Source organism: Mchenga conophoros, linkage group LG15 (genome assembly GCF_057382185.1).
Source record: "Mchenga conophoros isolate Kocher_MC1m ecotype Shallow Benthic linkage group LG15, M_conophoros_male_GT1.1, whole genome shotgun sequence".
Taxonomy (NCBI): Eukaryota; Metazoa; Chordata; class Actinopteri; order Cichliformes; family Cichlidae; genus Mchenga; species Mchenga conophoros.
Genome location: NC_140540.1, coordinates 23,298,666 through 23,506,432, shown reverse-complemented (window position 1 = coordinate 23,506,432; position 207,767 = coordinate 23,298,666). Strand labels below are relative to the sequence as shown.

Below are 207,767 nucleotides of genomic sequence, written 5' to 3'. Positions count from 1 at the left end.
TTAACTGGGCTATATTTGTGTCACTGTATAGGTCTTTGACTATGCAGAGTGAAACATTAAGTGTATGCAACCAGTGTACATGTGCTTACATGCAAAAAACAATGGTGTTTAACAGGAATGCTTGGAAGCCATGCATGAATAGAAATTAATGGAAGTGACACTACAAAAGACAAATGAGACAAAAACATCATAACAATTGTATGAAAATGATAAAATTGCACGATTGTCCAAGTACTCACTGCAACTCTGTGGTGAGTTAGATCTCAGAGGATAGATGGGACAAGGGACTACAGCAAGCAAAACCCATTTGAGTGTTTCCCTGGGCACCTAGCTAAGGTTTCAAAGTCAGAGATTTGAAAGTCGGTAAGTTTGATGTTAAACAGAATAAAGCTAAGAGTGTCACGGCTGTGGCAGCAGCTGTGTGGTGTAGAGAAGAAGGACCCAAAATGCAGGCACCTGCTGTGATGCAAGGGAGCTTTATTGTAGAAGGTGAAAATAACAAAAGCAAGGACAGAATGAAACATATAACCCAAACTGGGGAAACTAATAACAAACAAAACCCGAAACCATAACTCACGGAATAACACTCAGGGAAAAACATATGGAGGTGACACAGGGGATGAAGAGCGGAGAATGGAGAGCAGAGAGACGCGGATATTCACCAAGTTACATAGCAGAGGCAGACACACAATATAAATACACACCAGGTAATCAGGAAATGATACACAGGGAAGGACACAGCTGAAACTAATGGGCATGACGAGACACAGACCTTCAAAGTAAAACAGGAAATTCACAGACTGTTTAACAACACAAACTCAGGGACATGAACAGAGCACAAGGGGAGAGCACAGGGAGGAATAGTAAAACCACTAAACACAAGAACCAAAACCCTAGGAACTAAGAAAACAAAAATTAACCCGAAACATAAGATGCCACCAATATTAAACACAAAACGCTGCGTCTAACAACCCAGAACCATGACAAAGAGGTGATGGGAATATGAGAAACATATTTAAATATCTCAGGAGACTGCATGTTAAAAAAGTCATATCTAACCATATGGTTTTAGATTGTTATCTTAATTATCCCAACAGATTTGTATTGGTGGAAATATCAGGTTTGCAGAACAACACTTTTATTCACAAATTCAATTAGTTGTCTTCCACACACATATGGACAAACAAACAGTTTTCTATCTTTATAAGGAACCTCAGTGACACACGGACCTCACAAAGATAGGCTGACACATACACACTGGCTCAGCTCGGTGTGTATTTGGGTGAGAGCCATGACGCTTGCTGCTGGTTGACATGTTGCATCGCAGCGTGACTTTCTGAAGCAGCAGTGGGTTGTTCAGAGCTGATGACGCCAATCAGGACTATGAATAACACACACATGCACACACAGACACACACAAAGACAGAGGGAAAGGAGTACACCTTGTGCGTCACTCGGATTATAAATGCCACCAGCTTTCCTCCCAAACATTTGTCTTTCCTTTTTTCCAGTTCGGTTAGTGCTGCAAAATCATCATATTTTCCCATTTTGTAAAAAGATTATTATAAAAAAAACACACAAAATAAAACTACCAACCGGTTTCATTTTTAACTTTTGAAATGCCATCATCTTTAAGCTTAGATAACGTCCCAATCATCCCTCAAATTACTGTATGTGGAATAAAACATTTTATATTCATGTTTTTTTATGCTCAAGCCACAGTTTATTAAGTTCATGGTTTATTTTTTGTTCTCGAAACCCAACTCTGTGCGTGTGTTTGCTATGTTTTCCATTTTCCAAACACTACAAGCAGACAGCAAATAATTTGCCTGCTTCAAACGTCACTCTGTTTTCTCAATCCTTTTATTGGCGTAAGCTCTGAAACCAATTTCAGTAAAATGACAAATATATACCAGAGTGAAGAAGATCATGTAAAAACAACAGCATAAAATTCCCCAAAACAAACCCAAAAAATGTCACATATTATTAAATAACAGCGATGAACATTATTTTGCATAAAGATCTCATGGTGCAAACGATTGTTGGAATTTTAGAGAAGTTTATTTTCAATAAAACCATTTCTTAGCTACAATAACGCCTTCAGATTTTCTCAGTTACGGAACCGGCAAATATGTGAGCCAAATGTGGTCTTACAGTAAGAATGGTCTCTGCACACCTGACATCTGGGCCGTCTAAGTCATCAATGTAGTCAAGGCCAAATATGGCTCACAGAAAACTGCAGGGGTGGGCCACATATGGCCCAAATATTCATTCCAGTGTCAGTGCAATCATTAAAGCAAAACAATTCATTCTTTGATATCCGTGGGCTTCATCTCAAACGGACATATTTTCATTCAACATTGTTGTATTTTGTAGTAATAAACTTTTTGACTTCGCTGTCTGTTGACAATAAATCCAAAATGTAAATCACATGATCCAATTTTTCTGTCCTCGCTAAGGAAACACACCGGAAAAACTCACGGGACTCGTAGGAGACTCAAATGTACAACAAGAGGAAGAAAAAAATGACTGAAAAACAATTCACACACAAACAAGGAGCCAGGAAGAAAATGAAGGAAAAACAGGGCTGCACAACAAAGGAGCACAATTAAAGACCAAGGGGAACACAGGAGTACAAACACTGTGGACTGATTGGGGATAAGACACCAGTGCACACAGGAGAAGATAATCAGACAGGGAGGAAGCAAAAAGTAAAAGAAGAAGCATGAGAAAACCAACAATCAGAAAAGACACCAGAAACTGAACATGATGCAGAGAAAAGGGAAAACTTAGAAATGAAAAAAAAAAACATCCCAAAAATCCAACACACACACACACACACACACACACACACACACACACACACACACACACACACACACACACACACACACACACACACACACACACACACACAGAATCGGGTCTTGGCAGAGTTATCACTCCTGTCACAGTCTCTCTGGGAGCCTTGGCTCTCGGTATAACAGCGGACAGTTTCAAGGTAAAAACGTGCAGGTAAGTGTGTAGATGCAGGATGTTCCCGTACGTGTGTTGTTTTGTGCTCCATACTTGTGTGCGTGTGAATTTATTGGCTTTGTTCCTTCATAATATTGATGAGTGCAATAACTCTTCTGCAGGGCACGCACACACAAACACACACAAACACACAGAGGAGAACTATCAATTCAGCTGATGTCTCTAAGAAGGAAAAGGGTTTGTTGAATCATAAACAGGCTATTTTTATCACTTATGCGTACATGTGTAATTGAAATTGATGCCATCTTTCCCCTGAATCTCCGATAATAAATTTTTCAGATCTACCGCCCCACACACACAGACACACATACATGCACACACACAAACAGCTGTATTACAGCAGTTGAGGCTCTACCCACAAGTCAGCTGGAGCTGACACAGCCTGCAGTGTGGGTAATGTCACCTGAAGGTGCAGTCTGCACATGCTCTGCCTGTCTGGCACAGAGGAGGATCAGAGGGCTGTAGTTATAGTCGGGATAATAAATCACAGACATACATCCACTCTGGAAAACACATTCGGCTGAATTAAATATTCAGTTTTTGCTTTAAATTCCCTTTTCCTTATTGCACAATGCGTGACAGCAACTTATTTAAAGCCTAAAATGTAATCACAATTGATGATGCTGTTCTTACAGTAGCCATGACTGTAAGTTGTAAATAACTCTAACTTTATCAAGAATTGATAGATTAGTCCTACCTAAGGTTGATCAGCGGCGAACACATTTGTGCTACAGATGCAATTAGACATTTAATAAAGTTTGTCTATTAGGGCCAGGGGCTCTGTTAAAACGAAAAAGAAGAGCTGGGAGACAGTTGGGAGACCAAAACAATCCAACTTTGCAGGGGCTAATTTTACATCAGAAAGAGGAAGTTGACTGACAAGCAGCCCTGAAGAATGTTTCACTTGTAATTTGTTTGAGGAACTTGTTTGATCACGATATGCTCGGTAAACGTCTGAAAATCCCTTTGCCTGAAAGTCTGAATCAGAGTGGTGCTCCTGGTGTTTTCTTAATCTCTCAAGCTGAAAACAGGACAGCGTGCAAGATCTAAGACCCCCTTTCAAGAATCTGTTCTTATTTTTTTCACTCAACTTTTCCATCATCTTTTCTGTCCAAATATGTGGTGGACCTGAGAGGTCAAACTCAATGCAACTTAAGCAAACAAAAAAATGATGCAAAAGTAGAACCCGCCCTCAAATCTGTCCTGAGATGTCTCAGGGTCAACGCACAATAAAGTGGAGTGAAGCCTGTGTGAAAGTAAGCCCAGCCTCTCCTCATTCCCAGAGTGCTAATCACTGCCACTTTATGAAAGCCGGGGTGTTTGTGAGATCCTGCACATGCAAGGTGTACTAACTGTTGGTGTCTTATTTAAACTGGCTAACCATGAATGTAGTTTTTTACATGCAGAGTTATGAAAAAGTGCATCTTTAAACCCCAAATCATTTTTTTTTACTAAGTATATACAAGTAGTTTTCATATGTAAATGTAACAAATCAGCAAGTGACACAATAACACTGTAACCTTATATGTTATGTATACATAAATACAAGCTATTTTATGAAAAGAGACATTTATAAGACTATGCAGTAACAAAATGGAGTGATATGTCTGTATTTTCACTGCCGATGAAGAAAGAAAAAGCACAGGCAAAAATAGGAACGTCTGTTATATGATGATTAGATCAGAAGCCATATGCTACTTACAGCTTTAAATAAAGTAGGACCTTTGAGAGGATGAAGGGTGCATTTGGAAGAGACTTGGGACTGGAACCATCTACATCGGCTGTGAAGAACAGCCTGGATGTCTGAAAGCTGCCAACATGGGCACTTGGAGGACACCCAGATGGAGAGGATCCCAAGAGACTCACTGGATCAGAAAACAGACTTCGTCATTTGTCCCGTAAACAAAAAACTCAGATCCAGGTAATGTGTGTGACTGCTGTGCAGAGATATTTTGGTTCAATCACTTCAATGACTTCGAAGAGGTTTAAACCATTTCACGTGAAATCAACAAAACAATTTAAACTCACAAAGAATAAAAAAAAACAAGGTTAAAAAAAATCTGAACATAAAGGGTGGAAAAACTCTAGAAAAGGAAGTCAATAGAAAATCATAATCACAATGAAACTGTTAATATATTTGTGAAAGTTCAAAATTCAGTGGCTGTAAAGAAAGCCGTTTATTTTAAATCCTATAAATAAACTGTTATCCTTATATTTTATTCCTGAGTGCTGAAACCTTTTTAGTGGCACCAAAAAAAGCTGAATTTCAACATCTGACATTTACAGTTTGGCTGCAAAGTAGTGCTAAATTTACAAGCTGCACTTTCAGCCAGTTTTACTCTGACTTTCTTTCTTCTTTCTTTTTCTTTTTCTATTTTAAAATGTTCATTTCTACAGGTCGTCACATTCAGTGCACCGGTGAGCCAAGTTGTCAAAATGATTTCACAGTATTAATTAACTTGATTATTTTATTCATTTTTTCACTTTGCCTGCTAAATATGAATTGAGGAGCTGAAGACATACTACTTTTTACCTAATCATGTTGTAGTATCGTTTCAACAATCAAGTTATTACATTGCTTAAGTTTTTAGATTCCACTTACTGAAACTCACAACACAGACAGCTGGACCTTTATCTGGAATTTCACTTTGACTTTTTTGTGGTAACTACAAAAATCCCTAAAAGCAAACATTCAAGCGTTCCTGCACCATCTGCACAAACCTACACAAACCCCCGAGGTCTACATGATGAAGACTAATGAGACGTGCAGGTCTGCTGGTACCGTCTGTCAACCCTCCATCTTCAGGTCTCCTTCTCTGCCTTGGTTGACTTCAGCTCCTGATCCGTCCTGTTGCTGATGGAGATAAGATTTGTTTTTAAAATCTGTTTTGTGTATTTTCATTAATGTTGCAGATTAGACTAGAACACCTCACAGGTGAGATATTTCAGGTACATCTTACTGGGAGGAGGCCCAGGAGCAGACTCAGGGCATGCTGAGAGATTATGCCTCTCAGCTGGCCTGAGAAAACCTCGGTGTCCCTCCCTCGGGTTGAGCTGCAGGAGTTGATCTAGGTGCAGGAGGTCCGGGCATCTCTCCTTAGACTGTGATCTAAACCCAGATAAGCAACAATAAATGGATGGATGCTACTCAAGCTTAATGCTCTAAATTCTGGTATATATTTGTGGTTTTATGGTGGTCAAAATTGAAATAAAATTTAAAAAAAAACAACAACAAAAAAAACAACCCAGACAAACAAGAAAAGTAAAGTTAAGGTAGTTTTTGTTTGACTAGATTTCCACTTTGATTAGCGATCTCGTCTTCCACGAAGATCACCAAATGTAGAGTGTAGGTTAACTGTGAAGACTATGTAAGCTGGACCCTGAGGTTTATTATAAACTGAGTTGCAGAGTTGCTTTCTACAAGGGGAATTTGTACAGTAGCTGGTGAGGAATGGAGGCTGGAGCTGGCACATGGCTCTGATGGTTGGGCTTTGGAGGGTTTAACAAGGTTGTGGGCACACTGATGAGGCGATGACTGCATGGTGGAGAACGGAGAGAAGAGTTGTGGTTTAAACGCTCCAAGCTTAGTGTGAAGATGAGCTTCAAGTGTGCCAGGTGATTTAGCATGATCTGCTATGCCCAGTGTAAACACCTACACCAGAGAGAGGGTTAAACAAACAGGAGACACGAGGAAGGAGAAAACCGAGGGAAACGAAGAGAAGAGGAAAAAAGGAAAGCGTTTTATTTCAAAGGCAATAATATGTCCGCATTTTTGTTCTTATTTATTTTCCTGGCAAAATTCTGAATTTCCTTTGCATTTATTTCGATTTTTTTTTACACCGTTTTACTTTCCAAGTGCAGCACTGAGCGTCAGTTTGTCATCGACTGCAACCTTATTTTGAGAATGGCCTGCAGTAATGTGGTATTGCCCTTCACGCTCCAGTGTGCAGTAACTATATCTTGCAGAATAGTTCAAAGCTGACAAGGTCCTTCGGTCAGAAAATTAAACCACATGCATAACTGCTGTTTAACCAAAGCGCTTTGGTCTCGTAAAAAGCAGTTTTTAATCAAAGAGACGCAGATAAGTAACAGGCATAATGTCCACAGAGGGGGTCGCTCTGCGGCTCTGCTCCGGCCTCTAACTTGCACCACAAACGAGAAGATGGTTCCAGTAAACAGCCAACAAACAACTTATCTGCATCCATATCTGGCACTGGTTAGATACTCACCCACAAATGGAACAGATTCACCGATTACAGATACGCTGATTCACTAACGGCACCTGTTTTTTATGTAATTCAACTCAGAGCTGGGAGGGGAAAACAAGACAGTCAGCAGTTTTTCAGGCAGGCAGATGCCAGCTGCTACCTGGAAGTCCTTGGCTCGGTTTGAAAGTGAGCAAGATTTGGTCCTTTTGATGGAATAATGTTACTCTCTCTCTCCCCCTTTTTTTCATTAAATAAATCCCAGTATCCCTGTGACTCAGGGTGTTTTATGAGGTCTAGGTTTCTTGATTGACTTCCAGGAAACAGAAGAAAAACAACATTTGTCATTTCTTCCAAATGGCTAAATCTGTGCATGCAGTACCTCAGTGAGCCAAAAGGGGTCAGTGTGTAACTGTGGTTCTGCAAGCAACTGTTAATTTCCCTCCTTTCTTTCTCTTCTTGTCGCTTATTTTTCTGTCCTGTTTTTGTTTTGTTTTATCTTTTTTTCTTTTCTCTGCTTGCCTTCTCAGATATGAAGATGTTCCATCCTTCCTATCTCATATCGTCTTTCCTCTTTTCCGCCTCTTCTCCTCTTTATAGGAAATTTACTCCTCTGTCCCCTCATCTAAATCTTCCTTTGGCCCCCTCATGCATTTCTCTCTCTTCTTCTTTTGTTTTTTTTTTTCATCCATCTCAAACTCTCCCATCTGTTTAAATGTCTAGTTTTTCCCATCATCTTCTGGCATAGTTATCATTTCCTTCCCTCCCTTTTACTGCTTGTTCAGAATAACACTCTCCTCTCCCCTCTCGATCATCCTTTTGCAAATTTCCCAACTCCATTAGTGTCGACTCTCCTCCCTTTTATAACTTCAGTTATTAAAGTTTCAGTTGTATCATTTCTGCACATTTTATCTCTCACGTTTGTTTTCTTGTTGAAAGAGGGAGGATTTTCCACACCTTTCCTATCCTTCTTCTTCTCTCTGTGCCATTCTCCTCTTTCGTGTCTCCTTATGTATGTCTCCTCTACATTTTTGTCCTCTCTCCCGTCTCTGTTTCTCTCACCACATTAAAATCTTCCATTAACCTTTGTCTCGCTTCCCTTCTTCTTGCTATTTCTCCTTCTACTTCAGCTCGTCTAATCTTCTCATCTCTATATATTTTATCTTTTTTTAATTGCTTTTGGAGATCATGGGAGAAAGCTTTTTGTTGGGTTGCCCATTTTATCTCATCATTTTTCTCCTCTCATCTGACCATGTTTGCTATTTTCTTCTTCTTCTATTTTTTTTAAACAAATGTTTGTTTATAAGAGCAGTTGCCCTAATAAGTAAATTTGCATCTGTTTTTGTCCTCCTATCCACTCTCTCGTCTCCTTTGTCCAGTTTATTCAGGAAGCACAGCGAGGCTCCTCTCCCGTATTTCTCTGGGTTAATTTCACCTCCTCTTCTCTCCACTTAAAAGACAAAGGAATTAATTTTAGAATTCTTCATGCTGGCATCTCCCTTAGAGAAAAAAAGAGCTATCACTTCTTTCCATTTGGACACACACACACACACACACACACACACACACACACACACACACACACACACACACACACACACACACACACACACATAGTTGGGAAGGATTTTTTGCTAATTCCCTCTCTTTTTCCTGGCAGCTAAATATGGAAAGTTGTTTATTCCAATGAACAGATGCCTCTATGACACACAAACACACACACAGACCATCAAAGACACACATACACATATGCACACAGACCTGTAAAGTAGACATATCACATTCAAACACAGAGACCACCCGTGGCTCCGGGTGTGTGTGTGTGTGTGCGCGCGCGTGTGAGACACACACTGAGTTGTGTGTTTCCCACTAAACGAGGCAGTGATCAGCTGAAACATCACACTTTGCCGTTTGATGTGATGCTTCCTCCTCCCGCAGGGAATAAAACTCCAAATATTCTCATTCCTTCTTCTCCTGCGCAGAAGGAAAAATGTGATCTGAGCAGATTTTTTAGGCGGGTATGTTGGATCGCTCAGGCGAGGACAGGCTAAAACCACACTCGGGCCAGATTTACCCTTTGTCAAGTCTCGCCTCTCCTCCGCGCTCCTTGGTTACGGTTGCTCGGTAGAACAAACAATAACCAAAGAGAGTCTGTTTCCATTGAAAACACCTGTTGATTTAATTGACCCGTATTTCTATTCAGCCTCATTCAGCCAGTGTGGTTTCTATCAGAGTAGCAGACGATGAAATGACTGTTCATTATGAATAGCTATAAAACCCAATAAAATTCATTATCAGCGCCATCTAGGGTGCTGATAATGTTCAGAATTAGTTCACAAACATACAACCATAAGTAACCAAATTTCACTGTCATAGGTGGAGTTGTCCTGCAGGACATAATATTTTAGAGCAGTTTAGAACAGCAGGGTCAGCACTGCAAGTCTCCAAGTCTTTGCATAGTCCAAAAACATGCGCACTGGATGAACTGGTGATTGTAAATTGGGTGAGGTGTCAATGTATGTTCGTCTCCATGTGTTTGACCTGCAGCTTGGTGACCTTTTGCCCTATGACAGTTGATGGAGGAAGATGAATGGATAACATATGTCTATATTAAAATATCCAATTTAATGACATTAAAAAGCATGTCTGCAGTTTGTGACTCTATGGATAATTTCCATCAATTTGACTCCGATGCTTGATGGCAGCTGTTGTCAATCACTGTCCACCAATTAGAGTCACTGAACTTTACTTTTTTCAACTGTGTTTGTGTGGTTGGTGCCTCTCAGAGGATTTTTAATGAATTACCTGACCAGTAATACCTACTAGTATGTCTTGATGTGTGTTACAGACAATCCAAGAAGTTTGTGCTTTTGTTTAGGTGAGCGAAATTATTTTATTAATCTTTTACTCAGCAGTAATTTGCAGGTACATTACAGCCACATCTGTATCTGAAGCCACAAAACATCGTAATATAAACTTGTTTAGAAATTATTACCTCAGGATGGACTTGGTTGCAAAATAACCACTTTTTACACATATTTATATTGTATTTATAATTATGATAATAACTCTTTGGGTCAAACATAACACATGTTCATCCAAATGCCACACAGCAATCACAACAGTTGTCGGCACCTTCACACTCTTTATTCACTGTCAGCTTGGCCTTGTGTGGCTGCAGCTTCAGTGCCACTTCTCAGTCACTTGTCAATAAAGACAAATTAAACTTCCAATTCCATTTCCTCTCAGCACAAACACATTACAAAAAGAAAATGCCCGTCCCTCAGAGACTCTTGTCATATTACATCAGCGATGGCGAAGGCCAACCCGAGGATAAAGTCTGCTTAAAAGCTCAAACACCCAGAAGTACGACCTGTTAAAACTCAGAGATGAATTCATAAATCATTCACGTTGTGATTGGTATTATGCAGGAATAAACAGTGTAAATGTGAGTAATAGCAGATGTACGAGTCAGTAATCTGCTGACTTTATACTCAACAAAATCAAAATCGACCCTCACATGATGAAGTGTCAGTGTGATTTATTTAAATTGGAATTACTTGATAATCTCTCAGAGTCTGACGGTGAAAAAGCCAGGGGATTAAAAGGGGTATTATCACTCTTTAAAACTTTATAAGGGCAGGTTTTCACATGTGAAGTTGACCTGTAAGATCATATCAAGGTCTAAAACTATTTCCACCACCTTGGGAGCTGGATCATGTGGAGTTGTTTGTACTTAACAGGGACCATGAATGGTCCATAGTGATTTTTTTTAATGGTGATAAATAAGAGGGAGGATATGCGACGGTCAAAGCTAAGTTTTAACTCTGGGAAAAAATCTGTGTCCACTTCTTTGTGCATATACAAATAGGAATGTATTTACAATGCAGGAGCAGACACTAAAGGTTCATTCCAGGACACGTCACTCTGTTAACCCGAATTATTGTTACTAGTGTGACCTTATGGGTCATGCTAACTTTGTACATCTTGATGCATTCTCAATCATTCAGGAAAGTTAGTCTCCAAAAGTTGATTCTGTTCATCTGGACGTAGCATTTTTGTGGGAGAAACGTTTCGTCACTCATCCAAGTGACTTCTTCAGTCTCAGCTGACTGTTTCTCCAATCTTATAAACAGTACATTTGCATAATGACTGAAACCAGCCCACTGAAGGAACAATGGGCTGGGAGGTCAGTTCCTTAATCATAATTATACAAATTCTCATGACCATTGATCAGCAACCACTGACCAAAACCCACTGACCAAAACCCACTGATCAAAGACCACTGATCAATGGCCATGAGTACCATTCACAGAGAATTGGGGAATGGCTGCAATCACAGCATTGTAAGATGGCGAAAGATGTACCCTTTGGCCCGCTGGTGGGCAGCTCTGAACACCACATCCAGAACACCCTGGATTTTGTTGAGAAGGTGAGAGATGTCATTATGGAGGCAGATGAAACCATGGTCTTGTACGACGTTACATCTCTCTTCACTTGCATCCCGGTCACGGTAGCGTTGGAGGTAGTCCGTAAGAGATTACAGGATGACACCAACCTCAGCAACAGGACCACTCTCAGCATCGACCAAGTGTGTTTGCTTTTGGAACTGTGTCTTCATTCCACCTACTTCACATACAAGGGTCAGTTCTACAGGCAGAAACACGGGTGTGCCGTGGGCTCCGCAGTTTCACCCATCGTGGCCAATTTATACATGGAAGAAGTGGAAAAGAGGGCTTTGCTATCCTACCCTGGAACACCACCAAGCCATTGGTTCAGATATGTCGATGACACCTGGGTGAAAATCAAATCTGAGGATGTACTACACTTCATGGATCATATTAACTCGGTGGACTGACACATCAAATTCACCAGGGAGGTTATGAAAAGGGGCAGGTTAGCCTTCTTAGACTGTGAGATTTCCATCAGTAATGGGGGACATCTAAAAGCTGACGTGTACCATAAACCTACACATACGGATCAGTATCTAAGGTTTGACTCTCATCATCCACTGGAGCACAAACTGGGTGTCATCAGGACGCTACAACACAGAGCGAACACCATCCCCACAGACACAGCGGCCAGGAAAGCTGAAGAACAGCACATCAAGAAGGCCCTGAGTAAATGTGGTTATCCCAGCTGGACTTCTGTCAAAGCAGGAAAGGCACCTAAAGAAAGCTCCAGCCGATCCAGGAGAGAAGGATGACCGGTGCCCAGGCGAAAGCCTATAATGATCCCATATGTGTCAGGAGTGTCAGAGCAGTTGAGACGGATTTTTTCTAAACACCAGGTCTCTGTGGCTTTTTAACCCCAGAACACGGTGCGCCAAAAATTGGTCCATCCCAAGGATCGGGTCCCCCGACACAAACACAGTAACATAGTGTACGCTGTTAAGTGCCAGGAGGATTGCCAGGATTTATACATCGGGGAAACCAAACAACCTCTGCCGAAGCGGACGGCACAACACAGAAGAGCTACCTCGTCAGGCCAGGACTCTGCGGTCTATTTACACCTACAGGCCAGTGGACACTCTTTGAAGGATGAGGATGTACACATCCTGGATAGGGAGGAACGCTGGTTTGAGCGCGGAGTCAAGGAGGCCATTTACGTGAAAAGGGAAAGACCATCTCTGAATCGAGGAGGGGGCCTAAGGGTACATCTTTCGCCATCTTACAATGCAGTGATTGCAGCCATTCCCCAACTCTCTGTGAATGGTACTCATGGCCATTAATCAGTGGTCTTTGATCAGTGGGTTTTGGTCAGTGGTTATTGATCAACGGTCATGAGAATTTGTATAATTATGATTAAGGAACTGACCTCCCAGCCCATTGTTCCTTCAGTGGGCTGGTTTCAGTCATTATGCAAATGTACTGTTTATAAGATTGGGGAAACAGTCAGCTGAGACTGAAGAAGTCACTTGGATGAGTGACGAAACGTTTCTCCCACAAAAACGCTACGTCCAGATGAACAGAATCAACTTTTGGAGACTAACTTTGTACACTTTAACGGTTTTGTTGAGCTTCGGGGGAAAGTCACACAAAGTCACTGGTTTATCTGCACGATAGCACAAGATCTCTACACTCAGGTAGGTGATACAAAGATTATACACAGCTGTGGCACAAAAATGGGTGGGAAACAGAATAGAGGCAGGAAGTAGAATAACTTGGTTATGTCAAAAGTGTTTTCCAAATTAAACATGAAGTGACAAAACTGAAACCAAGCATACCTTACATAATAAAAGATACTTTATATCATTTTGTGTTAGTTTAAACTTCTTAGCTTTTTTCAGCTTAGGTACAAAAAAGATCTTTTGCTTACTAGAGTTACAGGTTCATGATTCCCTATAAACAAACACTTGGTGATGGTGGGGAGGAACAACTTTTTTTCTCAGGTCTCAGATGAGGGCACTCATTTCCTGCATCTGGTTTAGGGGGTGAGAAGAAAGTCAAGGTGGAAAACAAGAGTACTGAGTGACCATTAAAAACAAACAGGACAAAATGTGACTACGGGAAAGGGAAAGGTAATGGTGAGGGGAGAAGAAATTCTTAGTGCATCATGGAAAGTCCCCCAGCAGCCTGAGCCTACAGAGGCATAAGTAAATGATGGTTCAGGGTCACCTGATTCAGTCTTATCTATGAGATTTATGAAAAACGAAAGTTTGAAGGCTAACTGGGTTTGGGTTTTGAAATGTTTGCTCTCTGTTGGGGTAATATGATGCTACAAGGTCTTTAAGGTACGATTAGGCCTGATTGACTCGTTGAAATCTAACTGTACGGGGGAAGACGGATTTAAATTCAGTTCTGAATTCAACAAGCAGCTAATTAATAGAAGTCAGGTATGATCTCGCTCTTTGTTTAATGTCACTGGGGAATTCTGGTCACGGTCAATTGTTTTAAGGCTTGTTAGGATTGACAGCAGAAATCAGGAGCATGGTTATCTGGGCCACAAATTCATGCTTCAAGCACTGGTCATTGTTTACAGTCAGATTATAAGTATATTTTTAAAAGATACAAAAAGACAAATAACTGATAATAGGTGATGGGCTGCAAACAGAAACCAGAAGGCTTCCGGCAACCTAATTACTCACGTAGTTTTATTAGATGCTGAACAATTACAATAATCACCGCCCGGTGATTGACTGTAAGACTGGGACTGTAAGATGCCCAACTCAAACAACAGTTAAATATGGCTGGGCTGTGAAAACGGTGTTGATAAAAATAGCCACATATTCAGTTTTAAATACTATATGTGTTGCTTTATCCGTAAGCTGACATTTTCAGCATGAGCCAGAGAAATCTCCTAAAGTTTGGCAGCGGGAGAAAACCCTACTTTATCTTTAGAGTTAATTACAGCTAGGAAAAATGCTGCAGCTAAACGTGGTATTCCCTTTCACAGACACACACACACACGCGGGCGTCCCACCACAGGCTGTCTGCTGCTAACCATTAAGGCATGTAAACAAGGCGATTTGGGTGACATACAACCAGAAATGAGAGCTTTCCCAGGGTGCGCTCACAGATCTATCCTGTGTTCGTTGGCTTGCGGCTCTGACAGAGCGGCGTCGATAGCGTGACTTTGCAAAATAACTCCCAGTTGGGAAATGACATGCTCAGCAACTTGTTTGGTGTAATTGGCTCTTAAGTACTTTCTGACAAATCATAATAGTCAGTGTTTGTGACAAGAAATGTGACTGCAGAGCCAGCAGAGGAGATATTTTTAAGATCGGGTGATCCCCTGAGCAGGAAAATGTTGGTTTTTCATTTTTATTTTTATTTTCTTCCTTGCTGCCAACAACAAGGAAGAAAAAAAATGTGAAACTGCAGCTTTGCTTTCATTATTTTAGATACACTGAATTATGACTGCACTTTGTTTAATGTTAATATGTTTGTCCACAAACATGACTGCAACTTTGGAGATGGGCGACCACCGTTTGGCCAGCCTTCAGGCCTGTCACAAGTGACTCTCTGAACTGGTGCCGGTTATCAGAGACAACCAAACATCCACAGGAATATGGTATCATTACTTCTAGGCAGGATTCGGACTTAGAGGTATTCAGAAATAATCCCATAGATGGTAGCTTAGCACCAATGGCTCCTCATGGAGTTCTGCGTACTGAGCAGAATTCCTATTGCAACAACAGATCATCAGCAGGGTAAAACTAACCTCTCTTATGGAGGTCTAAATCCAGCTCACTTCCTGTGAGAGGAAGAGCGACAGAGAAGCAACGCTGCTATGACTGCTTGTTCGCCACAAGTCAGTTATTCCTCTGGTAACTTTTCTGATATCTCCTGCCTAAAACACCGAAAGCCAGAAAAGTCATGAGACCTCACTTTTGGGTGTTGGTTAGCACTTTTGTTGTATTTAGTCCTCTTCTAGACAAAATAATGACAGCTTCGTGTCAGGGTTGAGCCAACTAATTGGAGTGATGTTGCATGTTGCATGCGGCACCACAGTCAGTCTGGAATTTTATAATATTGTTGTCCATGAGCATGCTTGCAAAGAGCTGAGAATCATTCACTCTTTTAGTGTCCACTTCATTTACATTCTCTGTCACTACTTTGATACACAGAGATGTTTTTTCTCATTCTGCCTCCTTGTGTACAAGTTTCTTTTTCCTATGTTCTGAGCATGCTTTACATTTAGCTGTGAAGCGATTGTTTCTGCCACATTTTTTGCATTTCTCACCATACACTGGACATCTGAGTTTGGTTTTTTCATGTGATTTCCCACAGTACCTGCAGTCCACTGTGCTGCTTTGTCTCTGGCTAGCTGCTCCTTGGATAGCAATGAACCTGTCCTGAGATGGCTTTGTTGATCTCCTGGGAGAACTCTGCTGCCCTGCAAAGCTGTATGCATGTGTCAAGTATCAAGCTTTTCTCCCGCAGTAGTCTCTCCGTCATGTTGGCATTATGAATCCCACATGTTGAGTGAGTCTCTCAATGTCCAGAAATTGCAAAATTTGTCAGCAACAGCTCAGTGACATAGGTGTTGGTAGGTGTCAATCATTAAAACAGATTATTATTGATTTTTAAAATCTTTTTTGAGTTTCATGTGTACCTATTTTCAGTGATATCAATAGTGGGAAATTAACAAGGCATATAATCCTCTCTTTTTGCCATGTTTTTCAAATAACCTGTATTTGACAACAGCATAATGAAACTAGTTTTGGTGTTGCGTCTTGACCGTCTCCAGTTAGTCCAGAATGCTGCTGCAAGGCTTTTAACTAAGACATGGAAAAGAGCGCACATTACACCAGTGTTACGTTCTGTCACTGGCTTCCAGTACATTTTAGAATTCATTTTAAAATCTTGGTACTGACTTTTAAAGCTTTGAATTGTGATGCCCCTGCCTACATTTCTGATCTTTTAGAACGCAGCCTGAGATCATCTAATCAAAGGCTGTTGGTAGTCCCACGAACTCGTTTTAAGACCAGAGGAGATAGATCTTTTAGAGCGGTGGAATGCTCACCCTCCATCATTACGTTGCCTTGATTGTATTTATTCTTTCAAAAAGCAGCTTAAGACTCATTTATTTAGATTGGCTTTTAATTAGATTTGTGCTGTGTTTGATTATTGATGTATTTTATGTATTTCTGTTTCTATATTACTGTGAAGAACTTTGTGGTTTTTATCCTGTAAAATGTGCTATATAAATAAATTGATTTGGTTTGATCCCTCTACATAGATTTTAACAAAGTCCACAACCGCTGCCACCATCTTGTTGACATTTTTTCACATAGAGGTGACAGATTCAAGTGCAGCACGATTCAAATATCAGTCTCCAAGCAAGACAATTATTGTCCCATTTTCAGATTCTGTGCGATCTTATATGACTCTGAACTCATACTGTACAAGCAACAAAGCCTACTGTCTGTCTGTGGTTTGTTAATTTACAGTTTCCATCTTAAGTTTGTTTATTTTGTGCCTTCATCCCTTCGTTGAGTCTTGGCCTGTCTCTTCCATCGTCAAACGCGAACACCAACACAACATATTCGTCTATATATATTTCCACAGAAGCAGAAGTGGACTGACACTTATAATGCACTGATATTACTGACCACTTAAAGCACTTTAGACTACAAGCCACATTCACCCATGCATTCATGTCTTTGGACTGTGGGAGGAAACCCACACAGAAAGGCGCCGGCCTCCAAAGCCAAAGGCTTCATGCTGTGAGGCAACACCAGGGGGGCACGGAGCAAATGGCGTGGGGTGGATTTAAACTCGGGCCACCGCAGTAAGGATTTAATCGCACAGTACATGTGGAGCATGCTCAACCAGGAGAGCTGCTCCAGTGCTGCACCTTTGAAAGTCAAATGGTTCATTTTGGAGACCAATAACAAGAAATGCATCGTATCACGTGCCCACTCAGCAATTCACTGAAAGGTAACCACATCGGGTCAACAGTATCCACCCCCATTACATCACTTAAATGTAAGTGACTGCATATTCATCCTCCAGTGGGCAGAAACAGATTTTAGGATTTAATCAGAAAGCAGTGGAAACCAGTGAGATAAAAGTGTTTATCCAAAAGCAGTCTTGTTAAACATAAGGCCCAGGGGCCAGAATCGGCCTGGCAAAGACGCCACTCTGGCCCACTGGACGGCTTTGGAAAATGTAATGCAGAGTGTAAATTTTAGTGCAGGTTTTACAGCTTTATTGTCCCCCTGATCCATTCATACTTTACCAAAGTAATTAAGCAGTGGCTAAATACTTAAATGACAGGAAGGTTCCTGCTTTTTCACTGTCTACAATAGAAATTTCAATTTTTAATAAGAGGATCAACAGTGGAAAAAAATTCTGCAATTAAAAAAAACTTTTTGTAATTTTGTTTTGCAATTACAAGTGAGTCTGGGCATTGAGCTACCAGAATGTATGTTTTCTGTAATTTTACACTTTGATTTCTTATAATTTAGGCCCAAAGAGTCTGACAGATTTCTTTCATTTACTATGACAGCATTTCTTTATCTTGTAGAAAAACTGAGATGTAGTGTAGAAACTATGCTTCTTTTTTTCTTCTATTAAGATATCCAAGGGATTAAGTATGTAGTTAAACTTCTTTACAATGGCAGAGAGGTGAGTTTAACTACTCCAGCCACTTCAAAGATCAAAGTGGGCTGTGATATGAAACGAGTTTGACATCCTTGTCCTAAAGCCTCAACTACAGCTGGGTAACTGCTGACTCAGTCATTGGCTAATTGGACTTAGCTTGCTCAAAATGTAAAGAAGTCTTCATGCTTTAACATTGTTATTCACACGCATGCAAACAACAAAACACATTCTTACAAACAGAGAAACAAAAGCAGTCACACACACACACAGATGCTATAAAGCAACGACGCGCTGAAGTCTCAGGGGAGATTTCCATATGCTCGCAGCGCTGAACCATGAAAACTACACTCGCGCTCACACCCTACAAACTAGTGATGAAAGTGATTCCTCCAAACGCTAATCATGACTAAAATAACTCGCTTGATCATCCTCTATCAAAGGCCACGGGACTCACCGACATGTGGACAGACTGACAGAATAAATGTAAGTTGACACCAACCCAGTTGTGTCAACAAAAAAGAAAAAAAAAAACATACAAAAAAAGAGATGTAGACAGGTAGACATATGTGGGACATGGCTAACAACAGGGACTGTATTAAAATTAGAAAAATGAGTGAGACAGAAAAGAGGGTGAAGGCAGAATAAAGACATTAATACTGTTGGAGTTGCATGTGCCAAAGACTTATTAGCTGACCTTGTTCAAAGACTGTTTTCCAATAGTGTTCATGTTAGACAGTTTGAATTAGTGCTCCTGCTTCTGGTGACATTAAAATCGGACCTATTATTATTATTTATTCTTTGTCAGTACTGCTTTTGGCATTACTACAAGTATAATCTATTAATAAGCACTGGGGGAATGAATCCCTTCCACAGTGCTTAATAATCACCATCTTGTGTTCTTTTGTTTGCAACACATGGACAAGACGTTGAACGGGGTACTTCCTAGAAAGTGTCCCTTATTTATTTATTTTTTTTGCATTCTTCAAATGTAATGGAAATGAGATGGAAATAAAGCACCGCTGGCTAAAACCGTCTTCAACAATAGTTTGTTTTCGAGGCTGAAAGACATCATCCTGACAACAGCTGGGCATGCTCTTTTGGTCTCTTATTTTTTTGCAGCGCCAACACAACACAAGCATCCATCAAAAATTTAAACATTCATTGTTCTTGCATTCAAGTTTTTATTTGCTGCTGTTGGGCTCAAAAACAATTGAAACATGTCAGAAATAAATTTTCAGCTTCTAAGCTTTTGAGGGAAAAAGGCATTGGACGTGTTTGATTGACGGCTGAGTCAGAGGAGGCACAAAACTGAATGTGAACAAATTTTCAAAGACATGCCAAGCAGCCAAGCGTCAGCTCCGAAGTGTGAAAATGCACAAGACACTGTGGACAATGTGTGTCTTTTACTGTGTATTTTGCTGTGGGTTGTTTTTTGTTGTTTTTTAAATGTTTCTAGTTTTAGGATGACCACACGAGCACAGTGTAGTTCAATTTTATTTTTAAATCTTCATATTGTAAGGTAGGGACTCTAAAATAGCAGAGAGAAAACCCCAACAATCAGACAAGCCCCAATGATCAAGCGCTTTGTGACAGTAGGAAAGAAAAACTTCCTTTCAACAGGAAGAAACATCCAGCCGAACCAGGCTCAGGGAGGGCCGGCCATCTGCCGCGACTGGTTGGGCGTGAAGAGAGGGAAACAAGACAAAAGACACACTGTGAGGATGATCGTTACTCCTCACCACGAGGCAACAGGAAAGAGGACCATACAGTTAGAAGTCCAACATATATGTGATGATGAAGGTTTAGGTAGAGGTTACAGGATAGCAAGAATATTCTAAATATGAATGATGAACCACATTTGTTGAATGAACGGGGAGAAAAAAAGGCCTGGTACATATATTGAGGAATACTGAGAGAATGGGAAGTAGGTTTGGTAAATCCAGACATCACTGCAGGGAAGGAAAGTGGGAAACTGGATGGGAAAGAAAGTCAGCAGGCATGTGGTAGATGGATGGAAAATGGCAGGGAGGAGTTAATGCGACTGACAGCTGACTCCCAGTCGGCATTGATGTGGGGAGGCTCTGACACATGTGGATTTACAAGCTGCTTCTCCCCACCTGCCGCTGAGGGGATTGTCAGCATGTTCATGCATTTCCCACACATCCACCCTTCGTGCTCTGCTGTCAGCCATTAGGAATCACCAGGGCAGCGACAAGGACATGATCCCTCACAGGCTCCCCACCTGCCAACACTGCCAACTGTGTTCGAGAAAGCGCAGAGCCAAGACAGAAGCACCACTGTTGGGAATTACATATGGGTCTCAGCAGTTGTGGGTAAGTGGTTTTCTCAAACAGTATGGCGCCCCTTGCTGGGTGCCTGAAAAGAACATGATGGTTTTTCCATATGGCAGCTTGGTGAGCTTAGTGACAGATGTCCATATTTGTGTTTCATAATACTTCACCAAAGACATAAATATGTCAACAACTAAATGATAAGGAATCCTAATACAATCATAAACCAAAACTAGCTCAAATACAAAGTCAACAATCTCTTAAATGGTTGACAACAGATTATGTGATGTTATTATGTTGTAGGTTAAAAGCACGATGACACATGCCTGCGAGAAGGTCATTTTTCACATGTGCAGGTATTCACTGTTACACCAAATGACAACACTCTGGGCCTAAATTCAACTACTTCCCTCGTCAATCTACCTAGCACACAAAGCAGCAACCAGGCAGCTCACGCTCGTGCTGGAGGGGATTTACATTCTTGCAGGAAAATCTACTCAAGAGGCTGGATTCTCCTATCCGGTCGTTAAGTGATGACGTGATGAATCCTACTTCCGGGCCTAAAGTAGTCTGCGTTTAATATGGCTTTTGTGTTGTTAACATGTTTAATGTTATGTATTTTCTTCTATTTAATCTCAAAAAGCTCCTAAAATAGTCAGTGATCACTGTTGACCTCCCTCGGCTTTTATTACCGCTAATCATTTATTTAAGATCAGTTTTTAAAACCTTAGGATGTAACTACAGCCCAGCCCATGCAGCAGTATATGAATGACTAACCTCGTATTGTGGATGGATTATCTCCGTTGTTCTCCTGGCTGAAGTTTGGTTCTTTTACAGCATCCTGCCATGCGATTACATTTGTTCCTGACCACCGAGAACACTCACGTTAACTTTTATCGAGTGGAAAAAGGTTAGCTTGTTTATATTATGCTAACATAGCTGTGTCGCTAGCAGTCACGTAGCACATCATTATATACCAGCTAGCCAAACTTCAGTAACCCTACAAACGTCACTGCTGTTTAGTTTTCTGTCTTCATTTATGTTGGAAGTGATAACAGAGCTGTGCGTTTTAATTTGTTTCCAAAACCCCGCAGTCAGGACATGCTATCCGGTTGTTCAGTCTGACGTCACTAGCCGTGTCTGGGTCTAAACTCCGCTGCAGGTCCATATAGCAAACGATCACTATGGCATTACTGAGAGTTGAAAAACTGTCTAAAGTCTTTCATCTTTAATAAAATGATCAGCGTTCTGCTCTACCAGGTGTAACAATTGAGTTTAACATCCAGGCATCCATGAAAACGGAATTTATGACATTTAACGGAGTTAGAAGTTAGCAGGGAGTTAGCTCGCTAGCTTCTATCTAAATACAATATAGCATGTCCTGACTGCGGGGTTTTGGAAACAAATTAAAACGTACAGCTCTGCTATCACTTCCAGCATAAATGTCATGGTCCTGGGCCGTGTTGGCCCAGTATTCTTAGTTCTCTTGTATTTTTGTATTCAGTTCCCTGTTTAGGTTCTGTTTCCTGAGTTGCCCTGTTATGTGGTTCCCTGTGTGCTTTCCCTTTGTGACTCTCACCCCCTGTGTGCCCCTCTATGTATTCATGAGCCCTTGTCCCCTTTCGTGTTTTATTCCATGTTTTCCCCAGCCTGTTATGTCTGTGTTCTCCCCGTGCTCTCTCCTCCTGTCTGAACCTCTGTACTTCCTGTTTTACTTTGACAGTCTCTCGTCAGTATGCGTCATGTTGTGTTCACTCCTGCCCTGTCTCGTTATGATTATCTGTGTCAGCTGTGTTCCCCGTGTGCTCCCACTTCCCTCGTTAACCCTCTGTGTATTTATGTCTGCGTCTCCCTCAGTTCTGTGTCGTAGTCTCCCTCATGCTGCGTGGATTTCCCTGTGTCTCTCTCCAAGTATTAGTTTATTGTGCCCAGTTTAAGTTTTGTATTTTCCTGTCATCTTGTCAGCAATAAAGCTGCCTTTTGAGTTCATCCCTTGAGTCCGTGAGTTTTGCGATTGGGTCCTCATCCTGCCTGCCACACAGCCGAACCATGACAATAAATGAAGACAGAAAACTAAACAGCAGTGACGTTTGTAGGGTTATTGAAGTTGGGCTAGCTGGTATATAATGATTTGCTACGTGACCGCTAGCGACACAGCTATGTTAGCATAATATAAACAAGCTAACTTTTTTTCCACTCGATAAAAGTTAACGTGAGTGTTCTCGGTGGTCAGGAACAAATGTAATCGCATGGCAGGATGCTGTAAAGGGACCAAACTTCAGCCAGGAGAACAACGGAGATAATCCATCCACAATACGAGGTTAGTCATTCATATACTGCTGCATGGGCTGGGCTGTAGTTACATCCTAAGGTTTTAAAAACTGAGGTTTAATTAAATGATTAGCGGTAATAAAAGCCGAGGGAGGTCAACAGTGGTCGCTGACTGTTTTAGGAGCTTTTTGAGATCAAATAGAAGAAAATACATAACATTAAACATGTTAACAACACAAAAGCCATATTAAACGCAGACTACTTTAGACCCGGAAGTAGGATTCGTCGCGTCATCACTGAACAACCGGATATTGTGTTTCGATAGAAGCTAGCGAGCTAACTCCCTGCTAACTTCTAACTCCGTTAAATGTCATAAATTCCGTTTTCATGGATGCCTGGATGTTAAACTTAATTGTTACACCTGGTAGAGCAAAACGCTGATCATTTTATTAAAGATGAAAGACTTTAGACAGTTTTTCAACTCTCAGTAATGCCATAGTGATCGTTTGATATATGGACCTGCAGCAGAGTTTAGACCCAGACACGGCTAGTGACGTCAGACTGAACAACATTTACAGTCGTTATCAGATAGCAACTTGGGGTGAAGGATCCAACTACCACCCTTCCGATTAGTGGGTGACCTGCTCTACCTCTTGAAATGACAGTTTCAAGACAACATGTTGTAAACTATTGTGGGTTGCAGCTTTACAACCCACTCTCATTAGCTTGTGTGCATATCTGATATCTGCTTTCTTTGGAGTTTTAGCTGCTCCTCTGCCTGCCCTTGGTTTTTCCATGTGTGCATATGGAAAGGCAAGTGGGTCCCAAACGAGCAAGTGAAAAAAACAGGCAAGAGAGGCAAAAGATGCCAAGAGGTCCAGCAATAATTACCTCCTATATTTTTCTATAAGCAACACTTCGCAAAGTAGACACATTTATAAATATTTTATTAAAATTTCTTGTTAAAGACAAACTGAACGCACACAAAAAAAATTATACTATTCATATTTATTTGAAAACAACAATCCATTTCTTCCACTTCTACTGCGATTCCTTGTTGCAACTGGGGTCATACATGATATTTGTATTAATTCCACAGAACACCATCACAAAAGTTACCCTTTTATATGTATATTTACCTCTTTTTTTTGTCCTTTTTTATGTATTGTTGTCATTTCTATACAATGACTTGTGCTTTGATATCTTCGAAAGAGAGAAAGAGTTTTTAAAGACATCATTGTCATCAGGATAAGTGTACATAACAGAGGATCGAAATAGAAAAAACATTGTAAGAAGAGGATATACTGGTCGAATACACACTGGTACAGAATACAGAGATACACACTCACATTGCAGCCTGCCCGACTCGGCCCGAAACTGTCAACAAGAGTAAAGAGTTGTTGTCCCAACCGCTCCCTCCTTCTCCTGATTTTAGGATTTTTAAGTATGCTGTTGTTGCCTTGCAACAAATACAATCCCTGCTGGTGAGCAGAGTTTTGGCTAAATATTGCTTAGCTACAAAAGGGATATCCAGGAGATGAAGAGGGACCACAAGCGGGCCAAAAAAGCAGTGCAGAAAGCCTTAAAATCACAACTGTTGTATGTATTCTTAATATTCTCAGACAGTTTAGGGTTAAGAGCGCAGAGCAGTTCTCCCCCTAACCACTTCTTTCAAAGTTCGCTGCAAAAGAAAAGGAAAGAAAAACCGATGAATCCCGGGACGTCCACAGAAGAAATATAAGGTGCATTTGTCAGAAAGTTTGATGCATGTGTTTGCATGTGTGTCCCCCTCGAAATAAATCCATTCAGTAAGAATTTCAGTGGGTTGATTGCCATTGCCCAAAAAATGTGCATCCATAACAAAAAATGTGTGTATGTGTGAGTTTAGGGGGAGATGACTGGGTATTTACATGGACTGGAATGTTTTTCCCGTTTACATATCTGGCATTCATTCAAGAATGTGGAGCTACCTTTGCCTCTGCCTGATGTTAATCTTGGTTGCAGATGGATGCATCGGTTGGGCGGGAGGAGTGCGGTGGTGTTTGGAGAGAGGCGGGGCAGAGTTAAAACCAACATTTAAGCACAAAAAAAGAAGAAGAAAAAAAAAGCCAAGGTGCAAGAAGGCATTCACTTAATGCTGAGCGCAAATCTGTGCCTTCTAAAAATCAAAAGAAAAACAAGACATAATACCACAAAAGTTAAGATAAAAAAGAGGAAACATCACAAGCAGGGGGCAGGCAAAGAGCAGCAGAGAAAATGTACAAGCAAACTACCATAACCTTAATGTGAATGTCATTCTACATGTTAAGTGCAGATAGATAGATAGATAGATAGATGATAGATAGATAGATAGACAGACAGGTTGATAGATTCTATATACTATATGTATTAATATGCTGGGTAAATATTCTGGTAAATCTTCTATGTGTATATACCTCCAAGTAGAGGGGGCTCACTTAGACGTATATAAATAGGTCTAACATAAAAAGCCATATTACAGTGTGCATATCCTCGCCCTAATGTAAGCGATAGCAAAAAACCCATGCTTTACATAGAAAAAGGCATCCACGACATTTAAGAAAAAATGTACAATTTATGAAACATGGTAACAATAATAATAAATAGTATTATAGGATTGCTGCTGTACACAAAAAAGCAATTTTTTTAAATTTCACTCATATAAAAATATGTTTTAGTGCAACCGTACGTAATAGTCATATCCATAACTTCACATCGTTTGTCGAGACTTTTAAGTTTAAGGTGTTCAAAAAAAAGAGAGAGAGAGAAAGAAAAAACAGGGATGAAAGGGGGAGGAGGATGAGGGAGGGGGCTGCATTTATTACAAAGCTGATACGTGATAGTATTGTACTTTATTTACATTTACTTTCCTGCTTTGTTTGCTTATAAGAACATAAGCAAAACAAAAAGAGAGAGAGATAGAGAGATTAAAGAAAAGGCACACACGTAGCTGTCCGATGGTTTTTTGTTTTTCTTCGTCGTACCGTTTAACTAGAGTCCTTTGTTTTGTTTTTAGCAGATTTTGGTCGGGCTCACGTTGGTGGGAGTTACCGTACATGTGTATGCTCTTTAAAGTCTTTAAATAAGAAAGTCTCTGAGAGCAGGCCCCGTTTAAAACAGGCATGCTGTACACGAACATTAAGAGGTCCGTTTGAGTCTTTCATTTTTCTTTGTATGCATTGTTTTTATGTGTGTAAGAGAGAGAAAATGGGAGAAGAAATTGTGTGTAAAGTGTGCAAAAGTCAGTTTTTCTCTCTCCTGTTGCACTTCATCCCTTCCTATTATCCGAAAACAAACAAACAAAAAAAGGAGACATCCATCGTTTCTCCTCCTCCCCTTGGTCCTCCTCTGCAGCACTACGACACGTCTTTGCTTCTCTTTGTGCTTTCTGCCTCTCTGTCTCTCTCCAGCTTGAGAAGTTTGGATGCCATTGGAGGCTGCAGGCTGTCAGATCCGGGGCTTGGAGGGTAAGGGGATGAGGAGGAAGAGGGCGAGTGAGGAGAGGCTGGGACTGATGAGTGGGGAGGCCTGAGTTCCAGGCTGCTAAAGTGCTGAATACCAGGACCTTGAGGAGGAGATGGTGATGGGTGGGGAGATGGCGAATGGTGTTGATGGGAGTCTGGGGACAAAGCTGAAGGAGAGGAAGAGGAGGAAGGCGCTCTGCTTCCGTCTTTCCCGTCATCCACTCTGCCTCCACCTCCTCCTCTCTCAGCAAACTCCTTGGAGTCAATGTAGAGGGAGGCGATGGCCTTAGTGCACGTCTGGATTCCCTCTTCCTGCTCCTGCTCCTGCCTCACGCCTCCTTCTCCTTCCTTCTCCTGTGAGGAGCGGAGAGGTGATACTGAATCCCTCACTGTTTCTCCCACTACTGCTCCATGCCCGCCCCTCTCTGAAAAGGAGGTGAAATGTGCCTCGCTGGTGATGGAGTCCTCCGATATGCTCTTCTGCAATGACATCCGAGCAGCTTGCAAAGCCCCCTGCTGGGCCAGAGGGGTGTTAACGGACGCAGGAACAGAGTGTACAATCTGGATTCCACCAATGGGGATCATTGGGTAAGGCGAGCGCACCTGAAAGAGAAACGTTTAATTCACTCACGTGTTAAATGTCTGATCCCATTTATACTGAACTAAATACTCCACTGGAGCACTTATGCCACTGAAAACAGTCCTTGTTTACTCTGAAGTGAGTAACATTTATGCTCTTTTGCAGTTTTGGAGAAAAAAATCTTTAAAAGAAGAAGAAAAGTTGTTTGTAAATGACAAAAACCTGTTTTCTTAGATAAGATCGATTGTTATCATCTTCTTTAACCTTTACTTATCACATAACAAAACTCTACTTAATTAGCAGAAGTAGCATTATTACATACACACTTTTTGAATAAAATGGCTTTATAATTATGGGAATAATCATTTAACAATAGAGCACTTTTACAACATATGCTTTTTTTTCTCAAATTAAGTCAAGTAATAAATGAAATATATAAAATATTACTTAACTAAGGACATGCAAAACATGAAAATGTCTTAAACTTTCATTCTTTCAAATCTCCAGCAGGGGGCGATTATTCTGGTTGCAAACAAGAAAAAATTACCATACATCTCACCGCAGGAAATACTTTCCTGGTGAGTTTATAGCCTCAGTAGCTAGTTTCATGTCTTTAATAGAACATGATGTTCATTTTGTAAGCGATCAAATGAACAATAAAGCATAGTACGATTAATGCGTGGCTACTTTGCTATCCACCTCTTGCTCGTGACAGCTGGCTTTGGAAAACCAAAAAATGCTAAAGGTTCAAGCTGAAGCTTTAAAACAGGACGGTGACATCATGGTGGTTAGGTCCATCTTTTACATACAGTTTTTGTGAAACAATCAAAATCTGTATTATAAGAAAAAAAATAGAAAAGATACCTGTAGTTGAGAATGTAGGGGAAGGTGACTGAAGAGGACTTGGTGGGGTGGACTAGACTGGTTACCACGGCTACCCTGATCCACTGATGACGGTGAACCTGGATGCTCCTGGAAGAGAAGATGAAGATGAAAACATGCTGCTGGATATAATCACAAACTGCTGAGTTTACTTGAAAATTTCTTCTACATTTTGACAGGCAGCAAATGCCCTCAACATAAACACACATGATTATTGGACAATTCTTCTTACAATAAACACACACAGGAGGTTTTTCAATGTAAATCCAAATCTTATGTAACAAAATAAACAAATGAACCCTGATGAAATGCGCGACGGTGCTGGACAACAGGTGTTGGTACGAGAACAAAGAAATCCAAAGAATGAAGGCTCGCTCAGATTTCTTGTGTATGAAAAATGGTTGTTAAAGCATTAATAACTGAGCAGTCAGTTATCCAAGCAGAGTCGCTCTCTGCTTCACGCTTTGTTTAAGTGGGACCAGCAGCAGGAGCTGGAGTTTGAAGTAGAGCTCTTAAGAAGAAAAACAGCCGCGCTATTAACCACACCAGCCAGCCAAGATCCCATTACCACCAAAACCCAGCAGCCCTATCTTCAATCATCCGTCTCTCCAACCCTCTCAGTCTATCTGACTCGCTCTTTATTCCCTCATCCTCTCTGAATGTTTCTTCTGTCTGCCAGACGGCTTCGTCTCTGTCAGGTTCTCTCTTTCTTGGCTCCCTCTTTCTGTCCTTTTCTTCTATATTCCTAAGTTGCGCTTCGGGTTTTTCACATCGAAACCACAGTCCGCATACTCAAAAGCTCTACCTCAACGGTAGACTTTAGAGAGGCAAATGTTTTTAACAAAACCACAAGCATGCATTTACTGAAAGTGAGGAGAAGTCCATTTCTGTGAACAAAACTGATCAAAATTTTCCTCCCAGACTAATAATTTTCATAAGCAAACTTACAGAGAAATCTGAGCCAAAGAACCTGTGAAACAAGCTAACCTTCTAGTTATGAACATTTATTGTTAAAAAGAGAGAGAAGATATCTTCTGACATGAGCAGCAACAAGAACAGTAGAGAACTACTGTTGACAACTGAGAGGAAAAGGAGGTGGATTTGGGTTGCAAATTGGCTTGCAGCAACATTTCAGAATTTCACATCTCACATCAATGTTCATAACCTAGAGGTAATTTTTCATCAACACTTACAGTATTACTCTCGAGATCTCGTTAAATAAAGGATCCAGAATTTCAAAATATGTGCTAGAGATGCTCGTTCATGAATTCATCTGATATAATTGTTAACCCTGCTTCCAAAATATGCATTAGGTTCAAGCTCACAGTCTATCTATCAGACTGCTTATGTCCCTTTCCTGGCCAATTTCCCTCATGTGTCCATGTTATTCTTTAAAGTTAAACCATTGTCTGTCCCATGCACCAATCAGCGTCAGTGTGGAACTAAAATATTTAAACATTGAAGCATAATCATGAACAAAATCTTACCGTCTCCATTTCTGTGCTGGCTGTGTGACGTCCCAGAGCGCTGAACTCTCCCTGACCCAGCGCACCAGTCTGATGACTCAGCCTCAGGCCCCGCGCCCCGCTCTGCTGGCTGGTGGTCACAAATACGGACAAATATCACATTATACCTTAATCAAGTGTAAAATGTGCATCTGTTTATCTGTTAATGATACTGAGTAGTTTTAAGTTGAACTGAGGTTTGCTGTTAAGCTATTTAAGTGAATCAGTTAGGGGTACTGGATTAAATGGAAAAGGTTCTTCTTCGGACCTGGAACTTGCTAAAACCATTAACCATTAAGTAACAAAGTGGCTGAAATCATTCAGAATTTGAGCTTACCTTTGGTGGTGAAGGTGTTGGTGAAGTCCTCTGCGAGGAGACACAGGCCGGATCATCCCCCTGTGGCGGCCTCGTGGTGAAAGGTCTCGCTTGTAATCTCTTCCCGATGGTGACGTGGGCCGAGACAAGGGAGAAAGCAGTGACAGGTGTCCCCTTCTTGGTGAAAGGTCTCGCCTGTATCCCCCTGCTGCTCCCAGGTCTCTCTTAGGGGAGATGTGACGCAGAGGAGAAATGTCCCGCCGGGGTGACAGGTGTCCTGCGCGGGGTGAGAGGTCACGACGTGGGGAGAGGTAACGGCGGGCTGAGGGTGAGGAGGATGGGGAAATGGGGGATGGGCAGCCAGAGTTGTCCAAACCGGGTGAGGAAAGTCGTGATGAGGGGGAGGAGAGATCTGGGGAGGGGACGGGAAGGTCTTCATCCATGGAGGAGGAGGAGGAGGGTGGAACCAGCAACCTGCTACCCTGCGACCGCTGCTGGCCTCTCTGGTACTCTGACTGACTGTGCTCCCGCCTGGCCAGGTCGGTAGGCGGAGCCTGCGGTGTGATCTGGATACTCGGCACGGTGGTGAAATAGCCAAACAGAGGCGGCCTGCTGGTGTTTCCCAGGAGGTCGGACGCTGAATGGTAAGAGAAGTGAGGAACAGGTTGGGAGGCGGCCACAGCTGTGACAGAAAGGGAGGGCAGGCCATAAGGCTGCGGGCTGGTCGAGCGAGAGCGAGTCTTTGGGGTGGAGTCACCATCATAGTCTTCTTCGTCGTCGTCTTCATCATCCACCTCATCACCATCTTCTTCACCACCCTCTGAGTCATCAGCATCTGAAAACTGGTGATCTGCCATCTCGCCTCTGGAATTCTTCTCTGAAGACCTCTGGCCTTCATCTCCGACATCTTGAAGAAGAGGAGAAAGCAGCAAGAGAGAGAAGGAAAAAGAGGAAGTGGAAGAAGATGTGAAAAAATATTATAAGCAGGAGATGAAGAGTGAAAAACAGGTATGAAAAAGAGATAAGGAAAAATAATTGAAGGTGAAGTAGTAAGGCAAGAAGAAGAAGAATGGAAGGAAAGATAAGAGACAGAATACAGACACAGGGATAAGGACGAAAGGACAGGAAGAGGAAGAAAAAAGGGGAAAATGGACGAGAAACAACAACGATAATGTATAAAGGAGATGAGGGAGAAAAAGCAGAAACAAAAAGAGTGGGAAGAAACATACAGAGGAGGCAGAGGAAGAAGAAAAGAAAGCAGAAGGAGTAGAAAGAAGGAAGGAGAGAAACAGGAAGAAGACAAAGAAAGGATAAAGTAAAAGGAACAGGAGGGGGAAACAATAAGGTAGAAGGAGACGAAAAGGACAATGAAGAACAGAAGAATGAGTGGAGAGAGAAATGGTTTGTATTAATAGGTGACAGAGTTTAGGTGTAAAACAAAACACCAAATAAAATCTCATTCCCACCAGCTCAAAACAATAAAACACAATAAAAAGAAAGTTATTTAAACCCTCAACACTTTGGTTTTTCCCACAGGATGGACTACAGCCAAATGTTGGCAGGGTCTTATTGTATAGTAGCAGCAAAGTTACTGCTGGCAGGTAACCAACGCTTTAAAATGCAGCCAGACGATTGGCTGAAAAACGTTAATTCTGGGAATTAAAAAGTTTGTTTGCTTTTTGTGACTTTCAAAAGAGTCCAAGTTGAAACAGAGGCATGTTTTTGTTGTTCAGAGCTTCTTATCTGTCCAGAGAGAGATCGAAAAATATGAAATTGATCTAAAAAAAAAAAAGAAAAAGTAAGAAATTCCATCAGCATTTTATTTTCCCCCCATATACAGCACAAGGAAGAAGTAGTTAATAAATCGTATTTAAGCAACTATTTCAGCGGAAATCAGTTGCACTAACATTGGACTACTTTTCCAGTTAGTCTTATATACAACAGTTTCTCACAAACCACCAGTGTTTATGTCTCAGTGACTCACTCACTGGATTTCTGTAGCGCTCCCTTTCCCCAAAAACCCCCTGTGTATATGTGGGATCATATCCCAATTAAATGGCATGCCAAAACATAGTTACATTTAATTTGGTGGTCTACATGGTGGGGCGTTACCACCAGCTACCAGTCCCATTCTGGTTAAATATGATGGTAAGGGCTAAGTTCATCTGCTTTTACAAAAATTATGCAAAGAAAAGAGGTATAGAGAATCAGTGGATCCATTACAAGAGCAAACTAGATACCAAGATGCTGTCCATTCAGATGTTTAAAGAACAAAGTGTAGCAAAGATCAGCTGAAAGTAATAACTGCGAATGGTGAAAACTCCATAGATTATAAAAATAATCCCACTAATTTCCAGCTTCATTATCAAGTCATCAGGAGATTAACGGGAAATCGAGACCACAGCCCCGAGAGACAGCTGATGAATATTTCATGGAAAATCATATTCATTCGTCAATATCAGCCCACGACAAGTTCGCCAGTAATAATTTTCAGATTATTTCCACATCAGCAGATTAATAGCACGGCGTATTCCTTGGCGTATCCTCATGAACCTCGTCACCGAGGTTGACTGGCTAATATTTGTTTCTTTTTCTAAGCTGTAGCTTTAAATTGTTCCTGGAGTATTTCAAGGCCATAAGAGGTGTTTTTAAAATATTTTTTTTAGTCAGCTTGTGTGTCAGGTGTGGTTGTTTGACATGGATGCTGGCTGTCAGGATAAGCTCTGCTTTCCATTACACTAATTGTCTCTGCACAGCTACACCGAGCCAAGAGCTCTGCAGGCTGCACTCAATAAGACAGCAGGATGTAGTCCAGCTCAAGAAGTGTGTGTGTGTGTATGTGTGTGTGTGTGTTTGTGTGTGTATGTGTAAATGCATGAGTGTGTTTGTCTCCTACCTCCTTCGTCTGCCTCAGTGTCCTCAACGGAAGACATGGAGACTCCCAACTCCAGACACTTTTTCATATGAGCCTTAGACTTCATGTGCTTCGTCAGGTTTCCTGCAAAATGCGCACACACAAGCACAAACACCATTTAATGACCCTTCGACTAGTCTTACTGGAAACCACAGCTTGTTGGGCTGCATCAACACAAGACTGTAAAAGAAAGGATGAAATGGAAATAGAAGCGGATGAAAGAGTGAGACCGCAAGATTGCAATTTATAAATAATATATAATTTATAACAAATTTAATTTAATAACAAAATTACTCAACCTGTCTGGACTCTGCTTCAGTTGGCAGAATGTATAGAATCCAAAGATACGCATACTTTACATATGAATTTGAAAATCTATCCCGTGGATAATGGCTTTTTATTAAAGATCACATATCGGGTAGTCAGCATCTTTAACCTCTGATATGATGGAGGTTCCTGCTGACCACAGCTACAGAAAAACAGCCTTTCTGCATGTTTTATTCATTCATTTAACCGCTTAGTGCTGCCCCTTAAGAGTTTTCCTACTAAAAGTCTGCCGTAAAAAGCTGCTAACACCTGGAAAAATGTTTACAAGGTTTACTGTGATGGTCAAGGAGAAAGTTTAGAAGATATTTATGGAGGTCTACAATATCCAGTGGTTACTGCAGTTATAAAATAAATCAAACCCCGGCCTTAATAAGTCACTGCATTACTTGCATACAGAGATAAACATAGTTCAGTCAGTAGCGCTGTAGTCAAAATAAGATTCATTTCCTCTCCACTAACTTATATTCGACACTATAAATGCAAAAGAAGCAAAACCCGATCAGAGCAGACATCAGCGACAACAGATACGAAAAAGCACCTAGGGCGGAGGCGGGTTGCAAGGACGGTTGCAGTTGCACAGTGACTGTAGCCAGGCTTGCTCATAGCATGCTGCAAAACACAATATAAAAGAAGCCCTACCTTTCGTCTTGAATGCAAAGTTGCAGAACTTGCAGACGTAGGGTCGGATGTCGGTGTGCGTTCGGATGTGTTTCTTCAGCATGCTGGGCTTCTTGCAGCGGATGCCACACTCTTCGCAGATGTATTTCCCTCGTCCACGACCACGGACGTAGACGTAGTCCTCATTGGATTTATAGCTGGAGGAAAGAAACAGTGCAGCGATTAGGTTTTTTACATTTTTGCAAAACAGGCACTTTGTTAACACAATAGCAGAAACAATTGTTAACAATGAAGCCATGAAAGTGAGTTTTACTTGTAATATCATAATTTTGTCCTGCCACAGTTGTTATTTATGCTTATGTATACAGTATAAAGATAAATAATGTACTGCTATAATATAACTGCCAGACAGCCCTCTACGGTTGGCTGTGATTCAGTTCACTTCATCACAATTTATTTTTCCCAGCGGGACAATTAAAGGCTGGTGAAACAGTAAACAGATACACACATACAGCACAATGCTAACACACACACAGAGGAAGACACCAATCCAGTTTTATATTAAAAAATATATGAAACATGTATTCCAATCTTCATTGGACACTCTATTCATGGTTATTGAAGATCTTTGTCCTTCACCACAAAGAGGTCAGAGGTCAAAGTCAGAGACACAGATGCTTGCTGACACAGAGGTTCTGGTTAAATAAGACTGAAATGAGGTTTCCTCTGCTCAGATGCATCATAGGGATCAGAGGCTGCAGTAACCATTCATTCATGTTTAAATCCCATCACCCCTGCTGGGATGGTTCATATAGTGCTATATTTTACACCTTGTCATATGTCACTCCGCGGAATTTTTAATTTCCATTTGCAGTCATTTCCAATTGCTTGCCTCAAAGCTGAGGTTAGTCCCATTCATTATCCAACCACTGCATGCCACCAATAACCCCTGGTGACACGATGGACACCAGAAGGACAATACACCCACACCCCTCAAAAAAATGCTCAGGAATGACTCAAGGCACTGATTTGGCCTGTACACTACCACAATCCCACAAGCTGAGCATTCGCTCGAATGATTCCAGTGAAAAACACAATCCACAGAGGTCCCAGTGACGTCTAACAGATCTGATGGGTCAGAGGTGTTCTGGCAGCTTAGGGGCACCAACATATTGTCAGGCATTATCAGTTTTACTCTGAGGAATACACCTGTACACATGTTCATCTGTCTTTTGCACAATCCCAAATCACACATTTGGCATAAACAAAGTCTTTTATTTTGAAAATAAATATCATTGCCACGCCTGTCTCTGCTCATCAGCTCTGCACATCTTGACGCAGCTTCTGTCAAAAATGGAGAGCGGAGAACCGCTTCTGGGATGCTTTCGAAGCACGCTGTGAAGCAGCTGGTGGCGTATTCCACGGGGGTTATTGCCACAGCTGATCATCGTGTGTTTGTAGTAAGCTGCAACAGATTACTTTGTGTCTCACGATGATTACCATGATTAATGTAAGCAGAAAACAAGCCTGCTGTCTTTTATTATCCCTGTGAATTCTGTTGACCTGGTCGTAACCTCCATACAGATGCAACCTTTCTTTGTTTTAAGCTAAAACGGGAACCACTGGAGCGTTCCACTTCTGGCTTTGTTGTTCATCATCTTTTCTAAAAAAAAGATAACCACATTCCTTCAGCCAGTCCCACTTATTCTTTTACAAGATTTCTTTTTTTTAAGAATCGCTGTCAGTCGTGATTTTCTATCCCACATGAGTGAAAGAGTGGACACTTGGCAGTGGGATCAGTGCATGTCTGCCTGAGTCTGTCAGTCATGGAGGGAAGTTACCACCAACCACCAGTCAAATTCTGGTAAATTCTGTCTGTTTTTGCTCTGCCGCAGAAGCATCGCATTTAGTTCAGTTTTTTTGTACTAAAGAAAAAAACGAATAAATCCTTGTGGAGGAGTAGCAAAAGCTGCTGGAGGATTGTATAGTTTCCTGTTGTGTCTGCAGTGGCTGGAGAAGTGGATAATGTGTAGTTCAGGGCCTCATGTGTTAAAGGAGGTCAAATATCAGGTACATCAAACAATCCATCTGCAGCAGCGAGGGGAAATTTGTCTTTCAACTGCACCGCGGACTGGGAAATACCTCTGAGTGCTCGTCTGAGCCGAGACGTTTGCACAGCTGTGTCCAGTTACCAAAAATGAATTATGATGATTATTTCGTTTTATTCTATTTTATTCAGGGCACACGGTAAGATCATAAAAGCAGATTCACTTTCAAAACTTCTGAAACGTTCGACTGACGGCGAAACGTAAAGCCAGTAAAAGATCTGGTTCTTCGGCCAAAATTTGCACTTAATGGATTTCTGTCATAGAGAAAGATTTCAGGTTTCTTTCTTTTTTTTAAGGTATAGTCTGTTTGTGTGCCTGTTTGTGTGAGTGTATGTGTGCATATGTTTGTCTTTCCTGTGCACTCTGTTTGTGTGCTTTCATCCACTTATTCCTCTTAAGTGTCCTTTGGGGACACCAGAGAATTACTTCACTGTCTGCTGCATTTAATAACTCCCCTCCCTGTATATATGTGTGTGTGTGTGTGTGTGTGTGTGTGTGTGTGTGTGTGTGTGTGTGTGTGTGTGTGTGTGTGTGTGTGTGTGTGAAAGCGAGAGAGAGAAGGGGTATATTTGAATGTTGTGTGTGTCTGCACCGTCTGTTCCATTCGGTAACCTTGGTCTTACTGGCTCTACTGTAGGCTATAAAACATTATGACACTGTGGGAATGTCTCTCTCTACAGGGGTTAGCTTTAACTCCCTCGTACAGGCTTTATTTGACCATTGAATGTACACTTGAAAAAAAATCCCATAGTTTTCTATGTGGAAAATAAGCCAGATGTGAGTTTAATGACAACACAATAATAAACAAAACATTTTCTCTGCTTCGTCGCTAGATTTGAGTAACTTTCAGGAATATAAATAGAACATATAAACTTTGACTGCTCAGCAAAAGATGCCAGCCTTCTCAAATAGACGCAGACATGCAAGCCAATTTATGATATAAAGCCAGAGTAGATTAAAGATTTCATGTTTCTTTGCATACTTTGTGCTATAGATACATTTTCTTTAACCAAAAAAGTTTCATGTGGCCATATTAACCTATTTAGGAGCCTCAAGGTGCTGTGGGCCCCTTTTCATCCTCTGTAAATAGATTCTACCTCCATACCAGGTTCCTGTAAATAGTGAGAATATATCTGCTGTACTGAAACATTCTTAATATGTCTCTTTACTCAGCTTTATCGTGAATCTATCTGAAAATATTCCGCCAACATGAGAACAATATAAAATAAAACAATTAAAAACTTTATGCACCCGACAAGATGGAGTCCTCTCACAGTATCAGATGCTGGCGGTGTCTCACATACATGCACACACGCAAGCTAAGAATCCTTAATTGTTGGTGCAGCCATGGTGGTACTGGATGCTAAATGTCCATTTTTTATTCTTTTCCCCTTGGACGCCTGCTCAGGTTAACTCGTTCTTCCTTTCTGAACTGAGCGTTTACTCTTGTATTTCACGTCTGCTTCCTGCACCAAATGACAAGGTGTGCATCAGAAGTTAGTGAGGGTTAGCTTACCAGGGCTACCCTTGGAAAACCCCAGAGCCTATTATAATTCTTGTCAAATCGCGTGTTTATTGATATGTAGTGAGGTGTCAAAACATGTCATTAAGAGCACAGGGAGGGTCATCAGATGTCTTTCTGGGGGAAACAGCCCAAAGTTCTTACTAGAATAAAAGGAGCGTGACAGTCTTGAGCCAGAACACACACTCCCTTAAATGCGGTTCATCACGGCACAATTGCCAACGAGTATGTGTATCTTTGAGCCGCCACTTTGACTGAACAACAGTATCTGACACTCTGAGACTAAGAAGGAGACATATTTTATTCAATTTTTTAAAACACATTAGTTTGACATGGTTAGATTACCCCAGGCATAAACTTTAGTTAGTTTAGCTGGTGATAAATTTTGCACCTGCAACATCTGTTGTGCTGAAACAATACCTCATACGCTCATTTTTTGGGGAACTGATACATTTATTTGGGAAAATACTGAACACAAGGATGAAAAAGCTAAAGTACGGTTTTAACAACAGTTAAATATTTATGTTAAAAGGAGGGGCAACGTTTGCTGTAACAGTGTGATTAAGCAGTTCATCTGCTTTGAGTCAAAACCAGAAGATAATTCTTAATGTTATGACTTCTGCCAAAGATTTTCTGCTTCTTTCTTTTTTGGCTTCTGCTTTTATTCATCAGCTGACTCGTGTTCACAAAGATGGATGCAAAGTCGCTTAAAAGAGCTTTCTTATCTCATGCAGAAAAAAAAAAACTTTCTAAAGCTCTGGTCAATCTGAACTTTCATTTCCAACGTGTCCTGCGTTTTGTCATCGCTGTATGGTGGAAATCTTTTCAGTTGTGTGGGAGTAAACGAACTTTATGCAGTTCTAAAATGCTGGAAATGTTCTCTAAAAACAGAAATTGGCAAAAAAAAATGCACCGCTTTCAAAAAGGTGCTGCACATTGCAGTAATTTATTAGAACTGCAATCGCACATGAAGTCACAGACAAACAATAAACTTTGAAAAAAAATCTATAAATAATTTGGAATAAAGGCAAAAAACTCGTAAAAATTTTAAAACTAAAATAAAACATTGCGCCGAATACATGAAGTAATCTAATAGGATTTTTAAAAAAGCATTTCTCCTCTCAGCAACTAACAAAAGAAATAAATACTGAAGTTGTTGGTGTCAGAAAAACTGCGTGAAAAAGGCTTTAAAACACAACTAACGAGGGACAAATCCCACTTCACACCAGGCTATAAAACTCAGAGCAAGAATTATGAAAGTTGATGTCCAATTACAGCAATGCAGCCTGAGTCGTTAGCCCGTGATGGGTTTACCAGGCTCAGGCTCTTGGCCCGACTCTCGCAGGCACAAATTAAGCCCAAAGAATAGGCTGTAAAGGGATAAGTCTTCTTTTTTTAATACCTAAGAAGATTTTTCTGACTAATCATGATGAGGCAGATGTCTTTACAGTCCATACAGAGGTCACCAGTGCTCATTTTTATTGAATACTCAGCTGTTAGGATTAAGAAAAAGACAAAAGGCAGCTCAGTATTTTGAATCACGTACTTGTAACAAATCACTTTTCTGTATGCAAGTTTTATACCTTATTCCTGAGTTTCTAAGGGAAAAGCATTAATACAAATAATATCATAAAAGTGGTTATTAGTTAGTATATGCTTACATTTTAAGTAAAGCCTGACCTTTTCCTTTGACGATTTAATTTTGCATATCTTTAGGGTTTTATCTTTATCTGCTCTTTTCATTCACAGAAAAATAAACTGATTTTGACCATACAAGTTTTATCCCTGTAGTCTCTGAGGAAGTGCGAAACACACTACAGAATGATCTCTTTATGTGATCTATGATGCCACAGCAGAAACAGCATTTAAATGCTTTTAAAGGAGCAGCTGATCCCAACATCAAATATTTAAATGTTTGCTACCCTGTACATGATTTCTGTTCATGTTGAAGTGAGAAGGTTCACCAAGGAATTATTTTATTTCTGTACCTCTAGCAACTACCACCAGACAAACATATTGCTGTGATAATGAGAGGCTCCTCCTAGTGTGACAGGATGTAAACATTCGAGCATCTTCCTGAGCTGAGCTCTAAACGTTAGTTAGCCGCATGCTTTTATCTGTTAGAAAGAGGACACTTCCTACATGAAGATTTGTCCTTTTCTAGTCCACAATTTCTCCCAACAAGCTGATGCTGCGTGAATGACATCAACTGGCATGGCTTCAAGTACACAAAAGAAAGAGAGAGTAGTTTTCTGGAGGTTTGACAAGTCATGTTTAGAGGCTGTCCCTGTCCCTTTTAATTGTGTATTTTTATTAGACATACCCGCCTTCGAAGATCTTGATGCGTGTCGGTTCAGCAGCAGGCTGTTTGACTGAGACCTCCTTCTCCACCTGCTCCTCCTTTGAACGATCCCATGAAACCACTCCTTTCATCTTCCTCCCAAAATGACTGACATCTACTGGCATCAGCTCTGGCTTCAGCTAAAGAAAAAAAAAAAAGGTAACATAAAGGGCAGATTAAGATTCTTGCGGTTGTGTTTCTCTGTAGTTGTGTCCATGCGTGCATAATTCAATATTTCTCTTGGCAATCTTTTATCCTTCTGATGACTGCAGCACGTACCTGATCAAACCGCAGCTTCCAGGCTACAGAAGAGACCAGTTTTCCGGAGCTGGGTGGAGACATGGCTGCCGTTGTGTACATCAAATCAGTGTTCCTCTTCTGTTTGGACCGCAGCAGAGCCAGTGAAGCCTTGGTACTCAGGTTCAGAGGATTGGGATTGTATGAGCTGACACACCATGAACTGTAGACGGAGCTACGCAAAGCTGCCTGGGTGCTGTTGGGTTTGGTGTAGTTCAGGAAACACCAGCTGACTCTGCTCATCGTGCGTAAGCTAGGGAACGGGAAAAGCTGCTGGACATCCGCCACATCTGTGAGCAGCAGAGTCTGACCCGCTGCTCCAGGTAATCCTGGGCTTTGGTTGGCATCGAGCTGAACCAGCATGCTGACAGGCATTTTATTTGAAGTAGGTTGCTTCGTGCTGTCAGCGTCTTCTGCGTCGTTAGAGGAAACCATGGACTCTGGGCTGGAGCTCGGCTCTTGGGCTGAATCGTCCACGTCAAGCTCCTCTGGGGAGTCGCAGCCACCTGAAGCTGGAGAACGGTCTGTGACAATCTGGAGCGGAGGGGTGAAGCTCTGAGGCCGAGGGACGTCAGAGAGATGGGGGGCAGAGGAACGGACAGGAATGGCAATCTTGGTAGCAACTGGGAAGTCACTTAATGGAGGAGAAGAGGACATCCTTTCAGAATCATCCATGGAGCCTTCGCTCTTCAGACCTCTTCCTTGTCCCTTGTCAGGCTTGCTGCCACCTTCAGTTCCACTTAGCTCCACAGCACTCATCTCCTTGACAATCTGTCCATACATCCTCTCCTCCTTTACTCTTTTCTGTTGCTTAGTCTCAATGAAGAGCTCAAGTGAGCTGGTAGGAGAGAGCATGCGCTTGCCCCCTCCGATAGCAGACCCTGATGCATCTGTGGTGGATATGGTGCCTGATGTTAGTGATAGGGGGATCCCTGTGTTTAGACGTTGCTCTGGTAGTGAATCTGGACCCTTCCAGAGTGGGTGCCGCAGCACTGCACCATCCGTCTGCCCTAGGAAATGTGCTAAGTTGAAACCTCCTCCAACTCCTCCATGTGGCTTTGTGACACTCACAACACCAACCGGGGGAGACATGTTGCTGTTGTCAGTACTGCCTGGCCTGGCTGAACCCAAACCTTGTGCTCCACTACCATGAGAAGCTATCAGCTGGCTAACACTGGTGTACATAACACTACCAAACGATGGCACATGGGTTTGGATCCGTACAGGAACCAGCAAACCAGGAAAAGAGGCCTGTGAGCCCAGGTTCTGGGTAGCAAATATGGGTTGGATCTGTTGCAGAAGCATGGAGGAGGTGGTGGACAGCGAGGCTGACAGAGGAGAGCTGCGATTTGAAAAAGAAGCAGAGTAAATCTGAGAGGTTGGATTTTCTGATTTTCCATCATATGGCTGTTGATCGTGGACTTGTTGCAGGGAGTGGAGTGGCTGCTGTTTGTGAAGTGGGAGACCGGGTGACCTGATGTGGAGTTTTTGGAGTTGCAGTTGGGCCTGCTGGGTCTGCTGCTGTCTTGGTGTCTGTTCAGGCTCCTGATTCCAGAAGAGGCCTGGTTGTGGGAAAGAAAGGAAAGGAGGGCCACTCTGGTACTGCTGCATCATATCTTTACTCATGACCTCATGACCTGGATGCTCTCCCTCTGATGACGAGCTTTGGGCCTGCAAGCGATGCTGCTGGGACCTATAGAGGACAAAAACATTATCAATTTTGTTGAAGGCTACAGCAATTTCTGACATAGTACTTGCAGTAATAAATGTGACCCTAAATACAACCATAAAAATGTAATGCAATGATTTTCAAATAATGTAAAGCCTCTTAAGAGAAGTTACAACCAAAATAATAACATTTCAAATATTTATTTTACAGAAATGTGAGAAAAAACATTTTGTGGTCTAAACAATCAAAATCTTAAATCTCTTTTAAGAATTCTTTGGTGTTCTGTATTCAGGCTTTCTTATCACCACAAATTTAAAGGCCAGCATCCATGATACTACTTTCAACTTTAAATTCTATGCAATTCACTACATTCTGTTCTCATTGCGTTATTTTACACAGTTTCCCAGATGTTTTTGAAGCAGGGCTGTACTATTATTATTTTAGGTTATTTCTCTGTAAGTATATTTTGTCTGACCTGCTATAGAGAGGTTCCTCTGGAAGGCTGTCTTCGCTGACACTCTGTTGGAGAATATGCTGGTGGTGCTGTTGATGTTGGTGAGGTCCTATATCTGTGCATAAAATGCATACATTTGAAAAGAATACTCATTTTACAAAAGTAAGCTATAATAGCAGAATGCAATCCATGCACGGAAGGATGTGGGTAGTTTATTGAGTCGAGAAATTTTTCAATAAAAGTTTGGGAAAGTATGATGAATAAAGTATAAGACAAAAAAATGTATAGATAACATACTAAGATGAATGTAAAGCTTACCAGCACCAGTCCCAGTTCTCTTGGTTCTGCTGACTGCTTCGCTGCTGCTGTGAGGGGATCCTGCTGGACCAGGCCATCCACCATGCTCCAAACTCTCCTGTTTGATTGACGTTTCTGCGCCCCCTGGCTCCTGGGTAACTGCCTCTGGATAAACACTCAGTGAAGCCTGCCAAATGCAGAGAAGTGTGGAGGGAAAGTGGTTTAGCTTTAATAAAATTATATTTGGTTAGCTTGACTAAGGATACCATATAAACCTTAATATAGTGCATGATAACATTGTGATTGCATTGTATTGAGATGATAATGTCGGTATAGCATGGCATCATTAGGATGTCTTTGAATGAAGCTGATGGGGGTGCTAAAATACTAAATTATTTTGTAGTGCCTTCATCCTTAATAAGCTCCTAGTCCTCTTCTTCCATCTAGCTCAGAGTTTTTAAATGTTCAGTTGAAGAAGTTGCAAGGTTGTTTACTTTACTCCAGCTCTTTTATTCCATGCATTGTCACTGACAACTTCTGTGTTCTCTTTCTGAGGAATACAAATGGCACACGGCCAAATTAATCTAAATATAAGTTAATCGTTTATACACTACCTGTCTAACAAGATATCCACGCCGACGTTCCTTCATTGCAGAAGCACTGGAGTACAGTTCTCCCTGTCTTGAGGTTGACAAGCTTCCATAGTCAAAGGATTTACTGCGCATTTCAGGCAACTCCATAGGCAGCGTGCATGGTGCCTGTTCTGATGAAGACCTCCTCATTTCCCTCTGCTGGTGGTGGCTAGAATAACCACTACCTGGCACAGTCAGGAACTCTGATTGCTTTGGCCCACCACCAGATACTGAAGAATCATCCTTTACAGAAACAAAGAGACAAAGTTTCCACTTTGTTCAGGATGCAAACCCCTCAGTGAAGACCTTACTATAAAAGAGACGTAAATGCACTTGAAATTACTAAAAAAATGGGGTACCTGTTTTGTTGGTGAGACAGACTTGAGACCTTCATCTCTGTCAAATGACATGGAAAGGGAAGAGGAGTGGGACAAGTTACTCTCTTGACTGGGGCTACGAGAAAGGCTGGTGCAGGTCGATTCAAAGCTTGATTCTCCAGATGAGTGTTCCATGTCTGCTAGGCGGAGCCTCTTCTTCTTGGGTGGGAGCTTTTCTGATGGCATTTGGGATAGTGTGTCGCTTCTCTGTGGCAATTGAAACTCCTCGACATGCTGCTGCTTCTCCAGCTCCTTGGTCATTGGAGCTTCTGTGTCCTTATCAGGCTTGTCTGGCTCCTCTGTCACCCTGATTTCAGGAACCTGGATGTTTGGTTGTCTGACTAGTTTGGGTGGGATATGATAAGGCTGTCCAGGTGAGGCTGCAGCTGATGATGATGAAAGGGAGGCCAAGTCACTGTCACTTTGTGGTTGCTGCTCCATGCTCTCTGTCCTCAGAAGGGTGGATTCAGGACCTAGAGCATCTTCAAAGATCTCTGTGTCAGACTGCTCAGAGTACTGAGTACATGGAGCTTTATCTGAAGGCTGATATGCTGGCTGTTCAAAAGACTCTGACTTGTCGAAGGAATTTGGACGGCTGAGAGAGTTGGTGTGCTGGATAACTGATATGACATTCCCAGCTGTTTTTCTGCCCTCAGAGTCAGTAAATAGTGCAATGTCCTCGGAGCACATGCTGGCACAGGTGTCAAAGCTGTCAGACTGACTGTGTGCACTATGAAGGGAACCTTTACCTGTTGGGGTGGCTCTGGACCCATCAAAACTACCTTGTTTAAAGTCATAGTCCCCTATCATTTCCACTGAACCACTACAGCTACTGTCGCAGTGTCCAGGGCTGTCCTCATCATCCCCAACACTCTTTTCTTTCCTCCTTTTTCTTGTGGCTATTTCTGACATACTAACTTTAGTACCATAACTAAAGGCAACATGTTCTGGAACTCCTGGGCCGCGTTCACCAATCTTCATACCCAGAGACGAAGTTAAATTCTTAGGTAAGTGTCCAAAGCCCTCGGCCTCTCCTACGTGGGCTTCATTGGTTGAATTTTCAAATGCACTCTGTCTTGTGAGCCTACGATGGCCTGGCGGGTAAAACACATCATCTGTCACAACATTGTCAAAGGATTGGCTACCCCGTATCCCTTGGGGAACACTGAGGTTAGGAGGGGTGGAAGTTGGCATGGAGTTACTCCTAATAAGATGCCCAGAATCTGATGGAGGCTCTAGAAGTCCTGTACTGCTTTGACATGGCCCAGTTGGATACTGCTTTGGATCTTCTGAGATTCCTACATCTTCTCTAAAAGAGATGTGATCCTCAGCTATCTTCCCTATTTCCAGAATTGCACCAGGTTGCTTCAAGGTAGTCAAGCTAGTGGGGTCTGCCCCTGCCATGCCTACTGTTATAGAGTGTCTTGACCTGGAGCTTGGTCGGTAGTACCAAGTTCGACCGAACATAATCTCCTCGTACGTCTTGACGTTGGTATTTGGAGGGCTGATCTGCTGCTCTGCGCTCTCAGAGCGTGAAAAGTAGCCAGAGTCTGTGCTGCCTTTGCTGTGAGGACTGAGGAGGTTAAGTGACTGGGACATGGCAAGGTCAGTGTCCTGTCCTTTTTTGTCACTTAGCCTCAGGGCCAAACGTTGCTTGATTGTTGGGGAGTCATCCAGGGAACGTGCTCTTCCACCAGCCTTTGATGCTAACATGTGGTGTGACACTTTTATGTCATGAAAGGGGGGGCACTCCATCCCTGTGGAGGGGACTCCCCCAGGCTTGGGAACGATAAGAATAGGCACTTTCATAGATCCAATGGGTAGCTCTTCAGGTGAATCTGCATATGCTGGTTCGGCACCACCTTTATAGTGGGAAAAATGAAGATGATACAGATTACAACCATTCACAGTAAACAAAATACATGCAGAGTTTATATCACTGTAGCTGAACTGTGTAACAGCATTAATACGTTTTTATTTTGGATCATTGTAAACATACCCATAACAAATAGTATTTTAAGCATCAAAAGATGTTCATAGATATAAAGAACTAGCTATGTGTTAAGAAGGGGTTTCTATGAACCAAAACTGTTTTGACTCTTTGGGAAAATTCTACTTAAAATTTTTTTTTTAAAGTGTCTTATAGAAGAAAATAACCTGTATTCTTGTCAGCTTCAAAGGAGATCTGCAGGGTTGGACTGTCTTTGTCTGTTAGCATGGTGGTGGGCTCCACGCCTTCCTCATCCGTATCGGTACTCTGCTCTCCATCTGAATGGACCTCAGCCTCACCCACTGGTGATGCCTGGTCCATGTCCCCACTACGGGCCACAGCTAGCTCTGAAAATGGTACGAGTCCAGCTTTGATGGCATGAGCATGGGACTTGCGATGCTTGTAAAGGTTGCTCTTGGTTTTGAAAGAAAAGCCACAGGGTACACAAGGGTATGGCCTCTCTCCAGTATGTGAGCGGATGTGCTTCTTCAAGACGCTGGGCTTGGCGCACGCTCGACCACAGTAGTGGCAGATGTACTTGCCAGGCTTTTTTGGCTTTTGCTCTTTTTTGCCATAGGCCTCCTCTCCGGGCTCCGGGCCTGACTGAGAATACTGTCCAAAGGAGCTGGGTAAACTAGGAGATTTGTGCCGAGGGAACCTTCCTGCACCAGCCCCATGTGGGTGAGTGTGTCCTGGGTGTCCTGGGAATAGGTCATCCGAGGGCAACTGGCCAGCAAATGGCCAGGCATGAGGCTCTAGGCCTGGCTGTGGTTTGGCTCCTGAGAGAAACCGTTCAGATTGAGGATGTTGAGGGTATGGCTGGCCAAGTTGGTAAGGATATCCCCTGTGGAACCCCTGAGCAAAGTGGCCTTGTGGGTCTTGAGATGGCGGGCCTCCTATGGCCCCAACTGCAGATGGTCCAGATAGCAGCTTTCCAGAATTCCCTGTGATTGGGTACTTCTGCTGGGGTGCTGATCCTCCAGGAGCCTCCAGGTCAGCAAAAGTGCTTCGTTTGGTGTTTGCAGAAGGCTCTGACGCCCATTTTCTTTGTAGAGGTACCTTCTCCCTTGCTAGTTCCTTGTTTGGACATTTCTGCCCTGTCGCAGGTGATTCACGAGCCTCCATTTTCTTGAAGCTCTCCGTGGTTTAGAAGAGGGAGAGAAGAGGGGATGCAGGGAATTTGGGAGGGTAGGTCTTTGAGGGTTACAAGGTCCCAAAACTACCAGGCATGATAGCGGAACCTTTGCTGGCTGCCAACAAGTTCACAGAAACATAAAATATCCATCCATTTCTCAGAAAGACTGATTATAGAGTCAAGCTGGAAACAGGAATTATCAAGTGGAGCAGAAAGGGGAGCTTCAGTGGATAACATCAGAGAGGTTTCTCTCCTTCTGCCATTTTGTAAAAACACGAACGCTGCTCTCTGTTGTTCTTCTGTCCAGTTCATCTAAGAGCAGAAGAAACCTTGAGTGACCTGCAGAGGGACAGAAAAAGAAAAGAAGAAGCACATGGAGAACATTTTAGGCAAATACTGTAGTCAACAATTGTAATAAACTGTGTTTAACAACATACTCAATTACTAACTTTTCTTGAGGGAAGGGTGCTTGTAGATCCTTTTTCTGTAGCTTCAAGTCCTTCAGTTTTCTCACCAAAAGACCTAAAGCAAAGCAAACGAGAGAAAAGGCTAATTAGTGTTGTGTACAAAAATCATCCAACAATACAGTAATCAGATACACAGATGGTAAATAACCTTTAGTCTGACATCACCCTTATAACATAAGTCGGACTGGTGTTGATGTGACATTTTTTTACTGCTAAATTCAGCACGCTACCACATACTTTGTTGTGCAGAGACGACTCACTAAGTTGTCAAGTACATGCCTGATGTGCGAATATAAATGTCATTGATTGCTCAGTTAGTTTCTTCACACTGGATTCCATCTGTGCTTGTTGCCTTTTTTCACTCCTTTCTCCTCCCTCCCGCCCTCCCTCCTCCTTCCACTCAGTGAGTCACCGATGAAAAGCAAACCCACACTGTTCCTAAAGAGACACAAAGGCTTATAAATAGCGCTGTGGAAGTGACGTCGGAGTGTCATAATATGTGTAGGCGTCCAAAAAGGCCAAGTCGAAGAGCAGCAATCAGCATTAGCACCTTTTCTTCCTCTCTGGGTTACATCTAACTTGGTATGCACTTGGTTGAAAAGCGATCATGAGAATGCTCACAGATACGCAGAAACAAAAGAAGACACACACAGATGTAGACAGAGTGCTTGCAGGCACTGTAACTGCACTGCAAAACTGCAGTAGACAGTGTATATGTGTGTGTTTCCGTTGTTTAACGTTTCTTAACCACACCAACACCTGACAGCAGAAGGGGCACAGAGCCACAGAGCACATATAAACATGCATGCTGAAGTTGCATTTTTGCTTTGTATTTCCTCATCTCAGAGTTTAAACAACCTCCCTCACACTCTGATTGCGACAGAAACACACACACACACCCACACTGTGGCCTCAGTGCTGGTAAGCAGGGCTCAGTGACGTTTGTGTCTGGGGGCCCAACGTGAGACCTATAAATAGCACCGGAGGAAAACATGTTTTATTCTTAGCAGCAAGAAAGTTAAATTTAAGCTAACTTGTGTTTTTCACATGTACTCCCCAAACCCCTACGCCCACTCAGAAAGACAGACAAACAAATACCAGAAACATTATCTCAACCTTGGGTCATATCTTTGTGTTTTCCATGGTGTTAAGAGTGAAAGAATGTGGAAGAAAACTCCAGTTGGGCAACAATGGGGATTCAATTGAGTTTAGCTAGCATTATAATCCGGTGATGCTGATTGGTTAGCATTATGGTCAGCTGACACAAATGCAGCCAAAGGCAGACAATCTTGGTGATTACTACAGGGGAAGTATGGTACTAATAATAGTCAAGGCAAGGCACAGCTTTTTTTAAGGCCTTTCACAGTGTGAATCCAGTAATGTGAATGGCATAATTCCCTTATGTTGAAACACTCCAGTATCAATGAGTCATGGCTCATGTGTCCTTTGACGCCTGTAGCACACATCGGATGTGCCAGTGTGCACAGCAGCAGAGGATGTGCCAAAGAGGAAAGTGGATTAACGTCAGTTCTGGGTTAAACACGAGTCCAGAGTGAGTTGAGATTAAAAGTTTGATTTAGCTGTCAAAACAGCTTGGTCACTGAACATACAGAACATAACTCTACACATGAGGATAATGGTCCGAGATCCTGTTCAAAGTAACCAGAAAACCTTTGATTACTTAAACATTCATAAAAGCTGACATGACAAGAAATTCCCGGACCAGCTTTTATTATTATATAGTTTGTAGGAGCTGGATTGGCTTGAGACTTCCTGTTCCATCCTGCGGTCATGTTTTATAAATGCACATACATTTTCAAGAGCAATACGAGGTAATTTCACCCTCAGACCATATCTGGTGATTTTGAGACAGCTTTTCAACAACTGTGATCTCTCTGTTTCTGGACCCATCCACACGTCTTTCCTTTTTGGTTAATCAATAGGACTTTAACTGAAAGCAGAACACTTTGCTTAACAAAAAAGTTGCCCTTGTCTACAGATTGTTTAATATTTATATGCAAATATGTGGTTTGTAATTATCAGAGGTGTTTCCTGCCTTAGGCTTTCCACGTATGAGCAAGGAAGGGCACGGAGGTCACAGAACAGAGCTGCACCATCATTAAATATTGGAGATAGACCATTTTTGACTGAAGGGATTCTGTGTTCCCTCTTAAGCCCATTGGGAACCATATGTCCTTTATTATTCTTTTGACCTAGCGATATACCTTTACACAATTTCTACTACTTGGTGTGGCTTTTTGAAGAGATCTTTTAAAAGCACCCAAGATGACTTCGACTCAGTAAATGTTTCACAATCCTATCCTAAAAAGCCGCATATGGCTTCCTTAAAAATCATCTCTAATAAAAAAAAGACAAAAAAATCACTTGACTTCTACTGTACCTCTTGTTGCCATTTGGAGGTCTCATATGGATGAACCTGCCAGTTGCAGCTGTAGTAGCTGCTATCACGCACACGTCAACATCCATCAGAATTCAACTCACACCCCACAAATAAACCAGCGGTGAAACTGACCTTTCAGCTTACATGGTTAACTTGGCTTAACTTCCCTTCAACCTTATGCAAGGTGACTGGTTTTGTAATGAAAGTTTTGAATGGTCACAATCTGCTGTGTGAGTGGGAGCCTGTAGTGAATGGCTTACATAAAGCTTTATTCATACATTCACCGACACAACCTGCCCCAGTTCCTGTGCGTAGGAGAGACATAGCTACTGGCGCTGTTTGTGTGTGTATGAGCGTGGGAAGTATACGTGCCAGTTGTGCGTGCGTGTGTGTGTGTGTGTGTGTGTGTGTGTGTGGGCTGGCAAAGGGCATGACGAGACACCCAAGTTGTAGGTAGGTCAAAACTAAGTACATTCAGAGGCTACACTCAGAGGTAAAAATAGTAGAAGTGATACACACTCAAACACTTGTAAAATGTGATCTATCAAAATGCCCCAAATAAACACAGTTACTTAACATAAAGGAGCAGAGATCAGCTCTGCTTTCATAGACATGGAAATAGATCTAGGCAGTGTTTTATACCCACGGCATGCTTTACTTGGAACAACACACTCGATCTAAGTTTTTACGTTTGTGTGTAGGCAAACTGAATGGTCCTCTTTTCAGTAAGCATGATAATGTGCCCTCAATCCTCCAACCAAAACACATTTCACACAACATTAAACACAACATTTAAAGACAGTTTTAAGCACACTACATGTGCTGTTTGTATGAATGCAGAAACCTCCACGAATTTACTGAAAACGTGTTCAGGTGTTTTCTCAATAATAAAGAATTTGGAGCTTTAAAATATCTATATGAAGGTTAACACATGTATTGATGAAACCTGTTATATTTTGCTTGTGTTATATAAGATCTATACAACCCACCTGCTGTTCAAATCTTTTGTTTGTGAAATGCAGCCAATCAGAAGCTATAGTAAAAGGAGAGGAGCTAACATGATAGTGGATGAGCTGAAGGGCTGCACCCGAGGCCGGTCGGTATAAGGAATAAACAAGGATTAAGTGAACTGCGTCAAATGGCATAACGCTGTACAATGCCATGAATAAGTGCATCCAGCTAAAACAACATAGTCAGATCCTCAGAGACATTTTCAAAGAGCAACATGGAAACATGAAGGGGGAAGGTCATTATTAGGCGGTATGAGGGGGTGTTGTTGGCTAGAGTCAATTTCAGATCATGGTCCGTGTTTAGTTTGTCCTTGTCTCACTTTGCTTCTTACTTTTGCTCTTCTTGATTTAAGGTACCTGGTTAGCTTGTGGTTCTGGAATTAGATTAGTCTCCTTTCTCAGTGTCAGCTATACGTCCTGAAGAATTAGACTTAAAGGTACTCAGTGTGTTTAAAAGTGATGACAAGCAGTCTATAGAGTGTATGAGGAGCTGAAAGTGAAACTCCTCTCACCGTTGCCTTCACCCAGACCTTGTTTGAACTGGCAGTTTTACCTTGGACATGAAACTTGGCACCTTTTCAGCAGTTTGTTGAATCCATCCTCTAGCTTTGTCCTGCTGGGATCTTTCCAACACACCTGTCCTTTAAAACTGAGGAATTCAAAAGGATATTGCAACTACTTCTCAATATCCCAGTTTCCTTGTACGGGAATGCCCTCAGACCTCTTGACAGACTGCTTTACAAAATAGAAGTTTGATGGAAACTAATTAAATAAACATGTTGATATAAATTAAGCAACAAGAGATTCAAGAGAATTCATGTGCTTGCAGGTATGTACAAGTAGACTCATACGCACATATGCCCAAACCCTGGAGGTATGAACACTGTGTGGGCATTAACCATGCAGTAAGAACAAAAGGCTGTGTGTGTGTGTGTGTGTGTGTGTGTGTGCTGCTCTGTGAAGTGTGTGGGAGGCTGTTCAATCCTGAGGGCTGAAGGCACTCTCTCTCTCTCCCTTTCTCTTTCACTCGATTTCATCCGACTTATTGGGAAGACAGTTGGGAATAATGTTGCCAAAACGACAAGATAATAGATCAACATTTGTACAAATCCCTTCCCTCCTTGAATCATTATGAGAGTATGCATGCATCACTAACACACCCACATGCACGCTCACCAGTAATCCCTCTCCTACAGTGTCTTGTTCAGATATGCAGTAGATAAGCCTCTCATTTACTTTCAGTGAAAGAAACAGTTGAGGACAGAGCTCTGTGCGCGTGTGTCTGTGTGTTTGCGCGCATGTACGTGTGGCTAGTTATTCTTAAATTGGCCCGCTAGGGTGCTGCATACCAACTCAAATGGTTGGAATTCCTGTGACAAAAAAACAGAGAGAAAGCATATTTGCAAGTGTTTGTCTTGCCCTGTCTGTCACTCATTGCATAATATATTTGTAAAAAAGACACAAGCAGAATACAAATTAGATCCCCGTTCCATATTTGATACTCTATGATTAAGACTAAAAGGATAAAGAGGGAGAACACATGACAAAGATGCAGGGAGGGTGCAAGGAAACAGAAAGGGAACAATCATACAGGACACAAATGAGGAAACAGGTATGGATTATAGGATAAAGAAGGAACAAAGCCACTGATGAGGACTCAGATAAGGGAACAATAATACATAAGGAAATAAGAAAGTAGGGATCCAGTTGGAGAAGGGATACTTATGGGTATTAACTTACAGGAGAGAGAACAGGAACACAAAAGATGGAACAATTAATGCTCGTTAAGAAAAGAAAGGGGAATTTATAAAGAAAAAAAAAAGATAAAGACGTGAACAATCATAAGGGATCCAAGGTAGAGGTAGAGAGAGAAGGAACAAGGATGTAAAAGGCAGGTGGAGGATTTTGGGAAGAATACACAATGAACAGAAAGAGGACAAAGAAAAGGGAACACGCACCCAAGAATACAGATGGACGGAAAAAGCACATAATGTAGAGAGTAAACGAGGGAGAAAAACTGTTTGAGAAGAGGAAAAAAGACCAAAAGAGCAGGAGAAAGGGCACAAATTACAGGAAGGTTACACAAAGAGCGAGGACAAAGCTCAAGGACATCAAGGAGGGGGGAAAGCACTTGTCAAGAAAACCGAGACCTTGCTGAGATGTGGAAACCAAGAAAGGAGAAAAAGAACAAGGATGCAATGGGAACGGGACAAAGTGGAAAGACTAAGGACTCGCTTGCGGGAATAAAGATGAAGGAGAGGTGAGGAAACAAAAACGACAAGCACTCAGGTGAAGTTAAATACTAAGAGTGAAGAAGACTAAATGAGGAGTCTAAAGTAGAACAAAGGTGAGGAAACAAATCTAAAGAAAGGAGACAAGGCAAAACATCAGTAAAAGAGCACACAATGACAAGCCAAAAAAGGAGGATAGAGAAGGTATTTAAGGTTAAGGTTTAAATTGAAAGATTTAGGAGTTTGAGAATAAGTACTCACAAGAGTAATCAAGGAGAGTGCAACAGGACAGAGGTGAGGAAATAAACACTACAGAAAGGTAACAAGCATAGAAACTGGGGAACTAGGCCACAGCAGAGACAATTCAGGTGAGGTAATGGTATGTTTACAAATGGAACGTAGCTGGTGAGGAAGAGGGTCATGCAAGCTGGTGTCAGATGCCTTTACTCTACTAACACACACACACACACACACACACACACACACACACACACACACACACACACACACACACACACAGTTATATGTATACCAAATAGATGCATGCATGGACTGATCACACACAAAGCCTGGGTTCGAGTTTCTGAGCAGCAGCCGAAGTGTTCTGGTGCTTTGGGTGGTCAGAGGCTAAGTAAATTATTTAAACATGTTACTAATGGTTTCCATTCAGTGATTAACAACTTTATACAGCCAAAGAGAGAGAGAGGGGGGTGGGGTGGGGGTGGAGGGAGAAGGGCCGGTTGAGGGTAGCTGGCAGTGTGTTTGTTTTTTGGCTCTGCTCTGTTTGGCCCCAACTGGACTGAAACCACACACACCTCCAGTAAAACTCTACCTTTGTTTTACCTGGAGGGACACAGAAGTTACTGGAACAATAAGTTGGACTGCTGAGAGAGTGTGTGTACACCCATGCCTGTGTGTGTGTGTGTGCTGTTAGAGTGCACCAGGAGCTGGTTCATTTACTGGCATAATAACTAGGTGTTTCATCTGCCCTTCAACCATCTGTAGATGTAAATTGTGCCAATAAGGGCTGAAATATCCACAACATCTACTACTACTTAAATCCATTCTAAAGTAAGCTGAATGAATATGATTTGTGCCGTGTGCCTATCTAATCCTGGCCCAGTATCCTAAGACTGTCATTCTCATTGGAAGAAGAAAAAAGACACACTTCAAGCATGAATGACAACACAGGGCTCTACCCTCTCCAAGCCCAGTGAGCTGTAATATACCTCTCTTGGAATTAGATTCAGAGATAATGTGGTTGGATTCAGTCATCACTGTCATTGTGTTATAGTCATCAAGTAATAATTGAACCAGGCAGGAACAGGAAACGAACGCCTGCTGACCCATCCATCCACCCCAGTGACCACAGTGCTCAGGTCAGATTGGTGTAATCGCCCACAACTCTCACCTGTCACCCGATTCCAATTCTCTCTTTTGGACTTTTAGGGTTTTTAGTTCCCTAAATGTATATCACCCTAAAAAAATGCCCCCCCAATATTTCCTTTTGTAAAGACATTTCCAAGAAAGCACAGTTTGATGCTAATTATGAGTCAAAAAAATGTGAAATTAAATTTGAAATCAATTTTTTACAAGAATTGAAGACAGCAGTGCAGTCCATAAAGATTAGTATAATCTGGACAAAATGTGAAGAAAGGGAGTTATGTCTGAGAGAAAACATCCTTTTATATTTCTGGGTGAAAACAAAAGTGGCGTATGTGTGAACCACAGCAGCACGCTGACTGCAGGTTGCTGCAAAGTTAAATTTAAAGCACTTTAAGACTTCTCTGTGCCAGGCCAAATAAAATCTGTGGCCAATTTCACCCCCTGCCAAAAGTTTTCTAAATAAAAAATTCACTTTCTCAGCAGTTATATTACAATACCTGCTTTCTTAAATTAGGCCAGGTAAAAGTTTTACACAACTCCGTGTCGAAAATTAAAAAGCCATGTGTGAATTATGATGGTTGCACAAGGCTTACGTCTTAATGGAAATTAGAAACATCACCTTCTACACACTTACTGTGCCCTTGAGCAGGGCTTTTGAGCTCAAGCTGGTCCAGTGAAGGCCAACAGCAGGAGTCTGTGGTTTCACCAGGATGTTCCCAGCATGAAATAAGTGAAATGAAGTTTAGCAGAACAGGAACACATGCAGCTCTACCTACTGACAGAAAAATCCAGGTCTTAGGAAGGGAACTGTAACACTTTCTCCATCCCAACTACCCTTCAAAATGTCTCCTTGACTTCTATTTCTGTTTTTCACTTTCTACATTTCCCAAAGAGCTTTGACAGCCTCAAAAGAGAGTGCCTGAGCTGGTGCTGTCACCTCTGGGTTATACGTGTAGGTGGTCAGAGAGCTTTTCCAGGTAAAATACACTCAGACTTTTTCATAACCCGTCCTGTCTTTTACTGCAGCTGCACCGAATTCTGGTCTATTTTCCGCTCTTGAGGGTGCAAAATTCAACCTTCCTGCCTCTTTAACAAAACATTTCTTCTTTTGAGAACGTTGAGTGGCACCACAAGAAGGTAACTCGAAAAAGAAGCCCTCGCTGTTCGATTCAGAGGGACTGACGCCAAAATGTGGGCAATAAGCTGCCAAAAGCAGGTCCTCATTCTCTAAAAGAAGGCAGATGGAATAATAAAAGAAGCAATAAAAAACAAGCATTTACATCGTCGCAAATAAAAATGTACAAGCGCATTGAGCGCGAAAAAAGTTATAAACAGCAATGAGATTCAGTTTATAAGATCGACCGCAGATATATAAACTGTATACGAAAGATATACACCACATAAACCTGCAATTCTTCTAATGGACAGCATTTGTTTGAAAAGTCAGACACTATAAAGGCCTATGAGAAAATGCCCATGACCCCAGTCCCTGGTTTCATGATGTTCATTTAAATTATAGTTACATTTTGAGTGAAATAAATTAGGTTGTGGCTATATTGTGATTTACAGATCACTATGGTAGTGACAATCACAAGGAAGCCGTAGCGCTGACCCCTTTGTCTCTAGATGGAGACCAATTAAATGAACCAAAAATTAACAACTGAGGCCATAAATGTATTTGAAAAAACTCGAGAGAGCTGAAAGGTCATTTTCCAAAAGACTTCTGCATAGTAAGTCTTTGTGGCGCGGGTGTGGTCTCTGGCCCACTGCAGAGGAGGGGTGGCACGGTGAGCTCCTGGGGCGGCGCAGAGGCGTGGCTGAACAGGTGTTTGTTGTGACTCTTCTTATGTTTCAGTGACAGTCGAGGAAGGGAGGGGAGTGACTACTGAGCGGGAGTGTCTGTGTCCCGTGCGCTGAAGCCGAAACCACGGCTATAATAAAATAAGTGAGTGTCACTGTACCCACGGTGTGTGTGCGTGTGTTGGGGTCCGACGTCACAGTCTTCTTTTTGAAACCTTAGCCGTCACCCCCTGCTGGTCATTGAAGATTTAAGAGCATGTCTTTTGTCCTGTCTTCCTTCTCTACCCCCAACCAGTCAAGGGAGATGGCCGCCCCTCCCTGAGCTTGGTTTTGCCGGAAGTTTCTTCCTGTTAAAAGGGTTTTTTTACTTCCCACTGTTGCCAAAGTGCTTGCTCATAAGGGGTCATATGATTGTTGGGTTTTTCTCTGTATGCATTATTGTAGGGTCTACAATAATATAAAGTGCCTTGAGGCGACTGTTGTAGTAATTTGGCGCTGCATAAATAAATTGAATTAAGGCGCTTCTGCACTGACCTTACTTTTCAGTATGGACTGGCTGTGTTTAAATACCAAAAACTTGGCAGATACTTAATTTTTCGTAAAATCATTCAAGTTGCTTCATCCATACAGCAAATTACAACAGATACAACACATTTGGGAGCTTTGACAGGTGAAAAAATGCTGCAATTTTATCTAAATAAAGAATTGGCATGATAAACTCTTGTTCATGTTCACTGTTGTCCTATCATGTCACCTCATCAACGAACACAGTCACTGTACCAACAAGGTTTCTGTGTAATTTCATGTAAAGTGATACAAAACATAATTTCCTTTGTCATTTCCTGGTCTGAATTCGCACTTCCACCGAGATTTAGCATTACAAAGTAGATTTTTAGGGTTAAGACTGACTTGAAATGACTAAGAATGGGGTATTATGATTGGCCGCAGAGGCAAATGAAGACATAGATTCATTTTGGACACAAAAATAATAGCACCGAAAACTGATTATTTTATCTCCAGAGTGCAAAACTATCATCATTGTTTTGTCAGTCAAGCACTCATGTTGCCCACCGTTCATGTTGAGGCAGCCGTGTTTGGTTTTAATTTAGTGCTGTCAATCATCAGGTCGGCAGATGCACTGCTGGATTTGAAAGAGAAAAACAGAGAGAAGAGGCTCTCCAGAAATGACTGAAATTAAATCTAAAAGAGTGTGAGAGAGATGAATCAAATGAACTCAATTTGAACTGTGATGCACAACAAACACGCACGCATGCACATGCACACACACACTTGAGCAGGCGGCTTGTAGACACTGATTTACAGCAGGTAGGAAGTCATTATGCTACTGAATATTTCTCTCAGAAAAAAAAATCTGAAAATATGTGTGTGTCTGTGTGTACAAGTGTGTGTGTGGGCCCAGAATAGAGTAAATGTGTGGGAGGTGGCAGCACAGGCAGGTTTGCAGAGACAGGATGAGGGTGTATGTGTGTGTGTGTGCGTGTGCGTGTGTGCGTGTGTGTGTGTGTGTGTGTGTGTGTGTGTGGGAGGAGGAAGTTTTTGGTGTGCCAAGGTTATAGTTTTGCTGCTGCTGAATTACAGTTATAAAAGCTTCAGTTACACAACGGAAAATACTCCAAACTTATCACTACTCTGTGACGGAGAAGAAATCTAACTTTATCTTTTAATGCTAGATATAGATATAGATATAGATATATAAGGACTGGAATGAACAAAATGATGCATAATTCTTTCTGTACCCACATGATCTCTAAGAACATTACAGAAAGTACAAAGGATTTTTCTCATCATTATTATTATTTATGTCAGAAATTAGGACAAATCCTCTGACAACTTGAATTCTCATTAAGTGAGAAAAACATCAACCTGTAACATCGGTAAAACGCTGCTGACATAATTGATGCATCATTACAGCCTTGATGCACATAATGATGCATCAAGGCTGAATCTGCGTGCTTTACTCTTTAGTCTTGATACCAGTAAGACTGAAGAATGCAAGACATTTACTCATAATGCAGTATTTTCTTACTTTGCTTTATGCTTCTTTAAGTAACAAGTCTACAGTACCAGCAGTGTAGAAATGCTGAATGACTCATGAATCTAAACTCAACCAACAAATGGGTTTAAAAAACAGACACGAGAAACACAAAATTTGGGCGACATGATAGGCGGAGCGGTTGGGGTCCCCTGAGCATCTGATCCCTGCTTCCAGGTGGCCGGACAGTATGCTGAATGTCATCATCCTTTTCTCTAGCCTGCTTAACTGTCTTCATCGAATTGTTAAGGAACAGCTAAAAAGCCAGTGCAGTATAGAAATGCTGTTTAATTTACAAATTTAAGAAAATACAGAAAAATTAAATGATGAAGAAGGAAATATGTTTTTTTAAAGAAAATATTTCTGGCGCTCAAATGAAAAGAAAGCACCGCAAGCTCATAAAGTCCAAGGGGAAAACAATATGAGGGTATTTGTATGTTTTCCTACACACGGATTCTTCTTCCAGGCTTGCTGGTGGAGTAAATACATGTGAAAACTGTGTGTGAGCCTGCCAGTGTGAAACATGTGAATCAATGATTGCTTTATGGTGTTGTATATGTACACACGAAATTATATGTTTTCAGTCTGAAAGTCCTGAGCGGTGAGGTCACTCTCTGGTCTGCTGCAGCGCTGTCCAATGTCCACATGTGTGTATGTGGTTTCAGCTTTGAAAGACCACGACCATATTAGTCCTGGAAAAGAACCTTCAGTGTCAAATCAAATGACATCAAGTTTGGCTTTTCTCTCACAAATTACATTTTTTTACTACTGTATAACCAAAGGCCGATCTACTTGACTTCTCAAATTGTTTTCTAATTTAGTCCCATTTGTTTACCTCTGTTTGCTCTTAACATCAACCATCTGTTTCAAATTAAAATGTTTCTGGCTGCTTACTGGGGATACTCCCCACCCTTTGCTGGGAAGCTTTAATTGTGAAACCCTTAAGGAAGTGTTGGGTTTTATTAAGAAAGCATGCTCAAAAGCATGGCGAACACTAACAGAAAGACAGGAGGTGGAGCTGGAGGTGGCAGAGCTGAAGATGTTAAGATTTTAATTGGGAGTGACGAGGACCGACAAAATTAGAAATGAGTACATCAGAGGGACAGCTCAGATTGAGCAGTGTGTGACAAAGGTAGCGAGGCGAGGCTGAAATGATTTGGACATGTGGATAGGAGGAATTGTGGACAAAAGGTGTTGAATACAGAGCTACAACGCAGAAGGAAAAGAGGAAGACCACAGAGAAGATTAGTGGATGCGGTGAAGAAGAACATAAAGGGAATAATGCAAGGAATAGAGTGAGATGGAGGCAGATGATTTGCTTTGGTGACCACTAAAGGGAGAAGAAGCCTGAAAGCATCACCGATCAGACTTTATTAAAGTGCATTAATAAAGATGTGAGGACAGGCTTCTTGTTTAGAATTAAACACTGATTTGCAAGATGACTGTTTACACAGTGGGAGCTATGAAAATGTGTGTCATTGCGAAAACTGGGGTTTGGTAATTGGCAATTTTGGTTTTCCATATTTTTCCCCCAAAAGCTGAACCCATCTGTTAAAATCATAAATTTTAGTCGAAACAGACTGTATATAAAAGATGTTCCAAAAAATACCAGCACCACCACAAATACTGACTGATCCAGTTCTGTGACTTGAACTAGCAGAGTTGACCGATATGAGCTTGTGTCAGTCAAATCAGTTAATTCTGCCAAACTTTGAGCCCTAATGAAATTTAAAAAGGGGCCTTACATGCAGTTTAGCATGTTCAGTTATAACTGAAGGGGGAAATTAGCTATTGGGACCAAAACTGCATATCTGGATGCCAGGGTGTAAACTGTTAATTGCTGCCGTAAAGCAGAACATTTTAACATCGGGGTCTATGGGGACTGACTTGCTTTTGGAGCCAACCTCAAGAAACTTCTTTCTTGAATTGGCTTCATTTTTCAGGCCTGGAGGCTTTTTCTTGGGCGGAACTTTCTCTGTTAAATAATGTTCATTTCGAATTTGGAAACAGTGGGAGCCAAAACCACATGGCCCATTTAGTAACTGTCCTGGAGGTATCAGATGTATTAAGTTCGTTAGCGGATCAAGAATCTGCAGAGCTACATGAGAAGTACTCATGACAACTTGGCAAACTTCGTCTGTTAGGCTAGATTGTGTGCTAAAATCAAAAGATCCCGAACAGCTACTAAGCAATGATTAAATTTTGTCAGCTCTTCAGTTTAGTATTTTTCTTTATTTATTCTGTTCTCATGCTGCTCAATATATTGCAGTGTACAATTACTGAGCCACAGTGATTCTGAAGAGGTAACAAGAGTTTACACACACACACACACACACACACACACACACACACACACACACACACACACACACACACACACACACCCTGGGAAAGATAATGTGACACAGCACCAATTCAGGCTGTTAAAGAATTCCGTGTTCCATGTTCAGGCTCCTGGCTCACGCTCAAACATACAGTATATGCACTGTACCTACAGAGTTTTCTTTTCCGACACAGCGGTTCTTCCACAGCTGTGGCTGTTTGACCAACATGTTTCCATTTAACAGAGAAAGCAAAAAAGAGAGATGGTGAAAAAGATGGAGGAGAGAGAGGAGGGGGGGGGGCAAAAGAGACAGAGGGGAGGGGGGTGAAGAGGTGAGGAGGGGAAAAACAGGCGTCCTGTTGGTGTAAATTGCCAGTGGAAAAGAGAAGGCAGTCATATTTTCCACAGGGCTGCTGGGCCAGCCTTGAAACTATTACTGAGTTAGCCGCATGCATGTGTGTATGTGCGTGCACGTGTGCATGCATGTGTGTAGCTTCATTACATTTTCCACAACAGTTTGCAAAACGCACTAGGAAGCGAGATGGACAGAGGAAGAGGTAGTTAAGATTTTTTTCAGGGATGGACATCTTCTCATGGTCTGTTAAAGGTTCTTCTGTAACCCGGCAACAGCCAATAAGGAGCGTAAAGTTACACAGAGAAATTATACCGTGTTGGAGGTTGGTGGAAGCACTGCCATATTTCTTGAACATGACGGAAATCCAGGGTTGTCATCTGGCCCCTGAGTTACCGTCAGATGGGCAATGCTACCCGGTTTGTCTGAACCACTTTAAATCTCCTCCTGGAGAAATGCTTTAAGTGCACAGTCCACAGTCAAAAAGTTGTTGAGGATGACGGCATGTCTCTTCTTGCTCAACCACAAGTCCAGAAAGTGAGATTTTGGTGAGTCCAAGCTTGGCCAAAGCAGCATTAAAAATAGGTATGTCACATTAGCTTGATACTTGATTCTATTGTTTTGATGTTTAAATACAGCAAATCCTGTTTTCTCCTTTTGAACCAACGCCTCTGCTTGAAAGACAAAATTGCATGGTCATCAAGTGACAAAAGTCTGACTCAGTCAGGAGGCTCCATCTGGGGCTGAAAAATGAACCCAATGTGGAAGTGCCCCAAACTGCAGTTCCTCAAGTAGCTGACACTGGCCACAGAAACACTCCTGTGTTAAAATGCGTATCAAACATGTTAAGAAAAAAAAGTTCTGTTCTTGTTACAGCTTAAGGCTAGAGATGTGGCCACTTTGACTGACTAGCTGTGGCCGCTCGCTGTCTGCTATGCTAAAACCCTGTGAACTGGAGCTCTTGACAGTGACTGTGGTGTTGGTGCCATTTGGGGCAATGGAGGAAATTATTTGATGAATATCATTATTATAATAAGTAATACATCTATGCAGTTATTTATACTAACAGCCCATTCAGCGGGACGTTGCTCCACTTTTGGGGAATTTGGTTTAATTTAATACTTTATACTTATTCTATACTTTACTTTCTATATAAAAGGACACCATACCCAATTAAATGGGAGCACTGAGGCAATGCTTAACCCTGCTGTTGCAGCAGTACAAAAAAAACAAAAAACATAAGACTTCTGCACAGTCGCTATCGGTCTGAATCATGTGTGAGTTTGTGGCATGTTTCGAGGTTTAAGAGTCGCAGAATGCACAAAGAAGACACAAACTACAAACCACCAAAGCTACTGCAGGAGATGCAGGAAATGAAAATGTAACCCAAGTAACCAAAGAGCAAGAGCACTAGTGTATCTGAAGAAATGCAACCAGAGTTGAAATTAATGACTAATTGTTTAAAGTCTAAACAGTTCAAATGTTTAATGAGATGGATCATTCAAACAATTAGCTATGCTAAAGCCTGTTTTAACCAAAAGCTTGGCCTAAGTTCTTCTCCATGAGATGTAGTTTAATAGGATTTTTAAAACTATTTTCCAGTTTAACCAAATTTACTTTTGGCTCACTTCGGTAACGTAGGTACAAGTAGGGATGGGTTCAATTCACGGTTTTGAGTTCAAATTCCAGTTTCAGATTTGGGTCAGTGTTTTTGTTTACAGGTTTCAGTTTCACACCCTTGTAGACCTCTATTGGAGACCAGGGCAGCGTGTCAGAGTAGCTAACACTCTGATCTCCTTGATCTGGAATTTCATTTATACTTGAATCATCTCCGAGCTGACCTGAAGCCATACCAAAACAATCGCTCCTCTTTCCTGGTTGATGTATATTTAGCCGTGATGCCTGCAGCTGCGGCCGCAGAGACGTTGGTGACGCAAACTGCAGAACCTCCGCACACTAGCAGCTATTGTAGGAGCCCTTCTTCATGCATTCATGTTGAATTAGCAGCGTGCACAGTGGCAGCCGTTGTAGAAGTCGGTGTGTTTTATGTAACTTGCCTTTAGAGATCCGTGAGTCTTTGAATGAAAAGATGCATCGATGCTCTGCTGCTTCCAGAGTGGGAGCTTCCAGCCCACAACAACTCTGTAAATGTTTGACTCAAGACTATTCCTGGTGTGTGTTTGCGTATATGGGCATGATGCTCACACTTATGTAAGTGTCTTTCATCTGCATCCCTCTTCCCCACTCCACTCTCCTCCCCTTGTTGTTTTCAGTCCCCTCTTCTCTCCCAACTCAACGCTTCCTTCGATTTTCTGCTGCCTTGTTTACGCATCTCTCTCCTCTTTCAGCCTTCTTTTCCTTTCCATTCACCCCCCTCCTCTGCTCTCCTCTCGTTAAAAAAAGCCTGCAGGCAGGTTTTAGCAGCACCTATAATGCTGAGTTAGTTTTACTCTCAGGAACCAAGTGTCATCCTGGAGGCCATTTTTCACTGTGTTACATCAGAATCTGCAATCCAAAGCTTGCAACATCACCAATAATAGAACTCCTACTATGTAGGGCAGATAATTACCAAAACTTTCAGTCACACACTTCAGAAACCAAGCGAGATGCACTCGGGGCTTTTGTTACCCTCATTTATGTCAGGAAGGCAGACAAAGAGTATTCCAGCGCAACTACTTTTCTGGCTCCAGGCATTGGGAGTTGCCCATTGTGGTGGGCAATAAAATATGTATATTATGGAAACAACACCTTGTACTTGAATGAAGGAACATGCAGTCCTGTAAGAACTGTTGTACTCTACAAAAAGAAGACTAGTATTACTCAGAATTGCAGCCTAGACTTAGAGTAAGTGCTTTTTGATAATCACAGTCTTTTTCTCGGGCATTCACTGTAAATCTTAACCTTTTATGCATTCATCTCAGTGCCTCTGCGGCATCAAAAGCATCTTTGGACTATCTACTGGAGAATGTAATTTTTAAAAGAATGGGGTTAATTTCCTAAACTTGCGAGTTGCCAGTGATTTAGCAACAGATTATTTTAACAACCTCCAATTACAGGAGGTTCATCTTGTAGCTACAAAACAAGCACATTTTAACCTTTTACCACCCATCAGGGTCAACAGTGAACCACTTTGGGCTAAGGTTTGAGTTAGGCTGAATTTTTGATGAATGCTATAACAGACATACTTTCAGAAAGTTGAGGATGTCACCTTTCAAATTTGGACACAAAAGATCTTCTGTAGCTACTAAGATTCCTTTATGGGTATCCCAAAAACATGAAAATTCCATATGCTCCAGGCACAGATTTGAAGGTAACACTAACCTACCCGCTCTAATTGCAATACAGTAATGATAATAATATATCAATATTAGCTTGGGGACACTTCTCTAGGCTTGAGCAACACATTGGATGAGAGTGTCCAATGATAATGGCTGAAACTCAGAAAACTGATCTAATCTGCTAAACATCAAAGATACCAGTTGTTTCAACATTTCAGTATAAGCACATTTACACCATTTAACTTGCAATACAAACTTAAATACACTCCCTTGTTCTTCAAATGGCTTTTCCACTTTGCTTTGTGGTGATCTGAATGGTTAATCCTCAATCCTAACCACTTGGTTTTCTAACCCTAACTTCCTCTGCCATGCACTGCTTTTTGCATTTACACTTCAGCCTTCTGTCTACCATAACCCTAACCTCTCATCACCTCTGTGCCTAAGCATAATCTTGTGGATGTAGCTCATCTGCCTGATGTAGATCTTTAATCGAGTTATAGGTTTTGCTAAACATGACAAATACTCATCCACCTCAGAGGCCTTTGCTTGTGCAGCTACGGCACATTACTTCTGTCAAAAAAATGTTGGGTATGGAGCAAAACCCGCATCTTCAGTCCAACATTATATATTTACACGGTTCAGGTGTTTGTCACAAGGATCTCTGTATCCTCCAAAAACACTCAGGCGAAGTGAACCGTGAACACATCGAGCTGTGTTTGTTTGACTGCCAGAGCTGCTCAGCATCATCTGAATCATAGCTGGTGTTTCTGATACGAGCTTCCAGCACTTTCAGTAATGTGTCACAATGACATCATGGCATAAAATAAATCTTTTACACAGCTGCAGTATCAACATGAGAAATTCTCTCCGCTCCCAACGCTTTCTTTTCACCTTAAAGGTGAGAGAATCATCATGGCTTCGGGGCTCGATGTGAGTTTTTCGTTTCTTGTTTCCATATGAAACTACTTTTAAACTACTGTTAAAAGGAAACCTATTAAAAGGCAGAGTTGGGGTACAAATCTGCAGCTTAAATCTGTAATTCCACTGTATGAACATGTCGGGATGGATCTGTGAAGACGTAAGTGCGACGAAAAGGGAGTAAAAGCTGCTTCTAACATGATAGGTATTCCAAGAAAGCAGCAGCCATCACTGTCGCTCAAGTGGCCAATTCCCCCCTCTGCCAGTAACTTGATGTTTACAGAAGAATACAACTCCAGAAGGACCAAATGATGGTTGGTTAGCTGCAAAATTGGCCGACAGAGTAGAAAAACCCAGACTCTGCCAGAATGTATCCCAACTGGATAGCTGCCGGCAATTTCTGAGTCTGTTTGTAGCATCTTATCCTGTCCTGGCTGGTTATTTATAAGCAGCAAAATGTATGTGCTGTGCATGCTGTAGGTGTGTGTGAGTGCACTGCAGTTTATTCTTGACACAATGGGGGCGGGTGGTTGAATGACTACTGTCCCCAACACCCGTTACTTGCACGCATGCGCGCACGTATACACACACACACACACACACACACACACACACACACACTCTAGTGCTGACTGTCCACCCACGCACTAATCTCTGTCCCTTCACATCCGCAGAGCAGCAGGTAGGTAGGAGGTGTGTGGTCTGAGTGTGTGTGTGTGTGTGTGTGTCTGTTCACCAGTATGACTAACATCTTACAGAATTAAAAACCCTCAGTAGCACAGATGGCTCGGTGAGCAAACTAGACGGACAAGAGTTGGCTAATTTCAACTGATTAATGCATGAAATTCTTCCTAGATGTTACCGCATTTTCAGGCCAGAAGCAGACACATCCGTTTGTTTGCGAGCACGCCACACCTGCATGTAAAACTCTTCCTGTTACATTTGCTGCTGCAGTTTTTGCTGCTGATTTGCATCTCTCTTCCTTCTTGCCCTCACACTTTTCAGCATGTAAGACAGAGAATGGCCAGAACTATGCGGACACCTAAACATGACATTGTAATTCCCAAGAAGGTCAACACTGACATTACAGCATGACCTTTTCTGTATTCTCGCTCTTCTCTTTTTAAGTCTGCCTGATATTTTTCACATGGTGGTTGTTTAAGGGTTCCCTACATGTGATGAATTATCTTATTCTCTACATTGTGGACACAAAATGGTAATAAATTGTACTCCTATTGTGTTCATTCACCTCAACAATGGTCAAAAATTGAAATAATAAAATTGTTCAGAGTTTTAACATTTGCAGACTGAATGCTCTTGTAAGTAGGAAGTAGGTGATGCTGTGCCAGAACCCTATACATGTTGCTCTCTGACGCACCAGAAGGAAAATGTGTTGTAAGAGAACTTCCAGTTTAGAGTCAACATTGTTTTTGCACAATAGGATGAAAACATGTCTCTCACTTTAGGTGTCACTTTGTTCCATAAAAGACACCTTAACTTGTCGCTATAGTATGATAGTATGATGTCTTGAGCCAACCCCATTTCTTTATATTTTTCTGAAAAATGTTAAATAGGTGCAGTGATGTATTGAGACATCTGACAATATAAAATATACACATAAAAGGCAAAAAAAAGATTCTGTAAAAGTATGTGTGAGTGTTTGCATTTGGTATGACCACTCTTTGAAGGACATTTAAAACTTTTCTTTGGCTGCCTTTTCTCACACTGCCACAGTGATATTGAGGTCCAAGTTCTGGGGAGGCCAATCCATGATTAATAGTTAATAATACTATAATAATAGTAGTCTATTCAGGCATGCTATTACTGCACTGGCAGTGTGTCTGGCATCAGTGTCAGGCTAAAAAATGGTGTTGCCAATCAAATACTTTCCATATCCCAACACCACTGCCAGAAATGCAACCATGTTTTCCAGACAACTGTAGAAACCCACTGTTGAACCTCTCTCTTGACCCCCTCCATACATATTGACAAATATTTTAACCAAAAATATCTAAATTGCATTCATCACATCATCAGACCTGTTACCACTGATTGTCAGTCCAGTTCTTCTGTAGTTTGGCGTACCTCACCCTTTTCATCCTGCTTCCTTTCCTTATGAATGGCTTCCTGACAACCATCTACTGAGACTTCCTGATGAAGCTTCAGTGAACAGTAGGTGGATCAACAGGAGAGCCAAATGCATGGCTCAGGTCCTGTGTCCGGATACTGTTAAAAAATATTGTTTTATGCCTGTCAAACTGTGTTATCATTAAGATTTTTCATTGATTTTTCTTTTAACATTCAGTTCAGTGTTTTTGCAACAGACGGCTAGTAACAAAGTGTGAACATACAATTTAAAGTTGTCTGCTATGTGTAAACACAACACTGGATCAACCCTCGAGGTAGGTGTCTTTTCTATGGTTGAATGATTCATAGGTCAGTGGCTTAACAAACAAACAAAAAAACATTCCTTTGAAATGGTAAGGTACAAGGACTGGACTGAAAACGAGTGAAAAAGCAGGACTGGAGAACTGTTGCTCAACAAAACAAAGTCTGGCTCCTTGGAAGCAAAATACAAAGAAATAAGGAGCAGCTCAACAAATATGCAGGAGAAATATTGAGATGTTGGCATTTGGATTAATATTTTAATCCAATCATAAATTTTACCATTGTGACCCTATCACATGACTGCTACCATATGATTGATGATGGTGTTTTTTAATACGTGATTGTCTGCTGAGGAAGAGTAGTGCTCTAAACATCACTCTGTTTGAGATATTTCAGTACTGGCTTTTTAGGGTGTAGCAGCTGCCTGCTTTAGCGTGGATGTGCCTCTCTTCCTTTTAGTGTTGTATATACTTAATCATTACTTTCTACCTGAGCTTGAAACTCCATTGCTGGGATTTTCCTTTCATCGAGACACAACAAGACAGAACTTTGACATGCAGTCTGCTATGCTGACCGGGTCGTCTACATACCTTTGGTCACATCATATAAATCGACATCAAAGCATCAGTGAGAAACTTATCAGATTTTCTAGATCTACACGGCTGCATTATACATGCCTGGGTGAGTATACTGTATGTGTACAGTGCTGGACTGTAGACAAATCCCCAAGTGTTGTAAAAATATCCCGCATGAAGGGCGCTGACATCCCGTCTCTGTGGAAACCAGATGGATGTTTACAGTCCAAACAGCACACCTGATAGAAGCACACTGGACCTTTCAGCTGTGGCTTTTTTGTTTTTTTTCCAGCAAGTGAATGAGAAAAAGAGACATCCAGAGGGACAGAAAGAGAAGCAGAGGGTTAAGTTAATTGGATGGAGGACAAGAAGCAGGGAGAGGAAATGTAGGAGAGAGATCGCATAAAGCCGGAACAAAAGGCTTTACAGCAGATGAAAAAGACACAGAGAGAGAATCATGTGCAGAGGTCAGGTGAATTTCAGCTTCCAGGAAACAGAAACTTCAGACTGATTAAAGATTCCTGCTTCCTGCTACTGTTCCTGCCTGCAAAGATAGAGGTTTCCATTCACTCAGAGTCCTTAGAGGCAGAGCTCAACACAGAGTAGCCATCTTGGTCACACCTCCACTCCAGTATGTCAGTGCAGGCTAACTAAACTAGTCCTGACCATCATGAAAAGTGCTGGTAAATTTTCTAAAGTGTTCCCAAAATATCCTTTTAAATCAGTTTCCTTCCCCACAGGACGATACAACCACCATGGTGGCGGTGCATTATTTTTCTGTAAATTTCTATTCAGATTTGTCTTTAATTTAACACCTCCAACTCATATAGTACACAGTATAAATATACTCTGATTTACAATTCACATTAAAAAATATTTTCTAAAAAATGAAATACAAAATGTGAAGAAGAAAATGTGTGCTACTGGAACAAACAGAAGTAGTAGTTCACTTTTAAATTAGCACAAACCTGCAGCGACTGATCGGTAAACATGGCTTCGTTTAACTAGGACTTAAACCCTTCCCTAAATTTAACCAAGTAGCTTCTGTGCCTAGACTCTACCACATCTTAACCACAGTGCTGAAGGATCATGAGACACGCATATGCTCATTTTTGGAACAATCACATGGATGGGTTTTGAGATGCTGATAAACAAGTAAGTGTGGGGAATTTAAAACAGATGCAGAGACAGACTCTGTCTCTTTACATGGTATTGATTATTAGTATTTGTGCTTAACTCTTAGCGAAATGTGCAATTCTTAGCTTTTTCCTGGGCTTTATCAGCAAAAAATATTACAAAAGTATCTGGTGAAGGCTCACTCACCTCAATAAAAACCAAATTAAGAATTAATTAAGGAGAAAGATGTAACAAATAAATCAGATGACTGTCACTAAGAAAGACTAGTGTAAGCACTTTATGTCCAAGGAAGTTCTACCTAATCAAATATTTCCAGAAGTCCATCCATCCATTTTCAGCAGCCCAAGCAGAGAAGCCCAGACCACCCTCTCCCCAGCCACCTCCTCCAGCTTATCCAGGGGAACATCAAGGCGTTCCCAGGCCAGCCGAGAGATATAATCTCTCCAGCATGTCCTGGGTCTGCTCCTCCTTCCAGTGGGACATGCCTGGAAAACCTCACCCAGGAGGCGCCCAGGAGGCATCCTTGTCAGATGCCTGAACCACCTCAACTGGCTCCTTTCGATGTGGAGGAGCAGCGGCTCTACTCTGAGCCCCTCCCGAATGGCCGAACTTCTCACTCTAAGGGAGAGGCCAGCCACCCTTCGGAGGAAGCACATTTCCGCCGCTTGTATTCATGATCTCGTTCTGTCGGTCACTACCCACAGCTCGTGACCATAGGTGAGGGTAGGGGCGTAGATCGACCGGTAAATTAGGAGCTTCGTTTTTAAGCTCAGCTCTCTCTTCACCACAACAGACCGGTACAGCGTCCGCATCACTGCAGCCGCTGCACCAATCCGTACCTTCTCCCATCACTCGTGAACAAGACCCCGAGATACTTAAACTCCTCCACTTGGCACTCCACCCTTTTCTGGCTGAAAAGGGTGGAGTGCCTCATGGTGGAGTGCCTCTCATTTCCAGAAGTGAGAAACTATTTGGATTTTCTTTTGGCTTTTACCCTCACACTGAGGAGCTTATAAGGTCATTGTAGGCCACGCTGTGGGATATGGATCTCATAAACATTGACTGCACACTGAATTGGCAGCAACTTTTTATTTTGCATGTTTTACTTCTGTCTTTTCCTTTTTTTCTTTAAACAGTGACTGTGTCAACGATCCACTTTTTTTTCCCCATGTAAGACCATTACCCCATCTGACATCACGACTCACATTATCACTACGACTCTTTTGAGTCTCCTGGGATTTTGGTTACCTCGAATAGCGTCATTGGTAAATGCCCATTTTATGCTACGTAAACACATGAAGGCAAAACCACATGCGTGATCAATACCAGCCACACATGGGCTTGACACAGTTCTTGTTTTCTCCTGCAGTCTTTACTACTGTCTTGTTTCACACATGCACACACAGAAGGTGAGGAAACCAAAGGAACAGATGAAGCTGCTGTCAGCAGCACCTGCTCCTCCTCCACAGCTCACAGTCCTCCCCTGATCCCTCTTGTTTCTCCCCCCTTTTTTCCTTCATATCTTTATCGCTGTTCTCCCTTCTCTGTTTTCGTTTGTAGTCTCCACTCAACTCTCTTTCCAACTTCCTCCTCACTTCACCCAACCACCTCCCTCAACAGTCTTATTTCTTTACTGCCGCAGCCTCTTTAACCTCAACGCGGGGTTACAAAACATTAACAAAATCACACGAGGTGAACCATATAATTTGCTGGAAAAAAAGATTGGGAAAAAAAGCTGTTTTCATTCTACAACTACTTTTGCTTTTCCTTGCAATAACTTTTATGTTCTTTTACAATACTTTTGGTTTACCTCGCAATAAACTTTGCACTGCCTTGCATAAAACTTTGCATTTCTTCCCTAAGCCATATGAACAGCTGATATGTCACTTTAGTCCAGTTCAACACACCACCAGTTCAGGGAATGGCATGACCGATGATGTGACGCGCTACATAAAGCATTTGCTGCTCATTACTCTGTTAAACATGTGGATCCCTGACGCTACGCAGCCACTGGCTGTGAGGACAGCTGCGCTGCTCAGCCTTATTTGCACTGCAGCCACAGCTTTGCATGGGGATGGATGGTTATACTGCTCACACTGCAAATGCGCTTGAATTATTATATTAATTAGACCATGGCAGCAAAGGATTTGAATCAGCAGTGCTTCAATTCACCAAAAACACTACAGTACTACAACCACACATACAACTCCTTTATGTAACTGGTGCCGATTCCATAAATTAATGTTTCGCAACCCTGCCATTACTTTATAACGCAGTATAGGAAACACATTAACATTTGACCTGTACACTTAGAGAGAGGGGTCAAGAGGCAACTGAAAATTATGTGAATTAACTACTAGAACATTTGCAGCCACCACACATCAGACTACTTGAACACCTCAGAAGATTTTAAATGCATTAGTACACTATTAGTGTACGCAACTCAGACTATGATTGGATGGGCTACTCAGGTGTATAAATAACAACTGAAATATTTTTGATATACATTTCAAGATTTTCATCCACGTTATTTTGTGGTTCTTGATATGAACACCTGTCTCAATAAACACTGTGGAACAGACTCCAGCTCTACTATCTTGGATGGCAGATATTGAAAGAATTGCTCAGGTTGAGTCTTTTGGAGGCAAAGTTAGGGAGGCAAGAGTGAGATGGTTTGGACATGTGCAGAGGAAGGACAGTGGATATGTTGGATAAAGGAAGCTGAATATGGAGCAGCCAAGCAGGAGGAAAATAAGACGAAGGTGACAGAGGTATAGCGTGAGATGGAAGCACGCGATTTACTGTAAGCGGTGTAGCCCGAAGAATAAGGAGACTTGGAGAAGCAATGCCAAGAAGTACTGAAGCTGTTTAGTGTCCCATCACATTTCCCATGACAGGTGCTTCATGTTCTTTTGGCTCATTGGATTTGGCACTGATCTGAAGCTCTGTTCTTTATACATCTATTTGCACTGGCACAGACTTTCTGCTAAAGAGTGACACAGAAAAATGTTAAAAAAATAATACAATAATACAGTTTAGAGGAAGGATGGTGGAGATGGCTTGAATCAACTGGCCAACTGAGGTCTTTCTGTGTGGAGCGTGCATGTTCTTCCAATGCTAGGATGAAAAAAATCGATAGATATGATACGGTTTATTTTTCCTCCATGTGTGGAACTTAACTTAAAAAGAATTAAAACCACAAACAAATTAAGTTGAGTTGTTAGTCAATTTCTTGGTCATGAGGAATAAGAACAGGAAAACACAAAATAATCAGAGCGTTATTTTGAAAGGAGAAAGAAGTATTTCTTTCTTCTCTTCCAGCGTGCTAAACATTTTGATCCCTTAGCTCTCGAGGTCAAATTGTTCGACCTCAGATGTCCAGCGAGGGGAGCCGTCACACGACTCGTACTCGACTCGGCCAAACACAAAGAGGAGAGATTCAGGAATCTGCATTTGTGCGATTGTGTGTATTTATGAAAGAGAAAGAGAGGGAGTGAGAGCGTGAGAGGCTGTTGTATTAAGCCTTTGTTTTTCTCTCCACAGTCTTTCTTTGTTTTAATGTCTTGATGTCTTTTGACCTCCGCCACCCTCCCTCTTTCTCTCTTTTTCAACGACTTTCAGTCATTTCTGGTTGACAAAAGCAGGAACAGTTTCCATCTTTCCCTTTTGCGTCTCTCTCTCTATCTTTAAGTTGGAGAGAACCATGGGGAGAGACTTTCTCTCAGCTTTTCATCCTTCTCAATCCTTCACTTTCTCACTCCTCTGCTCTCTTTTAATCTTTCTTCATTTTTCCATTTTCACATCTTTCCTTTTCCCACTCTTTCAATTTCTTCCTCATACTCTATATCACTGTTTCATACTTCACTCCCTCCCTCTCCTCCATCATCTATCTCCTGTTTCTATTCATTCCTCTTCTTTTCCCCCTCCTTCCGTTGGTAGTAATCATCCCTCACCTTTTTCCCCATTTAAAGTTACACTTTCTGTCGTCTGTAGTTTTAATTAATCACACGACTCGTTAGCAAACTCTCCCCCTCGACTGTTAATTAATCAGGTTTCTGGCTTAATGAACAGTCTAAACTCGTTAAACCTGTTTCGCTCTTAATTAGACCGTTAGCTCGGGGGTCTAACACTCCGACAAGACTATTATCCACTACTACGCCTTAATGGCAGCCGCCGTGAGTGTGTGCGTGAGCGTGTGTGTTAAGATTACCTCACTCTCTAATGGGGCTACTCAAATATTTATAGGGCAGGAAGCTGAATGGGAAGAATGATAGCGCTCAGGGAGACAGCAGACACTGAGGGAGTACATGAGAAGACTGATGCTGCCTTCAAGTGCTCCACGTAAGTTCCAACTTCCGGCCTCGGAAGTTGTAAAGATATGAAAAGCCTGAAGGGTCACAACACACCTCTCCTCCTTCAAATGTAATGTGGACATCAGGTTGGATTGGTGAATGTTTCTAAATTAACGATGGCGGTTATTAGGACCAACATCACCCCACTGTTGGCTCACAGAAATATATTTGCATGGCCGTTATTTGCCCACATATATCAATAAAACATAGCAAACATGCGTGGCACAATTCTGCTACAGCAATAAAAAAAATCAACAAGGGTAATGCTTTACTCTGTTGGACTGATACTCGTGTTTACGAAGTTATCTGCTGACCACAAAGGTGTTAACATAGCTGTGTACTGTGTGAACAGAGTGTCCAGTTAGTTGTCCCATGATGTCTAATAGAAACTTATAAAGGCCTTTTGTATGTTATACCAAAGGGTAATCTGATAAATTAAGGTAGCAGGCAGTACTTACCTGCAAGGGAGATTACAATTAAGGAATTATCTTAATTATCTGAGGTTGCTGGAGCAGTTTATATGAGAAAGTGTATGGAAAAGATGGATAATGCGACACCACTCAGTAGTTTGTGAAGTCCCATCTTGAAGCCTCAAGCACACTCCCTTTAATTTTACACACACAAACTAAAATAAAGTATCAAAAAACATAAAACCCCATTTTGAAACCTCACGCGATGACAGAGCTGGAAGTTACCCCAAAGTCCATGAGAGAGTGGTGCGCTAGGTTAGCAGCTAATGCCAAATGTTAAACGCTGGCCTAGTTAGTAAGCTTCACTGACCAAAACTGGAACGCCGACTTATTTAATGGGCTTTTAGTCCAATTAAACATGCAGCAAGCCATATTATTGGTCAGATAATTGCATTGAAAATGCTCCAAAAGGTAGAAATAACCACAAGCAGTCACACTCCTAATAATACACAACTTTAAGTCTTAGTAATTGAGAACATGGTTTAAACTATAAGCCATAAAAAATACACCCCAGTAAACTCACGAAGAGACTGAAAAACGTTTTTCATGCAAGCCTGTTAACATGTTTATCTCTGCTATAAATTTCAGCACTTTAACATCAGAGTCTGCGAGGGCTGACTCACTTTTGAAGCCAGCATCACATGCAATTAATAAGAACGCCCTAACACCCTCCGTCTATTTTAATAAAACCATTACCTGAAAACGCTTTAAATATAATAGTTTTCACCAGACTAGCATGCTTTAACTAGCAAGCTTGCCAAGGAGAGGATGTCATCCATGAGTTTTCTACTGGCGATGTTTGGATAGCAGATTCAGTCTCAGTCTGAGAACTAGTCTTAATTCTAAAAGTCTTTGTTTCAAGTTTACAATGGGAAAAATTGTTTTCAGGAGTCTGAGTGTAACAGAAGCATTTTGCTAACACACCTATCAGGACATTGTGTGCATGTAGCCTTAAGGTCTGAGCTGCTGAAAGGTCTCACATTCCCTCTGTAATTTTAGACAAACACAGTAATATAAAGTGTCAAAACTTGTAAAAGACAACAGAGTATGCTAAAGTATCACAGCAATAAGCACTGGAACAATCTGCTGAGGACCATTGGATGTTTTTCCGCTTGTTTGGCAGGGGAAAGGTTGGGAAATTTACAAAAACACAAATCTCAGTGATTTAGAGCTGCAATTTAGATCAGATCTGAGTCCTGAATGGTTGCTTCGTCCTTCGGGCGAATCAAAACAGCTCTGCCAAGGGAATGAGGTAATTCCACTTGTTTCCAATTCAGTTCACTTGTTTCAAGAATTTTCTGGCAGCAAGTGTAAGGATCTTAATAGAAGAGGAAAACAAAGGCAGATTGCTACATGTAATTAAAGAGCCGAAATGTGTGTAAACTGGCACGTGATTGAAAGTAGGTCATGACACAAGTGGCACAACATTGGAGTGACCTCACCCTCATTCAGAGATTTCCCCCTTCGTGTAGAACAAATGGGACTTTAAGACCCTTAATTATGTTAAATGACTGGTTGACGGTTATCTTTAGCGACACAGGAGGCAGAATGACAGGCAGCAAATGAGAGAGATGGGAGATGACGGCATCTCTGTGGTATCTGGCTGGGGAAAGTTGGAGCGATGACATCACACTGTCAAACACACACACACACACAACACAAATCCACAACGGAGAAAAAGCATGAGGTCAAGGTGTTGTGTTACACTGATGAAGAGCAAGGGAAGACGAGGATAGGAAATGAGAGTTAGGGGAGAGAGAGAAATAACGTGAGGGATAGCCGGCGAGAGAGAGAGAGAGAGGAGGGAGAGAGGAGGGAGAGATGTGCTCTGGCTGCTAAAGAAAGAACAAAACAATAAAACATGAGAAAGAAGAAAGATGAGGGAAAATAGGTCAGCATTAAGTCAGTGTTGAGGGACTGGGTGGAACCAGATGGGAAACACATGCTGTGAAGCACACACAGAATGAGTGTGGGTGGAGCCTAATGATGATGACCTATTGACACCAGATACATGAATGACACCCTTCCTCTTTACTTCCTCTCCTCCTGTCATTCGCTCTTGAAAAAATATCTATCTGAACTTTATCACTATCAAGCCTGTGGAATTCTGGGTATCTGAGTCCCTCAAGAATTTTGCAGCAAGCCCCTTTAATCAGTGCTGTAACTTCACAAGAATGCTGCATTCAAGTCACATGGGAGAGGGGGTAAATAAGAGCTACCTGTAAGAAAACAGTGATTGCCTAACTTTCAACCTGAGAATAAGATAAGGAAAGACTTCCCAGCCTATTTTCAAATTCTAAATTGCAATACTATTAAAATAATACCATAAAAACACATATTCCAACCAGAAATACTACTCAAATACATCTATATAACTGCTCTGAACTATAAATTGTAAAGAAAACACATAGTTTTAAGTCACGTGACTGGAGCTGAGGCCTGTCTGGAAGAAGTCACTGTTCAGAGCTGCTGGACACTTGTTACAAAGTGACAGTGTCAAAGTGCTTAGGTATTGAAAACAAAGCACTTGTATGAATGTGTGTGTGACTGAGTTGTAGTGAATAACAGTTACGTTCAATTTTTGTTTTTGTTTCAAGCTACGAATGTTTAAAACATAAACCAAAGGTAAAAATAAAATCAAACTGCACGTTGTGGTCACTGAATGGCACATGCTGCAGCAATTTCAATTACTAACATCAGCAAAATTCCTGCCAAAGCTTAATTTTAGCAATGTTGGAAAACCCTTTCCTTTGTTACTGCTGTCTAGATGATCACATACGAAAATAAAGAGCGTAATATATTTCAATCTGGAGTTGTAGATTGTTTTACTGTTTGGGGTTTGCAGGGTAAAAGGGCCAGGGGCTGCTGTGAAGAAGGACAAATCGGTATGATTTAGTGCTGATGTTTGCACTGCAGGTTAAAAGAAACGTTTTCACGTGCAGGGCTCTCTTTGTAACAGGTGTGAACTAAGTAAATGGCTACTTACTGCACCTGGTTGAAAAAATTATTCAGCACTAGAAAAATAAACCCATGAGTAGAGGAAAGCTCATCCTTTCCTGAGCTTTCCTGTAATGATGTGATGTCACCTAAAACTCTACCTATCATGTCATTCCATGTTATGTTACTGGATAACAGAAACATTACATGACTTAGGACTCAGATCTTAATTTATTTCTATTATTAATTTAGACTGTTTATGTCAGTGTTGAATACCCAAAGGTAAAGAGATAACACTTCTATTTCCCCAGTTTATTACCGTCATATCAATAAACTACACAGTTAAAATTTTCAGCCTACTGGCTACAATAACTAGTATTAATTGTCAGTAATAGTTCATATGGCTGAAACCTGCTTATTTTTCAGTTCATTAAACATTGAAATGACACGATTTGGTTTACCATTATTAAAAATGTTTTATGAATTGAAACTTGAGAAACTCGGAGCTGCTGTTCTGGTCTCAGAGGTGAACTAACAAAGAAGAGGCCACAATAATAAACACTCTATTACAGTTAGAGAAATCTAAATGGCTATGTAGGCTGGTGTGGTCTAGCTTAAAGCCACATTAAAAATAAATTAAAAATGTCAATGCATTTACCAAATATCTGGAAAACTGTTTACATGACCTTAACATATAACCCTATTTCGTAAAGAGGGTACTCTGTGGAGATCGGATCAGGTCATTTCTGGATGTGCCAAAGACAAAACATCTGTAGAAAAGTTTTGCACGTCACAGTCAAAAGAAATTAACTCACACCTGCTATTGAATGAACACCTTGTGGAATTCAGGTGTCCTGTCAGTGTTGTTGCTCACACATGGGAATGTGTGCGTGGTTTGTCTTTGTGGAGCGCTACTGGGCGTATACATCTTTGCATGTTTGTTTTCTGAATCTTTGCATGTTGTTACCAGTGTGTGTAAGTGTTTCTGGGTGAGGATGAAACAGCATGACACCTACGTTTTATTGTCTTTCAGAGCCGCTGAAGCGTGAATACCTGATTGTCTCCATCGTGCAGAGAAGCCAGCCCTCGACAACTGTGTGCCAACGTGTGTGTACGCGCATTAAACAATACACACTCTCACACACCCACATAGGTAGTATGTAAAGATGGGCACACATCGCAATTAAGGTACAGTTCATTCACAGCCTGTGCAGTTAGTACTTTTTATAATAATATAATGTATTAGCATAAAATACCCAACCTTTGCAAGGGACTGCTGGGTTTACATGTCAAAGCCCGCAGCTTTTCACATTGATGACATATTGGTGCAAGATCCAAGAAATGAAACATATTACAGTACAAACTCCTGACCAACACTGAAACCAGTCTCACTAACAGTATGCACCAACTGTTCTTCATCCAGGTGGTGTTAACAGTAAAATAGGCAAAGAGTAAATTTATCGCTGCTCCTTGATTATTTTAAACTGCCTGCATCTTTTCTAGCCTAGCTGACCATTCAAAGTATTACCACAAGCAGATTAACAGAAGCATTAGTTTCAGTTAGTTTTCATTTTAGCTTACGTTAAGGTTCACATGGACATTAATTACAACTTAACCTGAAATATACACTTTACCCTGCATGACTTGGCAGGGTGACGTTTTGTCGTAGCTCACATAGCAGTGAAGAAAACAACAATAGCCCTACTGATTTATGCTCACATGGCAATGACAGGGCTGACACTACTAATGTATAAATACATTTACTCCTTTTTAGCAAGAAAGCAAAGTAAATCGATCTTACTGACAGCTCAGTTTGTACAGAGACACCTGATTTCCGTCAAAGACAGAAAGAGCACCGTTCTACTTGAAAAACCCTTCTCCTCACATATAAAGGCTTGAACAACCAGCCTTATCTTAAAGACCTCACAGTGCTGCATCACTCCATTAGAGCTCTTTGCTTTCAGACTGCAGGATTACTTGTGGTTTCTAGAGTATTTGTTGGAGGCAGAGCCTTCAGCTTTCAGGCCCCTCTTCTGTGGAACCAGCTTCCAGTTTGGATTTTCTACTTTTAATTAGGCATAAAACTTTCTTTTTGATGAAGCTTATAGTCAGGGATGGATCCTGAACCGTCTTTTAATTACACTATAAAAGACCTAGGTTTTGTTTATACACCACTCTACATTTAATCATTTGTTGTTATTAATCTCTCGCTTGCCTTTTGTCTTGACCTGGTGCTCTGACCTGAGCCTGGATCTCCCGGATGTTTTTTTGTACTTTATATACAAAAAATTGAATTGAAATAGAAGAAAGTACCAAATGAAGCAAAAATTAAAAATTAAACAAGCTTAAGTGTCCTCAGGTGATAGACAGTGATTTTTAAACTGCATTTTGAGCCTGCTCGAATACAAATCATATAAATATCACATCCTAATTTCGTAGTTTATCATATTTTCTTTCATGTGTAATGAAGTAGATTAGGATTCAGAAGTGGAAAACTGTACTTGTGTAAAACTTGAGTAATTCTGATTTTTGTGATGCAAACATCAGATTTCCAACCAGCTTTCCCATTTTTTCCTGTCACCACACATCACAGCGAGCTATCGCCTGCTACATCACAAATCTGGATCCTTGTAGACATGTTTCCTACAGCTTAAACGTGTTATCAGGTACCATAAAATAACACATTAATTCAAGTTCCGTCTGATTCTGCCGAATCACAAACTCATTAAAGTGCTTCAAGCGCTCTCTGCCACTGCTGTGATCCCTGCATCATCACATGTGAAGCTTTCCGTGTGGTATTTACATGGGAATAATTTGGGATTTTCCACACGTGCCACTGATGTGGTCCCTCTGTAAACACACTGAAAGAACTAAGCAACAACCACTAATCATATCTGGTCGGAGAGACGTTGCCAGCTGCTTCCCTTGTCAGGTGTCGTCAAGGCCATTTGTACGTCATCACATGTATGCTCACCCCAGAGAACCTCTTTTAAATCTTCCACAAACATTTTGCATGTGGCAGGATTTTTTATTAAAGCATGACATTTTTTCCCCTCATTTAAGGAAACCTAAGCTGTTCCTTCATTCAATTTTATTACAAACACATGAACTGCACAAAACAAAAAAAAACTGCTAAAAAAACCAGCCGGTCCAGTTCTGCAGGATCCAAATACCTCCACAGGTGTGACCAGTCGTGATCATACCAAACATCATGCACATTTAGACAGAATAACAGACGTCTCCTCTGTAAGCTTTAAGTCAAACAGCTGACTCGAGGTTTACTTCAAATGAGTCAGTGGTGGATTCTGGGAAAGGGTTTGGTAAGGATGACCATGACTGATGGGAAATACATGTACACACACCCAACACACATACACACACACAGTCCCAGATTGTTATGTATTTTATTGCTTTGGCAACATAGTAGTGACAGCCGTGCCAATGATGGATGTTTGAATTTAACTGAACAGAGGGGGAGGAGAGGGGGAGAGACACACACACAGAAAGATTAAACAAAAAGTGAAACACAAACAGAATTATATTCAAAAAAATAACCAAAGGTACTGAATACTCAGAGACCTGTTTTTTTTTTTTTATAGTTTCCCATTTCAAAATACAACCACACGAACTGGGCAACAGTGGAGAAGAGGAAACAGATGCAGCTTTCTTTTCAGACCCTGTCACATGTGTTCTTCTATACCCACGAGGACTCTCAGTGACATGCCCAAGCTTCACCGTCTGACCTCTAACCCTTAAACGTAAAACCAAATCAGGGTTTTAAATGAAGATGAAAGAAGTGCAAGAGCACATGCTCACATTGTTGCATGCAAACGAGAATAAATATCTTCTAGATTTACAAAATTATCCATTACCTCATGGAAAAAATGAAACACTTAAAAACTTAATTTTCTGCTGATGTGCAAACCCAAAGCTTAAGTGATTTTAGTGGCACTAAGCTATTATCATTACACGTTAACACAGAAACCAAACCAGCCTCTAGGCCCGCACCCAGTGCTGTGTTTCTGGGTCAGCTGCAAAATTATCAATTCCCTCTAAACCCTGGACCAGTCCCCAGTTGGTCAAAAGAAAACTCAAAGATGTATTTCTAACACATGTAGTTATTAGCAGCTTTTTCTGATCTTGAAGTTCTGATCGTTTTTAGAAAGTTCTGACCTGCAATGATAATCGCTCCTCGTGGAAACCACTTCAGTGTCGCCAGCATCCAGTTACATATCCAGCAACTTCTTCTTATCACAAATTTCTGGATTTCAGAAAACTCCCTCATCACCGCAGAATAAGGAAGTGGCTCAATGACATCATTTCTGATTGACCAATAACTGAAATGGTGCGATGTCATGTCTACTTTGCTGTAAACCAGCTGATTTTCATGAAATGTGGCTGTGCTGCTTGACTAGTTACACATTTTTATTCACCACATATGTGCCACCACCATTACTGTACCTTTCTGTTGTATGCTGATACAGTTTAATAGCGTACAACAAGGCTGCTGTACAGTACTGACCCTCGCCCATTATTCATCCTGTGCTACTGCGCGCTCAGCAAAATGCTGAAGGTTACAGCTGACTCAAGAAGGTGCTATAGTGGGAAATAGTCAAATTAAAGCATCCCACAGTTGTCTGCAGTGCACTCCGAGACTCAGTCTCTTGAGTCTCACTCAAAAAGGCACAAATATTTTATTTTTATTTTGTGCAATATAACAAATACGTGTGAAACAAAAGATTACCAAGTAATTACCCTGTACTGGTAACTGTAGCAGTGTACAATATTACAAGTACAATATTTTTCTTTGTATTAGAAGATGGTAGATATTAAAGTACATGGATTTTGTAAGCTAGCATGCCTGGAAAGTCTTGCATGGAAACAGAAAAATGGGCTGGAGCTTTAAAAATAATTCTCAGATAAGACTGGACTGTCCTTTAAAGCCCACAACAGGCTAACCAGTCAAATCAAGGAACAACGAGCCATAGTCAGCCGAAAAGGGTGAGAAAGGTGCAGTCTGAAAAGCTTTAAAACAGACAATTAGTGGCATCTTTGAAAGGAAAACGTTCCCTTCTTCCCAGAGACACATATGTAGATGGAAATATAGACACAATGTTATACAACCACAGCCAATCAGAGCAAAGTGAAATAAAACAACGTGTTTAGGACAGATAAAAATTGATTAATCAGATCTCGAGATAATGCAAAACTACTTTTGTAAATTTGTCCAACAATAAAAATATTCATCCCAGGACCACTTTAAATACTTTCCACCGCTGGTATCTGTGATAGGTGTTTGGAGATGTGCCGACAGTGATCATGACAAAGAGGATGACTCAGGTCTCCGAGGCCTAGGTCCTCATCAATAGTAGGAAGTAACTCGAACCCTATGGCCTCAAAAATCTTTCCAAGTAACACATGAGACACTATTTATATTTTTCCAAAGAAGTCGTTTTTATTTTTCTCACAAATATATGGACAGGAGTTTGGTTTAGAATTACTCTTCATGAGACCTCAAAGGAATAATCAGTCAATTAATCATCATTTTAATATACTGCCCTGCACGTTTTTTCCCCCTCGTCATTCTGGCTTGGCCAGAGTACATTTATAACCCTGCAGGGTTCCCAAGCAGGATCTAATTATCTAATTACGTCCGTTTTGACCTCGAGAGTGGCACGCATCTCCTCTGTCCTTGAAGTCACCGTGCCCGGTCTCTCAATTTGGCATTTAACCAGCTGATATTTACATCCCTTAAAAAGGCCTGGACCTTTCAAGGAAACAGGACGCATTGCTTGTTTTCCTTGCTCTCTGTAAACTCCTCTTTAGGGCTACTCAGCATGTTCGGCTGAGTAGCCTTAAACATTGTTGTCATCACTGTCAAGTTTGCTCAGATCTTAATTGACAGCAGATGCTCGCTTGTTCTAAATCTTCAACAATCTGCTGCTTTTTACGAGTTAATATTTTCAATACTCACAGCTAGTTTAAAGTTACTATCCCAGATGTCTGCCACCTGTTTGCTTCGCGTGCATTTCCCCTCTCTGTCCGCATGCAAACATGTATTTCCATTTAGGTCGTTGCTGTGCATGGGGGCTGCGAAAACAAACTGGATTTATTCTGAAGTTGATATCAGCGCAGCGGGATGCCTGACTTGCCGTCTCTGGAGGTTGTCGGGGCAACTGCATCCTCACTCCCTGTCAATAAACCGAGCGTGGGTGAATTTACCCCTGAATTATTCTGCTGTTTAGTTCTATCTAAATACTGCGGTGACCCGTAATTTGAGCCAGTTCAAATTGTTTGTCATTGCCGTTTATTTTGCACTCTGGACCTCAAATTTGCAACAAAACTGCACCAAACAAACTCTCGCCTCACATTTTGCTGGTGAATCACTGTCTGTTGCGTCATTTGATCTCTTGTTTCTGTATGTTTGGATTATTGTGAGCGAGTACTGTGTTGATGAAAGCCATATTTCCCACTGGGGAGAGTAAAAAAAAAAATCCTCGAAGCCTCGACCCCGAACACCTCTTTTTGCTTTTGTTACAGTGCAAGCATTACTCAACTGGGGCAAAACAGCTGCAACAATATCAGAGCAGAGACAGAAAAGCGGGGAGGGAGTAAGGAGATAGAGGGACGGAGAGGGAGAGAAAGAGGAGGTCAGCGAGGTTCTATTTTTATCTTTCCAGAGTTGGGTCTCAGCTTGAATGGACGTAAAGAAGAATTGTGTTGAAAGGCGTGTGCATGCAAATTGTTTCATAACCTTGGCACGCAGCAGGCTGCTGAAAGCCTCTGAGTTTGTGTGTGTTTGTGTTTGAATTATCAGAAAACACTTCATCACATCTTCGCTGTGACATAACTATGGCACATCTTCTCATTGCAACATTTTCTGTGGTGCTGATTTGTTTTGTTTTTCATGGTGTCTGTTCATGTCTTGGCTTGTTAATCTTGTGCTGGCAAAGTTTAGAATGCTGTCTGTGTGCATGTGTGTGTGCGTGTGTGTGTGTATGTGTATGTGTGTGTTAGCATGTTGGGGCAGGTAACATTTATTTTACACCTTTCTAAAATACTTTCTCTGTCTGCCAACCGCAGTGTCTGTGTCAAACCAAAATCATTTCAGCTACTTCGGGTGATGGTAATTTGGCTCCCTGGAATGTGCGTGTGTGTGTGTGTGTGTGTGTGTGTGTGTGTGTGTGTGTGTGTGTGTGTGTGTGTGTGTGTGTGTTTTATATTTGACTTTTCTGTTTGTGGTCACATTGTAATCCTGCCCTCTCCTGCAGCTCTAATGGTTCACATTAAAAGAATTTTCCTTTTTTCACACGCTCATAAAAACATCAGAAACACTAGAAAACAAGTGCAACCAGGTCAGGAGGGTACAAAACCTGAGAAAGCTAACGCTACATTATGATCCATAAAGACATTCAAAGGTTATCAATAAGATAAGAGAAATAATGTGTAATCAGAAAGAAAATAAAGTGTAACAATCAGAAATAAAGTTTGAAAAGAAGACAAAAAATACTATAAATACCATAGAAACCAGTGTAACCAGGGCAACAAGAGCACAGAAACTCGAATAACTCGTTTTGCAATATTAACTGTAAAAACATGCTAATATTTTCACAGAGATCCATCAACAAGTTCAGCACCACCCTGCATTGCTGTTTAACTGAAGAATCACGGATCCCAAACTAATCGGCGCATTGGCATCGTGTCCACACAAGACGCAGGACGCTGGATCGTGAAGCAGTCAGACAGGATGTAACCACCTCCGCTGCACTCTGAAACACAGTATTTCCAGTGGCGGTGGTAGTCTGCTGCTGCGTCAAACACAGCCTGCAGCTTCAGAGATCTCATGTAAATTCTATTGAAAGTTGAAAGTTGATCGCTCTGTGACGAATGTTCGCTTGGCCAATAGAAACAAGGCAACTAGCCATCAACAGGCAGAGAAGGCAAACAGGAAGCTGATCTGAACTGACTGAATACAATTCTGCATTTTCACTGAGACCACAGGAAAGCAGAACTGTATCTATTAGTGTGTCGCAGCTTGGAAACCCAGGGTTGTAATCACAACATTTTAAGGCTTGCGGTTAGTTCTCACTGGCCAACTTATAGATTTGCATGTACTCCATGCTCAAGCCAGAGATGAGCCAGTCAGTATGAGATTCACAACAGTGTTGAGCTTCTACACTTGTGGTTGGATTTTTCAACACAGCAGTAAAACAATGATCTTAACTCTTCCCCCCCTAAAGATGACATTTAACGACCTCACCAGTACCCTCAGTGACGAGATCTGACACCTCAGCATATATAGGTTGTGCAATTTTCCAAGAGTAGCGTTAGTAAAATGTATAGGCAGAGATCAACCTCTCTAACAATTCTGAAATATGAAAGAAACTGCTGAGTTCAGAAAAGAGAAACAAGGGTTAGCCCTAGTAGGCCTCCAAAGGGAAAGGGTTACATTTACAGATGAGGCATCCAAAGAGGAGGCTGATTGCCCACACAGCTTCTACTTAAGTTAGCTCCACGTGAAGGTCAAACCTCTGCATAAGCTGTAACAACAACTCAAAGCTCCAATATTCAGTCCCTTTCAGTCTTCTGGAGAATGACATGTGATTGGAAATGTTCTCAAAATAAGATCCTAAGTTTGAATTGTATGTATTTCTCTTCTAATTCGGGGAGATTTGAGGCTGAATGCAAACCTGAAAGTTCATCAGTTGTTCAGAAACTATTCATATTTTTTTTTCCCTGTACAATTCAGTGTCACGTTGCTCCAAAACATATGGTCATGGTTGGGTGAGGAATAGTTATCACCAACAATTACCTAGACCTCAGAGGGTTAAGCAGTCATCGTCACTTCAAATGCCAAAATAACAAAATAATGTTTTACAATGGAAAGTCTTTGCAATGTCCCTCCAGTCTGACTGTATACAGGTGTTAACAGTGAAACTGAAAATTCTTTCCTCAAAGAAATTTCCTTTAAAGCGGATTTATGTTCTTTCTAAATGCAGCATTAAATGTTAAACATGCTGCGTGGAAAATCCAAAGGTTAGAGACACAAACCTGAATTACCCTGACTATTCAAATGTGTTTGCGTACGAACGGTTTGATAAGTGGATGGAAACAAAGCCTTTAAGGAACATTTTTGGCCCAAACACACTGCTCTGATTCACACCGGTGTTTATTAAAGGAAAAACTCATCATCGCATCTACAAAGCCCACATTATGCAACACAAACCGCACAGTCCACTGTCCAGAAAAAAAACCTTGGAACGTCTAAAAGGCCGTCATGAAATCAGGATGAGATGCCGGCACGGCTTACCTTTCGGTCTGCGCTCTGTCAGACTGGTTTCAATGGGAGTCCCGACAGAAAGTGTCCTTATGTGGCCATCCTGTGAGAAAACACACATGACAGCGATCATTAGTGTGAGATCATTCATAAAACAAACAAACAAAAATAGCTGTGACAAGATAACAATATTTTTCCATGATGCATAGAACATGTTAGCCATGAAAATGTGTAATAAGTTTCAGTTATCAAATGCTGTACAAACATCCTGTAGCATCAGCAAAGGGCCCAAAAGGTCTGTCTGCCTTTTTTGCATTTCCAGGTGTGAAATCAAGGCTCTTTATACTGCTCATGCCTGCTGTGCCGTTTTTAAGTTTGTCTTTTTATAGAGTTTATTCTTGTAGATTCAATTAGAGGCTGCTGTGTGTGTGTGTGGGGGGGTTCTGTGTATTTTTCTGAGAGAGTCCAGTCACAGGAGTAACAGGAAATAAACAGGATGCGGTCGAGGAAGTGGTCACAGGAGGTGCGAAGAAAAGAAATCCTAACCCTTTTTAGTGTTGTAAACCCAGACAACAGGAAGACACACTAGAAAATAGAAGAGAGGAAGAAAAAATAGTGTTGGATGGACAGAGAGAGAAAGAGAGCCATGAAAGTCGGGGTGAGAGAGAGATTAAAAGTAAGAAGGTGACAAGATAAGATGGGGAGAGAGGAAGAAAAAAATGGAGAAAGGCAGAGGAGCTGGAGAACAAAGGAGGAGGAGAGGAGACAGGCGGGGAGAAACCTTAGAAAAAGAGGAAGAGTAGAGAGAAAGACAATAGTGAAAAAAAGAAATGTGGAGTGGGATAAGAAGGTGAAACAAAAGGAAAGACGTCGAGGTTGAGAAGATGAGGGGGAGAACAAGATTGAAAGAAAAGTACCAAAAATAATAAGAAGAGTAAGTACAACGACAGAGATGGATGGGCGGGGTTAGGCAAACAGAGTGAAAGAAAGAGCTGCACAGAGAGAGAGCACGAGAAAGGAGGAGAGGAAGAGCTGAAGAAGGAGAACGGGAGGAGGTGAAAGAGGTTGCTGCACAAACATGGAGGAGACAGGTGGCAAAGGGAGGGCCAGACAGAGGAAGCAAGAGAGAATACTGAGGGGAGACGGGAGGATGGTGTAAAGACAGAGGTGGCAGTGGGGGAGAAAGAAAAAGAGGGAGAAAGAGAAGAAAGAGGAGGGGACAGGCAGAGGAAAATAGAGATGTGTAAACAAGAAAGAAACAAGGGTGTAGAGGAAAGAAAAGAAGGGAGACGAGAGAAAGAATGAGACATGGTAAGAGGGGTAGTGGGGAGCAGGAAGTAGCGAACAGAAAGAGGAGGAAGGAGTGAGTAATAAGGGGGAAGAGAGGAGAGAAAGAAACCTCTCAGACAGGAAAGTTCCTTCTATTCATCTGATTTGTCGTCTCGGTGCCACATGGTTTCAAATATGGCTGAGAACGGAAACACACGCGCGCGCACGCAAACACACACCACATATACTATTTACACACAAACAAGAGCGGAAAAGACCAAAAGAAATCCAAACACATACCAACAACGTAATAGATGGAAAACAACAAAACACATACACTGAGAGAAAAGTGTACAGTCATATGTGTCACTCACACACACACACACACACACACACACACACACACACACACACACACACACACACACACACACACACACACTGTGTTTGGAGATCAGATTTTTCCAAGTCGTCCTCTTGCTCCAGTCTGCCAGGAGCGAGGCAGGGAAAAAATTACGACGACGTTTTTTCTGTTTCATGTCTGTCAAAACACACGTGCAAACACACACCGCACACACATGGCGAGGCTGACTCGTGTGTTTCCATCCGTGTGCATGCATCGAGGAAAACAAAGTCAACCAGCTGCGCCGGATCGAGTCTCTTTTATTGGACAATTCCTAACAAGATGATCACACTTAATCTACAACGCAGCCTCTCTGCATGTTTTAGCCATAATCCTGTTAGGCTGAGTCCAGTGAATGATTCCATGAGAGCCTAACATGAAACCGATCAGCTCCACTTATTGATTGTAAAACCATGCCTACTGCTACACCTGATGAGGAAATTCATTATGCTTCCAGACTCACAAAAATGCCAGAAAATAATATTTAAACCAGCTGCATCACTTCTAGAAATAATCATTTTGTGCCATTTTGCCCCCCAAAAATATTATTACAACTGGTTAATCTGCATTTAATGATCTTGCCTGATCAGTCGCATTCTGTTTAATTTCTCAAATCATAGCAATTGATAACTTAGATTTTATCCTCAATAAATGACAAACTAACATTCAAATAAGTGTCAATTAGTTTATCATTAATCAGCTATAAATGGGTTAAAAATAGATAAAGTTAAGCAGATTTTAAGCACCTTATCACATAAACACAGATGTATAAACAGGGTGAAGGAGGGGTGATATAAATTCCGTAGTCTTAATCAGGTTAACCTCATTAGTATGACTATAAACACACTTACGGGAGGCAAATGAAGCTGATGCAAGTTGTGTGACACTATAGGCTTTAAAGGGAAAGCCCATGAATTATTTCTCTAGAGTCAGCAAGAAAAATATAGTTCAAGTAGCATGCAAGATTTAATTTTTAAGTGATACAAAAACACAATGAAGCAAGCAAGGATTTGAAATGCGTTTGCCATATTTCTCAAATTTTTACAAAGATATGTATTTCTGAGACCTTACAAACCCAACAAATGTTCTTCAACAAACAAAGAGCCTCTTTTCTTAAGTGTGAAAGGTGGTCAGTGGGCATAGCGTTTAACACACATTAGCCATACAAAGGAGAACATTGGATTTGTTGAGGGGTTGCGTTTAGTTGTGGACTGACACCCAACTGGTTTCATGAACTTGATTGGAATGGCCATTGGATCAAAACAGTGACGCCAGTGCAGAAATGCCTTGCACACTCCATGTTCTCTAACAGCCAGCAGGGGGCGAGTTATTAGAAAAGCAAGTCAAAATAGTTTCACTCTACTTCTCACTCAATATACGAACTCGGTAAACACCTTCCTGGGGTGTTTATGGCCTTGGTTGCTAGCTTTAAGTGTTGTTTTCTACAACCCGATGGTCATTTTGTACATTTTGGTCCCATTCAGCTTAAAACTGATGATAAACTGGGTATGCTTACCACTCTGTCATCTGTGGTGTAATCTGTCTCTCAGTCAGAACCTCTTGTCTTGTTTCAAAACTAAGAGGTCAATGGTTGAATTGCTCGACTAAGGGATCAAAAAAGTACTTCACATACCAGCGAGTGATGTTAACTATCTTTTTTGGATAGAGTCCATGGATGCACTGGTTCACATTTGAGGCAGTGGGATGTGGAAATCATAATACAAACATTGTGTGTGTGTGTGTTTACATTGTAATTAAGGATTATGTCACCCCGCACAACACTGTGACTCATTTCCTATTCATCAACTAACTTACAACGTGAAATTCTTCAAAAAAACAATCATATTTTTAAAGGGACGGTCCAAAATGATTCTTGTTCTAAGGAAAGCCCGAAATACATGTTTCTTTAAAAATGTAATTAGTCATAGCCTTTAATAAGAACTCACGGAGAGAAATGCCAACACCAAAGCTGCTTTGGGACAGGTGTCTATTTCAAGGTCATCTCAATAAGAGTTACCTGGAAAGAAGCTCTTCCCTCACTACTGGTAGGTTTTTCCAGGAATACAAGGAGTGTGAACTAAAAACAATGCAGTTTAAGGTGAACAAACTTCTCTTTTTCGGTCATCCAAATACATTTTTTGTATTCCACAAACGAGATCATACTCAAATTGTTTCAATATTTTACTTACAGTACTGCTCGTTGAGTGTGGAAAGAATGAGGAAAGACTGGGAAAGGAAAAAATTCAGGAGAGAGCGCGAGAGAGGGGATGACATGAAACAAGGTCACAAGTTGGATTTAAATCCACAACATCTGGAATACATGACTGGAGGGTGGGAAACTACCACCAGCCACCAGCCAAACTCTGGCAACTTGTGCCTGTGTCTGGTAGGCTTGGCTTCTGAACCAGCCAGTTTTGGCAGGTAACCAACTCTCATCTGGAGTTTGATTCTGCTCTAAGTAGCACATTCAGCTGCCAAAATGAGGAAAGAAGCAAGTGAATTTTGGAATCTTTTAACCGCCCTAGGCTGGCAGATAAAGATCTTCAGCTTTCTTCCCATCATTCCCGATAGTCTGCTCAGTATGCTGCCCAATAAAACCAAGTTGATGTAAAAAACAATCCTTAAAGCCATGTGACTTTGTGAAAGCAAGAGATTAAATCCAGCTAATCACATCCTTCTCATTCAGCTTCTTTTCCTACCTTCCTTCCAAACTGGAAGATGGAAAGATCAAGGTGGAGAGGGCAAGGAGAAAAAAAGAGATGTGGAATATTCCTTTGTTGATTTTCCACTGAGTGCAGAATGGGAAGTTATAGGCCTGTGGGCTAGGAACAGTTTGGATTCTATTCTCATCTCTTCCCCATTCTCTTTATTCCTCTTCTCTGATATTATTCTAGTCTTTCCAGACGTGTCCTACTTTTATTATATTAATGTGACAAAACACCCATAAAAAACACCCACTAATCAATCCATCTCCCACAAATAAGGAATCTGAAACAGCCTGGCAGCAATAAGAAATTCATTAAGTTTGCTTCAAAACAAGTGTCCAGTCAGCTGGCTAAATGCCTTCTACATATCATTCAGTTTTTCGTATAATAATTAGAAGCTGTTAGAAACAACAACGAAAAGTTTGAATTTTTGTTTTTCCAGCCTATCAACCAATTAGCTCTTGGCCTCTCGTGTCTGCTTAAGCTGTCCCGTCTGACTATTTCACCAGATATTTTTATTTTCTGTTTTGTTTTTTTAAATTGTGCAAGTCGGCCACAGCTTCTCTCACTCGGTCAGAGTATTAATTAGCAGTAACATAAGATTATCTTAAAGTTGCTACATTGTTGGTAGTTGTATCCACTTTTCATATCAATGACACCACAAGTGATTTTGAAGTTAGATTTTTGGCACCAAGTAAACCAAACCACTGAACAGGTAACCAGGCCTCTGGTTTGATTTTCCCCATTAGTGACGTTATGGGACTTGAAGCACTCATTTTGCTGACTTTGGAATTCCAGGTGGATAAATGTGGAAACAATCATGTTATGCATACACGTGATGCTAATAGTGGTAGATACGCATTGGTATTCTACTTAGACTGATCCAATAACATTGATGATATTTTTTTACATTAAATTGGAAATAATATTTTATTTTATAGAGATTTTTTCCGCACTCAGTTTTTTTCTATTCTGCTCCTATAGGGGCAGCACAGTGTTTTGGTAGTTAGCCTTACTGCAACTAGTCCTTGGTTTGAATTTGAGCCAGAGCCCTTCTGTGTTGAGTTTGCATGTGTCTCCTGGCAACTACTGTCACTGTGCCCTTGACCCGGGCATGAGCTTACAGCTGCAGACGCTGTATGATAGCTGCCCACTGCTCCCAACCTTTAGGATAGGTTAAATGCAATAAATCTCCTTACAGTGATCCCTTAAGCGATCACTGTAAGGAGATTTATTCCATAAACTTAAATATTCACATTCAATTTGATCTTTTAGAAGGTGTTACGTGTCTATCATAGCTTGTATTAACCTAGAGAACACATGTATTTTATGTACACTCAGACAAAGAGCCACTAATAAGATAAATACCTACTTGCCCAGCCAAAAACAGTCTAATCCTTCCAATTTAAACCGACTGAGCAGAAAAGCAAAGTTTCCGAAAAATGTCTAAACATCTTAGCAAAGCAACAATTTTTTGGTTTCTAATTCCCACCAGATTAAGAACATGAAGTTTTGACCATCAAATTTTCCAATCAAGTATCCACAAATTCTGTACGAGCCCCTTTGAACCTGAATACTGATGTACTGTATGGCGCTGTATTTTAGGATTTTATGGTGGTCCTGCAGTACACAGAGAAGTATAGAGAGAAGCAAAATAACACTCTTTATTCCACTCTTAAGCTGCTCATTATAAAGGCAGACACTGCACACACACACACACACACACACACACTGATACACACATACAGTAACCTCCAATCTGACAAAAACACATAAACACACATATGCAACATGCAGCTCTGCTCCTTGAGATTTAACGCACACACACACACACACACACACACACACACACACACACACACACACACACAGGCGCGCGCACGCACGCACACACACACACACACACACACACACACACAGACCACAGAGGAATTTCCTAGTTTCATATAAAACTGATAATGGGATGTGTCCCAGCGGGAGTGGAAAATCAGAGGTGACTTACGAGCCTCCACATTCCAGCCGCACACACATACACAGCTCTTTTCCTTCATCACACACTCACACACAAACACACTTACTTTAACACCTTGGAAGAAAAGCAGAAAGAAAGAGGGAGAGGTAGAGAGGGGAAGTTTGGCAGGGAGAAAACAGTTAAGTTTCCACGTCCTCGCTGGGCCTCTTTATCGTTTTTCTTTCGTTTTGACGGAGAAGGAAGGGGAGGCAGAAACATAAGGCCATTCCTTGGAAGTCAGGAGGGCCTTTTCGAACATGTTGCTGCAATGTGCAGCACAGTTAGTGTAAAGAGGTGACAATGCAGAGTCCTGAAGAGATGCAATCTAGGCATGGGAAAGAAAAGGAACCGACAAAGGAAAGAGGGGGACAAAGCAAAAAATAAATGGAATGTAGATGAGGGAGAAACAAGAGAAGGAAGATCCAAAAGGAGAGAAAGATAAAGGAAAGAACATGAGTTCAAAGGAGAGATTAAGTAAGAAGAAAAGAGCAGGGGGAGGTGACAAGAACAGAGAGAAAACAAAAGGAGTATGGAGGAGTTGAGAATCAGAATCAGAATCAGAATCAGAATACTTTATTGATCCCTGGGGGAAATTATTTTTGAACATTGAAACGATAAGTTAGGCAACAGAAAACATTTGATGACAAAGCATCTCCATCATCAACCATTAGCTTTCGTTCTTTCAGTTATCATTTCTTCACTTAAGTGGACTTTTAACCCCCATCCTTCATTTCTCTGCCCTCTGCTCCACATCACTCTTTTCATCATGTTTCCTTTTCACTCCATCAACACCTTCTCCCACCTGCGTCTTATCCTCTGTCAGTTCTTCTTTAATACTACTTCATCTTCTCTTTCATCTCTCCTTTCCCCCATTAATCAATCACTCTTTCCATCATCTGCTAACTCTTCATCACCTTTTTTTTTACCTCTGTTACACACTCCTCCACCTCATTCATTCCTCCATTCTGCTTCTATTCTTCCCTCATCTCTCTTTCAATGTTTCCATCTCTCCCTCCATCAAGCTGGAATCCCTCAGTAATTATTTTCCTTCTTTTGTCACTCCACCAACATCCCTCCACCCCTCCCAGCCTCCATGTATTATTTCTGTTTCATCTGTCCTTCGCTCTAACCCTTTTTCCTCCCTCCATCTGTGCAACCATCTTTCCTGTCATCCCTCCATCATGACGCTCTGTTCGCCAGGCAACCAGAGGCTATGATATGCTGCCACTACCTGCTGCGGGTGCGTGTGTGTGTGTGTGTGTGTGTGTGTGTGTGTGTGTGTGTGTGTGTGTGTGTGTGTGTGTGTGTGGTCCTGGCAGTGTTTGGAGCACAGAAGGTATAAGGGGCTTATACCTGCAGAGAGAGAGCAAGAGAGAGAGAGATGACTGTAGAGTGAGGTGTAAAACTGGACGTCAAGGTGATACAGCCACCTGTCCTGCTATGTGTGTGTGTGTGAGAGAGTGAGTGTTAAGGATAATAGAAGGAAACATGAGTTTTGCAGTTGATTTGGGGTTGAAGGGGAAAGCACAGTTACAGGTCTGAGCAATGTGCTAACCTATTAAAAGTAGGGCCCCGATATTTATTAAAAGGCAGAATAATAAATGTAGTAACTCTTAATTAATCATGTGAAGCATTAACCATCAGATTTAGTAGCAAAGTTCATTATTATTTACCTCTGAAAGGCTTAATGCTTTTTGTCTTTATAGTCATTTAACTTATTTTGATAGCAAGTTTTCCTGAAATATAAATTATATATTTAACTTCACTGTACATATGAAGCTGAGATTATTCAAGCAAACCAATGACTGGCAAAGTAGGTCAGACCTCACGGGGTTAATTTGGTCTTATTGGCTGGAAATGCAGTTCCTTTAAACAAAACATTTAGTTACTCTGTTACATTTAGTTACTCTCAATGTTACTCTGAAAGAAAAATAAGATGTCAACTTTTCTTTTCTTGGGTTTTGAAATAAAACTATAATAAAAAATGAATGAATTTAAAAAATGCCACAAAGAGATGCTTTTTAACCACCTGAGCTCTCGTTTGGGATAAATTTTTAATTTCTCCAAGCTTAGTTGGACCTGATAATAATATATAAAAATGAAGGTACCTCTTCTAACATTTCATTGCATATGTTACATAAAAAAAAGTATGTCCTCGTGACGACAGTGGGTTTATTTCACGACATAACGCCACAAAGTTAATGCGGCTTAACAAAGTTTAAAACACTGTTGAGCAGAATGGATTACAAAGTGCTATATGAAGACTCAAGGTCTCAGGACGATAAAACCAGGCACTGAGGGCCGACTATGAAACTTAACACAATGACATAGTGACTTAGCAGTCATGCCCTACATCAGGATGTCAAACTTGTCTTATATCTTGAGCCACATAAATGATATATTTTTGTTAATTCATAGAAAATGTTCTTTTTCTTCTGTGGACTCACAAAAAAACCCCAAAACAGACAGAAAATTTGTGAATTTTCTGTCATTTAATTTTTTTTATGTATTACTTAATTACTTTGGTTTAGTATGAATGGCAAATGAAGAGCATGTTAGATTTACTTGATTCAATAGTGGACATTGATTGCACACAGATGTTTTGCTTTGGCAGAAACTTAACTATGTTAAATCAACACAACTTATTCATATTAAATAAACTGGTGCATTTTGTGTTGATAAAACATGATTGAAACATGTTTAGATGAAGTAAGTTGAGCCCTTGGAATATTTTAATCCTTCACAATTTTGTCATTTTATTCCAACACTATTCAATAACCTTTAGCTCAATACTACTTGGTGACTTAAATACTACATGTTGTCTTTATATTAACATATTGTTCAACAAAGGAATGGATTTAAAAACAACTTCCTCCCTTTATCTGGGTTGCAGGGGCATAACCCCAAAGTGATAGGTTAAGAGGCAGGGTACACCCCAGACAGCTCACCAGTGTATCACATAGAGACAAACAACCATTTCCACCAATTAACCTTACTCTAATAACTGCATGGCTTTTCACTGTGGGAGAGAACACAGTGCAAACTAACCAGCTTGTGGCTTTGAACCCAGGAGCTTCTTGCTGTGGGGCAACAGCACTAACGACCACGCCACCAATCCAGGGTTAACATGGCTTATCAAGGCTTGATGCACAATTTTTACGTTTTTGTCCTTGACCGGTTCAACCACAAAAAATGGCGACAGCATACGCGTGGTGTGTGTAGTTGTCTGCCTCTAGTTGTGTGATCTTGTGAATTTCAACTAACCACTCTTACTAGATTGTATCATGTCATCTCAATGAGATCAAATTAAGTTGTTGAATTTCATACATATACTACATGATTTAATTACGTTCACCATAGAAACATGAAATTATTTTGTTCAAATTACAAGTTAGACTTTTGTAAATGTAACAACCACCCATTTTCCTTTTTTTCGGTATTCTGAAAAAAAGTAGAGGCGGCTGCTCAACTTGAACGAGATGGATGCCTTCCTCAAACCATGATCCAAAGTGCGCGAGCCAAAATCACAAGCAGTGTCGCAGGATTTAACATTGCTATATTATTGACTTACTTCACTGAACATGACATGAACAGTTTAATATACCCTCTCTGCATATCATGTAGTTTCTACACTATATAGTTACACTTAACTTTAAAGCATGAGGCAATTGTGTTAAATACACACAAGATGCTTACATAACTCCAAGAAATGGGCAATCCCTTTTTTTCAGTGTGCAGGGCCTGGGAGTGCTCTATCAATAGGAAAGGCTGTAAATCTTATGAAAATATAGTATAAATAAAATTGAAATTTGAAATCTATTAACTTTGTCGCATTTTCCAAAGCCGTCCAGTAGGCTGGACTGCCTATGTTTAACACCACTGCCTTATATCATCCACATCAACTGCCTGACCTTCTGTATTACTGCAACTAGAAGTATTAGTTACCCAAAAAAAAGTGCTGTATGAAAAAAGACTCGAAATTAGGTATTCATCAGGAAAGTATTTACTGCGGTCACAGATCCAGTGAGTAGTACTGTAATCATCTCATAGACATCAGTATGAGTCGCCCCCGCTGGTCATTGGAAGATTGCAGCTTTACCCCCCCCCCCCCCCCCCCTTTACACACACACACTTGCCTATACGTAAAGATCTGCTACCCCAATATTTAATCAAAAGTGTTTCAGAGTTGCTCACTAGCAGTTACTCTTCAGCTTTGTGCCACAATCAACAGCTGTAATGGTCAACAGTAGGAAGAGTGAACTCAAACTGTAATAAAATAAAAATATATTTTAGTTGTTGAGTATGAATGTTGTTTCTTGACCCTGGAAATTTGATTTATTTTACATTTTTTTCAGCTATTTGCCATTTCTTTAATTACCATTTCATAAGTTACTAAGGACATCTGTGTTGCAAACTGCTGTTTCCTAACTTTGCATGCTACCGATTCCATCACCGGCACTGTATGTGCATTCAAACTAGTCAAAGCCTAATTTCCTGTAGAGAAGAGAATCTTTTTCAGAATCTTTTTCAGAGAAGCAGTTCCGGTCCCAGACAGACTTTACCAAGCAACAGCCACACAACACGGCCAAAAATAAAAGCACACAGTGTGTGAGGCTCGATATTCGCTCTGTGGACGAGCTGTTTCTGCGGGATGATTTTCATACCGTACGCAAATGAGTAGAGGCCTACCTGGAAGGAGAGCAAAAACATTCAGAATTTTTAAACACTGCACTATTCTCTGGGCAAATGTCAGCTCCAATATGAATTTGTGTTTTTAGTGGGAAATGAGTTTAAACAAATATGACTTTCCTCACTAACAGGCATTCATCATCAGTAATACGATGACTAAAAGTTTATAACCCCAGTGAGCTCTTCATGTGGGGAACAATGTGGTTAAAGTGAATAAACTGAGTTGTATAACGGCACATTTCTGGGAAGCAAGGTCTTAGAAAATTCTCCTCTTCAGAGTCACAACTCGCAACAAAATGCATTTAAATGAACAGTGTTATCAGTGCTGAAGAAAAGCAATTGAATGTGGCCTTCACCCACTCACCCGCCTCCGGAGCATCACACCGCTCATGCACGTAAACACACGCACACGTGAACTGCAAACACACACGTGCACATACCAGGGCAGAAGCAGCACACTTCACTGTCTGAGAATTTGTGAATGGAAAAATGGTTTAACACACTTGGCGGCAGAGCGGCAAGACTTCCTACGCTTTAGGACCGGAGGGACTGATCATCTCTTGGTCTGCCTGCCTGCTCTGTCTGTCACTCTGTCCATCAGTCAGTCCGACTGTCTGTCAAATACATATTTGTATAGGAGCCTTATCGCTTGTGCTAAACGGCTGTCTCAGAATTTGCCTGCACGTCTGAGTGTCTGGCTGTTTTTGGCTGAGTTAGCAAGACAGTTCTTTTTCAACCTCTTCTGCCAGGCGTTCTGTCTGTGTGTCCTCGTGTACATTTGTTTACCTGTCTGTCTGTCCGTCTGTCTTTTTCAATGTGTTTACTTGTCCGTCTGACTGCCAGCTCGTCTGACTGCCTCTGTTTTCGAGTGACTTCCTATCTGTCTGCCAGTCTCCTTTCTTAGTTCCCAATCTCTGTCTGTCTGACAGCCCGTCTCATGTTTATGTCTGTCTGTCACTTTATTTGTCTTTTCAGCTACAGTATTTACCGGGCTGTCTTTCTAGAAAAAAAAAACAAAAAAGTTAGACACACAACTGCATCCTTTTAACTGTCTTTGTCTGTCACTAAATTCAGACTGTGTAGGATGTAAATGGTGTAATAGAAACCTATTTTTTAAAGCATAAATGGGAGCTGTTATGCTTATTTTCTTGTCTCTATACTTTACGTGACTCACACTTCAAAATAATCCGTATGTATCTGCAAGTCCTCGGTTCCACTGTCTTAAACAAAGGTGTTTTAGCATCTCTTCCTTTAAGCCTAAGTCTTCTTCTGACGGGCTGTCCCTCATAAATAGAACATAGAAATGACCATATTAGGGACCCCCCCCCCCCTCCCTCTCTCTATGATGTCATACACAGCGAAGAACAGAAAAAAACTATTTGAAACTGAGCATTGAGAGCAGTTTGAATACTGAGCTTTTGCCTCCCAGGGATTACTTGTGCACGTACTGACCTCATTTTTCAAAACTTTAACTTGGGCAGCCACCCTTTTAACACACCTATACACAAATATGGAAAAGAGGCATGCTAAATTGGACTAGGCATACTTTAATATATTTTCCAAAGTACAAAAATCAGATGATGAGAAGAAAGACAGGGCGACGATGTGAACCAGAGAAGAAGAAGGTCAAATAACATGTATGAAAATAAAACTCATTCTAAGGTTATACTGTGATGCCACTTGTAGTAGCAAAAGGGAAGAAGCAAAATAATAAGTAATGAGACAGTGAACACTGTCAAGAAGTATTAGTGGAAGAAAGAGGAAAATAAAAGAAAAAGAATGGCATTAATAGAAAAGAACCAGAAGGAGAAAAAAAGCTCCAACAGGGGAGAGCAAGGTCACTGTAATCGCACCTCTTTGCTCTGACAGACAAATGGCAGTGTGTGTATACAAGTGTGTGTTTGTGCTGTGTGTACTAGAGTAACTTGTTATGCAAGGGACGTCCCAGCGGCAGCGAGGGAGACATGAAACATAAATACAAACACACACAGGCGCGCGCACGCACACACACACACACACACACACACACACACACACACACACACACAGAGTTCAGCCTGTTTTCTTGTAAATCACTGTGCTCAAGGCTCAAGAGGACAAGCACACTAGGTGTGTGTACGTGTGTGTTGTGGTGGCACCCCTCGGTTAATGGAGGGAACTGACACCGCTGTGTGAGACAGTCAGCTGTCTAGTTTATATGTGTGTGTGTCCATTAACAGCATCCTGGGAGGGAGAGGACGAGAGAGAGAGAGGGGGGGGGCAGATAGATAGATAGATATTTATGATGAACTACTTTATGTCATAGTCACCCTTCTTGCACACATATTACAACACACTGTCATTCACAGCCGCGGACGAGGACATCCCCCCTGCTTGGTTGCTACACACAAACACAATCTCACACAAACACACACACACTCACAGGAAAGCACCCACTTGACTGAAAAAGAAAGCAAGGCAAAGCAGACGAGAGCAGGGAAAGGAAGAAGAAGCCTGGATATGGACAGACAGACTTTGAACCAACCTTGCCGGCTCCCCTTTTCTATCACCGAAAGCATTCCTCTGTTTTCGCTCTCCCTCCTTCCATCGCCACGGAAACAGACACACCGACCAACCGGCCGACCGTCTCCTTCTCTCTCTCACGCATACACACACTTTCTCTCACATGCACACACAAGTTCAAACCCCCAATATGAAGTCCAGTTTGTCAGCAGCCACCCATTCATCCATGCCTCCATCCGCTGCTCTGTCCGTCTGCCACTGTGTGTGTTTACATCTGAGTGCGCTCACTCGTTCACCAGGCAGGCATGTGAGCGTGTCTCAGTCGGGAGGTGTATGTGTATGTGAGTCTCTCTCTCTCTCTCTCTCTCTCTCTCTCTCTCTCTCGCTCGCTCGCTCGTTTTCTGTGTGTGTGTGTATATGTGTGTGTGTACAGCAGAGTGGGAGCCCTAGAGAAACACTCCTCTTGCCACAGGAGTAAAGCCCAGGCATGACGCAGAGCCAGAAATAGATGGAGGGCCCCAGCAGGGGGGGAGGAGGCGCCAGGCCAACGCATATGGCACTTTTGCAAGGACATGAAGAGTGTGTTGTAATATGTAATACACAGTATATGAAGGCAACTTAAATGCACGCTTATATTTAGACTTGAAAGGGGTGGCCAGCATATGCACTTTTAACAATGACAGCATTAGTGCGGAAAATCAATTTTATAGCAGTAGAATAACGTTTCTGAGCAAAGGAACTACAAAAAGTGCAACTGGCTGTAGTGCACGCAGAAGACCAGATGCATCAAATCTGACACCAAACAGCTCATCCAACTTCCTGTCCCTACATATAGAAGACTTATTTTGAGGATGCAAAATAAGGCACAAATGACCACTTTCTCATCATTGCCACATTTTAATTTCCAAAAAGCCAGACTTCGCAAAATCTCAGCGCAGACTGCGCTGTAAGCACAATGTATAAACGCAAAAATGTGAAACTGATCAGAAGAAAGAAAAAACTACCACTGCCGTCATTATAACTGCTTTACAAAAGTAACTCGTGCACTCTGTAGCATCATCGATCACACCTGACTTAGACAGACTGACAGAATCCAAAGTGATGTGCACCTCTGTGGTTTTTTAATCCAACCAACAGCCACTGAGTATTCCCTTGAAGCATGCATTTTCTTTTTCACCAAAACCAAGATGTTTAGACATTTACTCACACACTGTATCATGATATAACACACAATAAGACACACACAAACTTTTACAGCTTCCTTACTGAGCATTTCCTTATTTTCTGTTACACACATACAGTTACAACTTTAGATGTTCACATTAAACAAAGTTTCAAATAATGTGGGCTATGTACAAGTGATCCCTGTAAAGCATTAATGCACAGTTTCAAACTCTGTTTTCCTACTTTTGGCTCTGAATAAATCCACAAAGAGGTGATATTACAAATTTCAAGCACTGAGATCTGTGCTGTTCAAACCATCTGTTTATGAGAGGCAGCCAATCAGAAGAAAGACAGCTTTAAGGGATAAGAAAAAAGAGGCTTGTTTTAGTCAGAAAATAAACTACTTTGCTTTAAACAGTCAGCTTACAATGTTTTTTTTTTTATTTCAGCATGGTTGATGTCAGCTAGAGGGAATTTCCTTATATGATCATCTCCAGTGCTGCCCGTGTTGCAGCTCAGAACACCGCAAACCAGTCAGTCTAACTCAGAAAGCAGCCATGGATGCTTCCTTTCAATGGAAAATACATTATTACACTTTTTAGTGTGTATAAAGGCTGTTTTTGAAACCTCCACAAAGGCAAGAGAAGGAAGCCCACAAGCATTGAGTTTGGTTTGTGGAAGAGACGTGAGGGGCAACCAATCAGAAAAAAAATGTGACTTTTAAGGAGAGAGAGGCTTTAAAGAGACAGGAGCTAAAACGGCAAAGATTCAGACAAAGAATTAACAGAGGGCCTGCATAAAAAACACAGTATAAAAGGTACTCCAGAGGAGTCCAAGAACAAAAATAGGGAGCTAGAAATTAGCACAAGTGGAGGTGTGAGAATATAAAGACGGGAAGCATAATAATCCACATAAAAGCAAAAGAACACATTACAAGTGAAAAGAGATTTTGAAAAACCCCACACAAACACATATGCAAATACTGGATACAAGCACACAGGAACTGAAGAATCTACATGCACAAACGGGTAAATAGACAGAAAACATCTGACTGTACTCTATATGTGTGTCTCACTGGAACCACAATCCATGCTGGTGTGCACTGGGAATACTAAACTTCAATGCATTTGGTATTATTCAAGCACAATGGGCTAGCCTCCGCTCGCTGTATGTGTGTATGTGCCTCACGCAGTGCAGTATATTTGTAAATCCCAGCACTTTGCAGCCTGCGCCTGGTTTAACACTGATGTATACACTATGTATTATGTATTGCTACACACACATATATGCACACATAAAGATTTATGAATTATGCACATGTGCAGCCTGGCCTGCTCTCTATAAATAGTCCTTGTTCGGTTTAACTCAGCACAAGTCGCTGAGTGTTTTTCTTTTAATTAATACAGTTACATAGTCTGCTGGATTAGCAGTTACATTTCAATTAAGCGGCAAACAATTAGTGTTTTTTTTTTATATTTAAGGAACAGAAAGCGCAAAAATATGGCCACGCACACATACACACACACTTCCTCTAACGAGGCCAGATAGATGTCTGTTCTCTCCTAAGCATTAACTGCACATTTATAATTCAGTGCTTTATTGTTGACTATCAGCTATCACACCACACAGACTTGTTAACGTGCACACACATGCATACAGTAACACACAGAGACACACACACAGTGAGTAGCGACTGCTGGTTATGAAACAGCTGTTGAGTCGAGAGAGCTCTGTATGTATTTGAGCAGTGAGAGTGCAGCTTACATAAATACTTGATCATATCTGGATTGCTCTCAGTCTGAAAATGTATAATCCGCCTTGTTAGGATCACTCGCCAAGAAGATAGAGCAAGAGAAAAGGAGCAGAAAGGCAGGGGAAGAGTAGGAAAACAAAAAAGAAGCATCAACTGTCAGAGCGGGGTGGATACACAGCTCAAAGCGCATCACTTGAACATGTCATTCATCAAAAAACACCTTTTGCATTCAACAACTACAGTTCCCAGCAGGCTTTGACACCCCTCATTTTCCAGCATTGTCATGCCACATCATGTTCGCACTGTGGGAGTTTGGAACATTCATGCATTATTCCAGTATATAATCCCTCAAGAGCCACACCGCAGAAGTGCTGTCTAAGTTGTCCGTGTTTGTCCTGAAGTATATTTGGAGCAGCCCCGTAACAAGTTAAAACAAAAAGTATTAAAGTGGAGAGGTGAATCGTTTTAAATTAGATTCAACAGTCAAATTAGTGATAACATCATATTTGGGCACATTTTTCATTTTCATGTGCCAACATTAAAGTATTATCATTAAAATCACATGCACAATGTTTCATTTTCAGTATGCAGGGTTACTGTCATTAAAGGATGCAAAACACAAGCCACCCAAGCATATGTGGCCATTTGTTTTTATTTTTTCCAGACAGTAACTCGGATCATTTACTACCGGACAATCCCCTCAGTCTTATTTTATTCTGCTAACCAGCTAGGTCTGGTCCTTACTGTGTTTTCCTAGAGGTAGGGTGGTCAGGTGGGCAGCACTGTGGTGCAACAGTTTGCCCTTCTGCCTCACAGCAAGAAACTCACCAATTCAAACTTTCTGCTCAGCTGGGTCTTTCTTTGTGGAGTTTGGATGCTTTCCCTGCGCTCCTGTACCTGTGTGGGTTTCCTCTGGGTGCTTTGGTTTCCTCCCAGTCCAAAGACATGTTTGTTAGGTGATTCCAAGTTGGCTGTAGGTGTGGATGCTAGAGTGTTTGGTGGTCTGTCTCCCTGTGTTAGCCCTGTTAGGGACTGGTGACCAGTCCAGAATGTACTCCGCCTTTCGACTAGTGACAGCTAGGCTGAGCTGACATAGATCTCCTACAAGTCTTAGTTAAGATGTTAAGAAAATGAATGGATGGATGGATCTAATAGGGATTACCATCACCAGCTGAAATCTGTCTTCTGGAGAGCTAGTTGATTTATGCCTCTATATTAGTGAGGTGGCTGTGGCTTAAGAGGTAGAGTACTGGAAAGTCAGTAGTTCAATTCTCCCACGTCTTTGTGTCAAAATGGCATTAAAAGATAACAAATTAGCAAGTAAAAAAAGTGTAAAACACAAATCTCCCACATGAGTCATGAAAGAAACTCAGGATTTATGACAGGACTACCTCTGGGCACTTAGTTTTCCTGCATCAAGACACCAACATATATCTCTGTGACTCTGCTTCAGAATGCTTGTACTCCATGCTCTGGCATGGGAACCAGTTACTCATTCTTGACGTCACCCAAAAAGCACTGATTTATATTCTGTTTACTCAGTAGGTAGAAGCAGTCATCAAAGCGACACAGCCACACCTTTTTCTCTCATCAAAGATGTGAATGGTGATTCAGAGGTATGGAAACACGTTAAAAACGGCTGATACTGAAAACTAGACAGTCCGGTTAAAATGAAACACATGAAACAACAAAAACTTGCCCGGTGACAATACAGTACGCCCGTTCCTTTTTCTAACTTTCAGTAGCCGGCAGCTGAAGTGGACCATTTTCTACCCATTGGATACGTTTGACTTTACTGCCTAAGCCGTCCATCATCTTGAACTGTCACTGAAATCAGCGTCATTATCATTTGAACTGAGTGAACTAAGGAAGAGAAAACTGGGTCAGTAAGACAGTTAGATACCAGTAAGACCAGTACGTACGCAAACTTAAATTTAAGACCGTCCAGTCCACGTTTGACCGGCAGGTGGATCTTGGGAAGTTTGTTATGGAAACACGGCTACAATGTGCACTTAGCAGCAAGGGAAAAAACACTTTGAGGAAGTAATAAATGATTCATTTAAACAGCATAAAATAAAGAGTGAAGGGGAAGTGAGCATGATAAATGTGAGGTGGAACAGATGAGTGTTCAGATTATCATATAGGATGTAGACCGTGACCTGATTTGGATCCCATAATCAGGGAAAGTAAGAACAGAACGTAAACCTCTGGACGGAGGCCGTTTGTCTTTCGTGGCCATTACAAGCCGCTGCTCACTCTTCTTCTTTGTTAATGGGGAATATTAATTTCCTGTATTCCATCTTTACTGCATTAATATTTGATGATTAAATATGGCCGGGAGCGTCTCAGGCTCATTGCCAGCAAGGCTCTGTCTCAGTCTTGGTTTGCATTCAGTTTCCCAAAAAGTATTTAATTTGTCTGTTTTATTGTAGCATTTGTCTTTTGCTTTGTGTCTTCCTCTGTGTGTTTTCTTTGGTCAGTTAATCAAGATAAACCCTTGAAATGTCTTCTGTTCCAATCTCTCACTTGCTCCCTTGGAATTATTCTCTATCATGGGTTTCTTCCTCTCGGCTCCATCCGTCGGTCTTAAGCCTGTTTCAGGCTGACTGTTGCCAACAGGATCCCAGGGCTTTACTTCCTTTTCTTCCCATGAGTGACGAGGCATGATGTGGATCCAGCCAAAAACTCTAAAACTGGGAGTTGTCAACCCAGCAACAGTTGTTCAAACAAGTGATATCCCACAGCCAGTTGTGGGTGGATTTAGCCAAAGAGAGCTCAGCTCTGAAGTGGAATTATTCGTGTATGTTGCTATTCGTCTGTCCACAATAGTCACCATTTCCAAACAAGTTATTACTTTCTTTGATTTATAATGCTATCTTAGACCACATTTACAAACATATGTTGAATCCATACGCTATTAACACATATATTTTACATTTCAATCACATATTTGTGTCTTTGTTTGTCTTTTCGCAAATTCGTGTTGGTTTTTCAGGTGCAGGAAAACCGGAAGCTGTATGGTAACTGTCAAAGACACCACAATGAAAAAGAGCAAAGCATGAGTGCAGACAGGCCACGAGGTCAAGCTAAGCCACAATCCTGCCAGATTAGTTCATCTCAGTGTCAGCCCTCATGCGCTGCTAGCTTAGCTCATGCCCTTCTATGTATCTGATTGGCTCACACAGAGTACTGCCTTCAGTTGTTGTGCCCCTGCAAGCCACTTTTCAACCCACCTCCTCTTACTGCTTTTCATTTCCTCCGTGTCTGACTAAGTCCCTGTCATGCCCGTTGTCCCTGATGCCTCCTCTGGAATGTGTGGGGGGCACGCTGCTGCTTTCTCTGCCCATCGTTCCATGTTTGAACACGACAAGGTGAGCAGGCCCGAAAACAGGGCCGTACTACTACAACTACTATTATGCAGACTACTTTACCAGTTTCACTACAAATATAATGTATTTGCTAGCTCACATTTATGAATTCCAATATTCCAATAAAGTTGCGCTCAGGGCGCTCTCTCGCTCGTATAGATTACTGCTGTTTCATGTCGTTTTCACACTTCCAATGAAGAATCAATGGCTACACGTCTTTTTCAGTGAAGCAGCTTGTCGATGAATGACGGGCATGACGCACTACAAATGGAATGTGAGCAGACCAATGATGCATTAAGTGACTTGTAGCTAGCATTGTAGCTTCTGATGTTTTTTTCCAACTTTGTGGCTCGTACGTGGATTACTCCATCCATCCATCATCCTCTGCTTATCCAATTCAATTTACTGGGTGAACTGAGAGGTGGGATAAACCCTGGACAGGCCACCTATTTGTCACAGGGCTAGAGAGACAAATAGGTTCATAGAGATGAACAACCAATCACTCACATTCACACTTATGACCAATGTAACACACTTGGCTTTGGATTGTGGAAGCAAGGAGAGAACCCAGGGTTGGTAGATTTGGATCTTAACAGTTACAGAGATTACTGCTGCATCGTTTCTGTAATTTTGTACTGGACATTGTGTGTGTTTGTGCCTTCTGGCTTTTGGAAGAATTAAAGGTGTCTTTTGGGTAATGTCTAAAAAGGTCAGGGCTGCAGTGCAAACAGCTCATAATATGTGTACGCAGCGCAAATTACTCACTTGGATCATTTACCACACCATCAGCTGTCTACTGTACGCACGCCCTCACCTCCTCCACTTTCCACAGCTTTAAACATCGACCAAAACGAAAGATATCCTGAAGCAGCATTTAACACACATTAATGTGCACAGACACCCACACACACAAATACCGGCATGCAAACAATTAAGACTGCCTGCAAGTGCCCACATGCGGAGTACACACACACACATACATACGTGTATAGACAACAAAGAGCAGCCAGCATCTTAGGAAGTAGAGCAGAGAAAATGCAGGGCTGTTCTTTCCACAGCAGAGCTTCCCCACAGCAAAGCACCATGGGAAATATGGCATGGTCACAACAACAGGGTGCTTCCCTTCCCGACACTTGGAAGACCCGCATGAGCGAGCGTCTTCTCCATACTTTCTACCTTTAATTTGGATTCTTAAATGTTGCATTTGACATGTTCTTTCCACAAAGATTTTCCATATTTGAGAAATTATCAATATTGTTTTTCACTTTGATTTTGTTAATAATATTTTCTTTTATAAAAATGCCACACAGATAAAACCTCTCTTAGCTCAACACAGAGGAAGAGGGAGCGAGAGAGGCACCACTTTAGCCTCTAAGCCATGGGGGACCCAGTAGAGTGTTATGCAACTCAGCCATGCCAACACACACACACACACACACACACACACACGCCAGCTGTCCCTGATTCCAGCAGTGAAAACTATCTCTATGTCTATTTGTCTATCTCTGCTTCCCTGTCTTTCCATCCCTTCCTCTCACTATCTTTCCATTCATCTCTCTCGGTCAATTTGTCAATCCCTTCTCTAATACACTGCCAAAAGTACGTGGACACCCCTTTCAAGCTTGGATCAAGTCTCTTAGTTTAGTAAACCTCAATGCCACGGCATACAGAGGTATTTTAGACTACTTGATTTGGTTGGTTGGATGTTTTTTCTCCTGCCCTGCCATAACATCAAAATTCCTGCAGCCAGGATTAAAAGGTGACGTCACAGTTCCTATGTCCATCTGTCATATACAGTCTATTTTCTTGACTGGAAAGCACTTTAGGTTAATTCCCATTGTGATTTAACTTGATATAGGATTAACATTTGTGTGTGTCCGCATACTTTTGGCTCTGACTCCCTTTGTCTAACCTTTCCATCTCCCTTCAGTACTTCTCTCATCTCTTTAGTCCCATTTCTTCCATCACTTCACACTGTCTCTCTTTCTCTCTCTCACCATGTCGGTCTGCAGAGTTTCATGTTGCCTGTGGCACCTGTCGCCCCGTGGGGGTGACACAATGTGCGCACACTCACACACACACACACACACACACACACACACACACACACACACACACACACACACGGGGTTCGACTTACTCGAAAAGGTGGTATTCATTATTAGAAGTCTTGCAGTGTGTATAGGGGGCTTCCCAAGCATAACACACACACACACACGCACACACACAAGTACCCATTGCCAGCAACCTTCCCAGCAGGGCAAATGAAGACTAAGCACAACCCTTCGAGTTCACCCTCATTAAAGAGACTGTTGCCTGCGTCTCAAACACACACACACACAGCAGTGGCCGGCTGCACAGGTACAGCGGACAAAAGCGACTGACGTCAGCTCTTAAAGGTTACCATAAACCTCCCTTGGTGAAAAACACAGCAGATCCAGCCCGATTCCAAAAAAACACAGTGTTTACCCCAAACTTCTGTTCATTAAAGCCAAACCTCAAAACACAAAGGTTATCCCTAACTTTAATTACAGAAAATCAACACAAAACTCAAATCACCCCACATACCCGCATTTCAGAGGTCACACCTGTGACGCAGTGCCTTGATGGAAACAGTATGACAGATATAAAGATGAAAAGGAAGACTTCATCACTACGCAAGCAAATTTGTCCTTACAATGCAGTCAACAACCGGTTGTTGGAGAATAGTAAATTTGGTAAAACTACTTGATTTTCAGATAAAAGACCAGACCTTTCTTTAGCTCGTCCATTAGTTTCTGTAGCTCTAAAAAAATACCTGTCTTCTTAGAAAGAACATGGTTTCCTGTTCCCATCTAACAATAAATGTGATAGCTGAAATTCTTAACAGTTCTGCTGGCATTTAACATAATTTCCAACAAGCCCTCACCACTGCTATGTTTTAAGAGTCTCGTGGGAGCTGTACCTGGTTTATACAGTTATTCTTTAGGTAACAATTCAGGTTCTTGAAAAAATGTCTAATTGTATTCATTATTGTGAGAGTAATCGCTCAGTTATCTGCATTACTATGTAGAATAGAGAGGTAAGCAATACGATTTTAATAAGGAAAACTGGTCCCAGTGGTGAGCAAAGGAGGGACAGCATTCACAGAAATGCAATTTGGAAACCAGCAGCCATCATGTGATAGAGATTTATCTTCAGATTGAACAGAAAATCTTGCTCTGGCTACAAAAAAATAGCCATTGCTCCAACTCACTGAAAGGTCCCCAAATTGTAATAATAATGACATGTAAATCTGGACCATAAATCTGGTAACTGTAATAATCCAGGATTGGATAAAGTCTGCCCAGAATTATGTGTGAAGGTGCCAGTATAGTGTGCAGTATAGCATAGTATATGAAGGGATCACTGATATGCTGAAAGGCTACTGCGATGGCCTGGGTTTAAGTTTCCCCCGGGCCAGTTCCTGCTAGTAACCTTTGTGTATTTTTGACATATTTTGATAATGTGAATTGTAATTACACAAAAAAAAATCTACAATATGATTTAAGATTTTACATCTTAACGTCTGGGAACTTTAGTTCAATGAGCCAGAGTTTGCCCACTTGCAGAATAGCTTCCTGAATTGCAAATATGGTTTCTCACAAATGACCCCGAGTTAGCCTAAATGCTACTGGTATGAATCCCCTAACACACAGACAACCTGGCTTTCAACCAGTCAAAGGAGGCTAACATCTGAAACCTCTTTTTAAAATGCACCCAGAATATTCTGCACAATTTTGGCTGAACCTTAGTGACAGCCATCTGTCTGTCTGTTTGTATTTCTGTCTGTTCAGCTATTTGTCTCTCTGCATCATCCGGCCCAGGCTTGCCCCACGATGCTAAAATTATTCGGGCTGTCCCCGTGGACGCTCCAGATATGTGCTTGTTTCACAGAAGCCTCTTTGAGACATCAGGGGTATCCAGTTTAGTGTTACACAAGTAAACCATGCCAAAGCACACACATGCACAGTCACATAAAAAGTCTGTGATAAATAGCAGCATGACAGGACCAGGAGGGCAGAGCTGTCCATCACGGCTGACTGAGTCAGAATAACTGACAGGCTTCAATACGCAGGTCACTTTCACATGTAAAGACAAAAAAAAATCAGACCGCATGTGCCCTCGGATGTGGGGTCTTAAGAGGAATGTAATCAAGGTTTTAAATAAGGAGTCTTTCCAAGACAAGATGAATTTTAAAATGAGTTCCCCAATTCTTAGTTAATTTCAGTCCAATTTGAGTAAAGTCTTTTTCTGCATCGTGCCAATCCCCCGATGCCTTTTATAGCAATTATAAAACAGCTCTTGTCCTTTTCCAGATGGGTTTCATCTGTGTGTGTTTACCCATGAGTTTCATTGTGTACCTGTGAGTTGTCATGGAAATGTGGGGGGAACATTTTGTAATAAGATCCTGTGAGGTGGGACACACTTATCAGCAACAGTCCAAGCTAAAGAAGTGACATGTTCAGCTTGTTTATTTAGAGCCACACCACCTTCCTGACTTCCTGCATCACAAAACCAAAAAAAAAAAAGCATAGTAATCAAAAACAACCAAAGGTAATGCTACCATGAAAGCATTAAGCTTGAATAAGGTATATTTCCAGCTCAGTTACTGGCATAGGAAGTGCTTTTCAGACTTAAATGACCCAATTTGGCTGCATTTTGGATCAATCGTTGTTAAATAATGAAACAGTATATGTGCTTTAATTCATTTAAGGTTATATTTAACAGATCTGCTAAGGACCAAATTATCTTTATTATGTCCTGATATGTAAAACGTTTGATTTTAAAGAGGGTGTACTTTCTTTTTACTATGATTGAACAATTAACATAATTAATATTATGTTTTTAATGTGTCTGCAGTATAAAGAATTGTGTTGTGGTCACTGTGATAAAGACACGTAACAGTGGACTAAAAAAAACTTCCATTAAAAACAAGTATTGAAAAGTCTTATGTGTGTATTATAAGTTAAGTTTGATATCTTCTAAAACATGAAAGTTATGGCACTTTCAGCTTTGAGGGTATTTAAATTTTTTACACTTCTACAGATTCAAATCTACTGAGAAGTAGTTTGTTAAGAGACTCTTACCTTCTCTTCCCCTGTGCTGACAAGAGGAGAAGCTGCCAGGCTGACTCTGTGTGTGCTTGTGTCACTCAGTCAGCCAGTGGTTCGTTAACTAATTAGTAAGCTCGTTTATCTCATTAGGCTCTGATTGATCTGCCAGCTGATGGACTGGCAACTGAGCGCCCCTGTGTGTGTCTGTTGTACGTCAGACGGAGCGTGCTAATCGATATTAACAACACTGTGAAGAGTTTAATTGTTATGCAACCTCATTATCTGGCAGCGACTGCACAGAGGGGAAGGATTCCTGTGTTACACCAATGTCAGCAGAAGGGCAGACTTCCTGTTACTGGCAGGAAATTAGGTCAGGTAGCACGACTAGCTGGCTGCCGGATGATATCTGAATGCCAGGATGCACACCAACACACATTTACACGGGCAGTTGGTATTAGTGTGTTCCACTGGAAGAGTGGCAATGTGTAGGACTTTTGCTTAGTATTAATCATTTAAAGAACAAGCTAGTCACCATGAAACTTTATCAAACAAAAACTGAACATCCTTTGAATCTCACTCCTCAAAAGTGGGTCCTTACCGTACAATATAGAGCACCCACAGGTGACTGTTGTTGCTTTTTGGTGCTATATATTAAAAAAAATAATAATTAAACTCAAATTAATGCAATTGAATTATTGATGAGTAATCCCAGTCCCTTGAAAATGACAATAAAAAAGTAAATAGTTTCTCATGTACTTCAGTATCCCCGATTGCCAAAACCTGCGAGAACAAGGGCATCAAAGGTTAACTTTCATATTGTTGTTAAATTCGTAGCTAAAACAATACGTCTCGCGTCATTTTCACTTTACTATTACTCCTTTTTTTCTACCTTTTACACTTTCAAATGTGCGCACAACAACACAGCAATTTTCTTTTCTGCCTTTGTGACTTCCTTTGTACCTTTTCCGTCATGTATGTCGATTCTCCCAACACAACATTTCTGTCTCAGTTTTTTCTGAATTTATTTTTGGCTTTTGCCTTTTTTAAATAGCAACAATTATAGAGAAGACAGGAAGGTGGGGGGAGAGAGTGGGAGGCTGACATACAGGAAAGGGTTCAGCCTACAGGTCCTGCGCTACACCAAGTGAGCTATGTGGCACCTGGTTGTCTCAGAATTTGATAGATTTTCTTTGTGTAGAGATTAGATGCTATGAACGAGTTTGTTTTTCCATTTTAGCTGCTTCTGTTTGCCAGACTCACTATGACTTACTTCCTCCCAGAAGTGAAAGAATGGAAAGAAACAAATAAATGTGCAGCATAGCCAGCTGACGAGTCACCGGCTACTTCCCGACAAATACAAATTTAAGACAAGTTGTTTACCACCAAAGTACAGATTCTGGCAACCCAGAAAACTTAAAGCATGTCAGGAAAGCTTAATTAAGGTGGCGTGGAATGTTTTTATTTTGTTGTTTTTCCTATAAGAGGGAATGCCACACATTCCCACCTGGCAGCTGCCAGTATAACCACAGCTTTGCTCAACTGGGAGCTCTAGCGGGGCAGGCTTTTGACCTTAGAGTGTAAAGCTTGACTGGCTGCTGCTGCTGATCTTTACAGAACTGAAAATAGAGTCAAATGAAATAGCTAAGTGGCCTGATCTGTGGTATGTTAGCAGCAGTGCTGGGATCTTAATGGGAAAACATTGCTATTTCTTAATAAATCAGTCTGCACCACATTTCCTGTTTAATGCCATTTCTTAACTCTGTACATGTCAACCACACGCGTTCACTACTTCCAAGAAAAATAAACCTACAACATTGGTTTTACGCTGATGCAATGTAGAGGAAAAGCAGTCATACTTTCATGCATTTGTCAACCTGACAGTTATTACAATGCTGCAGTCACAGAAAAAAAGCAGAGCTCTACATGAATATTACAGGCAAAAAAGGGAAATCAAAAGCCCTGAAAGTGAACTTACACCCATCCACCGAATCAACAATTATTAGTGACTTTCTTTCTTTTGCATTCTGTTTATTTTGTAGCCTTTTTTTAACTTGCTCGTGTGAACTCTGCTCCAAAGCATTAAAATTCCCACAAGACTTGAAGGCAGCATGAGGCAAGTGAGTTCATGCTTTTGAGGAAACAAATAAAAATGTGGTGAAAGGGGCAGTTTTAACATCAGATTCCATTTAATTGTCACAGACAGTAAACCTCAGTTCTGAACTGCATTATGGGAAATGTAGGACATTTCAGGACAAAATAAAAGGCCAGATATCTCAGACCCTTCTAGATTAAATTATGGCAGTTCCTTTCTTGATCTGTCCCTCATGAGTCAGTCAAGTTTTAGTTCTCAAGTTTCCCTTTCATGAGGATAATCTGAACAATAATCTTGAGCAACCGTTCAAGACAAATCTTTGGTAGTAAAGCACCTGAAGCAGTACAAGTCAGCAAAAAAAGCTGACCTTGTTTGACAGCGACATCTAATGAAATGTCTGCAGTCCTTCCCTCCGTTATTTTCTGTATCCTGAGTGTGCAGCCAGCAGGGGCATTCCTGATGAAGTGCATCGATGAGGTGAACCCAGGTAGAAACCCATTAACCTTCATTGATCCTCTTAGTCTACTTAGATCAATGGCAGAGGAGGAAATGGAGAAGAGAGAGAAGTACAGGAGTCACAGGACCAGCTTTCAAACTCTACTCTGGTAAGATGACACTGATAAAAAAAAAAAAACATATAAGCAGCTCAGTATCAAAACAGTCCTTTCATACTGAGCTGTAATATACTTTGGAGATTCACACACACACAGACTGACACACACACTCTTTTAGTTGTGACTGCCCGTTCACCTTTAGCTTTCCCTGTGACGTAACAACTCAGGGAGGGCAAGGGCAGGCCACATTGCACAAATCTGGCTTACCTTATGTACACACCCACTCACACATACACAGACACACAAAGACACACGCTCACAGCTTTCTGCATTGCCATTGCACCATTCAGCATCAAATATGCATCAAATTATATAAGAGAGCCTCTTATGTAACAGACTCTATCCCCTTCTCTACCCCAGCATGTGTGTGTGTCTGTGTGTGTGTGTTTTCACGCTGAGGTCTATGGCTAATGAAGCCATCTTTGCAGGGGCAAAACACAGAAACGGAGGGCAGAAAGGAGGAGGAGGAGGAGGAGAGCAGAGCTAAATATAACTCTTCTGGCCCTGAGCAGCATCTGAGAAACAGGAAGAAAGGAGCAGAGGGAAGATGTAGAGACGAAAAATGATCGCAGTGGAGATAAGAGGCGAGAAAAGACAAATTCTACATAAAGTTGAAGATTTAAAGATACAGAACAAAATAACTGTTTTCCAACAATCTTTCAATATTGTTTTGTATACGTGCACCTGACTGCTTTCCAGTAATTCCCCAACCTACTGCTCTAGACCCAACCTGCTTCTCTAAACAAAACTCTCTCCAAACAAAGTCTATTCTTTCGTTGTGACCACATGTCATCAGAGGGGGTTATTTTGTACGTTTCCACTTTCCCTCAAGTGCAGGTCAGGACAAACCTTGAGACTCACTCAAAGTGGACAAACTACACGTAAACACTTGGTTGTTTTTGACTATCGGGCAAGAACAGGAACCGTGGAGTCATTAGACCAAAAATAACTTGTTGATATGTGTTGATATGCCCAAAGTCAACAGGGCAGGTGGGAAACCTTCAGTTTCTCTAGAATTCTTCAGCTCAGATCATCGAGCAGCCTTCCTTTCATCGCATACTCACACCGCCTAAGAAAAGCATCACCACACACACACAGACAGAAACACTTACAGCATCGCAGTCTCCCGCCACATACTGTAGCAGCCTCTCTGCCCGCCGCTGGAATCCACAGCTCTGACATTTCTGCCCGCCACAAGCTCAACTGGAAACCTTTAACAGCCTGAGGTCAGCCTGAGAGAGAGATGGAGATAAATTACAGTGTTTGGTTTGGTGAGGAGGCCAGAAACAGTGACTGGGTTCATGAGCAGCAACTTCGTCCCTGTACGTGCCTTTATATGTACATGTTCATGTGCAAATGCATGTCAGGGTGTATGCATGTATTTATGATGTGCTGATTTTATGTAATGTGCATGTTTTTTTTCAGTTATTTCCCTAAATCCTCCACAAATAAAGCAGCCAAATAAAGACACACTCACAGGCAACTATGTTAGGTACATAGACTCCCCCATTTGTTAACGTAAATGTCTAACCTGCCAATAAAATGGCAGCAGCTCAATACCTTTGGGCATGTAGACACGGTCAAGTTGAACTGCAGAAGTCCAAACTGAGCATCGGAATGAGGAAGAAACGGTGATTTAAGTGACTTTGGAAGTGGAATGGCTGTTGGTGGCAAACCTGCTGGTCTGTATTTCACAAACTGCTGAACTACTCAATTTCCCTGCACAACCTTCTCTAGTGTTCACAGAGAACGGCCCGAAAGAGTGAAAATAATCAGTGAGCTGCTTCGTGCTGACAGGAAGGCAAATCAATTTCTGCCACAATATTCGGATGGTAGGGTCAGAATTTGGAGTAAACAACATGAAAGCATCGATCCATCCTGTATTGTATCAACAAATCAGAGTGGTGGTGGTGTAATGATGTGGAGAATATTTGGTTTGAATATAGTTGGGCGTCCTTTAAATGCCACAGCCTGAGTATTGTTCCCGACCATATCTGTCCATTTATAGCCACATCGTACCCGTCTTCTGATGCCACAAAGCTCAAATCACAACCCGTTCTCACTCCCAAAGCGTAACATTTTACGCTAGGTGACAAATCGTCACCATATTACGTTTTCGGCTACCCACCACGTTCCTAAATGACGACCTCGGAAAAAGAGGAAATATGAGAACCGTCTGGACTGAACCTACACATGTTCGCTCTTTTTCTTCAAATCGCTTAGAAACACGCTATTTAACATCATTAAAGTCCTGGTTAAGGTCAGGAATAAGGTTATGGTCAGGGCTAGGGATAAGGTTAGGTTTAGGGCTGGAATACAGGGCTGGAACGTCTACTACCGCGGGAGCGTCATTGCACTGGATTCCAGCCATAACCCGCCGCGTACCATAAGAACGCCGAAGGTCTCCTTTCGCGTTCCTCAGGAACGCCGCGGGACGTGACAAAACGTCGACATGTTACGCCTCGGGAGTGAGAACGCTCTGCAAATCATCTCAAACTGGTTTTTGAACATGAGAATGAGCTCGCTAGACTCAAACAGCCTCCGCAGTAACTAGATCTCAATCCAATAGAGCAACTTTGGGATGAGAACGAACGGGAAATCTGTGATGATATCACTTTGGACCAAATCCTTATTATTAAGTCATAAAGCATTAAGGTGGATCTGACGGCAAAAGGGGGTTCAACCAGGTGAGTATAGTAGTCCAGTATGTGAATTTACATTATGGCACCTTCCCACATTAATACATGACATCGGTTCCTTGTCTTGTGCTGCTAATTAACATGTTCTAAGTGAGCACCAGCCACACAAAAATGTACTGTGTATTGTGAATGTGGGCCTCCATTTAAATTAGATTCACTATTCTAGGATTTCAGATTATATTATTAGTCTTAGTTAATTATTCATGGCTTTGTGTGGTTTTTCCTCAACAGACTACCTCACTGTTGTTTGTCCAGCATACTGTTTAAGGCTCTAGAGTTACAGGATCAGCAGGATGTGCTGGTATCCATGACTTAAATGTTCACTCTTTGGTGAGGTTTATTCACATTTACTGCATTCTTTCATTTTTGATTTTAAGTGTGTCGCATTTTCTTGTTCTTACTTACATTTTTAACTAAGCTAACCAGGAGAAGTATTAAGATATCAAACTGACTTAATGGTCCTAAATGCAGATAAATCACCTCTCCGTCTTCACTGAATTAAAAATTGACACAGCTTAGCTTATACGCCTATATTCACGAATGTGAAACACCTGAAAATATCCCCTAACTCTAATACTTCCCCATAATGTGCTTTACGTTCATGCCAACAATCACACTTTCTGTAGGAACGTCACTATATTTACATTTTTTTTGAAAAACAGGACTTATCTGAACATATTTGCATAGATATTTCTGGCCCTCAGTTGAATGTCTCTGTGTTTAATATCCAGTGGGAATTAGAGAGATGAAGGACAAATTTTACTGATGACACTAAGGTAGTCCAACGCGAAATCGCACGCATGCACACACAAGATGCCTGACAGCTGCTTCTGATCATCCTATGTAGTTTAAGTTCAGAGAGAGGTCTAATATCACCCAGCTGTCAGACAAATCCTGTCACTGACACCGTTTGTGCGTCTGAGTGTGGAAAACACATTAGACACAGATACGTTCAAAACTAACAGTGGAGATATCTGAGCGTCTTTTAATTTCGCCTCGTGCCTCGTCACTTAAAAGCCTGAAACTGAAAAGAGAGCCTGGAGAGAGACCTTACCACTGACAGCCGAAAAGAAAAAGGAGGATCTGTTCTGGATTTTTGGGTTTCTGTTGGTGCATTAGGATGAAAGAGGAGCTGAGGGGAAAGAGGAAAAGAAAGGACAAGGGAGGAAAAGTTAGTCAGAGAATGAGGGAAAACAAGAGGAGAAGCGAGGGGAAAGAGAGCAGATTAAAGGGAAAGGAGCTGGAAGCAAGAAGTTGAAAAGAGAGAAGGGGGAAAACAGGAGATGGGGGAGAAAAGGAGAAAAAATAGAGGAGGAGGAAAGGAGGAAGAAAAGAGAGAGGAGCACATCACAGGGGAGACAAACAGGAGACCAACGAGTTGAGACAGGACAAGAACAGAGGAGAGGAGATGAGAAGAGAGTGGGGAGGAGAGGAGAGGGAGGAGAGGAAAGGGTGATGAAAGGGAGGAGAGGACTGCATCCAGAGACAGATAGACAGAGCTTTGAAGAGGCGGAGGAGGAGGTGGCAGAGGAGGAGGGGGGATAGACTGGGATCAGAGTGAGTGATGGATGAAACAGAAGGCAAAAGGACTGAGTGGTTGAAAGAAGGGAGACGCCTGGATGGAGGGATGGACGGGTTGTGGAAAAAACAGTGAGCGAACCACTCAGAGTGATGAAAGGAGAAAAGGAGCTGGACAACAAGAGGGGAGAAGCTGAAATGTGAAGGGAGAGAGAAAAGAAGTAGTTCTGTTTTTTCGAGAAGTCTGACACGTTTTAGTTACATTTTCTGTAAAAATGTGCACAAAACTTTAGTCGGAAAAGGGAAATTTGCAGTATAGTTTATAAAAGCAGGCAGACAAAAACACAGTCTGGGAGTTTGTGGTAAAGTGGAGGGCTCTGTACAGCATTGGCGGTAATAGGATGTGACAATTTTGCATAAACATATGCAAAATATTCCGACTTCTTTTAGAACTTAAACCTTAGTGAGGAAAAGTTAGACACAGACCATGTGGATTTATCGTCAAACAGTAATGAGTAGCGTGCACACAAGAGGGAACATTTAAATTTAGCTGTCGTGCCATGTCCATCTATCCATCCATTCCCATAACCGCTTATCTAACTTAAGGCGACCGACAGGGTGGATTTCTCCCAGCTGGACAGGTCACAAGTGCAACACTGGGCTCAGAAAAATGCCCGGTTACAACACAGCGTCTGCTTTGACATGATAAAAAAATGTCGCACTTTGCTCTGAAATGAAACACAGCTGTTGTCAGAAATGCGTCTGAGAAAGTCATCGCCATACATGTGAGAAAGAGTTAATCAGTTATCCCTGAACATCATGGCAACAAACTCCACCTGTTTACTGACAACATTTTACTCTAATGCTGATGCTGTGGTGTGTTCAGGGTAAAGAGAGAGTGAGGGTGGAGAGTGCTGGGAGAGCAGCTGACATGGAGGTGAGTGACACATAAGAGCAAATATTGATAGTTAAAGGGGAAAAAACAGCAATATATTACAAAACACTATTAGAGATTATTGTCTTACACAGTATTTTGGAATTGGATTTCATATTTTGACTTATTACTGCACTCAGACCCAACGCAGTCTGATTAGTAAGATGTGTGTAAGTCACTAAATTCCATCTTGTATTATCTCAATAATCTACTGATTGTCTAAAACATAGCAACACACAGGAAGTGTTAGCTAGACTTGAGAAAATCTCCACATGGCAGTGTTAACTGTGACATTATGTTATAAATACTAATACTAATCTCAAAATGTATATATCTATTAAAACATGATCTAGAATCTATTAACATGTGTGGCTATTCTTCATGCACTCTATGCATGTGAATATAATCTGAATAAAGACCAATTCACACTTTTGCCTCCACAGTATTGTTTTAAACTCAACAGTAACTCATGAATTACTAATCAGTCAAGACCTCACATTATGTCAAACACTGATTGCTGGAATATTTCATCTTTAGTGGGGATAGTGTTGCCAATACGGATTATCATTTTACACATGTAAAGACATATAGATATCCACATATAGCTTTCATTTGTACGTGGAAATGATAAATAAATCCACCAGGATTAAGCTGTTTTCTTAACTCAGCAGTTTCTGTCATATTTCAGGCCTGTTTATAGAACAAAATGATTAGCTTTGGGTCTGATTTTAATGAGGGTGGTCTCTCCCTATGCAGCTACTCTCAAAAAAGCCAGAAATGGTTTTGAAGGTTGTCAAACTACATCTTTATTGATATATACCTAGTTCGTCATTAAGGGTAGAGGGGAGGTCGTCAGATGTTGTTTTCATGGGGGTAGATAAAGAAGGTAGTCAGAAATGCACAAAAGAAATGAACAGTATTAAACAGGCCAATATCAATAGTAGGTTCAATGTGTTACATTTCTAGGGAAGCAGACGCCAGGTTTCAGTGTATGATTTCAGAGAGGTTTGTGGTTATGACTTAGCTACGACGTAACGTTCCTGCTGAATCATAAATCCCCTGTAAGCAGGCCATGTGTGGTAGCTCTGCTACTATTAGTGTGAATGTGCATGCAAATGCATTTTTGTTAACATTATATCTAGCCTGTTTAGTCTTTGCAAATAAATAGCCATGCTACATTTAAACTTGGTACCAGGAATATTGATAATATTCTATGGCACTGCAGGAAACCACAGTAACTGTTGCTATAAACTGCTGCTCAGCTTTAGTCTTGTTTGAGTGACTTGTGTTGTTGTTGTTGGATAGTCTTTATATAACATCCAGAGAAAGTTTGAGTTTTTAAAATGCCTGGAGACTAATGTTCTTTATTTTAGTTTCACAATGATGGAAGTTTATCCCATGAAGGTTTGAAAGGGTGTTAAGAGATAAAATAAAAAATAAAAAAAGGGGGTAGTTTTTTTGTGAACCTGAAGAGGAACATTTAATCTGTTTACTGGAATTAAATTGTGAAGAAAGAACTTATTTGAGCCTCTTCTTGGTTTGTTTTTTCTCTTTGTTATTACTTCAAGTGGTGCCTTGCTGATAGGCATTTTAAGATGTGAAAAGGGGACACTTGTTTTACCAAGACTTAACCAGTAATTATACATAGAAACATACATACCTCCATAGTTAAACACTTATGTCTGCTTTGAAGACATCAAAAACATTCAGCTGGAGCATATTTTCAGGTCGTGCCAGATTTACTTCGTCTTTGAAGCACTAATTCTTAGCCTGCCAGAGAGCTAACCATCGTTAGCATGTGCTAATCCCCCATCACTTGACATGCGAGAGGTGCGAGAGGTGCTAGCCAGCTGTGCTAGCTTTTAAGCTTTAATACTCTGAGAGTGAGTGAGTGAGCTAGCGTTGAGCTAATCGGTCTTAATGCCATGCATATGGAGATGGCTAGCTACTATAGCAGCAGCTAATCCTAGTGGCTACAGGAACAACCTCAATCCCTTCACTTTTAAAGAATATGTCAATTTTAGCAACTACGGCATAAGATTAAGATTAAAGCAGGGGAATAAAAATAGTGCAAAGGAAAGACAAGAGATGGTAGGAGAGAAGATTGGGCATGTTATTTTGAAAGCATGCACTTGCTCATGTTCATTTCTAAGGTTTATTTATAATAATTATGTCTGAACAAAAGTGCAGAGATAAATATTATTTTATACAAAGGAAGCTTAAAGACAAAAGATGGAGATGCAAAAGAAATAAGGACTCAAAAGGAAAACAAATGAGGAAGTGAGAGAGACGACCTATTCTAAGCTAATCTTTCTGGGTTAAAGAGCAGCTAAATTACCAGTTTGAGACAAACACCAGAGGGTCTTTAGTGTGCCGAGTTACAGTGTGAGGACAGGAAATGATGTCATGCTGGTGTGGGCACAGAAGTATCTCAGTAGCTCTTATCTTTAAGTGCATGTGTGCGCCTCTACAAGTGCTTCACACTGAAGCACCTGCTGCTCGCTTTCTCTCCCTCAGTCTCTGAAATCACAGCCTTCAGACGGACCCCTCCTCCTCCTCTTCCATTTCCTCCCGCTCCTCCTCCTTCCGTCCGTCACATGTTATAAGCCGGAGAGGCAGTGCACTGACATGGGCCACAATCTCTCTATTGCTCTCTGTGTTTCAGGCAGGAAGCCACCAAGTGGCACAGCAGAGGCGAGCCACCTGTTCCTCCCTGGCAGAGGAGATCATGGAGGGATGAAAAGATGAAGGAGGGGGTAGAGAAGCAAAAAGGAAGAGCGGAGGGATGGAGGAAAGGGGTGCAAGAGCAGAGGAAGATGGAAGGGAGGAGTAACAAATTACAGATCATTATAAACAATTTAGAATAAAGGAACAAAAAAGGAAAAAAGAAACCAGGCAGAGAGGTAAAGAAAGGCAAAGGTAGAGAAAATGTTAAGAAGATAGAAGGGCAGCATAGTGAGGAACTGAAGGAGAAGGGGCGAAAGGGGAAACTGAGGACAGAGCAAGGGAAAGATGGAGCCATCAGGATAAGAGAAACTGGATGGATAGTAGGAGAAAAAAGAAACTGGCTGAAGGTAAGAAAGCAGAGAGATTGATGGTAAGGCAAAGGGATGAAAGGAGTTAAAAGGGAAAATGAAAGATTACAAAAAATCAACTGGAAGCAGAGACGGAGCGAAAGGATGTTGGAAGTGACAGGAGGCGACTCGAGGTGGAGAAAGCAGGGGACGCCTAATTACAATCCCTCCTCCCTCTCTCTTGACCTTGTCCTCTCTCCATTCATCACTCCAGCTCTTCCTCCCACAAACATCCTGTTATTTTTTCTGAACACCTCTTGAGCGGAGCAGTCGCCACGTCACTCTGCAGGCCACGAGTGATGCTTCGACTCGATGGCAAAAGAAAAGGAATCGTCCCTGACAGGGTTTAAACTGCACTCTGAAGGTCACCTTTGTGAATGAACAAATGACTTGTGTTGTGTTTACAGGAAGTTTAAAGATGCTTTCAGATTATAAACATGGCCAGTGACTGTACATATGTATTAGCACATATTCATAACACGATTTGATTGGTTAGTGGCAGCACGGGTGCAATAAAGCAGAACTTTTTTCAATTCTTTAACGCATACAAAGTGGAGCAGCAGGCATCATCCCATTCAAAGGATGAGTGGCAAGAAGGCGAAAGCCTGAAACCAGTATCTCTGAATGAATATGAAGAAAAATGCAAAACCTGTGCAGTGCTGGCAACCGCCTGTCCAAACTGGCAACGGAGATGAAGTGAAGACTGAAAGAAGGTGAAATAGTGTAAAACCACATGGATAGATTAATATATGCAGATATGCATGAACTAAATTTGATGGGTATAGTTTCTCTTTCTCTGACTCACACACGCACGCACGCACACGCACGCACGCACACACACACACACACACACACACACACACACACATATATATAGAGCATGTACAGGAAATGTGCAGGCTGCAAGCGCAACAAAGCTGTCATTTGCATGAGGAACGATGCGGAAGCGAAACTGAGACTCTTTATTGTACCGCACTTTACTCAGACACACCACTATTACTCTCCCTGTCTCTATTTTTCTCTCTCTCTCTCTCTCCCTCACACACACACACACACACACACACACACACACACACACACACACACACACACACACACACACACACTGCTTTCCATGCCATTTGAATGCACAAACAAAGAAGCCAGTGGACTTCTGGTTACATGGAGGAAATGGGAACCAAACTAACTGCTGTTGTCTCGGCAATATTCATATCCCACTAATGCTATTCAAATTCATCACTCTGTTATCTCACTCATGCCCTGCACATACACACACATACACACACGCACATGGATGAATGCACACACACGCACATCAGGAGGGCAACCACTCACTCTGACATAGTACACACGATCGTCAGTCTGCCCTCGACAAGTGTGTGTGTGTATCAGACTCACTCTCCAATGTGATGCTGTCAAGGGCACAGCTTGCATCCGCTGTACCAAGCTGTGGTCACCATGGTTACAGAACATACACTTCTTCCTCTTCACCTCCTCTTTTTTTTTTACAGTCTTTATGAGAGCACAGTATTTTGTCATAGTGGACGGGTGTGTTTCTCTCACTTCCTTGTCTGCTTTAACCAATGACTCAACAGATGTGAAGCTTTCACTGGTTTGCTGTTCATTACTGGTTTATCTGCTTACTTCCCAACTCACCGTTTAGCATGGTGTCCATTTGGTTCTCTTTTTTTTTAATTAAAATTTTCCTTTTATTATTTCACCTCACTTTTGTGGACTTTTTCTAACTTGTTTATGTGGTCTTGTCAGACTAGGTAAAAAAGTGTGGCTAATATTAGCAGCACTGGTATCGGCGACCTTCATTTTTCGCATTTTACCGTCCTCACATCTGTGCAGAAGTTCATTGATTCATTGTACAACATAAAATCTTTACTTTCTGAATGGCTTGTCTGCCACTTTCCACCACAGAGAAATGGAGCAGGTTGCAGCCTTCTGTCAGGCCTGGAGTCCAGGCTAGTGGTAAGTAGTATCATGAAATGTCAGGAACAAAAGTTTATTTGTGTTGTAGATTAATAAAGCTAGCAGGGAATCAACAGCGGTTTAATTTGAAAACTGCTGCTCCAGTTTTGAGTACATTACCATCAACTTGTGCCAAGCAAACAATGACCCACTTTTAGTAATACGTGCATAGAAATGTTCTCAACCTGCGCAAAACATGAATGTGTCATGATCCTGGGTCCTTTTGACCCAGCGTTTTGTGTTTTCTCTTCGCGATTTTGGTTCTGTTCTTCCTCTGGTTAGTGTTTACTCTGTTCTGCCCGTGTGTTCCTGTATCTAGTCCGCGTTTCTTAGTTTGTGTCCTTTCATGTGTAAGTTCCTGTTTTATTGTGAAGGTCTGTGTCTTATGTGAGTGTTTTCAGTTTGCCTCCCTAGTCTCGTCATGTTAATTACTCCCAGCTGTGTCCCCACCTGTATGTAATCCCCCTGTGTTCTCTGAGTGTATTTAAGTTGTGTCTTCTGTCATAGTAGTTGCTGGTTCGTCTGTGTTGTTTCCCCTCGGTCTCCCTGCGTCTCTTGCGTATTTCCCCGGACCTCCCTGCATCCTCGTTTCTGGTTTGTGTTATTAGCTTACCCAGTTTAGGTTTCCAGTTTCTTGTTTTTCCACCAGTGCTGTTTTGTGCCCACCGTTGTAAATAAATATTCACCTGCACCAGAGCTGCCGCCTTTTGGGTCCTTTTCTACAACTCCACACGGCTTGCCCCGCAAACCGTGACAGAACAAACCAGCCACCATGAACCCAGCGGCAGTCAATCCGTCCGAGGAGCTCCAGGATGACATCGGCTACAATGTGGAGATCCTCCTCGGGCTGTGGCTGGAGAATCCTCCGTACGAGCTTCGCCGCGCCGTGGAAGGTCGGCTACAACGGCTCTTTTCTGGCCTGCCATGGCTACTAAATTCACTTCCTCTGACCATACAGGCTTTTCTCCGGCACACACCCCACCTTCTCTCAGCCACTCCTGCCTCGCTGCCCGACTCGCCGGATGCGATCTTGCCCGGCCCGTCGGAGCCGTCTGCGGGGAGGAAACGCCGATCGCGCCGCAAGCGCGCCACCCCACAGCTGGACGTTCGGACTTCTAATTCGCCGGCTGTGGTGAGTGAGGACTGTTTTCCATTTGCGGACTGTATGACTGTTCATTCAGGGGCGGTGTTCTGTGCGGCAGATGACTTTGTGAACAGCATATCACCTCCCCCGCAGCCACTCTCAGCCCAGTTAGCTCCCTCGCAGCCACTCTCAGCCCAGTTAGCTCCCGCGCAGCCACTCTCAGCCCAGTTAGCTCCCCCGCAGCCAGTGCCACCCTCAGCTCCGTCTCCAGTGCCGCCTGTAGCGCAGGCCCCAGTAGCTCCAGTGCCGCCTGTAGCGCAGGCCCCAGTGGCTCCAGTGCCGCCTGTAGCGCAGGCCCCAGTGGCTCCAGTGCCGCCTGTAGCGCAGGCCCCAGTGGCCCCAGTGCCGCCTGTAGCGCAGGCCCCAGTGCCGCCTGTAGCGCAGGCCCCAGTGCCGCCTGTAGCGCAGGCCCCAGTGGCTCCAGTGGCGCCTGTAGCGCAGGCCCCAGTGGCTCCAGTGGCGCCTGTAGCGCAGGCCCCAGTGGCTCCAGTGGCGCCTGTAGCGCAGGCCCCAGTGGCTCCAGTGGCGCCTGTAGCGCAGGCCCCAGTGGCTCCAGTGCCGCCTGTAGCGCAGGCCCCAGTGGCTCCAGTGCCGCCTGTAGCGCAGGCCCCAGTAGCTCTGGCTCCAGCATTACCGGTTCCACTCGTTCACTCCGTGCAGGGAGAAAGCCTAAGTCCTACTCAAGGTGCTTTTCATGGTTCAGCCGCCATTGGCACTGTTTGCCGCTCCAGGGCTTCCCCAGAGGCTAGGTCCCAGTCCTCAGCTGATTCTGGACCCCTGGAGTTTAAGCAGCCACCTGGGAAGTGCCCCGTGTCAGTGCTGTCTGAGCAGGGCCAGTGCTCAGCACAGCACCCATTTCCTTCATGTCTGCCAGTGGACTCCATGCCTGCTGGCTTTGTGATGGCTTCTGCTGGAGGGTCCAAGGGGCCCGTCCAGCCTTCGTCTCGTATCTCCGCTGGAGGGTCCGAGGGACTGCTCCGGCCTTCGTCTCGTGTCTCCGCCGGAGGGTCCGATGGACCGCTCCGGCCTTTGTTTCCTGTTTCCGCTGGAGGGTCCGAGGGACCGCTCCGGCCTTTGTCTCCTGTTTCAGCTGGGGGGCCCGAGGAGCCCATCCAGCAGCCTTCCTCGTCAGCTGGTGGTTCCGGAGAACCACACCAGCCTCACGCCGCGTCAGCTGGAGGGCCCGAGGAGCCTGTCCAGCCGCCACCTGCGGCCGCCTCGTCGTCGCCTGGTCCAGCTTCATCCGAGTCTTCGTCGTCGCCTGGTCCGGCTTCATTCGAGTCTTTGTCCTCGCCTGGTCCAGCTTCAGCCTGTGCTTCGCCTGGTCCGGCCTCATCAGAGTCTTCATCCTCGTCTGGTCCGGCCTCATCAGAGTCTTCTGCTACGCCTGGTCCTGCGGCCTCTGCTTCTGCTACGCCTGGTCCTGCGGCCTCTGCTTCTGCTACGCCTGGTCCTGCGGCCTCTGCTTCTGCCACGCCTGGTCCTGCGGCTGTTATGCCACCGCCCAAGCCTCGTTCTGCACCTCGATATCGCCGGCCATTTTCCGGGCCACCTGCTGGACGTCACTGCCATCGGGGTCGGCCCCCTGAACTGCTCCGTGGTCTCCTTCGTCGCCGCCGCTGCCTTCCGCACGGACTCCGGACTCCTGTGCTGTTGGCCCCCTGGCCGGCCCCCTGAACTGTTTTGGACTCCTGTGCTGTCGGCCCCCTGAACTCTTCTGTTTTGGACTCTGTTTTTTCCTGTGTTCTGGTGTGCTTCGTTTCTTTTGGTTTTGGGCTCGTTTTTTGTTTTTGTCTTTTGGCCTTCTGGTGCTCCGGTTTTGTTTTGCTTCGAGCCCTCCTTCCTGGGCCCCCGCCGCCCGCCCTGGTCGGGTTGTTTTCTGTTTTTTCTGGCTGTTTTGTTTCTTGTTGGGCTGTCTGGAGCCAGCCTTTGAGGGGGGGGGGGTACTGTCATGATCCTGGGTCCTTTTGACCCAGCGTTTTGTGTTTTCTCTTCGCGATTTTGGTTCTGTTCTTCCTCTGGTTAGTGTTTACTCTGTTCTGCCCGTGTGTTCCTGTATCTAGTCCACGTTTCTTAGTTTGTGTCCTTTCATGTGTAAGTTCCTGTTTTATTGTGAAGGTCTGTGTCTTATGTGAGTGTTTTCAGTTTGCCTCCCTAGTCTCGTCATGTTAATTACTCCCAGCTGTGTCCCCACCTGTATGTAATCCCCCTGTGTTCTCTGAGTGTATTTAAGTTGTGTCTTCTGTCATAGTAGTTGCTGGTTCGTCTGTGTTGTTTCCCCTCGGTCTCCCTGCGTCTCTTGCGTATTTCCCCGGACCTCCCTGCATCCTCGTTTCTGGTTTGTGTTATTAGCTTATCCAGTTTAGGTTTCCGGTTTCTTGTTTTTCCACCAGTGCTGTTTTGTGCCCACCGTTGTAAATAAATATTCACCTGCACCAGAGCTGCCGCCTTTTGGGTCCTTTTGGGTCCTTTTCTACAACTCCACACGGCTTGCCCCGCAAACCGTGACAGAATGAGCACATAAAATCACCACCAGATTTATGACGTATACATACCAGCCGGTTTTGCTCTTGCCACTGTGTTTATGTTGATATATCGGAGTCATCCTAAATCAACGGGCTTGTGCTCACTGTCTGCAATCTGCAGGATAAACTCCAGCTGAAGAAAATTAAATAATAATGTCTGAGGTGCAAGGGGGAAAGGGGGCAGCTGTCCAAAGTGTTTCCATGGAAGTGATGACCTTTAAAAAACTAAAAACTGATTTCCTCATTCATTTGTTTTTCTTGTTTTTATCACCAAAAACGTGTATTTGTAAATGCTGGACATTAAAATAGGAAAAAACAAAGAAGGTAGAGACAACATAGATCCCACAGCCTAACATACAAAAAAGGCCATGTGTGAAAGCCATATAGCTACAAAATCGACACAATTTTAGGTTTGTGTGCCAAATGAAGCTACTGCACAATGTGGAAGAAATCTAAAAAGAGAGAACTGCCCTCCAGTTCTCACAGTACCATCCCCTTTTTTCACCTCTTTATATCAACTAAGTCGCCAGTGACTCATAGAGGTGGGGAGAATTTTAGGGTTAAGCTACTGTCTCTTTTTTATGGAATTTTTACCTGTTTAGAAAACCTACACATAAAAGCTTTTAAAACTAAATCTGCCAAGCTAACATCATTCTACATTTTTCTTCTTCAACAAAACCCAACCCCTGACCTTAAACCGAGGAGAACCTTAGCTCAGGTGGCCTGGTGGATATTAAGAGGTTAAGTTGTTAATTGCATCAACATTACCCCTCCAAAATCTAAGAAATACTTTTTTGTGCTTTGTGCCACTTGCATTCAGTTTCTTTCACAGAAATTCGCGCACACAAGAAAACGGACATGCACGAAGACGCTGTCAGAACAGCTTGTAACTGTCTAGTGCAGCCGTTGACATTTGTCACCTTCGATATCCTCAAAAACCACCTGACACGCACAAGCACATGCAGACATCATATGCATTTTTGAGTGCACCCTGTGCAAGCACTGACGCACATCCTGTGCATGTCTTCTGCTCTGTGTTTGTTTGCATGAGTGTGTAACCTGGTGTGTGCAGAAATGACACAGTGTGAAGTTTAAAGGCCCACACGTTTATGCTTTGAGGTGCAGATAGTAATCTCTGCTTTACATGATCTATTTCTGTGCACGGTCCGCCTCAACCACACACACACACACACACACAGAAACAAAGACTCGTGGGTGACAACACATACAGTTATAGAAGAAAGCATGATGTGAGAGCCAGCGGGAGATAGAAAAGAGAAAGACGGAGGATTTTTGGATTACATAGTTCATCTCATCCTTGATACCAAGCCGCCTGTTTCACAGGAAGAGGAAGTGACACCGCTGACTCTCTCTCTCTCTCACACACACACACACACACACACACACACACACACACACACACACACACACACACACACACACACACAGTTTCTTCTGCTATCCATCATATTTGCAACCAACACACATTTGAAAAGCAAAGAACGCAAAAGCCCAGTCCCTAATCTTCAGCCACACACTTCTTCCATCCATCATTTTTAGTGTAATCTTCACCGCAGCAGTCACTTCACGAGTCCTCCTTCATGAATTATCCTCCATCTGTTTATAGTCACTGCTGCATCAGTATTTTTCTTCCAGCACAAGCACTATTCTTGCACAGCTCCTTTACTCTACTACTCCGCTGCTTTGAACTCAAATGCAAAACATTTGTCCTTGGTGATCATTGTCAGGGGATGCTAGTGCTTATGACTGTTTTCTGTGTCTTGACCATTAACCTTCCCATTATTACCGGAAAAGGGGCTTATATCAACTACATTAAAACATTAATGGCCCACAAAAAAAATCATTTTCGACCTGACTTGCATATTAATTTTAATACAAAGCAGCTGTACAAGGTCGGGAATAAGATCTGCATTCAGTCTTTTGATGCTACAAAGCACATCATCTTTTTTTTTTCACACAGTAGTAGTGCGTTGAGGGAATGAATGCATTGTTCATCTGTGTTTTTCTAGTTTCTTGCACTATATGAGGCCGTGGAGGATGTTATTTAGAGGGTAAGCCAAGAATATCGCATAAAAAATTATGTCAAGATTTCTATTTGATTAAGAGAAAATCATAAGATTACACACTCGCTTTAAGATTTTTAAAAACTCAGCATCATGTTTCTTTGTGATCGTGGCATCAACTAGCAGAAAACTAATGTGTCATGTTCAGCATTGGGAAGTTATGTGTAGTACTTGTACTTTCCCTTCTTTAAAAAACCCCAACATGCTAAGTTTATGCTTCCTACGTCAGCGTCTTACAAGACAGATTAAGAATCTCTTTTGTTAGCATGTTCTGGTTTGACTTCCTGATAAAATAAAAGATCATTGGCAAGGACCACAACCTCAAACGGGTTATACAATGCTTACTGATAGGGAATGGTAGATGGATTTTAGGCCTCAGTTAAAGCCTTACACTGAGGTTTGGGGAAGGCGTCGCAGAGGATCAGTGGTGCTTCCCAAGCCAGGCAGATCCCTGTGGTACCAATGACGACAATAAACAGGCACACGAAGCGGGAAGGCATTTATATCCTGTACATAGCTTGTACTCACTACAGCCTGTACATACTTATAGTTATAGAATATTCACAACATACTTCATACCGTGTACATTATAACATACCATAATAGACCCATTTCTGTAATATACTCACATATCTATATTATTGCTAATATATATTGTAATATATCTATATCACTAAGCACTTCTGGATGGATGCAAACTGCATTTCGTTGCCCTGTACCTGTGCATGTGCAATGACAATAAAGTTGAATTCTATTCTATTCTATTCTATTATAGACATACAACTGGAAGAGGGGTTTATGAGATCTTGCTCCTGAATTTTGGATAAATTATCCCCAATTGAAAAGAAATGAGTAACGTGAACGAACGATCTGACAGCTTCCAATAACACTGAATTACCGGAGACATTAGCATGACAGTTGTTGTCCCACTGCTTCACCTAAACAGCCAGTCATCTGCTTTAGCTGCTTCAGGAAATATATTGCCAGGGGAGCATAATTACTCTTTATCATAGTAAACTTATAGAGCACCTCATTTTCCTCTTATTTGGTGTTCACAACACCATCTATTCAGCACATTGGTGGGATGAACCAGAAACATTGACCACGTCAATAAAACCTGAAAATTTAACGACTGTGCTCTTAATCTAGCTGGGCCTTTAACTAGTTTCCAGGATGGTTGCTGAGTGGGCAAGACTGCTATTATTATTATTATTATCTTAACAACACGTGTGCTGACTTATTTTTTTTCTTTACTTTGAATTTAGGAGACTTAAAGTGATAATTACTGTCAGCTGAAAACTATTGAAAAATTGTGTAATATTGAGAATTGTTTGGCTTTGCAAATATGACATTTTCAAAATTAAACAAGAAGGATAAAATTAATGCCAAAGTTTTTTTTCTTGCATTCAAAATTTGTGATTATATTTATTGAGTAGTAATGATTTGTTTAATTCTGTACAACAATTAATTCTCAAGATCCTTGCAAAACGTTTCGGTATTAAACTGTATAAGAAGCCATGCAAAAGACATTTGTTATTTTCTTGTGTTTAGTCTTAGAAAAAGTATATTTGTCCTCAACAACTGGCATGAACAATTTTCTGGTACACACACACACACACACACACACATATATATATGATGTAAGTTTGTTTGTTTTTTTCTTTTTTTTTTACATAAGCCTCATTTGTTTTTTTGGATTTTTTTTTGTATATCAACAGAAAAAGCCACGCCTTCTGTCAGTTGATGTCTGTTAATGACAGTTCCAGTAAAATGCGATGAGGTGATGTCATCATGAACTCAGAAGCTCAAACAGAGACATGAAGATAAGCTGTAACTTGACTTGTTTGGTAAAGGTATAAAACCTCAGGGCAGTAATTCCAGTTTGAGATGACAAAATCTGAGAATCAGTGACATGCATATGATGTCTGGCAATTCTGCACTTCTTGCTATGATACAAACCACTGCTGCCAGCCTGGGGTATATGTTTGCTTTTATTACACCAAATATTATTTTATTTCATTTTTCAGGCAGATTGGCCATCATTGTGAAAGCAGAGTTAGAAGAGATGGGTATACATTTCCGTTGGATTTCCGTTGGATTTGGATCCTAACACAGCGTCTGCTTCTGCCTTTACTCACCATAATCAGCTCAGCTCGCAAAACTTTGGTCTTGGCAAACAAAAGCTCGACCTGATTATTGTGCGTGCGAGGAGGAAAATTAGATCATTTACCAAACAGTACAAAGCATGTTAATGAAAGAGAGTCACAGAAATGTGATTGCAGGCAGCGGGAACGTTAAAGTGAGCTCTATCATTTGCACTCCCAGCTGAGGTCGCACCTCCAATAACGAAGCTGGCCAGTTTCCCCGGCAACCAGCCGGGAGGAAACAGTTGAGAGTAATTCTGGTTAAATGAAAACAGCTCAAATGGCTCCTTGTCTTACCGTCTGTTTTTTCTTTATGAGCCTCCCTCTCTCGCTCATCACAGAAGAATCAGCCATTTTAAAAGACGGTTATTATTGCAGAGAAGCACGACTTCTTAAATGAAAACTCTACTCTTGCACAGATAGTTGAAATATTTTCAACTATTTTCAACATTTTTTCTACACAAACTGCATTTTTAAACAGTTTTCTTGACTTTTTTTTTTTAAATTAAAGTGACCTACTGTACTTTTCCTTATTATCTGCCATATAGAGTCTGTTAAAGTTGTGGATGCTCATATTAAACATGGCTAAAGTTTCAAATAATGAGGTCAGTGTAAGTTCAAATAATCCATGTGGCAGAAGTTTTGGCTTCAGACTGGTCGAAATGCTCCTTTTATGCTGAGTGATTTGACGACAAAGAGAGGATGTCCTTATATGGACATCTCTGACTATCTTCTTATTGGGGAGTTTTTCCTTTCCGCTGTTGCCACGTCTTTGCTCATAAGAGGTTGTGTAATTGTTGGGTTTTCTCTGTATTATTATAGGGTTCTTGCCGTAGAATATAAAGCATGCTGTGGTGACTGCTACTACTTTTGATATTGCAATAGGCAACCAGTCACTAGAAGCTGGCTTAAAGGGCAAAATGTCACCTGAGCTATAAATTTATTTATATTACTGAGTTTTAAATATCTTCATAGATAATCACTGACTTGTCAAAATTGACCTCTATTCATTGCACCCGAAATGTTTTACCTAAACTAGCTCATAAATTACTCTATTTTGTGCGCAATGACTGGATGTCATATATTATTTTACACTATCCGGTCGTTAAGTGATGACGTGACGAATCCTACTTCCGGGCCTAAAGTAGTCTGCGTTTAATATGGCTTTTGTGTTGTTAACATGTTTAATGTTTTGTATTTTCTTCTATTTAATCTCAAAAAGCTCCTAAAACAGTCAGTGATCACCGTTGACCTCCCTCGGCTTTTATTACCGCTAATCATTTATTTAAGCTCAGTTTTTAAAACCTTAGGATGTAACTACAGCCCAGCGCATGCAGCAGTATATGAATGACTAACCTCGTATTTTGGATGGATTATCTCAGTTGTTCTCCTGGCTGAAGTTTGGTCCTTTTACAGCATGCTGCCATGCGATTACATTTGTTCCTGACCACCGAGAACACTCACTTTAACTTTTATCGAGTGGAAAAAGGTTAGCTTGTTTATATTATGCTAACATAGCTGTGTCGCTAGCGGTCACGTAGCACATCAGGCCAGCTAGCCAAACTCCAGTAACCCTACAAACGTCACTGCTGTTTAGTTTCCTGTCTTCATTTATGTTGGAAGTGAGAACAGAGCTGTGCGTTTTAATTTGTTTTCAAAACCCCGCAGTCAGGACATGCTATATTGTATTTCGATAGAAGCTAGCGAGCTAACTCCCTGCTAACTTCTAACTCCGTTAAATGTCATAAATTCCGTTTTCATGGATGCCTGGATGTTAAACTCAGTTGTTACACCTGGTAGAGCAGACACTGATCATTTTATTAAAGATGAAAGACTTTAGACAGTTTTTCAACTCTCAGTAATGCCATAGTGATCGTTTGATATATGGACCTGCAGCGGAGTTTAGGCCCAGACACGGCTAGTGACGTCAGACTTTGCGACCGGGTAGTCGCGATATACAAGTACACAGTGGTTATTAGGTTTGTGGATCCTACCTGGTGCAACCGTTTGCTTTCTGGTCCGTTTATCAAGTCCACAAATTGCCCCTAGAGGAGAAAGACAGATGACAGAATTAGAGCATGATGGCACTCTTATGCAAAACTGCCAGTTTTAAACACACTCTGTGTGCTACATGCATACAAATGGCTGCCTCCTGCACTGGAGTCATGCTGATTTCTGACATATTGCCAAATGCCCATGCAGTGTGTATCGCAGTACGGTTGTGAAAAAAGCCCCCCACTGGACCGACAATATGAACATGGCTGGGGGATGTTTAACCCACCCACTGCCCAAAGCCACATTATCACCAAGATGTGACCCGCAGTATTTGCATAGTTTTGGCTTAGTGCTGCTTGTCCTGTAGTTCAAAACAGGAGAATCTTCAAAAAGCATGCAAATTTCCTTTTTGGCAGAGAGTTAAACATGACAATCAATATTTTTGTTCATCTTTGTCGATTAGGCTACACCCAGCAAAACCAGACATGTTATAAATAATCAAAATCTATGGGGGGCCTTAGAAATACTAAAAACGGCATTTGTATCACACTTGTCCTAAAAGGCCGGTCATCTGCGTTTGAGCAGTTAAAGCAATATTACTCTCTTTTTTTTTCATTAGGTTTGGCAATTTTATATATGCAGCTTTTCCTTTCTGAACGGCTTCTTGGTCCACAAAAAACTGCCCTGGGGTTTTTTCAAAGATGACTGCCAAGTGGTGAGAAAAAAAGAGTAGAAATAATAATATTTCCCTTACAGCTCACTAATCTACAGCTCACCAATTAAAGCAGTTACACTGAGTCTATTTCATGCCTTTTAAACTGATGTGTAAAAATGATAAATTACTGTTTTAATTGGAGTATTGCTGAAGAGTACTTGGTAACCTTCAGTTGGTCGCCTAACAAACATCCAATGAAAATTATTTCCCTACAGCAAATAAGATTTTTAGTTTAGATAGATTAACTTTGTGGCAACAGTTTGGGGAAGGCCCTTTTCTGTTTCAGCATTACAATGGCTCCAGACATGAAGCCAGGTTCAAGAGGAAATGGTTTTCAAGTTTGGTGTGAAAACACTTGGCTGACATCAAGGCCATAAAACACTTTTGGGATGAACTGGAATGCGTGTTGTCAACCAGGTCTTTCATCCAGCAGCAGCGTTGTACTGAACCAGATTAAATCCCCGACTGAGGTGGGGAGAAGTTTATCCCAGGAGACCGACACCACACCTACCGCCAATTTAGAAACACCAGTTAACCTAACAAGCATGTCTTTGGACTGTAACAGGAAACTGGAGCACCCAGAGGAAACCCAGGCAGGCACATGCAAACTCAAAACAGAAATTTCTCAGCCATCTAGAAGGACAATTAATCTTCAGAAACAGTGGCCCCACATGAATCACAAGCCCCACTCTCCTTGATGAAAGTTCAGTGTTGCAGGGAATTATTACTTTCTGGCCGTCTCACCCTCAAAACACTCGGCAGCCTTGCTTTGGTATAGGATCATAACCAAAATACAACTAGTTGGCAACCAACTGAGTCAAGTGTCCAATTCCAAAGAAAGCCATCACAGACCAGACTCATCGGCACAGACTGACTCAGTCTGACTCCAGCGTGTTAACAGTTCTTCTGCATTTAGAAACTAGACAGCAGTTATTTTCAAAAACTCTTGCCCACAAGACTGACTGCAGTCCATCTGAGTTACACAAGGCACCCTGTGCAACTGCCTTGCGATCTATATGCAATCCAAAGATTTAAGGGAATCGGCAATGACTGATTTTTTCCTAGTTCTAAGGAGGTTTCTGTCCTATATTTCTTAATATCACTGAGCAAAGAGAGCAAAGGGTCTGCGCACTTATAAATTAATAAAAATGAGAAATAAGTCATTAAATATACTAAGGTGTCGTTTACCATAATTGGCAAGCCTGCCAGGTGAGTGCGTGGGAAACAAAAGTGCATTTGTGTTATTTCAGCAGTTACTGACAATTGAAAACTGTTCAGGTTTGAGGACGTCTCACATTTTCAGTCGTTTTTGAAGGTGAGAAAGTTATAAGACACTCTCGGCGCATGAATATCAGCGTAGAATTGAAATGGGTGTCAGCTAAAAACACACAGCAGCAATGCTTCTGTAATATCTTCAGAACAGCAGAGGTGACATGCTGATCCTGTGGTTTGTAATCATAAATTCCTAAAAACACGTCTTCAGTAGCTGAAGTCTCTGCTGCCATCTTAGAGGATTGGGAACATTTGACACTGCCATATCAAACCCCACAATGAATCCAGCAATAAGCAAATAAAAACACACGACATTCTGTCTTAGAGCTTCAGATCACTCATGTCATCTGTTTGTCATCTTGATTTTCGCTTTTCTTTTGTCACTTTTTTCTTTGGATGTGATGTTTTTCCATTGTTTTATTTTTTTTAAGCCCACTGGGGTTTCTGTTTAGTCTCACCTGCTGAGATTGGATTTTTTTTTCATCCCCAGATATTTTCTGAAGTGTTTTTATCTTTTGTATGGATATGCAAATCACTCACCCTAAACCTACAGTAGCAGCTGTCTCTGTGTTTTCACTGTGATAATATCAGACTGGGCAAACAAAGCCTGGGAACGGCACACCGATACCAGCTAGAGTGTTTAACGAAGTTTGTTCTTACAGATTTGCATTAACTTTTGATGAAAAACACAGGTTAGATTAAGCTGTAAAAGTAAATATCAATGCATAGTTCAATTATTATGATTTTTAAAAACCCAGACATTTGTGGTAGATCTTTTGTAATGAGCTTTAAGGGGGAAAAACCCTCATATGGATTACACATAATCAGTTTGCAATGTTTTTCTCATTCGAGTAATCATTTTTTAATCATTTTCATCATAATTTACCATTTAAAGTTTATCTGCTTACCCTAAATCTGTCCAACCTTCGTCACTTGGATTGACTACATTTCCCAAAATGCCTCTGGACACCCCCCAGAGAAAATGCCAGGGTTCAGCAGGGTTTTACCTACACTTGGACTCATCAGTGAAGTATGAAAGTGAGAGTTTCCCAGTGAGAGAAAGTGAGAAGTTTTTAATTGTGCAAACACTCATTGCAATGTATTCTGGTTCGGGTTTCGTTTCTGTGGGTGCAGATATTTAAATACTCCCGGTATGACTGCAGAGCGTCGGCACAAAATAGCGGCAGTAAATTCTGAGTGACTAACATCAGAAAGGGATGTATGTTGGTGTTTGAGATCACAGATTTTTAATCATTTTAAATCATATTATCATACTTAGACATCTAAGATTTAAAAAAAAAATCAATACAAGCGAGCGTCTGGGTGTTAATGAAAGCAGGAGTTTGACTGTGTCATCTTACTTGTGAAGTAAGAAATAATTCCTACTACACTCATGATATGAAAGACTTGTATTTACTATTTACTGTTCACTGACCACTTTATTAGGTACACGTTGCTAGTACTGGATTACACACCCCTCTTGCCCCCTCGTGCTTTTCCCTTTTTTGGTGAGCTGGTGTGAACTGTAACCTCAATTTCCTGTTCTTAGCTAACAAGAGTGGCAGACAGTGTGGTCTTCTGCTGCTGTAGCCCATCTACAGTACTTCAAGCTTCAATTTGTAATGCATTCAGAGATGCTCTTGGTTATAACAAGTGGTTATTGTGGCCTTCTTGTCTGACCTCTGACATCTACGAGGCATTTACGACTGCTGTTCACTGGAGATAGTTGTGTGGGAAAATCCCTGTAAATCTGCAGTTTGATAGTAACAAAAAGTCACTTAAATCACCTTTCTTCCTTATTCTGATGCTTAGATTGAACTTCAGCTTGCAGGTTGTCTGGACCATGTCTACATGCCTAAGTACATTGAAAAGGGAGATGGCCTCAGAAAGGAGCTGAAACTGGTTGGGATGAAGTACAGGGCTGCAGCAAGACTCGGTATAAACAGTCCAAGAATAAGAAGAAAGAGCAGCATATAGATCACCTTTAAATCTTTCCAAATGTCTCCAAAAACTGAGAAAATATGCCAGTAAAACTGCATATAAGTGTAAGGTGATCAAATTCTGTCTGATCACAAGTCCAAAGGCATCCAGTGTACAGTTATAGAAGACATGTTGGCAGAGAAGGTGTTGTATTTGATTTCAGGCCCTTATAGCATACAGTGTCATGACAGAAAACAGCAGCTTTTACAATGATATTCAAAATTATTCAACTATAGTTTAAGTTGTCAAATTGGCAGTGTAGAGTACAGTAAAGGAGAACAGGATGACGGTGGTGTCATCTGGGATTTCCTGATTACAAAACACTGATTTAGCTCCACTGTCTGATGCATAAATGCATGAAGTGAGACTAATTACAAGCTGCTGAGAAAGTAGGCCAGTTTGAGTAAAGGTCTCTCTTTCTCCTTCTCTCCATTTATTTCTGTAGCATCGCTATGTCCATTTGAAAAGCCGCAAACACACACACAAAAACACGCACAGCCCACAGCATGTTCAGCGCCTGACTTTGCGTAAAAAGAGATTAGATTTCAATATCAGCCTCTTTTCCCCCTCCCTCTACCTTTTTGTTTAAAAACCTGCAATATAACTGGCTGATATGGACCAATGGACAATAAAGAGTTCATCGCTGATTGGCTGAGGGACAACTAATGTCCCAGCACATGACATGCTCGCACACTGTTCTCCTTTTTCCCTTCTTTCTTCACCTCCTCCAGTCCTCCACTCCTCCACGTGTATAACGGTATGAAACTAAACCACTGTGGAACGATTTATCTGGTACACCCAGTCAACCACCTCATTAGGCTTTGTGTGTGCATATGTGTGGATGTGTCTTAATAATTCACCCGTCGCTGTCAGGACCTCGGTCACCAGAGCGCTCTCAGGTTCCTTTACAGCTCTCAGGTGATCGCACACACTCACACACACACAGGGAAAAATTGTGCAATTGCATTCAAAAGCAGCACAATGCAATGAGATAAACTTTATACGAGTTCAGTGTGCCGTTCGCTGAGCGCAGTGTTAGCGTGCTGTGGGTGCATTATGTTGCAAAGCAAATTGTGCACTTCTTTGTTAGTAATAATCCACTCTGAGGTGTCTCATACAATGGTAGTACAACAACAGAGTGAGTGAGGCAAAGGACAACAATATACAGAGTGGAACAAAGTTCCTATTGTCAAATCTTTTCTCATGGAGTGAAATCCAGCAAGGTTAAATGATATAATCTGAATATCAGCGGCTATTTTTTCACTGAACTATGACATGTGGAATGTATTTTTTGGCAGTAAAATATGAAATATGAGAACGAACTACTAGATGTAACCCTATTTGGTTCTCTTTCAACTTTTCAAACTGTTTATCAGTCAAAAATACAATATTTACTCTTTATATTAGGGTCTATAGGTTCATGTGCACGTGCATGCTTTTACCAGCGAATCAGTTCCGAATGAACACCCTGCACACCAGTGAGTCCCAGCTACAATGAAAGCTGTGTGCATCTGTATGTGTGAAGGGGTTATGTCTTCACACCATGCCATACATCTGCAGTCATTTCAAATTCTCCAGCTATGATGTGTGCACTGTGATAATTGACAGCAAATGCTAACCTAACACGTCTGCAGCGAACCGGCTGCAGCACAGTCAGCGGTGAGACAGACGAAGAGACAGGAGGAGAGGCAGAGCGCTGCAATAAGAAGTATGTGAAAAGAAAAATGGAGGTTGTCAAACAGACATTTGGAATTGAATTCTCTGAATTCTTGTGTTGAATTCCAACTATTCAAAGTAATTTAAGCCTTGCTATTGTTTTTTGAGCCAAACCGGACACCGTGAGTCCAAAGTTCCTGCTGCATGCATAAGACTTTCTGGACAGTGGCATCTTGCAGATAAATGTAATGTAATCAGATGAGGATTCTGGTCACAGCATGAATATATGTGTGGCCACATGACAGATAAGAAATATTTATTACATCTATGGCAAATCCAACAAGGAGACATGTTTGAAAGCCTTGAAGAAAACTGGACATTGAGTTTTTCAATTTGAATTTTGAAATAATGGTTAAGAGATCCTTTATTATTTGGCATAATTCTCCCACTATTTAAATTTAAAGCTGTAAAGAAGCTGTTGTGTAAGATTAACAGTCTAAACGCTGTATTTTTAAACTCAGTATAAGCCCAAACTTTTGAGGTGTGGAGGTTTTTCAGAGGACTGTGACTTCTGTCTGCTAAACATTTGGTTTTCAGACTTTTTTGTTCTCCAGGCAGAACAAGAGAAAAGCCTATGTGAATAATAAAGTAGCCCCTCGCTTATCTGATCTGGTCTTCTTTGATTGTATTGTCATTCGCAGCCACTTTTGACAGCCCTTCAGTGGAATCTGGACCTATATCTTCTTATCAGACACTTCCACACATTGTTCTTCTGGTTCATATCCAGTGCTCTTTTGAAGCAGTTGAAGGGATGTTTAGTTTCACAAGTGCCTTTTGAGCTATATGCCATATGTTATCATTCAAGAGCCTCCACAATAGCTTTTGCAATACTGTCTATGGGTAATTTCTCCTTTAGGTGGTGGGTCACACTTGTGGTTAGTTGTAATTTGCCCCACAAAAGAAACAAGCTGTTTACCGTGTTTGCAAAGGCCTTTGATGAGCCATGCCATCACCTGGAAACTGCACAAGCAGCCTGGGTTTTTTCTGTGACAGAGGCTTTTTAGGGGAAATGAGTTAAAACAAAGGAGAGACGCAGTGAATTTGCAAGTCATTCATAATGTTTTTCGCAGTTATACTTCAACAATAATGTATGGATTTCACAAAATCCCACAACACCTCACAGAACACCAGTCATCCAGGAACCACGGCATGACGAAAAGTAGCACAATCAACTGCTTCACTGAGTCTGACTCAAATTCCCACATCAGGCACTGGTGACAACAGCCGAGCGGTTGAGCCCGTTCGGTGCAGCTCTACTCCGAGCTGCTTTCACAGCTCTTAACTCTTCTGTTCATTATCCAGTGAAAGTGTCGAGCGTGCACGATGCTGATTGTCAGCGTGTGAGGATGGCATGGGTAAATCTCCAGAGAATTCACAGTGAGCGCGTGTCATTTGTCCAACCTCCCGGACCTTCTAACCAGGCACCCCACTGCTGTAGTGAAAGAGTGTCTGAAGTGGACTACTTCCTGCTGTGTGCTGCACGTGAGAAACGGCATCTTTGATAGTAGTCCTGTGCTGATTCTAACAACAAACGGTCAGCAGTTTAAAGGCACTTCCCAGTCACACAGCAACAAGTTCCATTTGTGTCTTTTTGCTAGTTTGTGACTTAATTGTGATTTAACATCAAACAAGCAACAAGTGAAGAACGGTATCCACGGCGCTGTCTGCAACCTTTCCTCTCTCTTTCATTACTTGGTGGGAACATTTGATGGCACTTACACTACTGTTATCTTCACTTTACTTTCACTTGTCTGCTAAAATTAAAGGAGTGGAGAATAAATACATTACACAGTTTAAGTTTTCTTATCTTGTTTCTGTTACGTGTTATTTCATTAATAAATGTATTGATTTCTTCGTTACAATTCCTTCTCTGTTTTAGTCAAACTTTATGTTAAACAAGAAAAATATATATTTCCGTCCCTTTTTCTTGAAGTTAGAGTCAAAGAAGACTCAATATCAGTATCAGGCCTGAGAAGGTCAGAACAGTACATCACCAGACGTAATTTTAATGTCCTTGAATTTATACAGTGCTTTCCTAGTCTTACTGACCACTCAAAGCACTTTAAACAATTACATTTTTAGCCGTACATTCATACAGCACTTTATTCTACACACTTAAAGCACTTGATCTTATTCATCATCATCTTTGACCAACATCCGGGTCGCTTGTAACAACCTTGTTACAACTAAAGAAAGTTGCACTGAATTTTTTCGTTTTTGGTGACTGATTGTGAATCGCTCACGATCATAACAAACTGGTCGACCTGAAGTTGAACAAGCAACAACCTCAAACTCAAGTTGGGAGGCAACTTTCAATCTGAAGGCAATCGCGCAGGTCGCCTGGTGGAAAGCAACTTGTCGCCAAACATTCGCGGTCTGATTCAGACAGACTGTGATCACTCTTAGGCAGCTGGTTGTCACCACCATCCTGCAGCATTTGCATCACTATTTATGATATGATATGTTTTATAATCTCCTTTGGGAAATTCGCTGCGGACTTAACTGCTTCCCAGGAAACATCTTAGCAAAGAGTCAATAAACATTAAAATAAAAAAATAAATAAATGAATCGACAAATAAAGGAAAGTAGTCTATTTATAATCACAAACACAAACCACTCAACTTAAAGGCAACGAACACATATTGCACAGATAACTTCAAAAACTGTTATTTAAAATCTTTATTGAAGCTAAATGATTTTTTTAAATTCTTGGGTTGTAATTCCAGGACTCTATTTTGGGATTTATGGAGGAATTTCATAGTTTCATTTTCTAATCTTTGAGATCCTGGAAGTAGTTATCGTCAATTTCTGTTCAATGTGTATTTCTGTGTATGTCAACACCAACAGTGAATTGCTGTATCAACACAACCAGACTGCATGTAATTGACAACTTGACCCCAGTTAATTGCAAACTGATAGCAGATGAACTCTGTCTTATTTCCATGTTAACACATTAAAATTGCGTTGAAGAAGGCAACTGACTACAAGTGGTCACATGCCCAGTCCCGTTCTTCAGAGCAACCGTTTCAAAGGCAATGAGATTACACGTTCATTGCACACAGTTGCCATAATTTTTGTTAGTGTCACCAACCACTGGTTGCCCTAGGGTGACTATAGCATAATGTACATCTCTTCAGGAAGGAACCAGAGTACCCAGAGGGAGCCCATGCAGTCACAGGGAGAATAACACTCTGAAGGCCCCACCCAGATGGGGTTCGAACTAGCAACTTTCTTGGAGTGAGGTGACTGTGCTACCCGCTGTTATTGTAGGTTGTTACATATGTAGCTTGTTGTTACATAAGCTCACACTGCTTCACCGACATAAATGACTTTCCAGACAGCTGCTGCTTAAATCTGGCATACTGATCCATGCAGGCAGCTGCCCTTGAGCCAACACCGCTGTTACGGCCAAGCCACCGGGCTATCCATAGGCTTAAGAATGGTGTGTCCCAAATGCTAACACAGCAACTTCTAAATTAAAATGCTCCTGAAACTGTGCCAGCCCTGGCACAAGCATGATATATGTCAAAAAAAATCTCCAAGACATTAAGCCAAGGACTGTTAGCACTTTATGAACCTTTTCAACTCCGCTGCGTGCTGCTTGTACAAGGGTAGCTTGCTGTATGTTGGGAAGACATAAGAGTTCCCACAAGGCCTAAGTAATAAATTAATTGAATGTTTAGTGCTGAAAGTCTTCTCACACCTCATGCATGTTCTCCATACGCCTGTCCTCCCTGGTAACAGTGTACTTGTGTGTGTGCGTGCCTGGATGCTTGCTCCTACGCAGTAGCTACACCGCGATGGCCATCTGAGGTGGCAGTAGGACAGATGGTACGTAGGTCGGCCTTCCCCCGTGCACGCTCTCAAACATCCATCCATCACTGACACGTGCACGCACAGAGTCAGCAGCATGTTCCCTGACAGCAGAATACATACTGTAATCATCTCTTCAGCTGCAGGCTACAAATGCCACCAACACCATGAGCACATTCAGGACTCACTTCTGTGGCTGCTTTTTCCTTCTGCAGCTTTGACTGGCGGAAAAGAGGCATTCATCTGCAGTTATTCTTGCCATATTTCTCATTATTTCACAGTCTCCAAAGCTTTTTACTGTTTCTATAAATAGCATGCGCATGGTGTCCATTGTAGTCTAAAATTAGCCACCATCCCTGAACAAAAAGATAATAAAAACACACAAATGCATTATTTATATAAAATTGTTATTGATTCCACTTTTGCAATTTGACTTTTACTTTTCATTAATTATGAATCTATAATTTCTTTCACTTTTGTTTTATACTTTTTTTTTAATCTTTCTTACAATTTATCATAAAATGTTACTTATTTGATAACTGCATGCTTTTGTAGAGAAGCTCTTTGTTTGAACTTTCTGTCACACATTAAACATCAAACAAATGCTCTGAGATCCACAAAGTCATACTGGCTGCAGCTTGGCTGCATGCTGCCCTTCAGCTGTTTCAAACCTGCACTTCAGACCTCACCCTGCCAATCATGTGCACTGCTGTGAGTGTCCTTGAGCAGGATCTTACCACCTGTTGCATGCAGTTGCGTTTGACCCTGATCTTTGACCTCTGACCTAATGGAACCCAGCCTGCAGAGATGACCACTACGAGATGATAATGTAAATCTTCTTTGGAAATGGAGACAGGCTAACATATTTTCCAGGAGAGTACAGAGGGAGAGGGAGAGAGGGAGTGAGAGCAGGAAGAGCGGCAGGGCCGAGCCGTTAGTCGCAGTCTCCCCGGCTGGGGCCCCTCTCTATACGGCAACACGTCATGGAACATTCCCGGAACCAGCCAGCGCACCACCCACCATCTCTCTCTCCCTCTCATACACAGACACATACACAGAGGAAACAAACGATGAGCATATGAGATAAAGTCACCCCCATCCGAAAAAGAAATGGCCAGTGTTCCCCTATTCGTTTTCGGCAAGCACAGTGTAAACCAACGCTTAGGTACTGTAGCAACAAGAGTCGTTTGTGACTCTCTGAGGAGTGTCACACTGATCATACTGTAGCAGCAACAAGGAAATACCAAAGAGTGTGCGGAGGTCACTGCTTCAACTCACTTTTGAACATTCCACGCGCGCTATAGAGTGATTAAAGAAGTCTCACATGAACGTCAGAGAGAACTGCAGGTGAAGGTCTATTAATCAAACCAACCTGCCGTGGGTTTGTGCTAAAAACAAATCAACCTTCGGACGCAAAAATCACACCAATCACACACCATCCGAACTTCCACTTTCATCGCTTCCTATCCACCAACACGTACCCTCCCTCTCTTCCTCACTGTCTATCTCTTCCCCGGCCTTGCAACCAGCCTGGCCGGGCAGGCTACTGCAAATTCCTCAGGATATTACGCAACCTGGGTAATCTGCATGCAATGCAATGCGTGCCCGGGGTATTCCCCCAGCATAGCCTTGCCTTTATAAGCTAAGCAAAAGCTCAAGTGCCTTGAAAAGATGCCATAAATGTCCACCATGGCGCATAAAATCCCACTGTCACTGTGATGTGTGTGAGAATATGATCCGTAAGCTTTCGTTTTCCCCTCTCCGCTCTTACCTTCTGTCTGCGCTCCGGCTGCGCGTCTCCGTGCGAAAATGACAACAAGCAGCCCGGTGACAGCAGATCCGATTCCGGGCGAGCTTCGCTCGTCGCTCCGCTACAAACAGCCAGGGGGTGGTTGTTAGAAATCCACAACAATCGAGGGGGGAGCGCTGGAAACGCCGCAGAGAAGAAGCCGGCGAGGAAAAGTTGCGCGTAAAATTGGAAGGAATCCTCTGCGAGCGGATTTCTGCTGCCAGAGCTCCACTCCTGCAGTCAGACAGACAGTAAATGTGTGCGTCTGACTGTGTTGTGAGTGTGTATGTGTGCGTGTGTCAGGGTGAAATCAGGAGACACATACACACGCACACACACACTCATACGCACACGGGGGTTATTCCAAGCGCCACTTCCCAGAATAGCAGCATAGAGGAGAGTGAGAGTGAGAGAGACGGAGCGGCAGAGAGCGAGGAGAGAGGGCGTGTGTGTGTGTGTGAGTGTGTGTGTGTCCGCTTGCAGGCGCGCGTCCGTGCAAATGTGTGTGCCGCTGTGACGTCGTCGGATCCCCCAACGCGCAACCAGGGCAGAGGGAGGGGAGGGGAGGAGGAGCAGTGGCCGAGGAGGAGGCTCTGTCTGCCGGCAGAGAGAGAGCAGGATTCCCCGGTCACCTCTGGAGCGACCTGTCTGTCTGACTGCCTGCCTGTCTCCGTGCCTTCTTTTTGCTTGCACATCCATAGATATATAGTAAAACGGAACACATTCAAAAGCATTTGCAAATTGTACTTCAAAATCTAGCACATGTCGTCGTATTAAAAAAAATCAAATATTTCTATTGTTTACAGATGGCACGACCTTATTGAATTATAGATGTCCACAGATATTATTAATATTATATATGTGTTTGTTTTATTTCATCTTCTTACCTTTTCTTATGGGTTTACTACACAGCTGGATGCAGGGAACATGTCTTAATTCCCCATGGCAGAAAATTAACCCGTTCACCTCATTTCCCTCTTTCTCTAATACAGTGTGTGCATGCAGTCACTGCTGGAATGTTTAGGCTCCCGCATGTGCAGTGTATTGATTTGATTAAACGGATTGAGAATTATCGCTGGTAGCAGACACATATGGGCCTACCATGGGCTGTTTTTGACGCAGGGCATGGGATTAGCATGGACCAGATGTGGCCCAAATGTCTCACCTGACTTGACACTTGGCTGGACCCAGAACCAAGAGTATGAATGAGGGGCTGCATGTTTTGCCACTCCTCTACTTTCATTATTATGCATGTACCTTCTGGTTGAGGAACAGGATTGAAACCCTTAGTTTGAAGTTTTCACCTGCAGAACATGAAGCTTGTTTTCTCATTCAATCTCTTTTCCCACTACAGAAACATTTGGAGCTGCTAGATGCTGGCTCCACCACTAAATAGAGCATTGGAGAGATAAACAGAACATCTCATTATTGCTCAGCCTTGTTTGCTTTTGGTAGCATGAGCACAAAGCCTGAAAAATTATTTTCTTTCTGCTTAATGGCACAGATGCTACTGTTTTTTGTTATTTTAGCTGTTACTGGTTAGCATGGTTTATAAAGTGCATTCTTCTTCTTCTACAAGACCTACATCATGAGTAATTGATCCCTAAATCACACACTTTGACTGAGTATTGCCTTCACCACGTCTGCAAAATTAGAATGTTTGATTTTAAGACAGGGGACTTAAAATCTTAGTCTTTCAGAGAAAATAGTTTTTATCCAAGCAAAATAATGGTTACAATTGTAAAAAGCAATTGTAAAAGCAAGCTTCCACACAGGCTTCAGTATGAAAGCTAAAGGCAGACCGGGGCATGTGATTAAACAAAATATATGCTAATGTCAAAGTAATGATATTTTTTAAACATTTCTTGATGCACACATTTCTACAGGTCTCACAAAGCCTGTTCTAAAGCCACTGGTCAAGGCTATGTGAGACGTGTTAAAAAAATAACAGGAGAAACTCTTTGGTTGTGTGGTTTACATGAAGAAAAGTAGCCGTCTGCCATGGCATTGACTGCACAGAAAATAAACTTTATATCTGACTGGTCCATTTCCTGTGCTGCTGTGCTCCATCATTTTGAGATTTAGCTGGCAGGAACATATTTGGGTGTGGTCACGTGCTTCTTTCAGTAATTTTCTGTGGTCTCTGTTTGCTGTCGATGTCTCTTGTATCATCTTGAAGACAGATGGATGCACAGCCAACTCTTGGTAAAGAGGCTCTCAGTCCTGCACTCTTTTCACATCGTTTTCCTTCAGCATCGGCTTTCTCATCTGGGCATTTGGTGTTACCTTCATACTGACCATTAAGCTCTTAAACATTTGACTCAGGCATGCATCAGTGCTGACTATACAGCAAAAAACTAGGTGGGCCAGGAGTTATGCAGACTCTAAATTGCAACATGGGTTGAATTACAACGGAGTCTGTTTTGACCTACGTGACCTATTTTATGTACGCAGTGTTCTCTCTATCACTTTATACTCTATCTTTAATTGTTCGTGAATGAGTGTTGTGTTTTTTTCATTCTTATGTGAGTTTGTATTGTTTTACTGTGCTTGTATTTGATTGAGGAAGCAGAGGGTGCGTGACCTTCCCACCTGTGTGGAAAAGAAAATCTTCATCAGAATTGTTCATGACTTTTAATTATGCTGCATCCGTTTTACCAAAATTATGTGCTCAGCGTATACATGTTAGCAGCAGTCCTTTCTGCTTCACAGTAGTCTCTACAGCAGGGCGTGGCAGTAAAAGAGTTAAGGAAGGAAAAATCTGAAGCTGCACCAGTCAAACTGGTAGCGCTAAAAAGTTAAGACTTCGGAGGGAAATCCACATTGGAAATCTGATGTAAGTGGAAACCCATTTTAAACCTATAGCATAACTAAGTTATTACATTTCTGGTGAGGTGCATGTGGAAGATTAAAAGGGGTTTCTGGTTCGATTTCCCACAGACGTCACAGAAGGCACAAGTCTAAACGTGACTGGCAGGAAGAAAACTTATTGTCTAAACAATAAAAATAAAAGATTTTTCCTCACTGTCATTTTTGACTACACTCTAACTCACTCTCTAGTGCCAGATCAGTATCTGGCACTATAAAATGCTTGTCTTATGGTGATAGTTCTGTCCGTTTGTGTAGGTTTGCTTACAGAGAGACTGCAGAAAGGAGTTTCAGCCGTAGCAGTAGGTTGAATCCTGATTGGTTGATGAGCTGACCAGAGCAGGGAAGGAAGTGACAGCAGAATTCACTGGGAATGGGAGAAGTGCAAAAAACGTTAGTTTAAGTTAAAAAAAAAATACAGTGTGAGAAGTGGAGGCAGTGGCTGCAGTGGGCACTTTTCATTGTTTTAAATGCTCGGTTTCGATTCAGCTCTTTGTGTTTATAATGTCACTCTTCTCCACAGCTGACTGATGGACCAACAACAGTAGAAGCAAGAGTAACCCGTCCTTACTTAGAGCTAGTGTCCTCAGTCGAGGCCAAATGTGGCCCACAAGAGAGCTGCATTCATTCCTATCTGGGATGTGCCATAATACAGTGAAATCTGTGTCTACACTATGGACAGGTCACAGGAGACAGTAGACAATAGCAGCAGCAAGTTTCCCAGCCACTTTAGCCTAGTGTAGCATGACAAAGGCATGGTTTAGGCTCATCTGATTCACTGCAGACTACATAAGGAAAAGGAAAAATTGAATTCTAACCTTAAAGATCAAGAGCGTGTGTCTCCTTAAGCCACACAAGGAGCTTGATGCTTCCACAGGAAAGGGACCAGAAGACTCTGCCTCCCATTCTTCTTTTGGAAACTGCAGGAACCACAAGCAAGCCTGCAGTCTGAGAGCAAAGTGCTCTGATAGAATAATATGTCACTATGACGTGTTTAGGATTTTTGTGTGTGAACAGCAAAAGTGTTGGTTGTTTGACTTTATGTACTTCAGGACTGAGGGAAGCCAGCCAATCCTGCTGCACAATACTTATGCTCAGCTAAGCTGACTGGATCTTGGCTAAAGCGCCATATGAAGTGACATTAATCTTCACGTATTCCTAATAATGTTGAACTGTTTTAGGGTTTGACTATGTCAGTTGCTTTTGAAGTTCAGAGTTACATATTGCCAAGAGCCAACATCACATGAAACTAAAACTGTAGCTACTATATTCTAGTTTTAGTTCAGAACACTCTGCCGGTGTTGAACAGTTTGAAAAATAACCATAATGATGCCAGAAGATGACCGTGTGCTAATGGTTATAATCATGTTTCTTACCACTGAAAATCCAAGAAAGTGAGTGCAACAATTGTGCATCAATCTGGTGGGTTGCACTATATTTTTAGGTGGGCCCTTAGTATTCACACAATACCTACTCTGGCTCCTTTCATGTGTAAAACACATTTGGAAATACAGCAGAGCTCATTTAGGCAGCCCTCCTGCTAATAAATTAGGCTTGTTAAAGCCTCTTTTTTTGAATGTGGCTATCTCTTTGTGCTATTAAGTTACATTAGGCTGTGCAAGTGCCTTTCAGTAGCAGGTGGCAGATTTTATAAATGACTGGACCTTGTACCTGCAGCTTCACAGGTTTGATGCCTCTGACAGGTACAGCATTAGCCAAAGACACGGGCTCTGACGTAACCATTCACTCTGACAATAAACAGGTCAGGCCTTTTGCACAGCCCTCAGACATCTTCAAATGGCTCCCATTTTACCCGGGAACACATAATGACACATAATGGTCTGATAATTGTCTCGATGGCATCCGTCCTTTTAGAGAAGTTACCCAAGGTGAGAGTGAAAGAGAAAGAGGAAAAGATCTTGTTCGGCAAAGATGGAGCCATCAGTGAAGGGACTAGAAACACTGTGGGGGTTTTTTGTTTTTTTTCTGGTCAAGGCTTCGCTGGTGCCCACAGCCGATAACACCGTGAAAGTTTTATCTCAAAGGGTTGTATTTGTGGCATTATTATTTCACGGCCTACAGTAAAGAAACCAACATATGACTGTCCTGAGTCACATTTCAAGCACTTTTCCTGTGGTAATAGAGCCACCAGAAGAAGCAAGTGATTTATTTCTAATTTGTTTTCCAGTGTTCCAGGACATAGTGTTTGTCTGGAGTGGTGTGAATTTTGCAGAGTGTGAATCCCACCTTCCGCTCACAGTTGTGATGCCAGTTGCTCCCCTGCAATTCCAGCTATTCAAAGAACACTTGAGTTCTAAACAAACAATCGGCAGTCTGAGATGCCGAGAAGTCATCAGAGACTGATTTGGTACTGACTAAAAAATCAGTTACTCAAATTTGGCTTGCTTTATCATCCACTTTGACGCTTATGGGGAATATAACGTAATACTGCATTCAGTAAGACTTGATATAAACACCTGAGACCTCATAAGGAATGTGTTTACAAAGGTCAGAAGTAAAAAGAGACAAGGATTGTTTTCTCATAGACTTTGCAAAGAAATCCTTTTGAAACTGGAAGAACTGGTTTGAGGAACTCCTGAATTGTCTTTGCTTTTTAGGCCCAGTAGCTATGATCATCTTTTATATAAAGTTAATAATATGACTGATCATTTATAAGCTAAAACTAGCAAAACGGTTTAGTAAATTGAACCCAAAGATGATTTAAAGGGAACATATTCCATTTATCTGCATCAGACTGGTGAGAAGTCCATGGTGTACCCCGCCTTTCTCCCTATGGCAGCTGGGATAGGCTCCTGGATGAATAGATATCCACAAATTTTTTAACTTCATTTTTTTTTTTCATGTGCTCTACTAAAACAGCTTTGCTTAATTCACTTCTGCTCCCTTTAAGGCCGCCTTCCTTTTAAGCTAACTCCCTTCTGATTGGCAGCCCCTCACAAGCAAAACATTTTGAGTAATGGGTGGGGCTTCTGTGCTCACCAGTAGAGCTGTGTTTCTATGACGACCATATGACAGAGCTATGAAACACCTGAGCTTTTAGTTTACATACGCTGACCTCATTTTAAAACTTGTTTAATGTCATCATTGACCTTTCCAACATATATTTAAAACAGAAAATAAGAAAAAGTATAGCAGAAGGTTCTGCTATCATGAATTATTCAATTTTTCATTTGATTTGTTTCATCATTTTTTTAGTCATGCTACTGGTGTAGAGACCTGGAAGGGGGAAAAAACATTGCTACATAGGACAGTCGGTGGAGCTACTTCAAAAGCTGGTCGATTTTCCATCTGTATAAAACTATAAACATTTATGACACCTCTTCACAAAAGGAAAATATAAATAAATCAGATCTGAAAAAGCTTCAAGGTTTGGGCAGTTGCAAGCAATCGTGAAAAATCTGTTCTCTGATGAGGCTGCAAAAAACCCCAAAAAAAACAAACTACATTGATAAATATATAAATACTCGGGGTGCAACAATACTTTATCGATATTGAACCATTTGATACAGTGCTTTCGGTTCGGTACGCATATGTATCGAACAATGCAAAATTTTTCAACTTTTCTTCTGACGATGCTGTCTGTGTTGACAGCTCAGTGGATCTGCGTTCGACTACTCCGCTTAGGCTGCAGTGTCGAGCGCAGATCCACTGAGCGCAGCGCAAGCTAGCAAGACAGAAGCTAAGTTCGTTGCAACATGGCAAATTGAACCTCCCCTACCCGCCTTCAGATCTGGCCTTTGGAACTATTTTGGTCTTCATGTGAAGTATGACCCTGAAGGTAAGCGCGTCATGGACAAAAGTAAAACAGTATGTTGGATGTGACACGCAATTAGGGTTGCCAACCGTCCCTTAAAATACGGAATCGTCCCGTATTTCGAAACAAAAGTACACGTCCCGTATTGAGCTAATAAGGGACGCACTTTGTCCCGTAATACAGTGAGAATCAAAAGTAGTCTATAAATGTTTATGGAATTAACGCTTTGTTTGAAAACATAATTCCCAGCCCCTCTCCTGCTTTGTGACCAATGAGCTGACACCACACTTATGACAATTCGAGTATGACAATTCAGATTACCGCTCATCTCATTGGTCGAGGAAAGGTCGCTTACGGAGAAAATACCGGAAGACAACAGATGACCACAACAAGAAGCATGGCCAACAGGGAAACAAACGCCGACACTGCGGTGCAAGTCTCGGACGACAGTACACCTAAAGCTGGGCAGACACTGTGCGATTTTTTCAGTCACGTTATTCAGCTCCTGCTCAAACTGCACGATTGACTCGCAGGGGTTAGAAGTTGGTAGGTCACGATGCAGGTCTCACACTATACGGCCCGATGCTCTGATGGGACCTGAGTGCTCACACTGTGCGTCCATAAAATGAAGGTTATAACAGAAAATCTGTCGCTCTCCCTCTCCCTCTCTGTCTTTCACTCACACAGACACGCCACCACCACCATCAACTTTGCTAAATTGCTAATGAAAAACATTGATCAGGCAGCTGTGATTGAGCAGCGATGTAGATCCAACTATTTTCACGGTTGTTGTGGTCGTGATCATTTTGTGAGGCCACATTGGAAAGCTCATCCGAGCCTTTTCGAAGTTCTACAAGTAGTGCCTCCATCGCTTGTGTCCAGATCACACGCTGCACTGCTGTGCTGCTCCGTCTTTTTCACCGACGTTTACGTGTTTGCGCGTGAGCAGTGTGAGCGCCTGTGGTGACACCCTCCCGACCAAGCGATTGATGATCGGGAGCTGGTCGTGAGGTGTTAATCACTTCTCGTTACCCCACGTATACTACACGACGCACGATGAAGGCCAAAATCGGTCCGATCACCAAAACGGTCGCACGACTCAAAAATCGGCTCAAAATGGGCCAAAAATCGCACAGTGTGAGCCCAGCATTAGAGCAGCAATGTTTGTTCCCCTCAGAGAAAGGGAAGAATGGGAAAAGGAAAACACCTGGCTGGAAAAAGTTAATATGGGCATGTGCAGTGAATATCAGCGCTATGTGGCCAGAAGTGTGATAATATAATTTATTTTGTGTAATAAACAACTGCAAGGATAGATGATTACAACAAATAGATGACTAATACATAAAAGTAATACATAGATGAATAATGATGATGAGTTATGATGCGTAATCATGGGAACAAGCGGGTTTACAAACAGGAGCAGCTGATTAGCATTAGAAAAGCTGAAATAATACCTCAACTGAAGCCAATTGTACTAAATGCACTAAATGTGCACTGTTACAAGAATATTTTTCTTTCTATTGTTTTCTATTATTTTAAGTTAAGCAGGACAGAGTTCTTTTAAAGAAAGATTTACTTATATTCTCAAAAGTTAAGCATGACAGGCTTCTGTTTAAGAAGGAGACCTGTTTTATCGTGTTAATGTTGTCATTTTGAGCTAAAAATAAATGGCTAAATGATCATTTGTTTCACATGTGTTCATATCACAAAGAATAGAATATGCATCTGCTTAAATCAACTTCAAGTCAAATGGTTAAAAAAATAATTTCACACACAAAAAAAGAGCTAGAAAATTCACCAAACTGGGAAGGGTGAAGACAACTGGGTCGCCCGGCCCTGGCCACGAGGTGTCCCTTATTTATTTTTCAGGGAGTTGGCAACCCTACACGCAATGCTCAATTACATGGGTGGGAACTACTGCGTTAGCGCAGTTTGCTCGTTAACGTGTTGACGCTGTCCAGCCCCACACACGGGGCGATCCGCGGTAGCTCGTTAACGGAGATTTGTCGTGTTTTAAAGCAAAGGTGAGCGCTTCAGTGTTTTGATTGTTAGTTTCAGTGGGTCCTGTGGTCAGTGCTCTAAGGCAGTATAGTGACAAGGCAGTAATATCATGGTTAGGTGTCATGACATGCAGTGATGTGTAAATGTCCAGGCCTTTCTCGTCATTTTTTAGTGATTTGGAGGGCTAGTTCTCCAGGTTTTCTGATGGTATGATGAAGTTTTTCTTTGAACATTTTTCATCTATTTTCACTGACATTTCAATCATTCAAGCATTATAAAGGAGCCTAACACAGTATGTTTATCCTAACAAAGTACCAAAGAGCTATTAGCTGAAAACATATATATCTTGCAAAAGCTCTCGCATTGCGCCTGGAAAGAGTTATCCATGTTTTGGTCAATGCAGACCAGACAGGATTTATCCAAGGGCGGCTTGCATCTGATAACATAAGACGGCTGTTGCACATCATAGATGCTGCTAACAACTATCAAAATCCATGTGCAGTATTTTCACTTGATGCAGAAAAAGCCTTTGATAGGCTAGAGTGGGACTATATGTGGATGGTATTAAAACATTTTGGGTTTAAGCAGAAATTTGTTGCTATGATTCAAACACTATATCACTCACCTCTTGCTAGTGTCTTAACAGGGGACCTGGTCTCTCCCCCTTTCACGCTGCAGCGTGGAACGAGGCAGGGTTGCCCTCTCTCTCCTCTCCTGTTCTGCCTCTCTCTAGAGCCCTTAGCACAAGCCATTAGACAGTCCACGATTTCTCCCATAAGAATTGGTGGTCATAATCATATCATATCTCTATATGCGGATGATATTATTCTGTTTTTGGACAACTATGAGACGTCCATCCATCCATTGATTAAAAACTTTGACCATTTCAGCTCTCTATCTGGCTACAAAATAAACTGGTCGAAATCTGCTTTGATGCCTTTGAACGATAAAGCTACGAAAGTTTCCTTACCCGGTTGTGTTCAGATCAAAAGCACTTTTACTTATCTGGGCATTTCAATTCATAATAGTATTCCAAAGATAATCAAGGAGAATTTTACTACTATGCTAAATAAGATCAAATCCGACTTTCAAAGGTGGGACAATTTAAAAACTTCGCTTCAGGGTAGAATCAACACAGTAAAGATGAACATACTGCCACGGCTTAATTTCCTTTTTTTTATGTTGCCACTCTCTCCTCCTCTAACTTATTTTAAAGACATACACTCTGCGGTGTCTAAATTTATTTGGAATGGCAAAAGGCCTAGGATACGTTTGTCAACATTGCAGCGGCCCAAATTGTTTGGTGGCCTGGCAGTACCAAACTTTGAGTTTTATTACTGGTCATTCCAAATCAGGGCGCTTAGTACGTGGGTCAACCCAGAGACTACTACTGCGTGGAAAATGATCGAATCCGCCAAGGCAGCACCGCATAGACTACAAGATCTTCTGTTTGCTAATGTTCCCGCCAATACGCTCTACAACAACAACGAATTTGGACCTATTATTGCCAACTCTATACAGGTATGGAGGAAGATAGAACGGCGGCTGGGTGCTCCAGTTAAATTTTGTAAAAGCTCACCACTCTGGCATAATTTAAAGTTACTATGTGGCAGCCGACCATTTGTTCAACCCTCTTGGTTCTCACTCGGGATAAACCTTTTTGATGATCTATTCAACGCCCAAGGCCTTTGCTCATTTCAGGACTTAAGGACACGTTTTTCTCTTCCTGCATCTTCTTACTTTGTATATCTGCAGCTCAGATCCGCTTTAAAAGCATACGGTGTCCCCTGGGACTCTCCTCTTCCCTCTCATCCCATGTTGGACTGGATCCTGCCTAAATCTGGCAGACCCTCTGTTTCCAAAATCTACAACAAATTAGCTGAACATGGTATGAAGTCCCTGCCCATTGAATCTATTTGGGTCAGGGAACTGGGAGAACTACAGGTAAATATAGACTGGGATACAGTGTGGTCTAATCTGAGTTTGACTTCTAAGAACCTGGCGCATCAATTAATTCATTTCAAAACCATACACAGAACATACATTACGCCCTATAGGAGGTTCCAGATGAAACTACAGGCTACATATTACTGTCACATCTGCAATGATTCATCACCTGGCACGTTTTTGCACATGTTTTGGGACTGTCCTGTGGTATCCGATTTTTGGGTCTTTGTGAACTCTGTGTTATCTGAGGTACTGGAAGTTTTTTATGTTCCCAATCCTGGTCTTTGTCTCCTTAATGATACCTCTGAAATCTCCTTAAAACAAATGCAATGCAAAATGTTGTTCGCTGGATTTACATCCGCAAAGAAGACTATTACAAAGCAATGGTTCTGTCCTGACATTTGTATGGAATCATTCTGGAGACGATGTCTTATCCGTGTTATTGGTTTTGAACATACCACAGCAAAATTAAATAAAGCTCGACCCACGACTGTTGACGCTTGGAAAATCTTCTCATCCAGAGTTATCTCCTGGAAGAGGCAATAATTGGTTTTAACTTTGTGTTTTTGTGTCTTTTCTTTGCTGTCCCTATGCCTTGTTTGCTAATGTTTGCTTTGCTACTGCAGTTTACAGTTGTGCTGTATATGTCTGTACCCCCCCCCCCCCCCCCCCAACCCCGTTTTAAATCAATAAAATGTTGATCACAAAAAAAAAAACATATATATCTCAGCATGGTGTGCAGTGTGGTCTTAAAGATTTTGAGAAAACTGGACAAGTGGAAGAGAAAAGTTGTAGGCCTACATATCCACAGCAGAGGAACAGTATCTGAAAGTCATACCATTATGAAACTGGGGGGAAAAAATCCACGAGCTGGACATGAGAGATGCATTTGGCTCTTCAGCTGATTCATCTAATGCTTCATCAAAAATGGTCTCAGTGAAAGGATGTCTGTCAAAAAGCCATTCTAATTGAAGGGGGGAAGGAAGAAGTGGCTGAGGTATGCTAAATTACTGGAAGGAAAATCAGCCCAGTTCTTGTAACTTGAAAATCAGGTCCAGTGGAGAGAATTAAACATTTTTGGTTCAAATTGTTGTCAGTATAGAGGACATCAGGAGAGACATACAAAAGTAAATGTCTACATCCATGTGTAAAACATGGTGGAGGCTCTGTCATGGTTTGGGACTGCATTTTACCCAGTGTTGTTGGACATTTTGTCAAAATTGATTACATTTGAACACATACAAAAGCACCATCAGAATAGCTTCACTTTTCAGCATGACAATGATCCCAAAAACACTCCCAATGCAGTAAAAACATACCCAGATTGAAGAAAACTGAAATTCAATTCATGGACTGGCCTCCCCACAGCCTAGAGTCTAACTTCATTGTAGCAGAGTGGGATCATCAAAAGGCAGAAACAGCCCAAAACAGCTTTGAATGTCCTTCAACAATCCTGGAGAACCGTTCCTGAAGACTACGTCAAGAAATTACAAGAAAGCTGCTAAAAGAGTTCTGGCTGTATTGAAGAAGGTGGTCAGACCGAATATTGTTGTTATTGCTTTATATACTAAATTTCCATATCTGTTTACACATGTTTCAAAAATTGCCGCATGTACTTCCCATTTTCCAAGCAACAATGTAAAGAAGCGATGGGTGGCTAAGCACTTTCATACAGTACCTCATCTGATCTGATCAACACTGACTTCCAATGTTAGATTCAATGACCCAGCATTGAAAAACCTGAGTAAAAGAAGGGATTTGGGCCGGGAGAAGTATGTTCATACGTGCTACACATGCTCTAAGCTACACTTCGCAAGGGTTACTCGTTATTGCGTCTGATTTAAGAACTATCCAGCATTTGGCTGAACATCATGTACCCTGTCATAATAGCTGGCTTGCCTCGTCTTGTTCTCCATGTGGGCGTTCCTAACGTGATAATGATGTGATGTCACAGGGGAACAATGAATTGTTTACTGCCACACTAGACAGACAGACAGACAGATTTCTCTCTTGGCCTGTATACATGCTTATTGTTGCTTTGTGTTCCTGTTCATGTGTATTTGTATCTGTGGGTGTGTTTGTGCCGGTTACAGATAAGTGGATTAATGTCTGCCATCTCCCATAAGAGGCTCATCGGGATATGACCTCATCACCACTGGCCCCGGAGTCCCCATGGCGACACCGTGGTAACACAGCACCATGGCGACAGGGAGCTGGAGCATTTTCTGATGTGACAATTTGCATCTGCTTTTCATACGAAGCCCAGCGGGAAGGTGAATGCAGTCTTGGAGACCATGCAGTGTTTTTCAATGTATACTGTACAAATATTGTATACGTACAGAAATGTTTGCAGGATTTCAGGCCCCAGTGCCATACATGAACAAAAACACGTGGAAAACACTTGAATGCCATTAGTCGATCTCTAGCAAATGCCTTCGTATGACTCACAGCTTTAATAATTTGTTTTTCTTTCAAGCCAGCTGCCGTTTTCATGTGGTGGATATGTCATTCTACTTTAATGAAACACATCAACATCTTTTGATTATACACTGTTCTTCTGCCATGCAGTACGCCTCTGCTTTGAAAGATAATTTAAAAATAAGAGGGGAAAAAACAGGCATCACCTGCGATATAAAAAGGAATAACATTTACCAACCCTAGAGCTTTTTAGACGTGGATTTTAGTATTATTATTATTATTAATTTATTTATTTTTTTGCTCTTTCAAAAATGTAAATTTAGGGTAATCGAATGGATTAAAATTGGAATGTCTCCATATACAATAATACAAAAGCATTTATCACACATGGCTCATACTTTTTTCTTAAATTATGTGAGATGTTAAAGAAAAAACTGCTTTTCATGTATGTTATTGGTGGAGCAGTCTGGGTCAGTATTATTTTTAATTATCATCATCATCATTTTAGCTTCAACTTGCTTCCACATCCTGCTGAATATAAAAATACTTACCAAAGAGTTAGAGTAACACAGAGTGAAATGTCTGTAGTACACAGTAGACGCTTCTTTTCTATCATGAAAATCATTTAAGTGTTTTATTAAAAAGTAACAAAAATCTTTCCACTAACATTTCACAGCAAACTGACACAGCTGACGTTTTATTATGAGATTCTGAGTACAGTCAACGGAGAAGTTCCAGTTTTACTTTATCTTTGTTTTGGTTTCCATCAGTTCCTGAGAAAAATATCATGTTTTTGTATTACCAGTTTTGCATTAGTGTACATTTGCGTAATCTAATTTCTGTTTCAAAACCAAAACAAAGACTGTAGCCCTCAAAGATTTGAGGAGAGGAAATAGAGCTGCGACTCATTCATCAGACAGAACGTTTTGTGATCCCGGTGACTAAACAAGTCTCAGAGGATTCTAGCAAAAGTCTTTCACAACAGCTACACATTATTTTAAATGACCTTCTGATGATTACAGGTTAACTTTTAGAGACTATTTAGTGTCAAGCATGACATCAGTTCAGGTACAAAAGCACAAAGTCAATTTCAGCCCACTGTTACTGTAAAGAAGTTGTGTTTGCTTGGCTCTGCAAGCCACTTTACAACCCACCTCATTTTTGGCTCCACCTTTCCATGGTGTATCTGACTTAATCTAAATGATATCTGTGGTCACTGAGAAGCTCAGAAGCTCTCCTCCAGCTCATCAAGGGGAACATGGAGTTGCCCCCAAGCCAGCAAAGATATACAATCTCTCAAGTATCTTCTGGGTTTCTGCCAGGGCTTCCTTCCAATAGGAAATGATAATTGGACTGATTCTTAAACAGCGCTTTATACAACATGACTCATTCACCCATTTACACCCATTCACACAAGCACTTATCGCTATGATTTGTCCCACTGAAGTGCCTTCTATCTAACATTCACACACATTCACATTCCAATGGATGCGTCAGAGAGCAACGTGGGGTTAGTCTCATACCCAAAGACATTTGGCATGCAGGCTGGAGCAGCCAGAGATCAAACCACTTTGGTTTAGGAGATGACCGGCTCTAGCTCCTGAGCTACAGACACCACAAAGCACCTTACCTACGAGGCATTTAGGAGGTGTCCTGGTCAGATGTCAACTACTTTGCTTTCATGCTCAGCTCTCTCTTCACCACAATAGATCGACACTTGTCTGCCTGTCTATCTCCAGCTCCCCCCAATCTATCTTCCCCAATCACGAACAAGAATCTGAGATACTTGGGGCAGCAAGTCTTTCTAGACATGAACTTATCATTCCTCCTTTTTCCAAATGAGAACCAGTGCTTTGGAGGTGACAATTCTTATGCAGCTTCACACTCAGCCGCAAACCACCCCAGACCCAGGTGGAGACCACAGCCTGATGAAGCCCGAAGAACCAAATCATGCACAAAAAGACAATTTTACTCACTAAAACTCATGCACACACTTTTTGACAGCCTGTCTCACACAGTAAGCCATCTTCTTTGTCAGATAATTACATCAATATGCTGCAAAACACACCGAACGTCCAAACGTGTGTTGGCACTTACACACTGACTTTATTTTTCGGCCCCTGAAGTTGCTGCTTGGTCATAATTCTCTGTGGATTTCAAGATTCGCCTCACACACAGGTTATTTGGTTCTTCTGATTAAAGCTGATATAAGAAGTACTGAGTGGCAATTCATGAAAAATGAGATCATGGCACATGACTCAAATTAAATCAGCCATTTACAACTACTTAGCATTAGTATTCACAGAACCTTCTATGACACAGAGATGGTTTTGGTGCCAATTCTCTCATCACATTGAGTATCGGCTAAAATAATAAGCATGGCCACAATCCCATCAAGCGAGTCATTTATCAAGCTTTAATGTACTGGTTGTAGTCCCAGACTGGAACTCTTAATCCTCTCTATTCATGGTCTGTATGCTCTGCTCAGTGTAAAGAAAAACAACCGTGAACAAGGAACCTGCTGAGTATTTATGGGAAGTTGTGAATAATCCATTACATAAGAGAAGTGAATACACACACACACACACACACACACACACACACACACACATGCAGACAGTCAAGTAGTTGCCTTCAGCTTTGTGTTTGAGTTGAACTGTAACGCTTTGCAAGACAAAGCACTTCTATGACAGCTGAGTGATTACTAATGCTTACTCATACAAGGATACGCATATTCAACACACACACACACACACACACACACAGAGCAAGACCGCTCCCCTTACTACCACACCTAGTTTCTCACAGAGTGACACACACTTCTCAACATGCACACACACACACGCACACACACACACACACACACACACACACACACACACACACACACACACACACACACACACACACACACGTACTGTACTCTTTATCTTACCATCTTCTGTTCCTTGCTGGTGGACACAGACACTTGCACATGCTCACATTTTACTAAGGCGTGGCCTAAGGGTTACGTAAAAGCTTGGGGGGGCAAAGGTCAAACCACATGAAAATATCGTTCAAAGGGGCATCTTCATAGGTGGTGTGATACTTCCAACAGTAATAGCACCATACCAGAGATTTTAGGGCTAAACAGTGCCCCTTGCTGGTCTGTGATACACAGACACACTCAACCAGTGTCTTCATTGTGAACTTGGAAAAACAAGGAGTTAAAAATCAGTGTGATTATTAATAATTATGTTCATGATGTGGATAATGTTCTCAACTAGCATTCTGTTGACATCTATTTATATTCTTTACTGTTGCTGTCATTATAACATGACATTGTTCACCTATTGCTTCCACTTTTTAAGCCAATCAGAAAATGTCTAATCGTTCCCCACTTTATTTTTTTTCTATCCCAGAATTTTGTTTTCATTTACTCTCTTGTGGTGGATCATAACTACTATTTCAAAATAAAAGAAAGCAAGACAGAGAGTATCTGCGAAATCACCTGGACCTGTGTTTATTCTTCTGCAGATAGACCTTGTTTGGTCAAAATGCTATATACTTTGACTTGATTAATTGAATAATAATGTATTATTTAATTTACAAAATATTTGGAATTAAATAACTTTTTTTTCTTTTTAATAACTCATCACACCTACTGGCTTCATCGAGCTTTAAAGATAACATAAAGTAAACAAACCTACATAAAATGACATTTTTAGGAAATAGCTAGGTGCTGCTGATCAAATGCACTTCCATAACTGATCACCAGTAAGTGTGAGCACCTATATAAAAAAAAAGGAGATTTTGTGCTGGTCCAGATGAACAAAATGTCAGAGGAAAGATATCAACTGTAAGCTTAGAGAAATTGCCTATCAAGATGGGAAGAGTTATAAGAGTTATTACAATTTCAAGTTCATCCTTCTACAATGAAAAGGTACAAGTGGAAACAGTCAAGACATTCACATATCTTCACATGAGTGGATGTCTCAGTTACTACTTCACCACAGACTGTGCAATTCTGAGAGAAACTTTAAAAAAAAAAAACCCCAGGAGATACATCTCAGACCCTACAGGAATCAGGCGTCAGCATGTTAAAAGTTAAAGTTCATGGCTGTATAACCATAAAAAGACTTAACAAGTATGACTTATTTGAATGCATGACTTCTTAACAACAACAAAAACAACCTTCTGTAAGAATGTCCTTTGGACAGACAAAACCACAGCAGTGTGTCCGTGTTTGGTGAAAACCCAACACAGCATATCAGAACAAACACCTCATGCCAACTGTCAGCACGGTGATGTAGGGGTGATTATGTAGGCTTGTTCTGCAGCCACGGGACCTGGGCACCCTGCAGTCGATGAGTTGACCGTGAACTCCTCTGTATACCAAAGTATTCTGGAGTCAAATGTGAGGTCACCTGTGTGACATCTAAAGCTTAGCTCAGATTGGTTCATTCAAAAGGATAATAATGCCTAGCACACGAGCAAATAGAAAGAAGACAGCAGTCAAGGTGTTGCAATGGACCAACCAAAGTCCAGACCTGAACCTAACTGAAGTGCTGTAGCAGGACCTTAAGAGAGATGTGGGTAAATGAATCCCCTCAAACCTCAATGAACATAGAGAGGACCAATATTCCTCCACAACAATTTAAGTAAAGTAATCTTTTATATGTATAGCACCTTTCTAGATAGACATCACAAAGAGCCTCAGAGCAAAACACCAAAACAAATGCGAGCTGGATAAAGTCATTCAGATCTTACTGCTGTTCTACAAGTTATTTCAGGAAGTGTGGTTAGTTTTTAAACTCTGGAATATGTTGACTTGTTCTTACTTTCTCCCTCTTATTCCCCAACAGTCACAATAATGTTTCCACACTGGAATATTTTGGAGAGGAAAAGAGGAAGACAACAAGAACAAGAAAAGGGGAAAGAGGAAGCAAGTTTCTGCCAGCTCTATGCAGACCCTCCATAGAATTAAAAGTGTGTCTCCACAAGGCTGGAAACTGGCATCCTGGTACAACTGACTTATTTCCACAATGGGAAACTCACATGCCCCTAACACACTGACAGAAACAGAGCTATCTTTGTGAGGTCATATACTAACATAGTTTCCTAGAATCTTACTTTACCTTAATCAGTGCAACTAAATGCCACAGTCTACCCAAGCAGCTACCCCATTAATCTGACCTAAACTCAAACCTGAACCCTTCAACAGTGGGACCTATTATTCCAAAATGTTATACTTTTTTAGCTTTTTATGATTTGCTATTCAAAATAATCCTTACTTACCTTTTACTGGGCACAGATACAGCCCAGCAGTTCATTCACAAGCCTTATACACACAGCCACACACTGACACACATCCACACACACTCTCTCACACACTCAGAAGCACCAGCTTTTTCCAGGATTCTCAGGGATCTGTGAGGGTCAAAGTATTCCATCCAATCATTCTGGCATTTTCCACAAAACTCTTCCAAACCCCAAAACAAGCGGTATTAAGAGCTTTCTCCCATGGCAGCCATGGTTACTGCTTTGAGTTGCCAGTCGGAATAAGACACTGTTTTCAGTCACTCAGCAACGACGACTGAGGTGCCCTTTAGCAAGACACTCAATCTTTAAATATCTCAAGTGGAGTTGTTCTGTTAGCTCTGTTGTTGGGAATCTTTTGTGTTTACAAAAGATACTAGGAAAGCAACAATGGCAGTTGACAACAGATTTGTTCACACTTTGTTACTGAATCTCAAAGTTGCATTCACACATATTACTTGCATTTTAAATGGAACTGACTACTTGGACTTGGACATGTCTATCACTATGTTATGGTAATTTAACAGCGGAAATCCCAAATCTTCCCAAATCTGGATCATCACCAAAACATATTCAGTATTCCTTGTTCCAAGCCTTGGAGGCAGGCAGCTGGATGAAGTCATAATGTCTCTGGCACGACTAAATAAATGACTCAGTATTTTAAGACGGGGCTTTACCAGTTTGACTTCAAGCTCAGACCCCTCCAATTTATAACAAGAAGCTTGCAACGTAAACTGGGGGTGCAGAGATCGACAGTTTTACCAAGTGTGAATGGTTTTACAGTATAAACTACTGTGTTGAGTCATACTTTTTTATGGAAAAGGAACTAATTGCTTTGGGCTCGACCTATAAGTATGGATGTATTGATTTTGACCTGTTTCTTATGAGTTCCCAAACTTGATAGATACACAAAATTAAATCACTCGTCACTACTCTTATAAACAAAGATGTCACAAATCAATTCATTACTCTTGCTGGTTCCACGGAAAGTATCTAGCAGCTAAAAGGGACTGGATTTTACAAAACCGTCAGTGCAGGCAGACAGTCCAAACAAGGTAAGAGGGGAAAGCTAACCATCATCTCAATGTCTATTCTGAACAAGGAGGAATGCTGAATGTTCTGGAACAGGAAGTGGACTTAGATCCACTTCCTGAGTTTTGGTGTTCCTTCATGGAAAACACAACCTCGTGGGTGGCTGTAGCTCTGGAGGTAGAGCAGATCATTTGCTAACTGGAAGGTTCATAGTTTAAACCCCGGCTGCTGCAGTCTGCCTGCCAAATATCCTTAGGCAAAAAACTAACCCCAAATTGCTCTCAGATCCACCCATCGAAGTTTAGATGTGTGTGAATGTTAACTAGAAAGCACTTAAGCATAGAATGAAGTGCTTGCATGAATGGGTGAATGAGGTAAAGTTGTACAAAGCGAGTTCTTTGAGTACTAAGGTAGAGTAGAAAAGTGCTTTACTGTATAAGAACCAGTCATTGACAGGTATTATTTCCATGTATAGCATCTACCCCTGTTTTTTTCCCCTCCTAACCACACTGTGGTGGAGAAGTACGTATTTCTGAAAAGGTGAAAACATTTGGTGACAAAATTGGGTTTCAGCTGAAGTTTTTATTAGGTGGACCAAACTGAGAACAAACCCCCATAACCTGTTTTTTTGTTTTTGGTCTTTTTCCTCATGCATTGGTGCAGCTCCAGCTCCCAGCCAATCACGGCTGATGACCATCCTTCTATGAGCCTGTTTCTGAAAGGGAATTGGGGGAGTTCTTCCTTCCTACCATCACCAAGTGTTATTTAGATCACATGATCACTGAGGCTCTCTCTGTATTCTCTCTAGATCTTTACTCTTGAAGGTACTTTGTCACAAGTGCTGTTGTGAACTGGGGCTTTGCAAATAAAACTAAATAGAAAGTAACTCTAGGTCTATGACATGTAGCTTAGCCACTTAACCACCACAACCACTGGCTGTGTGGTGTAACCAGATGGGCAGCTATGGTGGGATAGATGTACAGTCACCTCTTGTGGTCACCCCTTGGCTAGTCAGGCTGACTGAAGTTTCCTATTCCATCATTAATTTATCTTCTTGCTGTGAGGTGTCAGTAATAACCTCTGTACTGTGCCTACTTATGTTATCCAAATGAATAGAAATTTTCAATATATGAAATATATGAGCTAAAATACTAGAATGGAGCTGCACATCCTGTTGACAAATCTCTGTAGGTTCATCATTAGCACTGAGTTCTTCACATTGTAATTAGACATGAAAAGTGGATCTTCATCCAAAGCATGTTATTTTTACTCAAAAGGATGACTATTAACACTAAAATTATAAAATGATGGACCCTTTGCAGATGTGTCACCAAGCCACTAAGTTCCTTTACAATTCAGTTTGGTAGTTTTTGTGTTGTCTTGCTGGCAGACAAAAAAATGAACAGATAAACAGATGGCTCTGTAAACAGAGCTTCACCACAACATTTGGCCTGGCAAAGGAACCCAAAAAGGGAGCCTTTTTAGGCACAAGTGTGTGGTCTTTACAGTATTTTGGCAGGTGGAACAGGCTGCTCAGTCACAGGCGTGACTTATGTTGCACTAAACACACTGAAACACATTACATGACAATCACAAGAGACTTGTGTAAGGTCTATCTGTTCGTGTGCCCATCCATCCATAAAGCTGTAAGTGCAGAGATGGCACAGCACTTCTGCCTGAGTAGCTGCTCAGCGTCACCATAGCAACAACATCACCTCTCTGCTCGCCTGCAGAGCTTCCTTAGATACTCTACATAGCTGAAATCAGTCGATTTTTATTTCAGCAACTGATTTATTAAAAACACACAGGTTTACCCTCCATCATAAAATTAGGTGACACACATTTACATTCATTATTTTCATTAAAGCTTAAGTATAGTTTAGAAAAAAAAAAACAATATTTGAAGTGCATGACAAATAAATGAACCAAGTCCACCATCAGGCTGGTGGACACTCTTGAAAACCAGAAGGAGCTGTTACAGTGTAACTGGTAATGACTCTTTCACATCACTGTTGAAGATATTTGGTCCAATCTTAAGATTTGTATCACTGCCAAATTTAACTGCTGGCTTGACGTTCTTTGTATAAATAATTTTATGCCAGACGTAACAGGGACTCAAACCTTCTAAAAGGTCTCTCGTCAGTCCACAGAATATTTTCCCAAATGTCTTGAGAATCCTCAAAATGTTTTTTTTGGCAATTGTGAGACGAGCCTTTGTGTTCTTTTTGGTCAGCAGTGGTTTTCACCTGGGAACTCTCCCAAGGATGTCATTTTTGCCCAGTCGCTTTTATATTGTTGAATCGTGAACTCTGACATTAACTGAGAGAAGTGAGGCCTGTAGGTCTGTAGATGTTTTTCTGGTTTCTTTTGCGACCACCTGGATGAGTCACTGATGTGCTCTTGGAGTAATTTTTGGTAGGCTAGCCACTCCTGGGAAGGCACACCACTGTTCCAAGTTTTCTCTATTTATGGGTGGCGATTATGGATGGACATGGTGGTTTCACTGGAATCCAAAATCCTTAGAAATGGCTTTATAACCCTTTCCAGACTAACAGATGCTTCTCAGATGTTGTTGCTTCTTTAGATGATGTCAATGAAAAAGAATAATTCTAAATCAAACAGAAAATACTGTCTGACCATGAAGCCAGAAAAGGCCACACCTTTCAAAACTATTTCCTTGGCAGTGACAAAGTGCAAGGCGAAATTATGGGGATGCTGAACATAATTTCACCAGAGACACTTGGTATGGCTCAGGTTTTAAAAAAGAAAAAAGTATGTTAAACAATGCCATGCTTTTGTTAGCTGGCCCTTATAAAACCTAAAACCCCAGTCTAAGATAACGGCCATCACCACAGCAGCTATCAGCTTTTCACTTCAGCCTCTGTGTGATTTTTGTTTCACGTGTCGTATGATTTTTCATATGTGCATATAGAATCGATGGGTGCTGCCTGTTTCAATCAGCTGTTATTAGATGATAAAATTGCGATTAAAAAAACTATTAAAAAAAGCCCAAAATGTAACACCAACATACAATACTGTTGCAAATAAGAGACTAATGCTGCAGAAAGCCATAAATCTGATGATTTATTACACACAGTGGTGAAACAAACATTTTAATTTGTTTTTTATTAGTTATTTTATGAGTGCGCTCTCACTGCTGACACTTATTTTTAATGTTGGCTGGTTGCACATTACAGCTCTGACACATCATAGGGCTACCATGACATAGTCCTGTGAAGGAGATGATGTGTCAGTTTGTTGGTATATCAAAGTGAAATTATTCATTCACTTATTGATTAAACAGGTATTCTTGGTATGCGTTTACTGTTCTACTGGCTTTATTCCCACTAGTTTCATCAACATTTTCTGCACCACCAGCTGAATGAATGCACAGTACCCGAACCTTTGGGTCATTTGTATCTCTAAGTGTAGATTGATTTTTATTTAATTACAATTTTATTTTGGATTTAAACTAAACTAAGCTTTGATGTGTATTTTTATTGTCCTAGTGTGCTTTATTCTAATATTCTTCAAGCTACGTGTTCCTTAAGAAAACAGCAACATACTGTAAGTCCCGCTATAACTGCACGGACTGTGGAGATTACACTCCTCCCCCTTTCATCATCACCATAACACGGAAGCAGTACACAGACAGTAGGGGGGCAGGAAAAGCACGGACAGGCAGGCAGGTTAAACCAAGTAAAAATACGGACACATAGAGACATTAGGGAGGTGAAAAAAAGCGCAGGCAGGTAGACGGACAAACAGATACAGGTGCAAAGCGAGCATCATGGCGCTGATCCCCTCGCAGGTTCTCCGGGTCGCCATCCTGCTGTCTTATTTCTCCATCCTGTGCCACTACAAAGCCTTAGACATGCCGGCACACCAGACCTACGGAGGCAGCTGGAAGTTTCTCACCTTCATCGACCTGGTGAGATTTCACGTCTAATCTGATCTCAACCCTAAACACCCCGGTGAAGTTACCGCGCAGCTCGAGGCGATGCACGCGCTGGAGAGAGTGCGCGCGTGGCGCTGCGATCACATTTAAATTCCGCCTCCTTGCGCTCTTTGTTTGACTCGATGATTCGTCGGCAGTGGCAGAGGGAGGGGTAAATTACACGGAGTTTCACTTGTCTGCAGTCGCGTTTGAAGCTCGCAACGTGGTTAGGTGCTGAGGTGAACCGGAACAGGTGCGTTGTGGGGCAGAAAGCTCTCCCGTCATAAAGGCTTCCCCTTTCGGGAGCGCGCCGCGGGTGCACCGAACCTTGTGAAAGCTTGCAGTTGGGAAGTGTCAGAAAAATGATGACGAAGGACTGAGAGGCTCAGAAATGACAGGGATGTGGGATTTTTAGTGCTCGCTGATTGTTGGACAAGAAAAAAAAAAAATCGGTAATAAACTGTCAATCAATTTCTCAGTTATTTCTTATGTGTTTTAAAGAAGTTTGAAACAAGCTGCAGCCCAGAACATATCTGTACTAAGAAAGTGGGATTTACACTCAAGTCCATTTTAGACCATAGACTATATATATAAAAGATGGACATAGCTACTGGGATGCTTGCACTGTTGGGCTAGATCAGACTCTAATCACCTTCTCAAGAACACGTTCTGGAAAATTCTCTTTTCTGACTTGCAGAATGAAATGATTTCTATAAAATAGACTTGATGTTTTATTCAGTGAAACTTGAAGCTATCTGCCAAAGTGCTTACCGAGGTCATGGAGCAAGGACACCGAGGGATGCTTTCGCATAGACTTCCCATAATCTCGGAGTTGTTTCGCACAGCACTAGGGTCAACTCCTGGTGGCCTTTATAAAGTGCCGGTTAAGGCATTTCGGGTTGATGATGTTGATCATCGTGCACACTCACGCTAATAGCAAAAGGGAATAAAAATATGGTGGTGAAAATATGCACAAGTTATCTGTAGGTCCTGCTTGTGAACAAATTTTGCTTGTTTTAACTTATAAATTAGTTCTCCACTTTACAGACATCATACAAGACAGATGTAGTTTGGAGAAAGTGGCTTAAACCAGCAGAAGGTGTCTGTTGTTGTTGCACAAAGTCTTCTGGTTGCATAGAAGGCTACAGGAAAACGTTTAGATTTCTGTGTGACCCCAGTAAACAGTAATGATATAACCTGGATTTAGGTAGTAATCGTTGTGACCGGACTCAAAAGCCACAACATAAAGACTGATACCTTTATCCACCCCTCATCAGGTGTAGATCATCACACAGGATCAGGCCCAGACAAAACACAAAAACTCCTGTACAGTGTCTGAATAGAAGATAAGTGCCTGCAATCACCTGCAAAGCTCAATGCACAGAATTTTTTTCAGTGCTCAGTGTCCCTGTTTTCTCAGTGGCCAATCAAAATCAAGAAGAAGCTTGACCCAATGATATAAATTCTGTGTTAACAGCAAAGGAAATATGTTTAAGTGCTTGAGAGTGACCTCTCAGGGGCTAAAGACACATAATGTTAAAACTAGAGATGGTACAATACCACTTTTTTATGTCCGATACCGATATCATAAATTTGGATATCTGCCGATACCGATATGAATCCGATATAGTGTTTTTTAATCACTAAAAATGTTTTTTAATATCTTGCTGCTTTTTGTATAAGTTCATACTCAAGTTACAAAAAACAAACAAACACTAAAGCCATTCTGTTGTACCTGTATGCAAAAAATATACTGCACCCAAAATATTTCATAGTTCAGCAATACTGATCAATCTAATAAAGTTAAACTTACTCCATCCTTCCTATTCTGGTATTTAAAAGAGTAAACAACCTAACCAATAGGGTTCTAAAACTCCCAGCAAAAAAAAATAAAAATAGGGGAACCCCCCCACCCCCACCCCCCACCTCATGATGCTTAATCGACGTAATCAACTTTAATTTGATGCAGTGTGGAAACAAAATGCACAGAAATCAATTATTTTTCAAGAATAATTAAATAGATTCAACATCTTTCTTCAACAGAATTGCAGAATTCACAGATGGTACCTTCCCAAAGGAAAAAGTACTATAGCTTACTAGGGTATATTAGACTTAACAGTTACTATATACAGTAATGGACTTCTATACATTTTTCATCAGATTAAAACTTTGGGTGTTAGATTCAGATAATTATTTATTAAAAGCTAGACCTTTTAAATGAGAATAAGAAAGAAAAGTATGTCTTTGTGCCCCCTTTTCCCTGTTAATGCCTTATTGGCCCCCCTGGCTAAACTTTGCTAGATCCGCTCCTGCACAGTTACCAGCCATCAGCTGCGTAGGAAAAGATCCTGGTGTACAAAGTAATATTAAATAAATTCTAAAAACAGCTTATCAAGCTTAAACGTGCTGCTGTTGTTCAACCGCTGGTTTCCTCTTTCTGGTGCAAAGTGGGCCAAAAACAAACAAGAGAGACGGACTCGCTACAGAAAAGCCGATCAGCTGATCATTGATCAGTTTCATGATTGAAGTAGCAGCAGGAGAGGGAGGGAGAGAGAAGAGGCCGTTGCTCCATAAATCGGTTGTTAAGCTTAACGTGAGAATGCTTTACAAACATTCAGAGATGAACTTACACACTTGCTTTACTTCTCTCTGGTATAACTTTCTCGGAGATGAAATGCCGGTTTGGTAGCGAGGCTCCAAATACTGAACCAGACTGCCGAGAGGTCTCGCAGCCACAGTCGCTCTATCACGTGACGCACACTGCTCCGACGTGCTATGGTTATGAGCCGAATTATGCCATGTCGCAAGTTTTGTGAGGTGCTTTTTTGATATTTAATGGATCGGATTACATTTTTTTTATTTCTCTCCGATATCCGATCCAGTAATTTACGTCAGTATCGGACCGATACGTAATATCGGATCGGTCCATCTCTAGTTAAAACAACACTGAAAGCTGATATTAGCAGAAGCTTGTGATTGACAAGGTGTGGACCAATGAGAGCGCAGTGTCTGTCAGTTTGAAAGACTAAATATGGTGTAGTGAAAATGCGCAGCATCCCCTAATCTTGAATAATAAAGCGTTTGAACGTTGCGGCTCCAACCCTGAGTGAGATCAGTGGTCAGCGTTCATTGAAGATTGTGCCCGTGTAGATTTTATTCTTGTACACTTACATGGTGTATCATAACGTCTCACTGTCCATTCAGTGCATGTGCTCTTTTTGCATCCATTTGTGCAGTTGTTGTCTTGTCACATTGCTAAACATATTTTTATTTTATTTGCTAAAAATGTGCAGAACACACATTAACAAACACAGAGATATAAACAAAAAAAGTAAGATCTAATTAAAACGTTTTTTTAGATGGTGCAATAATGTCATTGAAGTGAATTCTGTGGTTTATTCTTGCATTGAAAGCCTGATGTAATAACAGCCCTAATTCTTTTTTTTTTTTTGCATTAAAATCTTTTGTTTTCTTCTCACTCACTTTAGTTTCCAAGTTTTTGTGATTCATCAACAAGGAAGCGCTCATGCTTCTTTTTGCTGCCTTTATGCTTTCTAAACGGGGCTGTACTGCGTTGCACATATACGATATGATATTTACCTGTGATTACCTTGTGCCTAAATATCTAGAAAGATATCTGATTAGTTTTGTGATACAAAGCGCAGCATTGCGTTGGTAGCCAGACGTCATGAGAGTTGCCAGAGGTTAATCATCAGCCATTATTTACTTACAGTAGTGACTCTAATAAAATCAGTTCTCCTATAGAGATCAGTAAATCGTGTCAGCTGAGTTTTCATTTGTGTGGTGACTGCTGACAGAGCGATATTGTGTTTGTTTTCTTGTGCTTTAAAATTGTCTTTGTCTCTGTTAGATGAGTTTATTGTTATCAAACTTCTTATTCTGAATATATTGTTAATTACTGATAACATACTTTATATAGTTTATACTTTATATGGTTTATTATAGTTGCTGCCAGTCGAACAAAGCAATTGATTACTAAAACCTGAGGGCTGCAATGACGGAAGCTGAAGTTTTTGCACTGGTAATATTTACTTTGTGCTGCAACGCAAAATGAAGTGCTTGGGCTAAAGTACACCGCGTATTTCCTTCAATAGTTGCAGCACATGTGTCACTGTGAGGCCATAAAATGTGCACAACGGGCATTTTGTCTCGGCGCTCTTTACTGTACTTGTAAAAGCTGCTTAACATATCAGCTGAGAGGCAGCAACAGGCCAAACATTAGTGTTCACAATCAGTTTTCTTGATTCTCAAGTGTTATTAAATTAAGGAAATTATGCTGCAACGAGAGGCACAAAACTGCAGACACACACAGCTCCCATTCATCCCGAACAATGCGCTCACACATGCACTCACAAAGAGGGACTTCTGTTAGAGGCCGGTTCTGTTAGGCAGTCATTCACAAGCACGCTTTAAAGTTGGTGTGAAGTCGCTATAAAAAGCTAACCAATTTTAGAGAAATATCCAGCCAGTGGTTGTCTTCTTTCTGCAATGTTTGTGTTTGTAGAGGAAGCTAGCTGACATTTCTTGTTTTGCGTGCACCGTTTGAGTTCTTGCTGTCGTTATCTAAATGCGGCTGGGATGTCGATGCGTTTGTTCATTCACTGGTTGACATCCATTGTTAAAGAAAAGTAAAACAACAACACATATCATATATAAAAATGCTCATGTTCCACTGATTGTGCTTCACAGTTTTTACAAATGTAATCGATTTTGGCCACTAGCCATATTCTTATCCCTGGCTGCGATGGCTCATTAATGTACAAGGTGAGGTGAAAAAAAGAAGCAAAGTGCAAAAGACAAAGGTGTGTCCTGGGTGATAACTCGGGGGGGAAAAATGTCACCTCCACCCCTCCAACCTACTAATGCAGACTTTGGACGTTTCTAAAATAGGCACATTATCTCTCGAAAGCCAATATAAGGACACCTTGCAGGCTCTACAACATGTCAGGATTAGAATACATTAGACTTTACAATAATTGTTTTATATAAAACTTCTCTTTAAATAATCATTATAAAAAACATGTTGCAGTTATCAGCAGGTTAGGGGACCTTTTGTCGTTCTCATTCAAGGAAGTTTCCTAACAGAATATTCAACATTTCTTTAAATTAAATAATAGCTACAGTATATCCAAGTTGATGTGACATGTTAGACATGTTACGTGCCTACAGTGCTCTGCAGTTTAGCCTCTAAAATACTAGTCGGTGGTAAGGTTTCTGTAATGCATGGCGTCTCTTTCTGTACTTCAAATACAGGCACATGTTGGGGGGGGAGTTCAGAAGTGTACCTTCAAATTGCTGCAACACAATTTGCCCGAACCATCTGAGTGTACACGTGGATCAGCAGAGCTATAAAAACAAAAACAGCAGATGGCTGCGCTCGCTGATTACCAGTTAGTGCATTAGCATTACGAAGATGCCAGATGTAATCATGACCCGTTACATATCACATGTTGTTCCTCTGAAGAAATATCTTTGCACAAATCAGCACGCCACGTTTCTATAGCTACGTTTTTTGATAAGGTGCGCGTCAGGCAGCAGCACATGCTAATTAAATTTGCTCAGAACTGAATATGTCTGTGACTGATTGGCCTGTCACCAGTTATAGCCGCTCAGCTGAAACAGGTTTGTCTGGCCTATCGGTAAGTGGATTTCTAATTTTCTACTTGTAGTAGTAATAATAACAATAATAATAATCCTTATTTATACACATACCTACATATTTATAAATCTGTGGGATTGATCAATTTGGCATGTATAAACTTTAGTTTAGGCCCTTTTAAAGGCAAAATAATCTCTGAAGAGCATACCTGTGTCTTTGTGAGCATGGGAAATAGCTGTGTCATATTTTCCACATTAGCCCTCTTCCCCCAGTTAACTGTACCATTAAAGACCTGTACACACCAGCAGCCAGGAAACACACTGCACTGCAACATCTGGCTCCAGCGTTTGTGTGTATCAGTTTCTCACGAGGAACACAAAAGCCTCAAAATTGATGCAGTATTGATACGGAAACGAGGGCTTGAGTTTTAGGTCCATTTCAGAATTTCTTGTGTGCGTGCCTGTGAGTGTGCTGTTGCTGCTCATAGTTCTCATGGAAACCTATTATTTATGTAGCAGGCATGCTGCTTTAGACATGCTAGCTGTCTAAGATTTATATTTGCTGTCCACACATATTTCAGTGAGTAGACACACACATTTATTTAAGCTGCCCGCTGTAAAATGCCAGTATTCACCAGCAGAATCGTGTATATACCGAAGCACCCATAACTATGTTTTAAAGCCAAAATGCCTCTAATGACCAGCCATCATCACACCGGGCGATACCTAATAGTCTCAGAGGGAGGTTTGAGGAGAGGAGAGGTAGTCTGTGCCTCCTCTCCATCTTCCTCTGGAAGCGAAGGTCACATCCATCATTGCGAACATGTTGAAAGTGTTTCCTTACGCAAAGATGGGTAAAATATACAGAGCTGGTTTTCTCCTTCACCACAGCCCACTTAATGGAGATTCTATTGAAATCGAGCATTTGAAGTGTGAAGTATTTTTGGTGCATGTTGAAAGAAGCCACGTGTGGTTTTATTGAAATATTGTGCATCTCGTGAGGAATAGTTTTTGCACGCAGGTCACAGTGTTTCCTGCTGGTGGATGATTCTTTCATGTTGGACAAACACTCCAGAAGTCAGTTTGAGAGCTGTTAAGCTCAATTTTGCTCTCAGGGATTCATGCAGCAGTGCCCTTAGAGATTGTTCCAACTGTTTTCTATATGTTTTAGGTAATCAGCGACAATAATAGCCAGTTATAGCTGCTAGTTTCTTCACTGTACCTGCTTAAAGGAAAGCTCTTCGGGGTCTTTGCATCTTATTACGGCATGGCCTATTGTCATGTATATTTACCATTTTCTTTGCTCGATATACAGTAACTACACTATAATGCCTTTTAAGTAAGGTTCTGTTTAACACAGGAACTGTGCAGGATGTCTTTGGCATTTAAGTGTTTCAAGCCTGAGAGCACTGTTGCTAAGTGATGGGCATGAATTGGAAATATCCCTCCTCCCTTTTGCAGGCAGCAAATTATTTTTGTTCACTGGATTTCTGAATTAAGTTTAGAAAGAAAAGAGCAAAACCCACTGAAACTTTAAGTTATTTAAAGTGGACCTATAATGTTGGATTCCAGCTCCATGTTTTTATTCTTGGACACAAGAGTAGGTTTGATTAAAAATGACCCTTAGTTGTCCTAGCTGTTTTAGCTCCTCCCCCTTTGCCTGTTTCTCTGCAAACACTCTTGTGATTGGCTGTCCCTCACAAGTAGAAGGTTTGAGCAGCAGGTGGATGGAGCTTCCGTGCTCACAGCCAGAGCTGTGAACCTATGATAGAGACTGACCAATGTAGGCTTTTAAAAAACAACAATGATATTTAGTAATTAAAGTACTAATAAAAACCAATATCTTTCCTGACATTTTTTTTCTCAGACTCATATCGAAACATATTTTTTAACAGTTTTTTTTAATGTACTTCTATATCAGTCCTTGTTAGGATGATATCACAGTGCAGTTTTTTAAAAAGACTTCATTAATCTTAATAATCTTCACTTTCACAGCAAATCGCGGATTCTTCATTTGCCCTCAGCCCGACTCTATCAGCTGCTTGTTGTGTTTGTGGTTTTCCAAACACGAGTAACGCCAACAGTGAAGTTCCAGAGTGCCCTCTGAAGTTGTACTATGAAGCAAAATGAATGGCTTTGCGAGCATTGTTGAGCTTTAAGGCAGAGTTTCGTGTGTGTTTTTAACTGTGTAAATCACCATGGCGACCTCTGCTGAACAAACTGGTTAGGCTTGTTCTGAGTTTCACTTTAAAATCGTTCAGTTTTTAAGTACATTACAGTACGTTACAGATTCTGTGCTTTACACTTACAAGCTGTTAAACTGTGCCACACTGACTAAATGAAGCGCAAACTGTGTGTCACGTTGGTAGGGGAATGTGCATGTGTTCATTTAGCGATGCAGAAAATGTATATAAGGTATAACTAATTTTAATCAGCTGCTAAGTTGCTTTTACGCTGCTGGAAATGCAGCTACTAGAACACAGAATGTCTGTTCAGTCAATAAAATTTATTTCACTTTTTGATCTGCCAACAAACTCAAGGGATTTCCACATTTTTGGCAGATAAATGCTGCCCACTGTGGTGACCCCTTTTAAAGGAACTTCATACAAAGTTTTTCAACACGGTGCCAGTTTCTTTGAACTAGCTAATACCAACAGCTGCTCTTTACTAAACCCAATCCTAACTGCTAAGAGAATATTTGTGGGCTTTTGTTGGTTGCTGGAAGCAAACTTAAGCCAGAACTACTAAAATGATAGAGATATAGCACTCAAATAACTCTTAATAGAAGTCTATGGGAGAAACTGTTACACTTAACATGGTAGCTGTCGTAGCCCTTTTAGCTGAAGAGCTAATCGGCAGCTGAACTGGTAAACAAGCATTATGTGTTTATACGCCTCTCTGCATTTAATCATTCGTTATTATTCATCTCTGGCTCTCTTCCACAGCGTGTCTTTATCCTGTCTTCTTCCCCTCATCCACAATCAGTTGTGGCAGATGGCCAACCTTTCCTGAGCCTGGTTCTGGTGGAGGTTTCTTCCTGTTAAAAGGGAGTTTTTCTTTCCCACTGTTACCAAGTGCTTGCTCATAGGGGGTGATCTGATCTGTTGGAGTGTTCTCTGTATTATTGCAGGGTCTTTACCTTATAATGGAAAGTGCCTTGAAGCAACTGTTGTTGTGATTTGTATAAATAAAGTTGAATTAATTTGAAACATAAATGATAAGGACAAAAACACTGGCTCGCCCGCAGATTACCCCTACAGGCATAGAAACCAATGCCAAGAAGCTCCCAGCATACAGCGTTTGTACTGATGTTAATGCCAGAGGAGGTTTGAAACTCTGTAGTTATAGCAGATAACGATTGTGTTGTTGCTCTGGTTCATGACAGTTTCAGGTGAGTGGTTTGTAACTATGTGCCTGGGCACAGCCTGTTTTTTTTCTTTCAACCACTTTTATTGAATTTGACTGGAGAAGTGAGCAGTGAAAGAGTTAACGATTGTCTGCAGTCTGTTCTCTTTGGCTCTTCTTCTTTCTTCTAAAAAATCTACCGTCTAAGCTCTTTTTCTCCTCCTCTCTTCATCTCTTTGTTGTGAGAAAGTGTTTGTGCTGCCAAAGAGCTCGCTGAACTCCCCCTGTTCCTCTCTGCAGGTGATCCAGGCGGTGTTTTTCGGATTGTGTGTCCTGATCGATGTGTCCAGTCTGCTGACTAAGGGAGGCGACAGCAGGGAGCAGGAGCGGCAGCTGAGAAAGCTGATTGGCCTGCGAGACTGGATGATGGCCGTCCTGGCCTTCCCTGTCGGAGCGGTGAGAGGATTAATGCACATAGGCAAGCACGTACACAGGCAAACACACAATAGCCCTGGAATGGATGGGCTTGCCTTGCAGGAACTGAAGGCCGGAGTAATCCATTTTTAGTATAATCAACTCTCCGCCATGCTCCCCTTTTCTTAACGCCTCTCTTGCCCTTATTTTTCTTCCACTCCTGAGGGTGGTGGCAGTGTCCTACCAACCTGTAATCATGGAAATTGTTAATGTCAACCGCATAAAAATTGTCTGACATTTTCAGTCTCACCTCATGGGGTGATTAATGTCTGGGAATGATGCTTTAAATTGAGCTTTTTTTCTGATTTGGCGCATGGTTGGGTTAGCCCGAGAGCCTTTGACCTTGATGGTTCACATAACAACAACAATAAACTATTTAAAAACATCAGAACTATAAAATCTCATTACACCAGGTATCTGCAAACGATCACACTGCAAAGCACAAAGGTCTACAGTTTACAATGTGATATCTAAACACTGTCTGGTGCCAACAATTATTGTTTTTAACTTTTTTTATTTAATTTGTTTATTTGTAACAGGGACAATGTTCATTATTAAACATTGCTGTAAATGCCGTAGGCTAATTTTTCATCCATAATCCCTGGCTAGACCTTAAAAGCAACCTAAAAACAAAACAAAATATATAATATCGACATTCTAAAAAGAAATAAAAGGTAAAAAGAGAAAAAAAAGGCAAACGAGAATAAGCCATACTAAAAGGAAACAACTAGGAAATAGGAGAATAAAACTGAGTGATTTCTTAGTATTTTTAATATTTGTTTTTCATGTTTCAAATCATTAAAAAAATAAATACAAAATGCATTTTTTAAATGATGATTTTATTTATTAAGGGAAAAAAGCTGTGCAAACACACCTGATCCTGTGTAGAAAAAGTAATTACACCTGGGATAAAACTAACGCCGTATTTCACAGAAAAAATATCGTACTGATAGTCGGTGATTATAGTGTTGTGGTCTGAGGCTGCTTTGCTACCAGAAAAATCCTGAAGGAGAATGTCCAGCCATCAGTTCATGCCTGAGGCTCGAGCTCAGTTGGGTTGTGCAGCACAACAATGACCTGAAAAAACACCAGCACGTCCACTTGTGAATGGTTCGATAAAAGAAGGTTTTGGAGTGGCCTAGTTAAAGTATTAATTTAAGTTATCTTAAATGGCATGATTGAAAACTCCCCAATGTGGCTGAATTAAAAGAATTCTGCAAAGAACAGGGGGCTGATATTAGTCCACAGCAATGCGAAAGACTCATTTTCAGTTATCACAAATGCTTGATTGCGGTTCTTGCTACCAAAGCTGGCACGATCACTTATTAGGTTTAGATGGGAATTATTTTTTCACTCAGAGTCAGGCAGGTTTAGATGGCTTTTTTCTATTAATAAATAAAATCATCTCTTAAAAAGCTAATTTTTGCTCTGCCGCAACTATGGATGGTCAGCGTGTTAGTAGGGAAACATGAGATGAAAAGGGTCCCGGCTGGTTAGCAGCAACTTAAAAGTAAAAGTGAAAGAAGATCAACAGCTGCGATTGCTCACTCAGTTAGATGGAAAAAAATGCTGAAAAGAGTCACCAGATATACTTTGGCTACATTCACATACCTGGGTGAACTCCTTTTGTGAGAGTTTGTGTAAAGAGAAAGAACATAGATTAACTGGATGTGAAAATTTACTGAGGTTAAAAAAATGGGTGTAATGGTATGATGTGCTTCATCTTTTTCAATCCTGCTGTGAATGAACAGAACAGAGAAAGCACTGACGAATCATCCAGACAGCCAGACTTTGACCTCTGTCTAATCCATTTTTTTTGCAAGGCTGGCAGTCTTTTGCTTAACACACACACTTTTATTCAAGATTTTACTAGGCAACGTGCCCCACAGCTGGCATACTGGAGAATTTGTGTGGCTACCTGACTATTACTGTGTCCTGGCTGTTAGATCACTGGCACAAGATCATAAATATTCATGCTATAGACTACCAGACACTAGTGTCAAACACAGTTGATCTCTAAACCTAAATAACCCAATAGTTCCTGGCTCTATTGGCACGCGCACACACACACACACACACACACACACACACACACACACACACACACACACACACACACACACACAATTGGCCTCACAGTTTAGGTTACATACAGCACAACAGGTGCAGCTACTACATTACCACAGGTAATGTCTCAAACTTTGCCCGTCTGGTAAAGGAAGTGTGTGCATTCCTGCATATGTTGCTATAGCTCTATTTGTGCATTGCATATATGCGTGAGTGTGGAGTGTGCATATATTGCAGGCATTTGCACGCGGTATGGTGTGGTGGAAAATTGTGGGTGCCCCACAGGGGACAAAGTGCACGCATTGTTTCCCGCCACCACTGGCCTGTTGAAACAGAGAACATGCCAGTCACGGTATAAAAAGAGGTTGGTTGGTTCAGATGCCTCGAACTGGAACGCAGATGCCTGTCAGGTAATTCCACCCTCGTCTTACAGAACCTGGACTGGCCTTGATCCAAACCGTGAAGATACATTAGACTGGAAGCTGGTCAGCTTATGGTGGGTTCAGGTCATGTGGGAAATCTGATTGCTGCAATAGCTGCATGTATCATTGGGAAGTTTTTGGTTTACAGAAGGCATGCAGAAGGTATCACAGATGACCCTCATGTGTCTCCCTCCAATGTCCTTCTTTACCCAATGGATAAATGAGGACAGTGTATATGTATCTCTAACAGTAGGTAAAAAGTAGAGTGTAGCCTAATGCATGTGCCAGGGGCCAGGTTTTCACTGCCTAAGAACTAAAAGATGTAAGTAGTCAACATGCATGCACATGTTAAATTATTACATCCACATGTTAAATTAAAAATTAGATAAACAACATACATATCTTAAGCATATTGTATTTTAACAGACTGTATCCAAAAGATGGATGCTGTCACCTATTGGTTCCCAGACTCAGTTCCAGACTCCCAGACTGCTGCCATTTTAGTTTTTGAAGCCAGAAAAGATCAAATTGGGTTGAGAGGGTTACAAGCTGAATCATAAACTGTTCAGGTGCAGTACACATATCTGCTAGTTAGTGCTAGCAAGTAGAGATGGCACGATACCACTTTTTTATGTCCGATACCGATACCGATATCATAAATTTGGATATCTGCCGATACCGATATGAATCCGATATAGTGTTTTTTAATCAACAAAACTGTTTTTTAAAAATCTTGCTGCATTTTGTATAAGTTCATACTCAAGTTTAAAACAACAACTACACTAAAGCTATTCTGTTATACCTGTATGCAAAAAAAAAAAAATTTCATAGTTCAGCAATACTGATCAATCTAATAAACTTAAACCTACACCATCCTCCCTATTCTGGTATTTTAAAGAGTACTTAGCGTAAATATTAAGCAACCTAACTAATAGGGTTCCAACTCCCAGCAACAACAAAAATAAATAAATAAAAAATAGGGAACCACCCCTCACGCTCCACCTCATGATGCTTAATCAACGTAATCAACCTTAATTTGATGCAGTGTGAAACAAAATGCACAGAAATCAATTTTTCAAGAAATATTAAATAGATTCAACATCTTTCTTCAACAAAATTGCAGACTGCACAGATGGTACCTTCCCAAAGGAAAAAGTACTATAGCTTACTAGGGTATATATATTAGACTTAATAGTTACTATATACAGTAATGGACTTCTATTCATTTTACATCAAATTAAAACTTTGGGTGTCAGATAATTATTTATTAAAAGCTAGACATTTTAAATGAGAATAAGAAAGAAAAGTATGTCTTTGTGCCCCCTTTTCCCTGTTAATGCCCTATCGGCCCCCCTGGCTAAACTTTGCTAGATCCGCCCCTGCACAGTTACCAGCGTCAGCTACGTAGAAAAAGATCCTGGAGTAGAAAGTAATATTAAATACATTCTAACAACAGCTGATCAAGCTTAAACGTGCTGCTGTTGTTCAGCCGCTGGTTTCCTCTTTCTGGTGCAAAGTGGGCCAAAAACAAAGACGGACTCGAGACAGAAAAGCCGATCAGCTGATCGTTAAGCAGTTTCACGATTGAAGTAGCAGCCGGAGAGCGAGAGGCAGTCGCTTGTTAAGCTTAACGCAGGAATGCTTTACAAACATTCAGAGATGGACTTACACACTTGCTTTACTTCTCTCGGGGATAACTTTGTCGGAGATGAAATGCCGGGTTGCTAGCGAAGCTCCACATGCTATCCAGACCACCGACAGGTCCCGCATGCCACAGCCGCTCTATCACGTGATGCATACTGCTCCGACTGCTAACGTTCTGAGGTGAGTTACGGCGTGTTGCAAGTTTTGTGAGGTGCTTTCGTGATATTTAATGGATCGGATTACATTTTTTATTTTTCTCCGATATCCGATCCAGTAATTTAGGTCAGTATCGGACCGATACCGATACGTAATATCGGATCGGTCCATCTCTACTAGCAAGTACTAAATTTTCACTCACCAAAAATACAGCACACAATCCTTCGATAGTCTGTACCTCACAACAAGCAATAATATTTGTTAAAATAATTTAATTAAAAAAAAAACAACTGAAAAACTGTTATTTGAACCAAGAGGTTCATGGTCATTGACTTGCTGTTGCCTCAAGTGGCCATTAGAGGAACTGCATTTGCACATTGATTTCATTTGTTAGTGCTGGAGTTTGCCTCCTGAACGATTCTCTATTGTCTGTTTTTATTAAATTATACTGAGATTTCACTTTCTGCTGACTTTTTTACTCGTGTAGCATGTCACAAACATTGAATTGGCTGTCTCTGTAACGCTTAACTGCATTTTCCAAGGTAAATAGTCCCAGTGGGGTACCGTCAACATATTAAATAACCACTGATAGAGTGTAATGAAATGTAAGTGGTGGATATGAGGAATGTTTCTCATCACTGACCTGACAACAGAGCAGACGTTGTGTAGGCAGGACTAGTTCAGAAACGTTGTGCTGCATGCTAAAAGTCACTGTTTTTGTCCACTTATCTGGCACTGATGTCTTTTCCATAAAGTGTGTTGCACTTTAGTTGCTAACTTTTTGGGGTTTTTTCTGTGTGCGTGTCTCTCTCTCTCCAGTTTGTGGTGTTTACTTTCTGGAGCCTCTACCTGTATGACAGAGAACTGGTCTACCCCAAATTACTGGACAACTTCATTCCTCAGTGGCTCAACCACGGCATGGTGAGTTGGATTTTCTCTACAGATGTTGTGGTTCAACTGATCATACGACTTACTGAGATTACAACACATAAGGCAGAGCTGTAGAGGTAGATGGTGAAGGAAAGTGATGAGATGCAGTAAATGTATTTAAATTCATTGGATTAATATAAAGCAATCATCAAGGTCTGAAAGAAATGGAAAGAAGGAAATTTTCCTCTTCTTCTCAACTTTAGATAAATAATAATGAACACTGAATGATTAAAGAAACAAAGAATTGCTCAAATTAATAATTAAAAAAAGTCACTGAAGGCAGCTTTTAAATTCTGCTGCTATCTGCTGATATAAGTTAGTTTCACCAGTGTAATACAAGAAGCCATTCCTTTCATCCACACATGAATTAAAGGTAACGTATTTCCATATTTTTCCATGATAAGAATCATTCTCCTGGCCTGGAGTAGTCCAAATTAGAGTTGAGTGCTTCAAATTAACTGTAAAATTATTTGGACACATACCCATAGAAACACATTTTTTTTTCTTCGTAGCTTCTTCTGTATGAAGGGTATTTACTCAGTCTTGAGCACATCAACATGCAGTTAGCCAGAGCAGCTTTTCCTCACAAACTTTTTCAACATGAGTCTGGGATGTTGGGACCAATTATTCAGCTTTTCTGGGATTCAACCATTTGTATTGTAACGGCTTTATCTAACCTCATAATACATCAAAGAAGAACGCGAGGAACATGTAAGTTTAATCTTTCCTTTTTAGGCTTTCAGGTGTAGGATTTTCAGATGATAGTGGGAGTTTAGAGTTGGATGAAATAAAAGACCTCAAAATGTGCATTTTAGGAATGTGATTTATTTTGACACGGCGCACCGAGTGAAAGATAATTACCATTCAAAAAAAGGTTTCCTGTCTTCTTTACACTTTTGTCAGCACATATTTTGAAACCACCATCTGCCCGCCCTGCTCTGAAATAGGTGTTTTCCCTTGTGAGGGAGAAGTGAGAAATGAGAAGGGTATCCCCAATATGCTGATAGGCTTTATATAACTTTAATGGAAGGTTTGGTACTGATGCATACTCAGTATTCACCCAAGCTGGTGATACATCTGTTGAGCAGAAAAGATTGTGGAACATATCTGAGCAGACCAGTAAAACCATTTCATATTTGGGAACTAGAGTCCTCCCCTTTTCTAGAGCTGAAATAATAGCCTAAAGCTTAGCCATTAGCATCCTGGAGCCAGAATTAACCATGAGCATCAGCGAGTGGTAGAAGCCTGATCAGCAAGCTGTGTGTATAAACTGTATGGATGCACTGTGTAGACTAACCGCAAACTGCACATCAAAGTTATAACTTCATGAAGGGGTCCAGTTGAGTTATTAGAAGTAGCTGATGCAGCTGGTGAACCACGTCGCTAATAATCCAAACGTTTTAAATGAGTGAGTTGGTGCAACATCTGACCAATCTCTAAAGACCAAAACCGTTAAACATGTTTATTTCTGCAGTTACATTAGCTTTTTTAACATGAGTGTCTGTGGGGATTGACATACATTTTTGAGCCAGCCTCTAGTGGTCATTAGAGGAACTGCAGCTTTTGGGACTTAATTTGAACCATTAAGATTTCTTTCAGTCTATGTCAGGGGTGCCCAATCTCGGTCCTCGAGAGCTACCGTCCTGCAGCTTTTAGATGCATCCTTGTTCCCACACACCCGAATCAAATGAATGGCTTGTTATCAGGCCTTTGCCAAACACGATGGCATGCTGAAGAGGTAATCAAACCATGTGATTCAGCTGTGTTGGAGTAGGGATGCATCTAAAAGCTGCAGGATAGTAGCTCTCGAGGACCGGGATTGGGCAGCCCTGGTCTATGTTGTTCATAGGGGTCACTGAAGCCTATGGCAGCTCTCATAGAGTGAAAGGTGGGGTGTACACGTGGTTTGGTGGTCACAGGGCTAACACAGAGAGACAGCTACATGCTTACATCCACACATGTGGCTGATTTACATTCACAAATTAACCTAACAAGCTTGTCTTGGGACTGTGGAAGCCTGAGAACCCACACAGACTTCAGGAAAGTGTGAAAACTCCACACCGACAGGCTGTGTCTCTGTCTAGTATTGTGCACTTTTACAAAAAGACATTACAAGTTCTAGACTCATCTGATTTGAAGCTGAGAGGGAGAATTTGTCCCCAAGTTAAGAAAATAAAATGGTTAAAAATGTGATCCCATTTGTCTCAAGTCAGGGCTAAAGAACTTTTAACTAAATTGAGGACCTCTGTGTAGAATAATAGATGTTCAAAGACGTAAAATGTAAAGCAGAGACAGGCAATGTCTAAAAGTTTTTATATTTTTTGCACAGTATCAGGCACTTTGGGTGAGCACATCAAGTGCAGGACTCATACATCTTTCCCCTGGCATGCATTTGCCTCAGGACTGTCATGGGAACCTGGAGGATGTTTGAGAAACCCTCTCCTCAGCCTGCTGTGGAAGAAGTGGCACTAAACAGTTGTATTGATTGATGAATCGCCATATTAGGTTTCTGTATGGCAGGACATGTAAAGCTGGTCCTCCTTGGGTTATTAGTCATGTCAGTGGATCATAACTCCATAAACCTTGATAAATCTTATCAGTGGAGAACACTGGTGCTGGTGAACCTCTAAATTTGAATAGAGCGAGCGGCGGGTCGCTTTGATTTGTCATCTAGAGGAAGCAGGTTTAATCTCATGTTTAGACAACGACCAGCACACCACACCTCCTGGCTGATAGTGCTGTCAGCTGTGTGTGTTGTGAGTGATAATCGGAAAATTTTCCAGAACTCTGTCTGTGATATGCAAAACCTCATGAAACTTCCTGCAGCCAGAAAGTGATCCACAGAGGCGTGTGAGGTGATCGTTCCCGTTAACGCTTGCTGAAATGAAAAAGACAAAGATGGTGTGTGTGTGTGTGTGTGTGTGTGTGTGTGTGTAGTTTGATGTATCATACTCCAGGAGTTGATGTAATAGAATTGTTGCTATGGTGCCATCGCCAAAGACCAAAACAACCAGAGCACTACCAAAGCCTTCGTGCATGCGTGTCCCTTAGACACAGAAAACGTGAGGAGTCTTTTGTATGTGTGTGTGTGTGTGTGTGTGTGTGTGTGTGTGTGTGTGTGTGTGTGTGTGAGTCCAAGTGTGGTTGTAAATATTTTGCGGTATTCCATGGTATCACTGTTGTTTGTTTATCTGGGCTACCACGGCAACCATATGGCCGTTCCCATTGGAGGAGGGAAGGGTTGAGTGATGTTGACCGAGGGAGAAAGAGGAGACATGATATTGTAATAATGTGTCTGACTCTCACAGCTAGAAGCTAATTGGAAGTTAACAAAAAGAAGATTGCCTGCAGGCTCGTAACTGAACTGTCGTGATTTATCCGCTGTTTGCTAATGCTCATTATGCAATGAGTTTATACACACAGATTGCAGATTGCTTTCTTTTGTCATTTGCAGGCTTGGGTTTGGGATTAAAGTTAAGTATGTTTCCCCTCAGTTGACTGCACAAGGGGGATGGGTGGGGTACAGAAATGAGTAAGAGACTTATTTTGCCCTGTTGTTTGATTCAGATTAACCGTGCTTGGGATGCTTTTGCTAAACTTGCAGTAATAGAATAACTAATGTTCTCTGCTATTTTAGCAGTGCTGTGCAAAGTGGGGTGGATAATTGGTGGCAGTATCAGGGACAGGTTTATCAGCCAGGAGACCACGGTTCATTTCCTGTTTCGAATGTGGTGCTCTTTGTTTCTTTAACTCGTAGATTCATTTTCTTTTCATCTTAGTTTTACTTGGTTCTCATCCCGTGACGGGGCCCTGAGACTGTGGTACGCCACCCTTTTGGACTTTGGTGTTTTGCAGCTTGTCCTCCTTTTTACTGTTGCTTTCACTCGTTAATTTAGTTAAGGCGCAGTTTTTGCAACTTAAATTTTATTTTAATGTCAATCTTGACCCATTTATAAGTGCAGCTCAAACTCTCATTTTTCCATTTTTAAGATGCAAGAAAATAAAAGCAACTGCATGAGAGGAAATCAAAAAAAAAGAAAAAAAAAAAGCCCTCTTGCTTTTAAAAAAAGATTTATCAGCTGACTGATATTATCGCCTGATATTAGCTGTTTGTTGATCTGTCTGTTGATTTCTGTATTTTACACCCTTTGGCCATGCTTAGAGTGTTGACATTGCAACGTTGTATGAAAGTAAAAAAATATCACCCGATATATCAGAATCACTGAATATTAGCATCAGTATCAGTCTTAAGTATGCTACATTAGGTGGGCTCTAATAAATCAGTCCTTTTACTAAAGGGATGTTCATGTATTTTATGTAAAACCAGCATCTTAGATACATTTTTTAAGCCCTGGATGTGGACTGGCTTGGTTCTGCATTATGTGTAAGAGGAGGTAAGAATTAACTTCATATACCAGAGAAGCTGATGAACCATTAACTGCAAGAAAATTAATTTGTTTTATTGTTAATATTCAGTTTAATAAAAGAAAAATTCCTTCTTACTCACCATTTAAAAGAGAGGTTTGTTTCTTTATAATGTTGATAAAGTGAGAGGTATTATTAAAATTGCCTTTTTTTTCTCAAGACATTTCAGACATTTCTTTACACTGAAAGTAGCAATTCAGAGGTCTTTTTTATAGGTTTTACAGCCTGCTTGACTGTGTCTAGTGTTTTTATTATTGTCTTACTGTGCATTTCTTAACAACAGAAGACAAAGTGAAACAAGCAAAACAACTTTGGAAACTAAATGAAAATAAAATAAGATAAAGATAATTAAGAACTCTTAAAAGATATAAAACTCTAATAAGAAGCGCACACTGTGAGACATGGTAGTCAAGAGTGAAGAGAGAAAGGCTTCCAAAGAGCATGGCTGTAAATGACAGCGGCACACAGCAGAGGCTCGCACACCGAAGCTGAAAGAAATTCAGGAAATGTGGAGAATATAAGTACAAGGATGGGATCCTGTTCCATCATTGTGCTTAGTGTTGGTGTCTAGGAAAACTACACAAATAACAACAAAAACACTGACCATCATTTATTTATATTTATATCCTTGTATACTTAAAACAGAAGTGTCCCAGCCCCACAGAGGGTCAGGCTTCTCCATGGTGGCCAAAGCAGTGTGTTCATAAGTGTAGCAAAACCAGCAGATTGATAGTGTGTGTGTTTTCTTTTTCTGTTAATCTTGCAGTTTATAAAGGCAAACACACACACACACACCACAAGGTTTCTCCTAGCAACAGGGGATTATAGCCTCACACTGGGTCTGACACCATTGACTTATGGCACGTACACACGCACGCACGCACACACACACACACACACACACAAACACACACACACAGTCATTGCTTTGTTATTAAAGCTCTTCTGGTTCTGGCTGTGGAGTTTCAGTACACACACACACAAACACACACATGCACAGAAGCCTCATTCAGCATCCACACTTAACCTTCATCTCTTGTCTGCTCAGCCTGCATCGTTATCACTCCGTGTGTGCTCGTCAGACTCATTCGCTGTGCCAATGTGAAAACCTATTTTTACCTTTTACATATCATGTGGAGCTGCAGTGATGTCAAATGAGAGGAAATTATCAGAAATTGCTTCTCCACAGTGAGAAGGTGAGCTGCTGCTGTTTTATTATCCAAGACTGACTAATTTCGGAGGCAAGAATTGTGGGTTGATTAAAACAAGCAAACTGAAAGCATCGTTTTTGATTTGGGGAAATTGAAAATGCTACTTAGGCTGCAGGTTTTTGCCAATTTTACTATTACAGTTATTTAAGGTGCAGTACTGTGCAAATGTCTTGAGATACTGTAATTTTTTAGGGCTTTCACTTCTTTTGTCTTACTTACCTTTAGTTGATGCAATAAAGCAAAGAGTTAAGTTTATCAAAACATTTTGGGCATTTGGCTTCATTAAAGATCAGTACTCTGGAGTAGGCTTCAGAAGTAGAAGATAGCTAAAAGAAACTTTAATATTGGTGTTAAATATGCAACTTATTCCAAGAAAAACTGGCAGTGTTGCCGCAGGATCATTCAAGTTCACACACGTTTTCAGTGAGTGATAGAAAGTGTAACTGGATTGTCCCTCTGTGACATGATAAGCTCCTTTAGTTGGAAAGCTGAGAAAAATGTCAACAGGAGACTTATCTTTTGATTTTCAGAGTTCAGCTTGAGTTCAGTTAAAAACCTTTATCAGTGCAGGGTTAAAAGACTAAGCAATGAGCTCTGCATCAGCTGCTTCCCTCTGACTGCTTAAACTCTAAAGCTGTAACTATAGGGAGGGAAATATTTCCCCCCAAACCCACTGAAGTTTATTTTGAATTCTCTTCAGGTTACAAAAGTTTGCAAAGATATGAAAAGTGTCAGTTTAACTTAATAAAAGAGTCAATTTGATGTTATTGTGGAGAGTTAAGAAGTTGTGTTGGTCTAGAATGGCACTCACTCAATATTTTATACACCAATCATATATTTCTCATACATTTAAATAAACACATGGGAAAATTAAACTGATTAAAGTGGACACGGCTAGTAAAACGAGCTGTAACCAGTTAATACTTTCATCATCAGTTACTCTGAAAGAATAATACCCACCACAGTATCCCTGGATACAATGAATGCAATCATGAATTTTATTTTTTCAAGGTTACCCAAACATATTCATTTCAGAATTCATCCGGCTCCTTCTGTCAGCAGTCACATCATCAATAAACCCTTAGTGGGTTTATCCTAAGATTTTTTTCTCTGTACTTTGCAGGCTCTTTAAGTGTTTTCTGGCAAAGTCTAATCTGACCTTGTTGTTTTGGGTGTAGCCAGTGGTTTGCACCTTGTTGTAAAACCTCTGTATTTCCATCCATGAAGGCATGTCTTGATTGTAGACTTGGAGAATGAAACCTCCAGTGAGGTAGGTGCACCATATTCTTGGATTGTTCAGCTGTTGGGAAGCGGGTTTTCCTTAACCATGGACAGAATTCTGCAATCATCCACATTTTCTAGGCATTTGCTGTTGCTTAGCTGACGTTCCTTCTTTGGATCTAATATTTCCAGTTCCTGTGAAATGCTTCCAAGTGCAAGTTTACCTCAAGATCTCTTGTCTGCTTAATTTGTCTTGGAATAACAAGGAAACAGGCCTCAACTGGTCATGATACTGGTTGTCAATCAATTGTTCAGTTACCTTTGAGCTTCTGAAAACAGAGGACTACTCTGACTAAAAAAAGGCTGTAATTTGTAATCAGTAATGTAATACTTTTTTAAGTCTTTGAATTAAAACTGAAAGTCTGCACTTCAGTCACATCTTGATCGTTTAATTTAAAACCCACTGATGATTGCAGTGATGCAAAAATTACCAAAGTTGCCTACTTGTTATACTAACTACCACTTGAGTGTCATAATTTCAGCCGTAGCACCTTTCTCAAGAGCCAATCAATAGCATGGTTAGTGTTTCTCGAATAAAATGTTTTCTTTTGATTTTGGTGAATTTCGAACTTGCGAGTCAGATGGTTTCCTTTTAAATCCTTTCCCCACAGTAAAGCTTTTTTTTCTGATGCGTCAGTTTCAGCGGTTCGTTGCCGCTGGAAGATGTTTGACCTCGCGAAGCTGCCCTCAGTCATGTGACCCCACCCGGCCCCCAGCTGTGTATTTCTGTGTGAGATGGTTTGTCCCATTTTTAGCCCCAGACCACAGGATCGCACCACTGCTGTTTGCCGGCGAGGGGGGATTTTCCACGGAGGCCGAAAGCTGGCTGCTGGAGTGTAACCGCAAACCTCCTGGGGGGAGATGGACATAGAGAGGGTGAGAGAGAGAACAACAAAGGAAGAGACACAGGAGCAAAAATAGAGAGCGAGAGGGACAGAGGGAATAAAGGGAGTATTATTTACGCGTCCTCTCAGCAGATACTAAACTTATACTTGACCGGGAGACTGGAATTCCTCTGAGGCGCACGGGGGAAAAATGCAGCGTCAGGACATTTGCTTGTGTGTCTGTGTGTACAGTACAATGAAGGAGGAGAAACCTAAAATTTAAGACCCTAGGAGACAGAGCTATATTGTTACTCAGTTTGTGCATTCTTGGCATCTCCACGCTGACCTTTCCGAGTGCTTCAAGGGAAGCCTGAAAAGGAGTCAAGGTCAGGCTTTGACACCGCGGTCAGTGTACAGATCAGTGCTGCGTTCACAAATAGACACTCAGAAATTTTTAATTTGCTGTGAAAACCACTTAGAATGTTTGAGAATTGCTAAACTGTAACTGAACGTCAAAACCTTCCGATTCCCTACAGACACAGAAACTAAAGCCATTTTAAGACATGCACAGCAGCCTTGAACTTTTCTGACCCTCTTTGAAAAAGGTGCATGTGTGATATTTGTGGATATATACAGTAGATAGATTGGGAATAATCTGTTGTTTTTGCCTGCTAATTCTCAAGCGCAAAGACTTTGTGATGTCCAACTGCACACATAAGAGAATGGTGCGGTCATTGTCCGGTGAATTCACAGCCAGTGAGTGGGCCTCATGCGTCCTGCTTAAATTCACTTTTAAACACGATATTTAGTAAATGAAAGAATCTGTCACATGGATTAAAATTTTAAATATTTTAATTTAATGGTAAGCTTGTGAAAACACGCAATGACATACTTAGGAGTTATTTTTCAATTTTCTTTTTATTATTTGCAAGCTTCCCTCGTTTCGCTCCACTTAATTTGCGACTTTGATTAGAAATGAATCCGGTTTCATTGTTCGTGCACCACATGTTAGCTAGCAAGAGACCTTGAAACTGCTTAATAGCACTGTGGCCAGACTGGACAATTTTCTCCAGTTTCATTCAGAAGCATTGACTGAGATAAACAAAGTCTACATGTTTGTATTGCACCGTAGTGTACATATATAATCATCGTGATCAGCTCATTAGTCCAAATGCACTTTGTGGTTCTTCAGAAGGCTGTAAGCTGCAGCGAGTATGGGTATGTCACTTGTTTGTAGCCTGTGTAGCTTTCAGGGACTTTAGAAATTATGCATATTGGCTGCATTATTATATAATCATTTGGTGTTATGCAAGCATCTGATTAAAGCCTGGCAAGCCACAAAAGTCATGCTACCGTTGATGATTGAAGGAAAGATTACCACTTACTGATTTCCTTGCTGTTTTTTTCTTTTTAGATTCATTCGTTTATTTGTAAGGTGGTTGTTTTGAAATGTATTTATGAACTGTAAAAAAAATCCAGCACCAGCCATCACTTAGCTCTGTCTGCTCTTCAGTCTGGCTGTAAAGCCACAAGATCAGCTAATCAGGCTGGGAAAAACGAAAGTGATGCTAATCAGTGTGGGCCACTCCACTTATTGATCTGATAAAGATTGTTTTCTGTAAATGATGCAGTGTTGTTACTTACTGGCATGTATGCTACATACACATCCTGTCTCTCAGACAATGAGAAGTTTAATACTGAACACTTAACACTGAAATTCTGCTGTAATCTGAAGGTCACTTATTGTTTTCCTGTGTCGAAATGTATATACTGATTTATTTGAGACATTTACAGCTCACAAGGTAGAGCAGAGGGCTAAACTACAAAAAACTCAGCCGATCATTCTGTCTTAGCTGAAGCAACTTAAGCAACTTAAAGAAGTCCAGACGCTTTTCTTTGCAAGCTCCTTTGACTACGATGACCTGGATGACTGAGAACCTTCACAGACATGTCTGAAACCCATCTGAGATAATGGCAGAAGTTATCAACTTCCTCTGTTAAACCAATCTTTCCGCTTCAGGTTCTCACATAAAAATGGCATTTCATATGATTGTTTCTGCACAAAATGCTCCCACCTACAAAGCCAAAGATGTTGTCGAATGTTGATGATAAAACGGTGAACGTGGTGCGCATTAGCATTCGTACCTTCTGGCCCTTGCGGCATGTGAATATAAAGAGGAAACCATAAATGGCAGAAATTATTTACATTTTAAGGCTACTTATTTTTAACCATATGGATCCTTCATAATTTACTGCTTACCTGAACTTTATGCATGAGTAACTAAGGTGGCACTTGAAAGCGTTCAGTTTCTGTCACTGCAGCGACTTTTCTCACACACCAGCAGAGATCATCTCCTACAGTGAACCTGCTGAGATACGCTGAGTCACTCGCACAGGAGCCGCTAATCTGTTACTTTGTTGAGTGAAGCGTGGATACTGTTGCATAATTGTGTAGCTAATTGATTGAATTACAGTTTTGTTGTCTTTTGCGCCTCTGTTACAGCTGTTTCTTCAGTTTGTGGCTGGGTACTCCATTTTTAGCTGTTCACATTGATGCAGGCATTTATTGTTTATGAATTTCCTTATAAAGAATTCTTATAGGAGAAATGCACCAGCGTGTACATCCACTGTAGCCCACAGCATCGTACAAACAGCATCACTCCCAGCTGTCCGTCTGGGAACATCATCCCATTGTAACATAACAAATCCGACAAGCTCAACTGCTGGAGACTAAAAGGCTCAACTGTTTGACACTTCTCAGGTTAGGCACGCACACACACACACACACACAAACACACACACACACCGATCGACAGCTGTGCTCCTCTGAGAGCAAGTGAAGTAAGAGGTTTAAACTCTACTGAGACAATTATGCTTGATTTTTGGTTTGTAGGCATGTGTGTGAGTGCCCCCTGCTGGATAGTAGTGCACACTAGTGGACTTTAATAGTGGGATGAAATGATTGAATTAGTGATGTTTGGTGGATTATGAATAAGACAGATGTTACAAGCATGCAGGAAGTGTGTGTTTGTGCGTGTGCAAACAGCTGTGAGTGTGTCACATTAATGACAATTCTCATGTGTTTTTGTGAGAAATGGCTTCAGAGAAAATAGCACCACATGTCGTGACCTCCATTAAATGGCACTTTTGTGTTTAGATGGATAACTCTGGTGCCTGAACACACACACACACACACACACACACACACACACACACACACACACACACACACACACACACACACACACACACACACACACACACACATTCTGTATTTAGAGATGAATGAATAATTAAAAACAGACCAAACCAGTGACAATTGGGGTTACATGTAATGTAAAAAGAGTACAGGGATCTTATTTTATTTATTTTATTCCAGTTTTTCTGGACTTCTGGGACTGCAGAAATGAATCAATTAAAGAAAATTAAACGCTGGTGGATAGTGTGTTATTTCCTTGTTTGTTTTGCTGGTTGGATAAAGGAATACAGAGCAGAATAGAGTCATGGCTCTGTCTTCATAATCGAGATTTTTCCAATAATGGTGATGACAATAATAATAAAGTGTTAGCTGTTTATAGCTTGGCTGCTTTCATGTGCAGTACCACAAATGGCCATTAGGTGGTTGTTTCTAAATAAAGGAACTTAAGCTTCAATCAAAAAGCGTTTTAAAATCCTTTCGTTTTTTCTTATCCACGTCATTATGACTTCAACCTTATCAAGCTGGTAAAAAAATTAAATCACAGTACGAACAAAAAAATATAATAAAGTCGTTTTCAATTAAATTAACTTGAAAATGAAACTTTTAGGATATCATCTCAGTCTTAAAAATCTTCAGTCTCTACTCCAGCCATGTTAATTATCATGCTAGTGTTTCCGTGGCCTTCAGCACCTCAAGGTTAAAACTAAGCCGTAACCTTCTTGTCCTGTAAGGATTGTAAGATTTGTGAACTTTTTTCCCCGATGTTTTGTGTAACTGTGACTTTTTGAAACTGGAAGCCTTTGGTTTAGTAATATAAAATAATCTTTGAAAAGGAAAGCACTTCTTTTTCAAAGATTTAACTAGCTTCAGCAGTCACTTTACCATCTTTCGATTTAAGTCTGCACTGAGCCTTGTCCATGATGTAGCTGCGATGAATATTGGGTACAATATGCCAAAAATGGCAATTAGTTCCCTAATTCCCATTTTGCTTTTGTTGGTTTTGGGTAGTTCAAGAGAAACCTCTCAATGAATGCCAGAAAGATGTTTACTGTTTTGAAGCTATCCTTACCTTCATCTGTTCCCCTCTCTTTCGCTCAGCACACCACTGTCCTTCCCTTCATCATCATCGAGATGCGGACCACCCACCATCGGTATCCCAGCAGGTTGTGGGGTCTGGCGGCGGTGTGCTGCTTCGGTGTGGGATATATCCTCTGGTAATGAATGTTTACTCTTCTCAGCAGTCAATAAATGCCGCGTACACCACACGTCCTAAATAAGTAACAAGTGAAGTGCCTTGACATTTAGCAGTATGGGAGAATTAAAGGTGCAGTATGTAATCAAACAACAATTCCGTATGTTTAGCTTTGCGGTGAAATCTACTGGTTTTATTATGCCACAGAATACATTAATAGTCAGTGTAGCATCCAGTCTACCTCTAGTTCAACTTAAGCCAAAGGACTACAGTATAGTAACTGATGTGTAAAATAAAGCCCATCAATATCTCTGCTTGCTCAGGACATGTTGGGTGCACCAGGTGACGGGCGTGTGGGTGTACCCGGTGCTGGAGCGCATCGCACCCGTAGCTCGAGTCGCCTTCTTCAGTGCAATGATGGCAGTAATTGGTGTCTTCTATGTCCTCGGAGAAATCCTCAACAGCTACATCTGGGAGAAACCACACACAGGTATACACACGCACACACACACACACACACACTGGGCATTTATATCTTGTGGGGACATCTGATTGACATAATGCTTTCCATAGCCACTTACCCTAACCCTAAGCATCAAAAATGAATGCCTAATGCTGACCCTAAACCTACCATAACCATAACCCAATTGTAACCCTGACACTAAAACCACATTTTGAGTCTCAAAAATCCCTTCAGCTGTCACACATCGAGGGCTAAATTCGTAAAACATCCTTTTGAAGTAATAAGAAATAATAAGAAATAATTTTGTTATTTTCAAGTTGAATAAAATGTGATTCAGAACCAATCGAACGTTGTAAAATAACGGTCACTAGATACAAGCTTCTCAGAGACGACAGAGTCAAAATCAGGCTCCAAGCAGAGATCTGAAAACACACAAGGACAGACGCTTAAGAGCGGAAACCTTTTTATTGTTGCCGTAAGACAGAACCTGCGACTCTGTAGCTGCACGCTGCTCTTTAGCAATAAAACAAGTGTCATTTTCACTCATCATTGCTGTAAGTGATTCTTTCCATTCTCTACAGTGCATCTGTAAGGATTCATCGCACTTCACTTGGTCCACATTTGACTGTGTTACAGCCCTAATCCAAAATGAGTTAAATTCATTTTTTACCTCAAAGTTCTACACACAGTACCCCATAATGACAAAATGTAAAGAGTTACCTTGAAATTCTTGCAAATTAATTTAAACACAAACAAAACTAGGCACCACTTATCACCTGGTGAAGCATGGTAGAGGCTCCATGATGCTGTGGGGAAGTTTGTCATCATGAAGAACTGGGAGGCTAGTTGGGGTCGAGGGACATGTGAGTAGAGCAAAAAGAAAGACATCCTTGATGGTAACCTGCTCCTGAGCACTCTGGACTTTGGACTGGGGCGAAAATTCATCTTCCAACAACAACTCTAAGCACACGACCAAAATAAGGAAGGAGTGGCTTCAGGATCCTCTCTGAGTGCCGTTGTGCGCCCCAGCCAGAGCCCAGACTTGAATCTACACACCCCATCCAACCTGGTGGAGCTTGTGAGGTTCTGCAAGGAAGTATGAGAGAAACATCCCATAAATATGTGTTCCAAGCTTTTAGCTTCGTACTTAAAAAGAGCATGCTTCAACAAAGTATTAAGCAAAGACTCTGAATACTTATGTGTATGTTACGTTTTTGTTTTTAATACATTTGCAAAAACTTCAAGCTACCTTTTTTCACTTTCAAATGATGGGGTGTTATGTGCATAATTTTAAAGTTGAATATAAAGGCTGTAACATAACAAAATATGGAACAAGTGAAGTGCTGTGAATACTTTCCAGATGCACTGAAAGTGCAAAAACTATGCAACAAATACACAGAATTTTACAAAAAAGTTCATGTTTTGACAACTAAAATGCGAGTCACAGTCTGTGTCTATGACCTGGTTCATTATCCTCTTAGTTTATCTGAAGCTCAGTTGTGGTGTTTAGTATTTAAAAGGTTAGTTTTGAGTCCCCCTAGCTTTGGACTCTAAATCCAAACAACAGTGGACAGATTTCTTGCTTTCACCACCAACACTGCTGGCTTAGCGGCATGCCTGGTCTGTGGGTGGACCTGAGTCAAAATTATATTGAAAGTGTCCTGATAACTGACCCGAAGCAATTTCCTAGAAACCTGTGCAATTTTTTCTGTCAACGTCTCTGTTTCAATCAGTATATCAAAAGTCTTGTCCGGCCTCACTGTGCGCAGATTACAAATGCAAAGGTCAAACCAGTTCTTCCAAATAATGCAATCGAACATCTTATCCATATCCTCATTTCCTTCTGATTAGATTATTGCAACTCATTGTAAACATGCCTCAGTGATGCAGCAGTTTCCTGTCTACAGTTAGTAAAAAACACAGCAGAAATATCGCTCACAAGCACTCGACTCCAGCCCTCGCAGAATTACTCTGGCTTCCCATCCGCTACAGAATCCAATTTAAAATTTCACTGATTACTTTAAAATCACTACATGTCGACCCTGAGTCCCTCAGATCAGACAATCAATTCCTGTTATAGATTCCAGGTCTGGGCTGGAATCTGGCTGCTTTTTGCCGTTTTGGCCCAAACTGTGGAACAATTTTCCTCTTACGATCAGCACAATCAGTTCCCCTCAGTAAATAAACAAAACAAAATGTGGAGGCTGGCTTTTGTTTGATGTTTCATAATAATTTTGTTCAAGCCTCACGTTTACTCATTTTACGTACTTTGTAATGTTTTAACACTGCTATTTATTGTGGAGCACCTTGTGAGTGCTTTGCTATAGAAATGAAGCTTGTCACTGTTATTTTTGTAGTATTTTCAAAGCTATTCTATTTTATTTATTATTAAATTAGGTCACTTAGTTTGATTAATTTGCACAAAAACATGTATCTTTATAGTAACTGACTGTGTGTTCACAGCGTGCCTATACATGAGCATTTCTTCTTAAATGCAACAAAAACATAATATTATTTAAAATGCACAGTTAAAAGGACCAAATAATCATAAATGCGCTCTGAAGAGTAGCCGCACACCTGCTCATTAACCTGTGTCACCTACACTCTAAGGACCAAAGGTGGCTCTGTGCGGGCTCATGTTTTTGCTCAAAAAATGCTCAGATTTCTATTTTTTGTAACATAAAGGTCACCTGCCATCTTTTTCACTAAATCTGGCCCCTTTTGTCTCTGTCTCAAAGAAAAGGTCAAAGGTGAGTGATCTTCAGAATCGTTTCAGAGGACTGCTCCTGCCCCGCACTCACAGGACAGCACCAGAACACAAACAAGCGACATCTCTGGACGTGGAAAAGACACGTACTTTTTGAACTCTATCCATAACATTACGCAGTAAAAAGAAGAAGACAGATGCATCATCGATTAAATGTAAATAAGGAAGAAAAAAAGGTAATGAATGAGAGCTCATCTTTTTGTTTGCTTTCTTTCGTTTCCTCAGAAGCGAAAGCTAAGCATCCATCCTGCAGATCGAGGACAAAACATGGACGAAATATGCACATACATACATCTTCATAAAACATAGGACATCAACTCTGACATGCAGCAAACACGTGTATGTAACACATGTATGCAGGGAAAGGAAACACACATTAATGGGACTTGTTTTTGTGGAATGAGCACATTCAAGTGAACAAATTTCTTTATTAGCTTCTTCATAATGATTGAAAACCAGTGCTGTGTTGAAGATTATTATTATTATTATTAGTGCTATTCATCCTGCGCTCTCACTACATGTGTGAAAGAAACTAGAGGTCGGTAAATTATCAATAAAGTCTGATTTAAAAATACTTTCTTTCTTCATGTGAATCCAGAGTTGCACTCGATGCTGCAAAAAACCAAAGAAACTTACGAGAACAGGTTCGTCTTGGCTGCGAGTTACAACCGCAGCAGCTCTGTGCAGAGGCTGACTGTCGATTTAACAAACTGTTCAAAGTTCAAAACATATTAATAGCAAGTCACAAGACAGGAAATACAGCCACACTTTACATGATGACCTGCCTGATTGATGCTGTTGGAGGCCACTGATAATAATCAGGACAGCTGTAATATGGCGTTTACAGGTATGTCAAATGGTGACAAAGGGGGCAACAGAAAGTAGCTTTTCCCTGGCAGTTATATTGAAGTAGTGGATCTAACAGAGTAGTTAGTGCTCTCTGCTCAGCTGTGATGCTTGGACTCGTTTACCATACTCTGTCCTTTTTAGTGTGCCAATCAGATTTATGTCAGTACTACCGAATACTATAGACCAGAGTCCATCTGATTTGAAGAAATACAGCAAGACCATGTCACGGGAGACGAGGCTTCCTGCAACAACATCAGCAAAGCTGGCGACACATCTAATCAAAGAAACACCTGGAAAAAAAAAAGGTGTCTGAAAGCTGAATATTGTACTTGAGACTGAAAGACAGATTCATCAAAGGTCCTCCAATGTGTGTACTTCACTACATCTGTCGCCAACAGAGATGGGCAGTAATCCAATTACCTTTTTTAAGTAACGAGTAAAGTAAGGGATTACTATTGCAAAAAAGGTAATTATATTACTGTTACTTTCCCGTAAGCACGCTGCGTTACGAAACCGTGATTTCGTTTGCGAGAGTGTTTTATGACAATGACATAAACAAGTGCGACGTTCGTGACAACAGCTGTGTGCAGATCAAAAATGGATGATATATCGAGTGCGGGAGAGAGGATGAGCGTGCAGCGTTTGAAGCGTGGAAGTACTGACCTTACTTTGAGATTGATTCTGTAAAAGTGACAAAAACATTAGCGTCCGCTGTTCACTGCGTGGGAAGAAAACGATTTTATTTTATGTGCTGGAATGTGCAGAAAATAGGTTTAAATGATAAACTAATTTCTTCCAGTCAGAGAATGTTGCATATAATTTAATGTTTGCTTCATGCATAAAGTTAAAAGATTAAAACTAATAAAACAAGTTTTAAAAAGAGACTTTTCCATTTGATTACATTTTATATGATGGATTATGCAGAAAAAGTAGAACTGGGCTGAAAGATCCATCGCTTTATCACTTATTCAGATTGTGTATCATGTTTTTAAAAAGTAACTAAGTAACTAATTACTTTTGAAAATAAGTAATCAGTAATTAGTTACTGATTACTTTTTTCAAGTAACTCGACCAACACTGATATAAGAAGTTGAACCCATGGATGATGGTGAGATTCATCGACATCTTCTTCAACAAATAAGGTAGTTTGATAGGAAATAAGGTTTATTTTGAATTTGATATCTGCAACATATCAGATTCATTGTCATTTAAGATTCAAGCCACACCCCCTTTTTCACTTTATGTGCCTTTTCTGCAAAAATGAATGATACATTTCTCCTACTGTGTCACTTAACACTTTTTTTTTTGATTGAGTCACAAGGTTTTGGTCGAACTGACCTCCAATTGGTACAAAGTGTTCGTATAATCACTCACACACCAGGTAGAATTCAGTCATCCAATTAGAGAATAATAATCAGATAATCAGACTAATAAAAACATCGGTTTAGTCATAAAACCTTCATAAGGCCTCTAAAACCAAGAATAGAAATATAAATTCATCCCTAATTACACCCACACACATTACAAGATGCTAACAGTCTACACACTACTTTGATTTATAAAGTCTAATATTTGGCCTCGGTGTCCATGCTGGTCGCACACACAAGCAGAGATGGGTTAAAGCAGTGAGCAAAGAGAGAAAGAATTCACCGCGCCCGAGTTTTCCAGCTCTCTGTCACAATGGAAACTTCAAGCAACAATAAGACACAATGTGAATGACACTCATGACACCCCGTTAGCTGTAAATTGCCAAGGCCTCTGCTGAATAAACCAGAACAAAATAAATCGAGATCTGTCGCCCAGATGTGCGAGGCTGAAAGCAAACATGTCAAGAATGAAAGAAGGAACCGAAGCAGTTGGACCCACAATGAAAGAGGAACTAATTAAATAAGGAGACGAAAATAAAACTGATGTGTGCAGAAAATTACCAAAGCAGAAAAAAATAATAAAGCGGGAACAAACAGAAAATAAGTAATGCGGTGGGTTTCTCAATGTTGGACAGATGTGACAAAGAAAACAGACAGTTAGGACCATAAAGACCATAAAGTAAATATATGCAGACTGATTGAAACATATTTGACTTAAAAGAATTTGCAAAACAAAGCAGAGGCAGAAGCTAAGATGCCTCCCCCTCTGTGCTGAGCAGAAAGGTGGAGCACGACCCTTTTAGTTCGATTTCTTTAGACTGCAAAGGTTAAAATTGTGAACCCACAAAAAACACATCAATGCAACACTTCCTGTCAGCAGCTAAGCTCCCCCCGCATCTGCTTCCTCCTTGAACACAAACACACCTCTTCTCTTGTGACAGTAATATAATAAAAACACCTTTACACAACGTGACATCTCGTATTACACAGCTTTTTCCTTTTTTTGGTGTTCTCCATTGTGTGTGTGTGTGTGTAGAAGTGTGGTTGTGTGAGACTCCTCTCGCTGTCGTTTTGGAAAGGAGAGTTTGACACAACACACTCTGTTCATTAGCGCCTCGCAGCCAACCCTGCACTGCTCTGTGTGTGTGTGTGCGCGCTGTCTCTTCATTAACACATCAACTCCTCCACTCTGAGGTGACACATTAAAACATTCTCGAATATTCTGCTCTGCATGTATTAGCATATATTTACATGCTAACGAGAAGAGAGGAGCTGGACTGAGGCACGTGTTTCACGTGAATACAAAGAACTGTGTATCTGATATATCTGATGTATCTGTGAGCTCACTGTCCTCAGGAAAACGGGTTCATGAGAAAACCTACGCGGCTTTAAATTCTCAGCTGCTTCTTGTGATGATTTTAGTAAACAAAAAATATTGTGGGAACGTGTGCATGTATTTTACAAGTTTGTAATAAAAGGAACGAAAAAGTGGAAGTGGGAAAATAAAAAAAACCCCTGTATGATAGAAGAGATAGTAAGGGGGAATGAAGGGGAAAGTGAACAAGGTCATAAAAGGAAGTGGAAAAACGCTGAAGTAAATTAACTGGTGAGGAACTGCTAACACAAGAAAGAAAAAGGAAGAAGGCAGTTTAAAACATCACACCATCTAAGATCACAGACTGTAAATGAAAGACAACACGTGAACGTGCCAGAAACCTGTACTCTTTCTAACGACCAGCAGGAGGCGACACCAACATTTGCACAAAATTAGATTCTATAGAACAGCCATTTGGAATTTAACAAACTTTAGTTGTGACTCTTGATGAAAACTTCATTCGCCATTAACTGCTTTAATTTTCAAGTTAAGTTCAATTCCAACTAATGACAAGCTCAGCAATAAAAACAGGTGAGAAGAGGAATGATAATGGCACATAAGTATTTTCAAATCCCACTGCCGTGTTTGATTAGTTCAATTTCCTTCTAAAAGTGTAATATTTAAGTCAATTTTAAGCTGAAATACAGAAAGTATTGGGATTAGTTCCCATATCAGTATCCCAACTGATATGGGAACTAATCCTAATGGATTTGATCCTGTAGAAGACTGAAAGCATTTTATTCACCCTATAAAAGGCATCTTATCACAGAAGTGTATCCTACAGGATTCATTTGTAGGTCAGCAGCAAAGCTTTCATAGGTGTAACTTTCATATAAATATATATAAATATAAATACAGTTTTTTTGTGCAGCGTAGCCTACCTGGATTATGTGTAGGAGGGAAAAATGAAGCCAATGTGGAAGTGTGGCGATAGCTGTGAATGCAAAAAATAAAAACAAAACAAAACTTCCAGGCCTGTAAGAGTCTGTGGAAAAACAGCTTTCTGACTTCACCCCCGTAAATACTTTCCTGCTGAGTTTATTGGCTCAGTCACTCATTTTTAGTCATATAGGCTAAAAAAGTTAAAGCTGTTTAGAAAATGATTCTTGTGTTTTAAAATGAAGGATTGGCGGTAGTATCAAAATGATATACTCATTGGCTAATGAGATGTCAGTAATTAGACAATTAGCGTCCAGTTTAACAATTAGGGCCTCCTTCGTCACGTCTAAGAAATCTTAAAGTTTCAAAACAGCACATCAGAAAGCCATGTGTAGTATATGAGGGAAAAACAAACTAACTAACATTATGGAATATTAGACTATTGATGTGCGATAGCCGTCTGCTAAGCATCACTGCTAAAGCTTATAACTCTTATTATCTAAAGAGAGTCGCTGATCTGAACGTCACATTTATGCTTTTGGTGCATTTTTAATGGAATTACTATGTAACAAATAACATGAACTGCTTTGAGCTTCAATAAGTTTGTGCTTCAGTTTTGGTGATTAAAATGTAGCACTTAGTCTATTACATAGTGCTAATTAGCAGGTGTATTATATGCAGCTTGATCGTGTTAGCACAATGTTATTCTGTTTCATCATTATTATTATTTTATTATGCAGTGACATAAAAGAACTTTCTACTTTAAGATAGCAAAAAATGAGAATGGCAAATTAAAAAAGTAAAAAGCAGAAAAAGGACGGAAAGCAGAAGAAAGTTAAGACAAAAAACTACTTTTCCAAAATTATGGAAAAGAAGGAGTGGGAAATTAACAAATAAAAGGACGGAAATGGAGAAGGAAGGAAGGAAGTTATCAGCCACAAAAAGGAAGGAAGGAGACAGGAAGGAAGTGGTGACAACCTTGAAAAGACAAAGAGCAAAAGAAAGTGCAAAAAAGTTTAAATTCCATCAATCCCTTTTTTGAGCCAGGGGGAGGAATAAAAACAGCAGGACACATGAAACAGACACACATACCCAGCAACGCACACACAGACACTGTCAATACAACCTAACTGCTAATGCTACCAACTGACACACCACAGAGTGTGTGTGTGTCTGAGAGGAAGTGAAACGAGCTGAATTGTGTCAGCATGTGTGTTTCTCTTATACGAGCAGCTGTGAAGGTCACTCCCGTTGAGAAGCGCTCTCAGGCACACTTCCTTAGTTTCTCACACTGCCTGACTCGTTCTCGGAAAAATATCACAGGAAGTGGTATGCATCACATTTAGAGCTGAAGCAGGCCAAGAGTGTGCTTCTGAACGATACAAATCAATACGCAAGACGGAGAAAAGAGCGTGTAAAGTTCACCCACACAACATCCAGTGAAGATTTGCCTCCTCTTTCCTAAAAATTATTTCTTATTGACATTCTTGAGCCTTTACTTTTGGAAAATATCATAAATTTCTTTTAAATATAGTATTTATTAGTCCAAAGACTATAGTTTTATTTCTTCTATGTGGAGGTTCAGTGACAGGAAGACCGCTGGTCTATAGCGCCCTCTGGTGGCAGTCTGCATGAACAGAAACACTAATGCTAAATTCTAACTGTAAATAAGATGTCCTTTATTAAGGTCATATTAATAGGTAAAGAAAAGGTTAGACAAATAGTAAAAAAAAAAAAAAACAATAGACAAAAATGTATGTAAAATATAATTTAATTAATAATATTATAAAAAAATCCTTGTAATAGGATGTTTCTTGGAGATCACTCCTTCCTTGTTTTGGGTTTGGGGGCTGAAACAGACAGAAAGTTTAACACTGTGAGAAAAGAAGAGAAGGAATAATAGTGTAAAAAAAGCAACAGTAAAGTATGAAAATATAAAACATTTTGATAATGGAGCATGAGGAGGAGAAAAAAAAGACATGCAGAGTGGTTTTGTTTTTCACCATTTGGATTCTGCTGTTTGTAGAAAGTCTTCAGCATGTCTACGGCTTCCTCTGCTCTGTGACCTGAAATACACTGAACACACACACACATATAATACACACTGCACCACACAAGGACTTTACATTCATGTAACTCTTGAACATCCCATTCAGAAAAGGAGCTGATCTGCTTGCCTAAAGATTTCTGAACTCAGCTGCAGGAAGCACAAACTACTCCACAAACATGCAGGCGGAATCCAGAAAGACATCAGGAGCAAACACTGACCTTGAACTGGGTCCCAGTGTGAGGCAGGTCTGCAGAGGAGACATCCAGGACTGAGCCGCAGCCTCCGAAACGCTCGTTCCTGCAGCCATACACGATCACGGGGATGTCTGACAGCTGGTAAAGGAACAACAACTGAATCCCAACACACACACACACACACTAGCAGAGAGGTGAGGCGAGGATACTGAGGAGGCGCAGCGCTGCAGCACACATTATGCATGGCTCCACGGTGACGTACAGCGTTATCCGCTCGCACACGCTCTTCACGTCCAAGCTGCTTTGCCAACACCAGTCCAGGACCTGATCCAGAGCGACCATCTCAGCGTGCCGAGTGGCCTGAAAAAAACCACCACGCACAAAGAAACGTATGCAAACCTCAGGTATCGTGTTGACGCTCAGGTATTTGTTCCTCTACTTCATTAAACAGCTGATTGAAACTCTGATATATCCCATCATACTGATGCTCAAAAGCCAATGGCGAGTGTGACCCTTAGAGTGGCTTTAAATTGATTTGGTTGCAGTTTTTAAACAGAGGTTCAGCCCTGAAACTTTCAAAACTTACAAAAGACTCTTTGTAATTTAATGAGATGGGCTGAAATCATTAAACAAAAAAGCACAGCTGATTCTGTGGAGGTCAGGTGGGAACTTTTTGCACTTCGGTCCAGATAAGGTGACGCTTTAACTCTGAATTTCTTCAGCAGTAAAAACACTTTTTGATACCATCTCTCTTTGCACTCAAATGTAAAGCTGAAAGGATTTCCTGTACCTGTATGGACTTTAAAAATAATGCTATTCAGACTTTAAGACAAAAATGACCCAAGCAACCAAATAAAAGGAGCAAAGTGTTTTCCCTTTTGCTCATCTTTCATCAGACATGATGCAGGGACAGCGGGGACTTTTCCTTAGTTTGAGCCACATTTACTTGGGAGGAAAACTGTTCACACCATGAAAGGATTTTCTCAGTTATGGGCTCTCACTCCACACGCCGCAGAGGACTCACTATTGCAGAGTCACCGGCTTACTTAAGGACAAATATTGATCAGTGATTGATCTGACACTCGCAGATTACAGAAACTAATTAGGTCGGTCAAAGCAAACTACACAGTGGGGGATTACTGTACAGAGACCATCAACCCAGACCCTCTGGGACCTGTTTGTTCAATAGTTTGAACAGATAATTGTTCAAACTATTGAGCTTGTTACATTTTAATATACCAATATATTATTTCTTCTTCTCCTCACCAATAGTTAATGTATCAGTTCTATAATTTATTCATTTTGCTTTGTCTTAGTTGTTGACTTATGAGTTTTGAAAGAAGACCACTCATACATACATCTCCATTTGCAGAGACAAATAACTGTGCTGTACACTTTGCCTACATTTTTAGTCTCATTGACTTCATTCCTTCCCTTCCCCACAACTTCGTCTTTGTAGACCATGAGACATCCGACAGGCACCTCTCCATTCTCCAGAGCTTCTTTCGCCTGCAGCAACACATTTAAAAAGGCAGTTAACAGGAAGCAACTAAAGATGGAAAATTGGTTAGTGTTAAGAAGAACTTCAGAAGAGAAAAATCCCCAATACACCTGTGCACAGATCTCTGGCTGCAGCTCACAGCTTTGAGAGCGTGGTGTCTTTAGGGTTCTCTAGATTAAACTTTTAGACATTTCTTAATATCATAAAGGAGGCACATTAAATTATTTTTAACATTATACACTAATTATTAAGGATTTAGGGATTATAATAGTGGATCATCTGCCTCCTGCCATCTCTATCATCCTCCTCTGCCATACTAACCCTTCTTTCACTACATCCATGAACCTCCTCTGTGGCCTTGCCTGGCAACTCTGCATTCAACACTCTTTATCCAGTAAATGTTCTGCACATGTCCAAACCAACTCAGCCTTGCCTCTTTATCTCCAAATACTTAAGCTTTCCCTCTGATTTCTAATCTTGTGCATCCTGCTCACTGCAACTGAAAATCTGAGCATCTTCAGCTCGGCCTCCTGTATTTTTCTCAGTGCCACATCTCCAAACCATCACAGCAGGTCTCACTACCATCACCTTCACTTTTACTCTTGCTGCTGACCTTCTGTCAACAATCACCCCTGACACTCGTCTCCACCTGCTCCATCCTGGTTGTACTCTCTTCTTCATCTCTCTTGTGCACTGTCTGTTGCTTGGGATGGTTGACCTCAGGTATTTATACTCGTCTACCTTGACTATTACACCTATCTCGTTCTCATTCACACACAGATTTTCTCTGATTTTCATTACACTCTCTTCCACCTGTTTACTACAGATCACAGTGCTATCTACAAACATCCACGAGGTTCACGGAGACACCTGTGTGACCACATCTGACAAATGTTTACATTATTTATTATTTACTATTATAAAGAAACTTTTTTCCAGCTGTATATAATATCACTACTTAATCCCTAAACATGATCAGAGCCTGGATAAACAGCAGAAAAAGGGCATCAGAGGGCTATAACAGAAAAACTGAAATACAAATAAAGACATCTAAGTAGCATTACTATATAAAATTATCTAGAAAAATAACCAATACCTCAATCAATACAATAAGGCAAATAAAAAAATAGAAACTTCGTAGTTCACATACCGAGTAGTTTAAATGAAAATTAAATAATTACTTTAAAACTGCAAATTTTACAAAACAAACAAAGTCGCCGTGACTCGGCTGAAGAGTTAACGGAGTGATTAAAAACACGAGCTCACCATGTCAAAAGCTCTGGCCATCCACCTCTCAATTTCCTCTTCACTCGGACAGAACAGCTCCACAGACTCTTCTTTACTACCCTCCTCTGTTCCCATTTCAACTGCTGTGACCAAAACTCAATATAAAAAAGCTGCATATAATACACCTGCTAATTTTTAATTCCTGTTTTACCCGTAGCCACGCCGATGTAACGAACTCACACCGGTGGGGGGAAGATAATATTGGACGGACCACTCGCTGCACCTGCGCTCCACGCTCGTTCTGGTCTAATGACGTCAAGTTGATGACTATTGTGGAGGGATCTAAACCGG

The 207,767-nt window shown here is 41.2% G+C and overlaps 3 protein-coding genes and 1 long non-coding RNA gene across 8 annotated transcripts in view; 1 reads left to right on the top strand and 3 right to left on the bottom strand.

The window, feature by feature from the left end:
• Nucleotides 1-23,847: 23,847 nt before the first annotated feature.
• On the bottom strand, nt 23,848-145,137 carry hivep2a (HIVEP zinc finger 2a). Of its 4 annotated transcripts, XM_085248249.1 has the most exons (18): nt 144,662-145,137; nt 133,394-133,444; nt 114,413-114,532; nt 85,689-85,758; nt 46,750-46,822; nt 45,333-46,639; nt 43,158-45,037; nt 42,781-43,041; nt 42,188-42,353; nt 41,891-41,984; nt 39,729-41,439; nt 39,432-39,589; nt 33,500-33,675; nt 32,516-32,617; nt 29,641-30,526; nt 29,286-29,394; nt 27,781-27,888; nt 23,848-26,939 (listed from the first exon to the last, which is right to left on the bottom strand). In XM_085248249.1, the coding sequence occupies exons 6-18, from the start codon at nt 46,288-46,290 to the stop codon at nt 26,229-26,231; spliced, it is 7,320 nt and encodes a 2,439-aa protein (XP_085104375.1). In that variant the 5' UTR covers nt 46,291-46,639; nt 46,750-46,822; nt 85,689-85,758; nt 114,413-114,532; nt 133,394-133,444; nt 144,662-145,137; the 3' UTR covers nt 23,848-26,228. The 4 variants fall into 4 exon arrangements, with proteins under 4 accessions (XP_085104375.1, XP_085104376.1, XP_085104378.1 ...); XM_085248250.1 differs by lacking the exon at nt 133,394-133,444; XM_085248252.1 differs by lacking the exons at nt 114,413-114,532; nt 133,394-133,444; nt 144,662-145,137 and adding an exon at nt 113,054-113,075.
• A 22,507-nt stretch (nt 145,138-167,644) lies between these two features.
• Nucleotides 167,645-198,551, top strand: aig1 (androgen-induced 1 (H. sapiens)). The gene is made up of 6 exons (XM_085246317.1): nt 167,645-167,949; nt 177,220-177,375; nt 182,502-182,603; nt 194,651-194,766; nt 195,068-195,234; nt 197,946-198,551. The coding sequence occupies exons 1-6, from the start codon at nt 167,809-167,811 to the stop codon at nt 197,963-197,965; spliced, it is 702 nt and encodes a 233-aa protein (XP_085102443.1). The 5' UTR covers nt 167,645-167,808; the 3' UTR covers nt 197,966-198,551.
• Nucleotides 188,628-195,237, bottom strand: LOC146558384 (uncharacterized). The gene is made up of 3 exons (XR_014888496.1): nt 195,108-195,237; nt 194,622-194,821; nt 188,628-190,380 (listed from the first exon to the last, which is right to left on the bottom strand). It is a non-coding gene; the product is annotated as an uncharacterized LOC146558384 (long non-coding RNA).
• A 5,646-nt stretch (nt 198,552-204,197) lies between the features above and the next one.
• The window catches only part of adat2 (adenosine deaminase tRNA specific 2), a 3,767-nt gene continuing 197 nt past the window's right edge, over nt 204,198-207,767 (bottom strand). Inside the window, exons 1-7 of one of the 2 annotated variants that reach the window (XM_085247013.1) lie at nt 207,628-207,767; nt 207,456-207,559; nt 206,093-206,197; nt 204,898-205,048; nt 204,713-204,819; nt 204,448-204,520; nt 204,198-204,294 (exon numbers count right to left, since the gene is read on the bottom strand). The exon at nt 207,628-207,767 is cut by the window's right edge and continues 197 nt beyond it. In XM_085247013.1, coding sequence (XP_085103139.1) covers nt 204,266-204,294; nt 204,448-204,520; nt 204,713-204,819; nt 204,898-205,048; nt 206,093-206,197; nt 207,456-207,551 — 561 coding nt within the window. In that variant the 5' untranslated portion in view covers nt 207,552-207,559; nt 207,628-207,767 and the 3' untranslated portion in view covers nt 204,198-204,265. Of the gene's footprint in view, nt 204,295-204,447; nt 204,521-204,712; nt 204,820-204,897; nt 205,049-206,092; nt 206,198-207,455 lie in introns of both variants that reach the window. The other variant, XM_085247015.1, reaches the window with a different exon arrangement.

Excerpts from the sequence above, each read along its gene's own strand:
- hivep2a (XM_085248249.1), bottom strand. The coding sequence starts at position 46,290 with ATGGAGGCTCGTGAATCACCTGCGACAGGGCAGAAATGTCCAAACAAG. Across the intron at positions 41,440-41,890 it reads GAGGAACCTCTCTATAGCAG|GTCCCAGCAGCATCGCTTGC; the intron begins GTCAGACAAAAT and ends TGTCCTCTATAG. Across the intron at positions 29,395-29,640 it reads CAACACCTTCACCACCAAAG|CCAGCAGAGCGGGGCGCGGG; the intron begins GTAAGCTCAAAT and ends TGTGACCACCAG.
- aig1 (XM_085246317.1), top strand. The coding sequence starts at position 167,809 with ATGGCGCTGATCCCCTCGCAGGTTCTCCGGGTCGCCATCCTGCTGTCT. Across the intron at positions 177,376-182,501 it reads TGGCCTTCCCTGTCGGAGCG|TTTGTGGTGTTTACTTTCTG; the intron begins GTGAGAGGATTA and ends CTCTCTCTCCAG. Across the intron at positions 195,235-197,945 it reads CTGGGAGAAACCACACACAG|AAAAGGTCAAAGGTGAGTGA; the intron begins GTATACACACGC and ends TCTGTCTCAAAG.